The sequence below is a fragment of the Phacochoerus africanus genome, chromosome 1 (genome assembly GCF_016906955.1).
Source record: "Phacochoerus africanus isolate WHEZ1 chromosome 1, ROS_Pafr_v1, whole genome shotgun sequence".
Taxonomy (NCBI): domain Eukaryota; kingdom Metazoa; phylum Chordata; class Mammalia; order Artiodactyla; family Suidae; genus Phacochoerus; species Phacochoerus africanus.
In genome coordinates, this window is record NC_062544.1 from 157,219,013 (window position 1) to 157,488,755 (window position 269,743).

Genomic DNA, 269,743 nt, shown 5'->3' on the forward strand with positions numbered 1-269,743 from the left:
TATCTTTTTAATTAAGAATTTTACAATTTCAAACATTTCAAATGTGAGTGAAGTGTCTGAAAGCACATGAATGGGGTGGGGAGGGGGCTATAAGTTCCTGTGTCGGTTACAAAGAAGGCAATTTGGGAAGAACCTTCTCAAGCTGAGTCCTCCCAACTATCAATGAAGTTTATGTCAATGAAGTTTGTGTTTTAAGCCAGATCATCTTACGTGGTGTTAAATCCAAGAGTGTATGTCAGTACATCTCATAAGTCATACATTGGTTTTATATATGGCTTTCTGTATTTGTGTTATATTTAACAATTGCAGTTAAAAATAAATATCTCGGAGTTCCCGTCGTGGTGCAGTGGTTGGCGAATCCGACTGGGAACCATGGGGTTGCGGGTTCGGTCCCTGCCCTTGCTCGGTGGGTTGACAATCCGGCGTTGCCGTGAGCTGTGGTGTAGGTTGCAGACGCGGCTCGGATCCCGCGTTGCTGTGGCTCTGGCGTGGGCCGGTGGCTACAGCTCCGATTCGACCCCTAGCCTGGGAACCTCCATATGCCGCAGGAGCGGCCCAAGAAATAGCTAAAAAGATAAAAAATAAAAAATAAGTATCTCTTCTTTCAAAATTCACCCAACTTGTTCACTATTTCATAATGAAATGTGGCGCTGTCACTAGTAGGATCCAGGTGACCTGAAGTGGCTGGTCAGCTGCGAGGACCACCTGCCCGTAGCAGCCTCTGGGCTCAATGGAACCATCCAGTCTCTACAGGAGGACAAAAAAACTAACGACAATAACAGCAACAACGATATCAGTAATAATAACAATCACAGTAATAACAAATCCGAGAGAAACTCACATCCACCAAACAGTAGTCAGCACTACTAATCGCGTCCCTGCGGAGCCGCCACACAGGGGGACTGTTCGGGAAGCGGCCAAGGCGGCTCTCGTGGCACCCCTGACAGCCCCCTTTTGGGCTACAGCCGGCAGAGTGGGCGAGGCCTTGCAGGCGGGGCCCGAGGGAGGGGCGGAGCCTGTGGGCGGGGCGGGGCGCCGAGCCCGCTGCAGAGGGAGGGGCCGGGGGGTGGGAGGGGGTGGACGGGCGGCTGGGCGGGGCGCACTCGGGCCTCGGCTCCTCAGGCACAGCGCTCGCAGCTGCACGTCCCGCGCCGCCGGGCGCCGTGGCGGCCAGCGCTGTACGCGAGCAGAGGCAGCAGCCAGAAGAGGACCCGCGGGCGCCGAGGTAGGCGTGGGGCCGCCCGCGGAGCGACCTGGAACCCTCGCGCCCCGGGTCCGGCCCGCGGGCTGTGGTGAGGCCGAGGGGCGGCGCGCGGAGGCCCTGGCGGGCGGGGCAGAGGGGCGGGGACCGGCCTGGCTCAGGGGCCGGCGGGGCCGCGCGGCGCTGGTCAGGCTGGCGGAGCCGTGGAAGTCGGGTTCTAGGCGGTGTGGGCGCCGCGGCACGCCCAGCTAGGTCCCGGGCCTTGGCAGCCCAGGAGGTGTGGAAACGGCTTTGCCCGGGGGCGCCCACGGAGGAGGGAAGGCGGGGGACGGCCTGGTCCCTCCCACTTTTGGGGCTCCGGGGCCAGTTCGCCTGTTCAGCCCTCGGGAACTTGTTAACAGGAAAGCTTGGCAGAGAAACAAATGCCAACGTTTTGGAAGAACTGAGAGTCACGTCGTTAGGCGCTGAGGCTTTATTTTCCTTCCCCGCCCCCTGCCCAACCTCGGCCCGACTTGGCCAAAGAAGGATGTGTCACCAGCTCGGGGCCTCGGGTGGGATCCCAGGCCTGGCAGGGAGCGAGAGTACCTGAAACAAAGGTAAACGGAGGCTACACGGACCCCGGCCCTGCCCCGTGGCTGCCGCTGGGCCGCCCAGGTGGGCCTCATTCCCCCGCCGACCCCGGCCGCCGCCTCCGACGGGCTTTCTCCTGGGGGACCTTTCGATGGAAACCAGCTGGCTAGTCTTGGAGTTGATGTTGCATCTGAACTGTGCTGTGCTCATATTATAACCAATCCTCTGACTCTGGTAAAGCTTAAGGAAATTGTATCCAGTTTTAGTGGTCAGTAAATGTAAGGGAGGATAAATTGCTCTTTGTAAATTATAAGGTATTTTCTTATTAGGAAATGGTCTGGAAACACGAAATAAAAATTCTCAAAATGTAAGCAGAAAAAAGAATGATTTGTAGAGCTTTCCAAAATCTGAGGAAGTGTTCCTTCTCCAATCATTTATGTACAAAATGTCGTTCAAACCTTCTGTGCCAGGCGTTTTTCTTTGTTCTTCATTAGTCTCAGGCCTCAGTTTCTTGAAAAGAGGCCACTCAGTCTGCGACCCTAAGAATGGCCATATTGGAGCAGCGTGTGTACTTCTAGCTCATAAGAGCATGCTTGTTTTGTAGTAAAGCACCGTATTCTTCCTTGGTAATACCATTTAAGATTATCCCAATTTCATTTCTTCTAGGAGTATCTATGACTTTTAGTAAAGCTGTTTTTAAAAAATCTGTAGATCACTTCTAAATTATACGTACAATTTATTCACATTTAATACATTCACAAATGTCTCTCCTGTCCTCTCTGGCAGAAGAACTTACAGCATGAGATACTTGTGGAAAAAACTTGGACCTTTTCTAAATCTGGGAGCTCAGAAATTGAGGACAGGGGAAAGAAAGTTAAATATATATATATAGAAAGCTTTGGAGAACTCTTTACCAAGACCAACCTGGCTGTTGGTTTGAAAACAGTCTTATCCAGGAGTTCCCATCATGGCTCAGGGGAAACGAATCTGACTAGTATCCTTGAGGACGCAGGTTCAATCCCTGGCCTCATTTAGTGGGTTAAGGATCCTGCGTTGCTGTGAGCTGCGATATAGATCACAGTTGCAGCTCTGATCTGGCATTGCTGTGGCTGTGGTGTAAGCCAGCAGCTGTAGCTCCAATTTGATCCCTAGCCTGATCATCGAATATGGAGGCCTGGGAACCTCCATATGCCACGGTGCGGCCCTAAAAAGACAAAAAGAAAGAAAATAGCTTTATCCACAAGTAATCTGAACAGTAAGCAGTTTAAACATTAAGATTTATTTGTATTCATAAGTATTTGCATGTTTTAAAATGCAGCTAACATTCTGGAGAGTGAAAGGGCTATCTGAATTTATCTTAGCTTGAATTAATTTGGCCTTAATTCTTAGCTAAAACCACGGCCCTAAGAGGATGAAAGTTTTGTTTCAGCAAGAAGGGTGTAAAAGAGATGAGTAATACTGGATGGAGTATGGAGTACTTGATGGGGGTACCTTTTCAAACCATAACTTGCTTTTAATCTCTTCAGAGGCTTCACATTACAAACCTAGTCTACACAATATGGTCCCTGCCATCCTTCAACACACAGCTTAAAGCTTTACTTCCTCTCTGAAGCCTTTTTGACATTCTCCTCACCCCCTTTCCCCCAAAAAACCCACCTCCTGGAGTAGAATTGATCACTCATTTGGGTATGACCATCCTCTAAGTTAGAGGTATCATTGACATTTTGGACCAGCTAATTCTTGTTATGGAGGCTATCCTGTGCATTATAGGATGTTTAGCAGCATCCCTGACCTCTAGTTAATAGTTTCCAGTAATCCCACCCACCCCACAATACACAGTTGTGACAAACAGCTACACAACCTACACAGTTTTGACAATCAAAAATGCATCCAGACATTGCCATATGTGTCCTGGGAGGGCCAATATCACCCCCAGTTGAGAACAGTGGTTTTAAATGGACTGCTATCTTAACACTAATGACACTGCATTCTCATTTGTTCTGTGTCAGTTTTCTCTGCTAGGTTTGAGGGCAGGAGCAGTCATTCATTCATTTAACAGATATTTGAGAGAGGACCTCCTTTGCCAGCCAGGTATTAATTGAAATCTGGAAATACAGCAGTAAATGTGGTGTCTGCATTCCTAGACCTTACAGTCTAAAGAGTGACAGATACATACATATATAGTTATACAGTGTCTCATCACAATTGTAGATTCTGGAAGAAGTAAGGGTGCTCTGAGTACATAAAACAGGGGTTTTTGACCTAGCTTATAAACTAGGGAAAATTTCCTTGGGAAATAACTTTTAAGGTAAGATTGAGTCTAAAGAGTAAATAGAAGTTACAAGGTGAAGCTTAGGGGGACAGTGTTCCCAGGAGAAGGAACAGGACCTTTTCTGGGAACTCCAGCCAGTATGGCTAGAGGATGGAGAGTGATAGGGCCGGAAGATACAGTATCATTCTGGGAAAGTAGCTCAGGCTATGGTGAGCAGCACTTCTCAATCCAGACTGCTTATCAGAATTACAAGAGGAACTTAAAACAATACTAGTGCCTGGGCCATGCTCCAGGCCCATTAGGTCAGAAAGTCTGCAGTGGGTCCTACTCCCTTCCCCAGCTGCCACTTTCTCAATACCTTCTAAAGGGGTAACCACCATTACAAGTTTTGTGTTATCATTCTGGACATTTTCTATGGGCATTGAAGCAAATGCATATTCTTTCCTCCTATTGTTTACACAGATGGTAGCATACTGTACACACTGTTTCTTGCTTTGTTCCCTTAACAATGTCTTTGAAATCTTTCCATTCCAATATATGGTTTTCTTACTCTTTTGAATGACTATATAGTATTCCATTGTACAGATAGACCACAGATTATTTAATCATTCCTCTGTTGAAAAACAGTTGTTTCCAATAATTTACCATAACAGTACTGAACGTATGCTAATTCACATGTATGTGGATATGTTTGTAGGATAAATTCCTAGAAGTGGAATTATCTGGTCAAATATGTATACACACACACACATCTGTAAGTGTGGTTGTAAAAGAGTACTCTGCTCATATTGGAGAGAACGGCTTGGGAGGGAACAATAGTGAAGGTTGAAGACAGCTGACTAAGGTTACAATGTGCTGTACAGTGAATTGTGTCCCCCTAAATTGCCTTTTGAAGCCCTAACCCTTGGTGTGATTATATTTGGATATAGAGTCTTTATGAGGTAATTAAGGTTAAATGAAGTCATAAGAGTGGAGCCCTAAACCGATAAAGTTGGTGGCCTTAGAAGAAGAGGAGGGAGGAAAGGCCATGTGAACACATTGTGAGAAGGTAGCCATCTTCAAGCTAGGAAGAGAGTCCTTACCAGAAACCAGTGGTGTCAGACCTTGATCTTGGACTTCTCCCCTCCAGAACTATAAGAGAATACATTTCTATTGTTTAAGCTACCCGGTCTATGGTATTTTATTACAGCGGCTTAAGCTGGCTAAAACAGTCGACCCTCAGTATCCACTGGGGATTAGTTCCAGGACCCCCTTTGATACCAAAGTCCACAGATAGTCTAGTTCTTTATATAAAATGGCATAGTATGGTCATCCCTCCATATCTGCAGGTTCATATCCATGGATACAGAGGGAAAACTACACTGGAAAGGTAGAAAAGAGATGGGTACTGGGACGAAGGTGATAGCAGAGGAGATGGAGAGAAGTAGATGTATGCAGGGGATACATTTAGGAGGCATAATTGATAGGGTTTGATAATTGATGTGGTAGAAGCAGTGAGAGAAATAAGTGCATAGGATGAAGCTCAGGCTTCTTGCTTGCCCAGCCAGGTGAATGGTGGAACTGGAGGACAGTGGAAAGAACAATGGTTTTGAGGTGGTTTAAATTACAGTTTACTCTTAAGACTAGTTGAGGAGTTCCCATCATGGCTCAGTGGTTAATGAATCCGACTAGGAACCATGAGGTTGCAGGTTCGATCCCTGGCCTCGCTTAGTGGGTTAAGGATCCCATGTTGCCATGAGCTGTGGTGTAGGTTGCAGACGCGGCTCCGATCCACATTGCTGTGGCTGCAGTGTAGGCCGGTGGCTATAGCTCCGATTCGACCCCTAGCCTGGGAACCTCCATGTGCCACAGGAGCGGCCCAAGAAATGGCAAAAAGACAAAAAAAAAAAAAAAGACTGGTTGAGAAGCAGAGAGGTCACATAAGCCTCTGATAATTCAAATCCAGAGCCCAGAAGAGTGGGCTGAACTGAGAATACAAATGTTTAGATGTAAATTGAAGGATGTAGATTGAATCAACCCAGAGCAGAGGTTGCACAGCCATAGCAGAATCTGGTTTACACATGTGTTTTGTTTTTCACATACAATGGTTTTGTTGTTGTTTAATTTTGAGTGAGTTGCCAGTAACTTAAAATCCCAAGATTTCCCATGAAAATCCAGATTTGGGGCTTTTCTTTCAAAGTGAAAAGATGTAACACTACTGAGCTGGCTTTCCCATATGGGAACAGTTGATTGGAGTTATGTCACAGCTGATCCCAGCTGTTTTCTTGTTCACCAGAGAGCCTACCACTCCCTAAAACTTATTCCTGCCAAGGTTTTTTTTTTTTCCTTCTGACCCTGTAGGCATTAGAGTATGTGATCTGTGATGCTGCTATAGGAAAAGAGTATGAAATAGTGATTCTCATTTTGACTACACACTGGAAACATTGAATGGTTACAAAGTACTGATGCTAGGGCCTACCCAGGAATTCCTGTTTCTGTTTACTTGGTCTGCATTTCACCCTGGGATGTTTAAAAGATCCTCAGGTGATACCACTGAGCAGTGGACGTTGAGAACCACTAATAGCGATTGAGAAGAGGGCTCAGGCCCAGTATTTCAAAGTTGGATAGAGGAAAGTAGCCCCAGGAAAGGGATGAGAAGTGGCCAGAGAGGTACAATGGAATGGCACCTTGCTGGCAGTTAAGGTATGCAGGCTTAACCCAATACACCTGAGGATGTTTCTAATTAGATGAGAGGCACTGTTTTGTCTTGCAGATATATTTACTATTCATTTTGCATATATGCAGTTCACTACTCCATAGAGTTATGTACACAAAACACAGGTATGCTTTACATAATAGGCCATTTAAAGAATTTCCAAGAGTAATTTAAACTATATTTTTGTCTTAGAAGCTTACTTTAACTCCAGTTTAAGATGTGTCATAAAAGGCAAAGGAAGAGAGTATTTTAAAAACAGCAGTTATCAAGTAAAGACGTAGACCAAAAATGATGTGTTGAATTTAGCAAGATGGAGTCTTTGACCTCCGCAAGAACCCTTTGAGACTGAAAGAGGCAGAAACCGTATTGAAGTGAGTAGCAAGTAAGAAAATGGAAATGGTGAATGTTGGAAAAATCTCTCGAGAAGTTTACCCAAAAGTGGAGTAATGAGGAAGGGCCAGGTGTCTTATATGTCTCTAAGGTAGGTGCTCAGTTTGTGTTGGTTACCCAGATGCTTCCCTTAACCTTTCAGGGAGGTGTCTGGGTGGTTCCTGATTACCTGTCTACTTCATTTCAGAGAGGTCTTACTTACATTTGTTTTGGATACTTTGTGCCTTTCACTGAGGAGATATTTTGCCTGGACCCTGAGACTTAGATTGGTGATTAGGCCCTGGTATCTTTCTTATCCGGAAGCCATAGAGGTCCTAAAGGCCAGCAGGACTCCAGTGTCCCTGACATCACTTCCTATTGAACTGATGAACAAAGCCCAGATTGTTGGTATATTGAAAATGGAATACTTAGCTATGTCAGGAAATATGTATCGAGCTGTCAGATTCCTAGGAATAGTTTTTGCAGCTGTATTTTTTCCAATTAATTTGATGTTGCAATTTGGTTTTCCAGTTGCATGCATGTAAAATCTCTCATACTCTGAAGTCTTCATCATTGTCAGTGATTAAAGGGTATTGATATAAATTGGAGTAGACCCTCACTGAACTCAAAGAGAAGAAGAAAACACCAAACTTTGGTTCCTGAAAGGTTGTATGAATGCTGTTACCTTGAGGACTTCAGGTTAGAGTGACTCTCTAGAGTGGATTGTCATGCTGATGTTCACTGCTGGTCTGTCTTTTACCCATCTCTGCTTCATTGGCAGCTTTAATCTGGCACAGGAGGGCTTCAGGGTCAGTTTTGCACTTCATGCTTCTAAGAATTGTGATCTACCAGCTGAAGAGAAACCATAGGAGTTGGAAAATGCCAAGGATTATTAGTGAGGTGGATGATGATTAACTTCTAAAGGATGACTTTGTGATATGAATAGCAGACCTTGGCCTAAGAAGGTTTGTACTGGGAGTCTCTGGTAAGAAAAAATTTGTTTAGAAACGTGTATGTGCTTGGCCAAATGTGGGAATTATTTTATCACAAATATAATTAGGTACTATGCCTGGATGGTGGTAGATGGAAGAAAAAGTTCACTACCAAGTTTGTCTAGAGCTCCTTTGGTTTGTAAAGGAGACAGAATGGTTGAGTGGGTAGAAGACTTAGAGTTCTTGGGTGCGTAGCCTTGGTCTGTCAAATGTGAGCTGTGTGATTTATTTACTTTTTATTGAGTTAAAAGTCACATAACATAAAATTAACCATTTTAATCATTTAAAAATGTTCAATTCAATGTGCAATACATTCACATTGCTGTGCAATCATCTAATTCCAGAATATTTTTATCACCCCAAAAGGAAACTTTGTAGCCATTAAGCAGTCATTCCCCATTCCTCTCTTCCTATTTCCTAGAAATCACTGATTTGCTTTCTTTCTCTATGGAGTGATCAATTCTGGACATTTCGTATAAATCACAAAATATGTGACTTTTTAATGTTTGGCTTCTTTTAGCATCATGTTTACAGGGTTCATTTATAGCATGTGTTCCTTTATGTAAACAATATTAATTCCTTTCTATGATTGGGTAATAATTCCATTGAATGGATATACCACATTTTATTTATCTGTTTATAAGTTGATGGACATTTCAGCTGTTTGCACCTTTTGGCTATTGTAATAGTGCCACTATGAGCATTTTTGTACAAGTTTTTGCTTGAGTACCTGTTTCAGTTCTTTTGTGTGTATACCTAGGATTGGAATTGCTGGGTCATTTGGTAATTCTATATTTAACTTTTTGAGGAACCACCAAAACTGTTTTCCACAGCAGCTGCACCATTTTACATTTCCACTATCAATGTTCAAAAGTTCCAGTTTCCTTGCCAACATCTGTTACTTTCTGGTTTTGTTTTGGTTTTGGTTATAGCCATCCTAGTGGAAGTGAAGTGGTAGCTCATGGTTTTGATTTGCGTTTTCCTAATGATTAATGATGTTGTACAATTTTAATGTACTTTTTGGACACTTGTATATCTTCTTTGGAGACTTCTTTGAACTTCCGTTCAAGTTTTTTGCCCATTTTTAAATTGGGCTGTTTGCCTTTTTGTTGTTGAGTAGTTAAGAGTTCCTTATATATTTTGGATACATGATCCTTGTTAGATATATGATCCTTAAGCAATGACCAAAAGTCTTCCATTCTAGTACATAGTGAATCATGATGTACCTAGAGGGCTGGGATTCATGTTCTACCCCTGGATACAAAGTCACAGGGTCCCAGGTGCAAGAGGTAGTTGGAGAGATTGTACCTATCCAGAATTGAAAATATTTTCTTGTAGATCATGTATTTATCAAATTCTGTTGCTATTTCTTTTAAATTTAGGGAATAGCTATACTAGGTGTATTAGGCATAGTTTTCAAAACTGAAGAGTTTGGAGGCATTGAAGGAGAATGAAGGCATTTCTTTTTTATTGGATCAAGAATTCTCACAATTCACTGTATCAGCTTTTAAACTTCTAGAACTATTTCCTAATTCAGTGGCTAGTGATCTCAGTTCAATCAGCAAATTTATTGAGTTAGCGCTATGTGCCAAGCACTGTACCAGATACTACAGAGATAGTGCCTTATAGTATAAGACCAAACTCTTTTCACCCTACACCCACCTCCAGACCTGTTCTCTATTAGCTACCTCACTGAATCTAGTTCCTCCCACCAGGATCTCTTGAGTCCGTGCTCATCAGGCCTTTACCCTTCACATTGCTAACTCCAGTGTTTTCGGTCTTTCTTACTTGACCTTTCAATAGCATTTTGCACAAGTTGATTTATTCCTTGTTCTTTGACATACTTTCTTCACTTAGCTTCCAGAACATTCTTTGGATTTCCTCCCATCTTACTGGTAGTTCTCAGTCTTTTTGCTAGTTCCTCATCATCTTCCTGACTTCTGAAAGATTGAGCACTGCTTACTCCTCAAACCTCTACTCTTCCTTATCAATTCTATTTCCTTGCCCTGTCACCCAGTCCTATGACCTTAAATACCATCTATATACCAACTACTACCACCAATGACCGCCAAATTTTTTCTCCAAGTTAGACCTCTCCTCTGAATCTCATACTCTGATATCAAACTATACCTACTTGAGACCTCTCCATCTGGATATCTAACAGACATCTCAAAACTGAACTTCTGATCTTCCTTTTTATTTTATTTATTTATTTATTTATTTTTTTGTCTTTTTGCCATTTCTTGGGCTGCTTCCTTAGCATATGGAGGTTCCCAGGCTAGGAGTCTAATCAGAGCTGTAGCTGCCAGCCTACTCCAGAGCCACAGCCACGCAGGATCCGAGCTGCGCCTGCAACCTACACCACAGCTCATAGCAATGCTGGATCAGCAACCCACTGAGCAAGGACAGGGATTGAACCCGCAACCTCATGGTTTCTAGTTGGATTCATTAACCACTGTGCCATGACGAGAACTCCTGATCTTCCCTTTTAAAACCCACTCTTTCCACAGCTTGTCTCATCTCAGTAAAGAAGCTCTGTTTTCAGTAGCCCAGGCCCAAAAACTCAGCATCATCTTTGCTGTCTTCTTTCTCTTTCATCCCACAATATCTATCAGCAAACAATTGTTGTTTCTCCCTTCCAAATGTATGTAGAATTCGTCCTATCCCACTAACCCTATGCTACCACCTTGTGCAAACCACCATTATAATAATAATAATAATAATAATAATAATAATGGATTATTGTCATAGCCTCTTTTTCGTGCTTCTGTACTTGCTCTCCAAGAGGCTATCCTGTAGGCGGACCCTTTTAAAATAAGTTCTCAGCTCAGACACTTAGCTAAGGCCCTGCATGATCTAAATCCCCCTTTATCTCTCTGACCTCATCTCCTACTACTCTCCCCTGTGCTTACTTTGTCCCAGTCTCACATGGTACTTTGTTATTCCTCCAACAAAGCAGCTACGTCCCTGCCTCACCACCTTTGTTTTCCCCCAATATCTACAAAGCTCCCTCCTTCATCTTCCTTAGGTCTTTGCGAAAGTTCATTTTCTCATCACTCCCTTCCCTTTCAAACTCTTCTTCCCAGAGCACCCAACAGTCTGCATATTCTTCCCATTCCCCTAAGATGGAGCACTGAGGCTGTTTCTCTCCCCCTGTTTGTTTTATTCTTCTTTAAGTTTTCATTTGAACTGAGTCCCTCCAATTAAAAAGAAAAAAGTAGTTTGAAAACTGCTTGTCTGTGAGGTTAGAAATAAAAAACATAGATTAACGTCTGTGAATGGGTGTGTTGGTAAGGACTTAGAAATCATAGCAAAGCAAACTGAGTCCTTCCATTTTGTGATCACAGGTATATTCCCTCACAGCTTTGGTGATGGAGCCCTGGAATGCCCCGTTGTTGTGAGTACTGATGAGCACAGTACTCCTACCAGTGCCAAGCCCCCTTCAAGCACAGTGGCTCAGGTGTCAGCATTTTGTCTTCTCTCAGCATGGTACATCTTAGCAGTCTTAGCATTATCCTGGCTTTCTAGTTGGGACCTCTTTCCCATGGCAGGCCCTGCTCAGTGAGTGAAAGTTCACTCAGTGCTAGCAGCAGTCTTGGAATCCACGTATTAAAGGTAGTTAAACTGGGTTACTTTGCTGTACAGCAGAAATTGACAGAGCATTGTAAATCAACTATAATAAAAAAAAATTTTTTTAAATAAAAAAAGGTAGTTAAGAGTTTTGCATAATGAAGAGAGCATGGTGATTCTACTATAAAATGTCTCAGACCCTAAAGGGCAGCAGGTATTGTCCAGTGAGAGTCTCTCTGGACAGCAAGCTTGGAGACTTTATCTGGGTCATTGTTTCTCATTCTGCCTGCAGGCCTTCCGGAGGGCCTCCTGCAGGATCATGTTTTTTAAGTCTGAAATGGTATCTGTTTTGATTCGTCATTTTAAAAAACAATATAGGAGTTCCTGTTGTGGCTCAGTGGAAATGAATCCGACTAGGAACCATGAGGTTGCAGGTTCGATCCCTGGCCTCACTCAGTGGGTTAAGGATCCAGCGTTGCCTTGAGCTGTGGTGTAGGTCGAAGACCCAGCTCTGATCTGATATGGCTGTGGCATAGACCAGCAGCTGTAGCTCCAATTAGACCCCTAGCCTGGAAACCTCCATGTGCTGCAGGTGCGGCCCTCAAAAAGACAAAAATAAATAAATAAATAAACAAACAATATGTTATTTCTAATGAATTTTTTTTTTGTCTTTTTGCCATTTCTTGGGCCGCTTCCGCGGCATATGGAGGTTCCCAGGCTAGGGGTCGAATTGGAGCTGTAGCTGCCAGCCTACACCAGAGCCACAGCAACGCAGGATCTGAGCCGCGTCTGCGACCTACACCACAGCTCACGGCAACGCCGGATCCTTAACCCACTGAGCAAGGGCAGGGACCGAACCCGCAACCTCATGGTTCCTAGTGGGATTTGTTAACCACTGAGCCACGATGGGAACTCCTCTAATGAATTTTTAACCAAACAAGCATTATATAAATATGTTCTTGCCTCTACTCTCTTCCTAGATGAGCTAATTTCCTAGATGACAAATAAGTAGATAAATAAAATAATGTAATATCAGATAGTGGCAATAGGGCCATGAAGAAAATTAAGTAGGACTATTCCCCTAATAATCAGCACTTGGATTGTTTCCAGTTTTTCCTTTTTTAAACATTACTGCAATGAACATCCTTGTACTTATGCAAATGTGTGAATGTTTATACTGTATAGATTCTCAAGGATGGAATTACTGGGTAATAAAATTGTATCATCAGAATTTTAATAGATAATTCCAAATTGGTCCCCAAGGTGCCTATACTAATATTATGTATCCATATAATATGTAATATAATTAAAAGCAGTAATGTGTTTTTAAATATTTTAGTTTTAGCTACACTAAGAATGTAGACTATATTCTCTTTCTTAAAAAATTTAACAAAGGTTAAAAATCCTCATGCCTTAACCAACTTGCAAGTTTTTACTTCTCAAAAGTTTTTAAAATTCCTCTCTTATTTATTTATTTATTTTGGTCTTTTTGCCTTTTCTAGGCCCACTCCTGTGGCATATGGAGGTTCCCAGGCTAGGGATCTAATCAGAGCTGCAGCCGCTGGCCTACACCACAGCCACAGCAACACCGGATCCTTAACCCACTGAGCAAGGCCAGGGATGGAACCCGCAACCTCATGGTTCCTAGTCGGATTTGTTAACCACTGAGCCATGACGGAAACTCCCCTCTCTCCTTATTTTAATTTTTATTTCCCTGTAATTGAGTATCTTTTCTCAAGATTTTGACCATTTTGATTTCTTTTTTTTTTTTTTTGATTGCATGGCAAAGACTGCTCGTTCCCTCCTATGATCCATTCTCCCTTCATCTTTAGTAATAAGAACCCCAGCTTTTAGCCAAGTCTATTGCTATCCATCCAGAAGACTATATTCCTTGGCCTCCTTGGAGCTAAGTAGAACCATGTTTAAGTTTTAGCTAATGGTATATAGGCGGAAGGTTTTGGTGTGACTTTCTGAAGTCTTCTTCATGGGAGAAGACGCTTGCTCATCCCTGCACCTGTCCTGTGTATTGGAAAACAGATGTAATGACTGGAGTTCCTACAGCCATCCTAGACCATGACGACCATGGTAGTAGCTCAATGAACCAGAAAGTCTGGGTCTCTGAGCATTTGGTAGAGCCCTCAACTTCTTTTGCATAAGAGAAAAATTTAACTTCTGTTTTAAGCACTCTTATTTGGGGGGGGGGGTTCTGTTATATGCTCCATAGCAAATACTTCTTATAGAAATTCTTTGGATTCTAGATACTCATTCTTTATTCATGAAAATAGTATATTTTCCTCCAGTCTGTTGGAGTTCTCCTCCATTGTTAGTAACAGCTTTCAATTTTGATGTCATACTTACCTGTCTTTGCTTTTATGGCTTTTACTGAGTTCTTTTTTATTGAAGTATAATTGATTTATTGCTGTTAATTTCTGCTGCACAGCAAAGAGATTCAGTTAATATAGATGTATACGTGTGTATGTGTGTGTGTACCTACATTCTTCTTTTTTTTTTTTTTCTTTTTCTTTTTAGGGCCACACCTGCAACATATAGAGGTTCCCAGGCTAGGGGTTGAATAGGAGGTGTAGCCACTGGCCTGCACCACAGCCGTAGCAACTTGAGATCCGATCCACTTCTGTGATCTACACAACAGCTCATGGCAATGCTGGCTCCTTAACCTACTGAGAGAGGCCAGGGATCGAACCTGTGTCTTCCTGGATGCTAGTCAGATTTGCTTCCACTGAGCCATGACGGAAGCTCCCATACATTCTTCTCTTAATGTTCTTTTTCATTGTGTAATATAACTAAAAGCAGTAATGTGTTTTTAAATAAAATATTTTAGTTACTTTTAGCTACTCTAGGAATGTAGAGTACACTCCCTCTCCAACATTTGTTATTTGTAGACTTAATGATAGCCATTCTGACCAGTGTGAAGTGGTACTCCGCTGTAGTTTTGATTTGCATTTTCTCTAATAATTAGCAGTGTTGAGCATCTTGTCATGTGCCTCTAGGCCATCTGTAAGTCTGCTTTAGAGAAATGTCTTTTTAGGTCTTCTGCCCATTTTTCAATTAGATTGTTTATATATATATATATATATATATATATACACACATATATATATATATATAGCTGTATGAGATGTTTGTATATTTTGGAGATTAATCCTTTATCAGTAGCTCCATATGCAAATATTTTATGCCATTCTGCGGGTTGTCTTTTCATATGTTTATGCTTTGTTTTGCTGTGCAAAAACTTGTAAGTTTGATTAGGTTCCATTTGTTTATTTTTGGTTTATTACTGATTTTTTTTGCTAACTTTTTAATGCATATTTTTCCTGCCCTGAAAATATAAACATAGAATCTTACATTATCTTATACTTTTATAGAAAATTTAAGTCTTAGAGTTCCTGCTATGACACAGTGGGTTAAGGATCTGGCATTGTCACTATAGCAGCTCAGGTTGCTGCTGTGGCATGGGTTCTGTCCCTGGCCCATGAATTTCCACATGCCACAGATGTATCCACAAAAATTTGTCTTTAATTCATCTGGAGTTTATTTTTGTGAATAGTGTAAGGAAGGAATCTTGTTCAGTTGGCTGTCCATTTCAATAACAGTTTTATAATAAGTGGCATGTCACATTATCAGTTAATAAATTCTTACATATGTATAGGTTGGTTTTAGGACTCTAGTTCCATTGATCTTTACTTCTGTGCCATTAATAACACTTTTAACTACTATAGCTTAAAGTATAGTATTTAATATAAAGTTTAGTGTAGTATTACTGTACTATAATATATTGTGATTTTTGATAGACAAGGGCTTTTTTTGTTCTTTTTAAAAATTAAATATTAAAAGCTATAGCACAATATTTATAAAATGTATGTAAGGTATAAAGCATAGCAGTGAACACTTGTTACCCACTGCTCAGTTTAAGGTAAAAATACTACAACTACTTTGTCTTTGTTCCCCCCACCCCAGGTTCTCTTGACTCATCTCTCACATTTTCTCTTCCATGTGAAATTTTATTTTATTTTATTTTATTGTCTTTTCTAGGGAGGTTCCCAGGTTAGGGGTCTAATTGGAGCTGTAGCCACCAGCCTACACCAGAGCCACAGCAACGCGGGATCTGAGCCGCATCTGCAACCTACACCACAGCTCATGGCAACGCCAGATCCTTAAGCCACTGAGTGAGGCCAAGGATCAAACCCGCAACCTCATGGTTCCTAGTCTAATTTGTTAACCACTGGGCCACGATGGGAACTCCTATGTGAAATTTTAGAATTAGCTTATATAAATTGACCTCAGAATCAATTCAAATAATTAAGGCATTAATAGCTTTTGTATCAATAATTAATTTTTGGAAATTAATAAACTGATTTTTAAAATGTTTTTCCCATTAAAAAAAAAAGCAATGGGTTGTTTCCATCTCTTGGCTGTTATAAATAAAGCTTCAATGAACATAAGAGTGCAAATATCTTTTCAAGTTAGTGTTTGTCCTTCCGATAAACACCCAGAAGTAGAATTGCTAGATCATATTGTAGTTTTATTTTTAATATTCTGAGGAACCTCAATATTGTTTTACATAGTGGCTCTATCAATTCACTTTCCCACAAACAGTGCACAAGGGTTCCCTTTTCTTTATATCCTGGCCAGTGCTCAATATTTGTGTCTTCTTGATAATAGCCATTCTAACAGGTGTGAAGCAAATAGCTTATTGTGGTTTTGATTTATATTCCTCTGACGATGAGATGAGCAACGCTGAGCACCTTTTCATGTACCTATTGGCCATTTGTATATCCTAATTGGAAAAAAATATCTATTCAAATCCTCTGCCCAATTTTGTGTGTGTGTGTGTGTCTTTTGTCTTTTTAGGACTGAACTCGAGGCATGTGGAGGTTCCCAAGCTAGGGGTTGAATTGGAGCTGCAGCTGCTGGCCTGTGCCACAATCACAGCAATGCGAGGTCTGAGCTGTGTCTTCGACCCACACCACAGCTCACAGCAACGCTGGATCCTTAACCCACTGAGCAAGGCCAGGGATAAAACCCATGTCCGCATGGATACTAGTCAAGTTTGTTAACCACTGAGCCATGACAGGAACTCTATCTGCCCAATTTTTAATCAAGTTGTTTGGGAGTTTTTGCTATAGAGTTGCATGAGTTCTTTATGTACTTTGGATATTATCTTAATCAGATATCTGATTTGCAAGTATTTTCTCCCATACCATAGGTTGCCTTTTTATTTTGTTGATGGTTTCTTTTGCTGTACAGACACTTTTTAGTTTGATCTAGTACCATTTGTTTATTTTTGCTTTTGTTACCTTTGCTTTTGATGTCAAATCCGAAAATTATTGCCGAGACCAATTGCCGCAGACCTTACTGCCTAAGTTTTCTTCTAGGAATGAATTTTATGGTTTTAGGTCTTAGAAAGCTCTTAACCCATCTTGAATTAATTTTTGTGTGTGGTGTAAAATGGAGACCCAGTTTCACTCTTTTGCACTTTGCATGTAGATAAAGAGTTTTCCCAACTACACTTATTGAAAAGACTGTCTTTTCCCCATTGCATACTCTTGGCTCTTTTGTCATAAATTAATTGATTATGTATGCATGTGTTTATTTCTGAGCTTTATTCTGTTCTGTTCATCTGTGTGTCATTTTTATTCCAGCACCACACTGATTAATGTAGCTCTATAATATATTTTGAAATCAGGTAGTATGATACCTCCAGCTTTGTCCTTCTTTCTCAAGATTGCTTTAGCTATTCAGAGTCTTTTGTGGTTCCATACAAATTTTGGGACTCTTTGTTCTATTTCTGTGAAAAATGCTGTTAGAATTTTTATAGGGATTTCAGTGAATCTGTAAATTGCTTTGAGTAATGTGGACACTTTAACTATTAATTCTTACAATCCATGGGCATGGTATATCTTTCCATTTATTTGTGTCTTCTTCAATTTCTTTCATCAGTGTCTTATAGTATTTCAGTGTACCCATCTTTTGCCTTCTTGGTAAAATTTATTCCTAGGTATTTTATTCTTTTTAATACAAGTATAAATGAGGTTATTTTCTTAATTTCTCTTTATTATACTTCATTATTAGCATATAAAATTTTTGTATATTGATTTTTTATCCTGCGACTTTACTGCATTTGTTTATTAGTTCTAACAGTTTTTTGGTAGAGTCTTTGGGATTTTCTATATACAATACCATGTTATCTGTAAATAGAGTTTTATTTATTCCTTTCTGACTTGGATAACTTTATTTCTTTTCTTCCTAATTTCTCTGGCTAGAAATTTGAGTATTATGTTGAATAATATATCTTTGTCTTGTTCCCAATCTTAGGGGAAGAGCTTTCAACTTTTCACTGTTGAGTCTCATGTTAGCTCCAGGCTTGTGACATATGGCCTCACTCACGTTGAGAGACATTTCCTCTATTCCCAGTTTGTTGAAAGTTTTTAATCATAAATGGATTGTGAATTTTTTCAAATATTTTTTCTGCATCTATTGAGATGATCATATGTTTTTTATCCTTCATTCTGTTAATGTGGTGTGTCACATTGATTGATTTGTGAGTGTTAAACCATCCTTACATCCCTGAAATAGATCCACTTGACCATAGTGTATGATTCTTTTACTGTATTGTTGATTCTCTTTGCAACTATTTTGTTGCGAATTTTCACTTCATCCTTGTTCATCAAGGATATTGGCCTGTAATTTTATTTTCTTACAGTGTCCTTGTTTGGTTGAATTAAGGATAATGCTGGCTTCATAAAATGAATTTGGAAGTATTCCTTCCTCTTCTATTTTTTAGAAGAGTTTAAAGAAGGATCTACTGTTTTTAAGTGTAAGTTGTAAGTATAGCTTAGTTTGTACTCATAATGAACTGTTGGTTAAAGATGGAACATGTTTAAAACACATGTAAAAATATAAATTAGGAGCATGAAAAATGATAATTCTGCAAAATTATTTCAAGATGCTCTTTATGAAATACATAAGTCGCATTCATCTGATCAAAATTTTATGAAACATCAATACTTAAAACCTGTTTCTAATACTTAAAAACCTGCATGATTAAAGGAAGCTGGGTGAAGGGCATAAGGGACTTCTCTGTGTTCTCTTTGCACTTCTTCTAGAAATCTATAATTATTTCAAAATAAGATTCTTTAATCATTTTATTTTTTAATCATTTTAAATATAAAAAACATATTAGCCAGGCATGCCTTAGGTTTAAAGTCATATGTGTCTTCATACATGCATATGATTGGCATTTGCTATTTACTATTCTTAAAGCCGCTCTAGAGAAAATCATTTCAGATTTATTCACCAAATAGCAAGGTAAAAAGATACTATATTGAATATTATGAAACATAGAAGGGATATAATCAAATTAAGATGCTTTCATTTCTAAAATGGATTGTCAATTAAAAGACTCAGTGTGGTATTAAATAAGGAAGAAGTTTGTTCTTAAAAGAATTCATTTTCAACTTATTATACAGCTAGTGTCTATAGACAGCTAGATGTTTATTTTAATTGGTAGTGCTCTGTTTAGGTACTTAAAAGTCTGAAAAGGAAAGATTTAAACACTGAAAATATGAAAAAGAAAAACATAGGATTATACTAACCAATTGGCTTTTTGTTTATTAGTTAAAAAGATCTACATTTTATTTGTTTTCTGAGAACTTCTCTCAGAGCAAGCATGAAACCATTTCTCCTACCTTGATAGGTTAAAAAAACTGAACCTCTGAATTTTCAAAATAAGCAGTTGATTTTTATAAGCTCAAAATATAAGAATTCTAAGTATCAGATTTTTAAAGATTATTTATTTTGGATGCTATAACAGATTAAATGTCAGCCTGCATTTCAAGGTACATTTGTGCCAAGTCCAACTTTTAACTAAACGCATTTGGTTGTAAATCCATCTTTTAATTTTTTTGACAAGTTTATTTGACAACATGTAATTTTCTTTACATGATATAATAGTTCATCTCCTGTGAGTAAAAGTCAAAATTATCCTTAAATATATGCAGTATAATTAAAGACTTTGCTATATGAACTTTATAATAAAGCTTTAATAATATGCTAATTTAAGATGAAACTTTTTATTTAAAATTGCTTTATTTTGTGTCATACAAGCATTTTTTAAATAGCTTTTTAAAGAGCTTTTTAAATTTGCAGTATTACATTTTAAAACATTCATTAGTCAAAAAAGGTTGGAAACACTGATCTGCATTATAGGCCTGATCACTGAGATTGCGCTGATTGTTGTCAGATTGGGCCTGGATCCATGGCCAGCCTGGAAAAGACATGTACTATCATGAGAGTATAGGGACAGGATGGGTCATGGGATGGGGCCCACTTTCAAAAGGGTAATAATTTCCTCCTTTTAATCCATGTTGTTGCTTTGGTCTTAAAATTGGGCAGATGGACACATATGTTGCTCAACTGCCCCATTATAATCAAAGATTAGAATGTCCAGAAGATTCTAGGCTGCTAAAAAAAAATACACACACACACAAAAAATAAGTATCTATTACACAAGATTTTTGGCTACAGATTGAATGAAGAATGATCAAGAGAGGGAAGGCAGTAGAGTATTATGAAAGCAAGAGGTGAAAGGAAAGGTGAGAGAATATCAATGAAAGTGTATGTTTGCATGTCATAGGAAATGATTGGCTTTAAGGAACAAATATCAACTTAAAGACATACAGATGAAAATGTTATTTATAGTAAAAATACACATGGAGCACATCAGTTCACTGTGATTTTATTAAGTATGACCAGCCATCATAGAAATTGAATGTGCTTCTCCCTCTTTCTCTCTGTATTTTATCAGCTCTGTTTTCTTAATGCTAGCTTCTCTTGCTACATAACTCATTGTGGATGCCTGAAACAGTGGGCTCAGCCATCCTATCTGTAGGACTTTAAGACCCAGAGCTCCATCTCAGCTAATCAGCAGTATTTCAGTGTTTCAGTTCCAAGTCCCCAGGCCTGAAAACATGATCAGCCTTCCTTGAGTCACTGTGTCACCTAAGCTTGACCAGGGATTAGAAGGCATGTGACTCATAAAGTTGTCCCACCTAGCCTGTGGATAAGGCAGGTCTCTAAAAAATAGGAACATCTTTTGTTCAGTACATAGGAGAGAAGACTTGTTTGAAAAGGAATTGATTGGTGCCCTATGCTCTGGGGAGGTTGGGGAAAGAGGATTATAAAATATGTACACACAAACACACACAGACAGAAAGAATGTAATAGTCTCCTAAGTGTAATCTTCCTAGGAAGATTATGTCAGTTTACAACATGAACCACCCACTGTCCATTCTGTGACCCTAGGCAATTTTTTTGCCCCAATAATCTTTATGGCTGATTCTACCCAACAGGAATGGGGGCCCTAGGAGATGAGATTAAGTAAATGACTAAAATTTTAGGAATATAACCAAAATTTTCCATAAAACCTGTACTGTAATGTCTGTCAAGGTGTAAATACCTTGACTTAAAGTCTCTTTCCCAGCTACAGTCATCATAGAAGTCTGTTTAGGCAGATGGCAAACCAGAATGGAGAGCTCCATTAATTTCCATCCAGCTCAGCTAGCTTAGTAACCACTGACATTCAAATGTCCTAGTCCTATTCCTAGTCGTTTGTCTTGAGCCCATCATGCATAGCACCGATGAGTAGTGACAAGGGCATTCATAAGGAGGAGCTCCACTAGGAGTTATGTATACTAAGCCACAGTGCTCTAGCAGAAGCACTTAATGGCCTCCACTTATCAATGTGGATGTGTCACTTTTCTTTAAGGACCAAGACCTGGTTGACAAAATGTTCTCAGATGCTGTGCAGGAATGCATTCTCTAGAAATTTGGACATGGTAAGTCTGGAGATCACGGTGATACAGAGTCCCCTTACTGATGAAGTATAGACCTGTTGATGGGTAGACTTCCATTAAAGAACTTTGCTAGCTATAGTACAAGCATAATCAATCCTCCTGTTGGCAGTCTTTCTCAGTGCGTTTTGGGAGGGAGTGCTGGGCCATGTAGCTCTAGTGGACTGTCTTTTGTACTTTGCCTCTCAGTCCTAGGGCATTTGTGGAGTCCCCGTCGTGGCTCAGTGGTTAACGAATCCAACTAGGAACCATGAGGTTGCAGGTTCGATCCCTGGCTTCAATCAGTGGGTTAAGGGTCCAGCGTTGCCATGAGCTGTGGTGTAGGTCGCAGACGTGGCTTGGATCTGGTGTTGCTTGGCTCTGGCGTAGGCCGGTGGCTGTAGCTCCAATTCGACCCCTAGCCCGGGAACCTCCATATGCCGCGAGAGCTACCCAAGAAATGGCAAAAAGAAAAAAAAAAAGGAAATACTAGGGCATTCGTGATAGGGGCCTGAGATGCTGGTCTTAGGTTCAAGGCATATGCTTAATCTTATTATCAGGTGAAATGCAAGATTAGGCTAAGCAGTTATCAATAGTGTCAAGCAGGGCCTCCTGAAACTAGTTTTAAAAGGTGACTTTTTCCTGGTCCAGGTCTCATACAAAGAAACAGATACAATAGTATATTAGCAAATTGCCTCCTTCTCCCTTCACTTTCTCATTAAGTTCTCCCTCTGTACCTGGCCTTGTACCAGTGTTGTGATACAGTTGTGAGCAATATCCTTGCCTTTATGGAGTGTACATTCCATTGCAGGGATAAATACAATAAGTGTGTAAACAAATAAAACTTATAGGTACTAAGTGCTATACAGACAATAAACTGGGTAATGAAGTAGAGAGTAATGAGATGGGGCCTTGGTCAAGGGAGAACAGTCTGTTGGAGGAAACAAAACAAAGGCCAAGTACAAGATGAGGTCAGGGAAGTGGTAGGTAGATACTGGAGCTATATTAGACCATGGTAGAGGATTTTAGATTTTGTTCAAAATGTACGAGTAGGTAACCATTGAAGCATTTTAAATAGAGCAATTCACTCTGATTTATATTACTCTAGTTGTGCTGTTTGGAGTGTGACTGGACTATGGAGAGACAGGAGTGAAAGCAGAGAGACCAGTTAGAAGGCCATGATGCTTGTACCGGTGAGAGAGCTGGATAATTTGGACCAGGATTCTAGCAGCATTCTAATGAGAAGTGATCAAAATTAAAAGAGCTTCTGGAGGTAGGGTTAACAAGTCTTACTGAGTTTATATTCTGGGTATGGCCTGCAGATATGTCAGATGGCCATCCCACTTTTGTGGACTTACAAAACCTACCAAGCTATTTACAGAAAGATCTATTGCCCCCAGTAAGGGACTCTAGTTGTGTATGTACCAGGCTATATTGGGTTATCTGCTTGTACAGTAAGTCTTAATAACAAGTAAATCCTTGCTGGACCTCATCTGTAGAATACAGAAGTCCCTTAGTTCCACATATGAAATGTCAGCTGAATGAAGAACTTTGGGAGTGTCTCAGGGTTCTTTTCATATCCCTCAGAGTACTTGAGGCTGAATGAGATTGGTGATGCAGGCTTGGTGGCTGCCCTGACCCTAGACTTGAGCCTGTCAGCTCAGTCTGACATACCACACATATGACTGGCATATATAAAGCAAGTCATGAAACAACCTTACTTGCTCTATTGTAGCAGATAACTTTCCGTTTCTTCTCAGCTCTCCTGCTTTCAAATTTCTGATTCTGTACCCCACCTCCATACCAGCTTCTTGCCTTTTGGTTTGGATGCCCATCATGTCTCCACTTTGAACTTTGTTCTCAGCTCTGCTTTCCTGTCTGATCTCCCAGCTCCCCTTTCTCCTCAACACTCCTATTATAATATTGAATGAAAATTTTTCTGCTGAGAATTGTGGACATAGAGCCCCACTAGAGGTGGTAATTCATACTGGTGACACAAGAATTGTTTTACTTAGTTAGGACTGCTCTTGAGCCCACAGGACCACATCCTTTTGCCTAAAATTGTCTTACAGACATACAAGTGCTTCGTGCACTCTTCCAGTGGAAGGGCTCAGAGATTTGCTGTATCAGCACAAAAGTGAACCAGTGATCTTATTTGTGACATGACTTCAGCTACTTTATATCAAGGTCGATTGAGTAGAGGAAATCAGTTGGGTCAATAAATAAGCTCTATCCAGAATGGAAACAGAGAAATGGGGAAGCAGTGAGTTCTGTTAAGAGACACTGTGAAGGTCGTCTGCTCAAAATAGTCTGCATTTCCTTTTTGTCTGCAGATATTTCCATTGGGCTTTTGCCCTATTCCACTACCCTGGTTGAATTTTGGGTTGCCCCATAGCTTAAACACAGTTCATACATTAAGAAAATAGCACTGAATTCCTGTTGTAAGCTGCGCACTGGCTCCATGTGGGGGATATGAGAATGACTTTCTGACTTGCCTCTGCTTCACTGATCCTTCCCACTGCCACCTGAATTCCGTCATCCCCTTTCCGGAGAAGTTGTAGCAGTGCTACACATGCTTAATAAATACCTTGTGAATAAATGGAAATTATTTCTGAGTTTCTTCTGTTCAGAGTATCTTTATACTAAATATTTGTATTTGTTTCCTCCAAATCAAATCTCATATTTTACACTCCTGTTAATTTTTTTTCTTGCCCTATTTGCAATTCTTCCATGTTTAGATTCTTCTGCATTTTGGCTGCCCCTGGGCCAGGGATCGAACCGGCTCCTCAGCAGCGCCCTGAGCTACTACAGAGGCAACACCGATCCTTAACCTGCTGAGCGAGGCCAGGAATTGAACCCAAAACCTTGTGGATACTAGTCAGGTTCTTAACCAGCTGAGCCATGACAGAAACTCTCTTCTTCGTTTTGTACTTCTCTCCTGTTGATTTAATCTCATAGGTCACTTGTTCTTTAAAAAATTAAGCTTTGTGCTTGGTTTTATGGTGTGTCTTACATATATTTCTATTTTTGGAGATGATGCCATTTGTGAGTATGCTTTTAATTATGTCTGGTCAGTTTTATTATTGAACAAGCTCATTGTCTTAATTATGCTTAAGATAAAGTTTGGTAGTATATTTATAGTCTAAAGTTTAGATAGGTTGAATTAACATTATTCATTGGTCTTTAAGAATCTGAATTTAACTCTGTTGACTAATCTGCTATGATTTTCTTTTATATGGCTATTTTATGTGTTAGAATTTCATTATTCACTAATAAATTTATTAGGTTTTCAGGATTTCTGAAACTTTGTATCCTTTCTATCCAGGTTACTACAGTGAACTTCAATGCTCTAAGATTGATGTCAGAGTTCCCATTGTGGCTCAGTTGGTTATGAACCCAACTAGTATCCATGAGGATGCAGATTTGATCCTGGGCCTCACTCAGTGGGTTAAGGATCCCGTGTTGCTCTGAACTGTGGTGTAGATTGCAGATGTGACTTGGATCCTGTGTTGCTGTGGTGCAGGCCAGCAGCTGCAGCTCTGGTTTGACCTATAGCCTGGGAACTTCCATATGCTATGGGTGTGGCCCTAAAAAGAAAACAAAGATTTATTTCCTTCCTTCCTCCCTCCCTCACTCCCTCCTATCCTTCCGCCTGTATTTTTATCCTTCTATCCTTCTTTTCTTTTTCTTTTGACTACTGAAATTTGAGATAATTCCTTCCCTAGAAGTTGAGAAATCTGGGATTATGGCAGGGACAAAGGTACTGACTATACTAGCTTCTTCAGCTTTTTTTCTTTTTTTTATAAAGCAACTTACTTGCTTTTTAGGGCCATATCTGCGTTATATGGAGGTTCCCAGGCTAGGGATCCACCGCCACAGCAACGACAGATCTGAGCCATATCTGCAACCTTCATCCCAGCTCACAGCAGTGCTGGATCCTTAACCCACTGAGTGAGGCCAGGGATCAAACCCACATCCTCATGGATACTAGGAGAGTTTGTTACTGCTGAGCTTCAGTGAGAACCCCTCCTTTGGCTTTAATATGGACATGGTATAGGACAGAGGGGCTTTGGTGTTAAAGAAACTTGTGCTCAAATCAGTTTTTCCACTTCTAAGTGTGTGATTTGAGCAAGTTTTTTTGTTCAAACTTCTTTTAGCATCAGTTTCCTCATCTGTGAAACAGATATTACACTGCACTCAATGTTGGCATAAAATTAAATTAGGCATTTAAGTGCTTAGCACAATACGTAGCATATATAAGTACTTTAAAAAAATCATGGTGTAATAATACTAATCTTCACTTTGCAAGCCCAGTACAAGAAGGATCAGTCACCATAGCAGCATGCCTCTGCCTTTCCCCCATCCTCACACACACCTCTCCCTGCATCTAAGGAATACAAACCCAAGATAAGAATCCTTAAAAGAGGAAGCATACTTAGTTCTCCTTCCTGCTTTCTCATTGTCTGCCAATGATAGTAGCATGAATTCCTGCACTGGGTGTTCTTTTTTTTTTTTTTTGTCTTTTTTGTTGTTGTTGTTGTTGCTATTTCTTGGGTCACTCCCGAGGCATATGGAGGTTCCCAGGCTAGGGGTTGAATCGGAGCTGTAGCCACCGGCCTACGCCAGAGCCATAGCAACGCAGGATCCGAGCCGCGTCTGCAACCTACACCACAGCTCACGGCAGCGCCAGATCGTCAACCCACTGAGCAAGGGCAGAGACCGAACCCACAACCTCATGGTTCCTAGTCGGATTCGTTAACCACTGCGCCACGACGGGAACTCCAGCACTGGGTGTTCTTATACCTGAGGTATGATCATTCCCTCCACTCTACCAGTAGAGGCCTAGAGAGTGTGTTCTTATTTGTGAACTCACCAGTAAATTTTTGGTAAATGACACTCCTACAAATGCGAGGTTATTAATGTATACATTTAGACGTTCCAAAAGCTTAGGGTACGATCATGGGAGAAAGTGGCTGAGACAGGGTAGAAAACAAGATTAACATATTTAACATCTTAACAAAGAGGTCAAGAACCTAAAAGGCCAGGATATCAGATTGATTATCTATTTGGATGTTGAAATCAATTAATAATTATAATAGAAATAGTATTGGAGTGACAGCCAAAAGCTAAAATCAAGGAATGAAAGGGAGGGACCTTAGGGAACCTTAAATCCTGCAGCAAGGAGAGGTGGTGGGTGGTAGAGTCCAGTGGTATGTGACCCGGAGCAGGGGATTTGGGGAGAGGGCAGAGGGAGAATGATATGGTGGAAGTAGCAAAGGAGCCTACCAGGCCTCATGTTTGAAGGATGTGGAAGAGAAAAAGAGCTGTTATCTAAGAGACTACAGGGAAAGTAGCATCCTCAGGGGAGAATACAGTCTCAATTTAAATAAGAAGATAAAGGAAGTTGAAGAAAGATTCAGAGAAGAGGTCTGGGATCAGGGTCTTTTGCTGTTACCTACTCATGCGTCCCATAAGGCTCCGTGGAAGGGTTAGGAATTCAGGAGATGGGATAGAGGTTTGGAGTCCGTCATCATCGTCGTCGTCGTCATCGTCATCATCATCATCATCTCCCTTGCAAACACCCTCAGTTCCTTTGCCTCTCTCACTTCAGCAGCCTTGCCTGGCTAAACCACAGCACTGATTCAGTCCAATTCAGTGCCTGTTCCATGCCTGTAAAATCATGCTGTCGAGCTTGCGTTAAATTAATGATCATAACTTCAGGTGGACCCATAATGCTGCCTGGCAATCATACTAGATTTTCCTAGTCATTTTCTCTGTTTCATTTCCTCCTAGGTGATTATTTTATGACTTCAATCTCCTTATATGTTCACTATCTCCTCCCCACTTTTTACTTTGAGCTGATGGCCTTCTTCCTATTTTGGAAAAGAAATAAGAGAAAAGCAGCTTTCACAAGCTTACACCACATACCTAACCACTACATGGAGTAGTTCCATATATTTTCTCTCTCTCCTGTTTCTGTGAAAAAAGACTAACCTAAGTGTTTTGTAATTCTCTAATATCAGTTTTATCCTCTCTGTATACGTGAAAATATACTTCACGTATACGTATTTCTCCCATCTTAAAAATATTCCTCTAACTATTGCTTTATTTCACTTAGGATTCCATCAAACCTTCTTGGAAGAGTTCTCTAAATCCTGTTGCTGGTTTTTCTCTATCCATTCTGTTTTGTATTCAAGCCAGTCAGATTTCTACTCCCCCATTTCCATCAAAACACCTGTCATTTAGTGCTGGAGGGGGTGTGGAGAAAAGGGGACCCTCCTGCACTGTTGGTGGGACTGTAGGCTGGTACAACCACTATGGAGAGCAGTTTGGAGATACCTTAGAAATTTATACACAGAACTACCATATGACCCCACAATCCTACTCTTGGGCATATATCCGGACAAACTTTCCTTAAAAAAGACACATGCACCCGCATGTTCATTGCAGCACTATTCACAATAGCCAAGACATGGAAACAACCCAAATGTCCATCGACAGATGATTGGATTCGGAAGATGTGGTCTATATACACAATGGAATACTACTCAGCCATAAAAAAAGAATGAAATAATGCCATTTGCAGCAACATGGATGGAACTACAGACTCATACTGAGTGAAGTAAGTCAGAAAAAGAAAGACAAATACCATATGATATCACTTATATCTGGAATCTAATATAAGACACAAATGAACCTTCCCACAGAAAAGAAAATCATGGACTTGCAGAATAGAGTTGTGGTTGCCAAGGGGGAGGGGGAGGGAGTGAGGTGGTTGGGGAGCTTGGGGTTAATAGATACAAACTATTGCCTTTGGAATGGATTAGCAATGAGATCCTGCTGTGTAGCACTGGGAACCATGTCTAGTCACTTACGATGGAGCACGATAATGTGTGAAAATAGAATGTGTACATGTATGTGTAACTAGGTCACCATGCCATCCAGTAGAAAAAAAAATGTATTGGAGAAATAACTATTTTTTAAAATTTCCATGCATAAAAAGAAAAAAAAACACCTGTCATTTATCAATATTTACCTGACGTACCATTCAGGAACAGAGTTAACCACTCTCTCCTTGAAACACCTTCACTTTATTCTAAAACACTTGTCAAGAACTCTGCAGGGATCTAAGATTTTACCCTATTTGTAAGCAAACAAGTTAGTCTGCCAATTTCATGAATGGTGGTAGAAGGCACAAGACTTATGGATCAGAGACCAAAGACAGATTATTACTTAGCAATAGCGGTAGCCAGAGTAGGAGTGTTTTTGTGCTGGTTCCCTGAGCCCCATTTACCTCTGAGGCAATGTGAAGGGGGCAAGACTACACCTGTACACATGGTGGGTAGCGTTATTAGAAAAAAAACCTGAGGAGTTCCCATCGTGGCGCAGTGGTTAACGAATCCGACTAGGAACCATGAGGTTGCAGGTTCGATCTCTGGCCTTGCTCAGTGGGTTAAGGATCTAGCGTTGCCGTGAGCTGTGGTATAGATTGAAGACGCTGCTCGGATCCCGAGTTGCTGTGGCTCTAGCGTAGGCTGGCAGCTACGGCTCCAATTAGACCCCTAGTCTGGGAACATCCATATGCCGCTGGAAGCAGCCCTAGAAAAGGAAAAAAAAAACAAAAAACAAAACCTGATCTTGGAGAACCCAAATCTTTTAAAATAAGCAATAAGCATGCTTTCTCTTTGTTCCAGAGGGAAATGTTATCTTTATTATACTAGACAGTGACCCTTTGCTCCAGAGGAAGGCAGTACCAAGTCTTCCAAGGCTTGTATAATCATTCTTGATAAAGATAATCTAGATCTATCATATCATATAAAATGTATCACTGATTATTAAGACAGACAGTGCCCTGTTTACAGTGTGTACAGAAGCATGAGAGACCCATGGAGAACTGTCTCACACTTCCTCCCTTTCTGACCACTTCTTTCAGTCTCTTCTGCTGATTTCTCTTCACTTCCCCAAACTCTAGGTCTGGGCCACAGTTCATGTAGCTATTTAAATCAAATTTTCAACTGTTCAGTTGCATTAGCTGTATTTCAAGTACTCAATAGCCATGAGTAAGTAGTGACTACCAATTGAATGCCACAGATATATAAATATTTCATCATCTCAATTCTATTGGACAGCACTTCTCGGCATGTCTGAGTGACCCAAGGCTCAGCCTTTAGATGTTTCTTTCTATATTCTATCCCTATATAGAAATATAGATTTCTATAGAATCTTAGAGAACAAGATTTGTTATAGAATGAGTATATACATTTCTTTCTCTTTTCCTCCCTCCCTTGGTGATCTTACCTGGTCTCAAGGCTTTAAATATGACCCTCAGATTTCTATCAGCCTGTCTCTCCCCAGAAGTCCAGACTCAATTCCCTAACAGCATTCTGCACATCTTTACAGGAATGTCTAGTAGACATCTCAGAAGTAACATCCAAAACGGAACCACTGGCCTTCTTGCCACCATTTCTCCCTCTCCCAGCAACAAATCTTTTCTTCCTGCAGCCTTTCCAGTCTCAATTATGTCAGTTCTCTTCTTTCAGTTGTTCAAGCAAGCAAACAACAATAGTTTAAAAAATCAAGATTTAGGAGTTCCCATTGTGGCGTAGCGGAAGCGAATCTGACTAGTATCCATGAGAACACAGGTTTGATCCCTGGCCTCCCTCAGTGGGTTAAGGATCTGACATTGCAGTGAGCTGTGATGTAGGTCACAGACACGGTTCAAATCTTCTGCGGCACAAGCTGGCAGCTGTAGCTCCGATTCGACCCCTAGCCTTGGAACCTCCATATGCCAAGCATGTGGCCCTAAAAAGAAAAAAAAAAAAATCAAGACTTAGATTCACCTTTGACCTTTTTTTTCCCACAAAACCCACACATCTCCCCCATTGGCTCTTGTTTTGGAATATATCCAGAGTCTGACTTCTCACCCTTCCTCTGCCGCTACCTGGTCCAAGCTAGCATCATCATTTACCTGGATTTTTCCAGGCAAATTTGGCCCACTTTTTGGTCTCTGCATATAGTCTTTTCCCCTGTAGTCTGTTCTCATCAGAGCACCTAGGATGATCTTGTTAAAAAGTAAGTAAGTAATTCTCTGTAAGTCTCTGTAATTTCTCTGCTTAAAATTCTTTAATAGCTTCCTATCTCACTCAGTCAAAGTCAGTCTAGTCACATTGGCATTCTCACTCTTGCTAAGAGAGTCAAGATGTGCTCCCACCTCAGAACCACACATGTGTTTTTCCCCTCATGGTACTGACTTATTGAAGAGACCAAATCAGTTGTCTTACAGAATGAGCCATATCATGAATTTCTCTATTTACTCATGGTGATGTGTTGCCCATACTGGTCATTAAATCTAAAAGCTTGGGAGTTCCCGTCGTGGTGCAGCAGAAATGAATCCGACTAGGAACCATGAAGTTATGGGTTCGATCCCTGGCCTTGTTCAGTGGGTTAAGGATCTGGCGTTGCCATAAGCTGTGGTGTAGGTCACAGATGCGGCTCAGATCTGGCATTGCTGTGGCTCTGGCATAGGCCGGCAGCTGCAGCTCCAATTAGACTCCTAGCCTGGGAACCTCTGTATGCCATAGGTGTGGTCCTCAAAAGACAAAATACAAAAAAAAAATAAATCTATAAGCTTGTATAAAGCTAAATGTTTTTGACAAGAAAACTTCATGAATTATACTTCAGTCTTCATGTTTCATTGTATCAAGAGGTAATATATTATCTGATTATCCCACCATTAGTGAAGCTAAGTTTAGCTAAGGTTAAGGTGGAATCTTTAAGATCTCTCCATTATAAATTTGTATTAAACCTTTCTCATTAACAAATAATCTGAAGAGTGGGTTTCTCATTGTGGCTCAATGGTAATGAACCTGACTAGTATCCATGAGGATGTGGGTTCAATCCCTGGCCTCACTCAGTGGGTTAAGGATCTGGCATTGCTGTGAACTCTGGTGTAGGTCTCAGCAGCTTGGATCTGGTGTGGCTGTGGCTGGCAGCTACAGGTCTGATTCACCCCCCTGGTCTAGTAACTTCCATATGCCACAGGCCCTTAAAAAAAAAAAAGACAAATAATATGAAGAGTGAATTTTTTTTTTTTTTAAATCCTGTGATTTCAAGAATATTGTTTCGCACTGGGTCACCATGCCGTACAGTAGAAAATTGACAGAACACTGTAAACCAGCTATAATGAAAAAAATAAAAATCATTATATAAAAAAGGAATATTGTTTAGCTATAAAACTCTATTTTTTCAAATAAAATATTTTTTAGAGATCCATCCGGTATATAAAACAGATAACAGCAGAGCTATTCTGTTGCAGTGGGAAATGGCTAGTATTGGCAGCTTCCAAGGGAACTCTGACGAGCACAGTTTGTAATTCACAGAGCCCAGCCAAGAGCTGGAGGAAACGGAGGTCCAAAGAGGATCCATGCAGCCTTGAGGCCTCCTAGTCTCTCACGAGAAAGGCTTAGTGTTAGAGCAGTGTGAGGAACTGTCACTTCCTAGGAAAGCCGTGGTTATGGATGTTCACTAGAATAGTACTCGGTTTTTCCCTGGCAGTCCACCCACTGTTTTTAGTTGTCTGAGTGCTGTCTTAGACATTCTATCTGTTCTGCAGATGTGAAGATTTGAAATTACTTCGTTTTTAGTGTGTGTTGCACTACAGTCTGTCTTTGTTTCCCTTTTGGAAATTCTTCATCCACAAAGAATTCCAGATTCAGACATTATTCATCTTGTGTCTGGAACACTAAAATCTCATGAGCTTCCATGTATCTTACCTCCTTCTACCTTTAGAATATTCAAAGTGTTGCCATAGCTGAGGACTGTTGTATCTTTTCCTTGTCGCTGGCTTCCTTTCTGTACCTTAGTATCCAGATTTAATGTGTCTTAGTAGAAAATTGAATAAGTAAATTTTGTATATCCACAAAATGTGTATATAATGTGTGGTATATATTTTTATTTTTATGAGAAGCTGTTTCCCAATATTAAGTGGAAAAAGCCCATCATAAGTTGTAATTGTCCCACTTTTAAAAATTAATATTCACAAAAATCCCCATGTATGTTTATGTATATGTTGAAAGTCAAAAAGGACAAAGATGTTCATACTATCTCTAAGTGTGATCTTTATTTTCCTCTTTGTGTTTCTCTCTCGCTTTCCTTTTTTCCAGCAGTCATGTCTTACTGCTATAGTCATTTCTTTTATAAAGTTTAAAACTGTTGTTTAAAAAAGATAAGCAGCAACTTTGATCTGTCATATCTAAGCTACACTGAAGGCAATTCCAGACTCCTCTCCAGCTTACGGACATCCATGCCATCCTTTGGGATTTTTCCCTGTTCTCTTACCGTTCCATTCAAGCAAGTTCCCCCGACCATGTTTCTGTTTATTTACTCCAAGTTCCTGGTCTTCTCTTGAATTGCCCACTTGGCTTTGAGGAGCTTCGCTGCTCACTTATACCCAAGTGGACTTGTCAGGGAAGGAAAGAAGGATGTAAAAATTATGTTCTAAAAGGAACTGTTGAAGTTCCTGCTGTGGTGCAGTGGGTTAAGATTCTGACTGCAACGGCTTGGGTTTGATCCCTGGCCTGGCACAGTGGATTAAAGGAGCTGGCATTGCCTCCGCTTCAGAATAGGTCACAGCTGCGGCTTTAGTCCATGGCCCAGGAACTTCCATACACCATGGGTACAGCCAAATAAATAAGTATGATATAATAAAAGGAACTGTCACTAGAATGTGGTGTTTAAGGCTCAGAAGGACCCTAGTAAATATCTGTTGAATGAATTGATCTATTTTCTTTTTTTCCCTCATTTCTTTTGTCTTATAACTTCCTATGATCAGGAGCTTTGCTTGCTTTCTATAATGCCCTAAACATTTTGGGTATTTATCATATGTTAATGAATAGTTTTCCTTTTTAAAAAAATATATAATTTACCTAATAAAAGTAAATTTATAATCTGTTATCAACTTTGACCAGAATTTGTACTTACACAGAAAAGCACAGGATTTTCAAATACCTTACATTCAGATCATACTCATAGATTTGTGATCAAGGGTAGTCACTTAAGCCTCTGAGCTGCCATCATTTATAGCCTCACTTATTCTCTTCTGGACGCTCTCTGAGCAGCCCTTCTCTTTGATCTGCCTGGCTTTGCTTCCCCAACTCTGTTCTTGGCAGTGATAAACCCACCATGTAAATCTGACGTGGTCCCCACCACCCCACACTGAAATCTCTTCAGGGCTGTCCAATGCTATGTTGCCTCTGCCCTACCCCTTTAGCTGAGCATCTGGAAGCCTCTCTTCAAACCTGACCCTGGAACAATACCAAACTTCTAGTGGCTCCTCACACCTCCCAGACACTTCCTTCCTTGCTCCATTTTGTCCATAAGACATCTTCCCTATCTATTTCCACAACTGACTACTACCACTCACTCCAGACTGGGCTTGGCCACCCTCCTCTCTGGGATGCCTTCCTTGATATAAAAGCCTCTTTCTCTGCCCACTCACGCTGTAAGCTGTTTGAGGCAAAATTATAAAATTTGTAGTATTTGTAGTTCCCACATATTGAAGAGTATCTGATTATAGTGGCATTCAGATGTTTATTAAATTGTATATGTGTTCTTGTAAACCACCGGAATGATCTTTATCCATAGAATATGAGTTCATTTTTATATGGTCTCCTCAAAAATGAGAAAAATGCTTAGAAAAGGAAAATATGTGAATTAAAGTAACTTAAAATACTAGCAGCAGATAGAGATGACTGCTGTTGGTATTTTGGAATGTATAATACATTTTTTAAATTATGAAATTGTTGAAGTTTAACCTCCTAATTTTCCTTTTGGAGCCAGTACTCAGGGAAATTAGTAGCTGTGCAAATTACATGCATTAAAAATGAATAACCAGTTCATTGTGCTTTCAAACAATACAAAATAGTTCTCTAGTAAAATACAGCTTTTTTGTATTTCAAACCAAGAAGGAGTTTTTTGCTTTTGTCCTGTTCCCTAGACCCCCAGAGCCATATTTTGTCCTGTTTTTCTGGAAGAGAAGGTGAATCCTAGTGAGGAAAGTGACTTGACCAGTTTACTGAGCTGGTCAGTGCAGAAGCCGAAGCTGAGACTAGGAGCCCCTGGCTGTCCACCTGGTTTTTTCCTCTCCACCATATTTCCTGTCTCTCTGCTGGAGTAAAGATATAAGGAAGTTTTTAAGCATTTCCTAATTCCCATATGCTCAAATTAGGTATGTCACTGAGATGTTCTTATTTTACTTTAAGTCTAAGACATCAGCCCGAAAGCTATAGTACTACTTTTTTTTTCACGTTCATATATACAACAGAGAAATCTTCCCTTCTGAGAGACTTCTTAGTTTATTTTCTCAACCATTTTTGAAGTGAACACAACAAATAAAATATCCCAGGTCTCCTTTTTCATCCTGCAAGTAGTTCTATAGTATATATTTTTGTATTCCTCCAAATTGTTCTCTTGGGATCAGTTTCCATACTGAGTCATCCACCACAGAGTGCCTGTGTTTTCCAGGCAAACTAATAGTTTTATTATTTCTAAATGACTCATTCCTTCTGAATCATCACACCTTGTGTATGCTGTTAAATAAAAAGTTTTTAGCACTTTTCTACAATTTTTCCTCCTCTTAGTCTTCCAATGTCCCATCTAACTGACATGGATATTCAACAGATTTTCTCTTGCATCTCCGATTTATGTGGATCATTTTCTTCTTGAACTCTCTCATCAGCTGAGATAAGTAGTGGAAGTCTTTACCTCATACTCTGCTGCAGATGTTTCCTGAAATAGAAAACATGACTAGCAACATAAAAACATGCGTAGCACCATTCTCTATTTTCCATCATTACATTTATGTTGTTTAAGAATTTACTAACTTCCCAAATTTCTCCATGCAATTAGGGAGAAACAACTATAAAAAAGTGTAGCTTTAATGTTTGTTGGTATACAGAATCTTTGGAATTCAGCATGTTAGAAGAATGTAACATTTATCTCCCTTGACTTCCATGTCATATTTGGCTGCTTCTCTTCCTGCCTTTTGAAAACTCATTCTCTGTCTCCTCTTCACCCCACACACACCAGCCTTCCTCAGAGTTTTGTCCTTGACTCTTTTCTCACTCTGTTCAGGTTCAGTCTTGTCCATTCTTGGGGCTTTAAAACTTTTATCTGATATTTACTCCCAAATTTTTATTTTCAAATCCTGTCTCTTCACTGCAAATTATATTCATCTGAATGAGGAATATTTTCTGGATGCCCCACTGAAACAACTCATGCCTGAAGCTGAATCTGTCTTCCCTCAACCCTTGCCCCCCGCCCCCGGCCTTAGCACATAGTAATCAACCCTACCCTCATCTTTACATATCCCAAAAATCCATTTTTAATTTTTAAAATTTGTTATCAAATATTATATATTCTCATATTTTAAGTGTTGGTGCTTGAAAGACCCTTTAAAAACATCAGTTTCCAAAAAACAACAACAAAAAGGTAGTTCCCATTGTGGCTCAGTGGAAACGAATCTGACTAGTATCCATGAGGACTCAGGTTCGATCCTTGGCCTCACTCAATGCATTAAGCTCTGATGTTAACATGAGCTGTGGTGCAGGTCAAGATGCGGCTTGGATCTGGCTTTGCTGTGGCTGTGGTGTAGGCCAGCAGCTGTAGCTCCAATTTGACACCTAGCCTGGGAACCTCCATGTGCCGTGGGCATGGCCATAGAAAGCAAAAAAAATAAATTAATTAAAATCAGTTTCTCCTCCCAGTCAAGCCTTCTCTTCAGAGACAGCCACTGCCAATTTATTCTTAGCTATTTCTTCTGTTATTTACATCCATATTTTTAAATGCATATATATTGCAAATTCATCATTGATTAATTTTAAACATTTCTTGCCTTTCATTAGGAATATGAATGTGAATTTCAGTTCTCTCACTCCTCTACCACCACATTAACAAAATAAAGGGTAAAAATTATATGGTCATCTCCATAGATGCAGAATAAATATTTAAGAGAATTAAACCACCATATGAGATTTTTTTTTAAACTTTCAACATACTAGAAGCAGAAGAGAATGTTCTCAGTCTGATAAAGGGTATCCACCAAAAACCTTGCAGCTGTCATCATACTTAATGGTGAAAAACTGAGTGTATATTTATTTTTTCCTAAGATCAGATAGAAGGCAAGGATTTCTGAACTCACCACATCCATTCATTATTATTCTGGAGATCCTAACCAGTGCAATAGTCAGTAAGGTGGTAAATATTGAAAAGGAAAAAGTAAAATTCTCTCGTCTCTAATAGCATGATTGTATAGAAAATTTGAAGGAGTTTACCCACAAAATACTGTAATTAATTAAGTGAATTTAGCAAAGTGGCAGGTGACAAGATCAGTATACATAAATCAGTGGTATTTCTCTACTAGCAATAAATGCAATGGAAAATGAAATTATAATAACTACCATTTGTATAAATATCAAAACCCATGAAATACTTGGGAGTAAACTTAATGGAAGTCATACAGGTATCACTGAGAAATTAAGGAACATCTAAATTAATGGAAAGATATATATCCTGTTCATGGATTGTGATGACTGGAGACTTGATGTTGTTAAGGCCCATGTTCTCTGGTACCTGGTCCTCCAACCCAGGGCCTCTGGGGAGTGGATCAGAGGGAATGGGTTGTTTGCCATTAGTCCCCTCCTCCTCTGCATTTACCGTTCTGCTTCTGTTTTCTGTCTTCATATACAGTGATTTGGGGTTACAGGTGTCTCCTAGCTTCTTTTAAGATGGAGTTCACGTTACCACTGTTGTTCTTACTCTTTGGAGGAGACCTTAAAACTGTAAAACACATACTGCACACTTCCAACTTCAGCAATGTCAAACTTTTTATAATTCTCCAAACATACAACGTTTTTTCATATCTCTGTCTTTGTAGAATTTCTTTTTGCTTATAAGGTCCCATTTAATCCCTTCTTCACTTGGTAAGGTTCTCATCTTTCAAAATCCAGTTTCCCGCCTAACTTTTCTTGTCGGCTGCCTCTGTACCTTTATTTCATAACAGATCCTCTTCATCAGGAATGGCCATGTGGAGGTTTACTCTGGAGGGATACCAGGAACCACTGGAAAGTACTTGTTAGAGTAATCATACAGTGCTTCAAGTGCAAGTGATAAGAAGTGTTGAATGAACTCTGAAGTTGCGTATGAACCACTTAGAAATTGGGAAAACAGACTCTGGTCCTTTGCAGGGATGAAGGACGCAGGAGAGATGAAAGGCCTACAGGGAGTGGGCAGGCAACATGCAACAAGACCTGAGGGGGAATAAATATAAACATGAAAAATAATTAACCCTAATTTCCCAATGAATCTATTCTCTTTTCTACCCTTGATTTAATATGTATAGACTGATATTTCATCACACTGAATACTGTAAAAGATTCATGATTTCATATGCCATTAAGAAAGAAAAAATTCGTGGCGTTCCCGTTGTGGTGCAGCGGAAACAAATCCGACTAGGAACCATGAGGTTGCAGGTTCGATCCCTGGGCTTGCTCAGTGGGTTGGGGATCCAGCGTTGTGGTGAGCTGTGGTGTGGGTCGCAGACACAGCGTGGATCTGGCATGGCTGTGGCTGTGGTATAGGCTGGGAGCTACAGCTCTGATCGGACCCCTAGCCTGGGAACCTCCATATGCCACAGGTACGGCCCTAATAAGACAAAAAGACAAAAAGAAAAAAAAAATTAAAACTATGATACATTGCTTTCTTATCATTTAGGACTTTTTTACTTATTGGAAGAGTTCTTTTAGACTTCAGTTGATTGTTTGTTGGTTTGTTTTTGGCTGCATCTGTAGCATGTGTAAGTTCCCAGGCCAAGGATCAAACCCTCATCATAGTTATGACCTGTGCCACAGCTACGGCAGCGCTGGATCCTTAACCCGCTGTGCCATAAGGAAACCTCCGACAGATATTTTTTATTATACATTGCTCTCATCCATACTTAGTCTCTGGCACTCTTAGTCTTTGGGATTTTTTTTAAGAAATAACACTTGACAAGGTTACCAGTGACATGCACATTGGCAAATCCAGTGGGTAATTCTTGTTGTTCCTTAACCATCAGCAGCATCCAGCACTAGCGACTTCCGTTTTGAAAGTTTCTCCTTCAGCCTCCGTGAAACTGCTTCTTAGTCTCCCTCTAAGAATTCTGTTCTCTTTAACCCATAAATATCAGTGGTCCTGAGCCCAAAGCCCTTCTCACTTTATGCTATATCTCCAACCCAGATCTTGCTGCTGACCTTCAGGTTTTTATATTCACATTTCATCTAGTCATCACTGCTTGGATGTTCCACAGGTACTTCTTAAAACAGCACATTCAGAATAAAACACTTTATCTTTTCTATGGCCACATCCCATAAAATAAAAACAAAAAGTCTGTGTTGGGAGTGACAACATTAGTTCCCCAGTACCCAAGCCAGAAACCCAAGATTCCTGCCTCTCGCTTTCCTATCCTCTTCTATGAATTCTTTCTCATTGACTACTCAATGCCCTCCTCTTTGTCTTTTTTTTTTTTTTTTTTTGTCTTTTCTGGCGCTGCACCCAAGCACATGGAGGTTTCCAGCTTAGGGGTCCAATCAGAGCTGCAGCCACCGGCCTACGCCAGAGCCACAGAAACTCGGGATCTAAGCCGTGTCTGCAATCTGCACCACAGCCCACAGCAACGCCGGATCCCCAACCCACTGAGCAAAGCCAGGGGTTGAACCCGCAACCTCATGGTTCCTAGTCAGATTCGTTAACCACTGAGCCACAGTGGAAACTCCAGTGCCCTCCTTTTTGTTACCTACTGCCAGCCGCTTGTTTTAGGGTCTCACCACTTCTTGCATGGGTTATTCCAGTAGGCTTCTAATTGAATTCCATGCCTCCACTCAGCTGCTAGAGTGATCTTTCGCAAATACAAACCTCATCCTGTTACTCCCCAACCTAAAAGTCTTGTTTCTTTTCCCATTGTCTTCAGAATAAAGTTCAGATGGCTTAGGTTAGCAGACAAGACAGTCTGTGGTCTGATTCCTGGTGCTCTCTGGTTTCCTCTCCTCTTGCTTGTCTGTATGCTCCTCTCACTGAAATCAGAACTGCTAGTAGTTCTGAACTCACAGTGCCTGCTGGGCCTCTGAGCCCTCACATGTATGTTTTCCTCTGCCTAGAGTACCTTTTCCTTTTTATCCAACTAATTCTCACTGATCCTTCAAAACTAGATACATACATCCTTTATTTGGTGAAGCCTTTCCTGACTCTTCCTTCCAATTTAGATTCTCTCTTTGAAAATAGACAAAGGGTATGAAGAAAGGCTTTATGAATGAACAACACAAAATGTCTGCTAGATACATAAACAGATGTTCAGGCACAGATTAAAAGAATTTACTTCATTTTTTTCATCTGTCAAATTAGCAAAGATTTAAAGAGTGATATCACTTAAGGAGAATGTGGGGAGATGGGCTTATTCTTACACTGATATTAGAAGTATAAATCTGTCATTTTCCTTGGGGGCAGAAAATGGATGTATGTATCACCTCTAAGAACCATTAAAAAGTATATGCCTACACACATACCCCTTTTGACTCAGCATTCTACTACTTGGAGTATATCCTAAGAAAATAACTTTTTTTGTTAAAACCTATTTTCCTAAGAAAATTTCAGGATGTTCATCCGTAAAAATATTAACAGTGATTATTTCTGAATGCTAATATGGGTAATTAAAATGTTTTCTAACTTTTCTAATTTCTTTGAGAAGAATGTATATTAATTGTGAGGGCGAAATGGAGAAAACAGATGCCCAACACTAGTGCTCCTGCTACCCGTTGTGCTTGCCTCTCTCATTGCCTTCCTTAAATAGTAAGTGTGCTAAGGGCCACCACCATGAATTACTCAGCATCATCCCACCAGGCCCTGGCTCGGAGTAGAAAATGTTTGATGAGTGAGTTGTTCCATTAGCAGCTAACAGTTATCGAGACTTTCCTGTGTGTTGGGAATTGTCCTAAACATTCCACATGTTGACTTAATCTTCATGAGATGGGTACTGTTATTATCTCCATTTTGCAAGTGAAAGAGGCTGACAAAATTTAACCAACTTATGTAAGGCCACCCAGCTGTAAGTGGCAGGGTTGGGATTCAGACCCAAGCAGCCTGGCTTTTATTGAAAGACACAAGAGAGTGTCCTGGTTCTAAGTTAGAGTGTATCTCTGATTGAGAATAGTTGGATTAGATTCCATGTCTAAGATTCCAGGCAGACAATTGGGCATCAGTTGGATCCTGGTCTACATAAAAAGGCAGAATTTGACACTCACAGATCTAAACCAAATAGCAGGAAAGTAATCTTCATTTCTTCAGCCTTTAAAACTCAAATCATTTTAAACTGTAAACTTCTCATTGAAATTAGTGCCACCTCTGGGAATTTAGCTTTGTTATATTCTCCCTCTCTCTGCTATTCATGTCTCTTCAAAACTTAAAGACCTAAATTTGTAATTAGTTCTTTAATTCTTCCACTACTTCTCTTTCTCAGTAATATTATTTATGACAATTTCATCAAATTTCATTTTTTTATTTTACTTTTATATTGGAGTATAGTTGATTTACAATGTTGTGTTAGTTTCAGGTGCATAGCAAAGTGATTCAGCTATACATATACATATATCTATTTTTTTCAGATTCTTTTCCCATATTGATTATTTTAGAATATCTAGTGAAGTTTCTTTTGCTGTATAGTAGGTCCTTGTGGATTATCTATTTTATATATAATAATGCATATTTATTAATCCCAGGCTCCTCATTTAACCCTTATTTCTGTCTTTCCCCTTTGGTAACCATAAATTTGTTTTCAAAGTCTGTGAGTCTATTTCTGCTCTGTAAGTTCATTTGTATCATTTTTTAGATTCCACATGTAAGTGATATCATGATATTTATCCTTCTCTGACTTACTTCACTAAGTATGATAACTTCTAGGTCCATCCATGTCGCTGCAAATGATATTGTTTCATTCTTTTTATGGCTGAGTAATATTCTATCATATATATGTACATATCTTCTTTATCCATTCCTCTATTCATGGACATTTAGGTTGCTTCCTTGTCATAGCTATTGTCAGTAGAGCTGCAGTGAACATTGAGGTGCATGAATCTTAACGAATTGTGGTTTTCTCTGGATATATGCCCAGAACTAGGATTGCTGCATCATATGGTAGCTCTGTTTTTTAGTTATTTTGAGGATCCTCTACTGTTTCCCATAGTGACTGTACCAATTTGCATTCCCACCAACTATGTAGTAGGGTTCACTTTTCTCCACAAACCTCTCCAGCATTTATTGTTTGCAGACTTTTTGATGATGGCCATTCTGACTGATGTGAGGTGATACCTCATCTTGCATTTCTCTAATAATTAGTGACATTGAGCATCTTTTCATGTGCTTTTTGGTCTTCTGTATGTCTTCTTTGGAGAAATGTCTGTTTAGGTCTTCTGCCCATTTTTTGGACTGGGTTGTTTGTTTTTGATAATGAGCTACATGAGCTGTTCGTATATTTTAGGTGTTAATCCTTTCTCAGGGGTTATTTCTTGCAAATATTTTCTTTCATTCTGTGAGTTATCTTTCATTTCGTTTATAGTTTGCTTTGCTGTGCAAAAGCTTGTAAGTTTAATTAGGTCCCATTTCTTTGTTTTTGTTTTTATTTCCATTACTCTAGGAAGTGGACCCAAAAAGGTATTGCAGCAATTTATGTCAAAGAGTATCCAGCCTGTGTTTTCCTCTGGGAGTTTTATAGTATCTATTTAGGTCTGTAATCCATTTTGAGTTTATTTTTGTTTGTGGTGTTATAGAACATTCATTCTTTTACATCAAGCTGTTCATTTTTCTTAGCACCACTTATTGAAGAGACTATCTTTTCTCCATGTATATTCTTCCTTAGTTGTAGATTAATTGACTATTGGTATGTGGGTCCCCCCCCCCCAGGCTTTCTGTCCTTTTCCATTGATCTCTATGTCTGGTTTTGTGCCAATATTATACTGTTTTGATGACTGTAGCTTTGTAGTATAGTCTAAAGTCAGGGCGCCTGATTCCTCCAGCTCTGTTTTTTCTCAAGGTTGCTTTGGCTATTCAGAGTCTTTCATGTTTCCATTCAAATTTAAAATTTTTTTTTTGTTCTAGTTCTGTGAAAAAAAAAAACTTTGATAATTTAATAGGGATTGCACAGAATCTATAGATTGCTCTGGGTAGTATAGTCATGTTGACAATATTGATTCTTTTAGTCCAAGAACATAGTATATCTTTCCATCTGTTTGTGTCATCTTCTGTTTCTTTCATCAGTGTCTTGTTTTTGGAGTACAAGTCTTTTGCCTCCTGAGGTAGGTTTATTCCTAGGAATTTTATTCTTTTTGACACAATGGTAAATGGGATTGTTTCCTTAATTGCTCTTTGTGATCTTGTGCAGGCTTCCTGGTGGGAAGGACTGGTACCTGCTTACTGGTACATGGAGCTGTGTCTTGTCCCTCTGGTGGACAGGGCCATGTCAAGGGGTGTGTTTAGAGTCACCAGTGGGCTCAGAAAACCTTTAGGCAGCCTTTCTGATGATGGGTGGGGCTGTGTTGTCACCCTGTTGGTTTTTTGGCCAGAGGTGTCCCAGCACTGGAGCCTACAGGCTATTGGATGGGACCAGGTCTTGGTGTCAAAATGACAGTTTCCAAAGGAGCTTACACAAATAAACACTCCCCGGTACTTCTGCCACCAATGTTCTTATAACACAGTGAGCCACAGCTATGCCTACCCTATTCACAGAACACCCTCTAAGGCCAGCAGGTAGCTGCTGCCCAGGCTTTTATGAAGTCACTGCTTTTTCCCTGGATCTTGGTGCTCACACAACCTTGTATGCACCCTCCAAGAGTAGAGTTTCTATTTTACCCAGTCCTGTGGAATTCCTGCAACCAAGCTACACTAGCCTTCAAAGACTAATACCCTTGGGGCTCCTTCTCCTGATACCAGACCCCAAGGCTGGGGAACCTGACTTGGGGCTCAGAACTCTCACTCCCATGGGAGAACCTCTGTGATGTAATTATTTTTCGGTTTTGGGTCACCCACTCAGCAGTTATGGGATTTGATTGAATCACAAATGCAACCCTCTTACCATCTCCTGGCTGCTTCTTTGTCTTTAAACAAACTTTTGAAATTGTTTTCTGTCACTAAACACCATGATTTTGAGAGTCATGTACTTTACTGCATATATCAGCAGTTCATTCCTTTTTATTTCTGAGTAGTAGTCAGTTGTATGGATATACCATAGCTTGTTTGCCCATTCATCCATTCTAATAGTGCATAATGTTTTCTCATTGGGGCTTCAGCTTACATTTCCCTGATGGCTAATGATGTTGAACATCTTTTGCTGTGTTTACTGACCAGCCCTTTATCTCCCTGGAGAAGAACTGTTTAAATCTTTTGCCAAAGTCCTGAATCCTGATTGTGGTGGTAGTTACTATAAAAGGAAGAGAGGAAGTAAGGAACAAGAAGTGACTGCATGTAAAACTGGAAAAATCCAAACAAAGTCTGTAATTTAGTTAACAGTACCAATGTTAGTTTCCTGGTTTTGATCATTGTACTATGATATAGGGTGTATGATATCATTGTACTATGATCATTGTACTATGATATAGGGTATATGATATCATTGGAGGAGTCTGGGGGAAGGGTACACAAGAACTCTATATTATTTCTGTAACTTTTGTGTGAGTCTAAAATAATTTCAAAATTAATTTTTTAATTATATAGAATTAAAATTCAGTGTTTCAGTTATATTAGCCACATTTAAAGGGCTTAACAGCCCATGTGACTAATTGCAGCCATATCAGATAGTGAAGATACAGAATATTTCCATCCACGCAGAAAGTTTTATTGGACAGCACTGGCATAAAAGCATATGTCTGGGGAGTTCCCACTCTAACACAGTGGGTTAAGAACCTGACTGCCGCAACTTGGGACACTGTGGAAGTGTGGGTTCGATCCCCAGCCTGGCACAGTGAGTTAAAGGATCTGGAGTTACTGCAAGCTGCAGCATAGGTTGCAATTTTAGCTCAGATTCAGTCTCTGGCCCAGGAACTTCCATAGACCATGGGTGCAGCCATAAAATAATTAAGAAAATAAAAGTAAAAGCTATGTCTGACTTTGGCCAGTGTTATCTTCTTGAATATTTCAAATTCGAATATTGCATGAATATTTTCTGTCATGTTATCTTATCAGATAGTTGTTTTGGTTATTTTCAAACCTGGAGAAATACTTTTTTTAGTTTCTCAAATTTCAGAGAAATAAAATAGTCTATGTCAGTTTAGGAATTTATCTGACATGTTTTTAAAGGTATATGGATATTTAAGTTTTCTGACAGTCCTGTATTTTGCTCCTGGAATATTCCTAATATCTCTTATGCAATTATCCTAATATACTTTCTTGACAGTATCCTTTGTGTTTTCCTTCTCTCTTATCTTTACTCAAAAGTTCTTTCAAAATCTTGGATTTCTGAAATATTGCATAGTTTTTCATGTTTAGTACTACTTCCTGTTTTCTGGATGTGCATCTTTTGAAAAGATAATTCCTTCCATTGCCGTGTTCTAGTCTCTTGTCCCATAACACTTACACCTCTTTGGCATCTTTGTATTTTCACTCAAGGATTACTGGGCACTCACTTTACTATGCTACTTCTTTATACTTGAGCTTCATCCATCCTGCATGATAGTTAGCTTTCTAGTTTTATATGAGCCACCATCTGGGATTTAAGGGCAAGGAAGTAGAGGATGAAACAATAGCTCAAGATTCATTCACATAGCAACAAATTTGAGACACTGAGGGACAAAAAGAATGGTGGTGACCCATGTGAAGAAAAACCTCAAAAATAAAGGAATATTGGAATTAAGATTTATATCTTTGTTGGAGCAAAATCTGAATATTAGAATGATGTCAGTGTTCCTTGAAAATAATTCATAAGCTTATTGAAATTATAATCAAATTCCTATAGAATTTTGCTTAAAACTTGATAATGCAAAAATTCATCTGGAAGACTATCAAAGAGTATTTGGAACATAAGCAAGAATCATAATTAGGGATATGAGAAAAAAAGCCGGGTAGTAAAATTTGGTAGGAGAACAGTAATTACAATAGTCTAGGACTGGCATAAAAACAAAGTAATAATCATCGGCTCTAGAGAGCCAGGAAGTGTACCCTAACCAGTAAAAGAATTCAAAAAAAAAAAAAAGGATTCTTCATAAATTAATTCCATTAATTGTATCTATATCAACTAAATATCTAATATATAAATAAGCAAAGGATATAAGTAGAAAATTTACCAAAGAAGAAATATAACAAATAAGCAAAATAAACAAAATTTTCTAAGAATGAAGAAATAAAAAATAAAAATAAGTCCTTGTCTCCTTATTAAATGGGTAAAGGTTTTCTTCATTAAAATTTCAGTATGACTGATGGTGCAGTCAAGCTGACACTGTGCTTCCTTGCTGTCATGGTCTCCCTATCATTGCCTTACTCCATCTTACTTGATCCAGTAGTATTGCACATTCTGTCATTCAGCAGATAATATTCTACCTTTGAAATATATACAGCGTTTAAATAGCTTCACTGTTCCCCTCCTGGTTCACACCCTCCAAGCCTTCTTGCCTGATTTATTGCAGTAGCCCCTAACTTGTTTCCCTGCTTCTTATCTTGCTCCTCTGCAGTCTTCTCTGAACACAGAAGCCAAAATTACCAATTTAAAATGTAAGTGATTATGTCATTCCTCTGCTGAGTAGACATTAGTTGTTTCCCAGCTCACTCAGAGTAAAGCCAAATTCATCATAATAGTCTACAAACCCTGCATGATGTAGATTCCCACTTTTCCTTTCTGATCTCATCCCCACGCTTCCCCCCTTGCTTTCTCTACTCTGATCACTTTAGCCTCCCTGTCATTCTTATGGTAAGTCAAGCATGTTCCTACAGAGCCTTTGCACTTTTGGTTATTCTGCCCAAGGTGATTTTGCCCAAAATACCTCCTCAGCCTGCCCCTTCTCTCCTTTCATGTTCCTTCTGTTCCCATGTCAGGGAGTTCTTCCCTGACTGCCCTTTCATCCTCATCCTAACACAGCACCCTCCCATCCTTTCTGAACCTTTCTGCTCCATTTTTCTCTATAGATCATATCACCATCCAAGTTGTATGTTTACTGTGTGTTGTTTTTCTTTTTCCAGCTAGATTCTCAGTTCAGTAAGGACCAGGACTTTATTCACTGCTCTATCCCTACACCTAGCAAGTACCTGGCACATAGTAGGCACTCAGTATTTATTGATTGAACCTTTTTGGAAAGCAACTTAGAGCATGGTTTAAAAGCCATTTTTTTTTTAAGTAAGAAAATGATTAAATTCTATCCATTGATGACAGAGAGATCTGCATATGTCAGAGCTGAGAAGATGAGATCAGGAGCAGTAATAAAGGTGGTTTCTCTCTCTCAGTAAGAAAAGAGATGATGGTGAGGGAATAATTTCCAAGTATAGAGGAAATTGTAGATCAAGTACAAGCACTGTGTGTTGGCTGTCTTTAAGAAGACTAGATTTGTGGGAGCAAAACGTCGATATAGGAAAGTAGCAGAAAATAAGGTTATAGGTGGTTGAAACTAGATATCGAAAGCCTTGAAAATGAGTCAAAGGACCTAGACTTGCTGTGATGCATGATAGAAATCAGTAGTGTGAATTCTTGAACTGTGAGAGGTGAGAAAGCTCTATAAATCCAAGCCAGTTAGTGTCATGTAAGGTATCAAGGAAGGTGGGATAAGAAATACCAACTGAGAGGCAGTTGTAACAAGGCAGTTAAGATACTACCACTGTAGATAGGAAGGAGCATAGGGTGTAATGAAGCAAAGGCATGAATCAAAGATAAGCCATCAGTGATGTGGCAAAGGGTAAGGCTCTGTGGTTAACTGCACATGGGATGCAAAGGAAGAAGAAATAAAGATTGATTTTCTCAGTATTATGAAATCATATTCCCTTTTAATTATTTTCTTTTTCCATTATAGGTTTCGTCATCATTCATAGAAAAATGGATCATTTAAGCCTTTGGAGGACTCAATTCTCACGATGCTTCTATACTACCAGCTAAGATTCATGACAGTATATTTATGACCATAAGTGTCTGCATCATAGAACTGCTGAGGAACTGAAAAAGAATATTCTTTATTCTTCTTAAAATTTATTCCTAAAAATAATCCTATAGTATCATGATATTACTAAATAAAACTAAAAACCACAATTATTAAATTATTAGACTTCCTAATATCAGCACACATGTGCAACAGCTACTGTATCCTGACAGTTATCAAACCTCAAATTTAGATGGTTTCCCTTTGTGGGAAAGGTCATTGTATTAGCAAGAAACCACTGAACACTGTCATCAACTATATTTTCAGTGGAGTGTCATTTAGGAGCGTTTACTTGAAACAAGTTCTAGAAAAGTCCACACCCCATCCATAACTACGTGGATTTGATATTATGGCAGCAACTTACAGACTTGTGGTTAGTACTGTGAACCACTACAGCAGTGTGGTGATAGACCGGCGTTTTGAGCAAGCTATACATTATTGCACTGGAACCTGCCACACCTTCGCACATGGAGTGGACTGCATTGTGGTACATCACAGTGTTTGCGCAGACCTCTTGCACATCCCTGTGTCTCAGTTCAAAGATGCAGACCTGGACTCTATGTTTCTCCCCCATGAAAATGGGTTTTCCTCAGCTGAAGGTGACTATCCCCATCAGGCCCTCACGGGAATACCCAGGGTCAAGAAAGGATCTGCATTTCAGAACACCTGTAACTTAAAGGACATTGCAGGAGAAGCAATCAGTTTTGCCAGTGGAAAAATAAAAGAATTTTCCTTTGAAAAACTCAAAAACTCTAACCATGCAGCTTATAAAAAGGGAAGGAAAGTTAAGTCTGACTCTTTTAATAGGAGGTCAGTTGATCTTGACTTGCTCTGTGGCCATTATAACAATGATGGGAATTCCCCATCCTTTGGTTTACTCCGGAGTTCCTCAGTTGAGGAAAAATCTTTATCCCATAGAAACTCACTCGACATGAACCTGACTTCAATGCTTCTGCACAACTTCTCTGAAGAAGATCTGGTTACCCAGATTTTAGAAAAACATAAAATAGATAATTTTTCTTCTGGAACAGACATAAAGATATGCTTAGACATCTTGCTAAAATGCTCTGAGGATTTGAAAAAATGTACAGACATCATAAAACAATGTATAAAGAAAAAGTCAGGGAGTAGCATCAAAGAAGGAAATGATAATGATGCAATTTCTAGCTCTGAATCTGTCTATATGAATGTAATGACCAGGTTAGCATCCTATCTGAAAAAGCTACCATTTGAATTCATGCAGTCTGGGACAAATGAAGCTATAGATTTAACAGAACTGATCAGTAATATGCCTAGTTTACAACTGACTCCTTTCTCCCCAGTATTTGTCACTGAACAGCCCCCTAAGTATGAAGATGTTGTCCAGCTCTCAGCCCCTGACTCTGGACAGTTTCAAACTATAGAACTGCAAGATGACAAGCACAGTTCTAGGAAAACAGACACTGTAAAATCCATTCCAAACAACTCCACAAATTCCTTATACAATTTAGGGATAAGTGATCCCAGAACTCTAAAAGATGTCCAGCTTCAATCACAGCCTTCACCCATGAGCCCTTTAGAAAATGTTTCTTCTGGTGATTTAATGGAAACTCTTTATATTGAAGAAGAGACCGATGGAAAGAAAGCATTAGATAAAGGACAGAGGACAGAAGATGGACCCAGTCAGGATTTGTTAAAGATAAATGAAGATAGAGCAGAGTTTTCAGACTGTGGTACTCATCTTAAAAAATGTCCTGCCTCAATGCAAAATGAAATTGGTAAGATATTTGAGAAACCAGTTGTCAGTCTACCTGGGGAAGGTCTTAAATCGGAAGTTTCTAAAGTTGGAAACCACAGAGATTTTATGAATCCTAACAGTCAAGAAGAGATAGATAAATTGTTAATGGATTTGGAATCCTTCTCACAGAAAATGGAGACCTCTCTAAGAGAGCCGCTTGCCAAAGATAAAAGCTCTAACTCCCTAAATAGTCATAGTCAGCTGACTGGTCAGCTCCCTCTAGATCTTGACCCTAAATCTAAAGTTTCTTCACCCACGGAGAAAGCCCCACCTTCCTGTCTAACCAGGATTATTGAAACCAATGGCCACAAAATAGAGGAAGAGGATCGAGCCCTCTTACTGCGAATTCTAGAAAGCATTGAAGACTTTGCTCAAGAACTGGTTGAGTGCAAATCAGGCAGGGGGAGCCTGTCACAAGAAAAAGAAATGATGCAAATTCTACAGGAAACCTTGACAACTTCCCCCCAGTCCAATCTATCAGTCTGTAGAAGTCCTGTTGGTGATAAAGCCAAAGATGCTACTTCAGTGGTTTTGATTCAGCAGACCCCAGAGGTGATCAAGGTAAGACCCAACAATCTTTAGTACTAGAGGTTGCCAAAGAAATGTTTTAATGTTTGCAATATTTATAAACAAAACCTTTTTTGTTAACCATTTATATTCTGTTAAAGCTCCTGTCCTACACTAGGCATGGTCTCACTAAGTTCAGTGAACAAAAAACTAAAAAGCAAAGTCTTTAGAGTCAAGCAGACTGGTTTCAATTGCCTTCCCCACAACTTTTTTTTTCTTTTTTTTTTTTTTGGTCTTTTTGTCTTTTTTTAGGGCCGCACCTGCAACATATGGAGGTTCCCAGGCTAGGGGTCGAGTCGGAGCTGTAGCCACCAGCCTACTCCAAGAGGTGCAGCAACACCTGATCCAAGCCAGGTCTGTGACCTACACCACAGCTCACAGCAACGTCAGATCCCCAACCCACTGAGTGAGGCCGGGGATCGAACCCACAACCTCATGGTTCCTAATCAGATTTGTTAACCACTGAGCCACGATGGAAGCTCCTTCCCCACACCTTTTAACTTCTTCCTAGCTCTGTAACCAAAGAGAATTTACTTAGCCTTAATATCCTCATCTGTATAATGGAAATAATAACCATGAAGATAACTTATGTGAAGCAGGAGCTAGGTGCCTTCCACAAAGAAGGCATTTAATATTAGTTCTCACCCTCCTCGGTCAACCACTAGGCCACTCATTACTGCATGCTTGTGTAGACTGCAAGGGTGCGGTGTGGGGTACAAAAGAAGACATGGTTCTTAAGGAGCTTAAAATCTAGTTGGGGGAGACAAAACTAACATACCAGAAATAATACATGAACACGTAAGCACATCTGAAATTTTTATTAGTCCAGTAGGTCTTCAAAGAAAGTAAAGACTAGAGTATATGAAATTTCCTTCATCATGCAAGTGACAATACATATCAATCTAGAGTCTTAGGGTAGAAGTATTTTCAAAAGGCTTTGAATCTACTACCGATAGCATTGCTTGTGAATTATCCCAGAAAAGGAGTTATCTGCCCATTTATAGGTATGTGTGTGTGTGGTCTTAGCACAACAGGATTATTCTAGTTCATTTTACATGTTCACTATGGGTTGCTAAGAGGCTCTGCTCCATGTTACTCAGGGATCCAGGCTGATGGATGCTCCATGTTCCCACAGCTGCCCCAATGCCCTCTCTGGAATATGTGGCTTATTAGTTCATTGAGGAAAGGGAAGAAAGGGATGGTGCCTTTAACTGCTTTGTTGCACACATGATGCACTTTCTGTCTGCTCACAGTCCAGTGGTTCCAACCTAAAGTCTAAGAATCCTAGGGGAACACATAAAATTTTGCTGAGCACTGTCTCTACCATATGAATGTATCACATGTGTCAACATGTATGAATTCAGACAAAAACCAAATAAAGTAACAAAGCAAGTTGTAAAATGATGGTATGAGATATTTACATTTGTACAAAAATTATGAAGAAATGTATGGATATATCAAATATGGTGTTCAGAACAATGATTAATCCCTGGGGTAAGGAAGAGACGGAACTGAGAAGGGGTGCATAGGGTCCTCAGTAATTTTAGGTAATGTTCTATTTCATAATCTGGTGATGGGTCTTAAGTATTTTGTCCTAGCATTTTATTCCATTTTTTATATCTTTAGTAAATTTAAAAAAAATGGCTGTTAGAGATGACAAATATATAAAACAAGTTAAAAACAAGTTATTTTAGCATTCTCATTAATATTTTCATTGGAGCAGGAAAAACGCATGTTATGATCACATGAACAATTTTTACCTGGTTATTTGATTTGTGGCTCTTGTTCTTCTGTGCACATTTTTAGTTACCGGTGACACTAAAGGTTAAAACAATACGTATTTAAGGTTATTACATAATTTAGATCTAAATATCTTCAGTTGTTCACTGAGCATTTTTGTGAAATCTCTGTGTGAGATTTCCTCATTCATTGATTGATAAATGGTAATATCTTTAGTTAATGTGGGTTAGTGCTGGGGGGAGAAACTGTGGAAATTAATTACAAAAATAAGAAAAAAAATCCTTTCCTGTACGCCGGCAATACTGATGTGCTTAATATTTTATAAAGAGAAGAAAATAACAACCTCAAAATGGTAATAACAGAAAATCTAACATCTCTTAGGATCTGAGGCATGCTAAGATATTTAGATGTATTATCACACTACTTTCCCCCTTTAAAAAAAAAAGGTCTGCCTTCTCTGATAACATATCTCAATGTCTCACAACTATTAGAGCCAGAAACTCTTACTATGGTACAGTATTTTGATTTTTTTTTTTGTCTTTTTGCCTTTTCTAGGGCCGCTCCCGCGGCATATGGAGGTTCCCAGGCTAGGGGTTGAATCGGAGCTGTAGGCACAGGCCTATGCCAGAGCCACAGCAACGCGGGATCCGAGCCGCATCTGCAACCTACACCACAGCTCAGGGCAACGCCAGATCCTTAACCCACTGAGTGAGGCCAGGGATTGAACCCGCAACCTCGTGGTTCCTAGTCGGATTCGTTAACCACTGCACCATGACAGGAACCCCCAGTATTTTGAATTTTATTTAACCCTCTTGCCACATAATCTTCTGTGGGAAAAAAAATGGGGGGTGGGGGCAGAATTATTCTAGAAGAGGTGGGCTGCAGAAAGCAGAAAATGTGAACCTAAAGCCAAGAATAGGTCCCATGCAGCACCTTTCCTGTGTCCCTGACTTAAGTGGGTCTCCAATCTAAGTACACCTATCAAGAAGTGACACACTGGGCTGTAAATGAGCTTCCTAGTTTTTTTGACAAGTATGGATTGAAATCAAAATCATATTAAAAGACTCACCCAAAGGTCTTTTAAGTAAGTTTCAATATCATAGAATAAAATTTAATGAGATTTCTTTTTTCCCCCAGAGGTACATTTTTTTAAATTGCGGTATAATTAACATATGAATGTCAGGTGTACAACATAATCATTTGATATTTGTATACACTATGAAGTCATCACCACAGTAAGTCTGGTTACAATCCGTCACCATACATAGTTACAATTTTTTTTCTTTAATAAGATGTTGAGATTTCTTCCTGATAAAAGTTGAAAAAGCAGGAAGCCCCCTCTGTGGTGCAATGGGATTGGCAGCGTCTCTGCAGCACCAGGACACAGGTTAGATCCTTAGCACCACTCAGTGAGTTAAAGGATCCAGAGTTGCAACTGCAGCTCAGATCTGATCCCTGGCTGGAGAACTCCATATGCTACAGGTTGGCCAAAAAAGAAAAAGTAATTCATGAAAAGCTAATTTAAAGAAAATGGGTAATATAGGGAGTTCTCTTATGGTGCTGCAGGTTAAGGATTTAGCATTGTCACTGCAGCAGCCTGGGGTGATGCTGTGACATGGGTTCAGTCCCTTGCCCAGGACCTTCCACATGCTGTGAGTATGGCCAAAAAGAAAAAGAAATGGGCAACATAAAATGTTTAATTCAGGAAGATACTTAATGAAAGAAAACAAAACCATTCTTCCTTGACTCAGTTACCTCCTTACCTTTTTTTTTTAAATCTTTCATTTCTTATGAAATATTTTAAATCAGGAATTGGCAAACATTTTCTCTGAAGGGCCAAACAGTAAATGTTTTAGGCTTTGCAGGTCACAAGTTTTCTGTCACATCATCTTCTGTGTCTTAAAAAAAAAAAAAATTCCTTTAATAATGTAAAAGCATTCTTAGCTCCAAGCCTTAAAAAATGGGCAGTGGGCAAGATTCGGCCCACAGACTGTAGTTTGTTAGCCCTGTTTTAAACAAATAGAAAAAGTGTTGTGAATGATGGAAAAAGCTCTCTTATTTCACCATGTAGCTTTGTCAAATCTTTTTTGCTGTAGCTTTGCTTCAGATCTTTGCTTTATTTAATATTGTCATTAATATCATCATCTTTTTTAAAAAAAAAATAATCTCAGATATAGTTAAAACGCCTAAAACTCTCTTCCCTTTCCAGAAGTAACCACTTCCTGAAGAGTCAGTGTTTTTCTCCTGCAAATTTTTATACAGTATTGTTGGTCATGTTTTTTATTACTGTATAAAGAGAAAGAACACAAAGTAGAAAATAAAATCAGAGAGGTAGATCGGAACCAACTTATGAATGAGCTTGTATGTTATGCTAAAGAGTTCTGCAGGAAAGTGGTAGATTCACAGATACAGAGAACAAACTAGTTATTACCAGTAAGGAGAAGGAAGGGGAGAGAGGAAACACAGGGATAGGGGAACAGGAGGTACAAACTATTAGGTATAAAATAAGCCACAAGGATTATTGTACAACATAGGGAATATAGCCAATATTTTATAATAACTGTAAGTGGATTGTGAATCATTATATCATACACCTTTAACTTACATAATATCATACAGCAACTATGCTTCAGCTTTTTAAAAAGTTCTAGAGGGGTAGGGAACTAAAGTAGATTTTAAAGCAGAGGAGTTCTACATTATGATTTTTTTAAGAAAAAATTTTTAAAGAATAATTTTAAGGATTTTTTTAACCTTTTGAACACTCAGAATTTTTCCAGGTATTCAAAACAGTTCAATTTTAAAAGATTTATGTAAAGGGCATGTGGGAAGTATTTTTATATGACGTTGATGATTATTCCTGAGAAGAAAGATTGACTTGATAATATTTTGTCATTAATATTTTAATATGTATTTCAAAATAATTTCTCAAGAGTGAACAGTATTTGTGGTCCAGATATTTGTTGTCCAGAAATACTATTCAAACCTGTATTGGGAGAGGGAGTCAGATAGAAAATAGAGGATACTGAGTGGTTGATAAAGAGGATATTGGTCTAAAATCAGGGGTCAGCAACCTGTGGTCCATGGGCCAAATCTGGCCTGCCACCTGAGTTCGTAAATAGTTTTATTGGGAGACAGCCTTTCTCATTCATTTACATGTGGTCCATTACTGCTTTTGTGCTCTGCCTACTAAATTGAGTAGTTATAACAGAGACCTTAAAGTATAATGTATTTGCTATCTGGCCACTAACAGAAAAAGTTTCCTAATCCTTGGATTAGATATTATTTCATGGTAGGTCAGCAAAGCAGACTTTGGATAAGGTTCAGTGTGATGTTTTGTTAAAGGCATTGGAAATCTTGGAAACATCATTAAATATCAGTCGTAGAGACTACCAATGGTTGATGGCAGTCAGACAGTGTACCAGTAGAAACAGAAAAATAAATAAGCCCAGAGTTTCAAAATCGTTCATCATGAGTTCTGATCTACCTAGCTTTCTCCCCTTTACTCTCCCGTCACTACCTATCTCTGACTTTTCCACTTGAAACAGGTTCCTTTTCATCCATGCCTTACTCCCTGTGTTTCCTTTCTTTGCTTGTGAATTCTCTATGTTGTTATCTATATCATGGGTCAACAATGAGCATTCACCTCTCTACATGCTTTCCTCACAAAGACTCAAAGTGACAGGAAACGATTCGGTAGGTTCTAGAGTAGCTGATGTACAGATGGGCCTGAAATGAGTTAAATAAGAGAAAAAAACCACATTTTTACTTACATGTGGAATCTAAAAAATTAAAGGAAATGAATTAATACAACAAAACAGAAACAGAGTCACATACAGAGAGCAAACCAGTGGTTACAAGTGGGGAGAGTGGAGAGGGGCAGGGCAAGGTTATCTAGCGAAGGGCATTAAGAGGTACAGACTACTAGGCAGAAAATAAATAAGCTACAAGGATATATTGTATGGCATAGGGAATATAGCCAATATTTTACAATAACTAAATGGAGTACAGTCTATTAAAAAATGTCAAATCACTATGTTGTACACCTGAAACATATAAATCAACTAAATTTTTTCTTAAAAAATAATAACTTGAGAGAAAGGGGGTGTGGCTGAGGTTTCAGAGGGTTTCATGGTTATAAATAAGTGAATTACTGAGAACATGTTTTGACCTGGGAGATAAAAATATTTTGAAAAACTATACTGCTCTGATAATTTACATAATAAATGACATCTTAATTCCACATTTTATTACCACCAGCAGATGGTATTACAGTCATTTTTGGTCTTTTTTTAGCTTTATGGGGCAATAGCCTGTTAGGTGTTATTCACAGGTTAAAATAAAAAACTGTAGCCTCCCCTGAAAATTATTTCCACTTAATTTTAGTAAAAACAAAGCCCAGAAGAAATTTCCATTATTGCTTGTCTCAGTTAAAAGTGGAGGGCAGGGGGAAGGATTCCTCAATGGAAAAGATTTTAAACTAAATAAAAAGAAAGGGGTTTTTTAGTTTGTTTGTTTTTTTGCTTTTTAAGGGCCACACCCACAGTATATGGAAGTTCCCAGGCTAGGAGTCGAATTGGAGCTATAGCTGCTGGCCTAAGCCACAGCCATAGTATCACAGGATCCGAGCCACATCTGCAACCTATACCACAGCTCATGGCAACACTGGATCCTTAACCCACTGAGCAAGGCCAGATCAAATCTGCATACTCATGGATACTAGTTGGGTTCATTTCCCCCTGCACCACAATGGGAACTCCCGAGGAAGGTTTTTTTTTTAAAGCCACACTATAATATTTAAATCTAGTGAAACCTTACAAATATCACTAATTGAGGAATCCTGTCTGAATTACTAAAAAGTACACATTTAAATTTTAATATATTTCAAAACTTTATTAATTTCAAGATTGAAGAATAAAAATACTGTCAAAGTATTGCCAAGTGTGAACTTTAGCTGGACATATTTCAATAATCTGGTAAAGGTCACTTATAGTTGTTGAAAAATGATTAGAGAAGACAGTTTAACATATACAAACAAATGTCAACATTTCGTGAAGTGGACAGTCTCAGAGAACAGCAAAATGGAGCAGAAGGCAAGAAGCTTTTATATGATAAAGAATAAAGAACAACGGAGAGAAATATCTGATTGGCTGCAGCTACAAAGTCAACCTTGTTTGGGGAGTTAGCTTGGTGTTTGGGGATTAGCTGATGGAATGTACTGTGTTTCTGGTTAAGCAGCGCATTTACAAGGACACGTAAGTTATCTAAGTTTTGGTTTGCTAACTGGCACCCAAGGAAGGAGAGGCTCCATCTTGAGCCCCGAAATTTATTTTTTAAAAAGGTAGCTTCTAAGTGCTTAAGCATGCACTGTGTACGGCACACAGTTGAGGATAAAAATGAATCAGACACAGGAACTCAGAGAAGGGAGAGCAACACCCCATTTCGTGGAATTCAAGGAAGTTCCTCTGGAGGAAATAGCATTCAGATATGGATACTGTACTTTCATACAGTAAATTTAGATGTTGATGTTATTATAGTGTTAGTATACTACACTCAGGTTTATTTCTCACATTGTCGAGAACCATTTCCATTCTGTTCCATCACATCAAAATGTAACTTAATCGTCTCCATCTATCTTACAAACATAAGCCTTTGGTGCCAGGGGAATCCAGTAAGGAAGACCAGATAGATAGATCATAAATCCATTATTTCTCTCAAACCCAAGCTCTGTGGTAGTCTAATCTTGATAATCAAGGGCAAATGAAATTGGCTTAACAGAAACTCTCCTTTCCAGGAGAGTATAAGGGGAAATATCAGGCTGCTCTGTTATATTATTATGAATTCCAATTAGTAGAATGCACACTAATAAGGTAAAGAGTTAGAAGGATGGGACCCATTTCCCATTAGTTTTCTGCAGTTTTTAAGTCAGACTTTAAGCAGACAGTCTGCCTGAAAGCCTAGTTCAGATCTTTTCTTCTCTTTTACCACTTCAGCCTCCAAAATTATATCTCCTATTCCCAGAGTTCCCGTCGTGGTGCAGTGGTTAATGAATCTGACTAGGAACCATGAGGTTGCGGGTTCGATCCCTGCCCTTGCTCAGTGGGTTAACAATCCAGCGTTGCCGTGAGCTTTGGTGTAGGTCGCAGATGCGGCTCGGATCCCGCATTGCTGTGGCTCTGGTGTAGGCTGGCAGCTACAGCTACGATTAGACCCCTAGCCTGGGAGCCTCCATATGCCGCAGGAGTGGCGCAAGAAATGGCAAAAAGACAAAAAAAAAATTGTATCTCTAGTTCCCAAACATACATCTAATAAAAATGAAATATTAAAATGAGAGTATGCAGAGAGATTTGTGAATCCCTCCTCAAGTTTCCCTGGACCACTGTCCTTTGTTGGCCTTTATTTAGCAAATGGTGGAATTAAATAATATTTGTTGAATGAGTAAACAAATAAGTGAATGAATAATCAAATGAAGGGATTTTTCTTGTCTGCTTTGCCTCCTTCTCAAATGGACACTCTGCCCTCTTGCCTGAAGGCCATCAATTTCCCTGCCTTCGGCTTCTCAAGATGTGTGCAAAAGGACCTGACATCAGGTTCCCTTCTAGGACTTGACAGTGGTGCCTCAGCAAGATTCACAGACCTCTGACCTCTTAATTCCTCTAGCCGTTAGCATCTAAAAACCTCTGGCGTTCTGGGGAAAGTCCTAACACCTTCCCTGGCAAGAGGGGAGAACCCCAGTAAGAGTATAGATCATTTTACCTTATCCCAAGATGGGGATCTCTTGATTATAGACTGTGAGCATTTTGAGGAGAGGGTACCCTCTTATTCACCATTGCACCTTCAAGCCCTGTTGTGGTACCTCCACATAATGAGCTGTTTGTTTATATCCTGAAAATGTATCATTTCTCCTTAAGAGATATCTATACATCTCATTGTCCTTCCCCCCATTCTTAGAAGTCCTGTCTTCATCCCCATGAATTTAGCTTGAAAAAGACCTTTCTGGCCATTGAATTTCAGTACAGTTGTTTGTTTTTTGTTTTTTGGATGCCCAAGAGGGTCAGAGAAGTCTTTCATGGTGAGTAGGATTTGCACTGTTACTAGAATTCAATTTGCTTTTTTTCTGACCCTGATCAGGAATATGTGTCTGAGATATCATTCCAGGGAGAACTAAGGGCCTTCCCAGGTTAATGATCTAACATAAACTTTTCAAAGTTTAGATATTTTATAATTTTGTATGTATATTTAAATGTAGAATAATTATGAATATCAAATTATAGCAAAGCACACTTTAGGAACCTCATTAAAAGTTTCTTATGGAATATTTAATAAACACTTTTCTGTTTTTACTAGGTTTGTATCCATTCCTTCATTAATCTTAACCAGTTATGTCATTGGGGGAAAATGTTTTTCTCCCCCAGCTTTATAAGTGCTGATGGTTTCTTGGATTCAGTGCTGGGAATATTTGAGTAGAAATCAGGAGTTCCTGTCGTGGCACAGTGGTTAACGAATCCGACTAGGAACCATGAGGTTGCGGGTTCGATCCCTGCCCTTGCTCAGTGGGTTAACGATCCGGCGTTGCCGTGAGCTGTGGTGTGGGTTGCAGACGCGGCTCGGATCCCATGTTGCTGTGGCTCTGGCATCGGCCAGTGGCTACAGCTTCGATTCGACCCCTAGCCTGGGAACCTCCATATGCCGCGGAAGCAGCCCAAAGAAATAGCAAAAAGACAAAAAAAAAAAAAAGAAATCAAAACACACAAAAATACAATAGGGAACCATTCTCCCTTTTACTTCATTTAACCACCATGTAAGTGAATAAAAGTAAAGGTATCTAGCCAGTGGCAAACATAAATTTGCATAATAACCTCACCTTGTCTTTCCCCTGCACCTTTAATGTCTTCTAAGGTCAGGTCCTCTTGCATCTTCATCCTTTCTAATTAATCAGCATCACTTATCTCAGATATGTCAGAATTCAAAAGAACATGGTAGATATATGTGTACTAATGTAGAAAAATGGACATGATAAATAGGTAATTAAAAATATAAATTGGGAGTTACCTTCATGGCTCAGCAGTTAATGAACCTGACTAGGATCCATGAGGATTTGGGTTTGATCCCTGGCCTCTCTCAATGGGTTAAGGATCTGGTGTTGCTGTGAGTTGTGTAGGTCGCAGACATGGCCTGAATCCCGAGTTGGTGTGGCTGTGGTGTAGGCCAGCAGCTATAGCTCTGATTTGACCCCTAGCCTGGAACTTTCATATGCCATGGGTGTGGCCCTAAAAAGCACACACACACATATGTATATAAATTGCAAAACAGATGTAACAGTGTGACCCCTTTTTATTAATATGTTTGCACACACACAAACATTTAGTAAATTTGCTCCAAACTATATATCCTTCTAGAAGTAAAACATGAAACCAATATATCCAGGTACTGCTGATAAGTACAGCCCTCCTCAGCCTCCAGAAAAGGAACTCACCTTGCTCCTGGTAAGCCCTCAGGTCCTCCTCACAGGCCTACCCAACGCACAGCTTCACCATTCTCTGCGTTAAGACCATTAGGACTAATCTAATATTCATCTCTGTTTACATCAGTGACCACAAGAAATCCAGGAATCCAGATCATCATTCTCCTCACCCTACTCTTGTACATACCCTTTTCTAAGTCCAACCATGAAATCCTTTCACCATGCCCTCTTTTTTTTTGTTTGTTTGATTTGTGTGTGTGTGTGTGTTTTGTTTTTTGGTTTTTTTTTTTTTTTGTCTTTTTAGGGCCACACCTGTGGCATATGGAGATTCCCAGGCTAGGGGTCGAATTGGAGCTACGGCTGCCGGCCTATGCCACAGCCACAGCAATGCCAGATCCGAGCTGCATCTGCAACCTACACCACAGCTCATGGCAATGCTGGATCCTTAACCCACTGAGCGAGGCCAGGGATCGAACCTGCAACCTCATGGTTCCTAGTCAGATTCATTTCCGCTGCTCCACGATGGGAACTCCTCACCATGCCCTCTTGATCATTCACTGGCAAAATGTCTTAGGTCATCAGACTCTTTTCTAAACTTTCCCTTTCCTTCTTGCTCTACCTGAAACCTGTCTCTCCCTAAGGGTGCTGTAGCTACCCCACCCCCTCTCCCACTGGATCTGGAGGGAGAGTGAGTGTTCTTGCCTTCCTTTGCAGATTCCAGACTATTCTCTTTACCACCTCTCTGAACCTATCCTCACTGAACTTTGACCTAATGTCAGACTCACCACCCAGTCCCTCTCCTTGATTGTAGCTATCTACTAGCCCCCAGGCCCATTCCTTTATTTCTTGAAGATTTAAGCTCCTGGTTTCATGACACTTTCCGGTATTACTTGCTCAAGTTCTTGTGAGTTTTCAGTAGATGAGGCATCCAGTACACAGGCTTCTTGGTTCTTTGATCTCTCCTCCAATGAGCTTGTCCTCTGCTCTTCTTTAGCTCCTCATTCTGTGGTCTTGCATTTATATCAGTGGCTTTAAAAGCATGGTTCCCAATTAACAGCATTAGCATCACCTGGGAGCTGTATAGAAATGCATATTCTCAGGTCCCAGCCCAGACTCTTTAGGTGATTCTGATGCATGATCTTGTTTGAGAACTAATCATTCCTCATTAAAATTCACTCCCTGAAAACACTCTCAGCCTCTATGCCTTGCCCTCATTTTGTAGTATTCGCTTGGTAAAACTCCAACTCATGTTAAATTGTGTTCTCTGTCTACTTAGATCTCTTTATTTGTACAGCTGACCTTGGCTGGAGATCACACAACTGTACTAAGTGGTCTTGCATTAAATTTATGACTGCCAACCTCCAGTGAGCCTTTAGCACTCTGGCGGTCCTACTATGTTTCTCCATTCCCTCACTTTACCACTCTGCAAATGACCCTTTGGTAGTTTCTTCTCTGTCCTGTAACACCTACTCTTCCATCTTCACCCTCAGTGAACAACTGTTTCCTATCTTACTGAGAAAAGTGAAGCAAATAGAGGAGACCTGTAGCTACCCACCATCAGTACCCATATACTTTCCCTTCCTTCTGCTACTGTGCATGAACAGTCAGGGCCCCTGTCTAAGGCCATCCCCTATACTTTGTGCTCTAAAATCCCATCCTCTCCCATCAACCCAAGAACACTTCTCTAGTGAATGACCCTTTTTTTCCCCTGCAGTCATCAGTTTTTCCCATTTGATCATTCCATCAGCAGATAAACATGCTACCATTCTTGCCTCTTTAAAATCAGGCATCCAGAAGGCACTTTGATTGCTGGCCAAGAGACAGATCTTTCAGTTGCTGTAATTGCAACATAATGCTCACCCCCAGGTCCTTGACCATCGATTCTAGCCTTCTCCTTTGACATCTGTGCATTCAGCCCTTACCCCCAAATTACTGAGAAATCACAAACATTCACACCCCCAACAAAGACTGGAGCAAGGTATTTCATAGCACTGCCCCTGTGGGTTCATTGACATTCAACATGACAATGTTGGTGGATTGGAAACCCTCTGTTCTAAGCTGAGTTGACTAACATATATAGGCCAAAAATAAATTCATTCTTATGCTCTACAATGAGCAATATCTACTTGAGGGATTTCCTGAAGGAAGAAGGGAGACTAAGAAGTACAGAACTCTAGAAATTCTAAAGATCCAAGAATTATATATAATATGTAATAATGTTAGGCTCTTAATTATCTCTCCTCCCAGATACTATAAAACCATCTACACCCAAGCCTTAGAACAATGAGAGATAAAAATATTGGATTTGTGGGTTCTTTCCCTTATGGATCATGGAATGTGTTCCCATCATTTGGAGGCAGTTGAAGCAAGACACAAAATTGCTTATTAGATCTCCTCCTATTTTGCTGTCAAAAATGTAGTTAAGGCTAGAGGAGCAAAGGAAGCATCGTTCATCACCACCATTACCACCCAGCATCCTTCCCCCACCCCATTGTTTCATTACTTAAGGGTAAAATAACGTTAATAATAAAACAAGCTGTTAATTAAACAATGAGAAAAATCCAAATTAGAGTACAGAGGAAAAGGATATAAAAATTTAGGATTAAGAGTAATTAATTAGCTTATAATTAATTTCCTCTATTAAAACTTATTTACAATGACATTTTAAACAAAGTCTATGATTGCAAGGTATAATTAACCTTTTTTTTTGGGGGGGGTGTCATTTTAGAGCCACACCCATGGCATATGGAAGTTCCCACGCTAGGAGTTGAATCACAGCTGCAGCTGCAGGCCTACACCACAGCCACAGCAATTCTGGGTCCTTAACGCACAGAGCAAGGCCAGAGATTGAACCCATGTCCTCATGGATACTAGCCAGTTCATTACCACTGAACCACAATGGAAACTCCTAATTACCTTTTTTAACTGCTCTGCCAGTTACAACCAAGAAAGGCTTTTTTAACATTGTGATATAAAAGTATGCCCTGTAGTTCATTATATCACTTTGTTCCTACATCAGTAAGATACATATAAAAATAAAATCACAGAAAAAATAAAGTGCATAATTCAGTAGGTTTTAATACATTCAACAAGATTATACAGCACTTAGCACTAATTCCACGACGTTTTTATCACTCCACAAAAAAAAATGTATATTCGTTAGCAGTCACTCCCTCCAGCCTCTGAAAATCACTAATCTTTCTGTCACCATGGATTTGCCCATTCTGAACATTTCCTGTAAATGGAATCATGCAATATATGGTCTTTTATGTCTGGCTTCTTTCACTTAGCGTAATGTTTTCAAGTTTTATCACGTAGCATGCATCAGTACTTCATTCTTTTTATGGTTAAATACTATTCCATTGTATGACTATACCACATTCTGTTTATCCATTAATCCACTGATAGACATTTGGGTTGTTTCCACTTTTTGGCTGCTATGAATAACACTGCTGTGAACACTCGTGTACAAGCTTTTGTGTAGACAGAAAAAGGCCTTCGATTTAGCATTTTTTAGTTTTTCAAAACAGCCAGCTCCTTTTTAAAATCAGAAGTACCCTATTGATAGAGCAAAACTTCCTGTTTAATATGTAACTTTTTTTTTTCCCTGTAGCATCTTATGAGCAAAATCTTTTGATGTCACTTCATAGTGACTCTCCTTCTGATTCTGACACTCACCTCAACATGGGTCCTCACAGCTGAGCCGATTTCCCAGTCTTGCTGTGCTATGCCTTTCTGTCACTCAGATGTTCACAATTTTGCTGCCTTGTTTATGCCAACAGGTCTTCTTAACTCTGAGCCTTGATTGATGCTATCATCTCAGTCTCCAGAGCCCACTTCATCTGAGGCTGATATGACTTTACATGCTGGTTTATAAAATGAAGGCTATACTTATTTTGGCCTGGTACATTGCATATACAACACTGTTTAGCAGTTTTATACAAGTCAAAATAAGTGATTCATGTCTTCAGGAAATTTTCTGGATTTTCTTTATCCTGTGTAATCAACCCATTGTTTCTGAAAAAATCCTATAGAGCTGATTTTTTCTGGAGAGAGAAAATTAACATTGTATACCCCCATTCTCTTCATTATCAAATGAGGGAGGGCAGGGAGTTATGAGAGTTCTAGTAAATCCATCCTGAGTTTCAAACTAAAACTCAAAGAGTGAATTCTACAAAAATATAATGTTAGGTGTCATACAATTTCATCTTTTCTATCTCCTTCCCAGTCTCACCCTCCTTCAGAGTACAGGCTCTTTCTGGATGCCTCAGTTCTAAAGGTCATTTAAGGACGTGATAAGGGATGATATCTTTTCTTGCTTGATATAGTGAAGGCTATACTAAAAAAGATTCTTTCATTTTTAGGGTCATTGCAAAGGGGCCAACCCCACTTCTATGTATCCCTGCCAGGGAACCTGGTAAAACTCTGTAACCTAGGAATCCACCCCACAGCTGGTTCCTCCTTGCTTAAGCATGCTTACTCTGGGGAAACATATATGCAATGGTAAGAGAGGAAAGGAATGACAGTCGAGGTAGCAACTGATATATCCCACAAGAGAGCTGGATCTTGAGGTAGCAACTGATATATCCCACAAGAAAGCGCTGGTCCTTTTCAACCTCTAGTCAAACTCTCTTAAAACAGTTGCCCTGAAGACCAGGGTGAGCCTATGGTCTAGACAAGACAACCTGTGTCTTTAGACAGTATGTGTACATGAGTGATTTGCAGGCCAAGAAGAGTTGCAAGTTTCTGTGTAGGAAACATCTACTGTTGGCTAGCTATTTTATTAAGATGGCTTCATGTATGCTACAGAGGGCAGGAAAAAATATCTCATGGTTTATTCCAGAAGGACATTGGGAAGACCCTTACAATTGACTCTTTCCATTATAACTACCCAACTTTCCATCTTTCTAAATTTAATTTATAAACTGTATGTTTATAGCTTTCTCTTATTCCTCATTCTGTTTAGTCCCTCTAGGAGACACCTCTCACCTAGAAACAGCTCTTCCCTTTGTGCACACAGACACATGTGTTGTAGTGCTTTCTCTGTGATCAAAGTAGAGAGAGAAGTGAGTAGATCAGAGGCCATGTTTGCATCAATCGCAAAATTCCTTTTGTTTGATCTTTTTCTGGTAAAGATGAGGTCATTCTAAAAACCATGTTCTTTGCTGCTCTGTTCCCTTGAAACTAACTCATATTTTCAGATTCTTTCTAAAACCACGCAGGTATATACTTCCATACAAATACAAGTAAATAAGTAAAAAGCAAATAAACGTCATGATAGTTTGTCTCTATCGGTAATTCATTGCCACAGACCAATTCTTTTCTAACCCCCTTTAGGGGACCTGGCCTTCCCTCTGAATTTTTTGGAAAGCAGTTAGATAAATAAAAACTTAGAGCTTATTTCATCAAGAAAAAACATGGCAAGATGTTTTCTCCTTGCTTAAGAGGGTAATGGGCCAGGCTTTTAACCACTGTTCTGATTTTGAAACTCCAGAGATTTTTGGAAAGTAAACGAAATGAGAGTATTTGTTGTACTTTGCCCCAAACCAACATTGTACTAGGTGCAGTGAGGAAAAGAGGGGATCACTTCTTTATCATCTTCATATCCTCAGCACTCAGCAAAGTAGCTGCACATAATAAGTAGTCATAAAAATATTTCTTGAGTGATTGAATGACTTTAAAATTAACCCTACCCTCAAGAGTTTAGACACTATTGGAAAATATTGTCAGATGATAAAATATTGCAGTAGAAGCCCTTTTACCTGACAGTGATTGGGAGGGATGGTTACTCAGTAGGGAATCATAAACTCTGTGTGTATTAAACATTTTATTCAACTTGAAATAATATATTCAGATCTTTTATTATAGGTCCAAAGCCTTTTCTTTGTGAACAGGTGTCATTACTGACAACTGAAGATTCATGACATCATTCTTTGATAAATCACACTCAGTACTTTTAACTGATTTCTAGTTTCGGTTTCATTAAAGTGGAGAAGGAACTTAAGTCAGTAATCAAGCATACCTTGAGTGTAGATACCTTCTAGGTTTTAATAACTTTTCCCTTCTATCTCATGATAAATTTCACAGCAAAAAAAAAAAAAAAATTAGTAGTATTTTGCCTCTACAGAGTTTTTGTAAAACATTCAACTTAGGATTTTTTTTTTTCTCCAATTAGAAACATCAGATCTCTTTTCCCACACTTACATTTCATTAGATTATGTAATTGAATTGAATACTTACTGTAAAAATACAACCAGTATAAACAGGTGTGGACAAGTACAACCACTTTTATTAAGCATAAAACTGAACTACTGAGATAAGAAATACGAGAGCATAAGAGAAACTAAACTGTTAGCCATGAGTCAGTGTGCATTGCTAATCCAGAGAACAAATGGAAGTCATTAGAGAGACTCGACAGTATTTCATAGACTCTTTTATGAAATAGGTAAAATTCAAGTTGGATTTTGAAGGGTGGTAAAGGGTGTATAATTTGAGGAGAGGAAGCATTCACAGAAAGGGGATGAAAAGTCAGCCCCCTGAAGCCACGGGTTGATGTTGGGAAGGAGAGGAATACAACTTAAAGTGTGGCTTAATTGAAAGAGCATTAAATCACAAATCTAAAGTCCTAATTACATTCCTGGAAAATTTTTTGATGTGTTAATTTGGAGGTAAATATCAACAGAGGAATTAGAATGTTAGAGGCAAGAATGTAGGAGAAGCCACCTAGCTCAGTTAACATCTAAGCCATGTGAGAGGAAATTTGGGGAAAAGAAGGAAAGGCCCAGGTTGAGCATCAGGCCAGTGGTTTCAGTGAAATCCTCTTTAAATCCTAGTATATGTATAAATATTTAAATCCTAATATATACTTAAGTCCTAGTGTATCGAAAGCTTTCAGGTAAGATTTTAAAGGAGCGGAGAATTCTACCTAAAGAGAAATTTAAAAACTGCAGGTTTAGATGTATAGGCCCAGTATACACATTATAAAGTGTTGTTAAAATGTCTCAAAATCAAGAAAAAAACTGAAGTTGTAGGAAACAGTGGAAAACCAAAGAATTTAATTCCCTCTAAATTAGACAAAGATTCAGCAGAAGAAAGTCATAAGCTCTTTTTGGTTTGGGGTTTATTTGCTAATACTTGATGTATATTTTTTAAGAGTAGAAAATACTGATTGAATAATATGGTTGATTAAAAGTAAATATGAAGTCTAAATGGTAAACATGAGAGAATACTTGAAGATTCACTTGTAAATAACTGAGACTGATGTTTTATATGTGATAAAATAATAAAATACATTTTAAATCTGAGGTTTCTTGAAAGCTGCTTAAGAAAAACAAGTCTCACAGATTCACGGTGTATTATGTCATTGCTACTTAATGATCTTTTGTACCTTTCTTATAGCAAAATTTCCTTCACTTCCATGTATCTAAAGCTGCTTTCTTTGGGCATTCTGTCTCTATACTTTCTTAACCCATTCTTTGGATAAATTTTCAAATGTATCCAGATTCAGAATCACTTCAAAAAAAAAAAAAAAAAAAGATCACTAAGATAGTCTTCTGCAAAAAAAAAAAAAAATTATTTTTAGATTTGAGACTAATATGTCTCTTTGTATGTTACCATTTGAAGATAAAAGTGTTTTTCTCTGTATTTTGGATATATCTAGTGGTTTTGGATATTTGCTTCTATTCAAATAAGAATTAAAAAACAAACAAACAAAATAACCCTCTTTTTAAAATGGTAGTTTCAAATTTGAAATGCAGCACACTCCTTTTTAATAAAATATTAAGTAGCAAAATCAAAAACACTCCACATGTTCTCTCTCTTCTGGCTTGAAGAGAAACTGTTTTGTATGGACTGACACCTCACATACTCCAAGTTGAAGAAGTTAGCATTATCTGAGAAGTCACTATGTTTAGGTCCAGCTGTAATGTTTCTAACTTTGGTGCTCAGAGTAGTGGGTGCTTCCTTTCCCAGAAGGCTGTGTATTCTCCACATGGGCAGGTCAGTTTGACATAAAACTACCTACGAGGAGCAACAGGCCCATTGCAGCCAGTGTTTCTTACTTGAAAATTATGAGCAGGTCTTGGAAGCCAGAGGCTGTATTTGGGAACCAGCTGCATGTCAGTACAAGCATGGATTGTGGTCCCTGGAGGCTGGGAGAGCACAATGCTTGAACTTAATTTCTTTGGGAGATAAGAAGAAAAAAATACCTTTCTGCCTGACAAGATTGACAACTTACTAAATCTGACCATCTTCAGAAGTGTGCTGGACAGTTGCTAAGTAAACATCCACTTTTCAAAGATGATGATCAAGGAAACCTCTCTACGAAGGGACCCGGATTTAAGGGGAGAGTTAGCTTTCCTGGCAAGGGGCTGTGATTTTGTTCTCCCGTCACGGTTTAAGAAGCGGCTGAAGTCATTTCAGCAGGCACAGGTTTGAAACTTGGGTGTTTTCTTTTAAAATATTTTTATTACTAATAAAACCACCCAGTGAACTAACTTACAAATAATTTTACAGCTCACTTGATATTAGATCAAGGAATTAATCTGTGTCCTCTATTCAGCTATTTCCAGAAAGCTATTTGTAGAGAGATTCCAACAGGTTTAAAAATAGACCTTCTGGACCTAAAGCACAGTACTCACATTTTTCTGTTGTAGAGAGGAAATGCAGTATTAGAAACAATAAATACAACTTAAATATTTTACAGTTTATCATTTTTCATAGAAATATTTTTGAGAACTAGAACTTCTGTGTTAAAAGCCTTGTTTTGCACTTTGAATCAATAGACTAAATTTGCATTAACATACATACATCTGTAATTAATCTATTTAAAAAGAATATTGATACTGATGGTCTTTTTTTTTTGAAAGATTTTTACTCATAGGCAGTTGTATGTGTGTGGTATGCTGTGTGTAGGTAACGAAGGATGGCAGTTACTTCTGGTTGTGAAACAATGTCTTCCCTCAGCTATAAGACTGAGACATTTCTGCCTGCAGAGGCTACTTTCAGGGACCATGCTTACTTGCTTACAACCATATGGCCAGTGTTTCATCAAACAAGATGCCTAACATAGAATAAGATACAAATCAAGGGCTGTATCAATGATGGACATCTAGAATCTAGCAAGAAACCATAGCTTTGTAGTTATTCTGACCTAGAATAATTTCAGATACTTGAGTGAACCATATGTAATTGCTTTTTTAAAAATAGGCAAAAAATTGTCAAATATTGGAAATGCTACAGTAACTTAATAGCATAAGGGTACTATACAAAATGAATATCTAAATGATACTGTCTTTATAGGGAAAGATTATAATGAAGAATTGAGATACTCTACCCAGCTAATTCTCTTTTAATGCTGTTCCTAGATTTGAAAGATATAGTTTTATTCAAAGTGAGCAGTTGCTAAAACTTGCTGATAAATCTGACAAATTTTACGTTACTGTGTTTTATTCTGTAATGTTTGTAAAGGGTCAGTTTTATTTAACTACTTTAAGGTTTAAACTGTTTGTCTTCTATTGAACTGAATGGAAAATAAAGTGATACACTGGGAAGTTCAAAATGAATGTATTATTTTTATTTTCCTTTTAAATATGGAATTAAACAATGAGTTAATGAATACTTGCCAGTTAGTAAACTGCTCCATGTTAAGACGCACACTGAAGAAAGCAGAACAGACTATTGTATAATCGAATATTTTCCCATTTGAATTAAAACTTTGACAGAATAGCCAAGGTTTGTTCTGAATGTCACTTATTTCTGTCAAAGCAAAAGTGTAGAGTTAACACTGAAGGCTTTGCTCTAAACCTTCCCCAGTAGCTAGTGTTCACTAGACTATTGAGTTTCATCCCTACTGGCACCAGTGGTCTTAATTCTATGGTTATAACTGCCCTGGATGTTACACCATGGGAAACATTTTGGGGAAACAAAAGAATTTTGATAATTATAATACTTGTAGTCTCACAAATCTCAACATAGAATACTAAGAAATGACACTAATACAAATAACCTAAGTAAAGCCCATGAAGAATTATGTGCCTTATTTTAGAAATTTAAGAAGTTTCTACTGCTTTTGACTGTGTAGTATATATTTGCAGATTTACCATTAAGGCAGAGAGAAATGTTTATTTAGGTTATCAATTTGTTAAATCAGAAGTAGTTTGTAGGAGTTCCCATCAAGGCTCAGCAGAAATGAATCTGACTGGTATCCATGAGGATACAGGTTCAATCCCTGGCCTTGCTTAGTTGGTTAAGGATTCAACATTGCCATGAGCTGTGATGTAGGTTGCAGATGTGGCTTGGATCTGGCGTTGCTGTGTCTGTGGTATAGACCGGCAGATGTAGCTCCAGTTGGACCTCTAGCCTGGGAACTTCCATATGCTTCAAGTGCGGCCCTAAAAGACAAAAAAAAAAAAAAAGTAGTTTGTAAACTTCAAATTACTTTACAAATGTAAATGTTTATTTTATTTATTACTGAATCTGAAGGACCATGCCAAGTTATATTTAATCTTTTGAGCACCCCATCCTTTGGCCTTTATTTAATGAAATGACATTTCATTTCATTAAATAAAGACATAATCTACCTAGCATGGTTTGAACCTTTTACCTATGTTACATCTTGTAATTTCCTTTAATCCTCATAATTACCTTCTAAGAAGTAGGGGTTATAATCTGTTACATTACTGAAATTCTGAAAGGTTAAGTAACTTTCTGGAGGACACAGAGCTAGTAAGTCATCACTGTTTTCTGTTAAGTTTTTCATACGTCATTGGCATCACTTCCCTCTGCCATTTCTGCCTTGATTGTTGCTTTATATGGGTGACATTCTGATACTACAGCAAAGGCTTGGTGTGACCAACTGCCTTCATAACCCCAGTAGTATTCACATATGACCAAAATCCACTGTGTATTAATGTCAGGTATTAACATGAGAAGTGGGCCATGTTTAACAAAAGTAGGACATTGGAGTTCCCGTCGTGGCGCAGTGGTTAGCGAATCCGACTAGGAACCATGAGGTTGCGGGTTTGGTCTCTGCCCTTGCTCAGTGGGTTAAGGATCCGGCGTTGCCGTGAGCTGTGGTGTAGGTTGCAGATGCGGCTCGGATCCCGTGTTGCTGTGGCTCTGGCGTAGGCTCGTGGCTACAGCTCTGATTCGACCCCTAGCCTGGGAACCTCCATATGCTGCGGGAGCAGCCCCAAAAAAATAGCAAAAAGACAAAAAAAAAAAAAAAGTAGGACATTAAACCATATTTGTTACATATTTATGTGAATGAAGCCTATCTTCCTATAATACTCATGCTTTTCAAAGTAGCTAAGATTTTTTACCCTGAATTGAAAGATCATGCTTTAAGTCCACATGTCAAAAGGAAATATGATATTCAGATCCACTTCTTACTGACAAATCATTGCTAAAACTTTAGGAACAGTATTAGGATAACTTAAGGAAGAAGAATATTTTGTGTTCACAGTGAATTTAAAATAAATAATATTTTGTTTTCATAGTGAATTTAAAATAAAATCAACTAGTCAACAGTTATGTCCATCTTTCATACCTTATGTGGCATCTAACAGTGCCATGCTGTGAGGCTTGATAGATAATTTGGTCAAAATTAAGAGTAGAAATTAGGAGTTCCCGTCGTGGCACAGTGGTTAACGAATCCGACTAGGAACCATGAGGTTGCGGGTTTGGTCCCTGCCCTTGCTCAGTGGGTTAACAATCCGGCGTTGCCGTGAGCTGTGGTGTAGGTTGCAGATGCGGCTCGGATCCCGCGTTGCTGTGGCTCTGGCGTAGGCCGGTGGCTGCGGCTCCGATTCGACCCCTAGCCTGGGAACCTCCATATGCTGCAGGAGCAGCCCAAAAAAATAGCAAAAAGACAAAAAAAAAAGAGTAGAAATTAAAACTCAGAAAATCTTAATGGAATGTTTTTTTGCTTTTTCTGCTAGGAATCTCAGAACTAAGTTTAGTCTCCACTGGTAAAATAAACTTCTACCTGAGTGTTAGTGTACGTACCCTCACCTTTCCCTAAATCACGAATAATTTTAATCTCACTATTGCCTCCACCTTTTTGTCCTGTCCTTTCTTATGCCTCTTTATGGTACACCACATCAAATCCTTTTTGGAGAAAGGAATGATATAAACTATTAATGAATTAATAAACTGTAAAGAAAGTCTGGCCATGATGAAATTAATGACCGTGATCCTTCCCTACTAGAGTGTACCAAAAATGAGAGATAGGTGTATCTCAGAAAAAATGGCATGCCCCTAGGGGCAGGTAAATCAGCCTGTAGACATTTCAAAACTAAAATGCTTTAATTTTCTTAACAAAGACTTTTTTCTGCATCAGGGGCTGGGCAGTGATTCTGCCTAGATAAGGTCAACATAAGGAAGAAGGTAGAAGGACAATTCCCACACACACAATACATTTTAGATATACATATTTAAAAAGAACTAACTCTACCTGTCTATTGAAGGAGTGGTAAGAAACACACAGAAAGACCAAGAACAGTCTTCAAGAAGAATTTACTGATCTGTTTCCAACAGACCGAGAATTCACCTTGAGATATTTAATATGTCAACTGATAGTGCTCTTAAATGCCTGACATATAACAGTGGAAAAATGTACTGTAGGATTTTCTAAGCACAAACCTATGTAAACTCAAGTATTGACAGATAATTAATGTACTGATTTATTTTTGGTGTAGATAAGCATTCCCTCAGAGCATGCTTACCCCCCTCTAGAGTAGAGGAAGCTCTTGATCTGCACTCCTTCAAATTGCAGTTTCTTGTATTTAAACCCAACTTCCTATTACTGGTGAGGGCTTTCAAGAAATATATACTGTTTAGAATTTTTGTGTCTCATACTCATATTTTCCTTCCAGATTCAGAATAAGCCAGAAAAGAAACCTGGAACACCACTTCCACCTCCAGCCACCTTTCCAAGTAGTCCTCGACCTCTCTCCCCTGTTCCTCATGTGAATAATGTTGTGAATGCAGCATTATCCATAAACATTCCACGGTTCTACTTTCCTGAAGGACTCCCTGATGCCTGCAGTAATCACGAACAGACTCTAAGCAGAATTGAATCTGCTTTCATGGAGATTGAAGATCAGAAAGCAGACATTTTTGAAATGGGAAAAATTGCAAAGGTAATATAATTACTAAATGACATATGATCTCCCTTTCTCTAGCAATCCCAGTGTCCTTCCTTACTCTGTGGTTTTAAGCATGCACAGGTTTTTTTTTTTCCATTTTGAAAAGATTTATTTGATACTTATATATTAACTGTGGTTCCTCTCCATGAAACTCTTGAGTTTGAAAAATAAATAAATAAACCTTATCGGTCTCCCAGACCGACCTTCCATTTGATTTAGGAACTTCAGTCATGACATCACTGACATATAAATTCATTATCTGCTTGAATGCTTTCCGTAACAGGAAACTCACTACCTTGCCAAGCAACCTGTTCCATCATTAAGTAGTCTTACTTGTTAGAAAAATTTCCCTTGTATTGAATACAAATCTCTTTTTTGTTCTCGTTCATTGATCATAACTCGTTTCCCTGAAGCCAAGCAACGAACCATTAGGGCAGCTGAACACTGTAATTCTTCTCAGAAATAAATGGATTTGCCACTAGGAAGCAAGTCTTTGATACTTTCCAATATATATCCAACCGCTTCTAATCTAGTATTGTAACCCCTAATGCTAGGCCTACTGTAACATCTTCAGTACTGGATTGTATGCCACCAGCCTCCTCCTAGAACAGTTAATACTGAGCATAACCATCAGTTTATCTTTGATCATGTCATTCCCCAGTTCAGCAATATTCAAGGATTCCTACTATCAGTAGGAGTGCTTTGTTTTGTTTGGGTTTTATTTTTATCATGCACGAATGTTGAAGAGTCAGATAATACCTCAGGATTTGGTAGTGGTCTCAAGCTGTGCTGCAAGAGACAGAAGGGTTTAATAAGGACTGCATGTGGATGAGTAGACACCAAGTGGAAGTTCCAAAGACCCCATGTACTCTTCCACTGGGAACGGTTCCTTGGCTTTCAAGAATAACATCCAAAATTTTGAAAACAGGAGTTCCTGCTGTGATAAAATGGGATCAGCAGCATCTGTGGAGCACTGGATCGCAGGTTTGATACCCAGCATGGCACACACAGTGGGTTAAAGATCTGGCGTTGCCACAGGCAGCTGCAGCTCAGATCTGATCCCTGGTCTGGGAACCCCATATGCCTCAGGGCAGCCAGAAAAGAGAAGGGAAAAAAAAATTGAAAACTACTGCTTTGGAGGGTAAAGCCCAAACTATTGTTCCTTGCCTGAGCCTGACCCCCACCTGGCCCTCCCATTGGCTCACCTCTGCATGTGGGCTCTCATGGCTGTCCTCTCCAAAATGGTCTTCCACTCTGCACCCCCATGCCACCCATCTTCAAAGCCCAGCTTCTATCATGTCCCTGCCTAGTCATGCCCTGTCCTCTTTCCTACTTCCAACCTCAGAACATTTGTTACTTGTGTTGAATGATTTGTAACCAGAGTGATTCTAGGGGAAATGAAAGAATTCTTTTTTTAATTCTTTTTTTCTTCACACCCCCACATCTTAGAACTTACTTATTGACCCCTTAGATGTTTCTAGTGAAAAACAGTTTCATTCCTGAAATAAGAGCTCACCTGTTTCCACTCTGTTGTACACATGAGGAAACTGAAATCCCACAAACACATACGTGAAGTCACAGAGTTTGTCCATGTCAGGAGACACGTCCTCTGACTCCTGCGTCATGCTGTTCCTACATCGTTATCTCCCTTGAACGTATGCTGACATACCATCAGCTCATTTCCAAGCTATAGCCACCCAAGTACGTGATAAGTTCTTTCAGGGCATTGGCATTTTCTTACCCAAAGCTTTGAGAGATGGCTATTTTATGAATCAAGGTGGCAAATTATCTGAACGGGCTGGAGTGATGAATCTAAATCCAAAAGAGAGAATTTAGTGAGGATGAATGAAGTCTGTATTTGGAGGTAACATGTTAATCACATAAATGCCAAATGGGGTCTATCTAACATGGTAGCACAACTTGTGTGAGAGAGACGGGAGGTTTCACAGACTGCTTCGGGCAGGCAGAGCAAGGAGAAACAGCGCAGATCGAGGGGCGTGGTGGTTCGCTGGGACTCTGCTGGGCTCCCAATCCTGGAGAGCCAATCCAAGGATTAGAGACCTGCAGCCTGCTGTCTTGAAGGTCTCTGGGTCCACTTTCCTCCTCTTTCCTTTCCCAGCCCCTGACTGAGGACCCTTTCTGCCTCCCTGCCCTGCTCTGTGGTTCATTGGCCCACTAATACTTCATAGTGAACCAACAGTGAGAGAGAGCAGAGAGCAAGTCCTTCCCAGGGTCACAGAAAGTGCAGGCAAGAGTGTTGTCAAGTCAGGGAAGGGGATTGCCTGCTAGGGAGTCAGAGCAAATAAGGACTTTCCTATTTGCAGACAGTGAGAATCAGTCTGTAGGTGGCATCAGGAAAAACTGCCAGTATTGAAGCTGACAACATGAAAACTATTTTGGTTAGCCATAGTAACAGTCATTCATTTACATGACAATTTACTGTTTATACCAAATCATCATGTGGCACATTGGCCAGTGTACACATACATGTCTTGATTAACTTGTTTGAACTGTAGCCCTAAATTCACATTCAAGGGTGCCAAGCATTTATGTTCATTGCTCCTAGACTTAAACCTTTTTTTTTTTTTTTTTTAGCGCCGCACCCACAGCACATGGAAGTTCCAGGCTAGGGGTCTAATTGGAGCTGCAGCTGTCGGCCTATGCCACAGCCACAGCCACACAGGATCTAAGCCATGTCTGCGACGTACACTGCAACTCATGGCAATACCGATCCTTAACCCAGTGAGCGAGGCCAGGGATCGAACCTGTACTCTCAGGAAACTAGTCAGATTCGTTTCCACTGAGCCATGACGGGAACTCCATTGCTTCTAGACTTAAATTGTCAGCTCAAGGTGAACTGCTCATACCTTTAAAAATTGTGTGAATAACAACCTCAGAAGATATCATGAGTGTATGGGGTTTGTATTATTTTCAATTACGGTATCATCTCATGTTATTGGATTTTGCCTCTTAATTCTTAAAATCATTTATTTAAAAAATTTCATTCAATCATGTCTTCTATTTAGCTTATCCCATGCAATAAGTGCTTACTCACTAAACCAGCCTTACTTCCATTCTTTGCTCTGCAGATGGGTCCTCACCCCTCTGCAGGTGATGACTCTGTGTCTGCAGCACTCGCCCTCAAGTGCTTGTGTTCTCATGGCAGGCTGGCTACAAGAAAAGGAGAAGATAACCTCCAAGGGACAGCCAGGGAGGAGGTGGTCAGAGCAATGAGGAACGTTTTTATGGATTCTTGTAGTTAGGAAAGCTATTGGGAAGGCCAGCCTGAGTGTGCAGACTAAGTGATGCCAAAATGTAGTTGTAGAGACTGGGATCTGTTTTTTAAGTGCAAAGCAAACTCCATGTTTATGAAATCTGCATCCGTTGAAGTTTATCTCATTCATCTTCAACCTCAAATAGCCTTGGAGAGATTAATGCCCATTTCTGATTAAATTCTCAGTATGTAATTTATACTTTTTTCCACAGTCTTAAGTGTGATGGAAAAGAAATGAGTGGAGAATGAATCTAAGAGGGACAGAAGCAGCATAGGAACAGAAATCGAGGAACAGCAAGAAAGTATCTGTCACCACTGAGTTTTAGCCTCTAACAGAAAGTGAAGGGAAAAGAATGAAACTGTCTTCTGAACCATCCAAAGCCCCTCAGCACCTCTCATTGACTGACATTGCACCATCTTGACCCATCGTGCTTGTGGCATATAAAATAGCCTCTCTGTACCTTTATTTCTTCATCTGCAGAATGGGATAAAAATACCTGCCTTCTTTTAAATGGAATCAGATCAGGACCAAATAAAATAACAAACGTGATGAGATATTTTAAAATGATAAAGAACATTACAAATAATGGACAGTCGTCTTTTCCTGTGTATCATAGACAAGCTTGCTTTCAAGTTCTTTGCTAGGTCAGATTATAGGTGTTAATCAAGTCTTCTTTGCTCCAGAAACTTTAACTGCCGTACTTTGACTCTTGCCTCCTCCTCTAAGTTTCCTAAACCCACTTTCAGCACGTCGGGTACCTCCTCATTTGTCATCTATTCTTTTCCTTTGTTAAAAGTCTTGACACATGCTTGTTCTTTCTTTTGTTATAAAACCCTCTGTTCTGTTGCCCTCAGATTAATATCATTTACTTTTTTAGGGGAGTTCTTATTAATCTCCTGACTCCCTTTACCGTTTTTTTTTTTTTTTTTTTTTGTCTTTTTGCTATTTCTTTGGGCCTCTTCCGTGGCATATGGAGGTTCCCAGGCTAGGGGTCGAATCAGAGCTGTAGCCACCGGCCTACGCCAGAGCCACAGCAACGCGGGATCCGAGCCGCGTCTGCAACCTACACCACAGCTCACGGCAACGCCGGATCCTTAACCCACTGAGCAAGGGCAGGGACTGAACCCGCAACCTCATGGTTCCTAGTCGGATATGTTAACCACTGCACAACGATGGGAACTCCCTTTTTTTTTTTTTTTTTTTTAATCTTTTCAGGGCCACACACATAGCATACAAAGGTTCCCAGGCTAGGGTTCGAATCGGAGCTGTAGCTGCTGACCTACACCACAGCCACAGCATGCCAGATCCACGCCGCATCTGCAGCCTACACCACAGCTCATGGCAACGCTGGATCCTTAACCCACTGAATAAGGCCAGGCATTGAACCTTCGTCCTCATGGATGCTAGTCAGATTTGTTTCCGCTGAGCCACAATGGGAACTACCTGACTCTTCTTTACCTTAATTCTTTGTTTTTAAGCAGATACAAGCCAGCCATAATTTTTTTTAAATGGTCAAAATATATCTGCAGCCCTTGCCATCCACTGCTCTCCCTGTTTTTTCCTTTAGCATTTTCTCCAAGAACCTGATACCTTCAGGCTGCCCAATTCTTGGCCACGCAGGGTGCCCCACTTTAAAAAAAAGAGGTCGGCTATTAACCATCTAGTTCAAGACATACCTGTTCTATACCTTATCTCTTATGATTTTGCCTTTGGGTCATAATAAATTTGTAATTTTTTTTTTTTAGAGCCTCACCTGTGGCATATGGAAGTTTCCAGGCTAGGGGTCTAATTGGAACTACAGCTGCCAGCCTACACCACAGCCATAGCAACACCAGATCCAAGTCACGTCTGTGATCTATACCACAGCTCACAGCAACGCCAAATCCTTAACCTTCTAAGTGGGGCCAGGGATCGAACCAGCATCCTCATGGATAGTGGTGGGATTCATTTCTGCTCAGCCACAAGGGGAATTCCTAAATTTGTAAACGTTAATCCCAGTGATTTGCTACTCTTTAGGAGCTGGCACGCACACATTTTAACAGGAGTCTTCTGGATTAAAGACCATAATCCAAGGAATTGAAAGTTGTTTAATAGTGGGTGAAGCCTCATGGGAGGTGGTTAAGTGCACAGTCCCTGCAAGTTTTGCAGCTAAGCTGGTGACCACTTCCTAGGGTTGAGCGAGAAGATTCCTGATCCCTTCCACTTCTGAAAACTCCGTAGTAACTCTAATGGTGGGAGCTTCAACACTTTGACAAGCCAGTTCCCATCTCTCCCTGTGTTTTCTCTCTTTGTTTGTAGCTCTCTACCCCCACCTCCATAATACAGACTCTTCTTTCAACTTTCCCAGCAGTTGCCAATAGCCTTTTCTTGGCAAACCCCCATTCTACATGGAAGGAAAGATTGGGATTGGGGAAAATGGATTTGACAGTTACCACCCAAAGTATATTAATTGTGAGCTTTGTACCTTGGCAATCATAATTTACACAATAAACAAAATCCATTTGGTTGCTAAGCAACACCTTTCCCTCATTCTTGACCTCAGTGGAGGTATTTGACCTCTGGACTTAAGAAATCTTAAATTCCACCCTGCTTGCAGAACATGCTTTAGTGGCTCTGGCAGGAGCAGTCTCTTATTTCTGCCCTGTACTTCCCTCCCTTGGTTTGAACCTCGCCATCTGTATCCTCCTCTCTGACATGAACCTGGCAGCCTCTGGCATTCTCTCAGAATAACTAATTTCAGACAAAGTACTATTCAGGCTTCTGTGGGGACCCCCATGCACCAAGGCAACACGAGGAGCAGCTTCATCTGAACCTAATGTGGATTCACATTTAGTTCACCACCAGAGGAACTTCCCTTTGTAGAATAAGACTCAACAGACCCCCATCTAATATGAATAATAAGAATATCTTTTGTTATTGCCACACCCTTGGCATATGGGTGTACCTGGGCCAGGGACTGAATCTGAACCACAACTGCTACTTATACAGCTGTGGCAATACCAGATCCTTAACCTACTGCACCAAGCTGGGAATCGAACCCACATCTCTGCAGTGACCAAAGCCACTGTAGTCAGATTCTTAACCCACTGCACCACGAGGGAACTCCAAGAATATTTTTATCCAATAACAAGATATGACTCTTTGAAGAGTCAGATTTTGGAATGTATTTTATGTGTATATACAAAGTTGAGAACATTTTGGAGATAATTTTTCTGCTAATATTTAGATATTATTATTACTTAGAAGGAAACATTTTCTGTCTAGGAAGAAAAACAGTAATTTTGGCAAGAACTCTTATAAGAGTATAAGAATAATCTTTCTTGGGAGTTCCTGTCGTGGTGCAGTGGTTAACAAACCCAGCTAGTAAACATGAGGTTGAGGGTTCGAACCCTGGCCTCGCTCAGTGGGTTAAGGATCTGGCATTGCCATGAGCTGTGGTGTAGGTCGCAGATGTGGCTCAGATCCCGTGTTGCTGTGGCTGTGGTGTAGGCCAGCAGCTGTAGCTCTGATTCGACCCCTAGCCTGAGAACCTCCATATGCTGTGGGTGTGGCCCTAAAAAACAAAACAAAACGAGTGGTTGCTTTAAATGTCATGATAGGGGAAAAAAACAAGACTATAAATGAACTCAAAGAAAAGGTAAATGGATTTTCATTTTCTTAGGTAAACATGTCATTCTCTTATTTTGTTTCCCCTGCCTCGCTGAATCTACCCTAGCTGATATTTCTGCCTCTGTCCCAGTTTTGCTCTTTCAAGGGCCCTTCTGTCCAGTGTGGCATGAAGGGTAAAAGCCACAAAGGCCCTTTCTTGGCCACGTCAGCCCTTCCCTGCCCCTTGGCTTACACTGCATTTGTGTTTTATTTGCAGGTCTGTGGCTGCCCTCTGTATTGGAAAGCCCCCATGTTCAGGGCCGCAGGGGGAGAGAGGACAGGATTTGTGTCAACACAGTCATTCATCGCCATGTGGAGAAAGTAAGTATGGGAGCAGTTACTCAGGGGCTGGTCCTCATGACATGCCTTATAAAGGTCACTTATTTCACTCATTTGTCCATTTTCCCTTTACCCTTTGTCCAACAAGTACAACTCAGTGATTCACAACCTTGTATGCCCACATACAAATTCTTTCCTTAAACCTTTGTCCTGCATGTCTCTAATCAGTAAAACAGACTTTCAGAAATAACCTCTTTAATAACTATTTGGTAGTTTCTTAGTTGCACTTGTTAACAATTTGAGTCTTAGAATTTGTCTCTTTTAGCAGTGACATAAATGCTCCTTTAAGGGGAGCAGACCACACGTGTCACATGAAAAATAAAGCTTCCATTCTTATATGATCCAATTTAGAATTGTATCTAGTTGATTTATTAAAAAATAACTGAATTCTAATAGATTTTAGTCATTACTTTTTGAAAGTTCCAGATAGGGAACAAACAAATTGTACGTTTATCAAGATATTCCTGGATTTTAACATCTTGACAAGGTTTCTTGAATTCATATCCAACATTTTCTCTATTTTCTCTTTTCCTCTCGTCTTGCTTCTTTAGAAGTTGTTTCTTGATATATTTATGCAATTTAAGAGAATGTTATAACTTGTCCCTTCTACCTCTTTTAAATCTGATCAACCTCCTTTTCATATGTTCTTCTCAAAGTCTTTTCTGAGCTAGATACCCTTTCTGATGAACTATCGGGAAATGCTATTCACCTTTATCGCATCATCATCATTATTATTTAAAATCAGTATAATAGTGGCAAAATTAAGCTTACAGATTCCTTCTAATCCTTTAAGGCTTTCTAAAAGCCTTTAATAGCAGAATGCTTGAGAACATAATAGGTGGTTAATAAGTGTATTCTTATTTTTTTAAATCTTATCTGCAAGTTGAGTTCACCAGGTTCTTCTTGGATTACAATAGAACTAAAGTGATCAGGGTATATAAGACTACAAGTTAATGGGTTTCTTTTAAAGAACTACACCAAAGCTGAAAGTTACAAATGCTTCATGTTTTCCAGGTGAATTTTAGTTATTTTGTTACAGGAACTTGTAAATTTTCCAAATACCAAGGACTAAAATGGCCTTAGGGACTTCCCTGGTGGCACAGTAGGTTAAGGATCCAGCCTTTTCACTGCTGTAACACAGGTTTGATCCCTGACCTGGGAACTTCCATGTCCTGCAGGCACAGCCAAAAATAAAATAAAATAAAAAATAAATAAAATGGTCTTGGGAGAATCACTCCTCATATACCAGTGAAATGACCCTCCCAAGTTGGTGCTGTGGTCACCACTCCACCTCTCTTATAGCAAATAGGAAATAGCTGGATAAAAATCTAAAAAGTGTAGTTTTTTTAATGTGTGGTTAAGCAGTCATAAAAATAAGAGAATTCTTTGGATCCTAGAATTAACAAAAAGCACTAATTAGTCAGGTACAAACCAGTAAAGGGATTAGCATTTGCCATTCTGGCTGTTCTGGCAGCCTAGAACCTGGGGGAAGAAAATAGAGCCAAACACGTGAATAAGCATGGTCGGCTTGGGTTCACTCTCCTTTCCCCACCAGTAAAGCTAAGACTTCAGCTGGGTGATCTGCTTGTCTATTATTAATTATTATTGTTGGAGTTCCCACTGTGGTACACTGGGTTAAGGATCTGGCATTGTCTCTGAGGTGGCACAGGTTCAATCCCTGCCTGGTGCAGTGGGTTAAGGACTGACATTGCTACAGTTGTGGTGGAGATCACAGCTGCAGCTCGGATTCTATCCCCGGACTGGGAACTTCCATATGCCACAGGTACAGCTGGAAAAGAAAAATATATATATTATTATTGTTATTTTAAATGAATATGTAAAGGTAGCAGAATTGAAGAACATGGAATATGTAGATGTTCTGTCTTTCATTCAGCTAGCTTCTCTGCCAGGCCCTGAAAAGGCCTCAGATGGAGTGTGAACCAGGGGCGGAAAGAATAGGGACACTGCACAGCTCTTGTCAGGGATGTCTTCAGCCACTGAGTTCAGCATCGTAGGTAAAAACCATCTAACAGTCTGGGAAAGCAGCAAGAAGTGAGTTATGATTATTTAAGCGAAAGCTTTGAACAAGCTGGGAGAGGGAAAAAAAAAGGAAATAGTTGTAAACGATTAAAGTCAAAGAAAAGAACTGAAAAGGAAATAGCTATAAATGATTAGAGTCAAAGAAAAGAACTATAACTACTTAGATTCTGAGTTATTTTGAATATGCTAGGACCTGTTTTTTTGTGAGCCTGAGGCTGACTATAGCAAAGGAAAACTTAGTGATCAACTTGTTACCTGCAATTAACTGCATAATATTAAAGAAAGTGATAGTCAGCTTAAAAATCTTAAGACTTTATGTCACTGAGATAGGGTGGACATTTATGTTGGTGGATAGAGCAGCAGCAGCACCCACAACAGCTGTATTCCTTTATTGAGATGAATCATTTTCATTTTATAGCTAAGGAAAAGAGATTTTTTGCAAAAGGCAAAAGTAGAAAAAAGATATGAAGCAGAAGTCATTTTCAGTTACTGCTGGAAACTGCTTATGAAGTTATGTAGCATGAGAAACTGTCCCAATCTTTTTTCATTAAAAAAAATTCTGTGAATTGTTAAGTGTAATGTATCTGAAAGCTTCATCTTCTGGCCAGATACTGTAATGATTGGAGTGCCCTCTAGTGGGAGCTCCTCTCAGAGCACTTAAAAATGCCTTTTAAAAACGAGGATGCTTTAAAGGCGACCCAAGTTATGGCTATTTTGGAAGACTGAGCAACCACACATGGTGGTTTGAGTTAACACACTGACCTTGAAGAAGACATGTGTTTATTTTTGTAATTTTTTATGTATTTTACCCTTTGCATAAAGTGACTTGGGTCCAAGTATAGTATATTAAAACTTTGAAGTACAAAAACATAACTGGAAGCTAATGACAGAATTAAAACATATGGGCATATACATACACATGCTGAATTTCTCCAATAATAGGCTCTATATAATCTTGGGGGATAAGTCCAATACAAAAGTCACAGCATAGCAGGAAATAACCTGCCTCCTCTCCCAGTGTTCCTGGGGTGGAGGCTTCTGAGCCCTCCTCCAAGTAGTTTGAGCATGAACACCTTAACAAACTCTTGTTCCCCTGCCTCTGCTACCCTCCCTTCCTTGCTCTGCTGCCTGTTTTATATCTTACAATCAAGACATTTTGAGGGGAAAGGCATTGCTCCACCACTTTTCTGCTTGAGTTTCTAGACTACCAGCTTGTGGCAGAGCTCCTCTCAGAGTCAGTAATATTGCTCCTGCTTTTTTGTGCTTTACTTTCTCTTACCTTTTCTTTTTTTTTTTTTTTTTTTTTTTTTTTGCTATTCCTTTGGGCCACTTCCGCGGCATATGGAGGTTCCCAGGCTAGGGGTCTAATCGGAGCTGTAGCCACCAGCCTACGCCAGAGCCACAGCAACGCAGGATCCGAGCCGCGTCTGCAACCTACACCACAGCTCACGGCAACGCCAGGTTGTTAACCCACTGAGCAAGGGCAGGGACCGAACCCACAACCTCATGGTTCCTAGTCGGATTCGTTAACCACTGCGCCACGACGGGAACTCCTCTCTTACCTTTTCATGTCAGCATGTTGTTTGTCCATTAACAAAACAGTATTTTTTTGGCCACACCCATGATATACAGAAGTTCCCAGGCCAGGGATCAAACCTGCACCACAGCAGGTTCCTTAACCTGGGTCCTTAACCCACTGGGCTACCAGGGAACTCAACAATATTTTGTCTTAAAGGCTCTGGAAGGTACCAGTTTAAAACATACAGCTATGTTTACCTTCTTTCTCAAGCTTTCACGACTTTAATTATCTTTCTCTCCTGCCAAATGAAGTTCACCAGCCACTGGCATTGCCTGAGAATCATAATTCACCATTCTTTCCTGTTTCATGCTTCTGATAGCAAAAAGCCATACTGGATTGGACTTTTCCCTCTCAGAGTATCTCTTCTCTGCCATATCTTTGCAGTTTTTATTTAATGGTACTATCCTTTCCTCATAAAAGCACTATTTTCCAAAGATCTCACTGCCTTTTTGTTGTGATCATCTCACTCATTTTCTAATCCTAAGAGATGGTTCCCATCAGCACCTACTGCACCAGTCTTTTTCTGAAACACATATTTATTTAAGTCTGGAGGTCTTGAGCATGCTGAAGAAAAGAAGAATAAATTTAAAGATAATGACTCAGGCATTAATAATCACAAAAGAAGTCAGTTAAGTGTGCATCTGTTAGATCGATAATGTTCTATGTGGAAGTCACTATGTTGGGTGCCAAGGGAAAAAAAGAACTGTAACTTTCCTGCCCTTTAGGTGCCAGAGAAATAGAAGAAAGTTCATGGTACAATGGTATATGTAATATATGTAAATTAAGTAGTACAAAGATCAGTAAGGAATTTAGTGGTCAGAAAAGGTTTTTTATAAGAGGTGGGTTGTTGACTGAACCTTAAAGAAGAGCCAGCATTCAGATAGCAAAGGTGGGAAAGGTGGTATTCTGGGAGTAGAACAGCATGAGGAATGGCACCGAGGGAAGAATAAACCTGGCATGCTCAGAGAGGAGTGGGTCAAGCCATCTGCCTGGAATGAAAGTTTTGTTTAGAAAAGCAGGAGGGGAGTTCCCGTCGTGGCGCAGTGGTTAACACATCCGACTAGGAACCATGAGGTTGCGGGTTCGGTCTCTGCCCTTGCTCAGTGGGTTAAGGATCCGGCGTTGCCGTGAGCTGTGGTGTAGGTTGCAGACGCGGCTCGGATCCCGCGTTGCTGTGGCTCTGGTGTAGGCTGGCAGCTACGGCTCCAATTAGACCCCTGGCCTGGGAACCTCCATATGCTGCAGGTGCGGCCCTAAAAAGACAAAAAAAAAAAAATGGGCAAAAGACCTAAATAGACATTTCCCCAAAGAAGATATACAAATGGCCAGTAGGCACATGAAAACATGCTAATTATTAGAGAAATGTAAATCAAAACTATAATGAGGTATCACCTCATACCAATCAGAATGGCCATCATCAAAAAGTCTACAAATAGCAAATGCTGGAGAGGATGTGGAGAAAAGGGAACCCTCCTACACTGTTAGTGGGAATGCAAATTGGTGCAGCCACTATAGAAAACACATGGCGGTTTCTCAAAAAATTAAAAATTGAGTTACCATATGATCCAGCAATTCCACTTCCGGGCATATATCTGGAAAAGATGAAAACTCTTAATTCAAAAAGATACATGCACCTCTGTTGATAGCAGCACTGTTTACAATAGCCAAGACCTGGAAACAGCTTAAAATGTCCATCAGCAGATGAATGAATAAAGAAGATGTGGTACCTACTAAGCAAAGCAAGTCAGAAAAAGACAAATGCTATATGATATTACTTATATGTGGAATCTAAAATATGGCACAAATGAACCTATCTATAAAACAGAGACAGACAGACATGGAGAACAGACTTGTGGTTGCCACAGGGGAGGGGAGCTGGGGGAGGGTTGGAGCTGGGAGTCTGGGATTAACAGATGCAAACTGTTATATATAAAATGGATAAACAACAAGATCCTACTGTATAGCACAGGAACTATTTAATATCCTATGATAAAACCGTAATGGGAAAGAATATGAAAAAATTTACATATGTGTAAAACGGAATCATTTTGCTGTATTGCAGAAATTAACACAATATAAATCAACTACAAAAAAATAATTTTTTTTTCTTTCCTTTTTAGGGCCACACCTGCAGCATATGGAGGTTTCCAGGCTAGGGGTTCAATCGGAGCTATAGCTGTCAGCCTACACCACAGCCGCAGCAACGCAGGATCCAAGCCACGTCTGCAACCTACACTACAGCTCACAACAATGCTGGATCCTTAACCCACTAAGCAAGCCCAGGGATTGAACCCACAACCTCATGGTTCCTAGGCGGATTCGTTTTAATTGGGCCACAACGGGAATTCCTAAAGAAGGCTTCAAATTTTCAAGGCCACCTGGGTGGTACTACAATTAACCAAAAAAAGATGTCCATGAAGAAAAAAAAAAACCTGACTTTGAGAAGGAGATTTTAAATTTAGTTTTCACTATTTTGACTTTGCTCTCAGAATATAACATTCAAATGGAAATATCCAGCAATTAATTGGATGTGAGGATTTCTCAGAGCTTGCAGACTTAATAGGGCCTTCATTTTTTCTTAAGCCTAGTCCTTCAAAGTCTGATTTCAAAAGCTCCCTATCAGGTTGTCCCTAAATATGTCTGCCAGCTTGGGCAAACAGAAGCTTATGTCTTATGTGGTGTGTAGTGGTCTGTCATATATGTTCCCTCCTGGTGGACAGCTCTGGAGTTCTGGTTCCAGATGCCCTGAGCTAAACCTGAATAGACATTCTCCTTCTAGTGTATTTTTACCTGCATTGTTTCAGTTACCTCTTCTGTGGTCTCAGAAGCATTCTATAAAAATAATATTCCATCTTATTGTTAAGCTTTTATTAAGTTGGTCCTTTGACAAAATCAAGAACATGAAAATTTTCCTTTTTTTTAATCATTGAAAAAGAGCACTTGTTTCTTTTACAGGTTGCTGAGTAACCATCACGATGATGCCTCTAAGTTTATCTGTCTTCTAGCAAGGCCAGGCTGCAGCTCTCTAGAACAGGACGATTTTATTCCTTTACTTCAGGTAACTTTCATTTCCTTTTAAAAACTGGTTTGGTTTTGAGAGTTTCAGAGGTTTTCAATTTTTTTTCAACTATAAGATCTGTCAATTGAGATATACAAATGTAGAGGTCATATTTCAAGAAGAGTAGTTTCCAAAACTTGTTTTATCTCCAAAATCTTTTTGTTAAATGAAAATTATCACAGAACCCTTAGTATAAAACAGATAAAATAGGGATGGCTCCCACTAAAGCAGAAAAGAGAGCCACTGAGCACCCCCCTTGCCCATCCATGGCAACCATGGAAGCACCTCCTGAAACCAGGCACTTGGCCTAGTTAGCCAAGTTGACCTTTGTTAAGGTTAAAGAGAGAGATCTCCAAGAGACAGGCCTTCTGATGAGAATCAGTTACATGCCAGTATTGGATCTGTTTTCACTATAGTATTCTTCATAGCCTAATATGCTGCTTGATAATATTCTTAATTTCATATCTAAATATTCTGTTTTCCTAAGTAGCTCATAAATTCCTTGAAGGTGAGATCTACCTTTCATTTCTGTTGAATGCACATCATTGTTTTTGTTGTTCTAGTACATCCACGTTGACTGTTCATGAGAATGCCTAAAGAAGGGCAGAAGAGTTCATTGACATATTTGGGGATTTTGAAGTTGTATTTTTGTACCATCATTTTTTTAAGTGGATTTTTGTTGATTTGTAACATACACACACAAAAAGACATGCATCAATTAATTTTGACAATGGGAACACATCTGTGTAACTAGCACTAAGACCACAAAACAAAACATTCACCAGTGCCCCTAAAACTCTTCATGCACCCTCCCTCACAGTCACTGCCACCCCAGGGGAACCACTGTCTGATTCTTCTGACACCATATAACATAGATTTCTAATTGTTTGGACAGTTTTACATGTTCAGAAAATGAAGTTTGGTTGTAATTTATTTTATGTGCAGGGCTTTTGAGCTTACCTTAATTTACATAATAGCCTTGATTATGCTTACACTCATATGCTAAATGGTTTTGTCCTCCTCTAGAAAGTATTCATGGAAATGAGAATTGTTAATAGTTTTCTATATCTAATCAAGACCTTCATACATAATAACCAACAATATGTGTTCCTATTTATGTTATGTGAAAATTCTCTAGCCACCCTCCCCTCACCTTCTCAATCCATTCTTGGCTCTGCTGTCTCCTACAAACTGCATCTTTGGGCTCCCTTTGCCAACTAGCTTCTGGTCAGGTCTGGCCAGTGGATAGCACTGGCAGGAGGTGGGAGGGCAGAGGAGAAAGAAGTTAGTGTTTTTTCCACGACTCTTCGCTTCAGCACAGTAACTACTTCTCTGTAATACAGCTTCTGCTGGACCCTTCCCCACAGTTGCAGTGCCTACTGGGCTCCCATAACTCCTTTGTGCCTCCCATTCACCTGTTCCCTTAATCTGCCCATGACTCTGCACATAGCTTCTTTGTGAAAGGTTCATATGGATGAATTCCTTTTCCTATGGGGACCTACCCTGACTGAATTTTATTAGAAACTTAAAGAAAAGCTTTGACAGGAATATAAACTGAGTCTATACCAAGACAATTACAAATAAACAAACAATGAAATTGTAATTGTGAGTTAGTGGACATTTATACTTCCTTCCCTTAAATGTAAGGAGAAGTTATATTTTCATATAAGAAGTAGATATGTGGAATCTTCTGGTAAAAGATGACAAACTTACACATCCTCCTCCCATTCTTTTCCAAACTCCTCCAAAGTTAAAATATGGATATTTTAAAGGATGGAGTTCCCGTCATGGCTCAGTGGAAACGAATCTGACTAGTATCCATGAGGACACGGGTTCGATCCTTGGCCAAATGTTCCTGTGAGCTGTGGTTTAGGTTGCAGATGTGGCTCAGATCTGGCGTGGCTATGGCTATGGTGTAGACCAGCAGCTACAGCTCCAATTCGACCCCTAGCCTGGGCACCTCCATATGCCATGGGTGTGGCCCTAAAAAGAGACCAAAAAAAAAAAAAAAAGAAGAAGAAGAAGCCCCTGAACATGAATGGAATGGCAGAGAGGAACAGAGGAGGAGAAAAAAAAATCAATATACAGGAAATGTAGTATTTCTTAAAGATGGAAAGCAGAAGCAGGCTAAGGCACCCACAGCCCAGAATGAGAAGCTGTGTATGGGTGGCAGTGGAGAAATGAGTTGCCCTGTTCCACTCTGCTCATGAGAATCCCAGAAAGGCCATGAACTCAGAGTTGGCAGATCTGTTGAGAAGTATTAGAAATGGGGAATCATTGAAGGTTGGTATACCGAAGAGTTGACCAGTTGACTCCTTACCCGGCTCCCGCATATGAGTGTAGCCTAACAAATTAACAAAACAGACAATAAAGCAATTTAAGAGAAATTCCAATATAGGAACATCCTAGATAGTGTGTGACCAGTACTCCTCAAAACTGTCAAGGTCGTCAGAAACAAGGGAAGTCCAAAAAACAGTCACACTCAAAAGGAGCCTACAGAGGCATGACAACTAAATGTAATATGAGATCCTAGAACAGAACAAAGACATTAGAAAAAACTAAAGAAATGTGAATTAAGTGTGGCCTTTAATAATAGTAATGTTATATCAATATTGACTTATTAATTACAACAAATGCTAATGTGAGATGTTAATAATTGGGGAAATTGGGTTCAGGGTATATGGGAATTCTCCACCATCTTGATTTTTCTCTAAGTCTGAAACTGTTCTTTTACTCTTTTTTAAAAAAAAAAAAAATTTTTTTTTTAAAAAGTCTTTTTAGGAGTTCCCATCATGGCGCAGTGGTTAACGAATCCGACTAGGAACCAAGAGGTTGCAGGTTCGGTCCCTGCCCTTGCTCAGTGGGTTAACGATCTGGCGTTGCCGTGAGCTGTGGTGTAGGTTGCAGACGCGGCTCAGATCCTGTGTTGCTGTGGCTCTGGCGTAGGCTGGTGGCTGCGGCTCCGATTAGACCCCTAGCCTGGGAACCTCCATATGCCGCGGGAGCGGCCCAAGAAATAGCAAAAAGACAAAAAAAAAAAAGTCTTTTTAAAAAAGTAGTTATTATATTCAGAGAGATTATATAAAACAAGAATAGAGGGAGTTTCCACTGCGACACAGAGGGTTAAGAATCAAACCACAGGATTTGGGGTTGCTGTGGAAGTGCAGGTTCAATCCCCAGCCAGGTGTGGTGAGTTAAAGGATCTGTCATTACCACAGCTGCGGCATAGGTCAGAGCTGCAGCTTGAATTCAGTCCCTGGCCTGGGAACTTCCATATACCATGGGTGTAGCCATTAAAATTTAAAAAAAAAATAGAATGTTATGAAAACAGAATGCTAACACAAGAATTTTAAAACGTAATACCAAAATGAAACATTTTAACATGTGGCCTGGAAACTAAAGTTAAGAATATCTCTGGGAGTTCCCATAGTGGCTCAGCGGTAGTGAACCTGATAGTATCCATGAGGACACGGGTTCTATCCCTGGCCTTGCTTAGTGGGTTAAGGATCCAGCGTTTCCATGAGCTGTGGTATATATAGGTTGCAGACGCAGTTCGGATCCCACGTTGCTGTAGCTATGGTGTAGGCCCACAACTGCAGCTCGGATTCAACGCCTAGCCTGGGAATTTCCATTTGCGGTGGATATGGCCCTAAAAAAGACAAAAATAAATAAAGTTAAGGCTATTTCTGGCACACACAAATGCACATGTAGGAGAGAGACACAGAAGGGACATAAAGGGGATTTCCCATTGTGGCTCAGCAGTAACAAACCTGAGTAGTATCCATGAGGATGTGGGTTCGATACCTAGTCTCGCTCAGTCGGTTAAGGATGCAGTGTTGCTGTGAGCTGTGGTGTAGGTCACAGACACAGCTCAGATCCCATGTTGCTGTGGCTATGGTGTAGGCCAGCAGCTGCAGCTCTGATTCAACCCCTAGCCCAGGAACTTCTATATGCCTCAGGTACAGCCATTAAAAAAAAAAAGCAAAAAATAAAAATAAAAGAGAGAGACATAAAGGACCAATTCAAGAATTTCAGCATCTAACTGGAGTCTGAGGAAGAAAGAAAGGGAAAAGTGGAGAGAAGGAAATCATTAAATACAGGTTAGAGAGAATCAGAAAGACTGGAGTGATAGGTTGCGTCCAAAGAGCAGGAATGCAGTGGGATTCCTGTTTTCTTTCTTGGGGAACCATGACATGCCTGTGCAAGCTTCATCGAAGCAAAAACAGAATGTCACCCTCCCACCCCAACCTCTCATGTTCCCTCTAGTCACAGAATCAGAGAGATGATACAGAATGTAAGTCTTTTGGTTGAAAGGAGCCTCTGAGCACCAAACACAATGAATAAAAGAAAACATACATAAGCAAGTCCTCTTGAAATTTTAGAAAAGCACTGAAATCCTACAGAAAGCAAATCAAGTCACCTTAATGGGAATAAGAATGGGGGCAGTATTACACTCTTATTGGCAGCTCCGTGGGGAAATGGATTTGAATTCAGATTTCTGTATCCTGCCAAGCTAAAGACACTTAAAAACTCAGAAAATTTATCTCCAGTTTTCTTAGTTACTTGAATATAAACTGCAACAAATTAAGAGAAGAAGGAGGAATGCATGAGATCCAGAAATCAATAGACTCAGTCCAGAGAAGCAATAAAAGAAAGTCCCAGGTTGGCAGCTGAACAGCAGCCAGTCCAGAATAGAGAAGGTGGAGGATTTCTCTGGAAAATTCTCCATAGAGGGAGGTAGGAGGGGAAGAGTAGTTCCACCTAATAGTTGTTATATTTGAGAGCAGGGGAACTGGAGAATATGATGAAGGCACAGCATTCTGTATCAACAAGTTAAAGAAAAGCAATTAGAAACTCCAAGAAAAATGAAGCAAACAAAAAACTGTGTAAGACAGTCATATATTAACATGAAACAAACTGAAATGTGACATGATTATAAACAGCCGATGGAGGGTAAGAAAAGAAAGTTCATTTAGCCTTAGTACCTGAAGCATTTTAACTTTGAATGCCCCAAGGGACATGACATTGGACCAGGAAGAAATGAAATGCATTCCTTGTGTACTGCTTAACCTTGCTTTCAACGGTATTTATATAGTCAAAATATCATAAAATACTTTAAGGTATAAAAATCATCCTGTGAATATACTATAGAAAATTTTATTATAGTTGCAGAACAGTATTTAAACAACCTGAACAATGTGAAAGTCAAAATATTACCAACAAAACATGAAGGGGAAGGAGGGAGAAGAAAAAATAAGGTAGGGGTGCTATTATCATCATCCTATGTAAAAGGAAATTAAGGCACTAAGATGAATGGAGTGAGAATTAAGTGTATACCTAGACTATTTGCAGTTTATAAAGATAGCCAGTATAAGAACTAAAAATCATAACCTCAAAATATTGGGTAAGGGGAATAAAGAGAGTATAAATGAGCTAAATCCTCCTCTTTCCTAGCAAAGAATAATAGACATTGTCTAAGTTTGATAGAGCTATAAAGAAAATTAATTATAACCTAGTATTTAATTACACTAAATAATAGTTAAATGTATGTTTCATTTTAGAGGTAAGTCACAAAAGAAAGAAAAACATAGATGATTAAAAAGAAGTGGGACTAGAGGTGCATGGATGGGTAGGCTGGTATAATGTTTCTTTCCATCATAAGTTCTCATATACTCCGTGATTTTATACCATGTGTATGTATAATTTTTAAAATTTTTATGATGGAAAATGTTGAGCATGTGCAAATATAGACAGTGATCTACTGAACTCCATGTACCCATCACCCACTCCCAATAATAATCAGAAACTGAAGAGATGGAGAATGTAAAAACAGTAGCACTTTCTACAAATTGAAATCTTGGTATGGGGAAAACATTAACAAAGCAGACCAAAATTAGCTAATTTGGTCAAGAAAAAGGAAAAAGCACTAATATACAAAATAAGAATCATAAAGGACTATTTTGCAAACCTCTGTCGAAATAAATTTCAAAATGTAGATCAAATGGATAATTTCCTAGAAAAATATGTCTGACCAAAATTAACCCCATTTTATTTAGAAAGCTTAACAAACTAATTTCCTTAAAAGAAGTAGAGATCCCAGAGTTCCCTGGTGGTCCAGTGGTTTAAGGATCTGGCATTGTCACTGTTGTGGCTTTGGTTATTGCTGTGGTGCAGGTTCAGTCCCTAGCCCAAGTATCCTCACGCTGTGGGTGCAGCCAAAAAAAAGAGAAATCTTTATTAAGGAACTACCCTATAAAAAGCACTGGCCCAGGTAGTTCCACAAGGGAATTCTAGAAAACCCATTAAAACCAGATAATCTTTATGCTCAATAAACTATTCCAGATAATTGAAAAGGAAGGAAAATCCTATAGCTCCTTTTATGAAATAAGTGTAACACTGATACATATACTAGGTAAAGACAGTACACAAAAGAAAACTGCAAATGAATGTAATTCATGATTAATGATAAAAAGTAATAAAATATCACCAAACAGAATGCACATAACCTAGTGGAGTTTATTCCAGAAAGTCAAGATTGGTTCAGCATTAGGATCTTTATTTATATCATATATCTAAGAAAAAAATCATGATTATGTCAATAGTTGCTGAAATGACATTGGACAAAATTTTACACCCATCCATTAAAAAAAAGCTCAAGAAAATAGGTATTTGATATACTTTCTTAACATTACTAAAATATATATCACTAGTGCTAAAGCCATTATTCTATTTAATAGGAAAACATTTGAGGTATTTCCACTAAGACCAGAAACAAGGCAAGGATCTCCACTACTGTTCAGCATTGTACTAGAGCAATTATATAAGAGAAAACAGTTTGAGGTATAAGAATTGTGGAAATAGTAAAGTATTCATAGATGACACAACAGTATACCTAAAAACTCAAGAGAATCAGTGATAAAACTCAAACAATAAAAGAATTCAGTAAAATAGAAGGAAATAAAATTAACATACAAAATCACCAGATCTTCCATTTCTGACCAAGATGGTGTAACTGGGACTAGATTTGCCTTCCCACCCACAACAACAAAAAACATCAAGCAATAAAGATAAAACAGTGGTTTTCAAGATGCCAGATATCTGGCAACAAAAGATGGTGATTCCTGAGAAACATAAAGCAAACAAGATGAGCCTTATGATTGCCTTGAGAGAGTTTCCAAGCCACCATACGGAGATGGGGGATTCCCTGAGTTAGACATCGCTGAGAGTCTAGGAGGACCAAAGTAGCTAGAATTCTCAAATGAGTACCACAGAGGAGAGAGTTGTACAGAGAGAAAACTCCAGATATCTTCAGAACTCTTACATGAGTGTTCAGTAGCATACTGATCAGCAGATGTATATGAGGAAAGTAACCAAAGCTGAAGAAAGCCATCCAAGATTAGAGGGGGTAGTACTTGTTGGTCACACAGGGCCAGTAATATCTGTCCCTACCAGCCAGACTGGAAAACTTCATAATACCTGGGACTTTGGTTAAAATAGTCACAGGAGTCTTGCCCTCACTAATGGGGAATAATTAGATTAAACAGTATTGGGTCCTACCTAAGAGATCTGAAAAGCAAGGTCTAGAAGAATAAAAGGGTTTTTTGAGTAACTTAACAGCATCTCAGAACATAAAATATTCACTCTATTCAGAACTTGAGGATATAAGAATACAAAAATATCCAGCACTCAAAAAGGTAAAATTCATAATGGCTGGTGTTATCAGGCATGCAAAAAAAAAAAAAGGCAGGAAAATACAATTGATGATGAGAAAAATCAGTCAATTGAAACTAACTCAGAACTGACACATATGTTAAAATTAACAGACAAGTATCTTAAAACAGATACCATAACTGAATATTTTTAGAGACCCAAACTGAACTTGTAGAGAAAAAAAACTAAAATGCCTGGGGTGAATAATATACCAGATTGGATTAACAGCAGATTAAACATTGTAGGTGAAATAATTAGTGAACTTGAAGACATAGAATAGAAGCTATCCAAAATGAGACACAGAGACACAAAAAAAGAATTAAAGAAAATTGAAAATAGCATCAGTGAGCTGTGGTGCCTAACTTCAAGCAACCTAAAATACTTAAAAATAGAAGAAAGGATATTACAAAATAAAGAATTTGTCAGGTCTTAGTCCCAGGTTCCTAGGACAGAGCTTCTAAAGCTTTGGAATTTCCCAAATAATGAGAGTGTCTTTGTTTTTCATGGTGGGCTCCTGGACCATGCCTGAGTTTATACTCATGAGGTGACTCATCATGGGTTCGTATCTAGTTCCAGGATGTGGGCTTGCCTTGCCAGAAAGGCCAACCATGTGATTAGAGGTTGAGGCTTTCAGTCAGGTGATATCAACCTGACTTCCAAAGAGGGGAGGGAACCTGAAAACTGAATTCAGTCATGTGGCCGATGATTCAGTCAATCATGTCTACAATAACAAAACCCAATAGAAAAAACTCAGGACATTGAAGCATGATTGAGCTCCCCTGATTAGTGACACGCAGTGCTGTGCTAGGAGGGGGACATGTCTCGAGGACACAGAAGCTTCACAATTTGGACCTCCCAGGCTTTGCCCTGTGCATCTCTAATTTGACTAGTCCTGGCTTGTATCGTTTATAATAAAATAATAATCATAATATAGTACTTTCCTTAGTTCTTTGGGTCATTTGGGCAAGACGTTGAATCTTAGGGGATGATAGAAACCCCCAAGTTTACAGACAGAAGTATTGGTGGCCTGGGAACCCCATAATGTGGCTTGTGTCTGAAGTGATAGGAGTCTTGTGGAGGACTGTGCCCTTAACCTCTGAAATGTGCACTAATTCTCCATAGTTAGTGCTGAAGTTGCATTGAAGGGGAACAGAAAATTATTTGAAGAGATAATAGCCCCAGTTTTCTGTACTTGATACAAACTATAAACTCACAAACCTAAGATGCTCAATAAGCCCAAAGCTCAAGAAACACAAAGGCCTATCATGATAAAGTGGCTCAAAACCAGTAATTAAAAAAAGTTTGAAAAGCAGCCAGAGAAAATAGCCACATCACATAGGGTAGAACAAAGATAAAGAAGACAATGGATTTCATGTTGGAAAAGTCCAAGCCAGAGACAGTGGAGCAGCATCTTTAAAGTACTGAAAGAAAAGAACTATCAGCCTTGAATGCTATACTCTGAATGCTATACTCAGCATTTCAAAAATGAAGGTGAATTAAAGATTTTTTTGGACATAGAAAAGTTGAAAGAATTCCTCGCCAGCAGAAATGCACTACAAGAGATGTTTTGGTTTTTTGTTTGTTTGTTTGTTTTAAAGTTCTTTAGCCAAGGAAGAAAATAATACCTGATGTTTAGGCAAGGAAAAAAACTACACAAAGGAATGAGCTCCATAAGTGGTAACTATATGGATAAGTGTATGTGATTTTTTTTCTTATTCAGATCTTTTTAGAAGAAAACTCTTTAAACAAAACTATCAACAAAGCATTGTGGTGTTTCTAGCATATGGTTAGGTACAATTTGTCAACAATAGTGTAAATACTACAAGAAGAGAAATGGAAGTATACTATTGTTATGGTTCACATATAATCCACAAAGTAGTATAACGTCTCTTGAAAGTAGATCGTAGTAAGTTAAAGATGTATGCTATAACCTCTGATGAACCTCGAAAATAAAAAAGAATATCTCTAATAAGCCAAAAAAGGAACTAAGAGTCATAAAGAACACTGAGTTAACCTAAAATGAGGCAGAAAAGGAAGAAAAAATGAACAAAGAATGGATGGGACAAACACCAAGATGACAGATTTAAATCTAACCATATCAACAGTCACATTACATATAAGTGGTGTGAATACTCCCAAAAAGCAAAGATTAGACAAAAAAGCAAAACCCAAATATATGTTGCCTGAAAGAAATATATAGACATAGGTAGGTTAAAAGTAAAAGAGAAAAGGCTTAGATTAACATGCTAATATTAATCTAAAGAAAGCTCTTACAGAAATGCACATCAAAACTATAAATGAGGTATTACCTTGCACCAGTCAGAATGACCATTATCAAAAAGTCTACAAATAACAAATGTTGGAAAGGGGGATAAAAAAGGAAGCCTCCTACATTGTTGGTGGGAATGTAAATTGGTGCAGCCACTATGGAACACAGTATAGAGGTTCCTTATGAAACTGAAAATAAAGATACCATATGATCCAGGAATCCCACTCCTGGACATATATCTGAAAAAGATGGTACATGTACCTCAGTGTTCACAGCAGCAGTAGCCAAGAGATGGAAGCAACCTAAATGTCCATCAACAGATGAATGGATAAAGACAATGCTATGGAATATTACTCAGCCATAAAAAATGAAATAATACCATTTGCAACAACCTAGATGAACTTAGAGATTATCATACTAAATAAGTCAGACAAAAACAAATATCACGATATCACTTATGTGTAGAATCTAAAAAAAAAGTGATACAAATGAACTCATTTACAAAACAGAAACAGATTCATAGACGTAGGAAGCAAATTTATGGTTACCAAAGGTGAAAGGAGTCAGGGTCAGGGTGGTAAATTAGGAGTTTGGAATTGACAGATACACACTACTATATAAAACAGGTAAGCAAGGACCTCCCATGTAGCACAGGAAACTATATTCAATATCTTGTAATAACCTGTATGGGAAAAGAATATGAAAAAGTATATATAAATATATATATATATATATATATATATTCTATGTTAATATATATGTATAAACTAAACAACAAGAGGCGTTCCCTGGTGGTGCAGTGAGTTAAGGATCCAACCTTGTCAGTGCAGGAGCTTGGGCCACTCCAGTGGCATGGATTCAGTCCCTGGTCCAGGAGCTTATTCATGCCACGGGCACAGCCAAAAAGAAAAAAAGTAACAAGAGTATACTGTATAGCACGGGGCATTATAACCATTATCTTATGATAACCTAAAATGGAGTATAATCTGCAAAAATACTGAATCACTATGCCGTACTCTTGAAACTACCATAATATTGTAAATCAACTATACGTCAATAAAAAAATTAAATGAAAAAAAATCAAACTTGTAAAATAAATGTCAAGATTCCAAAAGATAAATAGGTTTAAAGAAATAGGACCATTCCCATAAGGGAAATATAGTTAAGTAAACAAACAGTGGGAAAATATTCACTCTTACTGGAAATCAAAGAAATGTAAACGAAAGCAGTCTTGAAGATGACAATTTACATATTCTAAAAGAACCCCAAAAATGTTGAATACTAATATCCAATGAGATGAAGTTGCCCAGAAATTAACTCATACATTCATTTACAGCCATATTGTTCCCACCCTTTCACCAGAAATGTTACCACTAAGTACTTATTCTCAAGAAGCAAGTACTTTGGAAAAAGCAGAAAGGTCCTTCCTCACTCTCCTGACTTCTAAATGTTGGAACTCCCAGGGCTTAGCCCTTTGACACCTTCTTTTCCATTCACATGCAGTGTTTGGAGGGTCTCACCTGTATACCCAGACCTCTATCTTCCTGGGTATCTAGAAAGAAAGCGGAACCCAGCAGAGATTTCACAGGGGGTGGGAGGAGGTGGGAAGGGGTGGAGGAGTGTAAGGGTTGAAGACACTTCAAGGGCTCTGAACTCAGTCAAAGGTGGCTGTAAAAACAGGAGTAAGTAGCCAGAGAGCTGCTTAAAGCAAGCTTCACTTTAACTCTAATCCTTTACATTGCTAATTACCAAACATCCCGGGCACTATCTACAAGGGAGTAAGGGTGAGACCCCCAGCAATCCCCTCACTACAATAGCCCTCAGCTCTGCTGCAGGCCAGCAGATCTCAGCTGCCTTTGACCTCCACCTGCAAAGTCCATGGGAATTATTTTTGTGAGGTAGCCAATTCATATTTTGGCTTCCTCACTGAAGCCCATGTAGGGGAGCAAAAATTTTCCACCCCAGAATGTCTCTTTGGCATGCAGATTATTTCAAGTTATAAAAAATCAGAGCCCAAAAGACTTAGGAAAAAACGTTGACCTTCTCCCTAACTACCTAAAAGAAATTAAACAGAGGGCCTCCCAGAACAGAGATATCACCAGAGATCTCTGCAAAAACTATGGGCTGAGTATGGTGGGGGAAAACTGGGCAGGGCCTAGAGATCAGAGTCCACTCTGTCTGTATCTCATGGTCTCTGTGTGACCCAGTAAATATGTGTTTACCAAATATTTGTTTTCCATCTTCATGTGAATCACCTTCCTCTCCTTTGAAGTCCCAAACCCCTACATTCAACATTCACTTCTGTCTTTGAAAGTCATATTTAAGGTGAGGGCTTTGGCTATTTTGGTTGGTTACTCAGTTTTCCTAGGTCTCTCCCATGTATATACATTATTAAACTTCTGCTCAATTTTTCCCTGTTAAAACAAAAAAAGCAAGCTCTTAGAAATAAGTGGAAAGACATTTTGTGTTCATGGATTGAAAGACTTTTTTTTTTCCTATTTCTTTGGGCCGCTCCCACGGCATATGGAGGTTCCCAGGCTAGGGGTCTAATCGGAGCTGTAGCCCCCAGCCTAAGCCAGAGCCACAGCAACGCAGGATCCAAGCCGCGTCTGCGACCTATACCACAGCTCACGGCAATGCCGGATCCTTAACCCACTGAGCAAGGGCAGGGACTGAACCCGCAACCTCATGGTTCCTAGTCGGATTCGTTAACCACTGTGCCACGACGGGAACTCCCAAAAGACTTTTTTTTTTTTTTTTAATTTTTTACAGCTGCACCTGCAGCATAGAAAAGTTCCTAGGCTAGGGGTCAAATCAGAGCTGCAGCTGCTGGCCCACCCCACAGCCACAGCAACACCGGATCCAAGCAGCATCTGTGACCTACACCACAGCTTGAGGCAACACCTGAGCCTTAACCCTTAATCTAAGCCACAAAGGAAGCTCCAAAACTTACTATTTTTAAATGTCTGTACTAGCCACAGCAATTTATAGATCAGTGAAGTCTCTATTAAAATTCCAGTGGTTCCCAGCCCCTAGCAACTACCATTTCTTCTCTGCTTCTATGAGTTTGACTATTTGAGATACCTCATATAAGTGGAATAATGGAAATGTTGTTCAGTGCATATAAATTTTCAGTTATGCAAGACAAGTTCTAGAAATCTGATGTGCATATTAGTGCCTATCATTAACAATACCGTATTGCACACATCAAATTTTGTTAGAAGGTAGATCTCATGTTGAGTATTCTTACCAAGAAATAAACAAAAGAAACAAAATTGAAGACACACAGGGAAGCTGGTAGAGATGTTGTATCTGTCTGTTACCTTGAGTGAGGTGATGGTTTTCTAGGCGTATGCATACATCTAAACTTATCAAGTTGTGTATATTAAATATGTGCAATTTTTATATATCAACTGTACCTCAATAAAGTTGTTTAAAAATAGCAATGGTATTTTTTGCAGAAATAGAAAAAACAATCGTAAAATTCTTATGGAATGTCAAAGGACTTGGAATAGCCAAAACAGTCCTGAGAAAGGAAGACAAAGATGGAAGCCTGGTGTTCCCATTGTGGCTCAGCAGTAACGAACCCAGCTAGTATCCATGAGGATGTGGGTTCAATCCCTGGTCTCACTCAGTGGGTTAAGGATCCAGTGTTGCTATGAGCTATGGTGTAGATCACAGACATGGTTCAGATTCCATATTGCTGTGGCTGTGGTTTAGGCCAGCAGCTGTGGCTCTGGTTGGACCACTAGCCTGGGAACTTCCATATGCCATGGGTGTAGCCCTAAAAAGACCAAAAAAAAAAAAAAAAAACATGGAAGCCTCACACTTTTTCACTTCAAAACATATTATAAAGCCACAGCAATCAAAACAGTATGGTACTTAACAAGGACCTGCTTACAGCGGAAGGAATTCTACTCAATATTTTATAATAAGAGAAAAGAATCTGATATGAATCACTTTGCTGTCCACCTGAAACTAACATGACATTGTAAATCAACTGTATACTTCGCTTCAAAGAAGAAAGAGGAGTTCTTGTGGCTCTCAGTAGGTTAAGAACCCGATTAGTATCTGTGAGGACGTGTGTTTGATCCCTGCCTCTCTCAATGGATTAAGGATCCAGCGTTGCCTCAGGCCACAGCATAGGTTGCAGATGCAGCTCAGATCCAGTATTGCTGTAGCTGTGGCATAGGACAACAGCTGCAGCTCTGATTTAATCCCTAGCCCAGGAACTTCTATATGCCACAGGCATGGCTGTAAAAAATAATAAAATTTAAAAAGAAAAACAATATGGTACTGGCATACATGCAGACATATAGATCAGTGGAACAAAATGAAGAACCCAGAAATACATTCTTGCTTATATGGTCAAATGATCTTCTGCATGGCTGCCAAGAATATACAGTGGGGAAAGGATAGTCTCCAATAAATGGTGTTGGGAAACTGAATATCCGCATGCAAAGCAAAGAAGTTAAACCATATCTTATACCATATACAAAAATTAACCCAAAATGGATTAAAAGACCCAAGCATAAGATCTAGAGCTATAAAACTCCAAGAAGAAAACAGAGGGGAAGCTTCATGGTATTAGATTTGGCAGTGATTTTATGGTTATGACACCAAAAACAAAAAGAGACAAATGGGACTGATATAGTTTGATATAAACTTTAAAATTTGACAGCAAAGAAACAGCACAGTGAAAGGCAACCTACAGAATGGAAAAAAATATTTGCAAACATATCTAATAAGGAGTTAATATCTAGACTGTATAACTCCTGTGACTTAATAACAACAACAACAACAAACAAAAAAACCTGACCTTAAAATGGGCAAATGAGGAGTTCCCATTGTGGCTCGGGGGAAATGAACCCAAATAGTATCCATGAGGATGTGGGTTCAATACCTGGCCCTGCTCAGTGGGATAAAGAACTGACGTTGCTGCGAGCTGCAGTAGAGGTCACAGATGCAGCTCAGATCCCACGCTGCTGTGGCTGTGGCTAGGCTAGCAGCTATAGCTCCAATTTGACCTCTAGCCCAGGAACTTCCATATGCTGCTTGTACAAAAAAAATAAAATGGGCAAAAGACTTGAATAAACATTTCTCTAAAGAAGAGAAAATGTATGACAAGCTTATGAAAAGATGTTACACATCATTAAATAAGCGGGAGAATGCAAATCAAAACCATAATGAGATACATCACACCCATTAGAATGGCTACTATTTTTTTCCTAAAAGTATTGGTGAGGATATGGAGAAATTGGAATACTGGTAGGAATGTAATGGTATAGCCACTATGGAAAATAGTATGGAGTTTCCTCAAAAAATTAAAAATAGAACCACCATATGATCAACAATACTACTCCTGGATATACATCCAAAAGAATTGTAAACAAATTTCAAAGAGAGGCTTGTATATCCATGTTGGTAGCAGCATTGTTCACAATAGCCAAGAGGTGAAAGTAACCTGAATGCCCATCAATGGAGGAATGGATAAAGAAAATGTGGTATATACATACCCTGAAATTAAAATTAAATTAAATTTTAATTAAAGTATAGTTGATTTATAGTGTTATGCCAATTTCTGCTGTATAACAAAGTGACTCAGTTTTATATATATATATATGTGAGTGTGTGTGCGTATACATATACGCATATACATATGTATATACATATGTATATATATATACATACACACACACACTATTTTATATTCTTTTCCATCATGATTATCCCAGGAGACTAGATATAGTTTCTTGTGCTATACAGTAGGACCTCATTGCTTAAATGTAATAGTTTGCATCTACTAACCCCAAACTCTTGGTCTATCCTACTCCCTTCCCAGCCCCTTCCCCAGCCCAGCAACCATAATGCTGTTCTCTATGTTCGTGAACCTGTTTCTGTTTCATGGGCAGGTTCCTTTGTGCCATATTTTACATTCCATGTATAAGTGATATCATATGGTATTTGTCTTTCTGACATACTTCACTTAGTATGAGAACTCTAGTTGCATCCATGTTTCTGAAAATGGCCTTATTTTTTTCTTTTTTATGTCTGGGTAGTATTCCATTGTATGTATATACCACATCTTTTTTTGTTTTCCTTTTTGGCTACCCTGTAGCATATGGAGTTTCCAGGCCAGGGATCAGATCTGCACCACAGTTTCGACCTAAGCCACAGCTGCAGCAATGCCTCCAGGTCTTTAACCCTCTATGCTGGTCTGGGGATGGAACCCGTGGCCCAGCATCCCAAGATGTTGCCAATCCCTTTGCACCACAGCAGGAACTCCTGTATACATCTTCTTAATCCATTCATCTGTCAGTGGACATTTAGGCTGTTTCCATGTCTCAGCTATTGTGATTAGTGCTCCAGTGAATTTAGGGGTACATGTATCTTTTTGAATGAAAGTTTTGTCTGAATATATGCCCAGGGGTGGGATTGCTGGATCATATGATGGTTCTCTATTTAGTTTTCTGAGGAACCTCCATACGGTTTTCCATAGTGTTTGTACCAGTTTACATTCCCACCAACAGTGTAGGAGGATTCCCTTTTCTCCACACCCTCTCCAGCATTTGTTATTTATAAACTTATTAATGATGGCCATTCTGACCAGTGTGAGGTACCTCATTCTAATTTTGATTTGCATTTCTTCAGTAATTAGTGATGTTGAACATTTTTTCATGTGCCTACTGGCCATCTGTATGTTTTCTTTGGAGAAATGTCTATTTAGATCTTGTGCCCGTTTTTCGATTGAGTTGTCTTTTTGTTGTTGAGTTGTGTGAGTTATTTATATATCTTGGAGATTAAGCCCTTATTGGCTGCACCATTTGCAACTATTTTCTCCCTTTCCATAGGTTGTCTTTTCATCTTGTTTACGGTTTCCTTTGCTCTGCAAAAGCTTGTGACTTTGATTAGGTCCCGTTTGTTTATTTTTGCCTTTCTTTCTATTGCCTTGGGAGTTTATGTCAGAGAATGTCCTACCTATGTTCTCTCCTAGGAGTTTTATGGTGTCATGTCTTATGTTTAAGTCTTTAAGCCATTTTGAGTTTATTTTTTGTGCATAGCTTGAGAGGATGTGTTCTAGTTTCACTGATTTATATGTGGCTGTTCAGTTTTCCCAGCACCACTTGCTGAAGAGACTGTGTTTTCCCCATTTTATATTGTCTTTTCCTCATTTTATATTCTCGCCTCCTTTGTCAAAGATTGATTGACCATCATTGTCTGGGTTTATTTCTAGGCTCTCTATTCTATTCCATTGATCCATATGTCTGTTTTTGTATCAATACCACACTGTTTTGATTACTGTAGCTTTGTAGTATTGTCTGAACTCTGGGAGGGTTATGCCTCCTGATTTGTTTTTTTCCCTAAGGATTGCTTTGGCAATTCTGGGTCTTTTGGGTAGTATGGCCATTTTAACAACATTAATTCTTCCAATCCAGGAGCATAGGATATTTTTCTATTTCTTTGAATCCTCTTTAACGTCTTTTATTAATGTTTTGTAGTTCTCAGTGTATAAGTCTTCCACCTCCTGGGTCAGGTTTATTCACTATGTTGGGGTTTTGTTGTTTTTGTTTTTTGGATGCAATTTTAAAAGATAATGTCTTTTTATATTCCTTTCCTGATATTTCATTGTTAGTATACAGAAATGCAGCCAATTTCTAATGTTAATCTTGTATCCTGCTACTTTGCTGAATTCATATATCAGATGGAGTAGTTTTTGTGTGGAACCTTTGGGGTTTTCTATATATGGTATCATACATCCATATGTAGTGACAGTTTTACCTCTTCCCTTCTAATTTGGATACCTTTCATTTATTTTTCTTGTCTGATTGATGTCACTAAGATTTCCAATACTATGTTGAATAGAAACAGTGAGAGTGGGCATCCTTATCTTGTTCCAGATTTTAGTGAGAAGGCTTTCACCTATTCTCCACTGAATATTGTATTGGCTTGGGGATTTGTGATAAATAGCTTTTACTGTATTGAGATATGTTCCCTCTCTACCAACTTTGGTAAGAGTTTTTATCATGAATATATGTTGAATTTTGTCAAATGCTTTTTCTGCATTTGTCCGCCTTTTTTGAAAGGGAAATTCTGTCACATGCAATAACATAGATAAACCTTAAGAACATTATGTAGGAAATAAGCCAGTCACAGAGAGATATATACCGCATGACTCCACTTATATTAAGTATCTAAAGTGATCAAATTCATATAGATAGAAAGAAGAATGGTGGTTGCCAGGGGCTGGAGGCAGGGTGAGGTAAAGAGTTGTTGCCTGATGAGTGTAGAGTTTCAGTCATGCAAGATTGAGAATGGGAGATCTGGGAATCTGTTCCACAACAATGTTCAGGTGGTTGTCAGTATTGTACTGTACACTTGGAAATTGTTGGGAGGATGAATTTTGTGTTGTGTAGGGTCTTTTGCCACGAAAAAGAAAGAAAAGCCTTGGTGGCAATGTTAATGTTAGACAAAGTAGTTGTCAGAGAAAATCATATTGCTAGAGAATGATAAAGCAATTAATTTATCAAAAAGATATAACAGTTCTAAATGTTTATGTACCTAATAACATCTTCAGAATACATGAAGCAGAGTTCCTAATGCAGCACAGTGGGTTAAGAATCTGACTGTTTGATCCCCAGCCCAGCACAGTGGGTTAAAGGATCCGTTGTTGCCACACCTGCTGCCTAGGTTGCAGCTGAGGCTCAGATTAAGTCCCAGGCCCCAGTAACTTCCATAATGCCACAGGTGCAGCCATTAAAAAAAATAAAAAATTTTTCCAAAAAATGCATGAAGCAAAATCTGATAGAACTGCAAGGATAGGTCAACAATTATGGTTATAGATTTCCATATGCTGCTCTCAATAATGAATAAAATAAGTAGAGAGAAAATCAATAGAACACTTGAACAAGACTAGCAATGAACCTGACCTAATTGACATTTATATTACATGTCACCCAATGACAGCAGACTACACATTCCTTTAACATGTACACAGAATATTTACAAAGATATACAATATTCTGGGTCATAGAATGAATCTTGACAAATTTTAAATATTCAGCTAATAAAATATGTCTATGACCATAATGGAATTAAACTAGAAATAGTAACGGATCTCTGAAAAATTCCTAAATGTTTGATAACTAAATAACATTTCTAAATAATCCATAGGTCAGGGAAGAAGAAAACAATAGGAAAATTAGTTAAGTATTTTGAAATAAATGGAAATGAAAACACAGCATATCAAAATTTGTGGGATACTGATAAAACTATTTAATAAGTGAGTTTAGCAAGGTTACAGCTACACAATCAATATATGAAACTCAATTTTCTTTTTATACACTAGCCATAGATAATTAGAAATTGAAATCTTTTAAATGCCATTTAGAATACTACCCCAGAATATTAAGTACTTAGAGATGACTCTGATAAAAGATATGCAAGACTTGTGTTACTAGAAACAGTAAAACATTGCTCAGAGTAATTAAATATTTGTATAAATGGAAAGGTATGTCTTATGTATAGATGGGAAGATGATATTATTAAGCTCTACATTAGATTTGACTCTTTGAACCATAGTAATGTTTTGCATCCTCTCCCTCCAAGAAATAATGAGTTAAAATCAACCAAGACCTCTAGGAAAGAAACCCAAAATAGAATATAAGTAGTAGTAAGTGAACTGAACTGTATTACAAATGGATAATATAACCACATTAAAGAAGATAAAGGAAGATAAAGAAAGAGCTAACATAAGCAACCTTAGAAAACAATATTTTAACTGGATACTCTAAGACCAAAGACAAAAGGTAATGTACACAAATACTGTAGTCTAGTTAGTGAATTCCTTTCTCAATGAAGAAAGGTTTGGCAGTTCTGGCCAAGTTACAAAGGAAAGAGGGAAGGCAAGAATGAACCTTGTGATATTGAATTGAAATCAGTTGTCTGTATGAGTGTATGGTTTTAATAGATATATAAAGAAATATAAGTATATATATATATATATATATATATTACATGGACTGGTATAGATATATATAGATATATAGACATATAGATATACACACACACATATTCCTAGTTCTGCCTGCTAAGATGGTGCAAAAGCAATGATACCCTAGCCCCCAGATTTGTTTTCTAAATACCATTCTCCAATAAAAGAGAACAAGAGATGCATGAAGAAAAGGTTGATTCTAGGACTAGAATATGGAAAATATAAGATGATCCTGGACCATTTTATGATACCAGAAAATATGGAAGTGTTCTCAGAAGGATGGGGCGTGTCAAGAGGACACAGGAGCCAACCTGGTAGAGTTCCCAATGACCAAAGATAGCTCAATTTGAGCAATAAAATAATATTAGTATTTTATGATACTATTGGTACAACAATATAATCCAATACAATGATATTATTGGATTGTACCCAGCAGAACAAAATTAAATACCCATGGGTCTATACTGATGTAAATTGAACAAATAAATACATGGGAAAGAAAGGACATATCTTCCTTATAGAAGTTCACTTAATAAATATAAAAGGAAGAGGAGAAAACAAGTCACTGTTAGGTGAACACCACTATATAAATGCCACAGTCAAGTTCCATCAATGGCTGCTAAAAATCAGTGGGCAAAGGTTTGCAGAGAAACAGGATGTTGGCAGAGTATCAAAGTATCTCCCTTAGGATATTTATCAGTTATTAAGGGAAAATAATAGCTTAATGGTGGTAAACCCAGCAGATACCACTGCAACCAAATGTGTTCAAAAATAAACACCACAAGCTGTAAGGTATGTCAACATCACATACTCCTTATATGACTGAAAAAGTTGTCATCACTTCTGTGGTATACCCACTAAAAGTGTGTAATTTTCTTTTTTTTTCTTTTTTTTTTTTGTCTTTTTGCCATTTCTTGGGCCGCTGCTGTGGCATATGGAGGTTCCCAGGCTAGGGGTCGAATCGGAGCTGTAGCCACTGGCCTACTCCAGAGCCACAGCAACAAGGGCTCCGAGCCGCATTTGCAACCTACACCACAGCTCATGGCAACGCCGGATCCTTAACCCACTGAGAAAGGCCAGGGATCGAACCCGCAACCTCATGGTTCCTCGTTGGATTCGTTAACTGCTGAGCCACGACGGGAACTCCTAAAAGTGTAATTTTAATCATGAGAAAATGTCAGACAAAGCAACACTGAGAGACATTCTATGGAATAACCATCAGAACTCACTCAAATGTCAAAATCATGAAATAGAAGGAAAGACTGAGGAACTGCTATAGATGGAGAGAGATCATTGAAACATAAGAACTAAATGCAGTTAGGATCCCGTTACAAAAAAAAGACATTAGGGGAAAAGCTGGTGAAATTTGAATAAGAACTATAGTTTAGTACTATGTCAATGTTCATTTCCTAGGTTAGATAATTGTACTATGATTTGTAAGTTGTTACCATCATGGGAAGCTGGGAGAAGGACATAGGAAATCTCTCTATAATATTTTTGCAGCTTTTCTGTAGGTATAAAATTATTTCCAAATAAAAATATAAAGAAGGGAGTTCCCAGATTAAGGATCCAGCATTGTCACTGCTATGGATCAGGTCACTGCTGTGGCTCAGGTTCAGTCCCTGGCCAGGGAACTTACTCATACCGTGGGAACAGCCGAAAAAATATAAAAATAGGAGTTCCTGCTGTGGCAAAGTGGGCTAAGGATCCAGCATTGCTTCAGCTGTGGCATAGGTTGCAGCTCCAGCTCTGATTTGATCCCTGACCTAGGAACTTCCGTATGCTGTTGGGGTGGCCAAAAAGGAATGGTTGGATGGTTGGATGGATGAATGGATAGAAGAAAGGAAAGAAGGAAAGGAAGGAAGGAGGGAGGGAGGGAAGGAGAAAGGAAGAAAGGAAGGAAAAGAAAGTATAAAAAGAAAAATTTTAAGTCAATGGTAAGGTCCATTAACCTTAGACTGTGTTGGTAGGTGTGTGTAGCTAACTGCTCTGACAAAACAAAAAGGGATATGACTGATGTCTGTCCATTCATGCCTAGCTAGTTAATAGATTGTATCTATGTTGGCATCACTCTTGCTTCTGGTTATTAAATTAACAGTGATTATCTCAACTAAGTTCTCCAGGCTCATTCAAAGTGCTTTAAAAACCTAATTAGAAAATAAATACAGTGTTTCATAGTTTTAATATTCTATTAGTGTTTCATGAGAAGAAGATCTCAGGTTTTAAAATAAAATCCTAAATTGGAAAACAGATTTATCAACACAGTTATTTTGATGAATGTAGCTGGCTCACAAACTTAACAGAGATTTAAAACTGGCTACATGGCTATTTTTTTCCAAAAATTTCCCGCGTGTGTAGATTGTGAAAGAATCATTCTGGTTGGCTTGTGTCTATCATCCTTTCTGTGTAAATTTCACTTAGCAACCCCTACCAAGAGCTGTGGGATGAATTGCACTGACATGCATGTTAAAATTGCAGTATGTACTTGTGAGACATTTGATTCACAAATCACCAAATATAGCTAAACTGAAATTTCAGGTTTTATTGACGTATACTATGCATATCAAAAAGCACATTTGAGTATGCTTGTGAAATATTTTAATACAGTACTAATTAAATTGTAAGTAGATTAAATAAATTCTAAAACAGCAAGTTTGCTTAACTGGCAATTATTCTACCGGAGGAAAAAAAGTTCTGTAGGCATTTTGGTGGGTATTTTTATGTGTGGGTGTGCTTGTTGATTTGGTTTTGGTTTTATTCTTTTTCAGGATGTGGTTGATACACATCCTGGCCTCACGTTCCTGAAAGATGCTCCAGAATTCCACTCCCGCTACATCACCACGGTAGGCTGAGTCCTTTATGTCTTAAAATAACTGTAGGTCTCCTTTTTGTCACTATCTAGTATCCCAGCTTCCAGATCTTTATGCAAAATGTAGTATGGGCTATAATGATTATTTAAAGAGGAAGAACGGTATAGTAAAATTGAATTATTTATAACTATTTCCCTTCTTATATGTACCCAGTGCTTAAGCGGTCTCTTATATACAAAATTTAAGTGATCGACTCATTCTCTTTGGTCTTATGAGGTATATACCCTTTGCCGTGTCATTAGTATTAATACCAGTTGATCTTTAGCATTTGCAAATATTACTGAAAAAGAATTTTCAAAAGCCTTTTCCAAAAAAAAGATGTGTCTGTAGTATCTCAAAGTTAGAACCGAAATGATAATAATAGATTGGGTATGATCAGAAAGCAAATCATGTAAGAATTTAAAATAACAAAATCACAGTCTCCTACTTTGTGAGGTGTTCTCATTCCTGTTACTCATGAACTACCTCATTTGATCAGTCGTAAGCAGGGCACACAGGGTGAGTGAGAGCACCCAGGCCTGCAGCTCACACTGCAGCCACACCAGGCATTCTCTGCCCTAGCTTCCAGATGGTCTTTGGAAGAACTTCAAAGACGAACCTCAGGGCACCACCTCACATTCACCCCCAGGTGAGATGACTCCTGCCTCTGACTCAGTAAATAGGGCTGTCTCCTCTGAGGAAGACCCTCTCATTCTTATGGTACTTTTTGTTGGCTGTGGATCTGTTGGGTTCTGTTGAGTTATGGAATACTATCATACTTTTCTCCTGTAGGAACTTCATTCCTTGCTTTTACATTGATTCTCTTCTGTCATAAAACTTAGCTTTTTTTCTTTTTTTTTTTAGGGCTGCACCCACAGCACATGGTAGTTCCCAGGCTAGGGGTCGAACAAGAGCTGCAGCTGCTAGCCTACACCACGGCCATACCAACACAGATCTGAGCCGTGTCTGTGACCTACACCACAGCTCACAGCAACGCCAGATCCTTAACCCATTGAGCAAGGGCATTAATCGAATCTGCATCCTCATGCATGCTAGTTGGGTTTATTACCTCTGAGCCACAACAGGAACTCCTGACATAAAACTTTATAATAGACTTTATGTGAACCAGAACATGTCACTGGCATCTAAGACGATCTCAGAAGTTATTTTTGCCTTATTAGCCACAACACTGACATAAACGACCTCATATCCCATAGTCACCCTGGCTCAGCCAGTCACCCTCTGCTTTCTCACATGCATTACTTCTAATTGGTCTCCCTGCTTATACCTTCCTTGCCCTATAGTCTAGTCTCCACAAAGAAGAGTTATCCTTTGAAAATGTAAGTCACATCATGTCACTCCTCTGCTCAGACCCTCTGTTCCTATCTCATTCAGAATAAAAGCCAAAGTTCTTGCCAAGGCTCCCATAACCCTTACCACACACAACTTCACAACCCCTACTCTCTTATCTTACCTTCCTCCACCCTGCCTCTTGCTTACTCTGCTTCAGCCACAGTGGCCTGCCTCCTCCTTGTTCCTGGAACAGGTGTCTCAGGTGCTTTGTTCCTACTTTTTCCTCTGCCTGCAGTGCTCTTCCTACAGATTTCCCTATGACTCACTCCATAACTTCATCCAGATAGATGCTCACATATTCCCTTCTTAGTGAGAGCTTCCCTGGTCACCCTCTGCCTTCTTCACCCTCTATCCCCTCCCTGTACACTTCTTTTCCTTTGTTCTGCTTTATATTCCTTCTTAGCTCTTGTATCATCTGATATTTAAATTTTTGTTTCTTGTCCCTCCCCTTCTCTATAATATAAACTCCATGAGAAGAGAGATTTCATGTGTATTTTTCACCGTTGCATTTCCAATATGTAGAACAGTGCCTGGCACATAATATAGATACACAGTAAATATTTATTGATGAATAAATGAAGTTATTCATGCTTAAGTATTCTACACTCCTTCCTCTGCCTGGGATGCTCAGGCATTTCAATCCCAAAGGGAATTAATGGGTTCTGATTGTTGACTGTTCTATAAACTCAGGGCATATTAATGGGATAATTTAGAATCTCGAGAGTTAGAAAAAAATCTTAGGGATAATTTAGTCCAACCTGCTACTAATTCATAAAGTGCTCTCTACAGAGGAACCTTTCATTGGAATTTGTTCTTAGAACTAATCAAAGAACAGAATCATAAAAGATAAAATTTCCTTCTGTATTCTTTATAGTTTGGTATTTATTGAAGTATGATCCCTGGACCTATGAGTGATCTGCGATTATCTAGCAAGTGATTCCATAGGAGCTTTTATGATTTCAGAGTGAAAAGCCATGATATAATTTTCTTTGCATATAATTCACATTTTCTGAGAAATACTATTCTGTTAATCATTGAACAAAAAAAACTATAGTGGTCAAAACAAGATCAATTTTCTCTGCTTACATATTTTCATGGCATTTGCATATTATTATTTATATTTTTTTAAGTTTATACTTCATGTTAGTATTATGCTGCTTTACTCCAATTCACAATAATGAATCCATTACTCAGAAGTAGTCATTAAAGAATAAAATATTTGAAATGAAATAATGATAATGGGGCAACTCAAAAGAGCATCATATCATAAATACTAAATAAGCTCCAATTTAGAACACAATGTGAATCTGTATGTACTGAGATAAGTGTATCTGCTGTTGTTATCTCATACTACCATCCAAAAAAGAAAAGTGCAAATAAAAATCATCACACTGAATATCTATAAACAGAATTTTATTGGACCATTCTCCCCAGTGCCTTTTCTGTTATGAAATTTGGTCGAATAATGGAATGACGTCATTGTAACTTTTGCATTATTTCAGAGTAAATTTTTCTATAACAAATACAAAATAAGCTTTCTAGTATGAAATTAATTAATTTTGTTGCTAAAGGCATAAAAGTAACCAAATTAGAGAAGTGTCATTCTCTACCCTACTTGTGGCAAAAACAGGTAAGATCACATTATTTCCAAGAAACTTTGAAAGATCAGCCTCAGAATTAATGATGTATCTCAGAGAAAGCAAAATTAATGTATTATATGACCCTATTGAATGTTATATTATCTCAGTAGCATACAGTATAGGACAATTGATATATTTTGTTTGCATGCTAGAGTTATTCAGTTATGTCACTTTACAGTTGGAAGAAACTGCTGACAGTGTATAACTCAAATATTTATATGTGGCACACATATGATGAAGAAAAACTTGGACTTTTCTTTCCATCTGTCACTGAAAACCTCTGCTACAGGAAAAGACTTCTGTTATTTTGTCAATTGTTTTTAGACTAAAAAGACAGGACACCAACTGCACATGTAGCTAAAAAGGACATCACTACCTAAATAAGAGATTATTCCTAAAGTCACTCCCTGTTTTCCTTTATTTCCAGAGAAAAGTTGGCAATTGAGAAATGAGCCTCTTGATATTGAATGAAAATGAAAATTGGAAATATCAGCAAATTATAGCCCTTGAGTTTGCTTTTTTTGCATATCATGCAAAGAAATTGCTGGTGAATAAGACTCTGCTTATCCTTACTGGCATATGCTGACTTTTGAGGAAAGAAGTGTTCACATGAGGTTTTAAAATAAGTGATAAGGTTGAAAATACATTTTTGTGACATTGGTGCTGGCAGTAAAGATATTTCTATGGCTGGATCAGATGGTGTCTTAATGATCTATTCAATGTCTTAATCGACCTGAATGTATCACTTCAGGAATTTAATTGCGCTTATCTTTCCTAAAACAACTAAGCTGGTGGAGGCGTTCATCACTGACAGCCTCTTTCTCCTTGAGAATGTTTCCTCTTGATGGAGAAAGAAATCATTTTTATTAGATTTTTTTGTTTTGTTTAAAGTCCAAGTTCTGCAGGAGACCATTGAAGCCATACTTTTCAGAGCCATATTAACCAGAGTGGATCAGGAGCCCATTCACCACTCCCTGTCTAGTAGCAGAGCCAGGCTTCCAGCATTGAGTGTGTTCATCTTCATTCAAGTCACCTACAAAGAGCAATCTCTCTGTAATGTCTGTGTCTGCCTCTGATCCACTTGTCAAAAACTCTCTGAAAGAACCACCAGACAGGTACTTCCACTCCTGATGACCTACAGTTATGAATTACAGGTTTCCAATCAATAGATGAAAGAAATAGAAAGGAAACTAATTTAGGATTCAAATTGTCTATCAAGTTGACTTGAGATCCCTTGGTGAAAAATTATCCAATTTCATTTATCTCACTGGCAGTAAACATTTATTCTTACTCTTATTAATTTTCACATTTTATTCGATATGTTTAAATTTTTGATTAATTTCTTTTAGGAAAACCTGAAAGTGGTAGACCAAATGTTAGAGGATAAAAACAACTGTAATTAATGTAGAACCAGCAGTTACATGCTAACACCACTAGATGGTGCCCCTACCTTGATAAGCTAAAATGCTGAATCAGTAGTGTGGAAATCAATAAATGTGCTGGTCACTGAATAAGATTTAGGCTGTGGAAAACTGGGATACAGGAACATTTTAGTAGTATGAGACAAATAGGTTAGCAGATACTAAAAATGGTAAATTGCTTAACATTGAAAATGTTTATAGATTTTTAAAATTTTGTCAAAAAGAATTAAAAATGAAAATAAAACAAAAATAAATACAAATGAAAGTTTTATAATTTTAAGTGTAACACAATACTTCCATTAGAATATAAAATATTTGAGAAGTATATAAATATAAAATTTAGATCGATAAGACTTTAAGACAAATTTATATTCAGAATCAAAAAATAACAACAAAAAGCTAATGTGCAACAAAGAAAAGGTTGGTTAATAACATGCATTGAAGTTGACTCTAACTTGAGAGGGGACATGGAACTGTGATAAAAGATATTCTTAGTGTTTATTTTCATGTATATAATTTTTAGCCTAAAATCTGCCATATTTTTTAGATGAACTTCTGTGAAGCTAGTGCTAAGAATACAGTAAGACATCCTCTTCCCTGAGCACTTCATTCAATATCTGAGTGATTGGGGCCAGTAGAGAAGTTATAGACACCAGCTAGTCTTAGCTCCCACCTAACACAGGAATCCTATCAGCATCTGCCTAAATAATTGTACTGAGAAGAAACCTCACTACTCCAAACAACATATTGCTTCATAGGGCTAATTTTAGGTAACTCTTACTTACATTGGAGAATTTCATTATAAGGGCATTTCTATCCAGTTGAGATGGTTCTACACTCTGGTGCAACACAAATCAGCTGCTTCTTCCACCTGATAGCCATTCAGATCATGGTCACATCTATACTCTAGTCTTATTTTTCCCTCAAGAGTAAACACGACTACATTAGTAGCAGCTTTCACAGTAATTGTGTATGCAGTTACTCTTCCCTGTTTTATGTTTTCTGTTCATTCTATAGCAGTCTATCTGTAAATCATAGACAACAATACTGGTTTAGGTAAAATATTAATTAGAGAACTTTCCTAGGTTGGCATCTATCTGCTGTTTAGAACCAAATAGAGTTAGTCAATTAGCTATGAATCCCATACATCTCTGTCACAAATATAACATGGAAGTCTTTGTTACACAGCTTTTCAACCTTACTAATTTGTCAATGTTTCAAAAAAGACATACAGGTGGCCATCAGATACATGAAAAGATATTCAGTGCTACTAATCATCAGGAAAATGCAAATCAAAACTAGAGTGAGATATCACTTCACACTTGTTAGAATGACTATCATCAAAAGACAAGAAATAGGGAGTTCCCTCCATGGCTCAGTGGTAACGAACCCAACTAATAGCCATGAGGACGTGGGTTCAGTCTCTGGCCTTGCTTAGTGGGTTAAGGATCTGGCGTTGCTGTGAGCTGTGGTGTTGGTCATAAGGACAAGAAATAACAAGGATATAGAGAAAAGGGAGCCCATGTGCATTCTCGATGGAAAGGTAAATTGGTGGAACCAATGGAGGTTCCTCAAAAAATTTAAAAACAGAACAACTGTATGATCCAGTAATTCCACTTCTGGGTATTTGTTCAAAGGAAAGAGAAACACTAATTTGAAAAGATATATGAACTCTTGTATTCACTCTGGCATTATTTGCAATACCCAATATGTGGGGAGTTCCTGGTTAACAAATCTGACTAGGAACCATGAGGTTTCAGGTTCGATCCCTGGCTTCACTCAGTGGGTTAAGGATCCGGCGTTGCCATGAGCTGTGGTGTAGGTCACAGGCACGGCTCGGATCTGGTGTTGCAATGTCTCTGGCATAGGCCAGCGGCTACAGCTCCATTTAGACCCCTAGCCTGGGAACCTCCATATGCCGCAGGTGCAGCCCTAGAAAAGACAAAAGAAAAAAAAAGCCAATATGTGGAAATAACCTTAAGTATTCATCAACGGATGAATGAATAAAGATGTGGAATATTTACAATGGAATATTCAGCCATAAAGAGTGAAATCTTGTCATTTGTGATACCATGGATTGACCTTGAGGACATTATACTAAGTGAAATAAGGCAGAGAAAGATAAATACTATATGATATAAATCTTAAAAAAAAAATCTCTAAATAGAACAGATTGGGGGTTGCCAGCGGTGGGGAGGGAAGTCAGCAAAATGGGTAAAGGGAGTCGAAATGTGTAACCTGCAGTTATAAAATAAATCAGTGATGGGGATGTTATGTACAGCATGATGACTATAGTTATTAATAAATACTGTACTGCATACTTGAAAGTTACTAAAAGAGTAAATGTTTAAAAGGTCTCATCACAAGAAAAAAAATCTATAACTGGTGATGCATATTAACTAGACTTACCGTGGTGATGACTTCACAGTGTATACAAATATCAAATCATTATGTCATACATCTAAAACTAATATATGTTAGTTATACCTCAATTTTTAAAAATTGTTAAGCAGTTATTGACCACCCGATGATATATACAGAGCAATATATCAGCTCTGGAATGCAAGTGAAGAAAGACTAGTTTTCTTAGAGTTCGGAGGTGATCACAGTAGGGTGCACCTGTGTTTTCACAGGATGAGAGGAGACTCAGGTGACGTGAGGAGCATAGAAGACAGCTCTACCCAAGACCCTGTTCTGGGGCTTCCTGTGGAGTTGGTCATTGAGCTGGATTCTAAAGGGTCAGAAGGAGTTAGCACTGATAGCAGAGATGGGGTGAGCAAAGCTGGGCAGCAGAAGTCTGAGCCTTCATCTGAGGCTAGTTTTTTCCTATTATTTTGGGAATCACTCTCTTAGGTAAAGAATCCAGAAACAGGATAGTGGTTTAGTTCCTCATTAGGATACTCTTAAGATAGATGTCCAAATGTCCTCCCTTTTTTGTTCTTCTTGCACTAAAATAGCCGTAAAAAAGGAATCTAACCTCTTCTATGATAAAACCAACAATACAGGATTTCCATATCATTAAATAATCAAAATCAAAGCCAAAGTACCAAAAAAAGATGCTTAATTCCTCTTCTCACCATTGCTTCCTTTTGGAGAAGAAAAGAAAAACCTAGTAGGTCAAGGGAAAATTAAATGGGTGGGAATAACCCCAGGTAAAATTGTAGAGAATGAACTGTGGCCTCCTGCCTCCAGGATCGCAGCCTGTCTTCCTTCTCCAGTTTCTCCTATACCACAGCACACACATCCTCAATTTCAGACACACTTGCTACATCTTGTCCAGGGTCTTCTCCAGAGTTTCACATTTGTTAAACTTATTAAAACACTAGTTAATAACAGAATTGTTCATGCTCAAATAAGGGTTCAGGATATAAATTTTTCCAGATGTATCTGAGTTTACAGAGAGTTGAAATTCTTCAAAACTCCAATGGATAAGGCTGTAATAACCAGACCAACACCTCTTGAGGCGCATCACATTGGCAGCCATTCTTCTGACCCAGTAATTATTAAACCAGCCCAGCATATATTTCCCACCTAATTTGCCTTCCCCAAATAATAAGCACTACTTGAATCAGGCCTCACTGTATAAGATGGGAGGTCAAAACAAAAGTGATGTAGGCACCTGGGAAATGCAAATATGTAAGCAGTGAATTTTTTTATTCTTATAAGAGTAGATATAAACTATATGGATGTAGATTTCTTTTAATATAGTATTAATTTTTACTAGAAATAACATGATATCATCAAAAAGCCAAAACTTAGGGAAATCCCATGGTGGCTCAGCAGATTAAGGACCCAAGGTTGTTTCCATGAGGATGCAGTTTCAACCCTTGGCCTCACTCAGTGGGTTAAGGATCTGGCATTGCTGCAGGCTGCATTGTAGCTCACAGATCTGGCTTGGATCTGGTGTTGCTGTGGCTGTGGTGTAAGCTGGCAGCTGTAGCTCTGGTTTGACCCCTGGCCAGGGACCTTCCATATGTCTCAGGTGTGGTGAAGCCATTAAAAAAAAAAAAAAAGCCAAAATTTAGACTGGTTCAAAGAATATTCATAAGGTGGCCTGTGATAAAGTGGTGGATATCTTTAATGTCTTTGGTTTTGTTTTCCTTTTGGAACCAGGTTATTCAGAGAATATTCTACACAGTCAACAGATCTTGGAGTGGAAAAATTACTTCTACAGAGATAAGAAAAAGCAACTTTCTGCAAGTATGCCTCTCATTGAAATTCATATATAAGGAGCAATTTAAATAATAATCTTACTTCATTTAAAAATAGTTGAGTGCTTATTATGTGCAAAGCCCTGTCACTACTTTCAGTCATTAAGCAGTTTTCAGATACCTGAGATGTGTTGGGGGAACAAAGGTGAATAACAGCAGATTTTTAATCAGGGCAAGCACCGTAGAACAGAAGAGAAAAGTGCATGGAGGGTCACACCTGACTTGAAAAAGTTGCAGAAATGTATGATAAACATGTAGTGAAGGCTTCACAGTAGGACTGGCATGTGATCTTGACCTTGGTGATACCAGGAGTTTACCAAAATAAAAAATTAGAAGAGAAGGGGATTCCATAGAGAGGAAGCAGCAGAAGCCCAAAAGCATGAAAGTGTCATGTTCAGGAACTACAGAAGAGTCTTAAGTGGCCAAAGGCTCCATGGAGAGAGTGACCAGTGATAAGGCCTGAGGGTGAGACAGGGCCAGGTTGGGAAGGGCCTTGCAATAGAAACGGAAGAATTTCAACTTGTTCTGTTCAACAGTGACTCTTTATCCAGCTCTCTTGCTGGAGAAAAATACTAAAAAATCCTTTTAAGAAAGAATATATTTGGATTTCCCATCATGGCTCAGCAGAAATGAATCTAACTAATATTCCTGAGGACATAGGTTCGATCCCTAGCCTTGCTCAGTGGGTTAAAGATCTGGCGCTGCCATGAGCTGTGGTATAGGTCGTAGATGCAGCTCAGATCTGGCGTTGCTGTGGCTACGGTGTGGACTGGCAGCTATAGCTCTTATTCACCCCCTAGCCTGGGAACCTCCATATGCCGCAGGTATGGCCCTAAAAAGACAAAAATTTTTAAAAAAAGAAAGAATACATTTCATTCAATTGTTTTATTTTACCAAATGAGAAAGTAGTGACCACTAGTGGGAGCCTTTTACCGAGGCAATCTTCATGCCTAATTGTTCAAGCTTTTTTTTTAACCTACAGAAAGAATTGGTCACACCTGAAAGGAAATGAAATATTTTATCTTAAATGAATCATACTAAATGAAGCTTAGCTGAATAATACAACCTCATTTAATCTCTTTTTTTCTGTCTTCATCTGGGACAAAGTAATGAAGACTTGGCAAAATTAGCAATCCATAGTAGATATGCAAACAGTTTTTATTCTAATAAGTGAAAAGTCATCGTCACAATCATTATTAATATTTATTGAACTCCTGGGCTCTCAGGAGGTAGTGTGGGATGGGTTGAGATGGCAGTAAGTCCATAAAAAAGACCGTGCACCTTAACGATGATAATAACCCCTCATATTCTTGAAGCACATTTGAGTTTGTGGTTTCTCAATGATTATTATAATACTTTTTTTTTTAACTGATGATAAAATTTGAGGCCCAAATATGATTGAATGACTTGGATAAGATCACACATCAAGTAAATGGCTAAACTGGAAATAAAGCTCAAGTGTTCTGCTTCCCTGTTTTCTTCCCTACCCATTTTTCTTGCTTTTTCTCTTAGTACATGAATGTATGATCGTAAAACATTCAGACAATATACACACATATAGAATAATAAGCAGAGGTCACCATCTCTTTGCTATTTCATTCCCTCATGAGGGAACCCATGTTTTCTGTGGTTTTATTCTCATATGTATATATGTTTATATATATTCTCATACATATACATATATGTGGAGTATATAGTTTTGTCCTGTATGGCTACAATTTTTTTTAATATGTAAGACCATATTTATTATTATAATAACTTTTTTTAACAGTATGTCTTGATGTTCTTTGCATTTCCATTTAGATAAGTATATCTCATTCTCTTAACTACTGCATAATCTATGGCATGGCTGTTCTGTAATTACATATTTCTCTATTGAAGATGTTCAAGTTGCTTTCATATTCTCCTTATTACAGTAATGCAGTGAACATCCTTGTACTTTCCTCTTATGTATATATGAGTAGGAATTTCTCTAAGATAGACTACTAGAGGGAAAATCCTGGATTAGATGGTATGTGCCTTTTCAACTTGATAGATCCTGCCAAGTTATGCTCCTAAATGCCTGCACTAGCTCATACTTAGACTTACATACTCACCAACAGCAGAAGTTATTCATTCTTTACAATTTATGACAATCCAGTTGATGAAAATAAGAGCTCCCTGCTCAAGATTTGTTTTATTCTACATATTCTGCTTTATACACATTAAAGAAAATTTCATAAAATAAAGCATTACAAGTAACTTCGGAAAACAGAATAAAACGCGTATTTTACCACCCTAATACAACTAATAGTTTGGTATGTGTTTTTCTAGTATCATTCGTACGCGTATTTGGGTTTTAGGATTTAACATAGTTCTTGGTGTATACAATCTTATATCCTAAATTTCGTACTTACCGTATCATGATTTTCCTTTGTTTCTATGTAGACTTTATAATTTTTACTGGCCGCATAATCTTTCACCGAGTGGCTTTTACCATAATTTATGTTATTTTCAATTTGCCAAGGTATTTTGGATTTCTGGTATTTTTATTTTAGAAAATAATTTTTCTTTCTAATAATACTGACATGTTTTCTTTTTATTAAGATTTAGCTAGTATATGTTTTAACATTCCTTTTAAATTTTATTTCAGATGCATCTCTTTTGGACAGCATATACTTAGATCTGCTTTTCTGGGTTTGGTTTTTATTCTTGTTCTGATGATAGGGAGATTTAGCTCATTTATTGTGATTTTTGGTATATCTGATCTTATTTCTGCCATCTCACTTTGTTTTTTCTATTTCCTAAGTTTCCTTATGGTTTATCTTTTTTTCCTGAATCTTTCTAAAAAGGTCTTCATTTATCTGCTCACTTATATGATAATTGGGCTGATTACAAGAATACTGGCCTCAAAATCATGGTTTCAGATATTTGCCTTAGGGGCACACAGAGAGTCAAGGGAGACTCAGGTTTATTTCCAGCTTAGGGCCATGCAGCTCTACCTCCCATGCCTTCTATGCTAGGCCACCCCACATCATCACAATGGTATACAAAAGTCACCTTTATGGTAAACTTGATTCTATTCCAAAACCAAGCCCTGTGTGTGGATGCCCACTCTTTATAATAAAAGAGGATAGATGGAAAACCACTCTTCATAATCTTGAAAAGTTAAAAACAATGTCAGTTTATGTGCATGTATGTAATTAAGTCTGTTGTCTGATTGTTCTGTGCTTCCTAATCTGGGAACATGTGGTAGGCTGCAGTCCCCTTGGTGATGGTTCTTCCCTTTTCCTGCTTGTAAATCCTCCATAGCATCTACCTCTTGGCTAAGCATATTACAGAGCTCATGAATGCTTGTAGATTGATCAGCTGATTAAAGGTAGGATGAGGTTGCCTACTAAAGTTCCTAGTTTGGTACCAAACCCAAAATTTTTAATTCAATTTAAAATAAAAATTTACTAGAGTCAGTACAGTGGCCAAAGCTGGGTCTTCATAATTTTAAAGTAAATTAATCCTTCTATTCATACCATTTCAGACTCTAGCCCTTTTGGAAGAAGAGGAAGATATAAACCAAATCACAGATTACTTCTCCTATGAACATTTCTATGTTATTTATTGTAAATTCTGGGAACTAGATAGTGATCATGACCTCTACATCAGCCAGGCCGATCTATCTCGATACAATGACCAGGGTGAGTGTTTCTGTGGATGTTAAGACTTTACTATTTTGAAGGTGGCAAGAGTTATTAAACTGTGCTCACTCATTATGAGGAATTCCCATTTCTTAAATTCTGTATAATCAAGTCTTTTGAAAGGACCAAGAATTTTTTAATACAAATAGGTGAAGATATTAATTTTTTATGTAGAAACCAGGTATGGGAGAAGGGGTTTAGAGGTAAGTATGAAATTAGAATCTTAGTTTTGATAAATTGGCAAGTCTTTTTAGTGATGCTTATCTTCTGATGATGAACAGAGTTAGAACCACATCTATGTAAAGTTTATTTGAAAGAGAATGTATACCTTTATACATTCTCATTTTACAATATTTATCAACAGCCAAGGATGAAAATAATGTTTCTACTTTGCCAGTGTTTTCAAGGACTCATAAAAACTTACCCTTTGGAATTTAGTTCTAGAAACGTATTTTCTCTGCAGTTGAATTTTGTGTGCTTTCTTTTCTCAGGAAGCAAAAAATTACATATCACATGGTATTATTACCCTTTTTGCTTCACTTTGACTAATAGTAGACTTAGCACTTATTACGTGCTGATTTAATATTCTTAACCAAACACCAGGGTGCACTGATTTCATAAGATTGTCCCTGTTCTGTTTTTATTTATTTATTTTTTGCCTTTTGTCCTCTTTTGGGCCACACCCACGGCACATGGAGGTCCCAGGTTAGGGGTCTAATTGGAGCTACAGCTGCTGGCCTGCCCCACAGCAACGCCAGATCCGAGCCGTGTCTATGACCTACACCACAGCTCATGACAACACCAAATCCTTAACCCACTGATGAGGCCAGGGATCACACCCGCAACCTCATGGTTCCTAGTCGGATTTGTTTCTGTTGCGCCACAACAGGAACTCCCCTGTTCTGTTTTTAAATGTCTTCTCAGACACTATGGATTTTTTAAATAAACCTTTAGTTTTTTAAATGTAGCAAAGTACAAATCTTATATGATGCTTTGGATTTTGCTCCTGTTATTTGGTATATCTATGACAAATAATAAACATCTTAAGAAAAGGTTCATTCTATATGATGGCAAGTTTCATAGAACTTTCCATATGTAAGAAAGAGTTCTACCTTCAAAACTCAGAGTTTTGTAAGAAAGAGTTCTACCTTCAAAACTCAGGTGTCAACCAGACATCAAGAGGAAATACTAAATTGTACTTAATAAACAAGCATTTAGTACATATCTGTCCTTCTTCAATTACAGGCTACCTCATTTTATTACACTTTGCTTTTATTGCAGTCTGCAGGTAGAACATTTTTTGCAAATTGAACATATATGGCAACCCTACATTGAACAAGTTCATCAGTGCCATTTTTCTTTTCTTTTTACAGCCATACTGGTGGCATATAGAAGTTCCCAGGCTAGGGGCTGAATCAGAGCTGCAGCTGAGGCCTTCACCACAGCCATGGCAACACTGGATCTGAGCCACATCTGCAGTTTGCAGCAATACCAGATCCTTAACCCACTGAGGAAGGTCAGGGGTCAAACCCGCATCCTCACAGAGACTATGTCAGGTTCTTAACCTGCTGAGCCACAACAGGAAATCCTCAGTGCCCTTTTTTCCAGCAGCATTTGTTCACTTCATAGCTCTGTGTCACATTTTGGCAATTCTTAAAGTATTTCAAACTTTTTCAATATTATATTTTTTTCAGTGATCTTTGATGTTACTGTTGTAGTTGTTTGGGGTGCCATGAACCACACCTACATGACAGCAAACTTAATTGATAACTCTTGTCTAGGCTCTGACTGCTCTACCAACCACCTGTTCCCCCATTTTTCTCCCTTTCCTTGGGCCTCCCTATTCCCTGGGACACAACAGTGTTGAAATAAGGCCAAGTAATAGTCCACAGTGGTTACTGAACATTCAGGTGAAAGGAGAGTCACACACCTCTCACTTTAAATTAAAAGCTAGAAAGCTTAGCAAGGAAGGCATGTTGAAAACCAAGATAGGCTGAAAGCTAAGCCTTTTATGCCATACTGTTGGCCAAGTTGTGAATGAATGTGAAGGAAAACTTGAAAGAAATAAAAAGTGTTACTCCAGTGGAAACATGAATAAGAAATGAAACCGCCTTGTTTGCTGATATATAGAAAGTTTTAGTAGTCTGGGTAGAAGATCAAACCAGCCACAACATTCCTTTAAGCCAAAGCCTAATCCAGAGCAAGCCTCTAACTCTCTTCAGTTCTTCGAAGGCTGAGAGAAGTGAGGAAGCTACAGAAGAGAAGTTAGAACTAGGTTGGTTTATGGAAAGAAGCCATCACTGTAACATAAAAGTGCAGGGTAAAGCAGCAAGTGCTAATGTAAAAGCTACAGCAAGTTATTCAGAAGGTCTGACTAAGATAATTAATGAAGGTAGGTAGCTACACTAAAAATCAGATTTTTCAATATAGATTGAAATAGCCTTATATTGGGAGATGATACTAAGACTTTCATAGCTAGAGAGAAGTCAGTGCCTGGCTTCAAAGGACAGGCTGACTCTTATTAGGGGCTACTGTAGCTGGTGGCTTGAAGTTGAAGCCAGTGCTCATTTACCATTACAAAAATCCTAAGGCCCTTAAGAATTACACTAAATTTCTTGTGTCTGTGCTTTACAAATGGAACAACAAAGCCTGGATGACAGCACATCTGTTTACAACATTGTTTTCTGAATATACTAAGGCCCCTGTTGAGACCTACTGCTCAAGAAAAAAAAAAATGGATTTCTTTCAAAATATAACTGCTCATTGACAATGCATCTGGTCACTCAGGAGCTCTGATAGAAATGTGCAAGGAGATCAATGTTCTCCACATGCCTAATAATACAACATCCATTCTGCAGCCCATGGATAAAGGAGTCATTTCGACTACTTATAAAGGATCATCATTCTAGATGCCATTAGTAACGTTTGAGGGAAGAAGTCAAATACTAACATGAACAGAACATGATTCTAACCTTCATGGATGACTTTAAGGGGTTCAAGACTTCAGTGCAGGAAGTAAATGCAGATGTGGTGGAAATAGCAAGAGAACCAGAAGAGTAGTCTGAAGATGTGACTGAATAAGAGAGCAATTTCTTGAGATGAAATCTACTCCTGGTGAAGATGCTGTGAAGATTGTTGAAATGACAACAAAAGATTTAAGATGTTACATAAACTTATTTGATCAAGGGGCAGTAGGTTTTGAGAGGACTATCTCCAATTCTGAAAGAAGTTCTGCTGTGGGTAAAATGCTATCAAACAGCAGTGCATTTACAGAGAAATCATTTGTGAAAGGAAGAGTTGATCTGTGTGGTAAACTTCATTGTTGTCTTATTTTAAGAAATTGCTGGAGTTGCCGTGGTGGCTCAGTGGTTAATGAATCCGACTAGGAACTGTGAGGTTGCGGGTTTGATCCCTGGCCTTGCTCAGTGGGCTAAGGATCCGGCGTTGCTGTGAGCTGGTGCAGGTTGCAGATGCGGCTCGGATCCCGTGTTGCTGTGGCTCTGGCATTGGCCGGTGGCTACAGCTCCAATTGCACCCTTAGCCTGGGAACCTCCATGTGCTGTGGGAGTGGCCCTAGAAAAGAAAAAAAAGAAAGAAAGATATTGCCACAGCCACCCCAGCCTTCAGCAACCATCACCCTGATCAGTCAGCAGCCATCAACATCAAGGCAAGACCCTCCACCAGCAAAAACATTACAGTCTGCTGAAGGCTCAGATCATTGTTAACATTTTTTAGCAATAAAGTATTTTTAATTAAGTTATATACTTAATTTTTCAGACATAATGCTATTGCACACTTAATAGAGTGTAAACATATATGCACTAGGAAACAAATTCATATGACTTGCTTAATCTTAATATTCAATTTATTGGGGTGGTCTGCAACTGAACCAGGGTAAGCCTATAGTTATAACCTTCCTATTACCAGAACAGCATAAAGATGGAGATATTCATAGGGGTATCGAGTCAACTTTATTAGTTATGCACCTTCTAATTACTAGTGGCCAGATCATTTGTATAACACGAGCTAGCCTCCACAGGTCATGCAAAACCCTGTGGGTTCTGAAGCACCCTCTCTGGCTGGCCTAACTAGTAAGTCCTAAAATACCATCTGTACACACATAGCAACTCATTAGAGCATGTTAAAGAATGGAGTCCAAAAAAGCAGGCATCTAGACCTGCATAATGAAGGGGCCACTGAAACTCTGTGTAATTGCCCACCCACCAACCTGTCCTTAATGGAACAGCAAGATCATTAGTTTTAAACCCTCCAATTCTCAAAAAAGACTTTCAAAAAGACTTTAGCTTCCAAATTAAATATCCTGGCCTTTCATATATAGCCCTCTTTTTTCTATGTGGTACAAAGTATTAACCCCATAAACCAGTGCTCAGCAAAGTCTGGAGGGCCCTTAACCTGTTATGTGGCCAGCAGTGACTGTGCTGACACACATAGTCTCAACAGTCTTCAGCAAAACTAATTAACCTTTATGTTGACTGTACCTAACTCTATGCAGAAGTGTTAGATGCTGGTAGCTGCTCTCTAATGACCTCATCACTGGTTCTGAAATTTTAGTGTGCATGCCACTGCCTGGGGTACTTGTTATGAGAACAGATTCCTGTCCTCACTACACCCCTAGGTCTGAGATCCATTGGCACCTCCTTTTTTAAAACTAATGCCTTTGGTTGCTTTGCACTCACAATGAAGTACACTGATATAGATTCTCTAGGCCCTATCCTCAAATCAACATGCTATCTTGAGATATAATTGTCTCTCTATGAATGAAACTTACTGATGGAATTTATTTAAAAATTGTACATTATATCATATTATATCCTGGACTTTTTTAGGATGAGAATATAAGAAAAGTACTTGTGGTATGTTTTGGTATCTTTTATAAAATTCTACCTAAAAGCATTCTCTGTTATTTTACTCACATCCTTTATATTAGGAGCTAACAAGTGGTTCCCCTTTGAATTTAATACTTGGATAAAATCTTGTTTTAGAGAAAAAGTTGTCTTATCTTATTGAATAACAAGAGCAATACAGATTTTGTACATTTTTGTCTTAGTTGTCAGTTGATTGACAGAGTAAGCCATCTCAAGTTCTTAATTCCATAAAATATAAATTATACATAGTAAAAATTTAACTATACATATTTCCATCATGGAAGATTATTAAGTTTTAGCTTGTGGCTACTGAGAATAAATTTGCCGAAAATACTGCCTTTTGGAGCATGTTTTAACTAGCTTTGTACTTTTTTTTACATTTAGCTTCATCAAACAGGATTATTGAAAGGATATTCTCTGGGGCAGTAACAAGGTAAGAAAAAGTATCTGAGTTTAAAAATGAACTATAAGTAATACTTTAACAATCTCGTTTTAGTGAGACTTTGTGTGTAATTTTCCAGTGCTATATGTCTGATAATATTCTACAGAATATACAGTTGTAGCTTTATACAAGATGGTAGTAGTTCTTTTATGTACAAGCGTTACACCTTTATCTAAATACAGGTTATAGTATTTGACCTAGTGATTATTTGTATTCAAATTAGAAATCAGTTTTCTTTCTTCATATCTACAGATGTTTTCTTTTTTTTTTTTTTTTTCTCTTGTCTTTTTAGGGCCACACTCGAGGCACATGAAAGTTCCCAGGTTAGGGGTTAAATCAGAGCTGCAGCCACAGGCTAGGCCACAGCCACAGCAAAGCCAGATCCAAGCTGCGACTGTTACCTACACTGCAGCTGGCAGCACCAGATCCTTAACCCACTGAGTGAGGCCAGGGATTGAACCCACGTCCTCATGGATACTAGTCGGGTTCGTTACCATTGAGCCACAATGGGAACTCCTGCAGATGTTTTTTTGATTTCATCCTCTAGTCATTTGATAAGATAGGCAATGGAAGGGGTTGCCCTTTGTGAGGTTTCCAGCATTCTAATTTTTTTTTTACTTAATTTCCAAAAAAAGATGTTACTTTCTTATTCCATCATCCTAATAAATTTATCTGAGTAATTACTCAGGAAATTTTTGAATCATGTGTTTTCTTCAGGGGAAAAACAGTACAGAAGGAGGGAAGAATGAGCTATGCAGATTTTGTTTGGTTTCTCATCTCTGAGGAAGATAAAAGGAACCCCACCAGGTATGACTTCTAAGTTTTCTTTGCCAAGATGTTAAACATGAACAAAGCTTGAAAAATTCATGAAGTGTACCTAGCAAATGCCAGCTCAACTGGGGCACCAAGACAGGTTAGACATAGCCTCTGCGCTCTCAGTCTGAATCTGTAGTCACAGTGTATTAAGAAAAGTTATCTTACCTCCAGAAATAAAGGTGAAGGAGCATGTGAGCTGGCCCTGAAGGATCAGTAGGACTAGTAAGTCTTTATGAGGAATATGGTTATAGATGCTGTGGACTCTAGTTGTTTCATGAGCTTCCTAGTTCAGTAGCAAATTAGGAAAGAAGACAAATTATGGATGACTGGTTTATGAGAACATGCCCTCATCCCCCAGTTAGAATCTCCTCTCCCTTTCCTTGGCATACTTGATTTGTGGCTATGAGCTTATGCACCTGTTTCTTACATATCTGTAGCACAGTGCCCTGCACCTAGCTTATGCTCAATACCCAGAGAGGGAAAGGCTACAGTCCCTGATGCTGCTTGCTGATGTCACTGACTCATCTGTCTGCATGTTAGTTCATAAATGTTATCTAACTGTTGGATATGTAGTTTGGGAATCACTAAAATAAAAATAAAACTAAGCTATTTCATGGGGAGTATATTATATTATTTTAAATAACTTTGTTGTTCATTTCAAAGATAGTAATTTATGTTCATTGTAGACAACTTAGAAAACATGGATAAAGCAGAAGAAAATAGATTTCAATACTGGTAATTCTAACACTCAGAAAAAGACACTATAAAAAGTCAGTATGTGTTGTACAGTCTTCCTCATATAAATGTTTATATACCCTTTGGACATTTAAATTTAGGATTCAATCCTATGGAATTTTCTCCCCAGAATATCCTCCAATAGTTGTAACAGCCGCTATTTTTTCCTTAAAATAAATTCTCCAAAAAAGCAATTTCTAGGTTAGAGGGTATAGACATGTTTAAGGGCCTTTATAAAAATTATTAAATTGATTTTCAGAAAAACTGTGTCTTTTTATACCTTTATCAATAAGGTACTGGGCATATTTCCTATAACTCTTATTAACACTAGGCATTTTCCTCTTAAAAAAATTCAATATTATCTTATTTTGCATTTCTTTGATTACTAGTGAAGCTGAATCTTTTTTCATACATTTTTGGCCATTCTTATTTCATCTTAGATGACTTGATTTTTCATGTCTGTTGTTCATTTCTGCTGGATCAACCTTTTAAGTTTATTGTTTTATCACAAATAACACACAAAGTATTAAAATTTTTAAATGCATACATTTGAAAACCTTAATATAAAATTCATTCATAATTTCATGACCCATTGTTAACATTTTGGTATATGTCCTCCCACCTCCTCCTCATCCTTCTCCCTCCCTGCTCCCCATTACCCTCCATCCCCGACTTTCAATCCCACGCCTTTTTCTCTCTGCACCAAATGACATAGTAACTAAATGGTATACCATACAGTTTTGTGACACACTTTTTCACATGACAATGTATTTCTATGTCAGTAGGTATGCATGTTTACCTTTTATCATTAATCCATTATTTTGAATGTTTCAGTGGTTTTAATTATCAAAATTTCTAAAGACTTAAAGGCTGTTCATTTTTCCATTTCTTGCTTTTTTGGTGTTTTGTTAATCCTCTCGATTCCAGTCTTTTCTCAATCCTCTCGATTCCAGTCTTTTCTCTTTCATATTTACTTTATTATGAAAAAGGTTTCCTCAAATACTTCCCATCTTTTCCTCTCATTATCCCACAGGAACAAATAACTAGAACTAGAAGTGACAATAAAGAAGGTTAATATAATAAACATGAATATACAGTTGTTCTCCTTTCTTCTCTCAGTTTCCTTAAAAAAACATAAATTATATTCAATAATAGAGCAATGTATTGTTAGTATATAAAGATGTTTTATAGGGAATTCCCTTTGTGGCTCAGAGGTTAATGAACCCAACTAGGATCCATGAGGATGCAGGTTCGATCCCTGGCCTTGCTCAGTGGCATTCAGGATCTGGCATTGCCGTGAGCTGTGGTATAGGTTGCAGACACGGCTCAGATCCCACATTGCTGTGGCTTTGGCGCAGGCTGGCAGCTGTAGTGACTCGAATTCGACCCCTAGCCTGGGAACTGCCATATGCCACAGGTGCAGCCCTAAAAAAAAAAAAGTTTTATATACATAAAACAATAGCACAAAAAGAGGGAAGAGAGAAAAGAGGGAAGAGAGAATAGAGATATATAGGAGTAACATTTCACTATCTCACTAAAAGCAAATATAAATCTGAGATAATTCTAAGAAATTAAAATGTATATAGTAAGCTGTAGAGCAACTGGTAGGAAATTAACTCAAAAATATGTAGTGAAAAAAGGCATTAAAGGAGTTTAAGTGTTCCACTTAGAAAATATTCACTTAATGTAAAGGAGACCAATACAGAAAAAATAGAGGAACAACTCCAAGACACATAGAAAACAAAAAGTACAATGACAGGCATAAATACATGAATAACAATAATAACATTAAGTGTGATTGGATTAATCATTCCATCAAAAGACAGGAGTTTCCTGGTGGCCTCAAAAGTTAAGGATCTGGCATTGTCACTGCTGTGGTGCAAGTTCATTTGTGGCGCAGCCAAAAAAAAAAAATAGATTTTCAGATTGGATCAAAAAAAGCCACATTTTGGAGTTCCCCTCATGGCTTAGTGGTTAACGAATCCAACTAAGAACCATGGGTTGCAGGTTCGATCCCTGGCCTTGCTCAGTGGGTTGAGGATCCGGCATTGCCGTGAGCTGTGGTGTAGGTTTCAGATGTGGCTCGGATCCCGCGTTGCTGTGGCTCTGGCGTAGGCCGGTGTCTACGGCTCTGATTCAACCCCTAACCTGGGAACCTCCATGTACCTTGGGTGAGGCCCTAAAAGGACAAAAAGACCAAAAAAAAAAAAACTATTAAAACTTATTAAAAAAAAAAAGACAAAACCACATTTTTCAGATATAGTTCTCTGCTGTCTACATGAGACATATTTTAGATATAAAGATCAAGAGGGGGAAGTAAAGGAAAAAGAAGGATCAAGATACATCATGCAGACAACAATCATAAGATAAATGGATTGTCTATATAAATATCAGAGGACATAGACTTTAATACAAAAATTGTTACTAGAGCCAAAAAAGGACATTTTATTTCATAAAAGGGTCAGTCCAACAGAAAGACATTACAACTATAAACATACATGTACCTAGCCACACAGAGAGCCCTAAAAAATAAATGAAACAAAAACTGGCAGAATTGCTAGGAAGAATAATTCAGCAATAATATTTGGAGACTTCAGTACCCTACTTTGAATGATGGACAAAAAACCCAAAGATCAACAAGGAAATAAAAATTATGGACCATGCTATAAACAAAACTATAAACCAGCTGGACCCAACACATCTCAATAGAACATTCCACCTAAAAACAGTGGACTATATAGTCTTCTCAACTGCACAAGGAACATTCTCCAGGATGTTCCTCAAAAGCATAAAAAGTGTAAGTATACAAATTATGTTCTCTGACCACAATGGAATAAAACAACAGAAAAAAATTTGTGGATTCACAAGTATGCAACCAGTACACTGCTTAAACAACCAATGGATCAAAGAAGAATACTTAAAAGAAATTAGAGAATAATTTGAATGAAAATGAAGGAGCAATATACCAAAACCTTAGGATGAAGAAAAAGGAAAATATAGTATTCCAAAACTTAGGGGATGTTGGATTTCTCTGGTGGCTCAGCTGGTTAAAGATACAGAATTGTCACTGCTATGGTGCAGGTTCAATCCCTGGCCCAGGAACTTCCAAATGCTGCAGGCATGTCTAAATAAATAGAAAAAATGTTTTAAAAAGAAACTCTTGGGGAAAAAAAAACTTAGGGTCTATAGCTGTAAGTCCATGTATTGAAGAAGAATAAATGTCTTGAATCAATAACCTAACCTTCCATTTTATTTATTTATTGCTTTTTTGCCACACCTGCAGCATGTGGAAGTTCCTAGGCCAGGGATTGAACCTGCACCATAGCAGCAACCCAAGCCACTGTGATGACAATGCCATATCCTTAACCCATTGCACCACAAAGGAACCCCTAACTTTCTACTTTAAGACACTGGGGAAAAAAAGAGCAAGTGAAGTATACAAACAAGAGGAAGAAAATAATAAAAATTAGAATGGATAAACGAGAGGAAAGGAAAACAGTAGAGAAAATCAGGGAAGCCAAAACTCACTTCTTTTGAAAAGATCAGTAATATTGATAAGGCTTTAGCTATACTGATTTTGAGGGGAAAAAAGAAAACATACAAAGTATTAAGGTCAGAATGAACATGACTGCTTGACCATACAGGAATGAGGAGCATATATGTTACATATAACAACTTTATGCCAACAAATTAGGAACCTTAGACAAAATGAACAAATTCCTAAAGAGATACAAACTACTGAAGCTGTTCAAGAAGAAATTAAAATTCTGAATAGGAAAAAAAAATCCCAGGCTGAGATTCACTAGAGAATACTACGAAACATTTAAAAAATCATAACAATTCTTTACAAATTCCAAAAAAACAAAAGAGGAACATTTCCAAATTCCTTTTATAAGGTATTACCCAAATGCCAAAGCAGACAAAACATTACAAGAAAACTGCAAACCATTATCGTTTATGAATATATATGCAAAAATACTCAACAAAATTAGGAAACTGAATCTAGCAAAATATGATAAAGACCGTATACCATGAGTGAGATTTATCCATAAAAATTGCAGTTAATCATCTAAAAATCAATGTAACACATCATATTAATAGAGCAAAGGATAAAACCAAATAATCATCCCAGTAGTCTTAGAAAAAGCAGTTGAAAAATGTCCAACACCTCTTGATGATCTTAAAAAACCCACTTTAAAAATCTATGGTAATTTCTTTGACCCAATAAAGAGTATTTATGAAAAATTCACAGGTAACAATGAGTTAATGGTGAAAGAGTGAATGCTATTTTCCTAAGATCAGGAAAAAGACAAGGATGTCTGCTCTCTTCAACACTGGGTCCTACAGGATTATTAGGCAAGAAAATAAAAATATCCATATTGGAAAGGAAGAAGGAAAACTATGTATTTGAATATATTATCTTGTATACAGGAAATTCTAAGAAATCAACTAAAAAACTATTAGAAATGAATCAACATTAACTTCAGTTTACAAGATCAGTGTACAAAATTGATTTCCCCAGTGGCTCAGCAGGTTAAGGATCTGGTGTTGTCACTGCTGTGGCACTGATTCAGTCCCTGGCCCAGGAACTTCCACATGTCATGAGTGCAGCCAAAAAATATAAATATACCAAATTGATATCATATAATATCAATTTATTAAAATCAGTTCTGTTTCTGTGCATGAACAATGAAAAATCCAAAAATGAAATTAAGAAAATAATTCCACTTATAATAGCAGTAAAAAGAATAAAATACCTAGGAATACAATTTAACCAAAGAAGTATAAAACTTTTATAAGAACTATAAAATATTGTTGAAAGATATGAAGGAAGATCTAAATAAAACCAAGATATCCCATGTTCGTGGATCACAGGGCTTATTATTGTTGACATGGCAGTACTTTCCAAACTGAACTATAGATTCAAAGCTATTCCTACCAGAATCTCAGCTACTTTTCTGTTATTTCATTTATGGCAATTTTCATTTTCACAAGGCCGTTAAGACACAATGCAGTAGCGGGGGAGGGAGTTGTGCTGGATATTGGATATCCAAATGCAAAAGAATGAATTTGGACCCCTACCTAACATACACAAAAAAACAGGAGTTCCCATCGTGGTGCAGTGGAAATGAATCTGACTAGGAACCATGAGGTAGCGTGTTCAATCCCTGGCCTTGCTCAGTGGGTTGGGGATCCGGTGTTGCTGTGAGCTGTGGTGTAGGTCACAGACGTAGCTCAGATCTGGTGTTGCTGTGGCTCTGGCATAGGCCGGTGGCAACAGCTCTGATTAGACCCCTAGCCTGGGAAACTCCATATACCACGGGTGTGGCCCTCAAAAAAAGACAAAAAAAAATAGCTTAAATGAATCACAGACCCAAATGTAAGAGCTAAAAGTATAAAACTTTGAGAAGAAAGTATAGGAGTAAATTTTCATGACCTTGATCAGATGCAATTTCCTAAAGCACTAACAATAAAAGAAAAAAAATAGATGAACTGGAATTCATCAAAATTTTTAAATTTTATGCTTCAAAAGGCAACATCAAGAACATTAAAAAAATGGAGTTCCTGTTGTAGCTCAGCAGGTTAAGAATCTGACTAGTATCCATGAGGACGAAGGTTCATTCTATCCCTGGCCTCGCTCAGTGGCATAGGTTGCAGGTACAGCTTAGATGTGTTGTTACTGTGGCTGTAGCAAAGATCAGCAGCTGCAGCTCCAATTCGAACCCTAGCCTGGGAACTTCCATATGCCACATGTGAGGCTGTTTTTTGTTTTTTGTTTTTTTTTTAAAGAACTTAAAAATAACCCACAGCATGGGAGAAAGTATAAACATATCTGCTACATGACTTGTATCTAGAATATATAAATAACACAACTCAGTAATAAGAGAGATTTAAAATTTTTAAGTGAGCAAAGCATCTGAATAGACATTTCTCCAAAGAAGATATATATACATGGCCAATAAGGACATTATCAACAAAGAAATGCAAATCAAAACTATAGTGAGATACCACTATATACCCACTGGGATAACTATGATTAAAAAGATAATAACCAGTGTTGACAAGGATGGGGAGAAATGGGAACCCTTATACATTTCCAGTGGGAATTTAAAATGCAGAAGACACTAAGGAAAACACTCCTCCAGTTCCTCAAATAGTTATAGTGTTACTGTATGACCCAGAAGCTATACTGCTAGAAATATACACAAGAGAAATGAAAACATCCACACAAAAATTTGTACATCCATTTTCATAGCATCACTATTTTAGTGGCCAAAAAGGTTGAGAAAAACCCAAATGTTCCATCAGCTACTGAATGGATAAACAAATGTGATATATCCATATTCTCATTTTATTCAGCAATAAAAAATATGACATACTGATACATAATACATGGTTGAATCTTGAAAACATTATGCAAATTAAGAGACATCAGTCACAAAAGACTTCATATTGTATGAATTTATAAGAGTTCTCCAAAATAGGCAAATCTATAGATACAGAAGTTAGGTTAGTAGTTGCCTAGACCACGAGGGACCTGGGGGAGAAAGAAGTATAAGTGCTTATAGATATGGAGTTTCTTTTTGGAGGTGATGAAAGTTAACTGTGCTGTTGTTCAACTCTGGATATACTAAAAACCATCGGAGTATGCATTTAGATGGATGAATTGTTTGATATGTGAAATTTATCTCTTAATAAAGCTATTTAAAAAGAAGAGTTAAGGAAGTTCCTGTCTTGGCTCAGCAGTAACAAACCCAACTAGTACGCATGAGGATGTGGGTTCAATCCCTGGCCTCAGTGGGTTAAGGATCCAGGCATTGCCATGAGCTGTGGCATAGGTTGCAAGCGCAGCTCAGATCCTGTGTTACTGTGGTTGTGGTGTAGGCTGGCAACTACAGCTCTGATTTGACCCCTAGCCTGGGAACTCCCATATGCCATGGGTTCAGCCCTAAAAAGATGGAAAAAAGAGTTGAAATTATGCAAAGTATATTCTCTGATCATAAAAGAATTAAAGTAAAAACCAATAAAAGAAATGACCAGAAGGTCTCCACACACTTGGAAATTAAATAGCACAGTTCTGAGTGATCCTTGAGTCCAAAAATATATATCAAGAGGAATTAGATATTCCAAAGACAAAGGAATACCACAAATAACACATATACACATAAATGTGATAAATGAAATGGATCCATTCCTTTAAAGTCACAAATTAACAAAACTTGTCCAAGAAGAAATATATAATCTAAATAGTCTTTTATCTGTTAAATAAAATTGAATTCATAGTTGGAAACTTTCTGAAAAAGAAATCTCTCAGGCTAGATAATTTCACTATTGTATTCTTCCAAACTTGTGAAGAGAAGAACCACCAAATTCTTCACCACTTCTTCCAGAAAATAGAAAAGGGGAAAAGAGTTCACAGCTTATTTTATGAAACCAGCATTACCTTGATATCAAAACCGGACAAGAAAATAAAATGACAGACCAACATCCCTCATGAAGATGGATCCAAAAAATTATAAACAAAATACTAGCAAGTCAAAGCTCAGCTTCTCAACCTCTCAGGCCACTCTTCCAAAATCAGCAGATTCCCCAAGGGAAAGATGGGAATGCTAGGTTCCTCCTTTCTGGATTTCCTCCTACATCTGGATGCCCTAATTCACTGCCCTGCTAATGGCCCAGTACTTTCTCTTTTTTTTTCTCTTTTTTTTTTTTATTGCTCAAATGAATTTATCACATCTGTAGTTGTATAATGATCATAACAATCTAATTTCACAGGATTTCCATCCCACAGCCCAAGCACAACCCCCCACCCCCCAATAGCCCAGTACTTTCAAAAAGGATTTTTACTCCATATTTCCTTAGTGAGAGGGTTAATCCAAAACATTACGTCCATCATTACCCAAAGTAGAATCCTTCAGATCAACTTTTCATATCTTTAAATACTTAACTGGATCTCAGTTTACAGAAATGCTACCAAAAGAGGTTTTTGAATCAAAAACTTTCTTTCGTGGCTCTTTTATACCTTGCATGACTACTTTCTCCTACCTAACACCTAACATATTGTTGAGGCTGTATTCTCTACCAGATAACAAATATTTCATATGTAATGGCTTATTTAATCTTTGTATCACTCTGAGGTTAGTTCTCAGTGGCCCCATTTTACACTTGGGGAAACAGATGCTCTGAGAGATTGTATACCTAGTAAATGACCTACCTGTGATGTCCAGTCTTCATTCCTCACTCAACTTTCAAAGTCCTGGTAACCTGTCCTGAACCTCTAGGCAGGGGACTAAGAGATGCTTTTCTGGAGAATCTGGCCAGCCCAAGAATAAAGACCAGAAAATTTGACGTTGGGTCACCCCCCAAGGAAAGAACCCAAACAGATCACTTTACAGTAAAGCTCAGAGTCAACAAACTCATAAGCCAGAATTTCCAATCAGCTCTTTAGCATCCACTCTTAAATATGAACAGAAAACAAAGGATCACTAAATTCCTAAGTAAAGATTTTTACATAAACAATAGAGACCAAACAAATAGAATAGCAGGAAAATAACTTGGATGAAACAGAATTTCAGGGAAAAGAAACCTTCAGCAAAAACAACAAAGACATTGTTACTAGTATCCTCAGAGGTAAGAAATTAAATTCACAGAATATGAGCAAATTGTACTTTTTTTATAATAGGAACATTCACAGAACCAAAAAAGAACTCTGGAAAATCAAAATTATGATAGTGCGGGGCAGGGGGGAAATGTTCAGAAGGTAAAGCTAGGCAAACCTCCCAAAAAGCACCCTCCAAAAAAATGAAGCAATATAATACAGAGCCAAGATATGAAAATTAGAGAACCAGTGCAAAAAGTCCAACATAACTTGAAATTTGAAATATAAAGTTTATATGATAATTTTTAAATTCAGCCCTAAGAGAGTGCTGTCAGCAAGATGGTGAGATACAAGTTTCCATTGCTCATCCTTTAGTGACAACATTGATTAGGACAAGTATCCATGAACAGAAATACCTTCACAAGAGCTGAGGATTCCAGGTGACAGGTTGTAGCACCTGGGTAGAACACAGAAACAATAAAAATGATACATTAAAGAGAGTAGAAAGGAAAATTTTACATGATCTGATCCCCTAAGCTGAGGCAGCCTAGCATAAAGACACCTTCACCATGAGAAAAGGAAAGTAAAGTGAGCACCTAGCTTGGATGTAGGTCCAAGCACCAGGCCTACCCCAGTGAACACCAAGACCAGGTCAGCACCAACAGACTCAGCCTTTGGGACCACCTCAGCACCAGGTTAGCCCCCTGGTTCCAGGCTCCATATTCACCCCAAATTCAAGTTCTAGGCATACCCCAGCACAAGCCCAGCCCCTGTAAATTCAGACTCCAGATAGGAGGCTGCAGACCCATCCTCTGGATTCACTCATGACCAAATAGCCCCTGTGGCCCCATGCTCACTCTAGTGCCAAACTAACCCCTGGAAGCCCAGGTTCTAACAAACCCCAGTAGACTTCAGTATTGGCCAGCCACTATAAACCTAGGATCCAGGTTTCAGGTTCCACAGGCCAGTACCTACAGAATCAGGCTCAAGACCTTCCTATTACTAGGTCAGGCCTCATGGACCCAGGCATAGGCCCACTCACTTACTGACTGAGGTACCTGAGCAGCCTATCTGAGTACTCCAGCAGCAAACCTGCTCACAGACCCCCACCAGACAACCTGTCCAGAATAGACAGGCAGACTAGTGAAAGGCTTTCCCTTCCAAAGCCAATCTGTAAAGACTGAAATAAATGCCTACTTCTACAGATGAAGAAACACCAATGCAATGCCACAAGAATGAGAAACAATCAGGGAAACATGACATCATCAAAGAAACACAATAAAACACCAATAACTGACCCTAAAGAAACTGAGATCTGCGAATTGCCTGAGAAAGAATTCAAAATAACTTAAAGAATCTCATTGAACTACAAAAGAACACAGATAAGCAAAATCAAGGAATCATTACATGAAGAAAATGAGATGTTTAACAAAGATATAGAGACCATAAAAATGAATCAAACAGAAATTCTGAAACCAAGGAACAAAATTACTGCACTGAAAAATTCCATAGAAGCTTCAATAGATCCAGTCAAGCAAAAGAATGAGCATGAAATCAGGTCAATTGAAATTACCCAGAGAAAAAAGAATGAAAAGAAGTATAAAAAGCCTCTAGGACTTAACAGAAGACCTTGAAAATAAACAATATATGCATTAAGAGGGTCCCAGAGGGGGAGAGAAAGAGAAAAGGGCAAAAAAGTTTCTTAAAGAAATAAAAACAGAAAACTTACCTACTCTGGAGAGGGAAATGAACATCCAGATCCATGGAGCCCAAGGTACCCCAAGTAGATAAAATATAAAGAGATCTTCACATGTGATATGTATATACAATGGGAATATTGCTTACCCATAAAAAAGAATGAAATAATGCCATTTGCAGTAATACAGGAGACCTAAACATTATCATACTAAGTGAAGTAAGTCAGAGACAGACAGATATAAAATGAGATCACTAATATGTGGAATCTAGTGAAAAATGATAAAGAACCTACAGGAGAAACAAATCCATGTTCCTACAGGAGAAATAAGTCCATGTGTGTTGTGGCACAGCAGAAACAAATCTGACTACTGTCCATGAGGATGTGGGTTCAATCCCTAGCCTTGCTCATTATTAAGGATCTGGCACTGCTGTGAGCTATGATATAGGTCACAGACATGGCTGAGATCCTGCATTGCTGTGGCTGTGGTGTAGACTGGCAGCTGTAGCTCTTATTTGACCCCTAGCCTGGGAACTTCCATGTGCTGTGGGTGCGGCCCTAAAAAGCAAAAAAACAAAAAACAAAAAAACATGTAAAAAACAGAAACAGACTCAGATTTTGAAACCAAATTGTTATCAAAGGGTAAACATGGGTTGGAGGTGGAATAAATTAGAGGGCTGGGACTGACATATGCAGACTATTACATAAAAATGGATAAGTAACAGGTATAGCACAGGGTCACCTACTCAATACTGTGGAAGAACCTATATGGGAAAAGAATCTGAAAAGGGATGGATAGATAACTGATTTGCTTTGCTGTACACCTAAAACTAACACAACTTTGGAAGTCAATTATGCTCCAATAAAATTTATTTTTTTAAAAAGGGAGATATCTTCATCATGGCACATTATAATCAAATCCTCAAAAGTCAAAGACAGTTTTAAAATCAGCAAGAGAAAACCAACTCATCATACACAAAGGAACTCTTATAAGACCAGCAGTGTATTTCTTAGCATACACTTTGCAGACCAGGAAAGAGTGGTATGATACATTCAAATTGCTGCAAGAAAAAAACTATCAACCAAAAATACTATACCTTGCCAGGTATAGTATTTTTATACTTCAGAAATAAAGGAGAGATAAAGACTTGACCAAAAAAAAAAAAATCTGTGGGAGTTCCCGTCATGGCACAGTGGTTAACGAATCCGACTAGGAACCATGAGGTTGCGGGTTCGGTCCCTGCCCTTGCTCAGTGGGTTAGCGATCCGGCGTTGCTGTGAGCTGTGGTGTAGGTTGCAGACTCCGCTCGGATCCCGCGTTGCTGTGGCTCTGGCATAGGCCGGTGGCTACAGCTCCGATTTGACCCCTAGCCTGGGAACCTCCATATGCCGCGGGAGCGGCCCAAGAAATAGCAAAAAGCCAAAAAAAAAAAAGGTATCCAAATAAGAAAGGAAGAAGTAAAATTTTCTTTCTTTGTAAATAACCTTATATAAGAAAATCTTTAAAGACCACAAAAAACCTGTTAGAAATAATAAATGAATTTTGGAAAGTGCAGGATACAAAATGAACCTCCAAAAATTGGTTGCGTTTCTGTACACTAGCAAAATATCTGAAAGAAGAAAATGATCCCTGGAGTTCCCTGGTGGCCTAGCAGGTTAAGGATCTGGCATTGTCACTGCTGTGGCTCTTGTTACTGCTGTGGCACAGGTTTGACCTCTGGTCTGGGGACTTCTGCATGCCACAGATATGGCCAACAGAAAGAAAAAAAAAAGAAGAAAGAAAATGATCCCATATACAGTAGCATCCAATGAAATAAAACATAGGAATACATTTAACGAAAGAGCTTAAGATCTGTACACTGAAATACATAAAATCTTAATAAAGAATTTTAGGGAGTTCCCATCACAGCTCAGTAGTTAACGAATTTGACTAGCATCCATGAGGACATAGGTTCAATCCCTGGCCTTGCTCAGTGGATTAAGGATCCAGCATAGCCGTGAGCTGTGATGTAGGTTACAGACGCAGCTCAGATCCTGTGTTGCTGTGGCAGTGGCGTAGCCCAGCAGCTACAGCTCTGACTGGACCCCTAGCCTGGGAACCTCCATATGCCATGGGTGTGGCCCTAAAAAAACAAACAAATAAAAAGAAGGTAATAAGTAAAGATGTAGAGAAGAGCGATCCCTGGTACACTGTTGAGGGATATGTAAATTGGTATAGTCATTATGGCAAATAGTATGTAAGTTCCTCAGAAAATTAAAAATAACAGTTAAAAATCACCTGCTATGGCACAGTGGGTTAAAGACCTGGCATTGTCACTACAGCGACTCAGGATGATGATGTGGTGCAGGTTCTATCCCTGGCCCAGGACCCAGGAATTTTCACATGCCACAGACACAACCAAAAAAAAAAAAAAATTAAGCTAACATATGATCCAGCAGTTCCACTTATGGGTATATGTCCAAAGGAAATGAAATCAGTATATTTTTTTTCATCTACTAAATACTGCTTTATTTCTGAGCAAAAATGGAAATATATTAGCGACAAGTGACATTTTCTGGGCTCTAAAGAAACTCCTTTCTCAAATGATGACCGATTTAGAAGCAAATGTATGGTCTTTCTAATCCAAGTAAATTATTAAAGTAATTTTTCTCTAGAAGTTCCCCTCATGGCTCAGCAGAACCGAATCTGACTGGAATCCATGAGGATGCAGGTTTGATCCCTGGCCTCACTCTGTGGGTTAAACGGATCTGGCATTGCTATGGCTGTGGTGTAGGCCAGCGACTTCAGCTCTGATTGGACCCCTAGCCTGGGAACTTCCATATGCCACGGGTGCAGCCCTAAAAAGACAAAAAGACAGAAAAATATATTGTAAATCAACTACATTTACATTTAAGTAAATAAATAATGTAGTCTCTTTGCCTAATGCACAGCTCCCCAGTGCCACCCCAAGGAAAAAGGCTGGCCACTTTTCAAATTACTACAGTTGTAACTTATGTCTTTTCTGTTTTGTTTTTCTTCATTATCTCCTTTATTTTCTTATTTATTTATTTGTCTGTTTGTTTGTGTATTTTGCTTTTCAGGCCTATACCCACAGCATAGGGAGGTTTCCAGGCTAGGGGTCAAATCGGAGTTAAGCCGCCGACCTATGCCAGAGCCACAGCAATGCCAGATCTGAGCCACATCTGTGACCTACACCACAGCTTACAGCAACGCCAGATCCTTAACCCACTGAGTGAGGCCAGGGATTAAACCCACAACCTCATGGTTCCTAGTTGGATTCATTTCCACTGCACCACAATGGAAGCTCCTCTTTTTTTCCTTTTTTTTAGGTGTAATTCACATACAACATTATAGTAATGTTATATCAGTTTCAGATTAACTTTATGATCTGATATTCATATGTATTGCAAAATGATTACTGCAGTTAAGTCTGCTTAACTATATATAGTTATAATTTTTCTCTTGTGATGAGAACTTTTGAAGTTCTAATCTCTTAGCAACTTTCAAATATACAGTACAGTGTTATAAACTACAGTCACTATACCATACATTACATCCCCAGGACTTATTCATTTTGTAATTTTTTATGGCCACACCTTTGGCATGTAGAAGTTCTAGGCCAGGGATCAAACCCATGCCACAGCAGTGACCCAAGCCACTGCAGTAACAATACCAGATCCTTAACCCACTGCACCACAAGGGAACTCCTATTTTATAATTTGAAGTTTTTTAACTTTTGACCCCCTTAACCCATGTCACCCACCTCCTACCATCCAACTCTGGCATATATATAGTGACATATATATTGGTCAGGAACTCATCTTTTTTATTTTTTGATTTTGTTGGTTTGCTTTTGGCGTCAGATCCAAAAAAATCATTGCCAAGCCCAGTGTCAAGGACGTCATAGCCTGGAAGCTAGAAGTTTACAGTTGAAGGTCTTACATTCAAGTCTTTAATCCATTTTGAGTTAGTTTTTGTGTGATAGCAGTCCAGTTTTGTTCTTTTTGCATGAAGCTGTCCATTCTTCACAAAACCCTTTATTGATGAACCGAGCCTGTCCTTTCCTTGTTGTACATTCTTGGCTCCTTGGCTGTAAATCAGGTGACCATATGTATGTGGGTTTACCTCTGGGCCCTATTCTGTTACATTGGTCTGTCTATTTTTATGACAACCTTACTGTTTTGATTACTATAGTTTTATAGTATACTTTGAAATGAGGTAGTTTGATGCTCTAGTTTTGTTCTTCTTGCTCAGGATTGCTTTGGTGGAGTTCCAATCATAGCTCAATTTTAAGAAACCCAACTAGTATTGATGAGGATGTGGGTTTGATCTCTGGCCTTGCTCAATGGGTTAAGGACCCTGCCTTGCTGTGACTGTGGTGTAGGCCAGGAGCCATAGCTCCGACTTGACCCTGAGCCTGGGAACTTCCAGATGCTGCCTGTGTGGCCCTAAAAAGCAAAAAATAATAATAAAAAAAAAAAGATTGCTTTGGCTTTTTGGGAATCTTTTGTGGCTCCATATAAATTTCAGATTGTTTTGTCTTATGTGAAAAATGCCATTGGAATTGTGATAGGGATTGCATTTAATTTGTAGATTGCTTTGGAGAATATGGACATTTTAAAAACATTAATTCTTCCAGTTCATGAGAACAAAATATTTTTCAATTTATGTGTATCTTAAGTTTCACACATCTGTGTCCTGTGGTTTTCAGCTCTTCTTTAAATTTATTCCCATATTTTATTTCATTCTTGATACGGTTGTAAATGGGATTATTAATTTCTCTTTCTGCTAGTTCATTATTACCATATAGAAATGAAACAGAGTTTGTATATTAGTATTGTATCCTGCATTTTCACTGAGCTCATTTATTAATTTTCTAATACATTTTTGGTGGAGTTTTTAGAGTTTTCTATATATGGTATCATATCATCTGCACATAGTTACAGTTTTACTTCTTCATTTCAAATTTGGATGGCTTTTATTTCTCTTTCTTTTTTTTTTTTTTTTTGTCTTTTTGCTATTTCTTTGGGCCGCTCCCGCGGCATATGGAGGTTCCCAGGCTAGGGGTCAAATCGGAGCTGTAGCCACCGGCCTACGCCAGAGCCACAGCAACGCAGGATCTGAGCCGCGTCTGCAACCTACACCACAGCTCACGGCAATGCTGGATCGTTAACCCACTGAGCAAGGGCAGGGACCGAACCCGCAACCTCATGGTTCCTAGTCGGATTCGTTAACCACTGTGCCACGACGGGAACTCCTATTTCTCTTTCTTGCCTAGTTTCTCTGACTAGGACTTCCAGTACTACCTTGAATAAAAATAGCAAGAGTGGGTACCCTTTTCTTGTTCCTAGTCTTAGTGGAAAAACATCAAGCTTTTCACCATGGTGTATGACATGCTTATCATATATGGCGCTTACTATGATGAGGTATGTTCCCTCTATACCCACTTCAAGAGTTAAGAGTTTGTAAGTTTGTTTTGGTTTGGGGGTTTTGTTGTTGTTTTTGCTACACCCATGGCATGTGGAAGTTCCCAGGCCAAGGATTAAACCCAAGCCATTGAAGTGATAACGCTGGGTCCTTAATCTGCTGTACCACAAAGGAACTCCTGAGAGCAGAGAGTTTTTATAGTAAATGAATGTTGAATTTTGTCAGATGCTTTTTTTTACATCTATTCAGATGATAGACTTTTTTACCCTTCCTTTTGTTAATGGGGTGTATCACACTAATTGATTTGCAGATGTTTCATCCCTGGAATCTTGGTATATGATCTTTTTACTTTATTGTTGAATTGTTTGCTAATAGTTTGTTGATGATTTTTTCATCTATATCCATCAGGAATATCAGCCTGTAATTTTCTTTTCTTGTGACATACTTGTCTGGTTTTGTAATTGGGAAATGCTAACCTCAGAAAACTAGTTTTCATGTTCCTTTCTCTCCTGTTTTTAGAAGACACTGAACAGGATTAGTATAAGTCTTTTTTAGATGATTAGTAGAATTCACCAGTAAATCTGTCTGGTCCTAGACTTTTGTTTATTGGGAGGTTTTTCACTACTGATTCAATTTCCTTATGAGTAATTGGATTGTTAAGGTTTTCTTGCTCTATATTTTTAGGAATTTATCCATTTTTTTCTGAATTGTCAAATTTGTGGATGTATAATTGTTCCTAGTAGTTTTCTATAATCCTTTGTATTTCTATAGTATCAGTATTAATGTTTCCTCTTTCACTTATGATTTTATTTCCCCCCCCCATTCTCGAATATAGCTAAAGGTTTGTCAATGTTGTTAATCTTTTCAAAGAACCAGTTCTTAGTTTCATTGATCTTTTTATTGTCTTATAGTCTCTTTTTCATTTATTTCTGCCCTGATCTTTGTTTCTTTCCTTCTACTAACTTTGAGTTTCATTTGTTCTACTTTCTCTAGCTGCTGGAGGAATACTTAGGTTATTTGAGGTTTTGCTTGGATTTTGATATAGGCATTTGTCACTATGAATTTTCCCCTTAGAAAAGTTTTCACTGAATCCTGTAAGTTTTAGTGTGTTGTATTTCCTTTTTTTCTCTCTCTCAAGATATTTTTTTGCTTTCATTTATTTCGTTTTTTTTCCGCTGGACAGCATGGGTACCAAGTTACACATACATGTATACATACTTTTTCCTCCCGTTGTTGTGTTGCAGTGTAAATATCTAGACATAGTTCTCAATGCTACACAGCAGGATCTCATTGTAAATCCATTCCAAGAGCAATAGTTGGCATTGACTAACCCCAAGCTCCCAATCCCTCCCACTCCCTCCCTCTCCCCCTGGGCAGCCACAAGTCTCTTTTCCAAGTCCGTGATTTTCTTTTCTGTGGAAAGGTTCATTTGTGCTGTATATTAGATTCCAGTTATAAGTGATATATGGTATTTGTCATTCTCTTTCTGACTTATTTCACTCAGTATGAGAGTCTCTAGTTCCATCCATGTTGCTGCAAATGGCATTATGTCGTTCTTTTTTATGGCTGAGTAGTATTCCATTGTGTATATATACCACATCTTCCGAATCCAATCATCTGTCGATGGACATTTGGGTTGTTTCCATGTCTTGGCTATTGTGAATAGAGCTGCAATGAACATGCGGGTGCATGTGTCTTTTTTAAGGTAAGTTTTGTCCAGATATATTCCCAAGAGTGGGATTGATGAGAAATATGGAAGTTCTATGTATAGATTTCTAAGGTATCTCCAAACTGTTCTCCATAGTGGCTGTGCCAGCTTACATTCCCACCAACAGTGCAGGAGGGTTCCCTTTTCTCCACACCCCCTCCAGCACTTGTTATTTGTGGACTTATTAATGATGGCCATTGTGACTGGTGTGAGGTGGTATCTCGTGGTAGTTTTGATTTGCATTTCTTTAATAATCAGTGATGTTGAGCATTTTTTCATGTGCTTGTTGGCCATCTGTATATCTTCCTTGGAGAATGATCCTTTCAGGTCTCTTGCCCATTTTTCCATTGGGTGGTTGGCCTTTTTGCTGTTGCATTGTATAAGATGCTTGTATATCCTAGAGATTAAGCCCTTGTCCGTTGCATCATTTGAAACTATTTTCTCCCATTCTGTAAGTTGTCTTTTTGTTTTCTTTTTGGTTTTCTTTGCTGTGCAAAAGCTTCTCAGTTTAATTAGGTCCCACTGGTTTATTTTTGCTTTTATTTCTGTTGCCTTGGGAGAATGACCTGAGAAAATATTCATGAGGTTGATGTCAGAGAATGTTTTGCCTGTGTTCTCTTCCAGGAGTTTGATGGGGTCTTGTCTTATATTTAAGTCTTTCAGCCATTTTGAGTTTATTTTTTTGCATGGTGTGAGGCTGTGTTCTAGTTTCACTGCTTTGCATGCAGCTGTCCAGGTTTCCCAGCAATTCTTATTGAGTAGACTTTCTTTTCCCCTTTTTATGTGCTTGCCTCCTTTGTCAAAGATTAATTGACCATAAGTATCTGGTTTTATTTCTGGGTTCTCCATTCTGTTCCATTGGTCAATCTGTCTGTTTTGATACCAGTACCACACTTTTTTGATGACTGTGACTTTGTAATATTGCTTAAAGAGAGACTTATGGGAGAGTTATGCCTCCTGCTTAGTTTTTGTTTCAAAGATTGCTTTGGCGATTCTGGGTCTTTTGTGGTTCCATATAAAATTTTGGATTGTTTGTTCTAGTTCTGTGGAAAATGTCATGGGTAATTTGATAGGGACTGCACTGAATCTGTAGAATGCTTTGGGTAGTATGGCCATTTTTTACAATATAAATTTTTCCAACCCAGGAGCTCGGAATATCTTTCCACTTCTTTACATCTTCTTTAATTTCCTTGATTAATGTTTTATACTTCTAGGCGTATTAGTCCCTTACTTCTTTGGTCAGGTGTATTCCCAAGTATTGGATTTTTTGGGGTACAATTTTTTGTGTGTTTTTGCCTTTTCCAGGGCTGCTCCCATGGCATATGGAGGTTCCCAGGCTAGGAGTCTATTCAGAGCTGTAGCTGCTGGCCTGTGCCAGAGCCACAGCAACACGGGATCCAAGCCACGTCTATGACCTACACCACAGCTCACAGCAACACCAGATCCTTAACCCACTGAGTAAGGCCAGGGATCAAACCTGCAACCTTATGGTTCCTAGTTGGATTTGTTAACCACTGCACCACGATGGGAACTCCTGGGGTGCAATTTTAAAAGGTATTGTATTTTTGTATTCCTTTTCTAATATTTGTCAGTATACAGAAATGCGACTGATTTCTGAATGTTAATCTTATATCCTGCAACTTTGCTGAATTTGTTAATCAGTTCAAGTAGTTTTGGGGTTGAGTCCTTGGGGTTTTCTATGTATAGTATCATATCGTCTGCATACAGTGACACTTTTATCTCTTCTTTTCCTATTTGGGTGCCTTTTATTTCTTTTGTTTGTCTAATTGCTATGGCTAGGACTTCCAAAACTATGTTGAAGAGCAGTGGTGAGAGTGGGCATCCCTGTCTTGTTCCAGATTTGAGTGAGAAGGCTTTCAGTTTTTCCCCATTGAGTATTATATTTGCTGTGGGTTTGTCATAAATGGCTTTAATTATATTCAGTTATGTTCCCTCTATACCCACTTTGGCAAGAGTTTTGATCATGAATGGATGTTGGACTTTGTCAGATGCTTTTTCTGCATCTATTGAGATGATCATATGGTTTTTGACTTTTCTTTTGTTAATGTGGTGTATGACGTTGATTGATTTGCATATGTTGAACCATCCTTATGAACCCCACGTGGTCATGGTGTACGATCTTTTTGATATGTTGCTGGATTTTGTTGGCAAAGATTTTGTTGAGAATTTTTGCGTCTATATTCATCAAAGATATTGGCCGATAGTTTTCTTTTTTGGTAGTATCTTTGGTTTTGGAATTAGGATGATAGTGGCGTCATAGAATGTCTTTGAGAGTGTTCCATCTTCCTCAACCTTTTGAAAAAGTTTAAGGAGAATTGACACCAGATCCTCTTTGTATGTTTGGTAGAATTCAACTGTGAAGCCATGTGGTCCTGGGCTTTTATTTGTAGGGAGTGTTTTTATGACGTATTCAATTTCACTTCTAGTGATCTGTTTGTTCACTTTGTCTGTTTCTTATTAATTCAGTTTTGGCAGGCTGTAAGATTCTAGAAAGTTGTCCACTTCTTCCAAATTGTCAGATTTGTTGGCATATAGTTGTTCATAGTATTCTCTTGCAGTTTTTTTTGTATTTCTGCAGTATCTGTTGTGATTTCTCCTTTTTCATTTCTAATTTTATTTGAGTTCTTTCTCTCCTCTTCTTAGTGAGTCTAGCCAGGGGTTTGTCAATTGTGTTTACCTTTTCAAAGAACTAGGTCTTGGTTTTATTAATTTTGTCTATTGTTTTTTGAATCTCTATTTTACTGATTTCCTTTTTGATATTTATAATTTCCTTCCTTCTGCTGACTTCAGGTCTTTTTTATTCTTCTTTTTCTAATTCATTTAGGTGGTGGGTTGTCAATTTGAGATCTTTCTTGTTTTTTGAGGAAGAGCTGTATTGCTATGAATTTCCCTCTGACCACTGCTTATGTGGCATCCCATAGATTTTGAGCAGTTGTGCCTTCACTATCGTTTGTCTGGAGATATTTTTTTTAATAATTTTTTAATATTCCCACTGTACAGCAAGGGGGTCAGGTTATCCTTACATGTATACATTACAATTACATTTTTCCCCCACCCTTTCTTCTGTTGCAACATGAGTATCTAGACAAAGTTCTCAATGCTATTCAGCAGGATCTCCTTGTCAATCTATTCTAAGTTGTGTCTGATAAGCCCAAGCTCCCGATCCCTCCCACTCCCTCCCCCTCCCATCAGGCAGCCACAAGTCTCTTTTCCAAGTCCATGATTTTCTTTTCTGTGGAAAGGTTCATTTGTGCTGGATATTAGATTCCAGTTATAAGTGATATCATATGGTATTTGTCTTTGTCTTTCTGGCTCATTTCACTCAGTATGAGATTCTCTAGTTCCATCCATGTTGCTGCAAATGGCATTATGTCATTCTTTTTTATGGCTGAGTAGTATTCCATTGTGTATATATACCACATCTTCCGAATCCAGTCATCTGTCGATGGACATTTGGGTTGTTTCCATGTCTTGGCTATTGTGAATAGAGCTGCAATGAACATGCGGGTGCACGTGTCTCTTTTAAGTAGAGTTTTGTCCGGATAGATGCCCAAGAGTGGGATTGCAGGGTCATATGGAAGTTCTATGTATAGATTTCTAAGGTATCTCCAAACTGTTCTCCATAGTGGCTGTGCCAGCTTACATTCCCACCAGCAATGCAGGAGGGTTCCCTTTTCTCCACACCCCCTCCAGCACTTGTTATTTGTGGACTTATTAAGGATGGCCATTCTGACTGGTGTGAGGTGATATCTCATGGTAGTTTTGATTTGCATTTCTCTTATAACCAGTGATGTTGAGCATTTTTTCCTGTGTTTGTTGGCCATCTGTATATCTTCTTTGGAGAAATGTCTCTTCAGGTCTTTTGCCCATTTTTCCATTGATTGATTGGCTTTTTTGCTGTTGGGTTGTATAAGTTGTTTATATATTCTAGAGATTAAGCCCTTGTCCGTTGCATCATTTGAAACTATTTTCTCCCATTCTGTAAGTTGTCTTTTTGTTTTCTTTTGGGTTTCCTTTGCTGTGCAAAAGCTTTTCAGTTTGATGAGGTCCCATGGGTTTATTTTTGTTCTAATTTCTATTGCTTTGGGAGACTGACCTGAGAAAATATTCATGATGTTGATGTCAGAGAGTGTTTTGCCTGTGTTTTCTTCTAGGAGTTTGATGGTGTCCTGTCGTATATTTAAGTCTTTCAGCCATTTTGAGTTTATCTTTGTGCATGGTGTGAGGGTGTGTTCTAGTTTCACTGCTTTGCATGCAGCTGTCCAGGTTTCCCAGCAATGCTTGCTGAATAGACTTTCTTGTTCCCATTTTATGTTCTTGCCTCCCTTGTCAAAGATGAATTGACCATAGGTGTCAGGGTTTATTTCCGGATTCTCTATTCTGTTCCATTGATCTGTCTGTCTGTTTTGATACCAGCACCACACTGTTTTGATGACTGTGGCTTTGTAGTATTTCTTGAAGTCTGGGAGAGTTATGCCTCCTGCTCGGTTTTTGTCTCTCAGGATTGCTTTGGCGATTCTGGGTCTTTTGTGGTTCCATATAAATGTTTGGATTGTTTGTTGTAGTTCTGTGAAAAATGTCATGGGTAATTTGATAGGGATTGCATTGAATCTGTAGATTGCTTTGGGTAGTATGGCCATTTTTACAATATTGATTTTCCCAACCCAGGAACATGGAATATCTTTCCATTTCTTTACATCTTCTTTGATTTCTTTGATTAAAGTTTTATACTTCTCGGCATATAGGTCCTTTACCTCCTTGGTCAGGTGTATTCCGAGGTATTTGATTTTGTGAGGTGCAATTTTAAAAGGTATCATCTTTTTGTATTCCTTTTCTAATATTTCATTGCTGGTATACAGAAATGCAACTGACTTCTGAGTGTTAATTGTATATCCTGCTACTTTGCTGAATTTGTTAATCAGTTCAAGTAGTTTTGGGGTTGAGACCTTAGGGTTTTCTATGTATAGTATCATGTCATCTGCATACAGTGACAGTTTGATCTCTTCTCTTCCTATATGGATGCCTTGTATTTCTTTTGTTTGTCTAATTGCTATGGCTAGGACTTCCAAAACTATGTTGAAGAGCAGTGGTGAGAGTGGGCATCCCTGTCTTGTTCCAGATTTGAGTGAGAAGGCTTTCAGTTTTTCCCCATTGAGTATTATATTTGCTGTGGGTTTATCATAAATGGCTTTGATTATATTCAGGAATGCCCCTCTATACCCACTTTGGCGAGGGTCTTGATCATGAATGGATGTTGGACTTTGTCAGATGCTTTTTCTGCATCTATTGAGATTATCATATGATTTTTGACTTTTTTTTTTGTTAATGTGGTGTATGATGCTGATTGATTTGCATATGTTGAACCATCCTTGTGAACCTGGGATGAACCCAACCTGGTCATGGTGTATAATTTTTTTGGTATGTTGTTGGATTCAGTTGGCTAAGATTTTGTTGAGAATTTTTGCATCTATATTCATCAATGATATTGGGCGATAGTTTTCTTTTTTGGTGGTATCTCTGTCTGATTTTGGAATGAGGGTGATGGTGGCATCATAGAATGTCTTTGGGAGTATTCCTTCTTCTTCAACCTTTTGAAAGAGTTTAAGGAGGATGGGCACCAATTCCTCTTTATATGTTTGATAAAATTCACCTGTGAAGCCATCTGGTCCTAGACTTTTATTTGTAGGGAGTGATTTTATGACCTCTTCAATTTCGTTTCTAGTGATTGGTATGTTCAGTTGGTCTGTTTCTACTTGATTCAGTTTTGGCAGGCTGTAAGATTCTAGAAAATTGTCCATTTCTTCCAGATTGTCAAACTTGTTGCCATATAGTTGTTCATAGTATTCTCTTATGGTTTTTTGTATTTCTGCTGTATCCATTGTGATTTCTCCTTTTTCATTTATAATTTTGGTTATTTGGGTTCTTTCTCTCCTCTTTTTAGTGAGTCTGGCCAGGGGTTTGTCAATTTTGTTCACCTTTTCAAAGAACCAGCTCTTGGTTTTATTAATTTTCTCTATTGTTTTTTGAGTCTCTATTTTATTGATTTCTTCTTTGATCTTTATCATTTCCTTCCTTCTGCTGACTTTAGGACTTTTTTGTTCTTCTTTTTCTAATTCATTTAGGTGGAAGGTTAAGTTGTCAATTTGGGATCGATCTTTTTTGAGAAAGGCCTGTATTGCTATAAATTTCCCTCTGAGCACTGCTTTCACAGCATCCCATAGATTTTGAGAGGTTGTGTCTTCATTATCATTTTTTTCAAGGTAGTTTTTAAATTTCCTTCTTGATTTCCTCACTGACCCTTTGTTTTTTTAGTAGCATGTTTTTAGTCTCCATGCAGTAGGTTTTTTTCTCATTTCTTTTCCTGTGGTTGATTTATAGTTTCATGCCATTGTGGTCAGAGAACATACTTGAAATAATTTCTATGCTCCTAAATTTGTTGAGGTTAGCTTTGTGCCCCAATATGTGATCAATTCTTGAGAATGTTCCATGCGCACTTGAGAAGAATGCATATTCTGATTTTTTTGGATGTAGTGTCCTGAAGATGTCAATTAAGTCTAACTTTTCTATTGCTTCCTTTAGGATCTCTGTTGCTTTATTGGTTTTCTGTCTAGAGGATCTGTCCATTGATGTGAGTGGGGTGTTAAAGTCTCCTACTATGATTGTATTCCCATCAATTTCTCCCATTATGTCTGTTAATATTTGTTGTATGTATTTGGGTGCTCCCATATTTGGGGCATCTATGTTGATGATAGTATATCCTCTTCTTGAATGGATCCTTTAATCATTAAATAGTGTCCTTCTTTTTCTTTTTTTATGGCTTTCATTTTAAAGTCTATTTTGTCTGATATGAGTATTGCAACTCCTGCTTTTCTGTCATGTCCATTGTCATGAAATACTTTTTCCCACCCCCCTCACTTTCAATCTATATGTGTCCTTTTCCTAAGGTGAGTTTCTTGTAGGCAGCAGATTGAAGGCTTTTGCTTTTTTATCCAATCAGCCACTCTGTGTCTTTTGATTGGAGCATTCAGTCCATTGACATTTAAGGTGATAATTGATAGATGATTATTTATTGCCATTTTAAACCTCATGTTCCAGGTGATTCTGTGATTCTCCATTCTTTCTTTTTTTGGTTGGATGGTCTCCAATTATTTTCTGCTTGAGTGTTTTTCTTTTCGTTTTTTGTGAATGTAATGTTTGGTTTTGATTTGTGGTTGCCCTGTTTTTTAAGTATGTTAACCACTTCCTATAATTGTGTGTTTTGGCCTGATAGTTCTGTAGGTTCAAACACTTCATTACCATACTAAAATTTAAAAAAGAATCTATTTATTTCCTTACTTCCCTTGCCCACATTTTATGATTTTGATGTCTCTCTTTTTTCTTTTTATTTTGTTTTAAACATCTTCATGATTAGATCTGTATGCTGATTATTTGAGTGACTGCTCTCTGATTGTGGTTTCCTCCATCCTAGTTCTTCCTCTCTTTATTTTTTTTTTTTATTTAGAGAAGGCCTTTCAATATTTCTTTTAGAATGTATTTTGTATTGCTGTATTCTTTTAGCTTTTGTCTGTTGGAAAAAAATTTTATTCCCCTTCTATTTTTAAATTATATTCTTGCTGGATAGAGTATTCTAGGTTGCATAGTTTTTCCTTTCAGCGCTTTAAATATCTCTTGCCATTCCCTCCTGGCCTATAGAGTTTCTGTAGAGAAATCAGCTGATAACCTTATGGGGGTTCCCTTATAAGTAACATTCTGCTTTTCTCTTGCTGCCTTTAGGATCCTCTCTTTATCATTAACTTTTGCCATTTTCATTATAATGTGTCTTGGTGTGGGTCTATTTGGGTTCAACTTGTTTGGGGCCCTCTGTGCTTCCTGAATCTTGAAATCAGTATCCTTTAGATTTGGGAAGTTTCCAACGATAATTTCTTCAAATATATTTTCCATCCCCTTATCTTTTTCTGCTCCTTCTGGAATTATGCGTAGATTGGCCTGCTTTACGTTATCCCATAGGTCTCTTACATTGCTTTCATGTTTTTTCATTTGGTTTTCTGTCTGCTGTCCTGTTTGGATGATTTCCATTATTCTATCTTCCACATCACTAATTCGTTCTTCTGCATTATTCATTCTGGTTTTTACTGCCCTTAGTTCAGTTTGTATCTCTACAAGTGAATTTTCTAGTTTTTCTTGGCTCCTCTTTATATTTTCTAGTTCCTTTCTGAGGGTGTCTGCATTACTGTTCATATCTTCTCCTAATTCCTTCAGTATTTTCACTATCTCCCTTTTGAACTCCAAGTCTGTCAGACTGCAGAGTTCTGATTCAGTGTTGACTACTTTAGGTGAGTTCTCCTGTTGGTTTCACTGGGAGTGGTTTCTGAGCTTCTTCATCTTGCTTGTTATTTTCTTTTTCTTAGTGGAGGTGTACTCCATGTGGCTGGGCAGGGTTTGCCCTGGAACTGCTGTGGAGTGTTTCCGAGGGCTGGTGGTGTTGGCCAGTCTTCAAGGCAGTAGGGTGTTTCCGAGTGTGGGCGGAGCTAGCAGGGTTACTCTGAAGCAGAGGAGGACTTCCTGAGGGCAGGCGGGACTGGCAGGTCCACACCGCGATGGATGTAGACTTCCCGTTGCCAGGCAGAGCTTACTCTGGCGTTTCTAGGCTGCAGAGCTCTTCCAGGGTGCTGGTGGTGCTGGGTGCTGCTCTGCAGGAGTGCAGCACCTCCTGAGGGCAGGAGCAGCTAGCCAGGCTACTAGGAGACAAAGGGGCATTTCCCCAGAGCAGCTGGAACTGGCAGGGCCGCCCTGCAATGGAGGCAGACTTCCTGTGGCCGGGTGGAGCTTGCTCTGGTGTTTCTGGGCTGCAGAGCTCTTCCAGGGGGCAGGCAGTGCTAAGCAGCTGCTCCCAGGAGTGCAGCATCTCCCAAGGTTGGGAGCAGCTAGTCAGGCTGCTGGGAAACAAAAGGGCACTTCCCCGGGGCAGCCAGAACTGGCAGGACCGCCCCACAATGGAGGCAGTTTTCCCGTGGCAGGGCAGAGCTTACTCTGGCATTTTTGGGCTGCAGGGTTCTTCCAGGGTGCTGGCGGTGCTGGGCTCTGCTCTGCAGGGGTGTAGCCCCTCCAGAGGGCAGGCAGGCCAGGGTGAGGAATGCCCCTGAGGAGGTCGGCTTTCCACTAGTGGTGAGGCCAGCCCTCCAAGATGGCAGGCGGCCTCAGGTCAGGCATGTGCACTGGGGAGGGGAAGAGGGGATGCACTGGGAAGCACTGCTATCTGCTAGCTGGTGGGCAAGCATGCTCACTGTGGCGCAAGGAGTATTCTATGGTGGCCCGCCCTTCCTCCTCTCCCCTTCCCAACACTGCCGGCCTTGTCTCTCCTGTGGGTCCAGCTCTTCTCCCAGGTTCCTTCTTTTGTGGCTTTCCACTCCCCAGCCCTTAGTGTATTGCTCCGTCCACCCGCGACACACTGCTTCCTAATCCCTCAGGCTGCCTCCACACTGCCAACCCGACCAACCACTTCCTAGTCTCCCAGGATGTCTCTGCACCACCAACCCCAGCCAGCTCCCAGGGACTAACCTCCAGAGCCAAGGTCTCAGTTTCCAGCCTCCACCCGAACATCTTGGTTTTTGGCAACTGTGCCAGTAGTTCAAATGATCTGTTTGGCTCTCACTCTGCTTTTCAGATCTCAGACCTATGACCTGCTGCCCTCTTCTCAGCGACTGGAGATCCCTCTAACTTGGTTGATCTTTCCATTGATTAGGTGACTTCCCAAGGTGTGGGTTTGCTTTCTCTTTCATAGTCCCTTTCAGGAGCACCCATCTGGTCCTGATTCCCCTTCTCTCACTCTCCTCTTTTCTCTTGTTTTACCCAGTTATGTCACGAGATTCTTGCCATTATTGGAAGTTTAAGTTCTTCTGCCAGCATTTAGTTGCTGTTCTGTGCAAGTTGTTTAACATGTAGATGTGGTTTTTTTGTTGTGTCTGTGGGAGAGGGCAAGCGTGTCCCCCTACTCTTCTGCCATCTTGCCTTCCTCTCTCATTTATTTCTTTTATGACACATTGGTTGTTTAATAGCATGTTGTTTAATCACAACGTATTTGAGAATTTTCCTGCTTTCTTCTTGTAATTAATTTCTAGTTTCATACAGTTGCAGTCAGAAAAGAAAGGATTTCAACTTTTTTTAATTTATTGACTTGTTTTATAGCCTAACATATGATCTAACTTGTGGAAAGTTTCACATGCACCTGTGAAGAATATGTATTTTTTTAGTTTTGGATAGGATGTTCAGTATGTGACTGTTAAGTTCATCTAGCCTGACGTCATTTAAGGTATCATTTAATGATGTTTCCTTATTGACTTATGGTCTGAATGATCTAGTCATCAGTGAAAGTGGAGTACTTAGTATCTTTCTGTTATTGTATTGCTGTCAATTTAAGTCTAGTAATATTTGCTTTATATATTTAGCTGCATAAATATTTATAAATATGTCCCCCTGTTGGATTGATGTCTGTGTCATTCTGTAATGTCCTTTCTCTCTTATTACAGTCTTTTTTTAAAGTCTTTTGTCTGATTTGCATGAAACCTTTTTCCATCCCTTTACTTTCAGTCTGTGTATGTATTAACACCCAGTGAGTTTTTTGTTTTGAGGTTTTTTGTTTGTTTGTTTGTTTTTTGGGTTTTGGTTTTCTGGTCTTTTCTTTGTGTGTGTATGTGTCTTTTTAGGGCTGCATCCATGGAATGTGGAAGTTCCCGGCCTAGGTATCAAATTGGAGCTGTAGCCACTAGCTTACATCACAGTCACAGCAATGCCAGATCAGAGCTGCATCTGTGACCTACACCACAGCTCCCAGCAATGCTGGATCCTTAACCCACCGAGCAAGGCCAGGGATCAAACCCATGTCCTCATGGATGCTAGTTAGGTTCATTAACCACTGAGCTACAATGGGAACTCCAACACCCAGTGAGTTTTTTGTATGCAACATATAGATAGGTCTTGTTTTCTTATCTATTTAGCCACTCTATTTTTTTAATTGGAAAACTTATTCCATTTACATTTAAAGTAATTGTTGATAGGTATGTACTTATTGCCATTTTGTTCACTGTTTTCTGAGTATTGTTGTAGTTCTTCTCTGTTTCTTTTTCTCATGTTCTCTTCCTTTATGGTTTGATGACTTTCATGATATGCTTAGATTCCTTTTTCTTTATATTTTGTGTATTTGCTCTAGGTTATTGCATTGTGGGTACCATCAGGCTTACATATAACAAATTATATTGAAAACACTCTATTTTAAGAGAGTGAAAGTACCTTTAGCATTGCCTGTAAGGCCAGTTTAGTGGTGATGAACCCCCTTAGTTTTGCTGTCTGGAAAAGTCTTTGTCTCTTTGTCATTGCTTGTTGAAAACTATGCCTGTTAGATACTCTTGGCTGAAATTTTTTTCTTTCAGGACCTTGAATATACCATACCACTCCCTTCTGGTCTGCAATTTTTCTGGTGAAAAATCAGCTCTTAGTCTTACAGAGGTTTCCTTATACAAAACTAAGTGTTTTTCTCTTGCTGCTTTTAAGAATCTCTCCTTGTCTTTAATTTTTTGGGGGACACGTTAACTATAATATGTGTTCCTTGCGGGTCTTTTTGGGTTCATCTCTTTTGGAACTCTCTGGGCTCCAAGGTTTCAGATGTTTGTTTCTTTACCCATATTAGGGATATAGCCATTAGGTTTTCTGCTCCTTTCTCTCTTCTCCTTCTCAGACCCAGGTAATATGAATGTTGGTGTTCTTGATGTTGTCCCATAAGTCTCTTAAGCAGGCTTCACCTTTTTTTCATTCTTCTTGTTTTTGCTTCTCTAATTGTGTCAGTTCTGCTACCCTGTCTTTGAGTTCACTGTTACTTTCTTTGCTTCACCTCGTCTGCTTTCAAACCCCTCTAGTGTATTTTAATTCAGTTATTGTATTCTTCAGCTCTATGACTTCTATTTAGCATTTTCTTATATTTTCTATCTTTGTTGACATTTTCATTGTATTCATTCTTCTGAGTTTGAACATTTTTATGACCCTTATTTTGAACTCTTTATCAGGTAAATCACTTAGCTCCATTTCATTATGAATTTTTTTTTTGAGATTTTGTTCTTTAGTTTGGAGCATACTCCTCTATTTATTTATTTTGCTTGACTCTGTTGGTTTCTCTGCTTTAGATAAAACAGACACCTCTCCCAGTCTTGGAAGTAGTGGACTCATGTAGGAGATGAGGAATCTTTCAACTCAACCCTGCCCTAGCTCTTGTCTCTCAAACGTTTGTGCTTGTCTAAGCATGCTATTTATATTCGATGGTTACCAATAGTTGAAGTTATGCAAAGACCTATCAGTATCCCAAAAGGGAGGATCGCAGTCAGCACCTAGATTCAAGGTGATAACAAGCCAGACTCTCAGCAGCAGCTCTTAAATTATGCTAATATATCCAGTCCTGTGGTCCCACTGGCCACCAGAGCTAAGTAATTGGGAAGTATCTCTGGGCAGCAATTTAAAAAATCAGGGATGCCAGATAAGTATATAAACTCCTTTCTGGGAGATACCAGTGGGCTGAAGCAAGGCAAAATGGGAGCACAAAGATGTCATCTCTCAGCCCGTGTTCCAAAAGCACCTCTGAAGGGCCCTAGATTATGAGCCAAACCTGAGGCCTGCCACTCAGGCCAATGCTACAGAAAGATTGGATGGGGGTATATTTCACTCTGCTGTTTGTGCAGTGCTTCAAGTGTGATAGCTTACCACAAACTATCTCTACAATCATTACATTTTCATAGAACCTAGGAATGCAAGCCACCCTGGCCACCTGAGCCAGGTGATCAGTAGGTGTCCCCTGGGTGGCAGCTGCAAAAATCAGGGCTCCAGATATAAAAGCCAGGATACCAGAGTAATTTAAAAGTTCCCCTCCAGGAGTTCCCTCTGTGGCATGGTAGGTTAAGAATTCAACTGCAGTGGCTTCAGTAGCTGCAGAGGCATGAGTTCAATCCCCAGGCTGGAGCAGTGGGTTAAGAATCCAGCATTGCTGCATCTGTGGCATAGGTGGTAGCTATGGTTAGTATTCACTCCCTGGCCTGGGAACTTCCATATGTCACAGGTGCAGCCATACATTTTAAAAAGAAATTAAAAAAGAAAAAAAAACAGCCTCTCTATAGCTCTGGAGTGCAGAGGGGGAGGGAGAGTATGAAGGTTGCACACACCCTTTGAGGTCTCTGGAAGGGATTACTTTTGATCTATGTATAATTAGAATTCTACCCCTCTGAGTACAGGTGTAATGATAAGGTAATAGACTTCTTTCACAGAGAGACTGGGCTTCCGGGTGTGTTGCCCCTTGCTGTGCCCTGGAAGTGGTAGCTAAGAATTCTTTCTCCATTGGTTATGGTCCTGCGTAACCCATAAGTATACGCCATGGTGGCCACCAGAGCCAGACAATCTAGAGATGTCCCTGGAGGCAGCCACAGTAACTGAGGTGCTGGACAAGATTATAAGCTCCTTCCTGGGAGATACTGGCCAGCCAGAGTGTGGCAGAACAGGAGTTCAAAGATTGTGTCCATCAGCCCTCGTTCCTTAAGAGCTTCTCCACAGGCCTCTAGATATGTACCAAACCAGAAGCCTGCCCCCTTTCCTAGATAAGAAAATTGTCCTCTTTCACCGGAAGACTAGGAGTGTGTTTTGGTCTGTTATATGTGTTGTGCCCTGGCTATGGTAGCCTGCTGATAACTATCTCCAATTGTTACAGTCCCATGAGACCCAGGAACACAGGTCCCCCTGGCCTCTAGAGCCAGGCAATCAAGTGGCATCCCCCAGCTGGCAGCAGTAAAAACTGGAGCACTTGACATAAAATCCAGGACACCAGGTGTATGTAAAAGCTCTCCTCTGAATGATACTGGTACTCTGGTGTAAGGCAGAGCAAGAGCACAAAATTGCTGCCCTCTGGCTGGACTAAGGCAGAGAGAGAGTATAAAGATGGCACCTGCTAGTCTCCATCCTTTGAGAGTACCCCAGCAGGCCACTAGATGTGTGTTAAATTAGTTGTGTACCCCTCATGCTGAGGCTTAAAGATAAGGAAATGAGCTTATTTAACAGAAAGTCTGGACACCTCTATAGCAGCTGCTTCTGTACTGGGTCCTAGGGTAGAACAAAGCATGTAAGCCCTTTGAGCCATTTCTCACTTCACTGTAGCCTTGTAGGTCTCATGGACTCAAGCCCTGTTGGTTTTCAAAGCTATGTTTTGGAGAGAGTCTAGGTCAAGATGACAGAGAAGGAAAATCTAAGCTTACCTCCACCCATAGACATACCAAAACTACTTCATATAGAACTGTCTCTGAGAAAAACCTGAAGACTAACAAAACAGGTTTTCTACAACTACAGTTATAAAGACAGGGCCACATTAAGACAAGTAGGAGAGGCAGAGATGAAATGGGACCCAAGCTTCATGTTGGGCTTTGCAGCCCACAGGCCTACACAAGGGAAGATGAGCCGCACAATATCTGGCTTTGAAAATAAGCTAGGCTCATGACCAGAAGAGCCTAATGGCTGTAGGAAACTGAGACTCCACTCTTGAAGAGCTCACACAAACTCACTCACTGAGTCCAACACAAAGAGCGACATGAAAAGCACCTGGGTCATAAGAGATTTCATTGACTAATTTAGGGGCATGTACCAGAGGGGCACGCTTCTGGTGGAACTTTCTCCAGGGATGGAAGTGCTGGTAGGCACCATTTTTGCTTTTACTCTCCTTCCTCCTAGATGGCCTGGCTCTGGCAGGCATGTTTTCTGTCACTCTACATCAATCTACCTAACACCTTGCACCAAATGCCAGCATTCCTCATAGAACTCATCCCATCCAACCTACAAACTTCAGCCAGCCCCTCCAAAACAGCTCCCATCCTGCCCCACATAGCAAGTGGCCCCAGCCAGCACCAGTCCCCCTCAAAAGTGGCCCCTGCTAGAGGGAGTCAGCCTTGCAATACTATTGTGCCTACACCAGTCACAGCCAGGCGTCATGGATGGCAAGGCTGAAGACTAGCCACACCCACCAGGATGTCAACAGCAGTTGTGGCCAAGCCACACAGCTAGCCAGGCAAGTACCAGCCCTGTCCACCAGTGTACTGCAGCAGTTTCAGACCAATCACAACAGGAGGACATACACAGCCCATACAGAGGATAACCCAGGATCACCTCTCTCGTGATCAGGGGTGATGGCACCACTGGGCCCCACAGAACACCTACATAAAGCCAGTCTTTCAAGGCTGAGAGATGTACCTGATACACATAATATATGTAGAAACAAACAGAGTTAGGAAAAATGAGGAGAAAAATGAACAGAGTACAAATGAAAAAAAAAGATAAAACCAAAAGAAAACTAAATGAATATAAGCAATTTACCAGCTAAAGAGTTCAAAGTAATAGTCTTAAAGTTGCTCACTGAATTCTGGAGAAGAATGGATGAATTCAGTGAGAACTGCGACAAGATAGAAAATATAGAAAAGAACAAATCATGGAGTTTCTGTTGTGGCTCAGTGGGTTAAGGATCCAGCATTGCTGTGAGATGCAGTGTAGGTTGCAGACATGACTTGGATCCTGCATTGCTGTGCCTATAGCATAGTTCAGTAGCTGCAGCTCCCATTTGACCCCTAGCCCAGGAGCTTCGATATGCTGAATGTGTGGCCCTAAGAAGAAGAAGAAGAAAAAAAGAACAAATCAGGACTGAAGAATACAATGAGTGAAATGAAAACTACACCAGAGGGAAGTCAGCAGCAGGCTAGAGGATGCAGAGAACGAGATCAGCAATCCAAAAGACAGGGTAGTGGAAATCACCCAATCAAAACAGCAAAAAAAAAAAAAAAAAAAAAAAGAATTTAAAAAATGGGGATAGTTTAAGGGACCTCTGAGGCAGCATGAAGTGTACTAACATTCATATTGCAGGGATCCCAGAAGAAGAGAGGGAAAGTTTTCTTCAAAAACTATTTGAAGAAAAATGGCTGAAAACTTTTCTAACATGGCTAATGAAACAGACATCCAAGTCCAGGAAACGCAGAGTCCTAAATAAGATGAACCCAAGAGACCTGTACCAAGATACACTACAATTAACATCTCAAAAGTTAAAGAGAAAATTTTTAAGGCAACAAGGGGGAAGCAACAAAGAACTCCCACAAAGGATATCTGGAGTTCCCGTCGTGGCGCAGTGGTTAACGAATCCAACTAGGAACCATGAGGTTGCGGGTTCGATCCCTGGCCTTGCTCAGTGGGTTAAGGATCCAGTGTTTCTGTGAGCTGTGGTGTAGGTCGCACACACGGCTCAGATCCCACATTGCTGTGGCTATGGTATAGGCCAGCGGCTACAGCTCCAATTCAACCCCTAGCCTGGGAATCTCCATATGCTGTGGCAGCGGCCCAAGAAATGGCGAAAAGACAATATATACATATACATATACACACATACATATATATATGTCAGCTGATTTTTCAGCAGAAACTGAAAAGTAGGCCAGAAGGGACATGATATTCAAAATGCTAAAGGAGGAAAATGTATGACTAAGAATACTTTACCCAGCAAGGTCATCATTCAGCATTAAAGATTAAGTGTTCCCCAGACCAGCAAAAGCTAAACTGCTTCATCACCACTAAGCCAGCTTTATAAGAAATGTTAATGGGACTTCTTCAAATGGAAAAGAGAAGGCATAACTAGAAACAAGAAAATCATGTAAGAAAAAATCTAACTGGTAAAGGCAAACATATAGTAAAGGTCTGCTGGTCACCTATTAAGCCAGTAGCAAGGTTAAAAGACAAAAGTAGTAAAAATCCTTTATACCTAAAATAGTTAAGCAATACGCAAGAAGATGTAAAATATGTCAAAAACATAAAACATTGGGGAGGGGGGAATGTAGTGCTTTTAGAATGCATTCAGACTTAAGTGGCCATCAATTTAAATAGATTGCTATATACTAGGTTGTTAAATATGAACCTCATAGTAACCACAAACCAAAAATCTGTAACAGATACACAAAAAAATAGAAAGGAATACAACATAACACTAAAGAAAGTCATCAAATCACAAATAAAGAGAACAAAAGAAAAAACAGAAGAACTACAAAAACAACAAGAACACAAAAAGGCAATAAATACATACTTATCAATAATTACTTTAAATAATTACTGAATGCTCCAGTCAAAAGTCAAAATGTAGGAGTTCCTGCTATGGTGCAGTGGGTTAAGTATATGGTCTTTCTGTGGGAGCATGGGTTCAGTCCCAGGTCTGGCACAGTGGATTAATGATCTGGCATTGCCACAGCTGTGGTGTAGGTCACAGTTGTGGCTTGGATTCAGTTCCTGGCCTGGGAACTTCCATATGCTGTGTATGTTTGAAAAAGGAAAAAAAAGACAAAGCTTAGCTGAATGTATGTAAAAACAAGACCCATTTATATGCTACATCCAAGACTCACACAGAATGAAAGTGAAGGAGTAGAAAAAGATATTTTATGCAAATATAAACAAAAAGAAAGCTAGGGTAGCAATAGTATTATCAGGTAAAATAGACTTGAAAGCAAAGACTGTATCACGAGACAAAGAAGGGCATTACATAATGATAAAGGGGTCAGACAGCAAGATATAACATTTTAAAATATCTGTGCACTCAACACAGAAGCACCTAAATACATAAAGTAAATATTAACATAAAGACAGAAACTTATAATAATATAGTAATGGGAAACTTTAATATCTCACTTACATCAATGGATAGAGCATTCAGACAAAAAAAAAAAAAATATGGAAATATTGCCCTTAAATGACACCATGAAAACCAGATAGGCCTTGCCACAGGTGTGGCCCTAAAAAGACAGGAAGACAAAAAAAAAAAAAACACACACACACAACAGATAGACTTAACAAATATTAACAGAACATTCCATCCAAAAAACAGCAGGAATACACATTCTTTTCAAGTGCACATGTAATATACTTCCGGTAGATCACATCATAGGCCACAAAATAAGTCTCAATAAATTTAGAAAGATTCAAATCATATCTAGCACCTTTTCTGAAATGAGAAATCAACTACAAGAAGGAAACTAGGAAAAACACAAAAACATAGAAGCCAAACAACATGTTTCTAAACAAGTAATGGGTCAATAAAAAAAGAGGAAATCAAAAAATACCTTGAGACAAATGAAAATGGAAACACAATTGTTCCAAAATCTGTGAAGCACAGCAAAAACAATGCTAAGAAGGAAGTTTATAACACTACAGATGCAGGGGGAAGGAGTAGGATGGACTGGGAATCTGGGGTTAATAGATGCAAACTATTGCATTTGGAATGGATGGACAATGAGATTCTGCTGTATAGCACTGGGAACTATATCTAGTCACTTGTGATGGAGCATGATGGAGGATAATGTGAGAAAAAGAATGTATATGTGTGTAGTGTGTGTGAGAGAAAGAGACTGGGTCACTTTGCTGTACAGTAGAAAACTGACAGAACATTGTAAACCTGCTATAATGGAAAAAGTAAAAAATCATTTAAAAATTATAATACTACAGACCTACCTGAAAAAACAATAAAAACCTCAAACAATTTAACCTTGTACCCAAAGAACCAACAATACCCAAAGTTAGTAGAAGGAAGTAACAGAGATCAGAATAGGAATAAATGAAATAGACAGTGGGAGGGAGATCAATAAAATGAACTAAGTGAAAGAGAAGTTACTACTGACACAACAGAAATACAAAGGATCTTAGTAAACAGTTATTTGCCAACAAATTGAATATCCTAGAAGAAATGGATAAATTCCTAGAAAACATGCCACCTTCCAGGAGTTTATCAGGAAGAAGCAGAAAATCTGAACAGATTACCAATAATGAAACTGAATCAGTAATTAAAAAAAAAAAAAGCAAACCTCCCAGCAAACATGTGCAGGACCAGACAACTTCACAGATAAATTCTAACTTCTAAATTCTAAACTTAAGGAAGAGTTAAGATCTATCCCTCTCAAACTATTCCAAAAAATTGAAGAGGAAGGAACAATTCTAAATTCATTCTATAGAAGATTGACAGAACATTGTAAACCAGCTATAATGGAAAAAATAAAAATCATTATAAAAAAGAAAAATAGGAAGTTTAAAAAATAAATTCATTCTCTGAGGTCAGCATTATACTGATAACAAAACCAAATAAAAGATACTTCATAAAAAATTACAAGCCAATATCGCTGATGAACATAGATGGAAAATCCTTAACAAAATGTTAGCAAATTCACTGCAACAATGTAGTAGAAGAAAAAAAAAAGCAATGTAGAATAATACACTATTATCAAGCGTATTCCACAAGGATGGTTCTATATGCACAAATCAGTCAACATGATACACTACATTAACAAAGTGAAGGATCAAAATCACATGATCAACTGAATAGATAAGGAAAGATATTTGACAAAACTCAATATCCAGTTTTGATAAAAACTCTTAGCAGAGTGAGCATATTATGTATCAACATAATGAAGGCCACATGTGACAAACCCATAGCTAAGAAAATACTCAACAGTGAAAAGCTAGATACTTTTACTCTAAGATCAGGAATAAGAAAAGGATGACCACTGTTAACACTTATTCAACATAGTATTGAAAGTCCCAGCCATAGCAATCACACAAGAAAAAGAAATTAAAAGCATCCACATTGAAAAGAAAGTAGTAAAACTGTCAACTATTGGCAGATGACATTAAAAAACTCTGAAGATGCTACCAAAAATTATTAGAACTAATAAATAAATTCAGTTTCAGGATATGAAATTATAAATATGTTGCATTTCTATATACTAATAGTGAACTATCCGAAAGAGAAATTAAGAACACAATCCAATTTACAATTATATACAAAAGAATAAAATACCCAGGAATAAATTTTACCAAGAAAACTGTCAAACATTAATGAAAGAAATTGAAGACAATAGAAGTAAATAGAAAGATGTACAATTCTCATGGATTAGAAGAATATTGTTAAAAATGTCCACACTATCCAACGCAATCTACAGATTCAGTGCAATCCCTATCAAAGTACCAGTGGAACAAGTAATCCTAAAATATGTATGGAGCCACAAGAGATTGTGAATAACCAAAGCAATCTAATAAAGAAGAACAGGAGTTCTTGCTGTGGCTCAGCAGGAATGAACCCAACTAGTAATCCATGAGGATGTGGGCTCAATCCCTGGCCTCACTTAATGGGTTAAGGATCTGGCATTGCTGTGAGCTGTGGTGTAGGTTGCAGATGTGGCTTGGGTCTGTCATTGCTGTGAGCTGTGGTGTAGGTCAGAGACAAGTCTCAGATCCCGCATGGCTGTGGCTGTGGTGTAGGCCGGCAGCTGCAGCTCCGATTCGACCCCTAGCCTGGGAACTTCCATATGCCACAGGTGCAGCCCTAAAAAGACAGAAATGGGAATGAAGCTTGGAGTTCCCTGCTGACTTAGCAGGTTAAGGATCCAGCATTGTCATTGCTATTGTTTGGGTCACTGCTATGGCGCAGGTTTGATCCCTGGCCTGGGAACTCCTGCATGCCACAGGCATGGCCAAAAAAAAAAAGAAGAAAAAGCTGGAGGTCTCATTCACCCTGATTTCAAACTATGCTGCAAAACTGTAGTAATCAAAACTGTATGTTCCTGACACAAAATAGACACAGAGATCAACACAACAGAAGAGATAGAGAGCCCAGGATTAAACCCTCTCTTATCTGTTCAATTAATGTACAACAATGGAGCCAAGAATATACAATGGAAAAAAGACAGTCTTTTCAATAAATGATATTGGGAAAACTGGACCACTTTCTTATGTCATATACAAAATGTAAACTCTAAATGGATTAAAGACTTAAATGTGAAACTATACTCCAATAAATTAAAAAAAAAAAAAGAAAATGAGACCTGAAACCATAGAACTCCTAGAAGAAAACACAGCCTGTATTGTTTTTTTTTTTTTTTTGGACCTATCTCAGGCAAGGGGAACAAAAACAAAAATAAACAAATGAGACTACATCAATCTAAAAATATTCTGCACAGCAAAGGAAACCATCAATAAAACATAAAGGCAATTTGAATAGGAATAAATATTTATAGATGATATATCTCACAAGTGGTTAATATCCAAAATTTTATTTTTAAAAACTCACACAACTCAATATCAAAAAACCAAACAGGAGTTCCCGTCGTGGCGCAGTGGTTAACAAATCTGACTAGGAACCATGAGGTTGCGGGTTCGGTCCCTGCCCTTGCTCAGTGGGTTAATGATCCGGCGTTGCCGTGAGCTGTGGTGTAGGTTGCAGACGTGGCTCGGATCCCACGTTGCTGTGGCTCTGGTGTAGGCTGGCGGTTAAGCTCCGATTAGACCCCTAGCCTGGGAACCTCCATATGCCACGGGAGCAGCCCAAAGAAATAGCAAAAAAAAAAAGCCAAAAAGCCAAAAAAAAAACAAACAAAAAAAACAATCTGATTTTAAAATGGGCAGAGGACCTGAATAAACATTTTTTCCAAGGAAGACCAGCAAATGGTCAATAGACACATGAAATAGTGCTCAACACCACTTATTATCAGGGAAATGGCAAATCTAAACCACAATGAGATATCACCACACACCTTTCAGAATGGCTGTTATCAAAAAGACAACAAATAACAAGGATGTAGAGAAAAGAGAACCCTTATTTACTGTTGCTGGGAATGTTAGTGCAGCCACCAGGAAAACAGTGTAGAGGTCCCTCAAAAAATTAAAAATAGAACTATGTGATCACTTATGGGTATTTATCCAGAGAAAACAAAAACACTAATTTGAAAAGATATATGCACTCCAGTGTTCTCTGTAGCATTAATCACAATAATCAACACATGGAAGCAGCCTAAATGCCCATCAATAGATAAATGGATAAAGATGATGGAATTTTACTTGGCTATTAAAAAATGAAATCTTACCATTTGAAACAATGTGGATGGATTTTAAGGGATTGTGCTAAGTGAAATAAGTCAGGCAGAGAAAGACAAACATCACATGATTTCATTTATATGTGGAATTTAAAAACAAAATAAAACAAAGTAGAAACATACCAATACAGACAACACAGTGGTAGTCAACATAGGGTAATAGGATAGTTGGGCCAAATAGATGAAGGGAATGGAGAAATACAGACTTCCAGGTATAAAATAAGATGTGATATATAGCAAGGGAATATAGTCAATCATATGCTAATAGCTTGTATGGTGACAGATGTTACTGAACATACTGTGGTAATCAATTGATAATGTATATAAATGTCAAATCACTATATTGTACACCTGAAACAAATACAACATTGTTGTGTCAACTACACTTCAATTTTTTAAAAGGGGGAAAAAAAACAAGATTTGAAGGGAGTTGTCTCCCAGTTGCAGGTCTTAAAAGTTGGGGTGCACAATGCGGGGTTAAAACTCTTTGCTCCTAAGGGAGACACTTTGGATATTGAGTTTCCTCCTAATTATGGGTCACTCTGCACCAGTTGAGGTTTACAGCAAGATTGTCTCAGCATCTCCTACCCACTTAAGTGTGGATTTTTCTCATTTGCCCAATGTGTAGGAATTGCTGAGCTAGTTTTTAGGGTTTTTTCCCAGAAGAAATTGGTCCACATTTAGCTATAGATTCAGTGTGCCTATGGGAGGAGGTAAGTTCAGGATCCTATTTGCCCGTCTTGAACCAAAACTTTGAAATCAGTCTCTTGAAGAGTTATCTATACTCCCTTGTTCATTACAGCATTATTCATAATAGCCAAAATATGAAATCAACCTAAATGTCTCTCAGAGAATAACTGGATAAAGAAAATGTGTATGCAGACATACAAAGTGGAATATTATTCAGCCTTTAAAAGGAGGAAATCTTGTTATTTGCAACATGGATGAACCTGGAAAACATTTTGCTAAGTGGAATAAGCCAGGCACAGAAAAACATACAGTGCATGGTCTTATATGGGAATCAGAAAAAAAAAAAAGTCAAACTTACAGAAAGAAAGAACAGAATGATGGTTATCAGGGGCTGAGGGTCTGCGGGAAATGGGGAAACGCTGATCAAAAGGTACAAAGCTGATGTTATATAGGATGAATAAATCTAGAGATCTGATGTACAATATGGCCTGCACGTTTAATACATTTATTAAATCCTGGAAATTTACCTAAGAGAGTAGATTTCAGTCCTCTCATCCCATCCCCAAAAGAAAGTAACATTGTGAGGATATGATATGTACTAGCTTTACTATAATAATCATTTCACTATGTATATTGCAATATTTTGTTATATATCTTTAAATGTTTTTAAAATTTTAAAATTAGCTACAATAAAAAAATAAAAATTTAATGATTTAAATCAAATGTTATTTTAATAGGTAATCAATATAAAAGTATTGCTAAGATGTTTTACTGATTTTTCTTTCTAGGTCTTCAAAATCTGTTGTGTATTTGCACTTAAAGACATTTAAAATTGGACTAGCCACATATGGCTAGTGGCCACCATACTGGACTATGCAGATTTGAATAACAAGAATTCTAGAAAAAGAGAATGGATAAGGGGGAAAAGAAGCAGGGAAGAAATAAACTAAGAAAATATCAAAGAACTAAAGAATACTAGTTTTGAAACTGAGCAGGCTCTGAGCCCAGCAAATTAAGAGAATTAGACCCAGACGAAAGCACTTCATCATGTTATTTCAAAACGCTAGGGACTCAGAAACCTTTATAGGCTTCAGAGGAAAAAAACCCTCAAAAACAGGTTACAGTCAAATCATCAGTGGCTTTAGACTTCTCAACAACAATGGATAAATGGAAGACAGTGGATCAGTGCCTTTAAAGTTCTGAAGGGGAACCACCAAGCTATAATTCTATAGCCAAAATATTGACACATTAGGGGTAGATAAAGGTGTTTTCAACAATCCAAGTGCTCTAAAAATGTACCTGCTATGATGTGTTATATCAAACAAATTAAACCAAGAATGAGGAAATGTGAGATAGAAGAAACAGGAGAAAAGTGAAGAAGTCCCTTGGATGAAACTGTGAATCAGGCCCCAAAATTAGCCAGTTCAGATTAGAATAGATCAGACAGAGCTGAGAAAGACATTAAGGAAATCTGATGGATAGATTATGGACATAGAAAACTGGCAGAGGTGTGGAGGTTGAATTAGTAACATGTCCCTGAAAACTAAGCAAATAAGAGATAAAAAAAAATGTATGTTATAAACTCTGAATATTGGATATTTTAACTATATTAAGTTGGAGGAGTCCCATGGTGGCCTAGCAGTTAAGGATCCAGCATTGTTGCTGCTGTGGCACAGGTTTGATCCCTGGCTTGGGAGCTTCCAAATGCTGTGGATGTGATCAAAAAAGAAAGAAAGGAAAAAGAAATTGGGAAGAGCATATGGGTAAGGTTGAATGAGTGGCAAAAGAACTGAAACCTCATCTTTCATAGTGTAAAATTAATCCTTAGTCCTTAAAACAGAAATATAAGAAAGGAGCAAGATAGTTATCTTGACTGAAATGTAAAGATAAAAATCAAAATAATCTGGTTTGGAAATGGTTCTGGGGAAAAAAGAAGTCTGCCATTTTCTATAATAAATTTTGTAAAACTATGTCTCAGTGTAAAGTATATACATATATAAATTTCACTTTAAAAGAAACACAGTAGCAAATCTGGGTGAATGAAAGACCTTTACCAGGCTGTTGCTAATTGGAGTCCTTATCTCCCAGCATTGAATATTGGTTCCGCTGCATGGACGTGGATGGGGATGGTGTACTCTCCATGTACGAGCTGGAATACTTCTACGAGGAACAGTGTGAACGGATGGAAGCCATGGGCATTGAGCCCTTGCCATTCCATGACTTGCTGTGCCAGATGCTTGACCTGGTCAAGCCAGCCAGTGATGGTAAGACCAAATAAAGAGCCCTCTGGACCGTTCACCTATGTAACAGAGCAGGGGACATAATCCTGGACTGGACTGTTTAACTTCCCAGAGTCTTCCAAACAGGCTTTCCAAATACAAAAGTATTTAAGTTTCTCCTTTATTGTTAGCATAGAACCAACAATTGATGGTGAATTCTGCTTAAGAAATAGGCTTTTTCCATAGAAGCAGAAGGCAGATTAGGCAGATTCAACTGCCAGGGGCTGAGGGTTGAAGAAGGAAGGGGAGATGGAGTGGGACTGCTTGATGGGTACAGAGCTTTTTGGTGTGAAGAAAAATGCTATGAATGTAGTAAAAGCCACTAAATTGTACCCTTTTAGAAGTGGTTTAAATGGTGAATTTTATGTGAATTTTACCGAAAGAAGAAAAGTAGGGGTTTGGGGTAGGAGTTATTTTTGGGGGGCTTCTTTTGTTGGTTTTCTTTTAATGGCCACACTTACAGCACATGGAAGATCCCAGGCCAGGGAACGCCAGATTCTTTAACCCACTGGGCTGGGGATCAAACCCCTGCCTCCTCAGCAACCTGGGCCGCTGCAGTCCAACTCTTAACCCATTTCACCATAGTAGGAACGCCGGGTTTTTTGTTTTGTTGTTTTTTCTTTGCCCGCACTGGAGGCATGTGGAAGTTCCCAGGCCAGGGGTGGAACTCACACCACAGCAGCAACTCAAGCTGCTGGGCCACGGGAGAACTCCAGAAATAGGGTTTCTATAATCAAATAAGCATACCCGTGTACTTTTAAACTTCAGTAAAAGTTTTTTTCACTTGCCAATACAGATCATGAAACTTACCAGATATGTTCTTACACAGGCAAAATAACTCTACGAGACCTGAAGAGATGCAGAATGGCTCACATCTTTTATGACACTTTCTTTAACCTGGAGAAATACTTAGACCATGAACAGAGAGATCCCTTTGCTGTCCAGAAGGTACCAGTATAATTTTAACTTCAATTTGAGGGCTGCAATATCAGGGGTTATATGCTGCAGATAAAAATAGTCTCTGTCTACAGGAATCTTGGTATTTAAAGAGGTAACATTTAAAACATTTCATCATGTCCTGAAAAGAGACTAAAGGAGCTAGAGCACATCTCTTCCCACAGCTAATCTTCAAGTGTAGGTAACCTGCATCCCACCTATCACTGAGTGACATGTAGGGCCTGTGGTCTTCCATATACATTAAAAACTAGTTACAAAAAAAGTTTCAAAATATTTGTCGTTCTAATTTTTAAAAACTATTATCAATAGGCACATCTGCATTAGAAAGTATACTGGGTTTGATTTAATTATACCATTGAATTTTCAGGATGACATGGTGAACAGCTTTCCCCATCATAATGAAACCTAGATGCTGTCCATGGTAGACAGCCTTCAGATAATGTTAAGACTTGTTCAGGTGTTAATGATCACTACACACAACAATCAGTCTGAAGCCATTCTGTAGCTGAAGAGAGATGAGCTGCCTTCCCCACATGCAAAGACCTGTGGACTCATAGAAAAGCCATGTCCCAAAAAAAGCAAAAACAAATAAAAAGCAGGATATCATCGCTTCTCCTTCTGTTCCCCTGTTTAAAAAGTAAAAATTATATTGATAGCAAAGAACTGTTTCAGTTGAGTCCTTTAGGAGTACAACTACAGGAAACCTTCTTAGTCTTTCGTCTAACGCATGTTGCATAACTGTTTAACCTAATAGTAGTAGTAAGAATACAAAGATCAGCCTCTAAAAATAAATACTTTGCAGCTGAACTTGGGGCATATCAAGGTGCATTATCACTAGCCTGAAGTCAGTATTATATTTCATTGAGTTTAAGATGCCCCACTATTTTATGCACCTTCAAGCAAGAAAAAACATTGCTAGTTTTAAGTGTAAAATTCATGCCAATTTCAGAGATGTTAAAAGGTGGGGTTAAGTTGTTAAATTGGATTAAATATAGTAATTAACACATTGGTCAAAATTTGGGTGCTTGCATTCTTCTAGATGTAACTAACCTTACATCCTAGGACAATGCTAACTCAGTTTCATCAAGGAAAAACATCATTTTACCTGGAAGATATAATCCAAGATGCTGCCCATATTGTAGAAGGAAAAGAAAATATATGTCCTTTCCCCTGCTTTGTTTCTTTTACTTGTGTTATAAATTTTACTTTAAATTTTTTACCTTTAAGTTTTCCTTTTCTTTCTGAGAGATAGGAATTATCCATATTTGTTCTGACCTGCAAAGGACATCTTTAGTCAGAAGGTGCTCAGTAAACTCCAGATACTGTGTTGAAGAGACAGACAATGGTTATATAGAGATAATGCAATATATAAAGAAAAGCTACATAGAGATGAAAAAAGACAGAAGAGCAAAAGGCAGCAACCAAGCATGTACAGTATAGTGAAGGAAATGAGTGGGGGGGAGAAGGGCTGTTTCCAAGAAAAGAACACAGATGACATGGTATTGAGCTAGCTTTGAAAGAATAAAATTTGCCAGAGGAAGAGATGGTACATTTCAGGTGAGCATATACAAACCACAAGTCACTCAAGATACCCTCTATGCATAGTGCCAGAAAAGGGGCTAGAGAAAAGTTTGTGATTATAAGGCTAAAGAATCAGACCTAAACAGTCTAGCTGCTGAACAGGACCTTATCATTCTGTGATTCAGGGTATAAAAAATCATTTTACGAGTGTTACTTTAGCATCTCTTTTAAAATGTTTAATGAAACATTTTTGAGATAGGTCATCACAAGTGTTTTATATCACTGAAAAAACCTATCTCCAGTTCTTTGTCTCTGATTATTTTGTTTCCTGTGGCTGTCCTCTTCCCAATTAGGATGTTGAGAATGATGGTCCTGAGCCTTCCGACTGGGACAGGTTTGCTGCTGAGGAATATGAGACCCTTGTAGCAGAGGAGTCTGCCCAAGCACAGTTCCAGGAAGGGTGAGTGAGTCTCCCTGTGTCTTGTACAACTTTTGTTAACAGGGGTAACCATATCGGGAATATTAGGACCACCTTAAAAAATCAAGCTAGTAATCCTTTCCTAGTTTTACCATTTTTGAGTATCATAAAAATGAGTGATTTTAACCAACTTCAGTTAAATATTTTCCCCAGCAATCTTCTCTTCCCTTCTTCAGCTTATTTCCTGAAAAGTATTCTTATGTCCCACTTCCTTTAACGGAGTTGTATCTTTCACTGGAAACTAAGATCAATGTGCAGTCATACTACTTTGTTAGGGATAGTAGGAAACCCTATAAATACAGAAGGAGGCTAAGCCTAAAGTAACTGAAGATCTTTTAAGTAATAAAGATAATGTTTAAAACAAATTTTTATCAGACATGGTTTTCTTCATTCAACCCAGAGCAAAGAAGTAACATTTATAAAGGATTTATAATAGTGTATAGTTCCATAAAGAGACCATGATAAGAAATTAAATTTTTTCCAAGACATTTCAATAACTTTATAGCTTGCTGACTTTTTTCATCTTCTAGCTGCTCCTTTAATGGTTCCTTTAATTCTTGTTTAGTCATTGTTTCTCTAAGGCTCTCAATCCTTATTATTAATGTAATGCTTTTTTTTTTCTTTTTTTTGGTCTTTTTGCCTTTTCTAGGGCCGCTTCTGCAGCATATGGAGAATCCCAGGCTAGGGGTCTAATCGGAGCTGTAGCCATCAGCCTACACCAGAGTCACAGCAACGTGGGATCCGAGCCGCGTCTGCAACCTACACCACAGGGATCAAACCCACAACCTCATGGTTCCTTGTCAGATTCATTAACCACTGTGCCATGACGGGAACTCCTGTAATGCATTTTTTGAATAGGCAATATATTAATTTGATTTAATACTCAAATAAACAAAAGAATAAAGAGTATTTCCTATTATCCAGTTCTTCCCAGAAGCAATCACTGTTATCATTTTGTGTGCCCTTCCAAAAACACTCTATCCTTCTCCCTCCCATACATTCTCACACTCTTTCACACACACACACACACACACACACACACACACATATATACACATACATATGTGTTTCCCTTATACAAGATAAGTAAGTTTCTGTTATACAAGATGAATAAGCTCTGGAGATCTTCTGTACAACATAGTCCCTATAGTTAAAACATGGTAGGAGTTCCCACTGTGCAGGTTAGGTATACTGGCATTGTCTCTGTGGCAGTGTGGTTTCAATCCCTGGCCTGGTGCAGTGGGTTAAAGATCCAGCATTGCTGCAGCTGTGGTGTAGTTTGCAGCTGCAGCTTGGATTTGATCCCTAGCCTGGGAACTTCCATATGCTGCGAGTGCAGCCAAAAAAGACAAAAAACAAGAACAAAATCATGATATTGTGCACTTTAAAGTATGGTAAGAAGATAAATCTCAAGTGTGCCTGCAGAAGTAAAAAAAACACACCAGGAAATGTTTGGAGGTAATGGATACATTTGGTGCCTTGTGGTGACATCAGAGAGTATATACATAGATCTAAACTCATTAAGATGTATTCATTAAATGTGTACAGTTTTTTGTTTCAAACTTCAATAAAGCTAAAAACAATAACAAATATTGGGAGAATAGCATGGTGAACCAAATGTATTTTATGATCACTGAGATATAGATGAGGCATCACAATACTCTGGAGGCCCTGAGTGTTTGAAAAAAAGTAATTAAAGATTAACTGAAGATTGGAGAAAAAACTAAACCAATAAGTTGGAGATTATTCCATAAATATATTTAATGGATTCATAAGTCTTTTATAGCTGCATAATATTCTACTGTATAAGTTATACTATTATTTTATATTCCTGTGTTCGCAGACATTATAATGAAAATAGTGAGGGCGTTCCCATTGTGGCACAGCAGAAATAAATCTGACTAGTATCCATGAGGATGCGGGTTTAACCCCTGGCCTCACTCAGTGGGTCGGGGATCCAGCGTTGCCATGAGCTATGATGTAGGTTGCAGATGCAGCCTGGATCCAGCATTGCTGTGGCTGTGGCACAGGCAGGCAGCTACAGCTCTGATTCAACCCCTAGCCTGGGAACTTCCATATGCCGTGGTATGGCCCTAAAAAGAAGAAAAAATAAAGGAAACAGTGAAATATTAGAAATACAACGTTGCAAATGAATAATCTTATATACATATTATTTTATACATATATGGGATAAATTTCTAATTTGTAGAAAATAGGTAGCAACTTCCAAAGACACAGGATTTTAGAGAAACCAACAGGAATTGATGCAGACACCCACAACTAGCAATGGTGGGGGTGGGTGCATTTCATCCCTAGGCCTAAAAGGACAAGAAGATGAAACTATTACCAGAACCCAAAGAGAGCAGCTATATGGAGAGGTCTCCTCACAGGATTTAAGACCTTCAGTAATGGGATTTGGCCAACGTATGGCAACCCAGCTGAGAGACAGCTGCTAGAATGTAGAACTTCATTCTCATATCCTTCAGCATCCTGTGGGTGCTTCTCCTTGGCTTCCACCCAGAAATTAGAAGACAAGAGGGCCCACTGATGTGGTCCATTTGGGTCACCCTCCTGGGGCACAGAGCCAGGGGGAGAGGAGATTGAGGGATAAATAGAAACTATCTAGGTCAGTAGATAATATCAAACAGTTCTCCATAGAGATTGCACCGTTTTTACACTCCCATTAAGTCTTGAGTATCTTTTTTGAGGATACTGAAGAAGCCAGCACCAAACCACTTTCTTTAACCCAGAGATTTCCTTAGTATGCTTAGACACAAAACTGGGGTCTCATTTCTATGTCAAAGACCCAGAAGAAACCCTTAAAATCATTTGTCATTCATTATCTTAAGTGTGACTCCATCAGGAAAATAAAAGATAGGCAAGTGGATTTACAAGTATGATTTAAAGTTTTTTTATACTGAGCTTCATTAGTAGGAAATTGGGTAAGTTTATTGATCTTATGAAGCAGTATCACTACTGTCAAGAACATGCACAGATGTTTAAAATAGTGAAAACTGGAGACAACCTAAGTATCTAATAGGAAGATTAATAAAATTATCCTACACAGACACAGTGCAATCCCATGAAACCATTAAAAATCAATTTGTGGATGTATACTTCTTGACTGTTAAAGAAAAACAGGGATGTGAAAGAAAGCTTTGAAAGATCAAAAGTAAAACTGAACAGAAAAGGACAAAATAAAGTATCAGAAAGAAAATAGGTATGTATAAGGAGAACAAAAGGGATCTAACTTACATGCATTAGACAATACAGCAATCGAAATAGTTCTTGAAATAAGACCTGAATCTGAAAGGTCATGAGCCACACCATATCTAAGAAGTACTGATAATGACTGACCCATAGATGTTTGGTGAATTTAACAGATTTCAGAGTTCCCATCATGGCACAGTGGAAACGAGTCCAACTAGGAACCATGAGGTTGCAGGTTGGATCCCTGGCCTTGCTCAGCGGGTTAAGGATCCATCGGTGCCATGAGCTGTGGTGTAAGTCACAGACGTGGCTTGGATCTGGCATGGCTGTGGCTGTCGCTGTGGCTGTGGTGTAGGCCGGCAGCTGTAGCTCCAATTCCACCCCTAGCCTGGGAACCTCCATATGGGTACAGCCCTAAAAAGCAAAACAAAAAAAAACAAAAAAAACCAAAAAAACCCCAAAAAAACAGATTCCAAAGATAAATAAAAGTTTACTTTGGGAGCTTTTCTCATTTTTAAAAAATGCAGTTCATCAAACAGTGGGGGAGTGGGATCAGCCTTGCCTTAGATACCTTCCACAGTAAAAATGAATACTGGAAGATCATAAAACAATATTTATAACTTTCTTAGAAAAAGATATTCTGTACCCTAAAATTTTATACTAACCCAAGATGACATTCAAGCATGAAAACACAAATGAATATTTTCAAATATATAAGAACTGAAAAGAATAAAGTACTCATGAGCTCTTTTTTTAAAAGGACATAATCATAAAACCAAGAGATGAACCAAAATAAAGATCCCAGAGATGGAGCAGCCATGGTGGAAAAGAAATAGTCCAGTTACATGATAGAAGATAATATGAGAAAAAAAATATATATATGTATAACTGGGTCACTTTTCTATACAAAGGAAATTGATAGGACATTGCGAATCAACTATAACAAATAATTTTTTTAAAAAGAAATAGAAAAAAAATCCAGTTAAATGTAAAAGGATAAAAATCAAACATAATATTCTGGAAAAAATAATATAACTGAAAGTGGGGTGTAGAGAGAAGGAGGAAATATATATGTAACATCCTAGAAATAACAATTTTAAGATTGGCAATTAGAGAGGAGGAAGAAAATATATGTGTAAGTTTCATTAGCAGGGCCTCAACACTGCCCTCTAAAATTGAGAAGTCAAGTTAAGATTTTAAGACTATTAATTAAAATACACACTTGGAAAACCAAAGCCAGAGTCTAAATATTCTAATTTAATCAGAAAACATGACACATAAAAAAGAAAAACAGAGACCACACAGCATACACTGAAGATGACAGAACTAAAACAAATACTTTTAGATCAGTGAATGTAAGGGGAACAAACTCACTTATTAAAAGGGTTCAATTACAGAATGAAAACAAAGGTTGAATTTAAAAATATATGAACACCCCAAAAAAAGTTATCTTGATAACATCAGATTTTTGAAGCAGAAACTCCTAAGGATATGTATAACAGGGTCACTTTGCTGTAACCAGAAAAGAAAAAAAAAAAGAGGGAAATTAAAACCTGTTATTTGCAGCCATAATAAAATGTTCCCTGAAAATAGATATCTTTGTGCTTTTATTGTCCATAAACCATTTACAAAATACATATTAGTCCACAAACAAAACTTCAGTGGACTACTAAAAAGTAACAATAATACAGACTAGCTTCTCATTTCAAGGAGGTAAACAAAAGCATCCTATAATTTCGAGTCTCTCATACTATAAAAATAAATACAGTGAACCTCTTAAAGTAAGAGAAACTTTCAGTGGACTAAAGGAAGGAAAGCAGATGGAATCAGATTTAAGTGGGAGCCAACAGCTTAGGTTCTATGCAGGAGGATGCAGAAGATAATTGCCACAGATAAAGACAGCAGTTAGGAATGATCCATACCTTAATTTGACTGAAACCAAGAGGGAGACCAGAAAAATCATCCAAGTAGGTGAACCCTATACAGCCCATCCTGCCCCCTAAAGGAAAGACAAAGCAGCGAATATGGAATCTTGGAGCAGCATGGCCTATCCCCTGCCCCCCCCCCCAATCTCAGTGAAAACACTAGCAACCCCACACTGCTCTCTCCTAAGCAGCCAGTGCAGAGACAACAGCCTTTTCCCTCCCATATAGTAAAGTGGATAGATATCAAATGATTGACAAATAACAATATGGTATTCAAACAAATGGAAGAACTTTCAAGCCTGGAAGGAGACACACTACAGCAAACAGAACAAGACACCAAAATGGGAGTATTTACTATTTTTAGAGAAATGAGAGAATATTAGTCTTTTTTTTTTTTAATTGGTCTTTTTGCCTTTTCTAGGGCTACTCTCGTGGCATATGGAGGTTCCCAGGCTAGGGGTTGAATTGGAGCTGTAGCTCATGGCCTACACCAGAGCCACAGCAACTCGGATCTGAGCTGCGTCTGCAACCTACACCGCAGCTCATGGTGTCAGGTCCCCAACCCACTGAGCAAGGCCAGGGACCAAATCCGCAACCTCATGGTTCCTAGTCAGATTTGTTAACCACTGCGCCACAACGGGAACTCCGAGAATATCACAGTCTTGGAGTAATACTGACAAGTATCTTGGAAACGAAAAAAAAAAGAAAAAACACAATTATTGGGATAAAAAGCAGAATGGATATATCTGAAAAGGAGTTAAGAAATCCTTCTGGAAACCAGTAGAAATAATAGCCAGATAATTTCCGGAATTTTATCTGTTTCAACAAATAAAAATATATACAGAAACAGGAATCCACAAATTTTTCTCTGACCAGGAAGTAAATATTTTAGGCTTTGCAGGTCTATGTCACAATTACTTAGCTCTGTCATTGTGATTTGAAAGTAGCCATAATATATAAATGAATGTCACTATGTTTTGATAAAAATTTAATAGTAGACACTGAGATATTAACTTCAGATCATTTTCACATATCATGATTTTTTTTTTTAATTTTAAAAGGTAAAACCATTTCTTAGCTCATGGGCTGCACCAAAACAGGTGGTGAGACAGATCTGGCCCACAGATTGTAGTTTCCAAGTCGCTGTACTAGAGTGAAATTTCTGAAAATAAGAGAGGGAAGAACTGAAAAGAGAAAGAAAAAAGATTACCCACAATGTAAACACTAAAAGAAATTGAGCATTTCGTTGACATACTGAAAAGAAGATGACTTGTTTTTTTTGTTTGTTTTTTGTTTTTTTTTTTTTTTTGTCTTTTTAGGACCACACCCACAGCATAAGGTTCCCAGGCTAGAGATCAAATTGTAGCTAAAGCCACCGGCCTATACCACAGCCATAGCAACGTGGGATCTGAGCCATGTCTGCGACCTAAACCACAGTTCACCACAACGCCGGATTCTTAACCCACTGAGCGAGGCCATGGATTGAACCCATGTCCTCATGGATCCTAGTCAGGTTTGTTAACTGCCGAGCTATGATGAGAACTCCAAGAAAATAACTTTGAACCTTGAATTCTGCTCCTAATTTAAATGTGAGGTCCAGATAAAGACATTTTTTAGACATTCAGGAATGCAAAATGTTTACCACCCACAAACTATCTCTGATGGAAATATTAAAGGATATTCTTCAGCAAGAAGATAAATAGATCCTAGAGTAATGGTGGGAATGCAAGAAGCAATCATGAGCAACAAAATTAGTAAAATTTATTCTTAGAATTAGGTAAGTATTGATTATAAATACCATTAATGTAGTTAAAGAAGGTCAGGCTAATAACTACTATGAATCTTTATTAGAGTGGAGAATATAGACACAGATAAATTTATATTTTTCCAACATCGAGTAGAGTTAAAGCATGTCTGCTAAAAATGTTAAGCTGGAGTTCCCGTCGTGGCGCAGTGGTTAACGAATCCGACTAGGAACCATGAGGTTGCGGGTTCGGTCCCTGCCCTTGCTCAGTGGGTTAACGATCCGGCGTTGCCGTGAGCTGTGGTGTAGGTTGCAGAGCGGCTCGGATCCCGCGTTGCTGTGGCTCTGGTGTAGGCCGGTGGCTACAGCTCCGATTGGACCCCTAGCCTGGGAACCTCCATATGCCGCGGGAGCGGCCCAAGAAATAGCAACAACAACAACAAAAAAGACAAAAGACAAAAAAAAAAAATGTTAAGCTGCACACAGGTCACAGATGCAGCTCCCATCTGGCATTGTTGGGGCTGTGGTGTAGGCCTGAACCTGCAGCTCAGATTTGACCCCTAGCTCAGCAACTTCCATGTGCCACAGGAGAAGCCCTAAAGAGGAAGAAAAAAATGTTAAGGTCAGGGGAAGTTCCCTTGCGGTACAGTGGGTTAAGGATCCAGCATTGTGACAGCAGTGGCACATGTCACAACTGAAGCACAGGTTTGATCCCTGGCTTGGGAAGTTACACATGCCACAACTGCGGCGGAAAAAAAGTTAAGGTCACTAAAAAAATTAAAACTAAATGGAAAACTTTTGAATCCATAGATATTAACTAGAAAAAAATTGTAAAAAAAAAAAAAAAAAAACTCAATCTACTAAAAGGTATGTTAACCAGTATTGTTTTGGTGAGAAGTGACTAACTCAAATTGGCGTAAGGAAAAAAAAAAAAACCACATTGGTAGAAAGGAAATATTAAAGGATATTCTATATTGGCTTATAGCACTAAAAAGTCTATGGGTATATTGACTTTGGAGACAGACGACTTTCTCTTTCATCTTTTAGATAATGCTTTTCTTTTATTCTTTCCCTCTTCAGCAAGTTTTTTAATATATGGTAGCAAGATGATCACCTAACAGCTTCAAGTTAAAGAGGAAATCTCTTTCCCATAAGGTCCAACAAAAGCCCAGGATTTGTTGGCTCTAATTGGCTTGGTTTGGGTCCAGTCCCTGAAACCACTCCTTAAGTAGTTAGTCCTAGAACTAAGCTTGGACAGGAGTCAAGTTTATCCAAACCATGTGTTTTCCCCCAGGAAAATTTGGGAAATTTGAAAATATGGCCCCCCAAAAGGGAAATACTATACTGTAAAGAAACAACAGATGTCCACTACAGTTAAGAAAGGAGACAAAAAGACAAAGACAGTACAAAATAAATGGCCAGAATTAAGTCCAGGTGTAGTATGCATCACAAAACTCAGAGTGGATTAAAAATCCAACTGTATACTATTCTTTAGATTCATACCAAATACAGAGGGAATAGTCAAATGAATAGTAAACAAGAAGAAATCAGATATGTCAGTGTTAATGAGACAAACAGAATTGAGAGCTTTAAAAGAAATTTATTGGATTTCTCTTGTGGTACAGTGGGTTAAGGATCTGGCGTTGTCACTGTAGCAGCTCCGGTCACCACTGTGCCTCGGGTTCAATCACTGGCCCAGGAACTTCCACATGCCACAGGTGTGGCCACAAAAGCAAAACAAAAAATTAAGTAAAAATAAATTTATCAATATTTCATCAGTTGGCCAAGAAAGAAAGTTATGAAATTTGTGCAATATATAAAATTAATAGAAATACAAGGAAAAACTGACAATTTCATCGTCATATAAAACCCAACTAATCAAACAAGCCAAAAAGTTAATAAAGAATATAGAATTAGTAAACTTTCATAGAGGTACTCAAAAGTATCCACCAAACACACATGGAACCATCACAAAACTTCCTATTTACTAAGGCACAAGGAAACTGCAGTAATTTTTTAAAATTATTAGCATACAGCCCACATATGTCATTTAAAATGTAACTTGAGGGGTTCGTACCATGGCATAGTAGGTTAAGAATCTGGCTGCAGTGGCTTGGGTCACTGAAGAGGGTCGTATTCGATCCCCAGCCTGGCACAGTGGGTTAAGGATCCAGCACTGCAGTGTAGATCACAGCTGCAGCTCAGATTCAACGCCTGGCCCAGGAACTTCCATATGCTACAGGTGTGGTCATTTAAAAAAAAAAAAAAAATTTGTGGCATTCCCATCGTGGCGCAGCAGAAACGAATCTGACTAGGAACCATGAGGTTGCGGGTTTGATACCTGGCCTCGCTCAGTGAGTTAAGAATCCGGCGTTGCCATGAGCTGTGGTGTAGGTTACAGATGCAGCTCAGATCCTGCATTGCTGTGGCTGTGGTGTAGGCTGGCAGCTGTAGCTCCGATTAGACCCCTAGCCTGGGAACCTCCATATGCCCCGCAGGTGCGGCCCTAAAAAAAGCAAAAATAAATAAATAAAATTGTAACCTGAAAAAAATGCACGTATCTGCAAAGTTTAAAATAGAATTTTGAAAATTTTTATCTTAAAATAGCTGAATCAAAATATAAATTACAGTTTTTTAAGAACCAAGCAATGAAAGCATTATATTAAAATATGGGATATGGACAAGGGAAAATCTGTAACCTGTAGACGGAAATAAATGAACTAGGGTATCATCTCAAGATACATGAAGAAGGATGACAAAATAGACCCAAGTAAAGTACATGAAGAAGTTAAACAACTGTATTTAAACAAAAATAAATCTATTAATTTATACATATATCCACAAAGTATATGCCAAGCACTATTCTAAATATTTTAATCATTGGGTGTTCACAAAAACCCTATTTTGTAGACATTGTTATTCCCTATTTTACAGATATTAAAACTGAAGATTAATTTGTCAAATTAAAAGATTAATTTGTCAAATCTACCTATATATATAAAAGAATACATTATAAATAGATGGGTTTTATCCCAGGATTGCAACAGTGGTTCAACTTTACAAAATCTGTCATTAACAGTTTAAAGAAGGATATATATATATAAATTTGAAGGCATATGGTAAAATTTATTTTCTGGTTTGGAAAAAACTGTAAAACTAAGCAAACTTAAGAGCACCTCCTTAATTGTTAAGGGGTATTATATCCCATACCCCAGAAATAACAAGTTAAAAATATAATAGGGAAAAAAATCCTATTTGTGATATCAAGAAAAAGACTTAAAAACATGAAGTTCCCTTGTGGCACCGTGGGTTAAGTGCAACGTTGTCACTGTAACAGCTTGGGTTGCTGCTGTGGTGTGGGTTTGATCCCTGGCCCAGGAATTTCCATATGCTGTGGGTGTGACCAAAAACATACATATGATAAAATATAAAATTTCTCCAAAAGTTATAAAAATTATTCCCCATGTTAATATTAATTTAATTTGATATAATTCCCCAAAATATTTTGCAAAACTTCATCAGCTAATTCAGAAAGTCACAGTAAACAATAAATACAAAAGAACTGCAGTTAAGTTCTGAAAAGAAACAAAGATATGATGAGGCACAGGAGATGTGTACTATAAAGCCCTAGTAATAAAACTCAGTATAGAATGCATGCCAAAAGAGAAGATTTATTAATGGCAATGTGCATGGTATGATAAAGATAGTCTTAAATGTGTCAAGAAAACACTGACTAGTCATTAAAATGTTGGCTGTCTTAGTGAGGGGAAAAAAATACATATTAAACAAATACCTGCACGCAAATAGACTTTAAAAGCAAAAAAAGCGATGGAAGAAACTTATACGAAAATTATTTATAGATCTGAGTATATTAAAAAGTAAATTTTTATCACAGTCAAAAAGCAGACAAATTGGGTTGAATCATCGGATTAATAATAGTCTTTCATAAATTGGACTCTTCAAAATCAACAGTTAAGAACATGAATATTAGCCAATTCTAAAACATCAAAAGATAGAAATTTCATCCAGAAATAACAATGAAAATTTCCACTTCACCAACAATTAAAATGTAATGGCCAGATATAACAATTTTAAATCTATCTGTACCTAAAAACAAAGCCCTAAAATACATGAAATGAAAATTGCCAGACACTTCAAATAGTTGGAGATTTCAACACTCCTCTTCCAGTAATTGGTAAAACTAGAGACAATCAGTAAGGATACAGAAGACTTGAACAACACAGTATATTTGATCTAATCAATATGTACACTCCACAAAAATACAGTAAATACACATTTTTCTCAAGTGCACATGGAACTGCTTCAAGATAGACCATATGTTAGGTGAATAAAACATGATTCAATAAATTCATGATTCAATAAATTCAAATTTATTATAATAGTATAAAGTATGTTGTCTGACCATAATATAATTAAATTACAACTCAATAACAGAAGGAAATCTGGGAAACTCAGAATGTTTGGAAATTAAACTGCACAATTCTAAAGACACACAAGTCAAAGAAGATACTCCAGGGAAATTTATATTATCTTGAAAAGAATGAAAATAAAAGAACATATGAAAATGTATGGGGTGCAGTTAAAGCAGTGCTTACAGGAGTATTTATGGCCCAGAAAGTTCTAACATCAGTAATATAAGCTTCTACCTTAAGAAGCTAGAAAAACGAAGAGCCAACCAGATCCAAAATAAGTAAAAAGAAATAATAAAGATCAGAGTAGAAATCTACAAAATAGAAAATAGGAAAATGTTGAAAGAACTGATGAAGCCAAAAGTTGGGTCTTTGGAAATATTTTTTTTTAAAAGATAAAGCTTTAGCTAGGCTGGGGTGTAGGAGAGGAGGAAGAGAAACTACGTAAATTAAAATCAGAAATGAGGACAGATGCATCACTAAAGACCCCATGTAACTTAAAATAATCATGAAGGAATGTTATGACTTTATCCATATAAATTTCACATCTTCAGTGACATGGGACAAATCCTCAAAAAAACTCAAATGGCCAAAACCAGCTCAAGAAGAAATAGAAAATCAGGCTAGACTATATCAAGATACTGAATAAGTTAAGTTTTCCCCAAAAGAAAAGTCAAGATCCAGATGGTTTCAGTGCCAAATTCTGACAAATATTTAAGGGCAATATTGACACAACATTGTAAATCAACTATAATTTTAAAGAATCAAAAAGTATTTAAGGAAAAAATAATGCCAATATTTCATTAATCCTTTTGGGAAATAATAGAACACTTCTAAACTTATTTTAGAAAGCCAGTGTTACCCTGATACCAAAGCCAAAGATATCACAGGAAATAAAAACTACAAACCAGTATCCCTCATGAACATCGATATAAAACTTTTTACAAAATATTAGCTTATCAAATCTAGCAACATATAAAAAAGATTATGCCTAAGTGGTTTACCTTATATTATATATATTATATCTATGTAGGGTATACCCCAAGAGTGGAAGGCTGGCTTAACATTCGAAAATCTGTTAATGTAATACATCATATTAATATAATAAAGGACAAAACACACATGATCATTTCCATAGACACCAAAAAAGCACCTGACAGAATCCAGCATTCATTCACAATAACTCTTACCCAATTAAGGACAGAAGGGAACTTCTTTAACCTGATAAAGGCATCTATAATTAACATCATACTTAGGGTGAAAAAACTGAATGCCTTTCCACTAAGATCAGGAACAAGGCAAGGATGTTTCTGTTCCTCACCATTTCTACTCAACATTGTGACGGAGGGGTTTTATACTGTGCATTAAGACAAGAAAAAGACATTAAAAGTCTATTCCTAGATTATATGTCCTTTAAGTAGAAAATACTAAGAAATCTGCATAAAAACTACCAGAACTAATAAATGAGTTACCAAGTCTCAGAATACAAGCTCAATATAGAAAAGTCAGCTGTATTTCCATGTACTAGCAGTGAATAATCAAATAGTGAAATTCAAATTAAAAATAATTCTATTCACAATAGCATCAAAAAGAAAAAGCACTTGGGAATAAATATAACAAAAGAACTATAATACATGCAGAATGAAAACTGCAAAATAGTTCTGAGAGAAAATTAAAGAAGACCCAAATAAATAGAATTAGAAAGCCTAGCATTGTTAAAGTGTCCGTTCTCCTCAAATTGATCTAGATTTAACCCACTCCCTATCAAAATTCCTGCAGGCTTTTGTAAGAAAATTGGCAAACTGATCCTAAAATGTATACAGAAATGCAAGTGCCTAGAATAGACAAACACTTTGGGAAAAAAAAAAAAAAAAAGTTGAAGGACCTAGACCACCTGATTTCAAAACTTACTATAAAGCAAACAATCAAGACACTGTTAAATTGTTAAGTATACATAATCAATGAAACACTCCAGAAATAGACACTCATATATAGTGCCAATTAATTTAATGATGCTGAAATAACTGGATGTTCATATGCATAAAAAAGAACTTCAATCCATATCTCACACTATATGCAAAAATAATTATCTGAAATGGAAGAGACCTAAATGTAAGAGCTGAAACCCTAAAGCTTCCAGAATAAAACATAGGAGAAACTCTGTATGAGTGACAATGGATTAGGCAAGAGCAATAAAAATATTGATAAATTGGACTTTTTTCAAAATTAAAAACGACTATTCTTTAAAGACACCATTAAGAAAATGAAAAAGACACACTGGAAGAAAATATATCCAAAACATCCTGATAAAGGACTCTAACCAGAATATATAAAGAACATTTACAGCTCAATAACAAAAACATAATCTAATTTTTTAAATGGACAAAAGATGTGAATAGGAGTTTCCATCATGGCTCAGCAGTTAATGAACCCAACTAGCAACCATGAGGATGTGGGTTCGATCCCTGGCCTCACTTAGTGGGTTAAGGATCCAGTATTGCTGTGAGCTGTGGTGTAGATTGCAGATGCAGCTTGGATCCTGCCTTGCTGTGGCTGTGGTGTAGGCTGGCAGCTGCAGCTCTGATTTGAGCCCTAGCCTGGGAACTTCCATATGCCACATGTTCATCCCTAAAAAACAAACAACAACAACAACAACAAAAAAAAGTAAATCAACATTTAACTAAAGAGGTACAAAGAACAAATAGGTATGTGAAAAGATGCTCTAGACCTTACATTAGGAAAGTATAAATTAAAACCACAGCCACTAGAACATCTAAAATCACCAGTTGGCAATGATGTGAAGACGCTGGAACCTTCATACATTGGATTGATATGGATGTAAAATTATGTAAGCTCCTTAGAAATGTTTGGCAATTTTTTAAAAAGTTCAGATACACTAATATGAATCACCAGTTTCACTCCTAGGAATCTACCCAAGAGAAATGTCCCCTCCATCCCAACTTGTACATGAATGTTTATAGCAGCATTATTCAGAGTAGCCCAAAACTGGAAATAATCTAAATAACCACTAAACTGGTGAGCTGATAACAAAATATAGTATATCCATGTAATGGAATGCTCCAGAGCAGTTTTTAAAAAGGGATGAACTACCAACAAATACAACAACATGGGTGAATCTCAAGCAAAGTGAAAGAAGATAGACAAAAAGAGTATATGCCAATCTGATTCCATTTATATGAAATTCTGGAAAATACTTTCTAATCTATTACAGGAAGCAAATCAGTGGTTACCTGGGGAAGGCAAAAGTGATTATAAAGGGTTATGAGGAAACTTTCATGGTTGGGAGGAAATGGATATTTTCATTGATTGATGTGATGCTTTTACAAGTATATACAAAAGTCAAAACTCATTGTACCCTTGAAATATAGGCAATTTATTCTATACCAATTGTACCTCAATAAATAAAAGAACTACTACTACATGCAACATGGATAAATCTCAAAAAAAGAACTACTACTACATGCAACATGGATAAATCTCAAAAATAACATTCTACATGAAAGAAGCCAGACACTAAATACTACATATTATATGATTCCATTTATATGACATTTCTAGGAAAGGCAAAATTATAGAGCCAGAAAGTAGATCCGTGGTTGCCTAGTTCCAAGACTGAGAGTAGAAAGCGAATGCAAACAAACACAGGGAGAGGAGGGGCAGATGGAGACGAAAGCATTCTAAAATTGGATTATGGTGATGGTTGCAAAATTATAAAAATTTAAAATGCGTAAAACACTTAAAATCAGTGAATTCTATGCTATGTAAATTAAATAAAACTCATTAAAAAGAAAGAGCCCCCAAATTTTTAGCTTATTAAGTTGGCAGCAATTTTTTAAAAGATATTTTAATTCAATTAATGTTCGCATTCCTACTATATACTAAGCATTTTTGAACACAAGGACCCCTGCCCTGGAAAGGAAAATTAAAGTATCTTAATTGCTTTCTCATAGAAGAATCACATTGTAGTAACACCTCACTCTAGGGTCACTGTAAGTGAGATGGGTGTGGAGCTCCTGTTGCTAAAGCCTGAATTTATGCCATTTGACTCCCAATTCTAATTCTGGATACCTATTGTAAATAATCAACAATTTAGATAGAACTGTTCTATCCAGACAGTTGGCATTGGTCATAAGTAATTCTAAAATAAAAAAAGTCAAAGCAACACAAATGTATAATAGAACAGTTAAATAAGTCATAATATCTTTGCGTCATGCAGACATTTAAATTCTGTGCTTGCACAAAAACATGGAGAAATCAAGGTTACAAAACTATGATATAATCTCATTAAAAACATGGTATCTGTATATACAAGCTAAATTAGGCTCCAAAAATCAACAGTGGTTAACTCTGGGCTGTGAGATTGCAAATAATTTGGTTTTTTATACAGCTCTGTAATTTATAAGGTGTGTATAATGAGCATATATTGCTTTCATAAACAGGAAAAAGTTATTTTTCTCCTTTGTTTATATAGGTAATATGTATTCACTGCATAAGAGTTAAAAAATGGAGATAAAAATTTTTACCTATCACGTGATAGAACATGATAGAATGAGAAAAAGAATGTATATATATGTATGACTGGGTCACTTTGCTATGCAACAGAAATTGGAAGAACATTATAAATTAACTATAATTTTAAAAAATCTTTACCTAAAATCCACCACCCAGAGACACCCTGACTTAACCATGAAGGAGTATATCCTTCTAGACATTTCTTTGCAAACAGATAAGTAATTTGTTTTACAAAAATGGAATATACTACATGTTGTTATGTAACCTGCTTTAGAGGAAGAAGAAAATAGAGATAGCAGGTCTTAACACTTAGAAGTTAGTCTAAAAAGAAAAGAAAATGATGGCAGCTAAAGAGAATAAATAATTGGCTCAAGCAAAAGTGTTTTTCTGGTTGTGATAGTGCTCAAAGAAGGTGCCAGTGTCTGTGGAGGGGAGAGAGGGGAGGCAAAAGGATGCAGACAGAGCACAGGTGAGGGGTCATGAGAGGAGATGCAGGGACCAGCTGTAGTGAAATTCAACCAGTGCATATGAGAGGCTTCTGCTGGACACCTATCCTCTCATGTTGTGGAAGATAAGGCCTACAAGAGAGCACATGTGGGTCATGAGATCCCAAGGGGAGAGGAGAAGCCTTACAACAGCCAGGACCTGTAGAGTGAGCACTAGGATGTCAACAAAGGAAAAGAAAGGCCTATTTACAATTGTTAATAGCTGACTGACATGGTTCAAAAGCAAGGCCAGACCTAGAATTCCACGGCTGTCACCTAGGGCTTCATTTCAAGAGGAACTGCAAATAGGTCAGGGTGAGTTTGTCAAATATTTGAAGTTACCAGAATCAAATATTAGGGAGGAGGGATAGCAGTAAAATGGAAAGAGCAGAAGCTTTGGAGCCAGACAGGTCTGGTTCTACCTACCACTTACCAGCTGGGCAGGTTATCTGACTCCTGGGGCTCAGTTTCAAAAGATACCAGCAACTACCTTCCAAAGTAGTTGTGAGAATCTAAGATAGTATATGTAAACACTTGGTACATAGTTGAGACCTGACAAATAGTACTACTAGTAATACTCCCTGAAGAGGAAGGGATACAATATAACATCATGGTTAAAACAGAATTTGGAGTTAGACAAATTAAGTTCAAATCCTTCCTCTATCACTTAGCAGGCATCCAAACCTCAGCATCCCCTATACAATGAGATACCACCTGCTGCCACACGGAGCTGTTTAAGGATTAAATAAGACAACGTATGTAATACCATTTTATGCCTTTAGGTATAGTACCTATGTAATCAATAAACAGTGGCTATTATTACAACCACTTTGCTATTTAGCCACATCACATAACCTCTCAGAACTAGAATTTAGCCAGGTATAACATTAGTATTCCACTGCCTATTTTTGTTCCCTTCATTCCCAGGGCACAGGACATGGCACACAGTAAATATCTGTTGCATGAATGACAGGACTGTACTAAGAACTAGAAATAATGTATATAATGTATCTAACAGTGTCTGGCATATACATGCTGGGGAAAATGAACCTATATGTGTTTTCACTGGAACATGGGCTCCTCTAGGGCAAAACATCTTGTTTTAGTCATCTTGTAGTACCAGAACCTGGCAGACCATTAAGGATGTAGGAGCTCCTCAGAAAATATTTACTGAAGGGCACAGAAGGCAGCAGTAATCTAGCAGCCATCTCACTACCAGGATAACTGCAGGAACCCAGACAACCTGACTCTCCAAAAACAACTTCAAACTCTCCATCTACTTTACCATCTAACATCATTGGTCACCTCTGGGGCCTGTACCTCCTAATTTAAGGCTAGTACTTAGGGAATGCATTCAATAAATAACCCAGGGAGTTCCCATTGTGGCTCAGCAGTAATCAATCCAACTAGTATCCATGAGGACGCAGAATTGATCCCTGGCCTCACTCAGTGAATTAAAGAATCCGGCTTGCCATGAGCTGTGGTGGGTCACAAATGTGGCACGGATCCTGCATTGCTGTGGCTGTGGTGATTCTACCCCTAGCTTGGGAACTTCCATATGCCGTGGGTGCAGCCCTAAATAAATTAATTAATTAAAAACCTTGAAATTAAAAAATAGGAGTTCCCTGATGGCCTAGTGGTTCAGGATCCACCATTGTCACTGCTATGGCACAAGTCTGATCCCTGGTCCAGAAACTTCCACATGCCACGGATGTAGCCAAAAAATAAAAATAATACTAAGTAACCTAGTAATGACTCCATATTTCAGTGAGGTGAAAGGGAGACAAAGGCTTCCATAGACATGAGGCTGCAAACTTTGTGAATTTATAACCACCTAGTACACAACATGATCACAGCACATGACAGCATTTGTATAAATTCAGCCAAAGTAAAATGAGTGGTGATAGGGGAAACTAGAAAGACAAGGCACCAGTTACATAAACCTCTTCAAGGAAAATTTGCCACCTATATAAAGATAACAGGTTATGACATCAAATGTATTTATAATCAACATTCTTAAGATTTCTGCAAAAGTTTAAAACTCCACAGATACCGTGAAAAGCTGAGTAAAAGGTCCTCCATGTTGCTGTCTTAAGAAACTGCAACCTGCAGTAACCAGAAACAAGCTTTTCTGCCAATATAACAAATACTTGACTACTTCAGATTTTTGTTAAATCTTTTTATGTTATCCTAAAACTATTTTTCAGAATCTTCTGGTATTTTACCAACAGTTTTACATTTGATTAACCTAGACTAAACACAGTTTTCTTTTTTATTGAGTCTTTATCTGATTAGTAGAGAAAGGCCTGCTGCAGAAAAAAAAAATTGGAAAACATAACGAGATTAAAATCATCCTTGGTTCAGTCATCCAGAGATAACCATTATTTAGACTTTGATATATTTTTTAGACACTTAATATTACTAGTGTGTTCAAAAACATGACTTTTAATGTTTCGGCATATTCTTTCAAGCAATAACACATCAATTTTCCCTATCATTGGACATTTAGATAATTTAGAAGAACTGTTTTCTACTGAATGTTTTTAAATCTGGCTTTTCCCTTATTAAATATAAACATATATTGAATTACTCATTCTATGAGATCTACATTTACTTCAGTCAGCAGTGGAAAATAAGACACTGTAGGCAAAAAAGGTCAGCCAAAAACCCACTAGAGCAGTCTTCGAGAATGGTAGCTAGTGAGAGTCAAGTCTGGAGTAAGGAGTTGTGTGAAGCCTGACTGTCCTCGGTGAACTGGGAGAATTTAGCAGAAGAGCAGGAGTAATGGGGGTGGGGCACATTTGAATATATATTGGGGCATAAATTATAATCTTACAAGTGAAACAGTTTTGAGTCATTATTTTAATAATGCTCAGTAAACAGAGAGCCTTTATATGAACCTGAAGTCAGTATGTTTTAACTTTTTTCTGCATTCAACAAATCAAAGCCCAGTTTTAATTTATTTCAATATTCACTGGTACCTGCTTTAGGCCAGGCACTGTGGTGGTTGGTAATAAAACTGAATCAAGCCCTGTCTCTCCCTTCAAGTTCACAACTATAATATATTTAATTTAAAATTTTTATACTATCTATATCCAAAAAAGAAAAAAAAGAATTAACAACTGATGGCTCATGACCTTGGAACTCCAAGAGATCCTCAGCCATCAAAAGTGAAGTAGGATCAACTTTCTGAGGCAGGAAAGTAGGTGGTGAACATCAGGAAATTTTAACAAAAGTCAAAGCAAAAGATTTTCTAGTTATTGAATGGGTCAACAAGGAAATTCTTTGAACCAAATAGCCAAATACTCCAAAGTATTTCACTTAATCCATTTTATATAAATGGCTTAACATACCTATTCTAACTTAAAAAAGTATAAAGGTAAAACTCATCCACTCCTATTTTTAAAGCACTATATGAATCCAAATTAAAGAACTATTTAACATTTTATTCTATGTTTATAGCCAACAATATATATCTTAGATTTCCTCAGACAAGCCCTGAATCAAATATTCTATCCCTTTGCCCCTATAAATAGTCAGAATCTCAAAATCAGAAATCAAACCACAACTCCCAAACAGTAGCCTGAAACTGCATACAAATCCTTTGTCAGGCCACATATGTACCAGTCATTATTTCTGCTCATTCCAGCTATTAATACTTCCATCCCAGAATCTGCAGAAGTAGCCTTAATATTTTGCCCAGAAACTGCTCATATAAAAGAGGAAACGTACATAGGAAAACAAGTTTCTAAAGGCTACCATATTGCTAGCAAAAATACAGGAGCTATTATTTTCCCTTATCCTAAAAAGACCATGTTACTACTAAGTTAAAGAATTTGTTCTCAATTTGATACCTAGGCTTTCTATATATAGTGAACTGTTTGTGAACTGTATGAGTTCTGCTTTAATCCTCTGACCATCGTCTACTCTTTTAAAAATGGCCAATTAAATTAATAGGGATTACCTCATAAAATAATCTTCATTTGAGCCCAGAGGAATCCCAGTGACCTACAAGTAAACCTGAAAGTTGTCAGTTAGAAGCAATCAGTAAACATGGCTCCCTCAGGAATTCCTAAGGCTCTTACAGTTCTGACTTTGGTGACTTCAAAATGACTTCTGCACCCTCACTGTTTTACTGACTTCAGCCTTTCCCAGCAACTCAACACATCATTTTACAAGAGCATTAGGACATCATTTTTCATTCAACAATACATTTTAAGTACCTAGTGCCAGGCATTATACTATAGCCCAAGGAAATTAGTTGAGTTACAAAATAGACACTTTACAGTCAAGTGGGGAGGACAGATATTTAATTTTATAATTATATTTAATTTTATAATTATGAAAGAAGTAAACAAGGTAAAATTGAGAGGCTTGCAACTTAGGGTGCTGAGGGAAGACTCTGAGGTGATAGAAACCTAAAAGTTGAGAAGGAAATAGGCAAAAAGTAGGGAGCAGAAATGTTCTTGGCAGAGGGAAAAATAGGTGCAGTGGCTCTGAGGCAGGAAACTGTGTTAAAAACATTTTTAAAGGTCAGTGTAGCTGGAGTACAGTGAGCAACAGAGGGAAGTGTGGCTGCAAAGACTAGCAGGGGCCAGATCATGTAGGGCCTGGAGGAGCTACTGAGGAGAGTTAAACAAGGTAGTGATGTAACCTGACTTACCTTTTTTGAAAATTACTCTGCTAGACTGGTAGAGGTACAAGAACAAAGGCAGGGAGACAAATAAGGAAGCCATTACAAACCTCTAAACAAGAGATGGTGGGAGCTCAATCACTCGAAATCAAGAAACTTTTAAGTGACATCTTAGATGAAAAGATGAGCACAAGTTAACCAGAGCAAGGCACTTCAGACAACTAAAAAATAAGTACTGTGGCATTAGGTCCCAAGAACATAACCTGTTCTGACACTGTAAACAGTCTGGTATGGCAGTTGCAAAGAGTATAGCAAAAGCAGGAAGACCAACTGTTAGAAAACTATTGCAGTAATCCATGTAAGAAAATATATAGCATCCTGAAATAAATTAGCAGCAAGGAAGATGAACAGGTAGGACTGTATCGATGTGGTATTGAAAGTGGTAAAAGAAACTGGCTAGATTTGAAGAGGGAAGGGGAGAGGGAAAAACTTGGAATAACTAGGTTTATAGCTTTCAGTGAGCAGCTTATGGTGCTATTCACTGAAAAAAGGAGAACCAGGGATGTGGAAAGGATGAGTCCAGGTTCATATGCTGCCTTAGTGGAAGAGCCACACAGTAGACAGCTGAATACATGGCAGTCTCCAGCTTCAAAAGAGGCTAAGGCTGGACATGTATATTTAGAAACCATAGATGAACAAGTGGTGGATAAAGCCATGAGAAAGGCCCATTGTTCAGAGAAGTGAAGAATGAGAAGACCTTAGTTCAGAACCCTGACACTGACACTGAAAGGGCAAGAGTTAGAGCAGGGTTTCTCAACAACAGCATCAACATTTTAAGCTGGGTAAATTCTGTTGTTGAGTCATCACCTGGCACATTGTAGGATGTATGGCAATATCCCTGAACTCTATCCACTAGATGCCAATAGGTCTACTCAGTTATGACAGTCAAATATGTCTCCAGGCACTGCCAGATGTCCCCTGGAGTGGGGGAATCACTCCCAGGTAACTACTTATTTAGTTTAAGAGGAAGTCACCAGGACACTGACAAGAGGTTCTGAATGAGCTCCCTCAATCCGTTAAGATTCCTCCAAAGTCTCTGTGTATGTTACTGTTCTTGGTGCCTTGAAACCACAAAAGAAACGCAGGTGAAAATCCACTACATCCAACCCACACGACATTGGAATATTTTTAGGTATCAGACTGGATCAAATCCATTGCTAGAAATCCCATCTCTGTATGAGGCTACAATGGGAAAAAATACATTCTTTTGTAAAAAAAAAAAAAAAATCACAAATTACATAGAAAAACTGTGACCCTGCCCTACAGTATAGGATTAGGTGTCACTATCCTGCATCAGAAAGCCCCAGCACTCCTCCATCATGAGAATAGTAACATTTCCCAGGACTTTATAGGCCCTCCCATCTAATCTCCATTCAACCTTTATAAGGGGTAGGAACTGCTATTCATTGAGGAAACCAGTGCAGAGGGGTTAAGTTACTTGCCCAAAGTTATATTAAGTGACCAAACTGAGATTAGAGTCCATGCTCTAAGGCTAAACCACGTAACCGCTGTTCCAGATGGCCTCCATTAGGCTACAAGCTCTGTGAGGAAGGGGCTGGTCCAGTCTTTTTCACCACTCTATTCCTAGCATTTGGCGCATGCTTAGCAACAGGAGCTCAAATATTTACCGAATGAGTCTCAGTACAGACTTAACGCTTTCCAAATCTGCATTGAGAGCTCACAAACAGCTAAGTTAGGTCACCAAGAGGAAGATGTCTTCCATTCTGACAGGAAATAGGCAGCTACAGTGTCTGATAATGCATTTCCAGAGTTAACTTTTGAGAGTTTTTCCCCTCAGAAATGGAGGTTCTGCCATCAACCCTGCTTTGTTTCCATTAAAACAAAATTACTCTTATCGCCTCCTTATCCAACATATACCAGTTACATTGAGGCCTCAAGAGAGAGAGTGGAACAGAAATATGGGATATTTTTGCAAAATAACAATTGTAATTTCTGATTGGATCGTAAACTAGTACTCAGGACCAAGTTTTTCAAACATCAGATAGGCTTTTTAATAAAAATTTAACATTATCTACCCTCAATGAATAGGTGCCACCTACTGGGTATCTGTCTCAGTATATTTTTCGTCACTAGCCAGTCTTGGGGGGGAGAGGTACTGTATGCAAAGTTTCTGGGCCAGGGTTAGAATCCACACGACAGCAGCAACCAGAGCCACAGCAGTGACAACAATGGATCCTTAACCTGCTGCACCACAAAGGAACTCCAACAAATCTCAGTACCTTTTTGATAAAAGGATTCTATATCCAGAAATTTCTGTACAGATGAAGCAGCCATCATTCCCATGAGATAAAATATCCCTAAAGAGGCAGACTCTCTGCATGGAAGCCATTTCGATGAAAGCATTCATGGACCCTCATACCAGACCTCATAACCCCCTAACAGACAGCATCATCCATAAAGCTCTCATCCCACCAAAGCCCCTAGAAAAAGCTTGTTACAGCACATTTTCACCATATCCTAACATGAACTTGTACTTGAAGGAACAGGAAGAATGTGTTATCTGTTCTACAGCACTGTCTCTTCCAGGGTGGCTCAGTTGTTTATAGCTGCCATTTAGCAGCTCAGGGTACTTTTGCAGGGTGGTCTTCAATCGCTACATTTACCATACTGACTTCTACCCAAACATTAAAAATTTAAGAAATCAGTAACTCACTTTCACCTTGTGCTTTCAGCTCCTTTGAAGATTATGAAACAGAGGACCCTGCCTCTCCCTCTGAAACTGGAAACAAAGGCAATAAAATTGTAACATCAAGCCTTTCAGAGAAATGTGGAAAGCTTCAGTCAGTAGATGAAGAATAGCTGCCATGTCCACGTGAAAGGGAGACAAGTAATTTAATGTTTTTTTGTGAAGAAATGCCCTAGTTTGCATATTGCTTTTTAATGGCTTTGATTTCTACAAGTGTGTATCTGCACTAGGAACTTTTAAATGTTTTTGAGCAATAGCTCTGGATACACATACCCAATTTGGGACTCCTACAACTTGCCTCAAATCTCTTACAGAGCTTTTCCTCAGAAGCAGATAGATATACATCACCTTCCAAAGTCTGTGAATCAGCACTCTTCACCCCTGAATGTACCAAGGATCTATTGGGGAAAGTGCCAAGCCACAGTTCTCTGCACAAAAGCAGGAGTTGCCTCTGTTGTCCAGCTTCCGTGAGGCCCATCAGGGCTCCTATGGAGCTCAGAAGAAAACTGTCACTTGAGTCAAAAAATTCTTGAACTTGAAAAGGCAGTCGGGGCCTCCAGAACTGAATTAGCCCTGGTAATAAAAGCACTGCCAAAACATCTCAGAGATTTTAAATTATATGCGTACTGGAGTTCAAAGATCTTGAACTTTCTTGGTAATTTCACAATGACCTGCCAAAACTGCTAGTCACTTTACATCCTCAGGTATTGTAACCACTGGGCTTTCCAGCCTTGCTAGCAAGCCCTAAATAATCCCTCTCCGTGCAGTGGATCTTGTATAAAATCTGAAGAAAAATTTAATTGAAGATAAGTAGGGAATCTGACTCATACTTGGAAAATGTTTCCCTTTAACTCATCTAACATTTGTAGAGAATTATTGAATGACTTATTAATCTCCAAATTAGTTTATGTCCCATCTATACTGCCTATCAGAAGGCCTACTTGAAGACTTAATTATATATGAAAATTCTTATTAGACATATTCCTTTCACCACAGGCCAATAGTAAACACCTCAATCCAAACATTATTTCTTACTTCATGTTGAAAAGAAACTATTCCAAATACTGCATCCACTATCAGGATTTATTATAAAGATAGATGATGCCACCTATAAAAAGAAAAGCGATTTCAATTTCATGTTTACTATAGTGGCAGATGTGGTCACTACAGAATACTACTTTTTTCAGCAAGCCACAATGCAGCCAAATCCCTCAATATCTTTGAAGATAAAATTGAAGTATTGTAACAGATGGAAATTTCTGATGATACATGTAAAAGAAACCCCCAGAAAGCCTTTTAATATCCACCTCTGTCAAAGTTATCAAGTTTTCCTATGAATTTTTTTTGTCTCAACCACAAAGCCCTGAATGTCAGAATAGCTCCCCTTCCACCCCACACTGGTTCCCTTTGCTGGTGTGAAGGCCAAACTTTGAAATAAACCTTGGGCTAAAGCAAAAAGTGGAGAGAAGGAGAATTTAGGAAATGCACCATCAACTAATAGAGGTATTAACAGATTTAGCAATTCCTGTCAGTATCCTCCCAGTTTATTTTACCTTCATGATCAGAACTGATCTTCCACTTAACTGTTACAGAAAGCAATAAGTACTAAAACCTAAGTTTCTAACAATTCACAAAGAAATAGCGTAGAAGTGACTAAATTTTTAGGAAAGTACATACAATAACCTAAACACATTGGTAAATTATTAAAAGTATTTATGTGGTACATGAAATTGACTATCTCATCCAACTTTTACCAGGGAACAAAAGCAATTTTAAATTTTCAGATAAAAATACTAAAAAGGTAATTTTTTTAGAAGCCAGATATGATTTAAAAGTTTTATTAGCCGTATGATCTAAACTACTTCTAATAAAAGAGTCAATGTAGAAAAATTAACTATATCTAAGACTCAACAAAATTGTTTTCCAATATATATCCGGTTGTTTTTTTTTTTTAACTACATAGCTGTACTTCACCTTGTTTCTCCTTATTGAGTTAAGTCCTTGCTTTCACTTTTGTCACTATTTGGTTTCAAAAGTCTGTAATTATAAAAGTACAGCTACCAATACCATTCCATTTAAGATAGGGCTTTCAATTTAGGTTACCCAAAATATCACATTTTCAGACATAATATGTTTCACTGTACCCCTTCTTAGAACTGAATGTTAAAGAGATGTGAATTCTGAGGAACTGAGATAGTACATATTCGACTTTCTGGTAAAGATCAAGTGGGATATAATCATTACGGCCCAAATGGAAATTTCAAGTTATAATATCCCAGGCTTCTTGACAAACGTTGAAGGTTATCATCTTAATGCTAGTCAATGAAGAATAACTTTCATGGCAAAATATTTTAATTGCCAAGGTAATTAATAAAATTGTGTATTTTCCCTGCATCTTATCTAAGTCATTGTGTACTGTTCAAAGTGTTTATAAAATTCTAGATTGATCAAATGAGCTAAGTCATTTGCTCAACTTTTGGAAATGTTATGTGTGTTTGGGTGGAGAAGCCTGCATGATTTAACTTTTTTCGTTTTTCCCTTTTTGCAGAACTAAATAAAGACAAGTGTCAAATATGAATCAAGTTCACTAAGATAATCACTACACACTTTGGTTTTAATCACACTTGCAATCCATTTTTATGTTTGAAAGAGCAGTGTTGTAAACAAGCTTGATTTTCAAGACAGTAACTCTTTGAACCCTGGGAAAGCTTTATAAACAAAGATCTAGAAAAATATCACCTCATATTGAGAACTGACTTCCTCTGGGGATAGGAATTTGGGAATTAGGGTTTGGAAATGAGAGGCTCCCAGGGATCAAAGGAGACTTTAACCTTGTATATAATATATTCTTTTAAAAGAATGTGTAATGATTATTTGGACACCTAAAAGTTTTTTTTTAAAGAAGGAAGAAAAAAATACCATCTACACATTAGAATTCTGATACTATACTTTTTACTTAAAGCATTTTATATTTGTTGCCCATGATATGAGAAAGGAAAATTTTTTTTATCTGTTGTAAAACTTTTACTTTTCTTCCGCAAGTTCGCCATATAGTTGTTTTAAGAAATTCTTTATCCTAGGATTGTATTATATACCCTACTTAAGACACAAAGACCTATGGAAAACTAATCAAAAAGATAAACTGTTCTAAAACTTCTGTCATCTAAGGTGAAAGATCAATGGGTCATTTATATTAATTATAAGAACTCAAAAGAACAGGATGTGTCATGTTAAATGCTGTTATTGTTCTGATGATTTCAAATCCTGTTGAAGTAAATCCAGTTACTTCAATAATTATTTCTTAATCATCCTTTGTGAGCCATTGGTCAGCATTCCTAAAAGAACTCATGGTATAAAGAAAAACAATGTAAAAATCAAGGCAGTGTAATTAATTATTCTTACCCAAATGTATGTAACATCGGCTCAGAGCATGCTATCCCAAACTCCTCAGTATTCTACAACATAGAATTAGAAAACTAACATTTATTGATAGATTTAAGGTGTAATACAGGTTTCCAAAAGTGTGGCAGTGAGAATACCAGCATAAAAAAGAGAAACTTGTGCTAAAAACAACCTGAATTCATCATTGGCAATATTACATAACAATCAAGGCCCTCACATACTAATGATTTCCACTTCTGTCTATATTGCCAACCTCCCATGCATCAAAAAACACAAAACTAAGATTATCAAACTTGGGAAGCAATAAAGTACTCTAGGAATTTTAAGATCATAATATTAGGAAAGTTTGGGACATTTGCAAAATATATCCTGATCATCCATGTGTACAATCTCATTTCTAGTCATTTTTGCAGTGATCATTAGTGATTAAAGAACAGATTTACAAGTTTATATATAGCAGGGCATCTGGGTCCAACACAAAACTGTTACAAATTTTAGGCAAATACATGTTTCATAAGACACTGCTAACACTTAGAGGAATTAAATAAAATTCCAAAACTTAGAAAGCAAATAAAGACAAGACAACTAAGAAGCATTTTCCACCATTTACTCTTGTTATCAAAAATAGTTCAACTCTTCTTGCAAAACAAAAACAAAATAGTACATACTGGACACATACATCACATTTTTCTTCCTATGGCTTTAGCCCACCCCCACCCCACCAAAAGAGACAAAGAAAAAAAAAAAAAAAAAAAGCCCAACAACAACAACAAAAAACAACTCTACCTGACCACATTCACAGAAAATGACACCAGGATACACTACAAAACAGAAGGAGGTGTCATCTGCTCTGTGTCCAAAGATTTCTTCTCCATATCTTGTACTAGGTGAGTAACCATCATTGAACATGCTGTGTGCCAAATCAAAACATAACTTCAACATATGTCCTATCTCAGGAGAGATGGTGAACGTAGTAGAAACTGAAAATTTTCCAGCAGTATTTTTCTTAAAATAAGCACTGTCAAAGCAGCAATTCTTCTTTTAAATCATAAGGTCATTTCTTTACAAACTAGTCAGTCCTTGTTTTATTTGGGCTGTGCTCTTGCAAGCAACTGACTAGATTTCCCTTCAACAGAATGTTTGTGACTCACTTGTCTTCCCCATAAAAATTACAGAGAAGTGCATTTAAACTGAAACATAGTTTGTGCTTTACATGCAAAAGAGTATTCTAAAGAAAATCCTCCTAGCTTCAAACCTACCTAAATGCACAGGCTTCATAAAAAGGCATTTTTACTAGGCCTCTGAAGAAGCCTCCACAACTAATAGCACCCTAAAAAAGAAAAAAGGAAAAAAAAAAGCATATTCAAAATAAAGTCTGTGGCAAACTATTAGAGGAAACAAAAAAATCATTTTGAAGTGGTCAGTGGCAATAGGTATAATGCATAAATCTGGTTAAGTTCTGGAGCATTATTTCAAAATTAAATAAATCCCAATTTCTAAATAAAATATTTTAATAATTTTTAAAAAATTCTGTCACATACTATAGTACAAATTCAATTACCTTCAGAATTTAACTGCTCTTCTCCACTTCATTTATCTAATTAGAACATTGCTCAAAGTGAAGAAAGGACTTAAGAGTTCTTTTTCCCTAGAAATGAGTCAGACAACTGAAAATGGGGATCAACTCAGAGTTTTGTGGCATAAACACCTGAACATCTGCAATCTGACAAATTTTCAGTTCACTTTTAAAAGATTTCTTCAACATTCTAATGAGGGGCAAATTTTCTTTCATAATACTGCTGATTTAAGAACTGCTACATACACCAGTAGCCAATTTTCATGATCAGAAATGGTATTATGTCAGCATAAAGGTTGAGCTGGACACATCAGCTTTTCAACAGGAGAAACATCAATGGCATCTGAAGGAAGCACTGCGTCTCCTGAACAAACTAATGGCTACTCTTCCACAAAATATGAGCACAATCTTTATGGACTGACTAGATACCACTTCCTTACATTTAATCATAAACTTTGATTATGCACAAAGCATGACCATAAACAATGAGGTTAATGTTATTTTCCTTGCCAAAGTTCATTTTGTATAAATCAGTTGCATCAGCATTTGTTCTCAAACTATGAGGTTCTGTAAGAACTAAGGACATATAGTTGTAGGGTTACTCCTCCATTATCTGCAAACTATTTCCCCGACACTAACACATATAACTTAGCAATGAAAACACTTGATACAAGTGATCTATATGCAGGAGCTCCGGCAAGTTAAACCAACAAAACCATAGCTGCCGTAAAACTGTAGCTATTTCCCTACCAGGGGTAGGTTTAAAGACCCACTGATTTAACAGTCGAATCTCATGTCTATAGCTTCATCCAAACTTTTATCGTCATGTGTACTGGCAGCTAAAAACGTCGTTACTGGGGACCCTGTGACATTAATTACACTGGTGCTGGTACTAGCGTTGCGTACAGCAATGCTAGTCACATTAATGCCCAACGTGAGCCTGGTCTGCTCCAAGGCCTTTTCTGGCACAGCAAATGCCTCCAGCTTCTTCTCCCCATTGGCCATATAGGAGTTTTGGCAGCCACGACATATACAATCTAAGCAGGCTTTGCGATTAGAGTAGCAAGGGCAGCGTTGGCCGCGGCATGTAAGAACACTTGGATTTTGAGTAGCACGCCCACATTTGCACCCTTTCTTTTCCTGGGGTTTTTTATACACAGTCTTGGTAGGACTTCCTGGCATAAAATGATGACTAGGAATCTTTTCCTTTACTGTTTTGTCTTTTTTAAGAATACCTGGCTTGGTTTTAGAGTGAGATTTCTTGGATCCATGTTCATGACTCTTTTTCATGCTTTTAGTAGATAAAAGTACAGTTTTGCTGATTTTGGGTGTTGTGCCTCCATTGGGAACAGTTGCTATAGGTTGAAGAGAAATCTTGCTCTCCCGCTTCACTGTCACAGGAGCAGATGCCCCCAACGTTGGGCCTCGGATAATGGTAGAAATTGGAAGTGGCTGAACTTTCTCACTGTCGCTTTCTGATCTGGATCGTTTTCTATTCAATTTTGCTACTTTCGGAGTTGCTGCTGTACATGATAACCCATGAAGTGCAGGACTGGTGGACATAAAAACATTATGGCTAAGAGACTGGGAAGAAAGCTGCAGAAAAGGTCCATTGGATACAGTGGCTTCCAAGTTAGGCTGCAAATTAGGGCAACAAACTTCTGTATTTGAAACAGTTTCTAAGCTTCGGAGTACTTCCTCAACACTCAGTAATAGGGAGTCACCAGGTTTTATATCTTCACTGAAACTACAGATATCAATGCCTGTGGAGCATAAGTCAGTGGCTACCGTATCACAGACTGGTGGCAAACTGTCAGACAGGTCCTCAGTTTTTATGTCAACAGTGTTACATACATCAATTGTATTTGAATGTTCAGGTGAAGGAATATTTATACCAAATCTATCTATTGAAAGCCCATTATAAGGAGGCAAACCATTGATAACAGAACTGCCAATAGCAATGCTGAGGGTACTTTCAGATATTGGAGATAAACTAGCTTGAGGATCAGTTGTGGGTTCTGAGGTCGAAGGTAAAGGGGAATGTGTCAAACACAAAGTAAAGGATGAATCTGAGGGTTTTTCCGTCTCCTCACAAAACAATGATCCATCATTAAGCAAAGCCAAAATATCGGAAGAACAGTCGACTGCTTCTATTATATCCCGTGCCAATGTAGTCTGTGTTATATATTCGCAGAGCTTTTTGTAGCAGTTCACTAGGATGCTTAACTGCTTGTTTTCCTCAAACTGCTCATAGTCTTTGCACCAGCTACATGAAGGTTTCATCATCATTTTCTTGCCTTTACAACTTTTGCAGACATAGTGTTGGCAGGTGGAGTTGGTGGGTGCAATAGGATCTTGTAGCAAATGTCCTAAGAGGGAAAAAGGAAGAAAGCGAAGATTTTAATAAAATAAATTGATAATTTCATATATTGAAGTTGAGATTATAAGTAATCTATTAAAGTTAAGATGGATTAAACTCACCAGACCAGATAACAAAACATGAATCTACAGGAAACAGAAAAATACTCAATAGCTCAATTCACTTCCATGCCATGTTCCCCATTCCTTTATCTCAGAATCTTCCTCAGTCTGTGTTTCTCCCCCAAAACAGTATGTTCTGGTCCACCTTCTTATTCTCTTCTCCAAAGGCTATAAAGAGGTGGAGATCAGTCACCAAAAGCACAAGCTAGGCTTAAAACCCTTGGGACCTCAACTTAACACAAGATGGTAATGCTACAACATATTGAACAATATCACACTGATTGTTTATTTTGTTTCAGACACTGGGAAAAAGGCATGAGCAAGAGAGATTTAGTCCCTGCCCCATTAAATATCATTTGAGGACATTAACCAATAAGTACAAAGGCATCATCACAGAAAAAAGTAGAATTCCAGGCCATTTTACTGTACATACTAATCATAAACTAAGACCAAAATGTAGTTACGATGAAAAAGAACTATGTTCATTTATTACAAGAAAAAAGGAAATACTACCAAACTCAGATTCTTTTACAGAAAATCAAAATACAGTTTGACAATGGAAGAATTATTTTTAAATGTAGTAAAAGAAAGGAAAAACAAAACGAAAACCTAAAAACTATATCCAATCTCCTGGGATAGACCATGAAGGAAAATATAAGAAAAGGAATGAACGAATGACTGCAGAGCTGAAAATTGGCACAATATTGTAAACTACACTTTAATAAAAAAAAATTAGTATTTTTTTTTAAAACCCAAGACATAATACTGAGCTCAAATTCTTCTAACATAATACAAAATTACCATGGTTATAAACCACAAGTATCCCAAGTATAGCAATACAGTGTAAAATTTAATGTGATCCCGACTCAATGTAACTCCTAAATTATAAACAATCTATACATACAACTTAGGGGGAAACAATTAGATCCAGTCCCTATCTCAAGCCTTACTCCCCAAAGGAGCAACTGCTCCTTGGTTCCCAATGTAGGACAAATAGTAATTAACTCAAAACAGCACATTTTCTCATATACGTTACATAATGTAAGACTCTAGCATGGGAAAGAAGGTATTTCTGGTTATAGCTGGTGAAATCAGCAAACTTGCTCCCTTAAAAACTGTAAACCTAAATTTTTTTTTGACAAGTAATTTTCACAGCCAAAGACATAAAATCATCTGAGAAACATGTAAATATGAAAAACTGCTAAATTTCATGTAAGGACAGTGGGAATCTGTGGTCTGTTCCAAGGCTGTCCAATTTTCCCCTAGTACCCTACTTCATGACCGTTACCCTGTGAGGACCAGAAGCTGCCATGATAGAAGGGGATTCATTCCATTTAGTACAGAAGATGATGCATAAGCCTAGAAGCATTATTACCGGAAGTGATTTCTCAGAAGCTAGCCATTTGGGAGGACAAATAGCTCAGTTCTTACTAGCCTAACCAAAGTCACACAGGCTCAGGTTAGACAGAGACACCCACACAAGATGGCAATTTTCCCCAAACTCAATGTAAAGCCAGCTGTGGTACAGGCTGGCAACTGTAGCTCCAATTCAACCCCTAGCCTGGGAACTGCCATATGCCACAGATGGGACTCTAAAAAGACAAAAGACAAAAAATAAATAAATAAAAATTAAACGAAAGATTTGAATATACACTTCAAAGTAAATATATGAATATTTAATGATCACATTAAAAACATGCCCAAATAGTTATTAAGCAAAGTAAAACTATAGTATACTGCTATACACCTATTACATTAGTATGGATAAATTCAAAATGACAGATAATACAAAAAGCTGGCAAAAATGTGAAGAAACTGGAACCTTTCTATACTACTGGTGAGAAGGTAAAACAGTAAATCACACTGGGAAACAGTTTAGTGGTTTCTGGGGGTTTTTTTGGCCACACAGCATCTGGGAGTTCCCAGGCCAGGGATCAAACCCATGCCACAGCAGCAACAATGCTGGATCCTTAACCCTTTGAGCCGCCAGGGAACTCCTGTTTCTATAAAAGTTAAACATACACTTACCATACAAACCAGCAATTCTAACCCCCGAAGCCTACTCAAAGACAAATGAAAATATATATCCATATAAAGAAATGTATGTGAATATGCATAGCAGCAATATTCATAGTAGACAAAAACAGTCCAAATATCCATCAACTAGTGAATACACAAAGTACATATTCATACGAAAGAGTACTGTTCAGCCATTAAAAGAACTAACAGTACATGTGCCACATCACGATGAACTTCAAAATCATGTTAAGTGAAAAAAGCCAGACGCAAAAGAGCACATTACTATATTATCACATTTACATAAAATGTCTAGAAATGACAGAAAAGCAGAAATAGTGGTTGCTTACAACTGGGGGCAGGAGCAGGGGTTAACTGTAAATGGGCACATTGGAACTTTTGGGAGATGATTAAAATGTTCTAACAGCATATTGTAATAATGATTGTACAACTCTAAAAAAAAAAAAAAAGAAAAGAAAACCACTTTAAGACAAGGCCCCAGTAGTTGTGGAATCCAACCTTCTTTCTACCCAATGCAGAAATTCCTTCAAGGACACACACACACACAGGGGTGGGGGGGTATACATCTTAAAAGGACAACATGTAAGGTTAAAAAAAAAAAATACATTACTTGAAGTTCCCGTCATGGCGCAGTGGTTAATAAATCCGACTGGGAACCATGAGGTTGTGGGTTCGGTCCCTGCCCTTGCTCAGTGGGTTAAGGATCCGGCGTTGCCGTGAGCTGTGTGGTGTAGGTTGCAGACACAGCTCGGATCCCGTGTTGCTGTGGTCCTGGCGTAGGCCAGTGGCTTACAGCTCTGATTGGACCTCTAGCCTGGAAACCTCCATATGCTGCAAGAGCGGCCCAAGAAATGGCAAAAGGACAGAAAAAAAAAAAAAAATTACCTATTAGGAAGGAGAAACTGAACAAAGTGACCAGGGTTATAGGACTAGACTATTTGTTTTGTAGCTTTTGACTTTTAAACCATGTAAATATATTTTACATAATTATATGACAAAACTAAAAAACTTAAAGGAAATGCCTACATTATCAAAAGCAAAACCAAGTAACTGTAATTCTTACCAAATGATGGTATAATCATTCAGAGATTAACTATTTCAAAGGACTTTAAGACAGAATATTCACTCTAATTTCTACATCCTTCTTTCACTTTTAGAAATCACTTTTTTTTTTTTTCTGGAAGTTCCCATTGTGGCGCAATGGAAATGAACCCAACTAGTATCCATGAGGAAGCAGGTTCAATCCCTGGCCTCGCTCAGTGGGTTAAGGATCCAGCATTTCTGTGAGCTGTGATGTAGGTCACAGATGTGGCTCAGATCTGGCACTGGCATGGCTGTGGCCAGCAGCTACAGCTCTGATTCGACCCCTAGCCTGGGAACCTCCATATGCCACAGGTGCAGCCCTAAGAAGCAAAAAAAGGAAGGAAAGAAAGAAGGAAGGAATCACATGTTTGGTAGCAATGCTATAGTTTCTTTTATAAAGTGCTGATGTCTAGTTGAGGGATAAAGTAAATGTTGATGTCCTTGAGAATGCGGATTTTTTTTTTTCTTTCAGTAGGACGAAGGAAGAAAGTTATAAGATACAAAAGTTAAGGCGTTCCCACTGCAACCCAGTGGGTTAGGAATCCAACTTCAGTGCTCAGATCACTGCAGAAACACAGGTTTGATCCCCAGCACGGCAGAGTCGGTTAAAGGATCCAGCATTGTCATAGCTGTGGCATACGTCACAACTGCACATCAGATTCAATCCCTGGCCAGGAACTTCCATATGCCACCAGTGCAGTCATAAAAATTTAAAAAAAGAAAAAAAAAAAAAAGAATTACAAAGCAGCCTAAGTTTAAGAGAGAGACCCACAGGACCAAAATAAATAAGCAAATTATAACTAGGTCTCAAACCAGCTTGCCGCTTTCTCTGTACAAGAGATGGAAACAACTTCTTAGCCTAAGCAAACAACAAAGACACCATTAATCTTGGCAACATCTTCTAGATACATAACTGATCCCAAATTTGAACAAAGCAACTGTTAATTTACTTGCTTCAGAATATCATTGGTAAAAGTGGACTATACTATAAATGTTATGCTGACATGCTGACTATCAGTAAACTATGTCCTTAACCACTCCTGAAACGAAGTCTTTTGATTCTACTTTTTAACAGTGACGGTTGGTGTTTAACCCCCAACGAATATTTTGACCAGATGACTGGGGGGACATTTAAGGGGTACAGAGAGTGAACACAAGAAGAAATAAAACTGACAATGGCTAAAATGCATAGCAAAACTTGTTAATGACTAAAATGTGATCCTGTGAACACTGGACCTAGCAATAATAATGACCATAAAATAAAACCTACAATGGTAAAAGCTGTAACAGCTTCAAAGCTGACAGGGACAAATTAGATGTAAAAAATTACAAAGAAACTTAAGTTAAATCCTCATTCCAGAGTTTATGGAAAAGAAATGTCCCAATGAAAATAATTTCAGTAAAGTGAAAACTGATAAAAATAGAAAATGGTTTAAGGAATTAAATGACTTCAATGCCTTAATTTTGGCATTTGACAAGAAAAGCATCATATAATTCTAACTTAAATACCATAGGCACAAAAAGAGCATTTGTCAGAATCAAAACATTCTGTATTGACCACCACTCCTCCAGAATTCCTTCTCCTAGTTATGCTTCTGTTACAGCAACAAAGAATGCCTAATCAAAAACCTCAGATTAATGCAAGTAATTTTATATAAGCCTTATTTGTTGTTGTTAACACTTGAAGATCAAGGAAAATTAGCCAAGTCTCATATGACCATCCTGATGCTACTATCAGAAAGCAAAAAATGCACACAAGGCAAGTCATGGTTAATGATTAAAAACCATCTTACTACTTCTCCAAGAAGCATTCTTGGAAATCAGAATATTAAATAGTCAAGGAATTCGCTAAAAACACTCAAATCCTATAATACTTAGATATGTAAAAGTATCTGGAAAGGGAAAAAAAATCAGTATATAACTCCATAGCTATAAGATATGTGGTATCCTACAAAAGACAGCGGTTTTCTGCGTTTGTTGATAATGCCAGCAACATGAAACAGAAGAGGTATCATAAAAGATACATTTCAACATACTAACTCAATAAAACATGCTTTCCGTCACAGCCTAAATTTGGTTCCCAACAAATATCTGACTAGTATCCGTAAGAATGCAGGTTTGATTCCTGGCCTTGCTCAGTGGGTTAAGGATCCAGAATTGCCACAAGCTGTGGTGTAAGCACAATTCGAACCCTAGCCCAGGAACGCCGATAAACCACAGGTGAGCCCTATTAAGGGCAAAAAAAAAAAAAAAAAATTGAAGTGGCAAGACAAAACTAGGAAAACAATAAAATTGACAAAATTTCACTTGCTGAAGTAGAATTATATTCAATGAGATCTTTCTTAAAGTCATTAAGAAACAAAAAACAGTACTAACTGGTTATATTAAAATACTCAAAAAAGTGGAATTCTTAAATAGATGTTTTCCTATGTTCACTTAATTTTATCACTATTGAATCACTACTGAATAAGATAATAAACTTTTCACAAGCCAGTCCTTTGCAAATAGCTTAGATAACTTTATTGACCACCTAAATATACCTATAGTCACAGAGACACAAAGAAATACAGAAAAAAAAAGAGGGGGGCTGTTTTATTAACAGCAAAAACAATTCTGTTGCCAGCCAAACCACATTACTTTGAAACTCTTGGATCCAAGACAAGATGGTAAATTAAGCAATGACAAAACAGTTTACTGAATGATGACAAGTGGCACCACTTGGTCTTGGAAAGACACTCTCAAATGCTGCAGATATAAAATCTTAAAATATTTTGTTTAGAAATGCAGTCTTGGATTCTGCTAGGCAAATCTTTCCTGTACCATAATGACAAGACTTTTTTTTTTTTTACAGACTCAGTCTAACCAAATTTGTTTCAAATATGCTTCCATTCTCTACAGTATGACCAAAAAAGAAAAAAAAAATCTTGTCCAAAATTTAAATTTTCTTTGGAAAAGTTAATAAAAAGTGTGAGCTTGATCTCAAAGGCCAGTGATGGGCAATAGGGCTTTAATTTACAAAAGGTAATAAAAATGAGACAGCAGAAACATAAGCAGTAAATGACTAGGGGGCAGGAGGCCAATTAAATGCCAAGATCTTTGTTCAACATGTTTGAGAAGGTATCTCTCTTTTTGTTCCATTCCAAAACATGTCTTAATAATGAATTTTTTTTCTGTGTTTGGGCAGTACACAAATTAATCATTCTCTCTCATTATATTATTACATAACTCAACATTTACTTGAATAAACATGAAAAACTGGTAATGTTAAATCTTTTAAAGTTTAGCAGATCTGGTACAAATCAAAAGAAATTTTAAAGTACATCAGGGTTGGAAGTCAGGTACCTAGGCACTCAAACTCCGGAGAGAGATTAGTGTCCTGAAAATTTATCAGGCGAGGAAGGAAAAGGCAGAAGAACAAATTAGACTGGGATGTATCACAACAAAGGCCTCAGATGATCCCCAAAGGGAACTCTTCAAGGTTGTCCTAAGGTAGGCAAGGGAGCCACCAGGTCTTTAACGGAGGTTACTCCAAGGAAGGGGATGTGATCTGTGGTGAATGGCTCTCTGCATCCAATGGCAATGCCCAGGGGAGGTCTGACAATCCTAGCAACACTCCCACTAAGAAAATGAAGTCCTTTATCCTTTAGCCTTGAGGTAGGCATTTGGGTAGTGCATATAATGCATCTACTATAATTAGTAATTCTATAAATGTCCAAATATGATGAATTTTGAGTTAAAATATAATCATTATTATGTGCCTTTAAAAGTGACTAGCCCTGGAGTTCCCATTGTGGCGCAGTGGTTAACAAATCCGCCTAGGAACCATGAGGTTGCGGGTTCGGTCCCTGCCCTGGCTCTGTGGGTTAACGATCCGGCGTTGCCGTGAGCTGTGGTGTAGGTTGCAGACGCGGCTCGGATCCCGCGTTGCTGTGGCTCTGGCGTAGGCCTGTGGCTACAGCTCCGATTCAACCCCTAGCCTGGGAAGGGAACCTCCATATGCCGCGGGAGTGGCCCAAGAAATAGCAACAACAACAACAACAATAAAAGACAAAAAGACAAAAAAAAAGTGACTAGCCCTCAGAGTTCCTGTCAAGGCACAGCAGAAACGAATTCGAGTAGGAATGATGAGGTTTCGGGTTCAATCCCTGGCCTCGCTCAGTGGGTTAAGGATCTGGCATTGCCACGAGCTGTGGTGTAGGTTGCAGGCATAGCTCGATCCTGCGTGGCTGTGGTGTAGGCCAGCAGCTGTAGCTCCGCTTGGACCACTAGCCTGGGAATCTCCATAAGCTGCAGGTGCGACCTTAAAAAGCCAAAAAAAAAAAAAAAAAAAGAAAGAAAAGAAAAGAAAAAGTGACTAGCTCTCCATTTCCTAAAGCTACTTACTGACTAAAGTTCTTTCTAGCTCTAAGATTTTATGGCAAGATCTATATAGTAGTGTATCAGAAGTCTTGCATTTGAATATCATTAACTTTGAGGTGATATTTGGTGTATTAGAGTTCCATTTGGTATCCTGAAACTTTTTTATAAAAGTTACAAAATAATATCCAATTAAAGTTTGCATATTTCACTTCCTGTTTTTCATGATTTTAAATCTACATTTACATCTGAATTCAAATTTAAATATTCTCCCTCTTTCCCCACCTCTAATCTTAATCCACACTCACTCCCCCTCAACATACTGTCTTAGTTGAACCCTTATCATTTCTCACCCTGAATACTCCCAAGAGTTTTCTAGTTTTATCTTCCTGCCTTAACTTCACCTGCTCCCATAAGTTCCTCTTACACACTACCACTAAGTGATTTTTCTAAAACACAAGTCTGATGATTTTTTTTTGTCTTTTTGCCTTTTCTAGGGCTGCACCCGCGGCATATGGAGCTTCCCAGGCTAGGGGTCAAATCGGAGCTGTAGCCACCAGCCTACTCCAGGGCCACAGAAATGCAGGATTCAAGCCGAGTCTGCAATCTACACCACAACTCACGGCAACACTAGATCCTTAACCCACTGAACAAGACCAAGGATCAAACCCGCAACCTCATGGTTCCTACTCAGATTCGTTAACCACTGCGCCACAATGGGAACTCTGATCTTTCTTCTTTTTAAAGACATAACTAAAAATTGTCAAAAAAATAAAAAAAGAGCCATACAACAAAACAAAAGCCCATTTTCAAACAGCCTTTAAAATCTAAAGTCTTTGCAATGACATATAAGGCCTTTCAGAATCTACCCCTTACCAAAACTCCCCTTAAAATTTTACGATTAAGCTTTTGCTACAAACTCCATTCTCAGCTACCACCGGCCATTCCAAAATAAGCAATGTTTGCTTACTCATTCCTCTGTGATTTGTTCTTCCTAGAATGTCCTTCTTCCTTCCTTGCATGGTTAACTATTCACTCTTTAAGAACTGACTCAAATACAACTACCAAGAGGAAAACTTCCTTAATTCCTGCCCCTCGGTTTGTTCAAAAAGCACTTTGCATATTCTGGTATTACAGCACTTATCACATTATATTGTCACCATTCACTGGGTCTCACTCACTCCAGGCCAGAAACATATTTATCTCTGTGCCATTAAACCAATGTTGGCACAAAAGCCAGCACCTAATAAATGTACAATGAATGAATCATTAAAAAGCACATTAGAGATCAACTTGTTCCATAGCCTCATTTTAACCAAGACGGACTTTCCTAAGATTACATAGCTAGTTACTGGCAAAAAGAAAGAGAAGCTTAGTCTACTGATTCCCAACCTAGTTAGTATTCTTTCTACTTAACCAGCACCATTCCTACTTCTGCTATTAAGCTCATCGCATCCACTAAGACAATTTTATCAAAAAGAATGATTACTGAAATTGGGCCCTAGCAGAATCAACTATTAACCACAAACTGTAAAACCTTTTGGGGGAAGAAATAGGAATGGGTACTGGCAGTAATCATGAGTGAGGTAAGAGTGAAATGAAAGGGAAAATGGATGGTCAACATTTGTGCGGGTCAGGAATTCTTTACTGCATAGAAACTGAAGCTCAAAAGTCCTCCCTGGATTCTCTATACACCGACCTCAATTTTTAAACTTAATCTTAAAATGTATTAAGTGAACGTATAATGCTATATAAAGCATTGTACCTTCTCTGTAAAGAGAACCCAGCAAAAACGCTCAGCCTACATCCTCATCAAATGTTATACAGCTAACATTAACTATAAAATAATATGAACATATCAAACTCATGATTAGGATAAGCTGGTTTTCAGGATGTCACTTTAGACGGTATTACTTATCTACAAAAGTGAGACTTTTTTCTAGTAGTAGCATTGAATTGGCGCTAATCAACCTAATATATACATATATCCTATTCTTCTTGTGTGAGAATAACTATACCAAATCTGAGTAATATTCATTTAGCCTAGATTTGATTTTCAACAGCAAAAGACTGCGAGAAGAGTTCCCACTGTGATGCAATGGGATCGGCAACATCTTAGGAAGCACTAGGATGCAGTTTCCATCCCCGGCCTGGCACAGCGGTTTAGGATCCAGCATCCTAACAACTGTGGCTTAGGTCGCAACTATGGCTGAGATCTGATCCCTTGCCCAGAAGTTCCATATGCCACAGGGCAGCCAAATAAATAAATAAAGACTGGGAGAACATACTTCTACTGATGTCAAAAGTCTGACATAGGGCCTGAACGATAATTCTTCCACAATTCAAATCCACTGATCTAAACAGCCCCATTCTCTACCTTTTCCAAATGAAGAATTAATTGTTTAAGCTATCGTCATTTAAGAAAACAGTCCTCTTTCAATAATTTAAGCAAATAACTTCTGGGGACCAGCTATGGGCCAAGCACTGTGCATTTAACAAGGTGATACTTGGACCTTTTTTACATCACTGAATTAAAGCACGAAAATTAAATCCCCAAATTAAAGGTGTAAAGTATGTTTTGAAACACTAGTTAGTAAGAGCTCTCCTAGATACATCAACACATGGGAATAATCTGGATTCAGCTAAGAACAAAAATGACAACACCATAAAAAGATCTTACGTATCACTGAGCAAATGGGCACAGATGAATTAACTGTTTTAGACATTTTAAACTGTTCTTTTTAAAGCTTGTTTTTAGTCTTGCAAAACCTTTTCCCAATACAGTTTTGCAGACATATGTTAAAGTCTAAACCTCTTAAAAATCTTTTCATTAGGCAAAATTCATGTGTATAAGTGCTACTATAAAGAATAATAAGTTCAAGTCAAAGAGAAATGAATTTAAGATGAGTGAATCCTAAGAAGACAGCACCATTTTCCTCTTGCCAGAGCTTCCTAAACCCAGGTCTCTTTTTCTTTTTTAAACTTCCGATTGAGAAATTCCCTGGTGACTCGGTGGGTTAAGGATCTGGCATTGTCACTACTGTTAACTCTGGTTACTGCCCTGGCGAGAGTTTTGATCCCTGGCCTAGGAATTTCTGCATGCCACAGGTGTGGCAAAAACAATGACAACAACAAAAAAAAGAGTTCCTGTTGTGGCTCAGCAGAAATGAATCTGACTGGCCTTTCTCAGTGGGTTAAGGATCCGGCCTTGCCATAAGCTGTGGTATAGGCAGCATATGTGACTCAGATCCCGAGTTGCTGTGGTGTAGGCCAGCGGCTACAGTTCCGATTAGACCCCTAGCCTGGGAAACCTCCATGCGTTTCAGCTGTGGCCCTAAAAAGACAAAAAAAACCAAAACAAAACAAAACAAAAATGGAGTTCCCGTGGTGCCTCAGTGGTAACGAACGCAACTAGGATCCATGAGGATGCAGATTCGATCCCTGGCCTCAATCAGTGGGCTAAGGATCTGGGGCTGCCATAAGCTGTGATGTGGGTTGCAGACGAAGCTTGGACCTGGTGCTGCTGTGGCTGTGGCATAAGCTGGCAACTGCAGCTCTGATTCCACCCCTAGCAGGGGAATTTCCATATGCCAAAGGTACAGCCCTCAAAAAACAAGAACAGAAAAATTTTAATGAAGCAGCACTTAGATTATGTTCCTTTAAACTTTCTCACAAGTTTATTTTAGTAGTAAACCAAAAGGCAAATACATGCCTCAAAAAATCAACAGGTCCAAACCACAGATTAAAATTTCAAGGAAATTATTAGTTCTCTAATTAAATATTCAAGCAGCTATGCCCTAAACCACCATTAGCCCCTGATCATCTAGATTCCACAGACCTGTAAACTTTTCTTTAAAGTATTTAACACAGGAGTCCCCGTCATGGCTCAGCAGTTAGCAAACCCGACTAGCATCCACAAGGATTCGGGTTCAATCCCTGGCCTCGCTCAGTGGGTTAAGGATCTGGCGTTGCTGTGAGCTGTGGCTCTGGTGTAGGCTGGCAGCTGCAGCTCCAATTGGACCGCTAGCCTGGGAACCTCCATATGCCTTGAGTGCAGCCCTAAAAGTCAAAAAGACAAAATAAAGAAAGTACCTAACACAATAATTTCACAGTATGACAGAAAAATGTGTTTTAATTAAAAATAAAGGAATAATGAATGATATATATGCATTAGCCACTAAACATGGTGATACAGGGTAGGGTATTCTGATTGCTTGACCAAGCAATTTTTTAAAAGTTCGTTACATCACTTTAAATAACTAAGCATTACTATTATTGAGAAACCACTGACAGCTAAACATGTATGCCAGGGGAGTGTGGGGTGGAAAAATGACACAAAATCTGTGTTTCCAGGAGTTCCTGTCGTGGCGCAGTGGTTAACGAATCCGCCTAGGAACCATGAGGTTGCGGGTTCGATCCCTGCCCTTGCTCAGTGGGTTAACGATCCGGCGTTGCCGTGAGCTGTGGTGTAGGTTGCAGGCGCGGTTCGGATCCCGCGTTGCTGTGGCTGTGGTGTAGGCCTGTGGCTACAGCTCCGATTCAACCCCTAGCCTGGGAACCTCCATATGCCTCGGGAGCGGCCCAAGAAATAGCAACAACAACAACAACAAAAAGACAAAAAAAAAAATATCTGTGTTTCCAATTTGGAAAGGATTACATCTAGTCTGCTGAGAAATGAAAATCAACTGTTCAAATACTGCAATTTTAAAAGTATGAATGTTACTCAAGCCAAGCTGTTTACTGAACACCTGGGTTAAACTTCGGAGCTTCTTTACCTTTCATGTCTTTGGTCAACCTAAAACTATGAAAAATACTTCCTAAGACTCTTATGATGTCAATAGTTTATACAAGGTAAGCTTCAGCAGTCTACTACCTTTATAAACTGAAAAACCAAACACTCACCATAGATTAAATGGATGATATATAAACCACTCAGACCCACAACATATTCACAAACCAGGTCATGCCTCATTTCATAGTCTAGTAAGAATTAAAAGAGAATGCCAGACATCATTTATCTTAATAATTATGTAGGGGAGACTTTTATAAAGTGTTTTGTGGTTATAGAGCACTTTTATAATATTATTATTTTCATATTTTAGCAAAGCCATGATGGTCTCTCATTAAATTACTACCAATAAGATAATACGGGGTAGTCAATTAGGCACAATTAAGTTGATTAATAGATGAACAACCAAACATTGAATAAGTCAATATAAAGCTAGATCCAAATTCCCAAACTGGTATTCCATTGTACCAGAATGCATTAACAGGTTTGCTTTAATACCCTCTTGGAGAGTCATCCCAAAATATATTAGTGTCTTAAAACTGATTACTATCACTCAAGAAATTTGCTTAACATAGGTTACTTTTTTTTTTTTATTTTTACATCCACACCTAAGGCATATGGAAGTTCCCTGGGCTAGGTGGGAACTAGAAAAAAATAAATGAAATAAAATAATAAAAACAGGCTAAAATTTAACATATTATGTAAGGATAAAACTGTAAATGTGACTTTGTATTTGGAATTCTTATATCTTTTACATACGTTTAAAAATTTTTTCAAAAAACAAAACAAAACAAAACAAAAAAAGAAAGGAGTTCCCATTGTGGCTCAGTGGTTAACAAATCCAACTAGGAACGATGAGGCAACCCCAGGCCTTGCTCAGTGGGTTAAGGATTGGGCATTGCCATGAGCTGTGGTGTAAGTCGCAGACATGGCTCAGATCTGGCGTTACTGTGGCTCTGGCATAGACCAGCGGCAACAGCTCCGACTGGACCCCTAGCCTGGGAATCTCCATGTGCCACAGGAGCAGCCCTAGAAAAGGCAAAAAGACAAAAAACAAAACAAAACATTTTTTTAAATATTTTTGTTTTCTTACTAAATGATAAACTAAGGGTGGCTTTAGACTGGTATCTGCAAACACCTCAAATAACAAGTTTTTATTCTCTAAAAATAAAAGGCCGTGCTGCGTAACATACTTTCAGTTAACAGTGCTTTTTTTGAATAATTATCTACACCTTGTTAATATACAGAATTCTTTTTCCATGGCCACACCCAGAGCATAAGGAAATTCCTGGACAAGGATTGGATCCAAGTCTCAGCTGTAAACCTACATGGCAGATGTGGCAACACCGAATCCTTTAACCCACTGTGCCAGACTCGGGATAGATCCCATACCTCCATAGTGACCCAAGCCACTACAGCTGGATTCTTAACCCACTATGCCACAACAGGAACTCTGATATACAGAATGTTAATAGAAGACAAAGACAATCTACAAAAGGGGTAATAATAACTATGAACTGGATATTCAGAATCATTAGTGGTTTTTCTGGCCACTCCTGTGGCATACGGAAGTTTCCAGGCCAAGAACTGAACCCAAGGCCACTGTAGTGACAATGCACTGGGCCACAAGTCAACTCCTAGAATTCTTAGTGTTTTTATGCTCCCTGATGCCTAGTATTTCAACAGAAACTTAATTTTCTTAATGTTTCTTGCTCTAGTGAAAGAACTGAAACTATAGGACTAAGAGTTAACAAAATACATAACTAAGCATTAAAACAATTGAAAATTCTCATGGACAGATAGAAGGATTTGGCAGAATTAACTGGTATGGCACACAATTTGGCCAAATATTCATTTGACATCTCATATTTGCCTCATTTTAAAGGAACAAAAATAAATTTTCTCTTCTATAAATAACAGAAACCTTTTACTATATGAACACTGTGGAACACCTTCCTAAACTTGATTTACTAACAATGATTTGGGAAAATTGTTTTATAAGTCTGTAGTGGTAAGCTTCAGTGATTTGTTTATAACCGCATCCAGTTCAATGTTTTGAAATCAAAACCTGAGTGAGATGAAAACATTGAAGGCATCTTTCAACGTTCCCACAGCTTTTAGGAACAGATCTAAGTTCTCTGGTTATTATAGCATTGTCCAGTAGAATGTTTGTGTGATGGTGGAAATGTTTTATATCTGCAATGTCCAATTAGGTAGCTATATCCACAAGTAGCTATCAAGCACTTAAGATGTAGCTAACTTGGAGTTTCCTGTCGTGGCTCAGTGGGTTAAGAACCCAACATAGTGTCTGTGAGTGTGTGGGTTCGATTCCTGGCCTCGCTCAGTGAGTTAAGGACCCGGCACTGCTTCGGGCTGGGACACAGGTCAAAGATGTGGCTCAGACTGGATCTTGCCATGACTATGGTGTAAGCCTCAGATGCAGCTCCAATTCAACCCCTAGCTGGGAACTTTCATATGCTACAGTTGCAGCTGGGGGGGTGGGGGGGTAGATGTAGCTATGTATAACTACAGAATTGTATTTTACTTATTTTTATATGTATGTATATATATATATTTTAGGGCCACACTCACAGCACATGGAGGTTCCCAGGTCAGGGGGGTGAATCAGGGCTGTAGCTGCTGGCCTAAGCTGCAGCCGTAGCCACAAGTACACCATATCCAAGCCACGTTTGCACCCTACACAGCTCAAGGCAATGCTGGATCCTTAACCCACTGAGTGAGGCCAGAGATCAAACCTGTGTCCTCATGGATACTAGTCATATTAGTTTCTGCTGAGCCACAATTGGAACTTAAAGAATTGTACTTTAAATTATCACAGCAGCTAGTAAGTTTTGTATGAAACACAGGTTTAAGGATATAATCTGATTCTGCTTTCAGACAAAATGTAATAATCATTTACTTTCCCAAATGAAAAACTGGACCAAAAAACCAAGGGCTTTCAGATTTATTACGCAACAGACACCTCAGAACAGTGATCTACAACTGCCCCAGCTTACTGTCTAGAGAAAAGTTTCAGGCCACAGCACAACGAAGGAGAATCAAAGTGAAGCCCAATGGTCTCCTTGAGTTAAGAAGACAGAGTTGGGAGGGCAAGGCAGCTGGACTTCTCAGGGTAGAGTACTGGACTTCTCTGTGCAAAGGTGAGACAGATGCAGAGAGAAAAAGCACCTTATAGCAGGTCCCTTTCAAGTCTTCAGCTGAGCACTGACTGATTAGTACATACGTATGAGGAAATTACCCCAGGATGGAGAAAGAACCCCTCCAAAAGGAACAAAAAGAACAGTCCCTATAACTCAGAGACAGCAAAACAATTCCTATTCCCACCACCTAGTGTAAGAAACCTCATAATTCACAAGGCATCAGATAGACAAACACAAGGTTCTTGCCTCTGTAGTATAGAAAAACTAGCCCCAAAGGCTGCTTTGGCCCTTTCTAAGACAAGCTTTAAAAGAACCCTCAAAAAGATAGGAGTTCTCGCTGTGGCACAGTGGGTTAAGAATTCAGAATTGTCCCTGCAGCAGCATGGGTTCACTCCCTGGCCAGGCACAGTGGGTTGGGGATCTGGCATTGCCACAGCTATGGCAAAAGTTGAAGCTGCACCTCAGATTCAGTCCCTGGTCCAGGAACTTCCAGATGCCATGCATGTGGCCAAAAGAGAAAAAAAAAAAAAAGGATCAAATCATGTACAAGTGACTTAACCTCATCCCAAGAACAAAGTTTAGGAATATTTATAGTACGAAAACGCCCACTCACAAGGTAAAATTTTACCAACAAGGAACAATTCACAGTATCTGACATCCAATCAAAATTAACTAGGTATGCAAAAAAAGCAGGAAAATATGACCCATGAAAAGAAGAAAAATCAAAGAGCAACAAACTAGAAATGACAGGATTCCAGCAAAACATTAAAAATTAACTGTATCACGTAATTATTACATTATGTATTATAACTATATTCCACATGTTCAGAATTGTTTGATGCACCTAAAAACAGAATTTCAAAATATATGAAACAAAAGGTGATAGAAACTCCAGACAGAAACTGACAAATTCACGGTTAGATTTCAACATCTCTCAAAAATTGACAAAATAGAAAATCAGTAATGATAGAGAAGATCTAAACACCATCAATCAACTTATGAAAATGTTTTAACTGACCAGAAACATTGTGAACCCAATAACTTTTCTAACTGCCAAACAAAACAAAGTAAATCTGAATCTTATCCAGACAAGGTGTCACAAAATAATTCAAGACACCAGCATTAGAATTCTGGTTCAAAATAGTGTCTACAGTACAAGAGACCTCACAAAATCCTCTGTTACTGAGAATTATAAATCCAAATGCCTATAAAGGCAAGTAGGTAGTTTAAAAAAAGAGTGGCAAAGGTTGGGTTGGACCAAGGGAAAACTGGAGAGAGAATACCTCCAACCCCCCTAAAACAAGAAACCACCTTCTCAACTACAGCCAATGACATCATGCCATGAGGAAATATAAACCCACCATTGTTAGACCTTACAATTTACCAGGAGGTGCCTAAAATATGGATTTTTATGTGTTTTCAAGATTTAAAAACACTGACCAATTTGTAAATTTTTAACCAAGCTAAAAAAAAAAATGTCTGAGAGCCAAATTCAAAACCACATCTCTGCATTAGTCCAGCAACCTCATCTTAACAAGTGAAATGAAGAGAAATTAAATAATTTGTCTAGGTCATCAAGGCAGATAATTCTACCTGATCACATCTCAAATACTGTGTATGTGGACACAAAAATCCACACTTGTAGAGGAAATTGAAACCAGGATGCTTCCAGGACAGATAACTTAGCAATGCTTATCTCCTCAGGAAAGACGTGAAAACTGTACTCCAACAGTTGAAGGGTACAATTTTATTAAAGGCTTTCTGAATTGCTCCAGAGGATAAGAAAAAAATCAATGGGAGACTTACAGAGACAGAACTTGGGCAAAATGAAAGCTCTTTACAAAAAGTTGTCACACAATGATAGCACTATTTTGTAGAGTAAAATTTGGCTCCCTACCCCAGAGGTATTCAAGAAAAGGATTGGATGAACTTTCAAGACTATTACATAAAGGATTATCTGATGTGAAGAAATGGCTGTACGATTTATGGTCCTTTCTGCCCAAAGCTTTATAAACTCTCATCATGAAGAATATCCTAGTAATATCTTGTAAAATTATGTAAAAACTGAGCTGGCAAGCTCAATGATACCACAAAGGATCCCTGAGACAACCCACAGTTTCTGCTGGATAGAATATGACAGTCATATCCCATGTCATATCTTAAATAACTCAGTCACAGGATGGACAGCCAACTGATTTAACTGTTAAGGGAATTCAGAAATTCATCACAAGGATGCCTGAATTGGAATGCTCCCTTCTAATTCTAGAATTCCATATTACATGTGGTTAGAGCCCAGTATTTCTGAACAGCAGGCAGAGATTTAAACTTCAAGGGGATGCATTTAAGCAGGATTAGGAGGAGGTCAAAAACCCTTAGACTATACCCCAAACCACCCACCTCCACTTTCGGTTTGCCTTCAACTGTCGCATAAAGAATTTTTAAAATTACTTGACTTTGGAGGTCTGTTCGTTGTGGCTCAGCAGGTTAAGAACCCAACACAGTTTCCGTGAGGATGCAGGTTCAATCTCTGGCTTTGCTTAGTAGGTTTAGGATCCAGCATTGCCACAAGAATACGTAAGTTATTTACAAATTAAAGGACAGATAACATTTTAAGTGCACATTTTCTGTGGATTATAAAAACAAAAACGGACAAATGCTAACTGCCAAATTAAAGTCAACACACAGAAAATACACTACCTCGGAGTTCCCGTCGTGGCGCAGTGGTTAATGAATCCGACTAGGAACCATGAGGTTGCGGGTTCGGTCCCTGCCCTGGCTCTGTGGGTTAACGATCCGGCGTTGCCGTGAGCTGTGGTGTAGGTTGCAGACACGGCTCGGATCGCGCGTTGCTGTGGCTCTGGCGTAGGCCGGTGGCTACAGCTCCGATTCAACCCCTAGCCTGGGAAGGGAATCTCCATATGCCGCGGGAGTGGCCCAAGAAATAGCAACAACAACAACAACAACAACAAAAAGACAAAAGACAAAAAAAATACACTACCTATAAAACTAGATAAAAACAACTTGAGAAAGTCATATATTCCAAATCTTCAGATTCAAGGTTTCCGAACAGAAAGGCAATGAAATGAATGAAAATAATTCTACTAAAATATTAAGGAGTCAGAACAAGAAAAAAATTGAGGAAAATGGCCAGATAACAATAATTAAGGTGGAAAAAAAAGTATCTAAATTAGTTTCCTGACATGGGTACCAAACAAAAAAGTGAAAAGACAGAGTAACGTAAATTAAATGGATAAGAAGAAAAGTAAAAAATGGTAGACACGGAGAAAAACCTAAGAGAAATTAGAACAAAGATTCTAAAATATCATCTTTTAAAATAAAAGATAAAATTTAGAAAGTTACATCAAAACTCAAGAAAATAAATGTAATTATTAACACATAAAAGTAACCAAGTTGGGAGTTCCCGTCATGGCGCAGTGGTTAACGAATCCGACTAGGAACCATGAGGTTGAGGGGTTCGGTCCCTGCCCTTGCTCAGTGGGTTAACGATCTGGCGTTGCCGTGAGCTGTGGTGTAGGTCGCAGACACGGCTTGGATCCCGTGTTGCTGTGGCTCTGGCGTAGGCTGGCAGCTACAGCTCCGATTAGACCCCTAGCCTGGGAATCTCCATATGCCGCAGGAGCGGCCCAAGAAATGGCAAAAAGACAAAAAAAAAAAAGTAACCAAGTTGACTCCAAAGGAAGTATACATGGAGAGAAGCTAATAAAATAAGGCATTAACCAATTAATGATGGCATGCCATCAATGCAATGAAAACAGAGGGTGCAAAGAAAGGAGGATTGGATGCTCAAATTTAAGAAAATGAAAACCACAACCCCAAGACTCAGAAAATACATTTTCTTTTAGTGTATCAAACAGTATATAAGCTTATTTTAAAATCTAAGTTCCCAGGAAAGGGCACAAAATTAAAATTTTTAGATTTTAACCCTTCCTAAACATATATCTAATAGTATCTCATCACTAATCCCAACTCCCAGGCACTGGAGTTATTCAACACTGTCTCATCCTCCTCTTCGTTCTCCTCAGGCCCACACTTTATCCTAAATCCTCCTATCTTAACTACAACCTTTCCCAAGCACGTGACCTCTCCAAAATCCAACACCAAAATGCTAAATCCCTGAAGAACTTTTTCTTTTTTTTTCTTTTTTTTTTTTTTTTTTGGTCTTTTTGCCATTTCTCGGGCCACTCCTTGGCATATGGAGGTTCCCAGGCTAGGGGTCTAATCGGAGCTGTAGCCCCTGGCCTCCGTCAGAGCCACAGCAACTCGGGATTCGAGCCGCTTTTGCAACCTACACCACAGCTCAGGGCAATGCCGGATCCTTAACCCACTGAATGAACACGGCCAGGGACCGAACCCCCAACCTCATGGTTCTTAGTCGGATTCATCAACCACTGAGCCACGACGGGAACTCCTGAAGAACTTTTTTTTTTTTTTAACGGCCATACCCATGACCTATGGAAATTCCCAGGCCAAGGACTGAATCTGAGTTGTGGCTGCCACAATGTGAGATCCTTTAACCACTGTGTCAGGCGGGGGATTCAAACCCAAGTCACTGCAATTGGATTCTTAACCCACTGTTGACATGATAGGAACACCTCTTAAAAACATTTTAATTGGGCTGTTCTTACATTATTTCAAACCATCCTATCTAAATTCATCATGTCTTTCCAAAATCAATGTCCTTCCAGACTTCATTTATGAGTTACCTTTTGAACCCTTCAATTTTTCCCATGCATTTGTATTAAAATGCCAGGCGTTATCAGTTCTTCAAGACAATTCAGTACTTTTTATCAAGCATACACCATATGAAAGCACCACACTAGACATGTTTATAAGGGCAGGAAGTATGTCTTTTAATCTATTTAGTGAAATACACCTTACCAAAAACAAAGTATGATTCAGTACATTTCAAAGAGCTAAAAAAGTTATAAGGACAAAATTTCCCCTTTCTATCATCTTAGGTTGCTCCCTTTTCAATCCCACCACTACTCAGATCTCATCTGTTTTCCTTCCTAATTGGGTTTCACCTTACTCCAATAATCAATCCTACACTGATCCTAAAATTAATCTTTTATAAGAGTTTTAATCACATCACTCTCCTACTTAAAATATTTATCAAACACACAGTGATTTGCAAATCACCCTCCCCATATCAAGATGGGTTAAAATGCAGATTACAGGGTCTTGTCCACAGATTCCAATTCTATCAGTATGATGTGATAATTGGAAACCTGAATTTTAACAATCCCTTTAGATGAGTTTGATTTAGGTGGCCTACAGAGCACATTTTTTAAAAAGAACAGGTATACAAGGTAAATGTCAAATTCCTTAGCCTGGCGTCAAGGTTCCCTGCACAAAAGGCCTCTTAAGTTACCATTATAGGACATATGTGTGCTCTCCTACAAGGAGATTACAGATAAACTTGATTTTCTGCACCCTAAACAAGCTGAATGTTCTCTCCCTCAAAGCCTTCCTGAAAATGCCCAGTAATTTCACCATTCCTCTTGCCCCAGCTCAAGCCCCATAATTCCTAGACCTCATCAGACTAAAACAATTTCTCCAGCCTAATTCTACATTACTGTACTGTTTGCCCTGGACTTTTCTTTTTCTGGTCTTTTTAGTGCCACACACAGGGCATAGGAAGGTTCCCAGGCTAGGGGTCCAATCGGAGCTGTAGCCACTGGCGTACACCACAGCCACAGCAATTTGGCATCCAAGCCACGTCTGAGACCTACACTACAGCTCACAGCAATGCTGGACCCTTAACCCACTGAGCGAGGCCAGGGATTGAGCCTGGCTCCCTCATGGATACTAGTCAGATTCATTTCCACTAAGCCACGACAGGAACTCCAGCCTGAACCGTTATTTAAACTGGCATTATTAACTTCTCAGTTGGTTTTATCATATGACAAAGAACTGTGGATCAACCTCTTTTCTTCTCAGTATCCAGAACAATGCATATAGGGAGTCCATTCCCTAAGACAATTTCACTGTACATAAACATGCCCAATTAGAAACTAATATTTTAGAACTAATACTAAATTGGGAAATTGTAGGAGTTTCCATTGTGCCTCAGTGGTTAACAAATCCGACTAGGAACCATGAGGTTGCGGGTTCAACCCGGCGCTGCAGTGAGCTGTGGTGTAGGCTGCAGTCTCGGCTCAGATCCCACAATGCTGTGACTCTGGCATAGGCCAGGGGCTACAGCTCCGATTAGACCCCTAGCCTGGGAACCTCCATATGCCTCAGGAGTGGCCCTAAAAAAGGCAAAAAGACAAAAACAAATAAATAAATAATTTGGGAAATTGTAAAAAGGAACTTTCTTAGAAAAAGAAACCAGTTAAATAAATACACCTGAAATAAAAAAAATGAATCTACCAAGGTATATTACTGAATACTGTTCTTCCTTTCCAACCTAATAGACAAATGTTCCCTAAAGAATTCTTCCCAGACAGAACAAATTAAGTCCCCCAAAAACCTGGTAAACCAAATTCTGCTTTAACCTCAATCAGGGCTGCCCAAACTTTGAACCCAACAGCTATTCAAAAACAAGTACCTGGAGGGAAAAATTCACTGTTAATTTCCAAAATTTTTACATGTGCAATAAAGTTAACTTAAAAGTATCCTATTATGATGCTTGAAATATGACATAATATAAATACCTCTAACACAGCACTTAGCCAATAACCGCTGTTTTACCTGTCTTCCCAGTAACACTGAACAACATAGTGGGTAGGGACCATGTGACTTAATTCACCTTTTTATGACAGCACTGAGACATTAAAGGTGATTAATACAGATATTACTAACAAAATAATAGATTTTCAAGATAAAAAATAGTAGTGATTCACCAAAGATGATATACAAATAGCCAATAAGCATAAGCAAAGATAACCAACATCACTAATCATCAGAAGATGAAAATCAAAACCACAATGAGATATCACTTCACACTCCCGAAAATAGCTACCTTCAAAAAAAAAAAAACAAAAAACAAAAAACTTCTGTCACTGGGACTGTAAAATGATGCAACCATTACAGAAAGCAATATGGAGTTCCTCAAAAAATAAAAATAGAAATACCTCATGATCTGGCCATCCTACTCCTGGGTATGTATCCAAAAGAATTGAAAGCAGGGTCTCAAAGTTGTTTACACACCCATGTTCTTAACAACACTATTCACAGTAGCCAAGTGGAAGCAACTCGAATGTCCAATGTTGGATGAAAGGATAAATTAAGCATGGCATATACACAGGAGCGAACAGTATTCAGCCTTAAAAAGGAAAAAATTCTGTCACATGCTACAACATGGATGAAGCTTTCTGAACACATTATGTATGCTAAGTGAAATAAGCCAGCCAACAAAATGACAAATACTGTATGATTCCACTTAAGTGAGGCATCTAAAGTAGTCAAATTCATTGAGATAGAAAGTAGAATGGGATCTGGCGTGCGGCACAGGTCAAAACTGCAGCTTGGGTCTGATCCCCGGCCCAGGAATTCCATATGCCTTTGGGTGGTCAAAAAAGAAAAAACAAATAAATGAAAGATATGTAGTTTAAAACAAGTCACTCCAGGAGTTCCTGTGTGGCCTAGCAGGTTAAGTATCTGGCGTTGTCAATGTAGTGGCTCAGGTTCGACCCCTGCCCCAGGAACTTGTATATGCTGCAGCCACAGCAAAAAAAAAAAAAAAAAAAAAAGTCACTCCAAGCTATATGTTCAAATTTCATTTTAGAAAACCCTTGCTATTTATAAGTTGTTTGCTCAACCAAAAACAAAGTATTTCTGTTAAAAGAATCAGAACTCCAAAACTGGAAGAGATTCTTAAGATCATCTACTGCACTAATTCCACTATGGGTTCACAAAGAATGCCAAAATGAGAAAAATAAGGAAAATGAAAGTAATCTTTCATAAAGCTAAACCTAGCTAATTTTAGGGCATATACTTTATTCTAAGAGCATACTCTTCCTACTTTAAACCTTGGTCTTTTTAATGGTAATTTCATCCATTCAACAATACTTGCTGAGCCAACCAATAACTGTGGGTGCAGGGCTACAATGTTGAAGAAGACCAGCAAGACTCTTGCCCTCAGGGAACCACCTACCTAGTAGTGGAACGTGAGAGTAACAGTAGTAAGAAAAAAAATAATAAGGTTTGTTTTTTAAATCAAACCTTTTTATTTTATTCAAAATAAAATCTAGGTCAGCCTAGGTTAGTGGGAAACACTGATCTCCTGCCCCTTACTACTTTGCAAATGAGAAACTGGATATCCAGAAGTTCCACAACTATTCAGTAGAAGCCAAAACCACTTTGTTTCTAGAATCTAGAATCCAAAACACCAGGAAAATGTCCATGTCCCTGAAGAGAGATTTGACCATGATTAATTCACAAGACTCCAAAAATCTCAGTAATATTTTTCCACTTAACATGTCCTTTCAGGGAGTTCCCATCATGGCTCAGCCATGGTTCATGGTAACGAACCCAACTAGTATACATGAGGACCCAAGTTCAATCCCTGGCCTCGCTCAGTGGGTTAAGGATCCAGCGTTGCTGTGTGGTGTAGGTCACCACTGACCAGGCTGAGATCCCTTGTTGCAGTAGCTGTGGCATAGGCCGGCAAGTACAGCACATGGAAGTTCAACCCCTAGCCTAGGAAATTCCATATGCCTCACCTGCAGCCCTAAAAAGCAAAAAAAAAAAAAAAACCCAAAACACACAACATGTCCTTCCAGGAGTTCCCATGTGGCTCAGGCATTGGTGTCACTGCATTGTAATTGCAGCAACTTGGGTCACTCCTATGGTGCAAGTTTGATTCCTAGACCAGGAACTTCCACTTGCCATGGGCAAGGCCAAAAAAATAAAAATAAAAAATAAAAAGGTGGAAGGGGCAAGGAAAGAAAAGAAAAAAAAAAAAAGTCCCTCCAGTTCTAACAGGATTTGATTCTACATATCAAACTTGTTATATCAGCGTTCCCACTGCGGCTCAGTGGGTTAAGAACCCAACATAGTGTTCATGAGAATGTGGGTTCAATCCCTAGCCTTGCTCAGCGGGTTAAGTATCCAGCACTGCTGTATGCTGTGGCATAGGTAGGTCACAGATGCAGCCTGAATCCCATGTTGCTGTGGCTGTGGCGTAGGTCGGAGGCTGCAGCTCCAATTCAACCCCTAGCCCAAGGAACTTCCATATGCCGCAAGTATGGTCATAAAAAAGAAAATGAAAAAAAAAATTGTTAGATCAGTTGAGGACTCAAAAGTTTAACAAAAACTTAAAAATCCCTAGGGTAGAATTTATCAAGTCTCATGCCAAGGAAAGAAAATTCATTCTACATACTTCCCCATAAATAATAAAGCCAAATCCACTATTTACAACTAGGGGAAAGAACTGATATAGAAATAAAAAGAAAGAGAATGATACCTTCTTGTTCCATGTCTCTGTGGCCTTGAATAACTCTGTGGAGCAACAGCTATCCCATTCACTAGAAACTTCAGAAAGTTTAAATACACAAAGCAATTGAAAAATAAACAGTGATAATCAGCTAATTAACATTTCAAAGAACGATTTAAAAAAAACCCTGTAATTCCAAATGAGTAATCTAGGTTTGACAATATTTGATCTGACAATTCAATCTCTTCTCTCACCACACCCCCACCTTTCTCTAGCTCTGCACAAGGGTGGGATATTAGGCACAAGATATGTGCCAGACAGCAAGTCCATAGACTTGCCCTCATGGGTTTAAAAGGCTTCTCCTCACTTAAAAATAAACTTACATATAACACAAATTTGGAACAACAAACTTAGTGAAGGTATAATTATCCCCTTTTGTAGGTTAAAAACTTAAAGTTAACTTGCCTAAATAGTAAGTATAAGAGTCAAAATTTGTACCTAACTGCAAAGTTTACAGAGCTTTGATTTTCCCTCCCTCACCTCCTCACTTCCGAGTTCTATCATAAACACCTTCATAAAAGTCACTGGATAGAAGAGGATAAGGCAGAAGAAACACAAAAATGTACCCAAAAACAGTATTTTCCCTAAGATATAAGAATGTATTATAAAAACTGCACCAAGAGAATTATAAGCACCTATGACTAGAACAAAGAATTCACTGAAGAGGGAGGGAGTTGATGAGTTAGACTATACAGAAAAGGAACATATTTTAGGCAGAAGGAACTTCAGAGAGCAAAGGTGGGAAAAACAGAAGGAAGACATAGGGCATGTATGTTTGAAAAGACAAAAACATCAAACTGACCGAAGCTAAGAAATTATGTAAGAGGGCAGTTGAACACAAAGCTGAAAATATAGGATTGGGTCAGACAATGGAGAACCTTCTGAAACAAACTCTCTTTTAACAGTACCAAGATAAAATTAAACTTAACTTACTTATCTATGTTCCTTATGAAATAAGACTGCACATACCCTATACTAACTGGAATGAAGTTACGCTTTTCAGCTAAGAAAAACAGTCTAAGTCATAGTATCTGATACAAAGATGAAAAATGTTGGATGTAAATTCAAATAACTGATTTTTTTCCATCTCTTGATAACCACAGACTTAGGTCCAAAGAGATGAAGAGAAAAAAATCTTCAATCTGTATCCATATTGCTGAAATGTTATGCCAGCTACACAATTATATAAGAATTAAAGCCCACGAATCTCCCCCATAGGATGGAGGAGGAGGGAAACTTGAAAAAGAAATTACAAAGCTCCAACGTCAGAAAATCTTTGAGTTGTCAAGATTGGTTTAAAAAAAAAAAAAAAAGCTACAGATGGACCCTCTCATGTTGCTTTTTCCTTAATGCCATTTCTTAAAATCCAGGTTAAAATCTCAGAAAATGATTAATTAGACAACTGTCCTGAAAATATTTCTAAGAAAATTCCAAGCATCTACACTATTCAAATTTCCCTCTTAAGAGAGGGAGAGTCTTAGAGAGCAAAAGTCCCATCTAGCTAGTAAAAAGGACACCTACCAAATCTAGGGTTACCTGAATAATGACATCATTCTCTAAATTCTACCAGGCCAGGTTGGACTGGTCTATGTCCTCTCTTTCCCTCCATCACCACAGTAGCAATCCCCCCCAAAACAAAAATTTGTGTAGAAGAGCTCCATCTCCTCATTCCACAAACTAGTAAAAGCTATGAAGATATAAAAAAAGCACCCCATTTAAAAAAAAAAAAAGTGAGAGTTGGGTGGGGAAGTACGTAGAAACCACACAAATTCTTACTTACATTTATAAAATATAAGAGGAAAGGAAACTTTTTATCTAACCCAAAGCTCTCATTTTGCACATTAAGAAACTGAAGCCCAAGGCAGTTAAGTGATTTACCCAGAGCTACCGCTTCTCTATAAATGTGTTAAGTGTCCCTTACCAGTCACAGCAGCACTTTATCACATTCTACCACAGTTAATTAAATGTTTATGAGATTAAGTACCTAGTATACCACAAAAAACAAAAACAAAAAAAACACATACACACTATTCACCTCTTGGGCACTCCCTCAGTGCCTGCGCCTCGGAGTTATACAGAAAACACTGAATGAATCGCAAACAAATACTATTCCTCCCCTCAGCCACTACAGTGGCAAAACCTCTTTAAGATAAAATTAAAGGCTTAATGACTGAAATTCTCAAGTTCTGACTAAACAAGTGAGTGGATCAACAAAACCTCAAAAATTCTGGCGAAATAAGAACATCGAGTATTACTATTTTTTTTTTTGCCAGTTGCCCTTCTCTTTACATTAACGTTTCCAGTGTATTATTATGCATACACTGTTACTTACCGCAATAATAATCACGTTATCATCATTACTGACACACTGATTATAGACAATTGAGCATAAAAATATCTTGTCCAGCACAAAGTAATATATCTTCAACAAAAACACCTAAAATAACTTTCTACCAAGCCACAAATAATAAAACCACAAAGGAATATAATGCTGTAAAAAATCTCACCAGCTAAAAAACAGTCAGTACCATCGGTCTGCCCTGGATCACTATTTACCGTCCAACTGTCAAAGCACTTGAAGAACCAAGGGGAGAAAGTTCCGCACCGAGTTCACCGGCTGTGGGTGCACCAGACCATACCATCACCCACACATTTCAAGTTTGGGGAAATGCAAACACGCCACATGTACATGTTTAAACCCAGTTAAACCAAGGTAGATATTATTAAATCAGCTCCTGTATCCAAAGCTTTATAAAAAAGGCAGCAACATGCATACACATTTCACCTCATTTAAAAAAAAAAAAACACTATCAGAAATGATAAAGAATTGACCCAAAGCGAATTAAACAGTTTTGAACATTGAGACCACTGTACAGAGGATTCTGTCTTTCTGAAATTCTGGGCAAAAGTCCTTTGGCGTGTTTCAGAACTAATGACCGTACACTACCACACAAACAACAAAAACTTAATACAAACCACCCGTAAAACCGTTCCCGTTACCGTTGCCCAGAGGGTTTTTCTAAAACGAGCATGGAAAAGGGAACAATAAAAAACGTCTCACCGCAAACACAGCACGAGAGGGACTGTCGGAAGTAAGGCAAGAGCCTGTTAATCTCTGTAAACGCCTTGGGGTCTCCGGGGTCGTAGTTGAGCACTAGGCGGCTCGCGGAAATGTAGAGAGCAGTAGCATTCACGGGGTTCATTGCAGACACTTCGACACCGCTGGCTCCCGGTTGAAAAGAAATTCCGGATCCAACTTTCTAAGCAGCCAGGGAACAATGGCGAATTTGCTACAATTCGGAGGAAATCAGAGCAGAAGCACTGGCCAAAGTAGTAACCAAAATCCGTACAAGTTTGTGGAGTTGAAGCAATCCTCCCACACATGGGGGCCTTGGCGCCCCTCCTCCGTCCCTGAGACTTGCAGATCGAAAAAGAAAAAAAAAAAAAAGCGAAAAACGAGCCTTCGAGTTTGTCCCGGGCAGCCGCGGTACGTAGAACGCGGCGGTTTGGGCGCTCGGGCCGGGACTCGGCGCTCAGTCTAGCCCCGCGGCTCGGCGGGCGGCCTGAGCTCGAGCGACATCTCGGAACGCGGAGGCACCTCCTTCTAGTCGAGTTGGGCGGGCGCGGGAGCAGGCCCCGGCCCGGGCCGAGGGGCGGGCACGCTTCTCACGGGCTGCTGGGCCCTTTACTCCATCACAACGGCCGGCGCGGAGGCAGCGGCGACGGCAAGGACGGCACAGGCGACGGCTTCTTCGATCTAGTGCACCGGGCCGCCGCGGCGGCCCACGTTGCTGCTGCGGCTGGCTGAGGCCACCGCCGCTCTCTCCATATCGCACGCGGGGACCGGACTGCGCCTGGCTCTCCGCCTCGGCGGTTACAGCCCGGCTGTTCCCTGAGGTGGCGAAGCGGGCAGGAGAGGCCCCCGCCCGACAGGGGAGGGCCGGGAGGAAGTGCGCGGGCCGCCTGCGGCGGGAGGGGGCGGGGAGCAGGCCCAGCCGGGCCGCTGCGGCGCCCCTCGCTCCTTAGTCGCTCACTCCGAGGTCACCAGGCGCAAGCGCCGCCCCCTCACTGCCCGGCCATCTTCTCCCCGCCGCACACACGGACGCTTCCTCCGCCAAGCACCACAGCCGCCGCCGCCGCCCACGGTGCCCGCCCGGCCGCGGCCGAGGAGAGCGCTTACAGCGCCAGGCCCCGCCGCCGCCCAGCGCACACAGCAAGGCCCCGCCGCAGGCCCCTCCCCCCGTGCCTCGCCGGCCTCACCCCGACTCCACGCGCCAGTCTAGCTCGGTAGGGCCCGGGTTGCTGCGGCCTTAATGGATCCCGCGGGCTGTGCGGTGCCTCAGGCCCTACCGGCGACGACGACCGTTACCCCAACGGGCAAAGCCACTGTCATCCCCGAGACTCCCCCGCCGCCGTCGTCGCTAGCGCCCGCACGCATGCGCAGACCACACTCTCACCCCTCCCCCGCCCTTTCCTTTCCCTTCGCTTCCCTTTTCCCCTGTTTCTCCTCTAAGAGCCCCCTCCACACCCTCCTAGAGCTACCGGCTCGCTGGGCGCATGCGCACTCCACTACCCAGCTCCACCGCCCTTCGCCCTTACGCGTGCGCTTTGACCGCCCACCCAGAAAACCGGATAAACACATCAGTCCGCTCAGGCCAGCCCCTCCCCGCCGCCAACCCACCCTGAGCTCACTGCGCATGTCTGGCTCTCCACTTACGGCTGGCAGTACAGAGCATGCTCTCCACGAGCTGCCTGCGCTCTCCGCCCCTCCCCCATGCGCTCTCAAATTCCCTCTTAAGCATGTGAGCTGTGGCGAAACATTCGTTAGTTGACCTATCCTTCCCCACTGTGGGCTGCAGGCTTCCCGCACTACACTGCTTCCACGGTGTCCGCCAACGCAGAGGCCCGGCTGGATCATGCCATGTGGCGCTCCGCCCTGACCCAACGCGGCCTCTCCTCGCCCCGGCTGACCGCGCTGTGAGGAGAAAGCCCCGCACCGCCCCAAGCCCCGCCCTCGCGGCCTTTCTCCTGGAACCACGCTTCCCGACTGCCGAAGGGCGCTGCAGCTCGCCAACACTCGCCCGGCCCAGAAGGGAGGCGGCGGTTGACGTGGCTGTGCGCCCAGAGGGCGCTTGGGCGGCGTTGGCCGGGTTGGGGCCGCGGCCCAGGTCGACGGCAGCCTGAGGCCTCTAAGGCCCAGACAGGCCGTCTGAAGTGACGGGGCGCAGACCCACCTCCTTCGCCTGCCGGTCAGTAGCGGGCTCTTTCCGCGGCCTCTGAGCCTTGGAGCCAGACGGACGCGGGCGGTCCAATTTAAAAAGAAAACGAACCTCTGTTTTAGCTCCTTTAACATAGCTGGGCCCTCTCTGTGAAGAGATTTCTTGAAGAACCATGGTGCTGCTTTAGAACCCAAATTCTTGAACGTATTATCTGTTTTAAACAAGTTTTGGCTCATGTTTTTGCAGGAGACCAAGGACACTGAGAAATTAATAAACAAAAGCCTAACTTAACGCCTGATTACCCTCCCCTCCAAAAGAACAAACCCTTCTTTAAAAATAGAAACAGCGTAGGAACCATTATCTCTGGATCCACCAGAACTCTTCAACATAGCATTTCTTGGACGTAGTAAATGCTCTATGCCTGTTTGCAAAGCGAGGTTTACGACGTGCGCAAATCTTTTGTGGCACAAATACATGTTAGTTTTTGAGGCTTACCACTTAAAAATGCAGTTAAGGTATAAGAGAACCAACCCGTATAACCTTCGACAGATAATTTACATTACCATTTGAGAGCAGGTTTATTTTCTTTACAAGTCTTAGCATATTATCAGGATGTCGGTATTAAGCAAAAATAAATCTATTTTCCTAATTTCGTAAAGTAGAAATTAAAGTTGTGTGAAATATATTTGGTTGTCTTATATCTAAAAAATGACAGTCTATAAAATGCACTCTTTTTTTTAAAGCTTCATCTTGCTTTTTTTAAGTAAATGATCTTTGCAAAGCGCACCTTCAAATAAGACTGTTCAAATATACAGTTCTATTTTTATTCCAGACTTTTAAGTTCTTCTAGAACACACAGGTTGTCCTTCCCCAGAGACCAACACGGAGAGTAAAATAATCAGCACTGTTTCCATTCAGACAGTATAAATTAGCAGTTACCCTAGGCAAGTGATTATTTGCAGGGCCTTAACCTTGCTGATTTTCTCATGAACGGATTTTTTTTTAGTCTCTTGGGATGTGCACATCAAATTAAGATTAATTCTATTGATGGTTTGTGTGTATATGTGTGTGCGAGAGAGTTGCTTTTTAGCTTCTGAAATTGGGTTGCATCTGATGATAGCCTATGGCACTTAGAGGCAAAGCATCTCCACACAGAAATATATTCCCTATCTAAAAACTATTTGCTTGCTTGAGATTTGTCTAAAAAGAAAATAAATGAACTGTTTACACAAAATAAAGTGCTTGGGTCAAATATTTAGGAGAAATCATGTATAATCCTCTAAACTATCAACTTAAGGTAATTTTTTTATATCTTAGATTTAATTATCATTTGGAAGTAATAGTGTTAGGGTTGCCAGATCTAACAAAAATACAAGATGTCAGTTTAAAAACTTTAATAAACTTTTTATTTTAGAACAATTTAGAATTTACAGAATTATTGCGATGATAGTACAGACAGTTCTCGTCTATTCCATTCCCAATTTTCCCTATTAACATCTTACATTAGCATGGTACATTTGTCACAATTAATGAACCAATCGTAATGCATTATTATTAACTAAAATCCGTATTTTACTCATATTTCTTCACTTTTTCCCTAATGTCTTTTCCTGATCCAGAATCCCATCCAGGATACCACATCACATTTAGCCATAGCTCCTTAGGTCCCTCCTGGCACCCAGTTAAGTTTTCATTTCAGACAAAAAATACCTATTTCCTTCTTATTATCCGTATTTCCTACCCAGTTTGAATTATAGCTCCCCTTTTCTGTCCTCCAAGATTTCCAAGTGCTTACCTCTTTCATTGCACTTATTCTACTCTGTGGTTTGAGCCCTGTCTTCTCCTTATTATACTATAACTGTTCCAAGGTCAGAGTTTCTCCCCCTTTGCCTTTTATCATCATTGCCTCGCATAGGATCTGACATGTAACAGGTACTCAGTAATTGCTAAAATAATGATGAATTACCAGAAATGCAATAATGTAAGTAAATACCGCAGTACAATGTGAAGTGAATAATAGGCACAGACAAATGTTTGTGTCTCCCTGGGGAAAAATGTAAAATGTCTTGTAAATTTTAAGACAGTTTTAACTTCAGCTTGATCAATGGCAATTCTAAGATCCTTAATAAAACCAGAAGTGTGGATTGATTTGAAACACTCAGAATAATCATTCAACAAGTATTTATTGATTGTACTCTAGCACGTTGGGGACAATAAATTAAATGCAGAAGTAGTTACACTTTCAAAGAACAAGGATCAGGCTGGCAGTTAGAGTGATCTTCTGAAGGGTTAAGCCCTTTACAACATTGTGAAAGAGTTGTTTGCCTTCCTACCTCTTCCTCTTTCACCCTCCTTCCTCTGCTCCCTCCTTCTTCCTCCACCAAAATCCCTCTAATGTTCTCTCTCCCGCATCCCCAGACTGCCCTTATAGAAAGGAGCCCAGGAGTTCCCATTGTGGCTCACGGGTTATGAACCTAACTAGTATCCATGAGGGTGCAGTTTCCATCAAAGGCCTCATTCAGGGAGTTAAGGATCTGGCGTTGCGATGAGCCTCGGTGTAGGTCACAGGCACAGCTCAGTTCTGGCATTGCTGTGGCTGTGGGGTAGGCCCACAGCTGCAGCTCCAATTCAACCCCTAGCCTTGGAACTTCCATATGCTGCAGGTGCAGGCCTAAAAAGAAAAGAAAAGAAAAGAAAAAAAAAAGGACTGAAAAGAAAAGAAAAAAAAAAAAAAAGGACTCAAGAGAATTCTCTTTCATTCTCTCTGCCATTTGTGATGTGAGGCAACAAGAAGAAGTCTGCCATCCTCAGCCCAGAAGAGGGCCCTCACCAGGTAACCATGGTGGCCTCTGATCTCACACTTTCACCATCCAGAGCTGTAGAAATAAATATTTGCTCTTTAAGCTGCTCAGTCTCAGTTTGTGGCATTGTATTATAGCAGCTCAAGCTCACTAAGACATAACTCCTACCAAATTTTAACAAGTGCTTAATCTACTGCCGTTCTGGAAAGAAATCTGACCAATTAACCTCAGTCTATGGAAAGTGATAATAGCTTAATCTAAACTCACAACAAATCTTCAAAGACTAGCTAGAACAAATACCTCTTTACAAAGACCAGTAAACCAGATGAAATTAAAGCAAGGCCTAATCCAAACCAGTCCTGTTCTTTCCTGACTACTCCTCTCTGATTGTTACTAAACCATCTTCTATCTCCTGCTCTTTAACTGTGATCTTCTCTCCTCCTCAAAAGGAATGCCTGAAGAGAGTCATATCCCTTTGCATTTCCAATTCCTGTTGATATTTTTCCAATGCCTTTTTTTTCAAATCAATACATACACCCACTCATTTCATAGAGAAACATTTATTTAGTAAATCCAGTACCTATTTATTTTATATGTCACATATTAAAATTGCCTTCAGCTTCTTCATCCCCAACTCTAGCCTAAACAAAGCAGCTGCTTTATTGGTCATCTGCCTAGCACAGTGCCAGACACATATTAAGGTACCCAACTAAATGTTACTGTTTTTATTCCTTAAGACACTTTCAACACTACTCAAATGCCTATTAAATTTGCCCATTCATTTATGTAACCAACATTTATTGCCAGCTATATGCCAGGCATTCAGAACACAAAAATGAATAATTCAACAGTTTCAAGCCCTCAAAGAGTTCACAGTCTAGTTGGGGCAGCAGCTATGTACACAGCCAATTTATAATTCAGAGTGGTAAGGATTTAGGAATGCACTTGATGCAAATGTAAATATCTTAGCAGATATTTCTGTTCCACTATAGGCTAAACAAGTTTGTGACTTTCCTGGGAAAAATAACTACAATTATTCATAGCATTGTTTCTAAGAGAAAATGTGTTCTGCATTCCAGTCAATTTAAAATTGAATTTTTGGAACACAGCCTGTTTGTCCCTGGGGGCTGTCTTATTTTGCCATTATCTAAGATCCCCATCTGTCTTAGGACAATTTATATCTCTTTACAACTCCCACCTGTTCCATATGGCCTATGGTACTACCTGAAGGTTGCAGATCCCAGGGCCATCGACTTACTCAGCAGAGTTCAACACTGCATGACTGAGACAGTCCTCTGGTCAAGCAGTTTGAATCAAGAAGGAAGGACTAAAAGAGACTTAGTCCTAAATTTGACTGTTCAAAATTTTACTATTAGAGAAGGCAGTGAGAAAAGTTCATCAAGAGAGTGATGAGAGTTTGGAATTGCTGTTATGTGAAATGAGAGAGGGAGGACTGGAGAAGCGATTGCAGAGATGGTTTCCAAAAGGGTATCTCTTGGATAAAATAGTATCTAAGTACACACTCCTGGACAATAAAGGTTTAAAAGATGGATTTTAAACCACGAAAGGCCCTAAGGAGCCAAAGCAATTTGGAGAAAGAAGAATAAAGGTAGAGGCATCACACGTCCTGATTTCAAGCTATAATATAAAGCTATAGTCATCAAGACAGTATGGTACTAGCATAAAAACAGACAAGGAGTTCCTGCTACGGCACAGCGGGTAGAGAATCCAATTGCAGCAGCTAGGGTTGCTGTGAAGTTGCAGGTTTGATCCTCAGCCTGGCGCAGTGGGTTAAAGGATCCAGCGTTCCCATCATAGCTGAGGCTTGAATTCAATCCCTGGCCCAGGAACTTCCATATGCCACAGGTATGGCAAAAAAAAAAAAAAAAAAAAAAATTAAAAAATCAGGGAGTCCTGCTGTGGTGCAATGGGATCAGCGGCATTTTGGGAGCAGTGGGACACAGGTTCTATCCCTGGCCCGACATAGTAGGTTAAAGATCTGGCATTGCCACAGCTGTGGCCTAGGTCACAACTACAACTTGGATTTGATCCATGGCCTGTGAACTCCATATGCTGCAAGGTGGACAAAAAACAAAACAAGCCAAAAAAACAAAAAAACAGACAAATAGACCAATGGAATAGAATTGAGAGCCAAGAAATAAAGACAATTAACAATCGACAAGGGTGCCAAGAATACTCAATGGAGAAAAGACAGATCTCTTCAATAAATGATGCTGAGGGGTCCCTCATGGCTCAGCAAGTGAAGATCTGGCATTATTACTGCTGCAGCTCTGGGTACAACTGTGGTGCAGGTTTGATCCCTGGCCTGGTGACTTCCACATGCCATGGGTGCAGCCAAAAACAAAACAAAACAAAAAAACTGGAGTTCCTGCTGTGGCAAAGCAGGTCAAGGATACAGCTATGGCGCAGGTCACAAGTGCAGCTCAGATTCTATCCCTGGCTGGGGAACTTCCATATGCCATGAGTGCGATGGAAAAAGGAAAAAGGAAAAAAAAAAGACCAAGAGGAACATTTTTAAACCACCTCACATCTATTAGAATGGCCATAATCAAAAAGAGGAGAGATAACAAATGTTAGTGTGGATGCACACATTTTAAAACTTCTTAAAGCCCTCTGTATTTAAAATAATTAAATTTCTCCCTTTTTTAAGCAACAGCAACCAAAAAAAAAAAAAAACACACAAAAACAAAACTTTCCTATGGATATGGAAAGAAAGGGAAGCTTGGAGCACTGTTGGTGGGATTCTAAATTTGTACAGCACTGTGGAAAACAGTATGGAGGATCCTCAAAAAATTAAAAATAGAACTAACATATGATCCAGCAATCCCACTTCTGGGAATATATCCAAAGGAAATGAAAACACTAACTCAAAAAGATAACTGCACCTCCATGTTCAATGCAGCATTATTTACAGTAGTCAAGATATGGAAACAATCAAAGTGTCCAACCATGGGTAAATGGATAAAGAAAAAAACAAAATTTAAGAGTTCCCATCGTGGCTCAGCAGAAACAAATGTGACTAGCATCCATGAGGACGCAGGTTCAATCCCTGATCTCACTCAGTGGGTTAAGGATCTGGCGTTGCCCTGAGCTATGGTGCAAGTGGAGGACGCCACTCGGATCCCAAGTTTCTGTGGCTGTGGTGTAGGCCAGCAGCTGCAGCTCTGAGTCGACCCCTAGCCTGGAAAATTACATAGGCTGAGGGTGTGGCCCTAAAAAGAAAAAAAAAAAAACCACAAGGAAACTCTACCATTTGAAAGACCCTAAGGGCATTATGCTAAGCAAAATAAGTGAGAGAAAGACAAATACTGCATGATTTCATAAATAGTGGAATCTAAACAAACAAACAAACAAAACTCATGGAAAAAGAGACCAGACTTATGGTTAATAGAGGTGGAGAGCATGGGAGGGTATTGGAAAAAGGTGATCAAAATGCACAAACTTTCAGTTATAAGATAAATAAGTACTAGGGATGTTATATACAATATGATGACTATAGCTAACGGTAATGTATAATAAATTAAAAAATTGTTGAAAGGGTAAATATTAAGATTTCTCATCACAAAGAAAAAATATTTTTTTTCTTCATTTTCTTCTTCTTTCATCTGTATGCGAAGATGAATGATAGCTGAACCCATTTCATACTATATTTAGGGGGAGATGGTTTCTTTTCTTTTAATTTTTTTGGCCACAATATGCAGTGACTTAATGTGGGATCACAGTTCCCAGACCAGGAACCAAACCTGGGCCACAGGAGTGAAAATGCCAAATCAGGGAACACCCACTATATATGTAAATCAAATGATCATGCTGTATACTTTAAATTTATACAGTGATATATGTCAATTATTTCTCAGCAAAAACAGAAAAGCATGGTATTTGCAATTCAAAGACAGACTCCAGGCTAAGAATGAAGATGTCTAACCTGAAATTGAACAAACTGGACTTTGTGAGACAAACTGTCCTTGTTACTCTGGAGCTTTGGGAGATAACATGGATTAATAGAATTGATATGAACAAATCTTTTTTTTTTGTCTTTTTGCTATTTCTTTGGGCCGCTCCTGCGGCATATGCAGGTTCCCAGGCTAGGGGTTGAATCAGAGCTGTAGCCCCCGGCCTACGCCAGAGCCACAGCAACGTGGGATCCGAGCCTGCAACCTACACCACAGCTCACGGCAACGCCGGATCGTTAACCCACTGAGCCAGGGCAGGGACCGAACCCTCAACCTCATGGTTCCTAGTCGGATTCGTTAACCACTGCGCCAAGACGGGAACTCCTGAACAAATCTTTATTCCAATACTTACTCTATAGATTTGGGAAGAATATTCAAGCTCTTTGAGCCTTAGTTTTCTCATCTGTAAAATGGGGATAAAAATACTTCCATTGAAGGGCTGCCATGGGGAGTCATATATCAACAAATAAGTTTCTAACACATGTACTGTGGGTACACAGATGAAAAAGTCAATCTCAAGGAGTTTCAGTCTACCAGCTAAGACAGAAATGAAAAATCAGTTATAATGCAATGAGACAATACTTCAACTTGGTACTATAAAAACATGAGACGAGACACCTAACCAGATGTCAAACTCAAAAACATAAAGGGGAGTTCCCATTGTGGCTCAGTGGTTAACGAATCTGACTAGGAACCATGAGGTTGCACATTCGATCCCTGGCCTTGCTCAATGGGTTAAGGATCCGGTGTTGCCGTGAGCTGCGGTGTAGGTCGCAGACTCGGCTTGGATCCTGCGTTGCTGTGGCTCTGGCGTAGGCTGGCCGCTATAGCTCTGATTCGACCCCTAGCCTGGGAACCTCCATACGCCACAGGAGTAGCCCTAGAAAAGACAAAAAAAAAAAAAAACTCAATGTACTGTAGTTATCCTCATTTTACATATAAGGAAGCTGAGGTACAGAGATCTAGCAATTTGTTCAAGGCCACACAACTAATATGAGGTAAGAATTGAATCTAAGCAATCTAGTTTCACAGTCTCTTCTCTCAACATTCTTCTATAAATTCAGAATGGAGAACTCAGCAGGAAAAATAGATTTGGATGGAAATGATGAATGCAGATTTTGGAGATACAGAATTTAAAGTGATTGTGGAACATGCAAAAGAGATGTCCAGTTGGCAGTTGGATAAATGAGTCTGGTGCTCGGGGAAGAGAAGGGAGAGTCCTAGATCGTAGATAGAGACTTGGGAATCATTTGGCAAGAAGGATCATGGGAGAGATAGAGATTGCCCAGGAGAAGTAAGAAGAAAAAAAGCTAAGAATGAAACCCTGAGGACCACCAATATTTAAACAATTGCCTGCCAATTCTTAGCAGAAGACGTTTGCTGTTCTTTAAGGAAAAATCAAGATCTCCCTCTTCTCCACATCAAAATATTCCATAATTCCCCATCTTTCATTCTTCCCTTCTGTTTCTGGCTTCCTCTAGGACCTTGCTCCATGCTTTTGCCAAGGCTTACTTCAGCTTTCCATTCCTCATTGCTATATTTCTCAGTTCTGTTGAGCTATGCTATATGCTTCAAAACCCCTCTTTTAGACCACATTTTCTTTCTCTTCCTTTAATCTGTCAAACTTTCAGTAGAATTCAACCTTATTTAATTTCCTCATTAACCATTAATTTCATCTCTTGAAGTCAGATTTCTGCCTCCACCATTCTATTGAAACTATATTCTTCAAAACCACAGAGGGCCCCTATTGCTTGATTTATTTATTGATCGATCGCTACCTTCACCAACGCTATATTAAATTTCCTTTCTTGTCTTTGTATTACATCTTAAATAAATTCCATAACTTCTGATTAATAAAGTCCAGTCTAGTTTAGAATTTGAATCAGGAGTACATTTGGCTGAAATCACAGAAAACCTAAAATAATAATGCTTAAGCAACATAGAAATTTACTTCTTTCATGTTAAAAGAAAAGTCCAGAGGCAGGCCATGCACGGTTGGCATTGCAGTTTCACTTCATCAGGGACTCAGGCTCTGTCTTGATATTCCTTCCAAGTACATCTACCTTTAAGATGAAGCATCAGCATTTCAGACAATAGGAAGGAGGAAAAGAAAACAAAAGGGTCGGAGTTCCCGTCGTGGTGCAGTGGTTAACGAATCCGACTAGGAACCATGAGGTTGTGGGTTCGATCCCTGGCCTTGCTCAGTGGGTTAACGATCTGGCGTTGCCGTGAGCTGTGGTGTAGGTTGCAGACGCGGCTCGGATCGCGCGTTGCTGTGGCTCTGGCGGAGGCCGGCGGCTGCGGCTCCAATTCGACCCCTAGCCTGGGAACCTCCATATGCCGCAGAAGTGGCCCAAAGAAATAGCAAAAAAACAAAACAAAACAAAAAAAAACAAAAGGGTCTACCTCCCAACTGAGTCAGAGCCTTTAAAGCAATCTCCACTTTAAAGCAGCCCATGTCACACTTCCTTTACATTTCTTTGGCTATAACTTAGTCCCTTTACCATGCTCAATTGGAAGGGTGTCCGGAAATACATTCTTTTTTTTTTTTTTTGGGTCTTTTGTCTTTTTGTTGTTGTTGTTGTTGCTATTTCTTGGGCTGCTCCCGCGGCATATGGAGGTTCCCAGGCTAGGGGTTGAATCGGAGCTGTAGCCACAGGCCTACGCCACAGCCACACGGGATCCGAGCCGCGTCTGCAACCTACACCACAGCTCACGGCAACGCCGGATCGTTAACCCACTGAGCAAGGGCAGGGACCGAACCCGCAACCTCATGGTTCCTAGTCGGATTCGTTAACCACTGCGCCACGACAGGAACTCCCGGAAATACATTCTTTTAGTAGGTGCATGGACATGCCAAGTGAAATGGAAGTTCTACTGTTAAGGAAGAAGAATAGACTTTGGATGACAACTAGCAGTTTCTACCACAAACTATAAACTCAAAATGTTTTCAAATCTCATCTCTTCCTCTCCCTCCACTCCTCAAACACTCTCTCCTCTGGTGTGTTGGTATAAATAGGAGAGTAAGAGGGACAAGGGCAGTAGTAGGTTTGCACTAGGAAGGGGCAACTCTGGTGAAGCCTCTCCTCCTGTCAGGTAGAGGGGCCCAAAGAACCAAGGATTCTAAGAAACGGCCAAGGGACAGCAGTTGGTAATAGAGATTGGATGTTTGGGTTGAGGTGAACATGTTAGGATCCTTGAAAGATGAGAAGAGTCAAGGTAAGAAGAGAAGGGAGGTGGGCCAGGAGCCATAGTTGGGAGACCAACTCTGCCTATGAAGCCACATTCTGGTATGAAACTCCAAGGACTTCAAAAATTCTAAATTATTATTATTTTTTTGGCCGCACCCATGGCATATAAAAATTCCCAAGCTCGGGTTCAAACCCACACCACAGCAATGACCTAAGCCCCCACAGTGACAACTCCAGATCCTTAACCCAATGCTCCACAAGGGAATTCCTCAAAAATTCTAAAGTTTAACCTGGTCTTCCATGTCGTCTAGTAAACACGTTTGTCAAAGTAGGAAGATGAAACACATTTTATGTAGAAGTTTGATTTATAACTTGGCAATATTTAGCCAGGTGGTATGTAAGCTGCCACTTGAACTCTTGCCCTGGGCTCTGCAAATGATTGGAGTGGGTCTGGACAGATATCTGCTCAACTGGGAAGGACTGCAGTTCTTGCCCTAATGGTTGCCACTGCTTCTCTGGCTAACCTTAATTGGTAACTGAAGTTCTGACTGGCAGGCCTCCAAGTGCAAGGTCTCTCTTGGGTACATGTTTGCATTTTTCACAACTAGTTCTGGGTGTCCACTCACATTTGCCCTCACATGAGAGAATACCTCTGGGTTGGCCCCTTACAGAGCCTCTTCATTTTACACTCCTAGGACTTTATCCCCAAGCCTCCTGTTGCTAGAACCCTCTTGCCAGGTGATAGCTCCCTTAGTGGGGCACTGCCAAAACAGTTCAATCCTGGCTACTGTCCTTGGGGTCCATCTAACAGGAAATAATCATTCTTGCCATGAAAAATGGTGAGAATTCAGACTACTCCATAGGCTACCCTCAAATCCTATTCAATATCTCTCTTCAGTTCCTTTCTCTTTGCTTCCATCAAGTCAAGAATATGTTTAACCAGGAAATCAGTCTCCCTTTCCCACATACTCCATCTCCAAAGGCACTTGGTGGTGGGAGTAGAGGAGAAGCATGGCTTTCCTCGGAGGGGAATGAACACCTCTTGCCATAAACTCACAACCTCAATCCTGGTCTCTGACTCTTTACTTCTTCCCTCTTTTCCTATGAACTAGGAAGAGAGATAGGGTTGGGGTGGTATCTGATAGTAGCAGAGCTGGTTTTTTTACTTTAGTCCTGAGGAAGATGGCTAAAACGTTTGAGATCCTTTGCTTCATTATCTTTAGCTCTGGGCCCTAAGCCCCAATTCTGGAACAAAGGAAAGGTACTATTTAATGATATCAATGTACTTTACTAAATCTTATTTTCCTTGACTTCTCTGGAAAATAATTTTATCATTCATGACATCTTTCTTCTGAAAACCTTCTTTCTCCATTGTTCTACAATTTTGTACTGTCCAAGTTTTCCTATGTCTGGGTAATTTCTTTCTTATTTATGGATTATTTTCTTCTGTTTCAATTTGATGTTAAAGATATCCCTAAATCGAAACCAGCTATTTATATCTCTCACTTATTAGATTGTAAGTTTTTTGAGGACTTTAAGTATTAGTTCATTTATTTTTGAATGAATGCATGAGTGTTTGAATGAATGAATTCAGGCCTTGGTTATTAGCTCTTTTTATTTCATACCCCTGCTCTGGCCACTCATCTGGTCTAATGGATTAAGTGATCCCTTCTTCTTGAATAACTATTACATCAGTGTCTCTACTTTGACATTTCTTCTGAGCTTCAGAGTCATTATCTCTAGCTTCCCACTTTCATCTTCACCTAGGTATTCTACCATCACTTTAGAATGTATACATCCAAAACTGAACACATCATCAGTTCCCCAACATCCAGATTTCACATTGACAACGTTCTCTTTCTCTAAATCTTATAACCTTGGAGTTACCACTTTTACCACTTCCCCCAACAAGTCTTATAAATAACCCTTTTTCTTAAAAACAATAGCAAACCAGTTTATTATGATTCCACTTTTATGAAATACTTAGAATAATCAAACTTAAAAAGACCAAAAGTATAATGTTGGTTTCCAGGGCCTGAGGGAGGGAACAATGGAGAGTTATTATTACTTAATGGGTATAGCATTTCAGTTTTACAAGATGAAAAGAGATATGAAGATGGATGGTGGTGATGGTTGCAAAACAATGTGAATATATTTAATACCACTGAGTTGTACACACTTAAAATTAGTTAAGATGGTAAATGTTATGTGTATTTTACCTCAAAAAAATTAAAAGTAATGAAAACACACTACCTTATTACACGTTATGCATCTGTAAACAATTTATAGATGCAAACAAAAAGATTGCATGTAAATCCACCTGTGAGCAGCTAACATACTTTTACAGATCTCTAAGTCATCACAAATACATATATATTTTCTATCACAATGAGATCATGAATAAATTCCATCTTGGAGACTTTTCTGAACCTGCTTTTCTCAGTTGACAATATGCCGTAAGCATTGTCTCATTTTGTTATATTTTCTTCTACAACAGTTGTTCTCAAGTTGTGGTCCCTGGCAGCATCAGCATCACCCAAGTATTTATAGATGCAAATTTTTGCACACTACCCCAGACTTACTGACTCAGAAACTCTGGGCTAAGCCCAGCAGGCTGTGCTTTTTGTTTGTTTGTTTGTTTTTCTAGCCTTTTCTAAAAATTAAAGTATACTCGATTTGCAGACTGAGTTTTAACAAGCCCTCCAGGTAATTCTAATGTACAAAGTATGAGAGCCATTGTTCCGCAACACGACTTTTATCCCGTTGAATAGTAATACGACAATCTACTTAAGTATCCTGCTATTGTTGGACATCAAGGTTATTAATTTTTCTCTATTTAAATAACACTTCAGTGAATGTTGTTGCACGTAAACTTTGAAGACATTCCTAGGAGATAAGTAAACAGCTATTTTATTTAAGCCATTGTATCTAAGGGTCCTTTTATTTAGCATCTTAGCCTTTGCCCTAGTGTGCCTTCTTTACCACAAACTTACAGTTGACCTCTAGCCGGACTCTCTAATGTAAGTCTCCCACAGCTATACTTGATCTTACCCAGTGTTGATTATTAAGCTAAGACTCTAATTTGCACAAATATCACCACCCTCCTCTGCTCAAGAACTGCCACTCTTTATTCATTCATACATCAATTCTTTAAGGTACTCTGTTAAATATATTTCAGTCACTGTCCTAAGTGATACAAGAAAAATAAAAATATGGACCCAGTTCTTACCCTCATGTGGCTTTATAGTATAGTTGGAGAGATTAACAAAATGACATTAATCAAACACTCACACAAATAAGTCTAAAATGACAACTTTGATAATTACAAATGAAAGGAAAATGGTATAAGAAACATATAACAGAAGAATATGATTTAGTTAAAGGAGTCAGGGAAGGTTTCTCTAAGGAAGTGTCAAACTGAAATCTGAAGATGAGTAGACATCAACTACTGAAAAGGAGAGAGGTGAACCTTCTACTCAGTGAAGGCAAAGACCCTGCAGAAGAGACACATGGTAATTTCCAGTTTGGCTAAAGCAGAGAGACTGGGGGGATGGTACTGGATGAGTCATAGAGACTTTAGGATCTAGGCCATGCAGCGATTTATAGACAATGTTAGGAATGTTTACCATAGGGACATTGAGAAGCCATTGAAGAGTTTAGGTTTAACAGTAAAATACTTGCTTAGATGGATCAGCTAACTAACTAACCAAATAATTAATTAACTCTACCCTTAGACTTAGGTTCTTCTCCATTTATATTCTCCTCTGGGCAAACTACCCACTTTCAAGTCATGAGTAACTGCACAAAGGAGACTGAGAAGGAGTGGCAGATGATTTAGAAGGAAAACTAGGAGTATGCCATGTCAAAGAAGCCAAGAGAATTTTTCATGAAGGAGGAAGGAAAAAAGGAGAAAGTAATCACTAGAATTCAAAGCTCCCAAGAGGGTGGGTAAAATGTAGATTTAATATGTTCATCACTTCCTAATGCCTATAGGATACAGACTGAATTTCTTATCCTGATATTCAAAGCCCACAACAATTTTATCTTTATTTTATCTTATTTTCCTCATGACATCACTGAAGTTAATCTTTTAGACAAGATACCTTACAGATAAGGTGCCCTATGTATTTTATCTAGAGCACATAGTACACTCTGCCTACCAATCATCATTGGATGTATCTTCCATCCATCACTACTTACCTAATTACTACCTATTTTCTAGGCCCTGACCTTATTTCACTTCCTCTATGAAGATTGCTGTGGAGACCATTAGAATGTACCTCTCAGGTCTCTGACTGCAGTGAGCATAATTGACTGAGGGTGCAGGTTATTGCCCTCTGAAATTCATTACTGTTTGCACCAAGGTTCTACTTCCTACAGGCTGCTCTCAGACAATGAATGAGTATGGCAGAGACACTAAGGCAGGCCCATTCCTGGGAGGTGACAGGCTCCTCTGACAGATGACTTTGAGACTACTAAAAAACCTTGTCCAACTTTCCTTATAACTGCATTGAGGTGTAAGATGTTTCCATCCAATGTTCCTTCCTTTGTTCTTTTACTCAGTCAGACTTGCACTGTAATCTGATGGCTCTCCCAGTATCACTTATTTGCCTCCCTATTTTCTCTAATAGTCATTTCCTCTAATACATTCTTGCATGATTAATCTTGTCTTGCATCAAATTAACATACAGAAATTGGTTGCATTTCTTTACACAAACAATGAATCATCAGAAATGGAATGTAAAGGGAAAAAAATGCCTTTTAAAATCACATTAAAAAAAAAAAAACTCTTAAGAATAAACTTGACCAAATAGGTGAAAGACTTATATGCTGACAACTATAAAACAATAAAGGAAAGTGAAGATGATTCAAAGAAATGGAAAGCTACCCTATGCTCTTAGATTAGAAGAATTAATATTGTTTAAATGGCCATACTGTGCATAGCAATCTATAGATTTAGTGTGATCCTACCAGATTACCCATGACATTTTTCACAGAACTACAAATAATCCTAAAATTTATATGGAACCATAAAATACCTAGAATTGTCAAAGTGATCCTGAGGGATAAAAACAAAACAGGAAGCATAACCCCCTCAGACTTCAGACAGTACTACAAAACTAGAGTAATCAAAACAGTGTGGTATTGGCACAAAATAGATACATGGATAAATCAAGCAGAATGGAGAGCCCAGAAACAAATCCACATACATGGTCAATCTTCAACAAAGGAGGCAAGAATATGCAATGGAAAAACAGTCTCTTTAGAAAAAAGTGGTCCTGGGAAAGTTGGACAGCTGCATGTAAATCATGAAGTTGAACATACCCTCATACCACACACAAAAATAAACTCAAAATGGCTTGAAGACTTAAACATAAGACACGACACCATAAAACTCCTAGAAGAGAACATAGACAAACATTCTTTGACATAAATCATGCCATTGTTTTCTTAGGTCAGTATCCCAAAGTCAATAGAAGTAAAAAAAAAAAAAAAAAGGGACCTAATAAAACTTACAAGATTTTATACAGCAAAGCAGATCATAACTAGAACAAAAAGACAGCTTACAGAATAGGAGAAAATATTTTCAAATGATGTGACTAACAAGGGCTTAATCTCCAAAATATACAAACAACTCATACATTCAGTAAAAACAACAACAAAAAACTGAAAAAAGGGCAGAAGATCTAAATAGACATTCTCCAAAGAAGAGATACAGATGGCCAATAGGCACATGAAAAGATGTTCAACAACACTAATTATTAGAGAAATGCAAATCAAAACTACAATGAGGTATCACGTCACGTCAATCATAATGGCCATCATTAAAAAGTCTGCAAATAACAAATGCTGGAGAGGGTGTGGAGAAAAGAGAACCTTCCTATACTGTCAGTGGGAATGTAAGTTGGTGCAGCATTATAGAAAACAGTTTGGATGTTCCTCAAAAAACTAAAAATAGAGTTGCCATATGATCCAGCAATCCCACTCCTGAACATATATCTGGACAAAACTATAATTCAAAAATATCCAACTAATATCCTTGAGGACGCAGGTTCTATCCCTGACCTTGCACAGGGGGTTAAGGATCCAGCATTGCTGTGAGCTGTGATGTAGTTCGCAGATACAGCTCAGATTCTGTATTGCTGTGGCTGTGGCGTAGGTCAACAGCTACAGCTCCGAATTGACTCCTAGCCTGAGAACTTCCATATGCTACAGATGTGGCCCTAAACAGCAAAACAAAAAACAACCATATGTGCACCCCTATGTTCAGAGCAGCACTATTCACAATAACAAAGATTTGGAAACAACCAAAATGTCCATCAACAGATGACTGGATAAAGAAGATGTGGACTACTACTCAGCCTTAAAAAGCATGAAATAATGTCATTTGTAGCATGGATGCAACTAGAGATTATCATACTAAGGGAAGCCAAGTTAGAGAGAAAAGACAAATATCATATTACATCACTTACCTGTGGAATCTAAAGTATGACACAAATGAACTTATCTATGAAATAGAAACAGACTCACAGACATAGAAAACAGACGTGGTTGTCAAGGAGAAGGGGGATGGGGGAGGGATACATTAGGAGTTTTAGATTAGCAGATGCAAACTATTATATATAGAATGGTTAAACAAGATCCTAGTGTATAGCACAGGGAATTATGCTCAATACAGTGTGATAAACCATAATGGAAAAAATATAAAAAAGAATGTATATGTATGTCTAAATGAATCGCTTTGCTGCACAGCAGAAATTAACACAACATTGTAATTCAACTATACTTCAATTTAAAAAAAAAATCCGGTCTTGCATCATTTCTCAGTGACCTGGACTTACACAAGTGGTACCAGAAGTGATCCAGGAAAATAGGAATTTGGAATAAGATAGGAATTTGGACTGTCTCATCTACTGCCCATCCAAAGAGGATGCCTAGTTTGTAGGTGAGGCATAGGAAGTTCCTGGCATGAGGGAGTAGCTCAACTGCTAAAGATTCCACCTGTGTTAACCTGGGGCCATGGCCTAGCAGAGGGGAATACTGTGGCAGTTGTGATGACACAGGCATCTTAAAAACATGGGAAGGAAAAATACCTGCAAGGATAGTAAAATTGGGTGGTAATTACCAAGTTGTATTGATTCCTGCAGAGAAATCATGAGACTGAAAAGCCATTAGTAACAAGCAATTTTTGGTTAAATAAAAGAGCCCAGGAGTTCCCGTCGTGGGGCAGTGGTTAACGAATCCAACTAGGAACCATGAGGTTGTGGGTTCAGTCCCTGCCCTTGCTCAGTGGGTTAACGATCCGGCGTTGCCGTGAGCTGTGGTGTAGGTCGCAGATGCGGCTCGGATCCCGCGTTGCCGTGGCTGTGGCGTAGGCCGGTGGCTACAGCTCCGATTTGACCCCTAGCCTGGGAACCTCCATATGCCGTGGGAGTGGCCCAAGAAATGGCAAAAAGACAAAAAAAAAAAAAAAAAGAGCCCAGAGGCCTTTGGGATAGCTTACAATGAGACCTTTATCTCTATCGGGGAAAGGAATGAATGAATGAAGTGGTAGAATGAAGACCTAATTGTTAGAGTGCAGAGCTCCAGAGACATTAGAATGCTCAGATAAGGCCAGTTTGCAATGGCACTGAAGTACTGGATAGAGGCAGCAAGCACAGCATAGGGTTTGCGTGGATGGGTCCCTCTTTCAAGGTACAGTGTGTGTATTAAATCAGAGACCTCTCTATGGTGCTTTGATTAAGAAGAAGATGTGGGTCTGGGAACCAAGAGGTAGAAGCATAAGTAACCCCACTTACTATCACACCCAACGACTCATTGAGAAATTTTGTGCTTCTTAGACCTACAACTCTTGACTTGTTTAGATATCCAAGTCCCCAAAGGGGGCACACTTTTGCCAGAGGATATAGCAAGGGTCTCATTGAATTATAAGCTGTAGCTGATGCCAGGGCACTTTGAGTTCAGTGTGTCTAGGAACCTGCAGGTGAGAAGAATCACTATCCAGCAAGGGTACTTAACCTGATCAGAAGGAGGGCTGCTTTTACGCAGTAGGGACAAGGAGAAACATATGTGGAAGCCAGGCAATCCACTTGAGTGGCTCCTGGTACTCTGTTGTGGCTATGAATGGACAAATGATGCAACTTGGCCTGAGAAAGGTATCAATACCAATGGTGCAGACCCTTCCAGAATGAAAGTTTGAGTCACATCACCAGGTAAGTCACCAAGACCTGCCAAGGTGATCACTGTTGGGGAGGGGACTTGAGAATGGATGTTGAAGGAGGGAGAGGATGGGATACCAGTTGTGGCTCTGAGATCCACTGCAGCAACAGAGGCTATAGTTTGTGTCACTAAATGCTCTCTTCTGCGTTTCCTCTCAGGAAGAAAGGCTCACAGGATCAGGGAGAAAATGCTTCTCAAACCTGTGAGAAGAGTTAGATCTGTGTGGGGCAAAGGGTGGATGGTGGTAGCCATGAGAATGTACCTCTCAGATTTCCAACTACAAGGAGTGTAATTGACAAGGGACCCAGCTACTGCTCTGTGAAATCCAGGGCTGGAATTCTTCTGAGGTCACGAATCTTGCAGGCTGCTCCCAGCCAAAAACTGACTGTGGAAGGGAAATGGAAGAAGGATGTGCTGGGAGATATGGGACTTATCTGGGTGGGTGACCTTGCTCAGGGACTGTCTCATGGTCTTGCTCCACTTTCCTTAAACTGCTCTACAGTTTAAGATGCTTCCACCCAGCCCACCTCCCATTCTGCCCTCTCTCCTTCACTCGGGTCAGATTTAATTGACACTTGCAGTCTAGAGCTTCTCCCAGACTCCCCTGGCTCCCTCCCCATTTTCTCTCACAGGCACTGACTTCAATACATTTCTTACACATTCAATCCTACCTGGGCATCAGCTTCTTGGAGGACCAGGACTAAACATCTGCCCTAAGCCCTCAGCAGTCAGTAATAACTTCCTATTTTGAACTTTTATAGTACTTGCCCCCAGCACTCACCCAACACTTTACAAATGCTACCTAGAAAACAAAATGTATCTTTCTTCACCCACATCTTCCTAATTAGCACCCTTGACAATCTCTGCACTTCAGCAAGCCCCCTATATATAGCAGGAATTCAGTGCAACCTCAACAAAGAGGTTGTTGGGGGTGCTGAGTTCAGACTATCCTGCACCCCAGGATTGACGTTTCCCACTTATTTCAACTTACTGTTACACTGTCTCATTCCTTACTCTCCAAATCCCCTACTCAAAACAGTTTCCCATCTTCTCAAGGTGCTTTCATCTTCAGTTTCCTACCCCCAACCCCCATACATTTTACCACATGCATTGACCCAGTAGAGAGTGTGGCACAGACTAACTGTCAACCAAAATTTTGTGACCCCCTTTCTATACTGTGGAACTGTTGCTAGAAAGTGGCTGGCCAGCCAGGAACCACATTGCCAAGCTCCTGTATCCGGGGGTGACTGGGATCTTTAAGAAGCAAGGCTCCTCTTCCACTTTTCTCCTTCTCTACTCTTCAGTTGAGTGCAGAGGACTCTAGGAATGGTGAGGCCACAAGACGGAAGGAGCCTGGGCCCCTGAATCACTATGTTGAGGAAATCCTGGCCACCGTGTGCAGGAACAACTCCACTGGAATGTTGGGTGAGTAAACAGTAATCCTCTATTATGTTAGGTCACTGAAAACATGAAGTTGGTTTACTAAGTTGCTGGCATTACTCTAGGTAATACAAAAATAATTTGTCCTTTTCTCGGGTACGCACCATCTTAATTCCCTCTCTTTTATTTAGAGGGAGTCTCCTATTATGGAACTCTTGATGCCAAATGGGTTAGATCCTTCCCATGCCAGGATGTGGGCATGTTACTTAGTTTCTGACAATCTGACCCATTCCCACTCAAGACTCGAATGTGGGAGTAATGCAAAGATACACGACAATATAGAAAACATTCTCAGTGATGGGATGGCCTTGAGAATTCTGAGGCAGGGGCAGCAAGGCCTGGCAAAAGGGTTTTGTTTTGTTTTTCTTTTTAGGGCAGCACCCTCGGCCTATGGAGGTTTGTTCCCAGGCTAGGGGTTGAATCAGAGCTACAGCTGCTGGCCTATGCTGCAGCCACAGCAACGTCAGATTTGAGCAACCTACACCGCAGTTCACAGTAACTGCCAGATCCTCCACCCACTAAGTGAGGCCAGGGATCAAATTGCCATCCTCATGGATACTAGTTGGATTTGTCTCCACTGTGCCACAATGGGAACTCCAGATTCGCTTGCTTTTTGACTTTTGATTATCCTACTTGACAATTCCTTCCTTGTAATAATTAATTATCTTCTTCAGATCTTCGGAGTCGGTTTCATCTTCACTATCCTTCCCATCTACTCTGGACTCTCCTCTCAAGCTAGAGTCAATGGAATCACCATTTAAAAAAATTTTTTTATTTGAGTATAGTTAGAATCTAACAACATTGTGTTAGTTTCAGGTGTATGGCAACATGATTCAGTTATACATATACATATATCCATTCCTTTTCAGATTCTTTTCCCATATGGGTCACCACAAAGTATTGAGTATATTTGCCTGTGCTATACAGTAGGTCCTTCTTACTCATCCATCCCATATATAGTAATGTGTATATGTCAATCCCAGCCTCCCATTTTATCCCTTCCTCAACGTTTCCCCTTTGGTAACCATAAGTTTGATTTCAAAATCTTCAAATCTGTTTCTATTTTGTGAATAAATTATTTTGTATCATTTAAAAATCAGATTCAACATATCAGTGATATCATATACTTGTCTAAATTCACTTAGTATGATAATCTCTAAGTCCATCCATGTTGTTACAAATGCCATTATTTTATTCTTTTTAATGGCTGAGTAGTATTCCATTGCATATATGTACATCTTCTTTATCCATTCCTCTGTCAATGGACATTTAGGTTGTTTCCATGTCTTGGCTATTGCAAACAGTGCTGCAATGAACATTGGGGCATATATATCTTTTTGAATTACAGTTTTCTTGGGATAGATGCCCAGGAGTGGGATTGTTGGATCATATAGTAGTTGTAGTTTACTTTTTTTATGGAACTTCTGTACTGTTTTCCTTAGTGGTTTTACCAGTTTACATTCCCACCAACAGTGTAGGAGGGTTCCCTTTACTCTACTCCAGCATTTATTGTTAGTAGGATTTTTTTTTCCACACCCAGGGAATATGGAAGTTCCTGGGCCAGGGACTGAATCAGAGCTACAGCTGCAGCCTATGCCACAGCTGTGTCAATGCTGGATCCTTAACCCGTTGCACTATAGCTGGAACTCCAATTGTTTGTAGGCTTTTTTTATTAGTAGACTTTTTGATGATGGCCATTCTAACTGGTATGAGGTAATACTTCATTGTGGTTTTGATTTGCATTTCTCTAAAAATTAGTGATGTCGAGCATCTTTTCATATGCCCTTTAGTCATCTGTCTGTCTTCTTCGGAGAAATGTCTATTTAGATCTTTTGACCTTTTTTTTTTTGGATTGGGTTGGGTTTTTTGGTTTTTGGTTTTGTTTTTTAGGGCCATACCCACAGCATATGAAACTTCCCAGGCTAGGGGTCGAATTGGAGCTACAGCTGCTGGCCTACACCACAGCTACAGTAATGCAGGATCCTTGACCCTCTGAGCAAGGCCAAGGATCAAACCTGCTTCCTCACAGATACTAGTCAGATTCATTTCTGCTGCACCACAATGGGAACTTTTTTTTTTATATATATATATAGAGCTGTTTGTATATTTTGGAGGTTAATCCCTCATCAGTCACTTCGTTTGCATATATTTTCTCCCATTCTATAAGTGTCTTTTTGTTCGGGGCACTACCATTTATGAAGAACCTAGTGCACACCCAGCACTGAGAAGGGCACTTTAAATATGCTTTCATACTTAATTTAATCATCCCATCTCTTCTATAGGGTCAGTATTATTTCCTTCTGTTAATAAAGGGGAAATGCAACTCAAAGAGATGAATTGAATTTTTTTCAGCACTCGTGAGTGTTACTTAGAATTCAGTTTTTGTTTTTCTTTTTATGGCTGCACCTGCAGCTTATGGACATTTCTGGGCTAGTGGTTGAATCAGAGCTGCAGCTGCAGGCCTATGCCATAGCCATGGCTATGCAGCAATGCCAGACCTTTAACCCACTGAGAGAGGCCAGGGATCCAACTCCATCCTCACAGAGAATACATTGGGTCCTTAACCCACCATGCCACAATGGGAACTCCAGAATTCAGTTGCTTTTTTTTATAGCTGCACCCCTGGCATATGTAAGTTCACAGGCTGGGGATCAAATCCAAGCTGCAGTTGTGACCTACGCCATAGCTGTGGCAACACTTGATCCTTTAACTCACTGTACTGGGCTAGGAATCAAGCCTGTGACTCTGCAGTGATCCAAGTGACTAAAGTCAGCTTATTAACCCACTGCACCAGAGTGGGAACTCCTGGAACTCAATTTTGATGGCATCAAACATGTTTTCCCTTTGCACCAGAAACCCTTCACCAACTCCTAATTACTGCAGTGCTTCTTTCTAGGGCATTTTACAGCCCATGATCATCAGACTCTGCAAATACGGAATACATCAATATTAACTTAATCCTTTCCTATATATAAAAGAAAATTCTCTTGTTGCAGTTGTTTTCTAAGGCTTCAAACAGTGTCTTTTCCTTTCTTGCCCTTTCCATCTTTTGTCTTCCTTTTCCTTCTCTTCTCTTTCATCTTTCCTCATTTTCTTTTTTTTATACTTTCCCTCCCTTCCTTCCTTCCTACTTTCCCTCCTTCCTTCCTGCTTGACACAATAAAAAATCATGTGGGAAAGCAGATAGTACATGCTGGCATCACTCCATTCAGCTCTTCTGCTGACTTTCCTTAGTGTGCACTGCAGTCTAAGATGCTTCTTCCCAACCTTCCTTCCTTCTTTCTCTCATTCACTTTGGGTCACTCACAGTTGCATTGATCATATGGTTGAATTTTGAGGGGAGATGGATTGAATGAACCGTACCCTAATGGAAAGCAATTATCTTTATTACTTTTGATATCCCCCAGTAAGATTGTCTCAAATGTCAACAACACTCTTGAGAAACTTTGTATAGGTTTCCTGTGCTCCATGAGAAGGAAGCTGCCTCTGATGATAGAACTGAGTGTCAGATAGTTCCATCTTCCCAGAGAAACTGGAATAGGGAGAGACTAAGTTCATTCAGTGATTGAATATGGCACTAGAAACATAGAAATAAAAATTATAAGGCTTCCCTCTGTGGAGCAACTGGGAGCAGTGGGGACACAGATTTGATCCTCAGCCCAGCATGTTGGGTTAAGGGTCCAGCATTGCCACCACCATGGCTTAGGTTGAGACTGTGGCTTGAATCTGATCCCTGGCCTGGGAACTCCATATTGATGCATGAGGTGGCCAAAAAAGAAAAAAAAAAGAAATAAAAATTATAGAATCCTCACTCTAAACAGCTATATAATCCAGTGGAATCATATAACATTACTTAACTTTTCCAGTTCCTAGATTTTAGCTTTAATCACCTTAGAACAGCATAATTCATACCAAATACTTAAAACCATCCATTACAGTAGAAATCATTATGAAATTAGTATAGATCATATAACCTGTTAGAAATATATCAGGAGTTATAAAGGAAAAAGAAGGGAGGAAGAGAAGCCACTAATTTAAAGAAACATTTCTTAATCCGGTACTCTAGTCTTAGAATTTTCTAAGTGGTTGGAAGACAGTTAGAAAGAAGGAGGATGAGGGGAAATGAAAGAATATTTCTCATATCATGGCTGCATTTTAACTTAAATGCAAACCAGTAATCAGAAATGGGGAGAATAGTTGGGACTTTTGGCTGAAATGGAAAAGGCCATCCTCAAGGGTGATAGAATCAATATTCTCAAAATGGGATACTGGAACTGTTCTTGTGAGCTCAAGGACTCTTTCTTCAAATCCATGTCCTTTTTCCTATCTTCTAACATTCCAGCTGAGTGTACCCAGTATATCATAGTTCTGAACACATACATCCCAAACCCACTGCCAGGTATAAATACAGACAGAAATGGAGTGTAACGTGGATGGGAAGCGTGAAGTTAGTAAAATCTGAGGAAATAATTTTTTTTTTGCTTTTTTTTTTTTTAGGGCCACACCTTTGGCATATGGAGGTTCTAGGCTAGGGGTTGAATCAGATATGTAGCCACTGGCCTACACCAGAGCCACAGCAACGCCAGATCCCAGCCACGTCTGCAACCTACACCACAGCTCACAGCAACGCCAGATCCTTAACCCATTGAGCAAGGCCAGGGATCGAACCCCCAACCTCATGGTTCCTAGTTGGATTTGTTTCCACTGCACCATGAAGGGAACACCCTCAGCAAATAATTTTAATGCAATTTATCAAGAAGGTACCATCATAAGGAGTTCCCGTCGTGGCTCAGTGGTTAAAGAATCTGACTAGGAGCCATGGGCTTGCGGGTTCGAACAAGAGGCTTGGGGGTTTGATTCCTAGCCTCGATCAGACGCGGCTCGGATCCCGCGTTGCTGTGGCTCTGGTGTAGGCAGGCAGCTACAGCTCCGATTAGACCCCTAGCCTGGGAATCTCCATGTGCCGCAGGAGCGGCCCAAGAAATAGCAAAAAAAAAAAAAAAAGACAAAAAAAAAAAAAAGAAAAGGGATAGGTTGGAGTTCTCACTGAGGTGAAACAGGATGGGTGGCATCTCTGCAGTGCTGGGATGCAGGTTTGGTCCCTGGCTCAGCACAGTGGGTTAAAGGATGCAGCGTTGCCTCAGCTGCCTGAGATGGGAACTCCATATGCTGTGGAGCAGCCAAAAAGAAAAAAAAAAAAAAAGAAACGGAAAAGAAAGGAAAAAGGACAGGTTGCTGAGCAGAGAACTGGGGGGAAGGCAGAAGCAAAGAGAACTGGTTAGGGAAGAGGAATCACAAAGAATGATAAACCTCTTTTGATTGAGACATACAGGGACTTTTAAGGTAGCAAGGCCAGGGCAACATGTTCAGTGGTGCCAGGAGCAACATAAATGATTTCAGTCCAAACTAAGTTTTTAAAGAGAAGTCTGGTAAAGAGACAACTTCTGCAATTCAGGTAACCAGACAAGTGTAAGGCTGTCTTCCACAGATAGCGCCAATGAAAGGTAGATATTGATAAAAATAGAAATGAGGAACCAAAAAGTAGATGGAAGTTTAGAGAAAGAAGAGTTTGCTTAGAATGGGAAATTGTGGAAATGCAAAATTGAGGAAATGCTTTGTGGAAGAAATGGTGTTTGAATTTAGATGCATCAAGTTTGGACACACAGAGATAGCATTTCAGAGAATAGCTAGGAACAGCAAGAATCTGTACAGTGACCTAGTATAGTGTTGGAAATGATGTTCCCCCCCCCAAAAGACATGTTCAAGCCCTAACCCCTGGCACCTGTGAATGTGACCTTATTTGGAAATAGACCCTTGCATATGTAATCTTGCTAGTGATCTCAAGACGAGGTCATCTTGGATTTAGTGTGAGCCCTAAATCCAATGACTGGTGTCGTAACAAGAAAAGGGAGAGAGGGAATCACAAAGAGAAGACACAGGGAGGAAGCCCATGTGAAGATGGAGATGTGATGGGAGTGATGCTGCCATAACCCTAGGCCCACCAGGAGCCACCAGAACCTGGCAAAGGCAAGAAAGGATTCTCCTTCAGAGCTTTTGAAGGGAGATCGTCCCTGCCAAAACCTTGATTTTGGACTTTGGCTTCCAGAACCATGAACAAATAAATGTCTGTTGTTTTAAGGCACTCATTTTGTGGTCACTGATTGCAGCAGCTCTAGGAAACTAATATATTTGGCATGATTCTGTGGCTTCTTCCAGTAACTGTGGGCAGTCTGTGAGTGGAATCACCATGGTCCAAAAGAAGTATGATCCAGAGTTGGGCGTTGGCATGGTGATCTTGATGGAAAGGGGTTGAGAGAGGGCAGAGTGTTAGAGTATGTAGAGCTTACATGGTTATACTGGGAGAATTAAAACGTTATATTAAAGGCATGGATCAGATTCAGTATGAAGAAAGGCACAGGAAAGATAGGAGGAAACGAGGTGGTAGAGAAACCCTCCAGCTTCCAGGTCCTGGAAGTTGAGAAATTCTTGGTGATTACAAAGCCTAGCACTTGGGTGGCTGAAGTGGAACAGAGTTGAATGCCCTTCTTTTTTTTTTCTTTTTTTCTTTTTTTTCTCTTTCCCATTTATCGCTGCACCTATGGAAAATGGAAGTTCCCAGGCTAGGGGCCAAATCAGAGATGCAGCTGCAGGCCTAGGCCATAGCCACAGCAACAATGGATTTGAGCCAAATCTGCAACCTACACCACAGCATGGGGCAACACTGGATCCTTAACCCACTGAGCCAGGCCAAGGACCACATCTGCATCATCAGAGAGACAGTGTCTGTTTCATAACATATTGCACCACAATGGGAACTACTGAACATCCTTCTTGTTGAGGAAACTGAAGCATTGTGAGGCCAGGGAGCCAGAGGACAACATTATAAAGGTTCAATGAACTCTCTGAGAATGGTGGTGGGAGGCAGGTGTGATGGTTAATTTTTCTATCAACTTCTCTAAGTTTAGGCTAAGGGGTGCCCAGATAGCTGGTAAACATTATTTCTGGGTGTGTCTATGAGGGTGTCTCTAGAAGAGATTTATATTTGATTCAGCATACGGGGTAAAAAAACATCATCTTCATCAATGTGGATGGGCATCGTTCAATCCATTAAGGTTCTAAGTAGGACAAAAAGTAGGAAGGCCAAATTTCGTGTCTCTGCTTGAGCTGAGACATCCATTCTCTCCTGCCCTGTGACATTTGTGTCCTGATTCTAGGGCTTTTGGACTCAGATGGAGACTTACATCACTAACTCCCCAGCCTCCTTTTTATAGACTTTTGGACTCAGACTGAATTGCCACAATAGGTTTTCATAGTTCTCCATCTTTTGTTAAAAAATAAGACCATATAATCTTTAATAGTCATTGATACATACATAAACATTCAATAAACTATGAATAGTATAGAGTGCTTTTTTATTCTTTTTTTCTTTGTTTCTTGTCCTTTTAGGCCTGCACCCATGGCATATGGAGGTTCCCAGGCTAGGGGTCTAGTTGGAGCTATATACCAATGCCACAGCCACAGCCACAGCAACGCAGGATCCAAGCTATGTCTGCGCCTACACCACATCTCATGGCAATGCTAGATCCTTAACCCACTGAGCGAGGCCAGGGATCGAACCCCCAACCTCATGGTTCCTAGTCGAATTTGTTTCTGCTGCACCACGATGGGAACTGCTTTTTAATTTTTTTTTAAGAGTGCTTTCTTTTTTAATTGAGGTATAATTGACATGTAACATATATTAGTTTCTATATTTGAATATACTATGTAATTATCACCATAGCAAGTCAACATACATCACTATATATAGTTACAGTTTTTTTCTTGTGATAACTTTTAAGATCATTCTCTTAGCAATTTTCAAATATATAATATGGTATTATTAGATATAGTCACCATGCTGTACATCCCTATTACATTAATTTTATTACTGGGAATTTATACCTTTTGACCTCCTTCACCAATTTTGCCCACCTCCCCACCCTTCCATCTCTGATAATCACTAATCTGAGGTTTTTTTTTTTAAGTTTCCACATATGAGTGAGATCATACAGTATTTGTCTTTCTCTACCTGACATTTCACTTAGCACAATATCCTTAAGTTCCACCCATGATGTCATAAATGGCAAGATTTCATTCTTTCTCATGGCTGAATAATATTCCATTGGTGGATACCTAGGCTGTTTCCATGTCTTGGTTATTGTAAATGATGCTGAAATGAACATGGAGGTATATATTATTTTTCAAATTAGTGTTTTTGTTTTCTTTGGATAAATACCCAGAAGTGAAATAGCTAGATCATATGGCAGTTCTATTTTTAGTTTTTTTAAGGAAACTCTATACAGTTTTCCACAGTGGATGTATCAATTTACATTCTTAACAACAGTGGACAGGTGTTCACTTTTCTCCACATCCTCACTAACACTTGTTATTTCTTGTACATTTGGGGGGGGGGCCTGTCCCCCCCGCAATGGAAGCATGTGGAAGTTCCTGAGCCAGGGATCAGCCACAGCAATGCCAGATCTGAGCTGCATCTGTGAACTACACCACAGATCACGGCAATGCTGGATTCTTAACCCACTGAATGAGGCCAGGGATTGAACCTGAGTCCTCATGGATGCTAGTTAGATTTGTTTCTGCTGAGCCATGATGGGAACTCCAACATCTTATTATTGTCAATGTACAGGTCTTTCACCTCCTTGGTTAAATCCCTGGTTATGCAGTTGATCCCTGTGCTGCACTTATGACAGCTGTGGCAATGCTGGATCCTTAACCCTCTGTGCTACAGGGGAAATTTCTTTTTGATAATAGCCATTCTAACAAGTGTGAGGCTAAAATCTCATTGTGGTTTTGATTTGCATTTCCCTGATGATGAGTGATGTTGAGCATCTTTTCATGTACCCACACATTAGGCATTTGTGTATTCTCTTTGGAGGTATGTCTATTTATTCAGGTCTTCTATCCATTTTTAATCAAATTGTTATTATTTTTTGCTCTTGGGTTATATGAGTTCTCTATATACTTTGGATATTAACCCTTTGTCAGATATATGATTTGCAAACATTTTCTCACTTCATTGGTTGCTTTTTCATTTTGTTGATTGTTTCTTTTTCTGTGCAGCAGTGTTTTAGTTTGACGTGGTCCCTGTTTAATTTTGCTTTTGTTGCCTTTGCATTTGGCATTGTGTCAAATAAAAAAAAATTATTGTGGGAGTTCCTGTCGTGGCTCAGTGGTTAACAAATCCAACTAGGAACCATGAGGTTGAGGGTTCGATTCCTGGCGTTGCTGTGAGCTGTGGTGTAGGTCACAGATGTGGCTCAGATCCAGTGTTACTGTGGCTGTGGCATAGGCCGGCAGCTACAGCTCCAATTTGACCCCTAGCCTGTTAAACTCCGTATGCAGCAGTTGGGCCCCTACAAAACAAAACAAAACAAAACAAAACAATTTTTGCCAAGACCAGTGTCAAGGAGGTTACTGCCTATGCTCTCTTTTAGGAGTATTATGGCTTCAGTTCTTATGCTGAAAGCTTTAATCCACTTTGAGTTAATTTTTGTGTGTGGTGTAAGACAGTGGTCTAGTATTTCTTCTGCATATGGCTACCCAGTTTTCCCAAAACTGTTTATTGAAGGGACTGTTCTTTCCCTGTTGTATAGTCTCAGTTCCTTTATTGTAAATTAACTGGATATCTATGAGTGAGTTTATTTCTTGGCTCTTGATCTATGTGTCTGTTTTTGTGCAAATGCTATGCTGCTTTGATTACTATACTTTTTTTTGGGGGGGGGGTGTCTGTGCCTGTTGCATGTGGAAGTTCCCCAGCCAGGGATCAAGCCCGTGTCACAGCAGTTTCCCGAGCTGCTACATTGACAACACCAGATCCTTAACCTGCTGTGCCACAAGGGAACTCCTATTATAGCTTTTTAATAAAGTCTTAAATCAGGAGCACAATGCCTCTAGCTTTGTTCTTCTTTCTCAAGATTGCTTTGGCAATCTGGGGGCATTTAAGGATGGTTTAGTCTATTTCTGTAAAAAATGCCACTGGAATTTTGATAGGGATTGCACTGAATCTGTAGATTGCTTTGGGTAGTATGAATATCTTAACAATATTAATTCTTCCAATCTATGAGTGTGAAATATCTTTTCATTTATTTGTGTCTTCAATTTCTTTTATTAACATCTTATCATTTTCTTTTTCTTTTTTGCCTTTTTAGGGCCTCATCCGCAGCATATGGAGGTTCCCAGGCTAGGAGTAGAATCAAAGCTGTAGTCACTGGCCTACACCTCAGCCACAGCAAAGCCAGATCTGAGCTGCATCTGTGAACTACACCACAGATCATGGCAATGCTGGATTCTTAACCCACTGAGCGAGGCCAGCGATTGAACCTGAGTCTTCATGGATGCTAGTTAGATTTGTTTCTGCTGAGCCATGATGGGAACTCCAACATCTTATCATTTCAATGTACAGGGCTTTCACCTCCTTGGTTAAATTTATTCCTCAGTATTTTATTCTTTTTGATGCAACTCTAAATGGGTTGTTTTCTTAATTTCTCCTTCTGATAATTTATTATTAGTTTAAAGATGCAACAGATTTTTACATGTTGATTTTGTATTTTGCGACTTTGCTGAATTCATTTTTTAGTTCTTGTTTTTTTTTGGTTGCATCTTTAGTGTTTTCTATATGTATTTTATTTACAAGTAGTGAGTTTTACTTATTTTCAAATTTGCATGTCTTTTATATTTTTACTTGCCTGTTGTTCTGGTCCATCTTTCAGACAGCACATAGTGGGATTTCTTAGCCTCCATAACCACAGGAGCCAATTCTCATTATATATATAATATTATTATTATAAATATATATAATATTATTATTATAAATATATATAATATTATTATTATAAATATATATATTTCTCATTATAAATATATATATGTATATATATTTCCATTTCTTTGGGGAACCCTAACCCTGATTAATACAGCAGGGAAAAGGGAAAGAGAGAGCCTGACACAGACATTCCAGAAGAGAGAGGAGGGTGTGTTGTGGAAATTAGGGAATGCTTAAAGTTGGTACCAACAGATGGCAAAAAAACTTCAAAGGAAGAGCAACTCAGTAATGGTGGAACAACCATGTGGAATTGCGTCTGGAAAAAAGGATAGGCCAGTTCTGCTTATTTCCAACAGAGCCCCAAAAATCAGAAAAGATGAAGCTTTTCCAGGACAGCTTGAAAAAAGTGTGTGGTTTGGGGAAAACCAGGTTCACATTACCACTCCCCCCACCCCCACGCTTGTGGCATGCTGAAGTTAAGTTGTGGGGCCAGGGATAAAACCCACACCACAGCATCAACCCAAGCCACTGCAGAGACAATGCTGGATCCTTAACCTACTGCACCACAAGGAAACTCTGGCTTAATGTCTTAACAACAATTTTAACTGGAATTTAAAACAGGACTCTTATGACCCAACCTCAGCAGTCAAAGAAACATGTTTTGGTGGGGAGGGGGAGTGAATTCGAAGTACTTTTTTTTTCTTCAGTTTTTAAAATAAACCACTAAAGGAGAAGTATATTCATAAGGCACAAGAAACATCTTAAAAATCCTCTTCTCCCACATGGGTGGCAGCTGCTCTCCAAAATTTTCTCTAACACCCTTTACTCCTATCCTCACAAACCTCTCTAAGGTGAGTAAACACCTTGACTGCACTAAGTGATGTACTGAGCATTCCAGCTGTTCTGAAATTCATTGCCGAATCTGCACTGAGGCCACGTCTCTCATGTGCTGCTCCCAGCCATTCAGGGGCAGGAACATTAGGCTCGGGACTCCTGGACATCCTTGCTGAACTTTCCCTAAACTTGCCTCATAGTCTAAAAAGCTACCATTCACCTTCTGTACTTGACTGGAGGTCAGACTTGCATTGCAGTCTGACTGATGGGTCTCCCAGCCTCTCCCAGGTTCTGCCCCATGTTCTCTCATATGTGGTCCCCTCATTGGTTTCTTACATGTTTAATTCCCCTCTCAGTAGCTGCTTCTCTGAGGAACCAGACTAATACTCCATCTCAAATATTTGTGACCTCATCCAAATTTACTCCTTCCTTCCATTTCACCCATTTTTTGCTGACAGTAGTCACTGAGAAGGATGAAATAGTCAAATCAGGGTGACTTGTGTCTTGAAATGGAGAAGTAACTCAGACATAGTAACCTGGTGAGGGGGACTAGGGACAGGAAAATAGCCCAGAGCATGCAAGGATTCTTTTTTTTTTTTTTTTTTTCTTTTTAGGGCTGCACCCATGGCATATGCAGTTTCCCAGGCTAGGGGTCAAATCAGAGCTGCAGCTGCTAGGTCTATACCACAGCCACAGCAACTCAGGATCCAAGCCACGTCTGTGACCTGCACTAAGCTCACAGCAATGCCAAATTCTTAACCCACTGAGCAAAGCCAGGGATAGAAACATCCTCACGGATACTAGCCAGTTGGGTTCGTAACACGCTGAGCCACAGCAGGAACTTCCTCATGCAAGGATTCTAAAAGCGCAACTTCTGGGTAGTTCAATCCTCCTCCTTCTCCTTCCACCTACCCTACTCTGGGCCTTGCATTTGAGGTAGAAGAAATGAAATTATAGATCTTTAGAACTCTGTATTGAGTACCCATGGGTGGGGCGCTAGAATAGCAAGGAGGAAGAATGGGAGGAGAAAGAAGGGGAGGGAAGGAGAACTACCTGGAGGGAACACTCAGGTTCAGTCTAATAGTTGTTTATGGATCCCTCCTGTACTGGGCTTTCTGCTAAACAATGGTTATTCAAACTCCAATAAGAAAAAAAAGTTCTTGCTTCCGGAGGGAGCAATACTTCCCCTAACTAGGTAGAGGGACGATCAGGGTAGACTACTTTGAGGAGATGCTACCTGAGCAGAGCCTGGAAGGACGCACAGGTGTAGGAGAAAACCTCTCAAGACACAGGCAATTGCCTATTTGCAAGCTCAACTCACTTCTACAAATACATTCTGAGGGCTTCCTATGTGTTGGGACTTGTTCCAGGTGCAAGGTCCACAGTGGTGAGCAAGCTGCTATAGGTCCTGCCCTCTGGCTTGGGAATCCAGCTGGGAGAGAGCCAAACAATGTTACTAGGGTGTGAGATGTGCCACAGGAGAGGAACCTGCAAAGGAACTTCAGACAAAGGAGTCCCAGTGCTCCAGCCCAAATCAAGTCCCAATTTCTGAACATGGCAAAATTCTTCACACACTTAACTCTATTACTGCCTTTCAGACTCATTTACCACTATTTTCGTCTAAGCCGGGGACACAGTCATGTGTGTGAATCTGAACATACCATTAGTCTTGGGATACAGTTACCTTCTCAGAGATAACTCTCCTTGACACACCTGCCTTGACCCCTGTGCTACCATGCCGGTCCTTTGTCTATTTCTCTAGGTTGGGGGAAGGGGAGGTCCTTAAGGTAGGGCCCTAAATGTAGGGCCAAGAGCATAGATACCCAGTTAGTGAGGTGCAGGCAGGCTTTGTCCAGTCAAATGACTTCAAGCCTTAGACCCTCTGCTTCCCTAGTGTCTAGGTGAATAATTCCTACTCCATGAAAGTAATAAGTACTGTGGTTAGTTTTTGGCACATAGTAGCTGATCAAAAACGTTTGCTGAATTGAATGGTATTAATGTTAAAGTCTCAGGCCAGAGTTTGGACTTTATGAAGGTCCTGGCTGTGAGCTGGAGCTTGGCGGGGTTAATGATCAACTTTAGCAGTTTTTTTGTGGCTAAGAATGTTAAATATACACCTTGTTCTTTGCCTTGAAGAGCTGCCTCTTAGCTGGAAAAACAGATGGACAAGCTCCCAACAGTTCAGTTCTAAATCCCTAGGGAAGTGGTTCTCAAACTGGAGCAAGCATTAAAATCACCTAGAGGCCATGTGATGAAACAGATCGCTGGCCGCACTTCTAGAATTTGATTTAGTAGGTCTGGGATGGAGTCTGAGAATTTGGAAGTTTGCATTTCCATCGTGCTTTTTCCAGTGATCCTTAAGCCATGTGCTCAGTAAGTATTATGTAAAATACTGTGTTTGAAATCTGGTTCAACCACATCTTTAGTCCTGGCTGGATTAAATCATTCTATCTCTTTGTGCTCCATTTGTCTCAGCTGCGAAATCAGGACAATAAGCTAATACAGGTA

At 38.9% G+C, this 269,743-nt stretch overlaps 3 protein-coding genes across 6 annotated transcripts; 1 reads left to right on the plus strand and 2 right to left on the minus strand.

The window, feature by feature from the left end:
• The first annotated feature begins 1,099 nt into the window (after nt 1–1,099).
• Nucleotides 1,100–200,967, plus strand: PPP2R3A (protein phosphatase 2 regulatory subunit B''alpha). 2 transcript variants are annotated; one of them, XM_047782955.1, is made up of 14 exons: nt 1,100–1,225; nt 47,581–50,041; nt 73,124–73,390; nt 80,537–80,640; nt 87,233–87,335; nt 110,074–110,148; nt 118,682–118,768; nt 122,294–122,450; nt 127,721–127,769; nt 128,496–128,585; nt 171,516–171,691; nt 172,536–172,654; nt 174,538–174,644; nt 198,376–200,967. In XM_047782955.1, exons 2-14 carry the CDS (start codon nt 48,053–48,055, stop codon nt 198,500–198,502), a joined length of 3,450 nt encoding a protein of 1,149 aa, XP_047638911.1. In that variant the 5' UTR covers nt 1,100–1,225; nt 47,581–48,052; the 3' UTR covers nt 198,503–200,967. The 2 variants fall into 2 exon arrangements, with proteins under 2 accessions (XP_047638911.1, XP_047638915.1); XM_047782959.1 differs by lacking the exons at nt 1,100–1,225; nt 47,581–50,041 and adding an exon at nt 68,085–68,678.
• A 1,414-nt stretch (nt 200,968–202,381) lies between these two features.
• On the minus strand, nt 202,382–235,291 carry MSL2 (MSL complex subunit 2). 3 transcript variants are annotated; one of them, XM_047782978.1, is made up of 2 exons: nt 234,998–235,291; nt 202,382–205,736 (listed from the first exon to the last, which is right to left on the minus strand). In XM_047782978.1, the coding sequence occupies exon 2, from the start codon at nt 205,654–205,656 to the stop codon at nt 204,145–204,147; it is 1,512 nt and encodes a 503-aa protein (XP_047638934.1). In that variant the 5' UTR covers nt 205,657–205,736; nt 234,998–235,291; the 3' UTR covers nt 202,382–204,144. The 3 variants fall into 3 exon arrangements, with proteins under 3 accessions (XP_047638934.1, XP_047638922.1, XP_047638928.1); XM_047782966.1 differs by lacking the exon at nt 234,998–235,291 and adding an exon at nt 233,799–234,859; XM_047782972.1 differs by lacking the exon at nt 234,998–235,291 and adding an exon at nt 205,849–206,273.
• Nucleotides 234,271–235,175, minus strand: LOC125110682 (uncharacterized). Its single transcript, XM_047752132.1, has 3 exons — nt 235,088–235,175; nt 234,807–234,983; nt 234,271–234,758 (listed from the first exon to the last, which is right to left on the minus strand). Exons 1-3 carry the CDS (start codon nt 235,173–235,175, stop codon nt 234,271–234,273), a joined length of 753 nt encoding a protein of 250 aa, XP_047608088.1.
• Nucleotides 235,292–269,743: the final 34,452 nt, after the last annotated feature.

Bases quoted from the DNA above. Each gene is read 5' to 3' on its own strand.
- PPP2R3A (XM_047782955.1), top strand. From the start codon at position 48,053: ATGGCAGCAACTTACAGACTTGTGGTTAGTACTGTGAACCACTACAGC. The intron at 50,042-73,123 runs GTAAGACCCAAC...TTTTCCTTCCAG, and splicing joins AGACCCCAGAGGTGATCAAG to ATTCAGAATAAGCCAGAAAA. The intron at 127,770-128,495 runs GTAAGAAAAAGT...TGTTTTCTTCAG, and splicing joins TTCTCTGGGGCAGTAACAAG to GGGAAAAACAGTACAGAAGG.
- MSL2 (XM_047782966.1), bottom strand. From the start codon at position 233,940: ATGAACCCCGTGAATGCTACTGCTCTCTACATTTCCGCGAGCCGCCTA. The intron at 205,737-233,798 runs GTGAGACGTTTT...TTTCCCTCTTAG, and splicing joins CCTCTCGTGCTGTGTTTGCG to GACATTTGCTACAAGATCCT.
- LOC125110682 (XM_047752132.1), bottom strand. From the start codon at position 235,175: ATGCGTGCGGGCGCTAGCGACGACGGCGGCGGGGGAGTCTCGGGGATG. The intron at 234,984-235,087 runs GTAGGGCCTGAG...GAGGCCGGCGAG, and splicing joins GGTAACGGTCGTCGTCGCCG to GCACGGGGGGAGGGGCCTGC. The intron at 234,759-234,806 runs GTGAGGGGGCGG...TGAGCGACTAAG, and splicing joins GGGGAGAAGATGGCCGGGCA to GAGCGAGGGGCGCCGCAGCG.